General features: G+C 36.6%; 2 protein-coding genes and 1 non-coding gene across 10 annotated transcripts; all 3 read left to right on the top strand.

Annotated features, from left to right (window-relative positions):
- Positions 1 to 43,808: 43,808 nt before the first annotated feature.
- Positions 43,809 to 179,138, top strand: LOC102511300 (sodium channel protein type 1 subunit alpha). The gene is made up of 27 exons (XM_032479612.1): positions 43,809 to 43,961; positions 103,164 to 103,473; positions 115,917 to 116,035; positions 118,120 to 118,209; positions 119,738 to 119,866; positions 121,597 to 121,688; positions 122,576 to 122,845; positions 125,710 to 125,773; positions 126,328 to 126,469; positions 126,952 to 127,158; positions 128,760 to 129,044; positions 130,021 to 130,401; positions 131,641 to 131,773; positions 133,121 to 133,359; positions 134,669 to 134,842; positions 136,389 to 136,745; positions 137,905 to 138,387; positions 150,948 to 151,068; positions 152,748 to 152,902; positions 154,722 to 154,895; positions 158,189 to 158,311; positions 165,617 to 165,898; positions 168,322 to 168,375; positions 169,947 to 170,084; positions 171,887 to 171,991; positions 173,552 to 173,822; positions 175,922 to 179,138. The coding sequence occupies exons 2-27, from the start codon at positions 103,213 to 103,215 to the stop codon at positions 177,097 to 177,099; spliced, it is 6,027 nt and encodes a 2,008-aa protein (XP_032335503.1). The 5' UTR covers positions 43,809 to 43,961; positions 103,164 to 103,212; the 3' UTR covers positions 177,100 to 179,138.
- Positions 179,139 to 188,676: 9,538 nt separating this feature from the next.
- TTC21B (tetratricopeptide repeat domain 21B) lies at positions 188,677 to 270,716 on the top strand. Of its 8 annotated transcripts, none has more exons than XR_004319898.1 (32): positions 188,677 to 188,828; positions 192,763 to 192,892; positions 192,983 to 193,093; positions 195,991 to 196,157; positions 198,379 to 198,501; positions 201,255 to 201,412; positions 203,046 to 203,130; positions 204,196 to 204,294; positions 205,390 to 205,582; positions 205,984 to 206,081; positions 206,401 to 206,601; positions 209,896 to 210,025; positions 218,203 to 218,360; positions 219,889 to 220,110; positions 221,660 to 221,898; positions 223,676 to 223,748; positions 224,693 to 224,803; positions 225,484 to 225,622; positions 229,420 to 229,526; positions 234,637 to 234,825; positions 235,918 to 236,028; positions 237,002 to 237,083; positions 241,552 to 241,702; positions 241,908 to 242,069; positions 243,786 to 243,981; positions 247,581 to 247,805; positions 252,883 to 253,003; positions 254,674 to 254,763; positions 256,523 to 256,590; positions 257,778 to 258,024; positions 259,657 to 259,877; positions 269,660 to 270,716. XR_004319898.1 is itself a non-coding variant. In XM_032479604.1 (30 exons), the coding sequence occupies exons 1-30, from the start codon at positions 188,808 to 188,810 to the stop codon at positions 257,853 to 257,855; spliced, it is 4,038 nt and encodes a 1,345-aa protein (XP_032335495.1). In that variant the 5' UTR covers positions 188,677 to 188,807; the 3' UTR covers positions 257,856 to 258,309. The 8 variants fall into 8 exon arrangements, 2 of the variants coding, with proteins under 2 accessions (XP_032335495.1, XP_032335497.1); XR_004319900.1 differs by lacking the exon at positions 269,660 to 270,716 and adding an exon at positions 269,270 to 269,503; XR_004319899.1 differs by lacking the exon at positions 269,660 to 270,716 and adding an exon at positions 269,270 to 269,503 and having other exon boundaries at positions 259,657 to 259,946.
- Positions 238,631 to 238,702, top strand: TRNAD-AUC. The gene has a single exon. It is a non-coding gene; the product is annotated as a tRNA-Asp (tRNA).
- Positions 270,717 to 271,238: the final 522 nt, after the last annotated feature.

Here is a 271,238-nt window from a genome sequence, read left to right as displayed (position 1 = left end):
TAGAGTTCCAAAGAGATTCATTGAACTCCACAGCAGAATTTGTGCAGAAGAAAATTGAGGCAGGAAATGAAAATATACAAACATTTAGCTACACAATGGCAGTATGTATTTTTTGTGTGTAATAGCATGGAGACGTAGGATTAGCATACATAGTGGCTAAGGGCTTGGGTTCTAGATCCAGAACTGTACTTGGATACCTGCTAAGCCAGGACTCCTCATGTTTCCTTAATACGTTATTTAATCTGTGTGCCTCAGCTTTTTCATCCATAAAATGAAGATAACAGTGCTACTCTGCAGTATGGTTCTAAGAGTAGAATGAGAAAATTCACAGGAAGGAATTAGAGCAGTGCCTGACAACACAGAGTCAAGAATTTATATTAGTGTAGTAGTTAGTGTGGCAGCCAGTTTGCCCTAAAATTAGAAGAACTCAAGCTCGCTCTCCTCAGAGGAGCACAATGCATTCTCCATAAATGTTAAATGATGATAGTTCTACTTTATATGGACTAAGTGGAAATATAGAATCTGAAATACTACATACTACTTACTACTGGTATGTAGTGAGCATTTAGTGATGTGACATATCCACCAAAATAGTTCAAAATTGAATTATTTTTAGATTTATCAATTCAAACAACATGAATTCAAACAACGATTTTTTAGATTTATGAGTTAAAACAACATGAGAACACATGCATACTGTATTTACGAAGGTTTAGCTTTTTCCAAGAAAAATTTGGAGGTAGTAGTTCTCATCGTTAGCTAAATAGTCGATCCAAACCTCTTTTATTTTAGCTGTGAGCATCCAGTCCTGTAATTGATCTTTAAATATAATCAAAATAATCGCTGCAGGGCTGGGCCATTATTTCAGCCTGTGTGTTGTTATAATGACAGATGAAAAGGTATAAAATATTCCTAGGGAATCTCTGTACTGGCAGTCATAATAGTTATGCTGCATAATAACTAAACAGTACCATCATCTCGATCTGATTGGCAATCACATGAAATTCCTACGGCAGAACAGTTCAATTCTTTCCTGTTCCAGACATCACTATACCGTAATCCTGGCAAAATGAGCTGCAGAGTACACAGTAATAGTCTTTCTCAAGGGAGGGAAATGTTGCATACTGGTTAGAGCAGAGGGGACCTTTGCTGCAGTAGCATTTGTTGTGTACAGGAAAAGAAACATGAATAATTGATCACTATAAACAAGCAATAGAGCAAACATGCTACACTTTATTCACTACAGTCCTCCGCTCTACCAACTGAGCTATCGAAGGCCCCGATAAACATTCTACACTTTAATCTCTATTATTGGGAGTTGTGTAATTAGATACCTACATTAACAATTAATCTGTCCCAGAAAAAAAGCTAATTTTTTGATACATATGGTTTTATTTCTTTCTTATTTTTTTTAACATTTTTTATTGAGTTACAGTCATTTTACAATGTTGTAAAAAAAAAAAGCTAATTTTAAGATTTAGGAGGCATGTATCTTGTCTGTATCAGGTACTTTATCTTGACTCTCAAATACTTAGTGTATGTTTCATAAACACTTGAAATGGGAAAAAGTAATTGATAAAGCAATGGACAATAAGTATATAGAAAAGATTTTGCGCTCATCAACAATTTTGAAAACCTAGTAGAACAGAGGAAAAATTATTCTTGTTCCAGATGTAATATTTGCTGGCCTGTGCTCATTTTGATTGCATTTCATACAAGACAGTATGTCTTCTATACTGTTAACTTCCACTAAGTGACTAGCAACATCTTGGAATGTCTTTATGAGCCAATTAAAATAATGAAAAGCAAAGACAAATCGTATAACTAAGTAAAAGAAGCTGTTGGAAAAGGCTACATACGGTACAAACTAGCAGGTGGCACCAATGGGAATATTTCAACTTAAGCAGAACATATTGAGGTATCATAACCTTAGGGGATTTAAAATCTAATTTAACTACATTAGACCCCTAGCAAGACTAAAATGAGAACTACCAAAGAAAATCTCTGTGGTGTATTGAGGGAAAAGAATGCAGTTCAAAGGCATCTGAGAAATACTCCCGATAAACTGAGATTATGGAAAAGTGACCTTTTTCAACCTTCCCCAAAGGTCACCCAAATCCCATCTACTTTTGGTCTTTCTGCAGAGTTTTAGAGCTGCTGCCACCTTCACTTCCACCTCAAATCCATGGATTCAAAGCTTTTCAGACTCCTGATAAATTTCAAAGAAATCAAACGTAGCAAAATCCAGTTTATGTTCAAAAAGAACTAAACACTATATGCAAATTAGACATTGATTCATTCAGTGACTGTCTACTGAGCACCTTCAATCAGCCAGTCCCTGTTTCAGACACTGTAAAACAGACAAGTCCCTTCCATCATGATGAAGCTTTTGAGGAGGATACAAACATGATGATATCTGAATGATTATAGATATCAGAGAATAAAATACTGATTTTATCATTCATTATAAATCACATATACATTATATGTGTTAAATTACGTTTTACTATTTGTTCTATTACCTATGTTACATACTATTTTATTTTATGCTACTTTGAAAGACACTATCAGGATGTTCCGCTGTCAAAAGCTTCATAATTTGGGGTCATAACTTAAAAATAATGGCTTAAGGTTGTGCAGATTCTTTTACTGCAAATTTTTGTAACTCTGAAAATACTCTAGTCATTCATTCTAATAATTTATAAGCTGTTTTGCCAGAGAAAATCACTCTGGAGCTAACTTTTCATTCCTAGTAGGTAGGTATTTTTCTTCTCACTCTTACAAATAAGTGATTTAAAAATAAAGAACTCAAAACAGTTATTTGATTTTGGCAATTCACACCAAAAATTTAACGAGAAAAGATTAAAATTTATAGTTAAAAGGTATCTTTCTGTTTGAGGCTAGGGTATTATCATTGTCCTTTATGTTCTTCTCAATATTGGAAATTAAGAACTAATTTTGTAATAAAATACTATGAGTGAGAAATAGGTATCAAAACGCCACAGAAAATATCTTTCTCTTTCTTAAAAATCCTGTGAAACTCACAACTACGAAACTTCTAAATATCAGTATCTCCTTTTGACTCCCATTAAGGAAACAGTAATGATAGAATTTTCTTGTAATCTCTGTAAACAACTCAGCCTGTCAGGATATACTGGTTCCAGTCCATGCCTTCAATGGAATCAACTCTGTTAGGAGAGGAATGGGAGGAAAAAGAGGTGGGAAAAGAATTCCTCCACGCTTCATTTTCCCTTCTAAGTTATTTCCTTTTATATACTCATCTTACCCTAACCATCTCATTTCAACCCTAAACTCAGAACAAAGATTGAAAATTGGTTCAGAGTCAAATGTTTTGGCCCTGAAACTTGCAACTAAAAGAAAATGTATGTTTATCTCTAAAAAGTCACACATTGCCCATTTATTTGAGCGGTAAATGGGTCTGCCTCCTACAGACCTCAGCCAGAACACCACTTAGTGCTGGGTTATGGGCGGAGAGGGGTCTGGGAGGGAGCGAGGGTGAAGAGGAGAAACAATCTACTTTAGTTTCATGACACTAAGTCACAGCCTATATCAGAAATCAGAAGAATGACTGCAGACAGAAGTGAATTTTAAATTTTTCCTTTGAAATAAGATTAAAACTGCATTCATCTCTCATGTCAAGATCTAGAAGGGACATGACTAGCTTGGTCTAAAAAGTGCTTCTGTAGAAAAACAAAGCTCTTTGACCTGAACAAAGCTAGGGAATCATTCTAGCAGCTTAAAACGGCAGCTGCTGGCATTCCGCTCCCCACCCCCACCCACCCCACAGGCATTTCTTCCTGTCCAGTTATTTCCTCCAAGACTGAGAGAACTCATTTTCTCCTCTATGTCTGTCATCTTCAGAGCTAAAACTAACAAAACTAATCTCTTCCTCTTTACAAGATCAATAAAGAAAATAAGACATGACACTGAAAGTATTTAAAGAAGTCTAAGCTCTGTTTTTCAGAGCAGCAATACCACCTTATGCCCTTAGGAATTGACCCAAAATGTAAATAGACAAATAGATACCCAGCAGCAGCATATAACATAACATCATGAGTTTAAATCTTTCTGTCATGTACCAACAATGTGACACTTACAGTGTCTGAGCCTCAGCTCCTTCATCTATGTGAGACTGGCACTCAGCAGACCCAAAATACATAAATCCATGGCAGGAACTTTAAAGGCCAACAACATTCATGTAGAGTTGCAAGCACCTCTGGCTGACCTTGAGGTTCTGCATGAGCAGGAAGTGACAGTTAAGGCAGAGTTGTAAATGGTATGGGCCAACAAGTGATCAGAGCCCCTCAGCAAAGTCTAGGAGATTTAATGGTCCGAGGCATCTAAAGAAATTTCTATGCGTTCTTTAGCTAACCTCGTAGCTAACTGAGTGGAGACTTCAGGGTTCACACATAAGAAAGAACAGACTTTACTGATTCAGTCCAGGAAAGTCACTAAACAAACAGGCAGCAGCAGCAACACCCACCATGACCACAAAAAGCAACAGTGACAAATCCAGGGGGAGGGGGAGAATCTAACCTTAATAAGATTAACAGACAATTTCTTACTAGAAACCATGGAGAACAGAGGCCATAGGAAGACCTACTCAAGGTAAGGAAAAGAGAGACTGTGAAGCAAGAACCCTATAACCAGCAAAACTAACTTTCAAAAATGAAGGAGAAATTAAGACAACCTCAGATAAACAAAAACTGAAAGAATTTGTTGTAGGCACACTTGCTCTACAAGAAATACTAAAGAGACTGTTTAGGCTGAAATGAAAAGCAAAACAAAACAAAACACTAGATAGTAACTCAAATCCACATGAAGAAATAAAGAGCACCAATAAAGGTAACCAAATCAGTAAATATGAAATGTAGTTTTTGTTTGTAATTCCTCTTTTTGTCTATATGATTTAAAAGACAACTGCATAAAACAATTTTAAATCTGTGTTGATGGGCATATAATGTGTAAGGATACAATGTGTGTGTGACATAATAGAACAAAGAATGGGGAAGGAAAGGGGATATTTAGGAGCAAATGTTTTGTATACTATTGAAACTAAATTGGTATTAACCCAAACCGAATTGTTATTAAAATGTTCATTGTAATTCCCAAGGCAACCACTAAGAAAATAACTTGAAAAATATGATAAGATAAATGACAAGGGAATTAAAATAGAAAACCAGAAAATATCTATTTATAAAAACAAAAGAAGGAATTAAGGGAGGGCTAGAGGGAGACAAAAAAGACATAAGACATGTAGGAAATAAGTAACAAAATGGCAAACAGAAATGCTAGCTTACCAATGCATTGGAATTTCAGTCTTTTTTTTTTTGAGTTTGACCAGAGAAATGAAAATTAAAATAGCAATGAAACATCACTAGACCATCATTAGAATGACTACATTTGAAAAAGACAGAAAATAACAAGTTTTGTCAAAGCTGTAGAGCAAAAGAAATTTTCTTATGTTGCTAGTGAAAGTACAAATTTGAACAATTACTTTGAAAATATGTTTGTCAGTATGTATTAAGTCTAAACATATATATAATCTATAACTGGAAATTTTACGTTAGCCATATATACACAGAAATGAATGTTTATAATCATCAAAAGGCATTTTAATGAATATTCATAGATGCACTATTTCTAATAACTTCAAAAAGGAAACGATGCAGAAATCCATCAGAATTAGAAAGGCTGTCACGGTACAGGCAGACAAAATGCTGTGCGCTACGGGAAAGGACAGCTATGGACGTGCCCAATATCATGGAGAATCTCACCGATGTAACGATGAGCTAAGGAAGCTAGACAGAAGATTACATATTGTATAAATTAACACATAAAGTTTAATAATAGGCAAAACTGTTTCTGATCATAGGGGTCAAAAGACTGGTAACCTTTGGGAGTTACTGACTTAGAGGGGTATAAAGGAGAATTCTAGGGTACCAGACATGTTTTATACCTTAACCTAATTAATGGTATTTACGTAAGAGCATAAATATGTATATTCAAGCTGTATGATTTTTCGCTGTACTGTGTACTTATTACCTCAATAAAGTAATAACCAACAATGACAAATAAAGACTCTGAGTGAGAGATCAGCCACTCTCCCCACGGTGGCTCTGCAGCAGTGTCATCTTACTACTCTGTTTCCTGCTGCTTCTTTGCTTTGGGTTCTTGGGAATTTAATTCCTTGTAAGCTTTGCCTTGCATTCAAAAATCAATTTATTAAATTTTACCCAACAGACTTTTTTTAATCAGGATTTTTTTTTCAGGATATCTGGTCATCTAATTGCTGGGCACTAAATGGACACAAAATGATTTCCTGTCTAGGAGTCTCCTTTTCTGAGAGTCAGAAAAACTAAGGTCATTCTAATAAAACTTGGGCTTCCAAAATCATTTTTTTCTCCATTTCTAAAGCCTCCCAGAGCAAACCTAGGAACATCTTTTAAAAAGCAGTATGAAAATGGGGGGAAAATTTATTCAAGGAGACTCATTAAGCCTGAGACTTAAGTTTGTAAAGTTAGATAATGTCTTAATTGTTTTATTTGAGAGCAATTATTTGGTGATCTAATTGAAACATCATTTTCCTACTGCACTGTAATTGCATTTCACTAACAACACAAAGCTATCTGAGAACTTGGATGTACCATAAATGCATTAATCATGTATCTTCTGAGGAATGGCTGCAAACAAAGGATGCAGCATGAACAGCTTTCTTTTCTCCAACCTGCAATGGCTAAAGGTTTTTCTTTTCTTCATTACTTAGACTGTTCATTCTTTTTAAACCTACCTCAGAGTAGAAATTAGCTGATAGACATAATTATGTACCCTGTTCCTCAAATTTAAAAAAAAAATCTCAGAGCATTCTTATTTCCTTCACTTATGTAGATATCCAATCCATCACCAAGTACACTTAGTTCAGTCTATAACATATATTCTAAAATCTGCCCATTTCTTTTCATCTCTCTCATTTTCACCCTGGTAAGTATTGTTTAAATGGATTATTCCTGAGGCCTGAACTCCATCAGTTTGGCTTCAGAAGGAAAAGCTCTGAGGGACTGATATCACGACAAGGTCAGTGTCCGCGCATCGTTCAGTGTTCGCTGTTTGACGGGTCTGTGCATCTAACAGACAAATCCTGGGACTAGGTGGGAGAGGCGTGGCAGCGAAGGCTTCCCTGAACTCCTTCCACACGTGTCACAGAGCTGGGCTACATTGTTTCCTATGAGAAAAGCCAGCTCCCTTTCAGCAGGGGATAATTAACCACAAAATGGATGCCTACCAGAAGTGTCCTGGTAAATGTTTAATAACAGGCTCTCCTGGAGTAGAAAGCTCTCATATGTATGTACGTTTTTGTCAGTATCTGTGGAATAAAAACTGCCACCACAGATGATATCAAGCAAACAACCTGAAGTCATGGAAGGTGGAGTTGGGAGGAGATGGGCCCCTCCAGCCCGTCCAGGCTGGCTCCGGCTTACCGCTGCTGTCTACCAAGAACAAGATGAAGATTTTTATATTCTGTCTCTTCTATCTTAGAGCAACCCATATATTAATAGTCACGTGTCAGAGATGAGAACATAAACTTAGGTAACTTGCTCAAGGATACACCTCACCAGAGGGGTAAAACTAGGGTTCAAATCCAGATCTCTCTGACTCCAGACACCACACCTCTCATGGGTTTCAGAGAGCAATAGTCACAAAAGCCATCCCCAAAGCTCAGCAACAAAGAGTTCGGTTAAATGTTGAGCTGCTTCTTAAGATCATTGCTGTCTTCTGGATATCCTGGATGTCTGGCAGATGATGTAAATCTTACTGCTAGCATCAATTATATGCACAGTGTGTAATTATATAGATTGAGAATCCTTAGAGTGGATGATTAGTCAGAGTTCAGTGAGCTAACAGAATCTCAGAATGCCTCTCTCTACTCCTCTTGCTTTGTCTGCCAGCTCTTTTTTTGACCCCTTCCGTCTAAACACTAACATCCTAGATGTCAGGAGGGCAGGCATTGAAAGGAAAAGATGACTCGGTGTCTAACAGGATGTGTCTGTTTAGTAATTCTGGTGAAAACCAAAAAGTGGATCTGTTTCGAGGGTAAGATTGTTGATGAGGTAGTGAAAAGGTTTCATGCCTTTGGAATAGAGTCATCACCTGCCAGGGATAAAAGAAGGAGGAGTTTGGTCTCATGCGAGGCCAGTGATTCTCAGACGTTGGCACGTGTCAGAAGCACCGCGGATTGCTGGGCTGCACCACCAGTTTCTGATTGACTGGGGGCCCAGATTTGCATTTCTGACAAGTTCCCAGGTGATGCTGAGGCTTTTCGACCAGTGATGACACTTGGAGCCCAGTGACTGGTGTACACATTACAGATGGAAAAGCACTGGTCAAGATCCCTGCTTCTGAAACTTTGCTGCACGTTACAGTCACCTGGGGACTTTAAAAGCGAGGCCTTGGTCTCACCCTAGTGATTCTGCTTTAATCAGTCTGGGGTGCAGCCTGGGTAGTGGGAATCGTAGAAACTCCACAGGTGATTCTAAGTGCAGCTCAGTTTGAAAACCAATATAAGTTGCTATGGATTTTAATTCATAGATGCTATATTCTTTGCACACAACTCTCAGTGTTGGTCCCTAAAACTGATCCCATAAGATAAGCACTCATTCCTTCAGTGTCCTAGTTTGTTTCAAGTGTGTGTTGAATGGTTGTCAGGGGCCTTGAGTGAGTAAGCGGTGGGACCCAGGGCAAAGTCACAAGTCGCCTGTATTTGAGGTGAACAGTAAATGTACGCATGCAGCAGTTATATAAGCCTCAGAACAAAGAAAGTGGAAGTACGCATGCGTTAGTGGTGGTCTGTAAGCCTCGTGAACAAAGAAATGAACAATGCGCATGTGCGGGCAGAACAGCTGACAGCAGGCCAAGTGCGCCGCGCCGCGCGCGCCATCTTGTTGTGTTAAAATGAGGCGCCGTTTCGCTCCATGTCGGCTGTTGGCGCATTTTTCCGGTTGGGCAGCTCACCTCCTCGAATCCCTTTTCAGCCCCCCTTGGCTGACAGTGGAATAAACTGAAGTGCCGGCTCTGAGATCCAGGAGACGGGGCCTGAGCTGTGAGTCAGGAATATATCTCTTTTAAGAGTCTCACTCAGTCTTTGCTACTTAACGAGTGTGTGACCATACTTAGTTGAACGTAACATTTAACTCTCTGTTTTGTCTCCTGTTATGGGTAGGTATAGATACTAGCAGTGTATTTAAAAAAAAAAACAAAACAGCCCTTAGAATATAATAATATATTATTTCTCTGCATATGTGAGGTTAAAACATGTTACCTCCTTTCCATTATTCAAAACAAAATGACATTCGGCCTACTCAGATTACAAAAAATGTTTTAAAATAATAATACAGTAAAAAGAGAAACTGTGGTTCCAGTTTGGCCTGCAAGTTTTGAAAATTCTTTATATAATGGCTCCATCTTCTGGTCAATGAAATTAAGTTTTCAGGCTCCAAAATGCAGTTAGGTTTAATGCTCCACAAATAAACCAAACTAATATGAGTCAGGAAAAGAATAAGGTGACTTTTTATTCAAAAAGTTCCACAAACTTGACTTAATTTCTTCTTTGAGAAATTTATTTTTTAAATTGAGCCCAGTCTCTCTGACGCTGTCATGTAAAAGCGAATGGTGCTTTGTCTGCCTTGTTCCCTCTAATTTCCTTCATCATCGCTCTGCATCCTTCCTTCTTGCTGTTTCTTCCCCTAGCACTCAGAGGCGTGCTACTACCCCTGAGACTTCAGGCAGACTTGATATTTCATGGTCTGTACCCAGCTTTTCATTCCAATTTGGAAGAAATTGTATGAAATGTACGCTAAAATAGCAATGAGAATCACAGATAGCTGCACTGAGCCACGGACAAAGGTGGGTTTCTAGAGATGGAATGTCTAGCAGAAAGAAAAACTTTCAATAGTAGATCTAGATCCAGTAAGTCTACGAGATCTTTTGGAGCTTATGGGCTTAGCTTGGTAGGACTGAAGACCTGAAAAGCGAAGTTAATTTTAAATGAATAGAAAAGATGTGTACTTGATTGGAAAAAAAAATGACTGTGAACCCACTTACTGTTTGGATCTGTCTCATGGAAATGTTTTGCTATCCCTGTTCCACTGTATGTGATGCTCCTTTGGCAAACGCAACACAGTTTACTCCTCCTTCAGCTCATACGTTAGAGTAAAATAGTAGACTTTTAAATTGTATTTCAATGTCTGTCCCTGCCTTAGCAAAAGTAACTTACTGGTTCAATGCAGCTGAATATTAAATAGACAGCTAGGTTAGTATTTTAGAAATCCAGTCTGAGCCCATTGTCATAGCTGCTGCTTTGCTTTTTATTAAGAAGAACACAATCTTTTCTTAGAATAGGGAGGCAGTGACATACTTAAATAGAAGTTATATTTTTACTTTTTATATTCATTTATGGAAATTATGATTTATTTTTGCATTCATTAGAATGTTCTGGGTTACAATAAAGATACTATTCATATCAAGGCATATTGAAGTATACACAAATTAACACAACATTGTAAATTGACTGCACTTCAATTAAAAAAAAGAAGTCCTATTGAGATAGCTCTCTGGGTGTTCCTCAGAAAGGGATGAGGGTTCTGGGGAGCTGTATCCAGTTACTCATTTGTGTCTGTATCTGGTTTTTAATCTTTGCATTACTTGTTGCTGCTTTAGTATAAACTAAAGTGAGAGAAACTGTGAACCAAATCTCAGTACACATTCATTAGTCACTGATCGCAGGCCAGCCCTCTGCAGTCTGGCCAGCTAAGTTGGCTTCTTAGCCGCATTTCGCCAGGCTGGGGAAACCATGCTGGTCACTTCAAAGGTGTCTGCATTGCCTGATGTACTGGGGAAAACCTATATTTATTATTTCCTTGAAATCTAATATGAATTCCTCCATTTGCAATAGTAACATGTTCCTTGCAGAAATTGGAAGAGCACTGAAACCTCAAAAGAAAAAAAAAAGTCATATATTCTCTTGATATAAACAATTTTTACATTTTGATTCATGTCTTCCCCGTCATTTTTTTCCTATGTAGGTAAAGTTGATTTTTGTGTTTTTATGTATTCTGGATAGGGTCATGGTGTTATAGAATAACCTAAGAGCATTTTCTTCTTAAAACTGTCAGCTGGAAGGTCAGTGCTATATTTGATTCATCTTACAGAGCTTTCTCTGATGTGTCTCTGTCTGTCTCTGTGTCTCTGTCTCTCTCTCGTCCCCTCCCCTCCCCCGCACTGAAGGCACTGATGCTGGTAAAAAGCCCCCACGCCCATGCATAGAGGCTGGGCTATTTAATTTACTTGACTATAGTGGTTAGAAGAATGAATCAAGATTTTTATGTACTGCTTCTTAGCAGAAGTTATGACAGAATAATAAAGCAGGCTTGCTTCCAAATGTTAATTCTACTGAGGGAGACACTTTAAAAATTGTGTCTAGAAACCCCCAATTACAAATATATACTAAACCAGCCCTCTGGTCCTGGGAGCCTGCCCGGACTCAAAGTTCTGTCATAGGCAGCCTCACATAGCTGTTCATGGACTGTTCTATAGTTACAATTAAAATAGTTTTACACATGTGTATTTGAAAATATTTGCCAAAGAAAGGGAGTGTGTTTGAAAATATGTCTACTTATTTCAACCATTTTTTAACTCTTTAAAACTCTTACAAGTTTATATGTATATAAATTTATAAAAGTATGTGGAAGCATATACATCACACTCTAATATCTCTGGGTAGTGGTATTTGGGAGTGTTTTATGAATTTTTTGTACTTTTATGAATTTCATCTTTTATCTGAATTTAAATAACAAAGTATGAGTTAGTTTTATCAGCAGAAAGAGAGATTTTTTTCTAGTTTACTTTTAAAATAAAACAAAACAGAAAGCCTTGGCTGATTAAGTTCAGCAAAGCACTTACCCTGGCCAGGTTTGTGTCTAAGCACCAGCAAGAGGAAGTGGAGGACAGTGAGGCCAGCACAGGGAGGAGCACCCCAGGCCCCCCTGTTGTTCAGGGCTTATTTGCCAAGTGCCGCCTGCTTGGGAACAATTGAGATGATACGCAGAAAATGACATGGCATCAGAAATAATGTCTTATTTTCCAAGGCTCACTTCAGAGACTTACGTGCTTTCCTTGCCCCAGTCAATTGAAACTCTTTAATCCAAAGCACAGTGTGACGAGGTGAATAGCATCCTACCTGTTTCAAATCAAATTCCTGAAGATACTTGAAGACTAGGTGTTCTTAACCATTAAAAAAATAATACCAAACTGCCCTCTACAGAGGCAAAGGCTTAGAAGAAAACGCTTAAAACTATAGTAAAATTGGAGAAAATACTCCTGTCTGGAAGAAACCTTTAACAAGTAGACTTTATAATATGAGTTACTGTGATATTACAGTGCTGACTCTTCTTTTTCCCCCAGCTGTATTAAAATATAATTGACATATAACAATGTATAAATCTTGGTGTACAATATGATGATTTAATACATGTATATATATATTTTGAAATGTTTACCACATGAGGTTAGTAAACACATCCTTCACCTCACATAATTACCATTTTATTGTTGTGGTTATGGTGAGAGTATTAAAGCTCTACTCTCATAGCAACTTTCAAGTATAGAACACAGCATCACTAATACATTAGATCCCCAGAACTTAATCGTCCCTTAACTCAAAGTCTGTAACATTTGACCAACATCTCCCCATTTCCCCCACCCCTCAGCCCTTGGCAACCACCATTCTAGTCTCTGTTTCTATGAGTTCCATGTTTTCAGATTGTATCTAAGTGCAATCATATGGTATTTGTCTTTTTCTCTGTGCCTTATTTCACTTAGCATAATGCTTTCCAGGTCCATCTAGGTTGTTGCAGATGGCAGGATATCCTTTTTATGGCTGAATAATATTCCTCTGTGTGTGTGTGTGTGTGTCTTGCGTTTCCTTTATACATTCATCCATCAATGGACATTTAGGTAGTTTCCATGTCTTGGCTATTGTGGGGAGTGCTACAATAAACATGGTAGTGCAGTTTTTTTTTTCTTTCAGTACTTTGGATATATCATCCCAATCTCTCCTGGACTCCAAAGTTTCTGCTGAGAAATCTACAGATTTCTAACCTTATGGAGGTTTCATTATATGAGATTTCTTTTGCTGCTTTAAAAATTCTCTTTTTCTTTAATTTTAGACAGTTATATTATAATTTGTCTTAGAGAAGATTGCTTGGGATTGAAACTTTGGGGTAGCCTATCAGCTTCATAAATTCAGATTTTCAAATCTCTACCCAGGTTTGGGATGTTCTTAGCCATTATTTCTTTAAATAAGCTTTCTGCTTCTTTTCCCAACTTTTCTCTTTCTGGAACTTGAATGATGCAAGATTGTTTGTCTTGATGGTGTCCCTTAACTGTCATAGACTGTCTTAATTTTTTAAAAATTTATTTTTTCTTTTTGCTCCTCTGACTGAATGACTTCAAATGATCTGTCTTTGAACTCATTGATTATTTCTTCTGTGACGTTGGTCTGCTTCTGTGACATCCAGTCTGCTTATGTGACATCCGGTCTGCTCTTGAAGCTCTCTACTGAAATCTTCAGTACAGTCATTGTATCATTCAGTTCCAAAATTTCTGGGGGCTTTTTTGTTTTAATGTTTTCTGTCTCTTTATTGAATTTCTCATTTTGTTCTCATATTATTTTCCTAATTTGTTAAATTGTTTATCTGTGCTCTTTAGTAGCTCCCTAAGCATCTTTACATTTGTTTTGAAATCTTTGTCAGGAAATTCATGTACCTCTGTTTCTTTGGTGTCAATCCCTGGAAGTTTGCTGTATTCCTTTGGTGGTGTCATTTTCCCTTGATTCTTTGTGATCTCTATAGCTTTGTGTAGGTGTCCATGCATTTGAAATACTTAAACTCAGTAAGAAAAGACCTTTACCTGCAAGTGGAGGCATGGTAGAGCATGCTGTGATGCTGGGCCTAGAGGTATAGGGCAGCAGGTGCTGGGGCATGTGGCATCAAGTATGGGAGGACATGATGTCTTATGAGCCCGCGCTGCTGGGTTCCACAGCTTCGACAACCGTGTGGTCCTTGATGATCGCTGTGGGAATCTGCAGTGTACACTAGGACTGTTGGGGCAGCAGCACCTATAGGGCCAGTGACTCAAGGACCATGGCAGACAGTGGTGGTGGCTGGACCTGTGGTGTGTACACATTCAGCAGTGGGGGCCAGCTGCAGGTGCCTGGGTAGTAGCTGGGCCAGTGACAGACATGCACACAGTGGCAAGGGCAGGGGGTACCTACAAGGGATGAGGTCAGCTCCTGGCTTACTGATAGCTGTGGAGGCCCTGGCTGTCCGTGTGTGCTCTTGTGACTGTGGGGTCTTGCCGTGGCGCATGTGCAGCAGTGGAAGGCAATATCAGGAGATGCGGAAGGGCCATGCAGGTGCACAGCTGGACAGGCAGGCTGCGGGTGAGCCCTGTGTACAGGCCAGTGATAGGAGATGAGGCTGAATCCAAGCCTATACACAGCTATGGGGGCCGTGGCAGTTGGTGTGCACTACCTTAACTACAGGGTTTCACCACAGTTGCAGGCACAGCAGTGGAGGCCTGTGACAAGCGTCAGGCCAGCCGTGTGCAGGAACACAGCCTGAGAGGCTAGCCTTGAGGGCAGGCTCGGTGGTGGCAGGTCAGTTGTGGGGTCTAGGCTGGCATCTTGCACTTGTGCAGCTGCAGAGGCCCGGAATGGCTGCTGTTGAGAATCTTGGGCTCTGGTAGCATCAAGAAGAGGAAACAGGAAGGCACTCAGGCCATTGGTGTCCGTGGATGCAAATATCCATGGGGTAAAAAGCCAGTGAAATCCGCAGGAGGTCCGTGGTAGCTTTGTTAGCCTTTGGTTTCCTCAGTAGCAAAAGCTGCAGGGCTGCTCTGCAGAGCAGATCGCTGCGCACTGTGGCTGTTCCCATTACAGGGCTGACATTGTAGCCCTGCTCTTCTTCCTTGTTTCTAGCCACCTCCATACATCTCAGCTTTGCTGGTCTCTTCCATGCATCTGAAGCAGGTCCTTTGTGCAGTGCCCCAAAGGCTGGGGAAGCTGGACACTCACCCCATCCTCCCTTTCCCGAGGAAGGAAAATCTTCCCAGCTGGGGAGTTCCTTCTTGGTGCTGAGTGAGCAGTGTCAGCCTACGGGGTTGGGATGATGCATGCAAAATAGAGCTGTTTTTCCTTCCATTATTGTGTTCTCAGGTTTTATGTTCCGCTGTGTTGCTCAAGCTTCCTCAGTGGGCTTCCTAAGCTCTCCCAGAGCAGTTTTTGTTCATGGGTAGTTGTCTCATTTTGATCTTTGTGGGAGGATGGAGGCTGGGTCTCCCATGCCACCACTTTGGTGACAGTACTGATTATTCTATGTCTGCATATCTCAAATGGAAAAGCTTTGAAGAATTATTTTTCTTATTCTCATGGCTCACTCTGAAATCTGTAGAATAATTGTTGATCATTTATTCTGCATAGACCCAGCACAATGAAAACCATCTGGGGTCTTAGGAATGCTATTATACCTCTGACATCAGTCACTTACGCTGTCACCATCTAGCCAAGGACTCCTGTCTTCATATCTAGGCTATTGAAAGAGTATCTTGTTTTCAATCTCCTAGTCATAACCTTTCCAAATTAATCTTTCTAAATTTTAGCCTATGTTCATATAGATGACACTGCTTAAAAATGATCAGTGTGCTCCCATTACTGACAGGATGAAATCCACACTGATTATCCTGGTGCCATCAACCTGCCCAATCATTTTAATTTCTTTCACTCTTCAGCCGTTCAGTCCTGTCACCCCAGTGAGACACCACTGCTCCCCTGACTATAGCTACACTTTTCTGCATCTGCCCTTAGCCTCATGCTAGTTTGTCTGGGCTGATCACTCGAGTCTCTTTCCGTCAGTCTCTCCAGCTCCTCTCAGTTATTTGTGTACAGCTGGTGGGGACTGTAAAGGAGAGAAGCCTGGCATGTACCCAGGAGGTGCTACTCAAAAGGGCAGTTGTCTGTCAGGAGAGGAGCCAGTTGGAAGAAGGGCATCACCAAGGGGACACTCCAAAATCAATATTGGAGGAAGGAGGCAGTCTCCAACCTGCATGTGAAGTGGGGGGGATCCAGAGCCCTGAGATCTAATCAAAAGAGTTGCCAAGTCAGATGATCTAAGCAAACAGAAAGTTAGAAAGTTAATGTGAGAGGTGAATCGGAGGATGTAAAAGCGGTTAGGTATGGGTGTGCCCGAGGCCAGTTTGGAAATATTATTATTATGTGTCCTCTACTGCTGTCCTCTCTTGTGGTTTGGCATCCTTCGCAGAGCTGAGGGATACCCTTAAATGAACAGCACTTCTCTACTGGACAGCCCATCCTTCTTGGCCCAGTTCAATCCAATCTCCTCTAAGAAACTTTCTTAGATCACTCAACACACTGGTGTCTCACCTTCCTCTGACATCGCAGTGCATGTTAGGTCTCTCTCTCATTTAGCAATGAGTCCTGTGATTGCCTTATGATATTTTTTGTATTGTGCTTTAATTTTTATTTAAGATTTACATTTTTGTTTAACTTCCTGTGGTTGTGTCTAATATAACCTCATTTAACTATTAAATCTTCATTCAGTATAGAGACATGGATCTTATATTATTTTTTATCTCCCTGTTAATCCAGCATAGAAATATGCTCTTTAGAGGCACCCAAACTAATACTTATTACATGACCAGGAATCTTATATTTTAATTTACTTTTCTCTTTAACTAGGCTTATTAAATAAGCTGGTATCATGTTACCCCTTGAAATCATTTCTAAAACTGTCAAAATTTTCCCAAAAGTACACATTCAGAAATAATTGTTGATTAAGTCCGTAAGGAATATAGCTATGCTCAAGAAAGCAATATATTTCAGCCAGAATTCTTTGGTTACAAGCAACAAAATCAACTCTGGCTACGTAAAGTATTATAAGGATATTTTGTAGTTCAAAATTAACAGGAAGGATTTTAAATTTAAAGAAGAGGACTCAGAAAAAAAAAAAGCTATGAACAAGAATCTAAAGATCCAAGGTAGCAAACTCATCAGAGGACGACTCCCAAAATGAGCAGGCTCTGGTCACTTTTTCTGCCTGTGTTCAGTCTGCTCCAGGTTCCAAGTCCTGAGAGAGAGGGAACCCGGTTGGCCCAGCCTGAGTCATTCACTCTTCCTCTTGACCAGCAGAGAGCCAGACACCTTGACTGCACAAAATGAGGAGACGTTATTTGCCCAGAGTGAATCCTGTCATTCTTACCCAAAGGAGAATAATGGAAATTAAGCTTCCAAATAAAGAACGGCTGGTAGAACTGATGTACGTTATAGTCCAGTGAATATAATGGTGAGGTTTCGTAGGTCAGGGTTCATTCTAGTGAATGAATTTTGTAATCAGTTTAGACATAAAGCAGGTAAAATGATCTTGGGGCAAAGGGGTTATCTAAAATTGGATTACTATCCTGAGGCTTTAACCTTGAGACAGATTTGGCCCCAGAGTATGAGTATGAGCTTTTGGGCAGGAAGCATAACCAGGTCAATGCAGATGGTGGGCAGGTTGCCAGGGGAGGATGCTTTCAGAATCCAAGCTTCACTATCTACTTGGATACTCTTTTAAGGTCATGTTAGGAATCATTCCAATTGGTTCACATTTATTGGGAGCTTCATGTGTGAAAGGTAATTGTTTCACGGTGAAGGGAGAAAGGCAGAATGTAACAAAACATAGCAGTGCTGTAACTGACACAGATTTCTAGTGCCCAAGTGGCATATAGGTTACACAGAATTCTATTCAAGGACACAGGCAGTGGGTGAGATAAGCCGCCCAGTTATTCATCAGGCAGCTCTAAACAAACACAAAGGTATTAGAACTGCTGCCTTTTTTTTTTTAGTATTTTGTTTTGTTTTTTGTTTGTTTGTTTTTTTTCATTTTACATTTTTTATTGAGTAATAGTTATTTTACAATGTTGTGTCAAATTCTAGTGTAGAGCACAATTTTTCAGTTATACATGAACATATATATATATATATATTCATTGTCACTTTTTTTTTTTTGCTATGAGCTACCACAAGATCTTGCATGTATTTCCCTGTGCTATACAGTATAATCTTGTTTGTCTATTCTGCATTTTAAAATCCCAGTCTGTCCCTTCCCACTCCCCACTCCCTTGGCAACCACAAGTTTGTATTCTATGTCTATGAGTCTGTTTCTGTTTTGTATTTCTGGTTTGTTTTTTTTTTTTAGATTCCTCATATGAGCAATCTCATATGGTATTTTTCTTTCTCTTTCTGGTTTACTTCGCTTAGAATGATATTCTCCAGGAACATCCATGTTGCTGCAAGTGGCATTATGTTGTTGGTTTTTGTGGCTGAATAGTATTCCATTGTATAAATATACCACCTCTTCTTTAGTCAGTCATCTGTTGATGGACATTTAGGCTGTTCCCATGTCTTGGCTATTGTAAATAGTGCTGCTATGAACACTATGGTGTAGGTGTCTTTTTGAAGTAGGGTTCCTTCTGGATATATGCCCAGGAGTGGGATTCCTGGTCATATGGTAAGTCTATTCCTAGTCTTTTGAGGAATCTCCGTACTGTTTTCCGCAGTGGCTTTCCTTGCTTCCCTCTCCCACTCTGAATGATTTAGATGTCTTCTTTTACAATTTTGTGTTTATTCTTTTTGTAATTCATGGCAGTTATCTCCTTTCCAGTTATGAGTTTCTCATTTTTGTAGCATCCTGCTTCTTTTCTATTTAGAGTAGACCTGTGAATATTTCTTTTAGCATGGGTTTAGTGTTGCTAAACTCTTTTAGTTTTTGCTTGTCTGTGAAGTTCTTTATCTCTCCTTCTATTCTAAAGGATAGGCTTGCTGGATAGAGTATCCTAGGCTGCATCTTTTTTTCATTCAGGACTTTGAATATATCTTGCCGCTCCCTTCTGGCCTGTAGTGTTTGTGTAGAGAAATCAGCTGAGAGCCTTATGGGGGTTCCCTTGTAACTCACTCTTTGTTTTTCTCTCTTGCTGCCTTTAGGATCATTTCTTTATCCTTGACTCTGGCCATCTTGATTATGATATGTCTTCCTGTGGGTCTGTCTGGGTTCTTCCTGTTTGGGACCCTCTGAGCCTCCTGTACTTGGATATCTGATTCCTTCTTTAGGTTTGGGAAGTTTTCAGTCATGATTTCTTCCAATATCTTTTCAATCCCCTTTGTTCTTTCTTCCCCTTCTGGAACCCCCTTTATGCATAGATTGGGACATTTTATGTTATCTCATAGGTCCCTTATATTATTTCCATTGTTTTTTATTTGTTTTTCTCTCAGCTGTTCGGATTGGGTGCTTTCTGTTGTCCTGTCTTCTAGGTCACTTATTCGTTCCTCTGCATTATCTAGCCTGCTTTTTACAGCCTTTAGGTCAGCTGTCATCTCAGCAAATGAGTTTACTAATTCTACTTGGTTCTTCTTTATAGCTTCTATTTCATTTTTGACATATTTTATATCTCTAACCACTATTTCTTTTAGTTCATTCACTACTTTGATCACTCCTTTTTTGAAATCTTGATCTAGTAGGCCATCAATGTCTATTTTCTTGGTCGTGTTTTCAGGGAATTTCTCTTGATATTTTAATTGGGAGTGGTTCCTCTGCTTCTTCATATTGCTCATATCTCTCTGGCACCATGGCTTAAGAAGTAACAGTTATCTAGTTCTCCTGGAGACGGTGTGCTCTTAATGATTTTATCAAGAGGTCTTTGTGTCTTCGTCCTGTTTCACGTACTCAGCTTGCTGTTTCCAGAGGCCCTCTGTTGGCGCCCTTGTCTGTGCTGCTCCCAGTGGCTGTCGGCTAGCAGATCGCGCCCACTCCCAACACCGTGGTCAGGTGCTGCGTTCCTGCCAGGAAGGCGGGGGGCCACCCGCCCTCTCCCGGCACCGGTTGCTCCGCTGCTCTGTGCAGCTGCCCGCTCCGCCTTGGGTTGGCGCGCCAAAGGCGAGCTCAGGGAAGACCGTGGAACAGCCCCGCCCCTGCTCCGTGCCAAATCTCAGCTCCTTGTTTCTCTTGGTGGTGTGAGTTCTCTGAGGGACCAGGGCAGAAAGATCCTATCTACCTCGGGTTGTAAACAAGTCTCCGTCCTGCCTAGGAGGTTGCGGAGCCCCTGGCTGTGCCCCACCTCTCTTCTCTTCAGAAGCGCCAGTAAGGGCGGCCGCAGGTCTGAGGAGACAAAGGCTATGGTGCCCCTCCCCTCCCCAGGGCACACCAGCCATGTTGCTTTCCTTTTTTCGCAATTTATGGGGGACCTAGGTTGTTCTGCTCTGTATCTCCTCCCAGGCATGGCGTGCAGCCCCCTTCAGTCCCCTGGGGCTGCCTCAGTGCAGTCGCCCCAGTCCTCCGCCCCGCTCGGGTGGCCTGTCCCGGCTCACAGCTGCTGGCTTGCATCTTGGGCTGGGTGTCGCGGGGACCCTTTATGCCCATTTAACTCAGTTCTGTCGGTCAAGGGGTGCTCAGGGCAGATCTGAGCCTTGGAGGTTCCCCCTCTGTCCCACTGGCCTCTCCGTTGGAGAGGGGAGACCCAGTGAACGAGCGCCAGTCCTCCTTTGCTGCTCCCTCCCCGTGGGATTGGTCCCGCACTGTTTTGCTTTTTTTTTCTTTCTTTTTCCCTTTTCTCCTACCAGATTTTTGGCGTCTTTTTCTTTCAAAGAGGGCGATGTTCTGTCGAAGTTCGGCAGGTGCTCTGGTTGGCTGCATAGGTCCATAGATGTGAGTTTTGGTGTATTTGTGGAAGAGGGTGAGCTACAAGCGTCCTTCTACTCCACCATTTTGCTTCTCTCTCTTTAGTATTTTGATAGACTAAAATTTTCAAAACATTTACCAACTAATTTTACCTTGTAAAAAGAATAACACTTAAAATCTGAGACTAGATAAGACACAAGTTTTAAAAAAGAATAATTTATCAATAGCATGTGTTTCTCATATTTGTATTAGTTTTAACTGGTTCTGTTATTTTAAAGAATAGTAAGTACAAAGCTTACTTTATGAGAAGATTCTAATTGTGCTTAGCAGTGGACTCCAAAGCTCTTATGTCTTCTTGAAAACAAACGAACAAAAATATTGTGAAAATAAGATTGACTTAGAGTAAAAAAGAGCTAGCCTCAGTATGAACATACTTTAAAGCATGATTATGGTCGCACCTGCTATTCAAAACTTACAACATACTTTATTTTACTAGGGAGTGTCCTAAACCTAGACAGAAAAAGAGGATGACTGGAACATAATGAAATAGAGACTAGAAAAAAAATCAACATTTCATTTTCTTAGCCTGAAGAACAGAGTAAAGAACCAGTGAGTGGTTGCTTGATATATTTTATAAACACAAGAAACAAGACAACAGTAAATGAGTCCAATTTTCATAAGCAAATATTGTACTTCAGTTAGAGAATAGGCATCACTAAACTGATGAGACCAGTTTGAATCTATTATTAAATATTTAGAGCTTGATTTCTAAAAAATGATATTCATACCTTTTAATCTCTTGCTGAGGGGTGATTTAATGTGTACAGTTATTTTACTTCTTGAGTCAAAAGGACTAAGAAGTTTTCATTTGTATGGTGCTCTACAGGTTAGGTAGGGAGATGGAGTCATATCTGCCCTTTCCATTCTACCAATAAGCCGTGGGATAAAAGGAAGCATAAGAGATGTGTTCTACTGAAAAGTGAAGGTCATTCTAGTTATGTACAACTAAAAGAGAAAAATACAGTGCAGTTGAGCCATCTGAATGTTACACCTTCCCAACAACTGTATTGAAATATTTCATCCCAAGTGCACAGAAAATATCCAGTATCTTATACTTAGTTCCCCTCTATAAAGACAGCATGGGAGACTTTAGAAAAAACATTGGTGAAACATTTTACGTGCCTCACAGTCACTGTTTAACATTGGTATTGCTACTGGCAGACACTGAAGCACTTACGCCCGATTTAAACATGGCTAGGAAGTGGTGACTTTGCTAAAGGGCACATGAAAGTGTTTTTAATTCCATCTGCAGACATCACACCAATGTGGAAGCTAGCAATTTTACTGGATTTCTACAGAGCCCATTCTACCTCAGGAAATAAAGACAGCATATTATAAAAATAAAGAAGTTCTGTGGGGATGTCTTTTACAATATAAAGTCCTTTCTTCTAAGAAAAATTTTCTTATACCATATCCCTAGGGCAATGAACTAGGATTGTTGGGGGGGTGTTATACATATACATGTACATATACGTATATCTTCATATTACTTTTCTTGAGTGCGTAAGGATGTGTGTGTTGACAGATGAACAAATAAGTGTAGAAGAAACTGAAATCTCAATGTAGCTGAGACTGAAATCTCAATGTAGGCTCCAAAGCTCTTGGTGAATACTGGCCTGAGATTTTAACTCCAGGAAGGGCTTTCTGGTGGCAGCAATCTCGCCGATTTCTTTATTTGTCAGCTGATAGTTAGAGCCTGTTTCATACAAAAATGCCAAGACGAAGCTGAGGCCATCACTCGGCCTCTGTTGTCAGTACCTCTTGCTTCACTGTCTGATGATGTTAAGTTTCTGATAACAGCAGTGGGAGAGAACGATCTTTTTAGCTCACAGTGAAGCAATTACTGGAAGAAATTGCTTTGGGGACTCTCAGTGTTAAATTCTGGAGGGAAATAACCTCAAGTATTTGCCTGCAAGTAAAGCAAAACTAGAATCACCTCAACTTGAAGAGTTATGCACTTCTATTAGATATAGAAAACATCAACTCCAAAATGTGGGAACACTAATGTATTTTAAAATTCCAAAAAGATTATAAAATACTTTTTTGAAAGGATAGAAAATGGTAACACAATATGAAAGTTTTAAGCAGTGAACAGTTAGTTCTTCCTAAGGATTGTCCTAACCCTTACCCAATTTTTCAAGATAAGTAACTGAATATTGTTAAATTCTTTGCAGAATACCTTGATCAAAGAAGTATTTCATTTGCTTGTTTTTCCTTCACCAGATTCAACTTAAAGCTGTCTAAAGTTTCAGAATAACATTTCTAAGATGAAATAACTTTTTTAAAAATTCATTCATTCTTTTATTTATTTCCTAAGTCAACAAATATTTATTGAGCATGGACTGTGGGACCAAAGTCTAGGTATTATTCATGTGTTTGTCACTTAATAGCCCTATGCTATTATTTTTATTGTGTTTTGATTTATTTTTTAACTGAAGTATAGATGCTGTACAATATTATATAAATTACAGATGCACAATACAGTTATTCACAATTTTTTAAGGTTATGCTCCATCTATAGTTATAAAGTATTGGCTATATTCCCCATGTTGTACAGTACATCCTTGTAGCTTATTTTATATGTAATAGTCTGTACCACTTACTCCCCCACTCGTTTGCTCCTCCCCCCTTTCATCTTCCCACTGGTAACCACTAGTTTTTTCTGTATACCTGTGAGTCTGTTTTTTTTTGTTGTTGTTCACTAATTTGTTATATTTTTTAGATTCCACATATAAATGATATCATACATTATTTGTCTTTCTCTATCCAACTTATTTCACTTAGTGTAATGCTCTCCAAGTCCATCCATGTTGCTGCAAATGTCAACATTTCATTCTTTTTATGGCTGAGTAATATTCCATTGTATATGTATGTATGTATACTACATCTTTTTTATCTATTCATCTATTGATGGACACTAAAGTTGCTTCCATATCTTGTCAATTGTAAATAATGCTGCCATGAACATGGTGGGAGTGGTGCCTGTGTCTTTTCAAAGTAGTGTTTTTCTTTACTTTTTCCTTTTCTTTTTTTTTTGCTATGTACCCAGGAGGGGAATTGCTGGGTCATATGGTAGTACTGTTTTTTAGTTTTTCTGAGAAACTCCCATAATTTTTCCACAATGGTGGCACCAATTTACAGTCCCACAAACAGTGTACGAGGGTTCCTCTTTCTCCACACTCTTGTCTACACTTGTTATTTGTGTTCTTCTGGATGAGTCATTCTGACAGGTATGAGGTGGTATCTTGTTGTAGTTTCGATTTGCATTTCCCTGATGATTAGTGATGTTGAGCATCATTTCATGTGCCTGTTGACCATCTGCATTTCCTCTTTGGAAAAATGTCTATTCATTCTTTTGCCCATTTTTTAATTGGATTGTTTGCTTTTTGGTGAGTTGTATGAGCTGTTTCATGTTAGATATTAACTCCTTGTTGGGTATATCATTTGCAAATTTTTCTCTCATTCTGTAGGTTGTCTTTTCATTTTGTCAATGGTTTCCATTGCTGTGCAAAAGGTTTTAAGTTTAGTTACGTCCTATTTATTTATTTTTGCCTTTATTTATTTTAGGAGATGGATCCAAAAAATATTGTTGCAATTTATGCCAAAGGGTGTTCTGCCTTTGTTTTCCTCTGGGAGTTTTATAGTATCTGGTCCTACATTTCAGTTTTTAATCCATTTTGAGTTTGTTTTTGTACATGGTGTTAGAAAATATTCTAATTTCATTCCTTCACATGTAGCTGTCCAGTTTTCCCAGAACTATTTATTGAAGAGACTGTCTTTGTTTCATTGTACATTCTTGCCTCCTTTGTCATAGATTAATTGACCATAAGAGCATGGATTTATTTCTGGGTCCTGTATTCTGTTCCATTGATTTATGTGTCTGTTCTTATGCCTGTACCATACTGTTTTGATTACTGTAGCTTTGTAGTAGAGTCTGAAACCAAGAAGCTTGACTCCTCCAGCTCTGTTCTTCTTTCTCAAAATTGTTTTGGCTATTTGGGGTCTTTTGTGTTTTCTTATAGAAAAAATTTAAAGTTATTTATTCTAGTTCTGTGAAAAATGCCATTGGTATTTTGATAAGGATTGCATTGAATCTGTATATTGCTTTGGGTAGTATGGCCATTTTAACAATATTGATTCTTCCAGTCCAGGAACACAGTATATCTTTCCATCTGTTTGCATCTTCTTCAATTTCTCTCATCAATATCTTATAGTTTTCCGAGTTCAGGTCTTTTGCCTCCTTAGGAAGGTTTATTCCTAGGTATTCTATTATTTTCTTGATGGATGGTAAATGAGATTGTTTCCTTAATTTCTCTTTCTGATAGTTCATTGTCAGTGTATAGAAATGCAACAAATTTCTGTATATTAATTTTGTATCTTACAACTTTACCAAATTCACTGGTGAGCTCTAGTAGTTTTTAGGTGGTGTCTTGAGGATATTCTGTGTTTCTATGTCATCTGCAGACAGTGACAGTTTTACTTCTTCCTTTCCAATTAGGATTCCTTTCATTTTCTTCTCTGATTGCTGTGGCTAGGACCTCCAAAACTCTGTTTAATAAAAGTAGCAAGAGTGGGCATCCTTATCTTGTTCCTGGTCTTATAGAAAATGCTTTCAGCTTTTCACCATTCAATATATTAGCTGTGGGTTTGTCATATATGGCCTTTTTTATGTTGAGATATGTTCCCTCTATGCACTTTTTGGAGAGGTTTATTTAGATGCTCCTATGTTGGGTGCATATATATTTGTAATTGTTACATCTTCTTGGATTGATCCCTTGATCATTATGTAGTTTCCTTCTTTGTCTCTTATAACAGTCTTCATTTTAAAGTCTCTTTCTTTTTAATGTAAATATTACTAAATCTGGCTTTCTTTTGATTTCCATTTGCCTGCAACATCTTTTTCCATTCCCTTACTTTCAGTCTGTGTGTGTCTCTAGATTTGATGTGTGTCTCTTGTAGACAGCATATATATGGGTCTTGTTTTTGTCATTCAGACATTCTTTGTCTTTTGGTTGGAGTATTTAGTCCATTTATATTTAAAGTAATTATTAATACGTATATTCTTATTGCTATTTTGTTAATTGCTTTGGATTTGTTTTTGTTCTTTTGTTCTTTTTCTTCTGTTCTCTTGTGATTTGATAATAATCTTTAGTGTCATGTTTGGATTCCTTTTTAAGATGAAAGAACTTTAAAAGCAACTTGTGAAATACTAATGCCCAACTTAAACAATGGCAATAAATATTCTGTGTCTGGTATGTACCAGGTGCTGAACAAAATGGAATTAACCCCTGTTCACTTTGAACATACATTCTAGTGTGTATGCATGCTGGGTAAGGGAAGGGAATGAACAACAACAACAAAAAAAGCTAAACAAATAGATGAACAAGCTAATTTCTGGTAGTGGCAAGTTCTAGGATAAAAGTACATTGGGGTGATGTAAGAGGCAATGACTATGGGGGAGGTGACAGGAGAGGGCTAAACTGGTTTGTCTCATTAGGGAAACACCTCAGTGAGGAAGTCGTAGCTAATGTAAGAATGGAATGACTAGAAAGTAAGTCATTTAAAAATCCAAAATCAGAGCATTCTAGACAAAAGGAACAGTAGGGGCATATCCTCTAAGGTGGGAATGAGTGCAAGATGCTTGAGGAAAAGGAGGTTGGTGAGCACAGTAGAAAACAAAGCCAGAAACAGGCCAGGGCCAGATCATGGAGGCTTGTGTGTGATTTAATAAGGGCTTTGGGCTTTCTTCTAGATACATGAAGCAGTGGAATGACATACTTTGATTTACATTTTTTAAAGATCATTCTGGCTGCTAGTGGGTGTGGAGTGAGGCAGGTATGGAAGCAAGAGTTACAATTAAGAAGCTTTTGCAATAGTCTAGGCAAGAGATAATGGAGACTTTGGATTAGGGTGGTAAAAATGGGGAAGGGCAGATGTCATATGGTAGACTTGTAGAGAGACAAAAGTGTCTTTCGGAAATGAGTGACATACCTATTTCATAAGCTTCCTCCAGTACATTCACTTATGCATTCAAACATTTGTTGAGCATCTGCTAGATTCTGTTTTGGTACTTGAGATATAATATTGAAAGAAAAATTGGTAGACTAATACTTAAAAGTAGATTTTAAAAAATAAAAAATAGCTGTAATATTTTAAAATAAAATATTTTCATTGTTTTCTTTTAATTTTCCTTTAAATACCTGCACTTCAGAAAAAAATGAAAATAGAAACATACAAAAAATAAAACAAAAACTAGAAACCTCCACTAAACTTACCAAAGAAAACCATTGTTACTACTTTTCAGTTAAACCTTCCTCATTTTTCTCTTGCTTATAGCTACTATTTTCTTAATGATAATAAAGCCTAAAAAGAAGTATTAAGCTGGAGTTAGGAAATGTTGGTATATAGTTGGAATTTATAGTGTTTCATAATTATTTTATCAAGCAGTAGTGAAGGCATTATGCTCTAGTCTTCACCAAGGCTGACTAGAAAACAGCCCAAGGCCATCACAGAAGAGTGAATGAGAGGGAGATGGCAGGGAGCTGGGGGAGAAGAGAGTAAACTCCAGTGGTACGTTATGGGGCTGGCTTCACCAAGAGACACAGCTGGTCACTCAGCCACTTGGGGTGTCTCTGGACAGGCTATATAATGACACCATGCTGTGGAACTGTCCATAAGAGGAGGAAAAGGAGACAAAATCGATCTGCTGGCTCCTTCCTCTCTCCTGTCTGCCCCTTGTCAGCATTTGTCTCCTGGAGATCTGCCCTCACCCTATAGCACAGTACTTCATGGGAGAACAGATGTGGAGAACAGAGAGACTCTTTACAGTGGTCTCAGTGTTCTGAGACTACCCTGTGTCAGTTGCAGCTGCCATTGGCCTAAACGAACAGAAATAACATGTCCAGAGTAGGTACCAAGTGGCAGAGGTTTCATGGCATGTGTGGCCAAGGGGACGTGAGGTGAATATGAGCTGGTCCTGCAAGATAGCCCGAAAGCCAACTGACTTTTGTCTTTTTTTAATTAAAAAAAAAAAATCTAGAGATCCCTTGTGTTCTTTTTGAGTAAACTTGAATGTTTTGTGCAAACACTTAAGAAAAAAGGTTTAATCTCTAAGCACAAAATTGCTTTAGAATTTAAATAAATAAATATATACACATACATGTACATATATTCTTAAGTCTGCAAGCAGGCTTTTTTTCCCCTAAAAAATAATTCTTTAAACACTATCCCTTTTCTCCCAGAGACAAGGATACATCCTGCTTTGACCAAGATGGAGAAGCCCTTTGGGATGGACAAACTTGGCCACATGGTCTTCTCTTTTCTCCAGATCCCACCTGCCAGAGCTAAAGCAGAGCCAGATGATAGGGAAGGCCAGCGAGGGTCCAGCTCACGTGCAGGTAATCAGGCATCCAGCCTATACTGGCCATGGGCCTGGTGGTTTTCACACTCCACAGGGAGTAAAGAATTGTCCAACTACTTTCTAGTTGAGCAATTTATGAGCTAAGTTTCATAGTCGGTATTCAAGTAGTGATTTGCGTGCATTTTTAGTTTCACCTACGTGATCTCATTTAAAATCCTTTCTACACTTGATTTAAAGCCAGTTTTCCCTTTGGATTTTTTTTTCCTTCTGTTCTGTCAAAAAGATACATATTTAGATGATCTTTGGTTTTAAACTACCACTGTTTGCTCACACTGTTAACGAGCACTGGTGGTGGTTTCAGTTGCAGCCTCTCATGATTCTATGTCATTGAAAATGATGGGATTATAATCAAATTAAACCTGCAGTGGCTCTCTCTAGAATTTAACCATTATATGCTTCACCTATTTCTACACTTGATGGAAAAAACTATATGGTCCCAAGAGAAAGCCGTCTGCTTGTTTAATAATGGAGTCTGGAAACTGCAGAAAGGACTGAACTGCATGCCCTCAAAATACCCTTCATAAACTCTACTTCTCTAACTTTTGATGAGTCAAAAAACAGAGTTTGATGTTACAGTTTCTGACAAGAGTCTGAAGTATGAATTTGGGATATTGGATAAGGGCAAATTCTTATGCCATCCATATAAAATTTGTAGATTGGAAGGCTGGCATCTCTTTACAAACAACTATACAGTGTCTTAAGTAAAACTCTTACGTGAGAGGCGGACATGTGGTACAGCTTCCCTCCCTCTAAAACCCTCTAAAAGTCTTACTACCAGTTCACCTCTTTTCCACTTTGTTGGGAATGAACATATAATTAGGTGCAGATTTTCCACTGACACCAGCAATGTCCCCAAGTATTTTTTAAAAAAAGGGTAATATTGGGACTTTAGAAAATAACTTCTGTTTTTATTAGCATACTTTGTAAGAATTTGCTAGATTTCAATATTCTCTCCTCATATCTGAGAGACTCAATTATAGTAAATTGGATATTACTGTTAAATTCTAAGCTAGAATTATTTTTAATTTAGAAAGAAGAGACTGTCAACAAAATAGAGACTACCTATAAATTCTAAGAAAATTAGTGATTACCTCTGGCAATGGACGGACTTCTGGCACAGGTTTACATCTGTTCCAAAGAAGAGCTTAAGGCCTAAATAAAGAAGCAAGTAGCAAGTAGTGTGGATAGGCTGTAGCCATCTCAAGACATGGCCACAGAGGTTGGGGAATTGACCTCTCAGACCCCTTTGCCTGGATCACATGCAGATCCCTCAGTTGTTGTCATTGTTGGTATCAAATAGCTCACAGCTTCCCTCTTTCCTGAAGAATAGGAGTGACCATTCTTTCCAGCAAATGCATAGGAAGTTTCGCCCTCTTCCCTACGGGAGCATCTGGTGCCTCAAAATCCAACTGCTGTGACGTACAACAGCCTGCCCTGCCTTGAGGGAACCCAACCTGTGGGAGAATGGTTGGCAGTCACATCAAATTTCCTCCTTCTTTTCCATTTTATGGCATAAAGCTAAGAATTTACTAATTCAAATACCTTTGTTGGGCCATTTAATTTCTTGGGTCACTTAGTAAAACCACCCTAGTAGGATCTGATCAGTTGTGGTCCTTCGTTTCCCACACAGCCCATTGCTGGGAATAGCAGAGAGAAAAGAGTAGATGATGGAGAGGGAAAAGTAGTATAAGTTCTGAGAATTTTTCAAGTCAGGTTTTCTATGAAAGAGATTTTTTAAAAATAGTATAGTTAGACATAAATTCTTAGCAGATGCCAAATTGACCTTTTTTGAGCAATTCAATGGAGGGCTATGCATTAATGGCATTTTTAAAATCCTTGCATTAGATTGACAGATGAGGTAGCAACTATTTGTATCTGAAATAACACATACATGTGGGTATGGATAGTAAAAACCAAAGTTCTCATTCAAAATGCATATGATCATTCTTAAATATATAAAATAAATTTTTCTTCCATGAATGTCTTTATTCTAACCACTGTAAATCCAGTCTTAAATAACAGTTCATTCATTCACTTGTTCTTTCAGTCATTCAGCAAGTAGTTTTTAAGAGACTAACACAAGCCAAACACCATAAAATGTGCTAGGACACAGTAATAAATAATCTCCTTTCCTCACAGAGCCGACAGCTGGTTAACAGTAGGGACTAGACACGGTCACTTGCTGTAATGATATATGATGGAAGTGGTGAGTGCTCCAAGGAAGAATAAAAAGGAAATATCAGGAGCACACAAATGAAATGCGCTTAATTAGCCTCTGGATCAGAAGAGCCTCCTGAAAGGAGCAATCCTTAAGCAAAGACCAAAACGAACGAAGGAGGAGAGAACTCAGAGGAAAAGACAAGTGTCAAGGCTCAAAAGTAGAGCACTATGTGTTCGAAGAACTGAAAATAGGTCAGACTAGATAAAGGATAAAGTGCAAAGGGAAGAAGTCACACAACATGAGTTGGAAATGCTAAGTAGTTCAGGGGAGAGTCCCATGCCAAATGTTGGGTTCTCCTGGAAACAGGATTAGAGGCTAAGGTCTTCATGTAGGAAGTTTACTGGGGAGAGCTTCCAATATCAACACCTGGGGGGCAGTGAAGGCATTCCCGTACTCAACTTCTCTCTCTGTGTGCAGAGAGGAAGTTGAGTTGTAACCTGGTCACCACAAAGTCTTCAGCCAATCCCATAGGGAGCTCTGACTTGGGATGGACCTTCAGAGTGGTCTCTGATTCACTTAAGGGGCCTGGAAGTTTATACCTCTGGGTGTGACTTTGTGCACATACATTCTCTTCAGCTGAGGGAAACTCTCAGGGAGGGACATATTTGAGAGCTGTTAGCTGCAACACTACAATGAATGCTTGCATTTTCAGAGGGGTCTAGGGAGTGCAATAAATAAAGTGTGTTAGAATGCATAGTGTAGACCATTAGAAGGATGGTGAGCATGGGTTTTACACAGGGAGGAGACACAATGTGATGTATATTTAAAAAGGGTTTTCTGGTTGCAGTATGAGCAATAGATTGGAGAGAAGCATGACTAGAAGCAGAGAGACTAGTTGAAAGTTGGTTGCAAAAATTCAGGAAACAGATGACAGTGGCCTAAAGTAGGATAGTGGCGGTAAGAATGGAGAGTTGTTGATAGACTTGTTGATTGGGTGTGAAAAGTTTGAGAAGAGTCCAGGCTGTAATCCAGATTTTTACCTGTGATTGGAAACAAAGCAAGAGAATCCAGTTGTTTGATATTTATTGCATTTTTTAATGGTAGGAGGGTGATGCTAAACTCAGTTTTGAAAACGTAGAGTTGAACAGGGTCATGTATGTGAGATTACTAAAAAGTGTATAGATAAAAGTGTCTGGAGCACAGGAAAGTGATTTGGACCAGAAACAGAAATATGGGGGCTGTCAGCACAGGGGTGATAACTGTGGGCAACAAGGAGATCAAGATGGCTCAGGAAGGTGTGTAAAGTGAGAAAAATAGAAGGCCTAGGATAGAATTACGAGGTCTTGAGTTTTCTTTCTCAATGAAGCATTTATTTTTACCCTCTGCTTTCAACTTGATTCAGAAAAGAGTAGTATTTTTTAAACAGCTTTGTTATGCCAAGCACATTATCTCACTATGTTATTTTACAACCCTAAGATTTTGGATTTTCATCCCCATTTAACAGATGAGAGCAAAGGCTCGGAAAACTTAAGCACGATGTTGTTAATTAATGGCCTCAGAATCTCAATCCTAATCTGCCTGTGTTTTACTGTGATTTTACACTATACTTAGGCTAACTTCAGATGATCATGTAACGCAAGTTTATTGTGAATTAGAGTTTTCATAATTATAGTCTTATTTTTGTTTATATAATATACTAACATTTAAACATTAAAAAGTAAAACTAGAAAATTCAAATCTGCTCTGGGGACTAGAGATAGGGTCTCCTATGTTTTCAAACCTCAAAGAAGATGTATAAATTTGTCCTCATCAAATAGAAAAACAGAAGAAAAGGACATTGTCTCATTAACCACTTTGTAAAGAAAAGCTTCTATTTATTCTGAAGGGAATTAGAAATGTATAGAAATTGGCATTTGGGACAAATTTATCTCACAAAAAAAGTGTATTACTGATGTTATTTATTTATGTGTAAGCTAGAATTACATGCCCATGTAGGACCCAGGCTTATGAAAATGGCTGAAAGGGTTTCTCAAGGCTGTGAGAAACTATGACTATGCAGAAGCTTGCCACGGGCTTCCTTGCAGGGACTCTGAGAAACCCTCTCCCATGGCTTCCATTGATAGAGGTACATCAGCAATGCTCAACCAATGGTCTTTGCTGGCTGATACCTACAGATGTCCTGCCTAACCCACTGAGTGGGAGCTTAGTCTGCTGGGGAATTGAGAGAGAGAGTAATGTTACCAGAGGGACTTCTGGCTGTACTTTTAAGTTGGACAACCATCCAACAGCTCTTGGCTTCCTGTGGACACACCCTCCATATGAAAACAGCACATACTTTTTCTAAGGGTGGCCTCCCCTCCTCCGTTCCAGTGGTGAGAATTCGTTGTTATCTTTCATAAAAGGTTACTTAGGTCAAGTGCAGTTGTATGGGTGGATACCGTTTAAAACTGCAGAACCTCATAAAGTGCTGTAATTAATGTTAAATTATACGTATTTCAGGATTCCTTGCAAGCCCCAGTTAGAAGCAGAAAGATCTCCTTTTAAAAATCATCCTTTATCTCTTTTAAGTTTCTTTAGGATGTTGGTTTTGACATTAAGATTTAACTGGGCTAAAAGCTGCCATGTAGCCCTTAAAAAATTATCTTGCTATCTAAGAAGAAAAACATTTGAACTGTGCAGATATCATTCATCATGAATGTGGTTTTTAAAAAGGATAAAAATAAAAGAGGATTGTGGTTTTTAAATATATATTTAAATATATAAATACATAAATAAATATAAATATATATATATACAATTTTAAAACTTGAAGGGATTAAAGTGAATTTGTTTAGTTGCATTTATTTTGTACATGATTGTACAGATGGGAAATATATTCAAGGTCACACAAGAAAAGGAAATTTAATGGTAAAATAGGACTATAAACCAAGTTTTTTTATTCCAAATCAAAGCATATGCCATAGCACAACTCTGCCTTATTTCATAATTTCTTGACAAATATAGGATGATAAAACACTATCAATTAATATGTACTAAGTAAAAATGTCAAGTTATATGTTTAGAAATTTCAAGGACACTGAAAAGATGCTAAAACTAAAGGCTCATAATTTGCTTGGGGCAATGATATACTCAGTTTTAAAATATCGCACATAAATCAATCCTGTAATGAACTTCATATTATTGCCTTCATTTCTTACAAAAAGTGTCCCTTGTCATTGAAGATGCAAAATAAAATGCATCAACAGGAATTAATAGGCAATAGAGCTTGATGAATTCTTCTAGAGAATATTTTTATGATGAAAGCTTGGCAACCGTTCCTGTGATTAATGATTATAATATACAAACTCTCAGCTCCATCTAAACAGGCCTATTCCTTCTTTCTCGAATATTCCTCTCCTCTTTTTTCTTCAAAAAGGAAAAAAGAAAGAAAATTACTCCACATTCTCCGTATTCTTCCCTGTGACAGTCTACCTCCTCTTCTCTATACAAATCTTGGTTTCCCCAAGAACATATCCTCAACCACCAAAGGAAGAAGCAATCCTGTTCTCCTTTGAATTCCAATGTGCTTCATAATTCTAGCACTCCACACTGATCATGCTGTGTAATATCAGCATGCATTCTCCAGACCTGGACCATTCCAGAAGGACTCAGTTGTATATTCCAGAAGGTAGATGTGGGGGTAGGGAGTGAGTTAATAGTCCTTGCGCATAGAGTGGATACACAACAAATATCGAGGTACATCAGAAGCTAGGATACTCTAAAAATTCCATCACTCAGTGGATCACTGGTGAGCACACATGATGACAGTGAGCTTTCCCTAGGAAGAAGGGACACTTCCAGTGCTCCCACCTTTTCCTACTTGTTAGAGAAAAGTGAGAATGAAAATGAATGTTTTTAAAAAGAAATTCAAAGAGGAGGATTACTTGGTTAAAAATAGCCTTCCTCTGGCTGACCAGGGATCAAAATTCCCATCTTTATGTGAAGGAAGCAAGAGGAATAGAAGTAAACCTATTGACCATTCATCACATGCCCAGTGACCAATATATATTTTCCCACTAAAATTTACAACAATCCTATGAGAGATGCATTATTATTTCCACTTCCCCTCTATGAAACTTGCCCTGGATGAACAGGAACCAGGATTACAGAGAGAATATGGTTAAGATGTGGTATTTTTTGTAGGCAATATTTCCTCTGCTCTGTTTTATGAAATAAATTTATGTTAAGAAATAAAATAGCTGAAGTGTTTTAACACTCATTAATATATATCAAATTTATTGTTTGTTAAAGACTAATAATTCATTAGGGCTCAAAAATTAAATATCAAACTTAACATATTACATTTAAAAATTGTTATATTAGTAAAAGAAAGATTGTGGGTTGAAATGTGTTTTAGAAATACTTTTTTCTTTTTGAAAAAAGAGCAGGAATCAAAGTCAAATTTCATCTGCTTCTGTATTTGTCAAGCTAGCCAAGTGGTGCTGTAGCAAAATTAGGGTTTCCTCCAACCTCTAAATCCTATGATTGGTTGATTTATAATGTGCTTTAATACTGGAATTAGAAGCAAACTTTTTCTACCCAATTAAGATTGCTGACAGAGTAGTTCCTTATATATGTGAGATGTGCTTGCATTTGGAGCCTACTGCCTTTCCTTTCCAAAGAGGGAGATGTTTTCAAATCTGAAGACATGTGCAGCTGTGGACTGTTGACTAATCACTTCTAAGATTGTCTTCCCCCAAGTAAAAATCATCTGGGGACTGACTGTTACTCAGGATAATAATAGAGCTTTTGACATTTCTGAAGATCTGTTCATCACTGGATTTCACAAGTCTTCTCATTTCACAAGTCTTCTCAGCCCATCTCTGAAACCCTGAACTTCTGTTCCAAAATCCAAGTAGACACCCTGATACCAGAGATTCTCTGTGGCAGATTTGGGGTTAGTATTGCACATTCCTCATTCATGCTTTCTACCTCACATCCTTGAGTAGTAGAACCCTGCAGTGTGGTGAGCTGCAGAGAGCACTGCATACAGAGTTCTATGAGCTGGGCTGCATCTGGGCTCCGTCTTAACACAGGCGTGGAATCAGGTGAGGAACTGCCTCGCAGACCTCATGTGGATCTGGAAAGCATCCAGGTCTCTAGGAAATAAATGCATGAACATGCCTTGTAAAGTATTAGGTGTGTTTATACAAGTATAAATTACAATTACCATCTAACTGTCATTAGCCCAACATTCTCATCAACTTCTTCAGTTACAAAAAAGGGCAAGAGGAGGATGACTCAGCATATACCATCCCACTATGAAGAACATGCTTAGAGGTTTTGCTAAATGGAATATATTTTAAATTTTTTATAATCCAGCTGTATCTACAAAAAAATCTGGGCTGCTTATTTTTCATTTCAATAATTGATTTTTCATTTATTTGACCTTAGTCAAGAAACCCTATATGTTGGCCAAGCCCTAGGGACAACTAGCAGTGGGGACTCAGGTGAGTCATCAAATTTTTCCAAGTCTTTTTTCCAACTGAAAAGTTGGAGAGTGTGAAGGAGACGAAGCAAAAGGAACAAACAAATGGGTCTGGGTTACCCAGGTCACCATCTACAGCTGTCACTTCTACCTCCAGGAGAACCCTAGCCTTAAGCAAAGGGAGCTCTGCTGGTTTAGAGTTCTATGTAGTCACAGATTTCCACATCAAAATGTATGAGAGAGAGCCAAGGCATGCTATTTGAAGACAGCATTTCTAAAACTGTGTTCCAAATACCTTAATTTGGAATTCTGACTAAAATTGCCTGAGGACTTTGCAGAAGTAATAAAGGGTGGCACACAAGAAAGTGGGTTGACTGCTTGATTTGCTGACACATTAAAATTTTTTATTGAATAGAACTGAGGCTCATCCGAAGAAAACACAAATTCCAAAAGTAAATTAATTAATTAGAAGGAAAGAATCAGCAATCTAACTGACATCTTGAATGAGGTCATGGGCGCTTTCTCCATCTTTTTTTCCAATAGGAGGAGAGGTGGGGTAGGGTGCTGAAATCTGTGTAACACCTATCACAGGGTTATTACAAGAATAAAACAGTAAACCAAATGTGGGAGTTTAGGGACACTAAAACATTAGGCCAAAATATTAAATTTAAGCTCTATTAGTATGATACCATTTTTATAATTTTAGAGTATTTTCAAACAGACTAACAATGTCTAGCTTCTCAAAAGTGTGAAGTATTCTCAAGTTCTTATGTATGGACTTAATAAAACATAGAGAACAGGCAAAGTAGAGCTGCTACTATGACCAGATTTTTCAGATTTGTTTTTTTTTAAATCAAGTCATTGCCTGCAATAGGATTTTTAAAACAGATATTATTTTAAGAAATACATTTTTTTCTGGAAAAACTGAATGTGAAGACAACTATTAAATGACACTTTCAATGAAAATCTGGTGATCTCTTACCAAGTGAAGCATCTTTTCATAGGATACACCATTATTCCTAGTATTTTCTATTTAATAAATCTGTGTATGTGTTTGGGCTTCTTAAAGTAGATGGGGCTCATCTTTTTCTTATTACTAATCACAGTATTTTATTGCAAGGAATAGTTACTAAATGTATAGTGTGTCCCACCCAGGAAGTTAAAAAATAAATAAAACCCAATATTGGTTCTTAAGCAGTTAACCAGTTAGTTGAAGGGGGTGGTATGAAAGCAAATATATCTAATAAGGTGTCATAAGCACAGTAGGGCTTCAGAGATCACAGTAATACCCCAACAAGCAGTGATATCTCCCACTTGGGTGAGGTAGCGGGATCTGAAATGCTGTCCTTAAACCAAGTAGGTTTCACAGATGGCAGGAAAGGCAAAGCCAGGGGTGCTGGGAGTGGGGGACGGGTGACCCCCAACAGGGAGAACAGGCTGAGCAATTTGATAGTCGTGAAATAGCATAAAGATTTCTCATATCTGCAAGCCATTCAGCGAGACTGGAACATTGGCCAACATTAGTGAGCAGGAGAATAAAGTGTTCCTTTTGATCTGATCTTGAGAACTACTCATAGATCTGAAAAGAAATTCCTGAGTAAAGCTCACTATGCAGAGATTGACAAGAATTAGAACATGGGGATTCTGGAAAAGCCAAGACAGTGCAGTCATGCCAGTGCTTTAGGGCTACAGGGGAGGTGACCTGACACATTGGTGATGCACCCGGGCCTGCACGTGCTGAGGTGCCACCTGGGAAACCAACTTGGAAAGAGAAAACACCAGGAAGGACAAAAATTGAACACGTCTCTTCCTTCTTCCCAGGCACACATCCTCCCTTGCACACACTTACTCCAAACTTGATGATTCTCCTTTCTATCAACAGCTTACATATTCTGAAGGGGCTGTGTGTGTGTGTTTAATGAAGACTAGCAGCTGGGAGGGAGAAAAGAAAGTTTTTTTAAGGATGCCTCTTTCTACTCTAAGTAGAACACCTACTTTTAGTATATTCTAGCAGTTTCCAAAGAGAATCCAAGACTAAAAAAAATATAGAAAGGCAAAATTAGAAATCTACAAACACCCAGGTTCTTTGCCACTGATTACAGAATCATAATAACCTATAGTGAAAAAGAATATGAAAAAGTATATGTATGTGTATAACAATCACTATGCTGTACACCAGTAACAATTGATTGTTGCAATCAATCAGTCAATCAATTAATCAGTAAAGGCAGTCTCTGGGTTGCCTCGAGGTTCATCCTCAGGACCAAATAACATATTCATTCTCTCTCTCCCTCCCGCCCAATCTCTCTGTCTCTGTCTGGCTCCTCCCTTCTTCCCCCGCTTTCCTCCTGTTCTCCTGCTGGAATTCTGATTCAGAGCATCAGATACAGTGCAGAGCAGCAGTAGCTACAAAACCCTAACAATAAGTTTAAGGAAACCTCGTTGGCACTGGCCCCCATCTGCCTTACCACAGTGGCTGGCCTGCTTGATAAAACGTCTCCTTTCATCTTTTTATTTTTTGACCACATGTTTAGATGGACAAACCGGACTTTGGGTTGTGGCATCTCTGATGCATAGTTGCTTCTCCAAGCTCCCTAAGGAAAGAGGTCACTTGAAATAGGCAGGTTCCTCGGGCCATTACCACATGGACTGAGGGAGCCTCAGCCTTGTCAGTTCCAACACAGACTAAGGGCACTAATTATAGACATACCTGCTCCAGGTATGTAATACGTTTTTCAGACCACTTCTCTGTGTTCCTATGGATATCTAACCTACTGCACTATTACAGAATATCCTTCATATTTTAACTACTTCAGGTTCATCTCAGAGTTCTGTAGAATTTTCTTCTTCTTGAGCTGATTCTTAGTCTTTACCACCCCCAATTTTCTCACTGTCAAGTCACTTCCACTTAGTTCTGTGTTTCTCTATGTGTCTCTCTGTGTCCCTTTCATTCCTCTCCTCTCCTCCCCTTCTCCTTCTCTTCCCCTGGCCCCCCGCCCCACACCACTGATACTAAGCACTCTGGAAAGTGTAAAACAAGTTTGAATAATTGGACTATTTATGTTGAGGCAGACATAGTTATTCTTTTTACCCTGCTTCCTTATTAAGAGAACCCAAATTTTGTTTGAAACATCTATTAATCCAACTTGAAATTATCTTTCCAGCTTCTTCTCTTGCTCCTATGAGCGGCCATATATCAATTCTGGCCGATGGGACACATGAAGAAGTCTGCTGAGGACTGCAGAGAAGTTTGCTTTCCTGGTTTAGGCTCTAGCCCTTCCTCCTTCAGTTTTCTTTTAATCCTGCCTGAAATAACCAAAGTGAAATCCAAGCATTAGCTGGATGCTATAATCAGAATGGGTTTAGAAACCATTCTTTCCAAATTCATATAAACAAGCCATGTATTTCATAGCATGTGAAACTGCTCCAATTGGGGGTACTTTATTTAAAATGTAAAATTATGGACCTGAATTCCAGGTACTATAATATAAACATTTGAAAATCTATACAGAGTTTCGATGATCTCTGGTAGAAGGAAAAGGATGCAATCCCATATCCAGGTACAAAATATAATCAATCATGCCACAAGTCCAAGGGGAAACTCCCTCAACCTGCCCATTAAATCCTCTCAGTTCTCTAATCTCAAAAGACAGTAACTGTCCAAAGATGATATATTTTCAAGAGATGCTTCAAATGCAAAAGTGAAAGGTAGGCAGGGAGAGCTTGGTGACTATAGTAATGTATGCTTCTTCTGAGAAGTGGCTGCCCAGCGAGGGACGACATTTCTCAGCCTTTCACTGCATCTAGGTGGAGCTGTGTGACTGTTGCTCACCATTTACATATAAGCCAGTCACGTGTGTCTCTCCTGGGCTGAAGAGGTAGGTGTAATTCTTCATGATCTCTTTTTTCATCAGCTAGCTGACTCTGGGCAGCTGGAAGGAAGAGAAGCCACAAGAAGGATCCATGAATGACCCATTAATGATCACAGGGAAGGCCACCTGCCAACCAGGAACAACCACCTAGATCTTTGTGTGAGTAAGAAATACTGTTGCATTGTGCTCAATCACCAAGACTTTTGGATGCATTTGCTGCTGAAGCTAGTGTTACTCTAATTAATAAAGGGCAAAAATTAAAATCTCACATTTTACTGAGCTAAACTTGAGATGACTGAAAAAGTATTAAAGCTATTGAGTTGACCCAGAAATAATTACATTTTCTGCCACTAGGCAAAAATGGGATATTAAAATAGAAATTAATTTATGGAAAAACAAAGAAAGTTGCAATTTAGTTCTCCCTTGAGTTTGCGACTTGCAAAACTCACACCTGCCAGGTACTAAACATATTTTAATTTTGTTGTTTCCAGTTAGGCTGGATATAGTCTTGCTGTTCTGCAAAGGATTTCCTTATCTCTTGTAAGAAAGTGAAATGAATACCGTGTTCCACGTGGCTGTATGGTAAAGTAGAAGCTACTGCAATATTCATTTTTTTCTGAATAGGTTATTTCAAGGTGATTGTGACTTGGGTTCAGAAGTCAACTATCTTCCATTGAAAGTTAAGTTAGTAGAAACTATTAAATGCTATCATTTTTCTCTTCTAAAATTAAACAGCTTCTATTTCACTAAGCTTTGAAGCCCTCTACAAGTTTAAAGTGAAACTTTTGGTTTGAGAGGTCATCTTGTTCCAGGTCTTTCAAAAGATGTCAGTATAATTCCGAATTGCAATATGAAGACTAGCTTCCGGTTTAGAGAGGCACTCTGGTGACCTTGTTGGGATATCTGATAAAGGTGGCCCAGTGGGAGGAGCCACGTGCTTTTCAGTCTCTCTGATTCCAGCAAGACAACAGAACTGAAAAAAAAATTGAAGTAAAGCCTCTTTTCTAAATTAGTGAGGCACTATTATATGTATATATAACTATACTATGTTACTTAGTAGTTGCATAAATTTCAAGGGTTAGAGCTTTAATTCAGTGTCCATTTATGCTTCCATAGTCAGGATCTTTTCAGAAAGAAATGGCTTTAGATAACCTTATTTTGGGAGTGATTATGGGGTGAAATGGTACATGGGATTATTTTCCCTTTTCATTCTGAAAAGTTTATCTCCAGCTTTCTCTTTGCATCCATTCGACTGTGGTGTAATTATAAACCTATTTCCCAAGTAACACTGTATTACAAAAGTAGGATAATTTTTTTCCATAGAAGACCGAGATATAAAATCAGAAACCGTTTCTTGGACGATAAAGCAGCTTAGATTAAATGATCACACGTTAGGATTTTATCAGAACTACCAAAACTACATGCTAAGGGAGAATGGATATTGGGGAAGCAACCCCATTGGCCTTAAAAACAGAACCTCAGCTTTGTTGGGAATGGCAATGGGTTCAGCTAAAAACACAGTTATTCCAGACTCCCCTACACCCCAGTAGGGGTGGCATTTTTCACAGTTATAACCCATAAGACGTAAGTCAAAGTCTCTAGGTGATCTTCTGGGAAAGTTCTTGGAGAAAGCTGATTCAGCTGGCACTTGCCTTTTGCTTTTTGTACTTTCTGTCCTCCTGCCTGGAATGTAGTCGGGATGCTAGAGGTAAGGCAGCCATTTTGAGACCACAAGGCAACAAATCAAAGGACAAAAGCCACATACTAAGAATGGCCAAGAGGAAGGAAAAATGAGCTTAAATCCCTGAGGACTTTCAGTCTGCTAGATTTGTGAAATCCTAACTTAATGTCACTTGACCTTAATGTCACTTGAGTAAAACAAAACCTCTGGTTAACCTAGTGAAAGTTGGATTATCTTTTCTGGGCTGCCAAACTTATACTAAGTTGATCGAATTAGATGGCAAGGAAAATACTAAAAAAAAAAAATAATTATAAGAGCAGCTTCTGAACAAGTATTTCAGAAGCATTCATTTACTTTGGCAATTGTTAAGCGGATACATTCATAAATCATTTTTATACATTTATTAAAACAATTCCTCCAAGGAGCTCTACATGGCAGTAACATATGCAACTCCCATCCGTGGGTCAGTATGAATACATTTCCCCTCTCCATTTATTCATTCCGCAAACATCTGCTGAGGGCCAGGTAAGCACTATGCTGTGGACAAGGATGCAAAAATGAAAAACAAGTGCCTGACTATAAGAGGTTCCGTTTGCTTGAAAATGATAAAATAAAATCTTTTTTTAAACATTTTTTTTCCAGTTCTTTGCTTCCCATGGGTTGTTTGTTTCATGTACCTTAGCTCTCCAAGAGACAGATAAGCCTAGTACCACAATCACATTAACAAAATAAAAGGATCTGAGCCACCAACGTGGTATCCATCACTAAATGTTCAGAACACTGTTTCATAATTTGAAAATTTAATTAAATGTCACACCACTATGTTCATTAGAGTTGTGAGAAATAATTGAAGAAAGTTTCTCATTCCGTCTGCTACAAAACTTGTTTTTCCAAAATCAGAATACTGCTAAAAGCAGGTATTTAGTGCTATTGCACTTTGTTATCTGTCATTTCTATGATTAAAAAAAAGTCATTGTACATCAGGCCTGTACCCCAGTATCAAAGGACAATTATTCACTGGGGTATGGTCAGCAAAATTCTAGTGAGTAACAGGAAGACCACTTCCCACTCACCTCTTCCTCTGTCACCTTCAGAACATCATTTAACTTCTTTCTACCTCTGTTTCCTTAGGGGTTAAATGATAGGGTGGAATTAAATTACTGTGTTGTTTCATAGACCTAAAATTCTCATATTTCCCTGCTCTATTCTCAGTGTGATGCATTAGTAGACAAGTTTCCCAACTAAGAGCAGCACATTAAGATTATTTTAAAATGATGCATGGCTTCTGCTCTGTTTCTGTTGCCTCGGGAATTATACATCTTAGCCCATATCCCATACGAACCACAATTTTATATATAATTAAATAATATAATATATTATATTAATAAAGCCATATCACTCTACTCAGGATCAGAGTATAGGACTGGCTTTATTATTTCCAGCTTTTAAGGACCCAACTTGTATTGCACACATTTGAGATAATAGAATGAAAATTAGATGGAGAGTACATTGTTTTTAATTTGCTGTTTAAAAGTAGCCCCCAGATATCCAGGAGTGAATCTAACAAAGCTTATTTAAAAGCACAGTGATCCTCTTGCCTCATCCTGAGACATTGCTTTTAAAGTCTAAAAAGAGATTCATTATATGCAAAATCTGAGTGCTGAAATTCAGATCTTTTTAGTATAGACAATAGAAGTAATTAACACATCTGACAGTTACCTGCAAACCACCACAGAGAGGTATTTGCTTCTCTCATTACTTTCACGAAAATATCTGAAACTGAAATACATTAAGCACAACCAGTTTAACCCACCACATTCTGAATTTGATACACGAGATTAAAAACGCTGTCATCTTGCTTGTAACAAGATGTTCAAGGGACATGAACACTCTTGACAAATCCTTTAGTTATCCTCCTGCAAACAAACTCACACCTGCAAGTATTCCCCTGTTACATTCACACATATCCCCCTATACTCACCACAATGAGTTAAAGGTAGACAAAAGCTCTGTGGCAGCCTTTGAGTCGTTACTTGGCTTTCCCATTCCCTTCATTTTAGGTGTTGTGGCACAGTCCTTCACAGACAGCCTTTCATTCTGTTAGGTTTACTGCACACACTGAGAGAGGTGTCTCGCACTTGCTGGAAGATTTAGCCTTTATGCGTCTGGTCATTCTTCCCACAAAAAAAGAATGAGACCAGTTTCTGAGCTGTTCTTAACTCTGCTTCCCAAACATTTGAAAAAAGAAAGACAAGACTTCATGATTTCCATGCAAACTCCCAGCCCGCCCGCCCGCCTGCTGCTGCCAATGCTCCTCACTCTTGGTGATGACATTCAGCAAGCTCCCCATCCCCGATGCTTCGTTATGTAAGGCTGTCTAGGTCAAGTGTAGGAGACACACTGCTGGCCTGTGAAAACTCATGGAGCTGCTCCTTCAGATTAACACTTCAGGGGCTATGGAAGCTGGAGGAAGCTGAGCTTTTACTACATCTTTTGGGGGTAAATATTTTTGCATGAATCAGTGGTTTATATGCTATAGTCTTGGCAGATGCCTGTCAGCCATGCTGAGAGGTGCAGAGAGAAATTACTAAGAGATTTCAGTTCTGTCAGCATGCTTGAATAAGCATAGGAAGTCTTCTAGCAATCCTAGCTTTAAGACACTTAAAGAGTAAATGAATCATAAATTAGGGTTTGCTTATCAAGCATCTTTCTAACCATCGAGGAATGCATGTTGATTTGACTGTTTAAACTGAACGCAATCCATTTGCTCAGAGGTGTTGGAGAGCATTATTAGATGGGGCTATTAGCTGAAAGAGATTTACTGCAGTTCTTGGCTGTTTCATTGCCCTTGTCTGATTGCAAATTTGCTTCGCTTGTAAATGAGCAATGTGTTTTCTTGTATTTGTCTTCTGTTGTGATTGTTTGTGATAATATGAGAACAGAGCCTGCATAACCTGGCAGTTATGTGACTTCAACAAATAATAAATCCTGCCTACTTATTCCAAGGTGAATACTGCAGTAAAAGCACCATTCGATACAAGCACTGAATGATGTTGAGTTAACTGCATTGGTTCACACTGTGCTGTGTTTGCTGGGAACTTGGAGGCATTAGCCCAGGTTTAACAATGACAGTTACTCTACGAGCAAAAAAGTAGAAACAATATAGCGTTGATTCTGCTTTAGACTCTCACACTGTGTCCTGGTCCAGGAATTAGTTAAAATAGGAGGCTCTTTTCTCTGCTGCAGAAAAGCCTGGTAAGATTGTGGCAGCAGTGTGATAATGGCAAAAAAAAATTTAATAAGATTTAGCCAGAGATGATGATACAACAGATGGCACCTAATTTAAAGGATATGTGGGTATTTAAAAAGTTGAAGATAGGTGCAGCACATTTGAGAGGGATTGGCTTCTCGTGTGCCCTTGGCAAGCAAAGTTCGGTACCTTGGGCAAGATGTCGTGAGTTAGGAAAATAAGGCTGTGTAAACTGTCTTCATGATGTTAAAGAGGTAAAGAGGACGTTGACTGTTCAGTCACTGGGTGTTTCTAAGTGAGGACTGGCATGAGGCAGGTTAATTGGAGCACACTCACTAGGTGCACAGGTAGTTTTCTAGGTATCTGAAATTTGTTGCATTCTTTTTACTAAATGAATGGAATGAAAATGAGTGTTACTGAAATGAATTTCTTTGAGGGTACTTTTCCCTCTGTTAATCATGATTAACAGTAGCACATTGATTGTTTATGATGGGAATATACTGCTTATCTTCTTATGATATATTTAATTGATTAAACATGTACATGTTTTCCCAAATAATTTAAAGAGACAGTTATGGTCCCTCAGGGCCTGATTTTGTATTACTGATGTTCAATAGGCATTTTCCCCATAGACTTAGCTTGGCATAAGAGCCCCATCAGACCAGGGTTTACTCAGTTATGCATATAGAATATTCCTCATAAACATAATGTTACAGATAATGTATACATATTTAGTTGGATTTACAATCTTTGAGTTTACATATCTTTAGGAAAAATCTGCCAGTATTGTCTATAAGTGATTTTCAGTGAATACTGTTTCTGTTGGCTGTTGTTAAAAGGGATTCTTCTTGCTGGTAATGAAGCTTAAAGGCTATATTAATTTCTTCATTTCTAAAGTAAGGGGCTTGAGTTAAATGAGGTCTAAACTTAGTTTTGGTTCTACCCTCTCTAGAGCATATTCTTCTGAATGTGAATTAGCATTATTTATTAATCTATGCTAAAGTGAGTTTACATATTTTGATGAGATTGTGTTTTTTAAATACCTACAATACTAGGCCGGCATTTATTGAGTACCTACCAAATGCTAGGCTAGTGTTGTTTCAAAGTGTTATCTCCTGAGCAGAGCATCAGCTGGGAACTTGTTCAGAATGCAGGTCCTCAGGCCTCACTCCAGACTTCTGAGTCAGGACCTCAGAGGTTTGGGGCGGGGCAGCTTGTCTTTTACCAAACCCTCCAGGTGACTGTGAAGAAGGTAATGGTTGAGAACCACTGTGCTGGGCAGAACTTTGGTTAAGTATCATAAAAATAGTTTTTACTCTAATAGATTTCAAATAGGTCCTTTTTATATTATTGAATATATTTCAAAGCTATGTTACATAATGACGTTTTGTATCTTCCTGGTGGCCCAGATTTCCCATTGTTAAGCAGTACAATGTTTTAAAGATTTATGCAGTTATTTAGTACATCTTAAGCCTAAATTTGTTCATAAGGGGCTTTATTTTCCAACAGTTCCATTTTTAGCTTTTAGAAGTTACCTAGTGTGATGGGAAAAACACTAGGATCTATCTCTTCTATTGGCTCACTGTGTGACTTGGCATGTGTCACTGACCCTCTCTGACGTTCAGTTTTTCACTTGTAAAATGATAGGTTGGCCCAAGTCAAGGCTTCTCAGCTCTGCACAACTGACGTCTTGGGTCAAATACCCTTTGTTGTGGGGTCTGTCCTGGACATCACACAATGTGAAGCAGCTTCCCTGGTCCCAACCACTAGGTGCCAGGAGCAGCCCCCAGCTCTGACAGCCAACAATATTTTTGGACATGAGCATATCTCTCCTGAGGGCAAAATTGCCCCTCCCACCTCCTCACAGCCTAGTCATCTCCTCCCCATCTTTGAGAACCACTGTTAACCCCTCCACAGAAAGTTATATGATACTACATAATACGACACATGTGTTACTTCTCCTTTGGGAAGCAGGCAGTTTGAAAATTATAAATAAATGAATAAATATGTGTCTTACTTGGGTAAACCAGCTATAAGCCAGGGCCTCTTTGTCCTCTTGAAGATCTACACATAATTTGCACAAATACTTACCAATTTCATAGTCTGTAGAAGTCCAGAACCTTCTGCAACTCCTTAAAAACTTATATATCACCCTCTTAAGTCCTGAGTCCGGGTTCCATGTAAACTCATCACTCTGAACAAGTGACCCAGATTCCATCTGTCACTCATTTCTACCAGGGATTTATGCATATCAATCATCTTTTGGGTTTAATAAATTTCACTAAGTATTTGGGCTCTTCCCCTCATTCTCTTTCCTTTCTCTACCATCTCTGCTTCTCACTCCTCCCTGCATTATATTCTGAGAGCTCCAAATTCTTCTCTTTCTAGTAGGCATGGTAGTCTAGCTTTCTACTGCTCTTATATCCAGATATAAATGCCCAAGCTCATCAAAGAGTTTAGAAGATCAAGGGTCTTCAGTTTAGGACCATGTTGCCTTCCTGGAAGGCAGTTGAGGTCATATTCTATCATCATAAAATCATAAAGTCATGGGGCTGGAATAGGTATTGAACTTACATTCATTTAAATGTGTTTAGAAGTCATACTGAATGATAGTTCTTGGCCCACAAAATTACATATTTGCATGCTAGAGTTTCAGGATTTTATATCTGCCCGTGAATTGTTACCTCAAACAGTTAAGCAGTTTAGTCCAGCTATTTTCTGGAGCTGATATACATGATACAAATAGATAAGCCACACACACACACACACACACACACACACATTTCCCCCCAAGAGTTAGAAATTCTTTTCAGTAGAACATAATACAAATTCAAATTGTGTTATTCTAAGATACCTGTGAATTAAGGGACTTAATCTAAAATGTAGGTATAAAAAATGTAGTAGGTAGCTATATTTTGATTCATAAAAATAATAATAGCTTATGTTTAAATGATTATATCTGTATTTCCAAGTAATTTTGTAGACATGACCTTTTCTGAGACTCACAGCAACCCTGTAAGACAGGTCCCATTTTACACATCAGAAAATAAAAGCTCAGTATCTCCAAATGGCAAATCTATTTCTCTTTCTATTATTTTACAAGGCAAGACTCCATAGTGCATGTAGTTTCAACATACTGGTGAGTGTAATTTCCAAGTGTATTTTGATAAAGACCTATTTCAAGAGTCTTCCTGCTCCAAAGGCATTCAGAGAATATAAGGGCTGATATGTGTTACCAATTCTTTGCTTTGGCTTCTAGGAGTAATACATTTTCCCCAACTTACCATACGTTGATTTGTATAATATGCTTAATTTATTGTTCTTCATATGTATTACTAAAGTGCTTATGGAATGATTTCAACACACCATTTATTATTCCAGTCATAGTCACATGAACTGTGTCACTTAATGCTCTCAAAATCTCCAAGAGCACCTTTAAGTGATGACATTGAATTCAGTTTAACCTAAACTTGAGTTTTAGCAGAGTTACTGCTCACACTCAGCTGTCTGCTCTGTCTTCATGGGACAAAGGGAAGCCATAGCAACAGACCATCTCTTTTCACTGCTACTTTCCAGTGCACAGCATGGCACTGAGCATATACAAAGTCTCAGGAAATGTTTGTTGAATGTATATTGAATAATTAGTATTACTATCTAGTCCCTTTGTATTTTAGACTTTACGTCACACTATTCACTCAAGTCAATTAAATAACAACTTCCAAATAAGATCTAGAAGGAAAAATCAAATTCCAAAAAAGGAAGTGGTGAATTCATTTATGACTGCAATACATTTGCAACTCTTTGCAACTCTCAATTATTCATGCTACGTTCTATATTTACCTTGAGTTTGATATACAGAGTTTCTCAGACTTACAACATGAAAAATTACTCCCACTATCAAATAGAAATTCTTCCTTTAAATTACCAGTTTTCCAACACCAGGATCACAGTCACTTCCAATTTTATTTGATCTTAAATACTCGAGAAGAACTTAAAAGATCTTTTTAGACTATTAATTCAGGAAAAATATTATTCAAGAATGGAAGATAATTTAAACACATATTAAATACAGTGAACTTCAAATGAGCTGGTATTATATGTGGATTCATTTTTCAGAAGCTGTGACTCCAGTTCAATATTAGAGTTTTCTTTTGAGAGTGGAACTTCTCAATCTACATCCTACCGTAGCAGAGTTAGGGGTGCAAGTTTATTGTCAGCCCTTTTCCTTACCACTGGTAAGCTCTGTGACCACAGGCAATTTATTTAATCTCTCTGAAAAATCTCAGTTTCTTCAGCTGCCAAGTGAGAATGATACCATCCCCTTGTTAGAATGTAAAGGTGATAAAGTATGTCAAGTGGTTGATTACAGTGTCTTCTACATATTAAACATGTTCAAAAAATAATAGTTTGTAATAATATACTCCTAAATATATCAGGCTGTCTCAGGGAATCCTCCTAGTATCTTCTGGGCAATTAGGACACATATGTCAATATCAGGGTCTGGGACTCAAAAGATGCTGAATTCAAGGACCAGTGTTCAAAGAACTGAAGAGTCAGAAACTGAAGATTAGGTGGGACAAGGCTAATCGAGGACGGACAATCACCTGACTCTCACCCTTCCTTAGAAATAGATTTTAAAATGCAGTATCCCGAGATACCTAGCCAACCATATGTCTAGTATTTTTACTTGTTTTTCCTAAAATGTTACCTCCTATTCTTTACAAATTATATTATCAGGGTTATGATCATTATTTACATATAATATAATCTTATATTATCATAATATAATCATTATATATAATTACATATAATTTAATTATATAATAATTATATAATTATACTATCAGGATTATAATCCTTTGAGAGATTTGAAAAACCTAGGAAATGTAGAAATTTTTCTTCAGAGTAGAAGAAACATCTATTGGGGGAGAAAGTACCTATTACTCAAAAATAAATTTAAAATTATACTGATTAATTTAATTTATTTTGAGAAACAATTTGGACCTAAAGATAAAGCCAAATAAATTTCTACCAAGCTAGATTAAATTCTCTGACAACTGAAAGCCTAAATTAAATCATTCCTTGAATTTTTTTTCTTAATTCTAACATTCTGTGCTAATGAGTTTGACTCTGGAATCTGATCATCCAAACAGCAACCAAACCAAGATGATTAGATTTAATAGACCCATTTCATGTATCCATTGGTAATTAAAGAAACATAAGTGACTTGATTTTGCCATTTTAGTCACTTATCCTACAGTGCATGGTTAGTCACATAGGTCTCATGATCTGGAATTTGCTTGATAAATATGCTGATTCATGAAAAATTAATCCTTCTTGGGTTTTTTAAAATGAAATTATAGTTCTCTGATAATTATACTTACTTTTTATGTCCAACAACTGCAGCGGTGAAACAGTCTTATCTAAAAGAGTTGTTAAATGTTTCTCTGGGATTGTCTCACTTGGGGATGGAAGGAAAATAGAACAGGTGTTAATCGTCTGTACGAAATTTTCTAAAGAATATTATTGTGATTATATAACACTGGGAGAAGGGAAAGTGGCAATAATAGTAAGAGTGTTTTGGTTTCAAATGTGCAGTTCCTAGGAAAAGCACTAAAGAAAACTTTATATTAGTCAGCACGATCAAGACATCAGAAGGAAAAGAAATGTTTTAGTCTCCAGATTTACTAAACATTGTCCTCCCGACAATTAGCCAGCCCTCTCATACCCACACCCACCTTGACTTGAGTAGTTTTAGGGGCAAATAAGCCCATTATAAGGACACTACTGGTGCTGTCAGTGCCCTGACAGGAAGTAGGTGGCTCCCTCAAACTGGTGGGAAGAAAAAACAAAATACTTGGTTTTAGCTTCTCAGTATCATATTCTCCTGGTTTCCTTGTGAACAAGGGCTCCATCTTTCCTTATGTAGCAGGTATGCTTGACCCTGTGTGACCAGGCATCTGCCCACCTGTCCAAACACTAACCATTCCCACAGACCCAACCTAACATCTCTGCATACACGGTATCTCTTCTTCTTAGAACACAGCTTCTCTTCCTCCTCCACACGTCTTTGTATTTCTCCTAGTAAAGTCCCATAGAAAACTCCCAGGTAAAGTCAAGATGTGGCCTAGATTTCACTTCCTGGTCAACAAAGAAGTTTGAGAATTCCTAGTGCTGGCAAAGGTGTGGGTCTCTCTTCTGCTGTGGCTGGAGTATGAAATGGTGCCACACCCTTGGATAGAAGTCTCGTGATATCTACCAAAGTTAAGAGGCACGTGCCCTTCCACTTCATGGCCCTCCATTTTTTGGGAACGTACGCTACAGGAAAACATGTACGAGTAGTGAAAGTGTTTGTAAAGTGATGTTTATGCCAGCACTGTTTGAAGTAGCAACAAAACAAAACTGGAAATAAATGTATTTATCATTTGAGGGCTGATTAAATAAATTTTGGTATATCCATCTACATGCATACCAAAATAGTCCTCTTTACATAATCTCAGGGGAAAAGATGTGAGATTAATTACATACATTGAGCAAGGTGTATATTTACCTATTCTGGCTGCAGAGAGAAGTGGGGAGGCTTAAGGCACTAAGGTGCCTGTGGACATGATCACCAACAGTAATTTTCTACAGCGCTGCTTCTCCAACTTGAATGTGCCCAGGAATCACCTGGGGACCTTGTTAAAACACAAATTTGTCTTTAGCAGGGGGCTGGGGAGCCTGGAATTCTGTGTTTCCACAAGCTCCCAAGGGTTACCTAGGCAGCCGGTTCACCGCCCCACTTTGAGAAGCAAGATCCTAAAACTTAGAGACTGTTGTGTATGTGTGTAGCTTGCGCCTTCACAAATATCAAGCAGAGCCAGAAAACACTTTTAGAAAACGAGCTGAGACAAAACAGCTCGTTGACACGACGTTTGGCACACAGAGCTTTTGCCAAAGCGATCTAACTGGCAAAGGTTCACAGTCCACTCATCTGCTTTTTTCGCCCCTCCGTGTTTGACAAATGTAGACTCCTGGAAACTAGAGCATTGCCAGGTGGAGGCAAGCTTCTGCCCTCCACTCCTTATGGGTTTGGTTTATTTGTTGACTTGGGGAGAGGATTTCCAAACGTAGAGACATTCTTTCCCCTTCTGTGGAAGACTGAAGACTCTAAAACAAGAAAGAAGGGAGAACTGCCATCTGCCATAAGCTGCCCCACCCCAAGATGTCTGGCAGGAGTCTAGGCTGTAGATCTACCATAAACCTGCAAGCTGGCCTGGGCTGACCACATGTACAGCTGCCTTTCCTCCATTGTGTCCTCTGTGAGCCTAATGTGACGTAATCCAGCCCCCTGAGGAGCAGCTGTGTCATCGCCCACTTGTTTGCCCCAGAGACTCACCCCCAGGATTCTGAGTGTGATATTCTCTGCAATATCACATTCTTTGTACTCCCTTTTCTGGACCTTGCATTCTGTCCAGAGGAGGAAGTGGGAGAGTGGTGAAACATCTGGTAGCTGTGGAACAAGGGGCAATTCCCAGGAAAGACTCAGTCCCCAAAGGCCACTTTCTATGTTTTGACATAATCTGGGAGCCCTTGTCTTCTGGGGTTTTTTGAGTTTAGCCCAAGGGAGGCAGTTGGAGGATCTCCATCACCACGTTGTACTTTCTGGTCTAGGTGGCTGCATTCTCCTCTAGTAAACCTCCAGCTGAGTTTTCAGTGGGAACTGGGACTTCTGTTCCTTCCTTACCTTTTAAGACCCAGGGGTGGCCCTGGCTCTCTCCATTGCTAGTACCTGTGTGCTTCATCCACCATCTGAAACTACTTAGCAAATAGTTTCTCCACTAAACTGTTTTCATTCAACCCATCTTATATGTAGCTTCTATTTTCTGCCAGGATCCTGACAAAATCAGGTGAAATTTTTAAGCAATAGATGTTTCATGGAAGGGTGGCTCTGTTGTGAAGCCTAAGAGAGGAGGCTCTGGGCAGATGAAGATGTGGATAAAGTTACCGCTGCCTTGTGGGGCAGCAACTCCTGTGTGAAGTAGGGCCGATGATTTCTGAGTCTCATCATTGCTGAAATCATGGAAAGATCCACTATTTGCTTAGTTGCACAAAGAGTAAGAGAGCAGAAATATAAATGGTCACATCCCATAGATATCCTTACAGAGGTGCTGACACAGAAGGGGCCCTTTCCTGTTTATTCAGCCTGGTCTTCACCACAGAGAGGAGGAATACAGGTTACTCTGATGTCATAATAACAACCAGAATGTAAAAGACTTTGAAGGAGACTGAGTGTAACATGGAAATGAGTGTATCGGTCTTTGAGCTTCCTGATGTACCAAGTGCCATGAAAAACATTGAGACCAAGTGGTTCCATCACAAATGTGCTTGTCTTTCATCGGTCTGTAGACAACCAGGTATAGGAGACTGCACGTAGCCACGGGCACGCAGTTGTCTAGCACCTCTCTCCCACACCCAGACCACAGGATCCCCGGGTGGTATTATATCCTCGCACTCTGTTATCCAAAATGAATAAGAGCCAACCCAGAAGTAGTAACTCAGTTTACAAGCCACAAACTTTCCAAGGCATTCTGGGAGAATCAGGCTAAATGTAATTATCATCTGACCTTCCATGTGCCTTCTCCCCTAATCACTCACCAGTCTATTCTAAAGAGTTTAAAGCCCTGAAGTGGGCCCTGAAGGACCTCTGTGCATTATTTGGCCTACAGAAGAATTCTTGTTTTTCCCAAGGAGAGAGAGGAGAAGATAGATGTAACTGTATGAGATTCAGGGGAGTTTGTGAATAGATTTCTGAAGCTTAGAACTGCTTAGGAATATGTGAAAGGTGTTACTCTCCCAGAGAAACACGGCATCACTTAGTCCTAGTGACATGCATACATTATGGAGAGCTTTCTTATATTCTTGGTACAGTCAGTGGCTTTTTGCCTTTGAACATGAAAGGAAAAAGATGTTGATAAGAATCCTTTAGGGGAACAGGAACTACATGTTTGCTTATGCTAAGTTATAGCAAAGTTCAGTTTTATTCTGTAAATAAAGAGTTATCTTTATAAATTTCAGCTATTTCCTTTAGTTTAAAGAAAGTCCTCTTCATAAAAAAAAATCTAATTAAACCTCTTCAATATATAGACAAGTGATGTGGTTGATTTAAAGATACATTAAAATGGCAAACTGGTGTTTTGGTTCCAATAAGTATTCAAGCATATTTTTCTTAGCAGTAGCATTAACTGACTCATCTTTGCAAAGGGGGAAATTACTGCACGGAATAGATCAGGCAAAAACCAAGCATAATTGACTTAAAAGGATGGGAAAGAGCACAGAATAGGACCCAGCAAAGTAACTTAATTTTTTTTATAACTGTCCATGCATTTTCTTTATTTACATTGATGTTTCTTTTCTCTCCTTATCCTCCTATGGCAGTAGATCTGGGCATAATGCTCTAACTATTGTGATATGCTTTGATCTTATTTCAAGAGCCAAAGCTTTATGAAGCCCTTATATATCTCAAGAAAGAGGCATAAACTCAGGCATGTGGAACATTAAATTTTGTTTCCCTATATGAGATATAACAACCATATATATATGGTTTATCAGCCTAAAGAAACAAACAATATATTTTTAGATTACATTTTGGCCTTTCAAAAAAAAATACAACTTCAAGACCATCTGCTTCCTGGATATTTCCTGGGGCTCTTTTTGGGGCTGCATTTCTGAAAGCTGTCAGCATTACACTCTGAGTACCTGAGACTCAAGCCTTTGAGCTTGAACACTTTGTGGTTAGTGTTTAAGATCTGTATGTGGAGCTAGACTGAAGGACAGTGACTTTTTATCCATTGCTAAAACCAGTGTTGGTTGGGCCAGCACCTTCTTAAACAGTAACTGCAGGTCACTCACTCCATCGCACTCATCTCTCTGTCAAAACATGAGTGAAAATCAATCTTGGCGTATCTAGAAATACTTCAGTCACTTCCATTTCGCTTCTTATGTGCTGATGTACCTACTCAATATTAATTTCCTTCATAGTTAGACTGTGGAGAAAAATTGAATGGACATTTGGGGTAAAAAACTAGCTATGTGACCTTGGACAAGTAATGCCACTTCTCTTGACATCATTCCTCATATCTAAAATAAAAATCCTTGTCTGGGTGACCTCTGAGAACTTTCCAGCACTGCACTTCCTCAATGATGATCATCTCTGTAGAGTAGTGGTGAAGATTTATATCAGTTTATGAGGTTTAAAGCAGTATTATATCCTGCCTGTAAACTGTAGTGGAATTTCGTTCTGGAATTTTGATTTATCAGTTCACAGCAGATACCTTCAGTTCATCTTCAGAAAATACCTTCATTCCACCACAGACACTGGGATATGTTTGAGAAATAAAATAATAAATAAGACATAGTTCTCGCTGTCAAAGAGATTATGGGGTAGGGTCAGACAATGAAGAGATGCTCAGATAAAAAAGGGAGGTCTTCAAGCAGATGAAACAAAGGAAGCAAAGTCTCGAAGGTGTGATGGCTCCTGGTTTATTTAGGGAAAGGCAAAGAGTTTGTTGTTATGAAAAATGACATTGAGGTCGTCCTCAATAAATATTGATAGCATTCTCATCCACTTCAGCTGAAGAAAAAAGACCAAAAGTAAACCACTCCCCCAAATAATAAAGGCTTTAAAATAGAAATTTATACAGAACACTAAAGTGATTTTTTAAATTAAAATATAATAGACATATAACACTGTGTTCGTTTTAGGTATACAACATAATTGTTTGATACATGGATAGACTGTGAAATGACGGAGTGATTTTTAAAAGTGTTTCTTGGATGGTTGATAATAGAAGAATAATACCTTTTTTATATGAAATGATGAAAAATAGTTTTGTAATTTAATATCCATCTCGAACCAGTCTCACAATGCTGACCTCATCACATGCTTTACATTTATACATTCAATTACCCTTTGAGAAATCAGGTTTGTGCATTCCTATGTCTTGTCCATAAAGCCTATTTATTTGGTATACAAACACCATTATTTCTTTCTCCAACACCAATGGCTACCTGTGTAATTGAGAGGAAATTGCAGTGACTCTTCCAACAAGAAGTAGCTGCAAACCAGAATGATCGTCTGTGGATTTATAATGAAATTCTGGCTTTCATTGCTTCAGATGGAATGGCAGGGAAGGCGTGGAGATTTGGGGGAATCTGATGATCTCTGTCATGATCCCACAGCCTTCCCCCATCTCTTTCTCATTTTAAAACATAACCCTTACCGTTCATTCTCCTCCACTACCAGAGGGAGAGTCAGGATTAATTTTAATGACTTTTAAGAAACCTTTAGTAAAATTTTGTGTGCCCCGCAGACGCGTTGATTCTATAGACACAATTCCAGTTATATAAGCTCAATACATTGTAGGAGATTTAAAAAATGACAGTCTCTGGGTGGAAAATCACATCTATACAGCTTTATTTCGGTAATTCAAGTGGGGGAGCCTCAAATATTTTGGTATTATGTTTGAAAAAACAGCCAATTTTCTTTCTGGTGAGATGTATGGACTTCACTGCAGTTTAAACGTTTACTTTTAGCGCCTACAAAATATTGTGAAACCAAAAGGCCAATTTGGGGCTGTTAAGAAATTGTAACTGTAACCTTGCTGAAAAGCTAGCTGGCTCAAATCCTCCTAAAAGAGAGTTCTTAACTGCAGTTTGTTTATTTATCTAATAGTCATTTCTGGCTCATTTTCAAAAGGATAAATTAACCTGAAAGCTAAAGTTAAAAGAGTTCATTATTTTCTGCTCAGGAATGATTTCCATTTCAAAAATAGTGGCTGCTAAAGGCACTGTGTTCCTGAACACTTGGGGAGAGCAAGGAATTGGTAGTAAGTCTTTGCAGAATGCTGCATGTTCACACACAAACACACACACACACAGACACACACACACACGACTGGAAACTCACAGCTACAAAAGCAAAGGCCTGGAGTGGTAAATTATGTTTACCCTGGGACCACATCAGTACTGTGCTTTAGCTGAGTTCCATTTTTTCAGTCACAAGGGGCAAAGCCAACACTGGAAGCCGGGTGATGAATGATACAGTGGTCCTGTGGATTTAGAATCATAAAGTCTGGGTTCATATTCTGACTCTGGCGTTTTTCTATCCATGTTGGAATCACTCACTCCATCAGAAGGTCTGTCACACCCAAGGCCTGTGTGGCATCATCATTATATCCTCCAGGTCATCATCCCAAGGTCAGGGCACTGCTCTCTAAGCCTAGATACCCAAATTACAGGAGAATCTAGAAACATTTTCTGCTTTTAAACTCGACTGCCATTTATAACCCTGAGCAAGGAAATCTAAGATTCAAACATAAAGATTTGACCATTAGTTTGGGAAATTTTTGGCCAAAGACCAAGGGTGATCCCCTTCTCCCTGCCAAGCTCCCAGTTAATTAAGAGTTAATTAACTCTTTTCATAAGACAGCTACCTAAGGGTTTAAAAACTCCAAGAGCTGGACATCAGGCAGAATGTTTCGATAACAATTCCCTTTATTTTCTATGCAACAAAATATTAAATGATATTTAGTTATTAATCGCACCAACTCTTCAGCCTCCTGATGTTGTGCTGTCTCCTTGAACCCTTTCAAAGTTCTAATCGCAGCAGGAGGTTCTCCAGGCTGTCCTAGAACTGACAGGCAGAAGGATGTGGCACAGAATTTTCCGTCCGAGTGACTTGTCTCCCTCTTTAATGCCAGAGATTTATTGACGGTGATGAGTTCCCATTACACTCTTCCCTTGCTCTGCTGGTCACTGAGCAGTGACTTGCAGCCGCTAGCCCCCAGCAAAGCTCTGCCAAAAGAACAGTCCCATCCTCAGGACAGAGAGAAGTCTTCAAAGACTAAAGGACATCTTATGCTTTCATTCTCTTCGCCTTGTTAGAAACCCCCTCACAGGATAGGCACAGCCTGAGCCTCTCAGCCAGTTTGATAAGTCCGTGTCTTCAAAGTTAGAAGTGTCGTCACAGAGGAAGGAAGTGGCCGGTGCAGTCTTCCCACCTTCTGAGACGAGGGTACAGAGGATCTCCTGGAATGACTAACATTCAGGGTGGGAAGGAAAGGGGGGAAATTACCTTCTCATTCTTTGAAACTGGAAACATAACAGTGGAAAAGAGAAAAATTCTATCTCCATAAATTAACTTGCTATGCAAAGAAAAATAAAATGCAGAACTGATTCCACAGGGAGTTTATAATCTGGAGGGCGAATAAGATATGTCCGTAAAACTCTCAGCACAAAGCCAAAAGGGGCAAGTCCCTTTCCGTATAAGGTAACACAGAGAAAGATTCCTTTTAAATTATCTTTTGCCAACTTTTATGAATATGTGAGTTTAAGTGTACACCACACTGAGAAGAATCTCATGTTTTGCCTTTAGGCCAGGCCTCACCTAAGGAACATTCAAAGTGACCAATCTTCTTAAGCTGGTTCAACTCTGACAGATGAAATGTCTTGCGTGCAGAAGGACAGGCTACTCGTTAGGCATCCTGGTTGTGCCATGAGGTCAGTGTTGGCCTTTTCTCTTTTCCAGAGTCTGTTCTAGCCATTTATTCTCTGACCCCCAATGCCTTCAGTTTAACAAATAACTGCAGTCTGCAAAATAAAACATGAAGTTGTTCTGTAGTTAACAAAAGAAAAGAGATTCTCCCTACTGAGAAAACGAGAAAGGCACTAGAGGAGAAAGACTATGTGACCTAACACATTGGTAGAATTCTCCATGGACAGCTGCAAGGAAGGTCCGTCAAGTGAAGATCGTGAACACCTGTGCAGAGGTGGGAGGGTGAAACGTGCATGGAAAACAGCGCGCCTTCCCGTTTGTCTGACGTGTCAGAGTAACTGAACCCCCCTAGTGGGGGGATTCTGACCTGGTTTGTTCACTGATGTAACTGCTGTATGTGGACAAGTGCCTGGCTTACAGCAGGGGCTTGAAGAAGTGAATAAATGATGCGTCAGATGCCCAGACTGTGAGCAGTGCTTGAGAGTTCCCCGGGGCTGGGGCATCTGGATTCCTGCAGTGAGTGGGCTCATAAGGACTTCTGAGAGGAACAGAAACCATGTTCCACTCAGTTAACAATGGAGTTTGTGACTCTCATGGAACCTCAAATCAGGAAAGTATCTCGATTTGAGGAGAGACTAGAGCCAGAAATAGGAAGTCATTGGGAGTTTTCTGGCCCTGTCGTTTGTTACTGTTTCTTCTACACTTGCAGGATTCTTTGCTCTCAGCACCCTGGTCCCCTTGGTCTCAAATCTGTATCATAAGGGAAGGCTGGCCCCCACAGCTGGTGGAATCACACGGCGCACCCTCCCCTGCTCTGGTCTTCTGGAGCCAGGAACACAGGCTCACCTCTGGGGACCAGGGATGGAGAGCTATTAAGAGGAATGTTAGGAGCAGCCACTCAAAAAATTGACCTCTATAACAAGCAATTGGAAGGCATTAAAGTTGTGGCCAGGGGTGTTCTTATTTTCTCTAAACTATAAGCACCATTCATATGGAACAGGTTAGTCTAACATTTTTTTTTTAAATACTGCATCTTAGTTCACATATTTCCTGCCTCCTCTTCATCGATTGCATCCTGGTAATTATTTAGCAAACATTGTCTCTCCAGCTCCTTTCCACATTGCCCAGATTTGACCAGGGACTGAAGAACACCATTTCCCTGACACTGAATAACTATAATTAATGTGTTCATGCTACCTTGATTGGCTTTCATGTAAGTATAGGATTTTTGAGTTGGAACAGAGACTGATCTCACTCAGTTTCTTTCTTTGATAGATGAGAAGATGGACCAGTAATTTATAAAGAAGTGTTAGTAAGTATTTTGGAAACACAGAAATACAAATTACATTCCTGTGAGTCTAGAACAGGGAAAGAAGGGAGGACTTTTGAGTATGTTGCCAAGAACCAGTGGACTTTGGGACCAAAAGCCATAGTTTTATTACTTTACAAGCTATGTGTGGCCTTGAATAGTTCTCAATAAGGCATAGAAAACCCTTAGTATTCCCAGCTGTACAATGGCAATAATTATAATATTAATAGTATTTATCGCATTGTCCTGCAGTAAGGAATAGAACAATTAAGTGTTGAAGGTGATGTCATGTTCATAAATGATAAAGCCCATGCAGCTGGTTACCAACAATAAATGAGTTAGATGGAAGACAACCAGGATGAAATATTTATTGCAAATTACTGCAAATGACTAATCCACACATGATTAATTGTGAGCTTACACATGACCAGATGTTAACAGTTTATAACACAGAAAGCTGCACCCTCAGTTCCTGGAGTTAAAAATAGTTTAGCATGAATTCTTCATTGTCTCAGGAAAACCTGATATACATGACTTTCATAATTCTACCAGTAGGTAATATTTAATTTGAGTCAAAATATGTATTTGCTTACTAAAACATGTTATTATAATTAAGCTTTAGGTCATGTCCACAAAATGGGGGAATATATTGCAGTAAAAGATAACAAAACCATAGACTTTTAGAATGGGAAGATAATCTTGTTTAAACTCTAATCACAGATGAAGATGGGGAAATATAAGTTCTCATAGAAGAGTTCAGTGACTTGCTCAAGGGCAAATGCTCATTAGTGTTGAACCTGAAGTAAAACTCAAATCTTCTCACTCTGAGCTGCTCACTGTAATACAGAACCTACTATTAAAATACAACATGAAAAATGAGAAAAAAATTTCAAGTAGATCCCCAATGTAAAGCCATCAATCTATAGTAAAGGCACACCCAATTTTCTTTTGGTGGAATAAAAAAGACAAAGCTTTATTTGCAAATTCTATAATTTGTAAAGATAACGATGATTCATAGTAGGAATAAAGTAACACTTTTAAATAAAATTAAAATGCAAAAACAACACTAAAGTTACTTGCTATACTTGAAAATAGCTTTATTTAGTTTTAAACTTTTTCATCTTTGAGTCATTAGGTGTTTGATATGATAGAGCAACTAAAAAGGATGTGGAAACTGAGGATGCAATAGTGAGAGACACAGGGAAGAGGGAAATGGGGCTAAGAGAGAAAAGAGGTTGAGAAACACATAAATCTGGCCGGTGAGAAGATATTTAATGTTTGACCACTAGATGGCGATGTAATGTAAGGTGCTACCTCGACTTTTTTTTTTTTTTTTTTTAAAACAAGCTATTTGCTGATTTGTATTAGGTACCATAGAGTGAGGCGAGGATGAAGCCGAGAGGATACTGCAGAGGTCTCTGGTGCATGTGTGTATGTGTGCGTGTGTGTGTGCTTGTGTATGTGTGTCCTGCCCCAGTGAGACTGCAGCCCTTGTAAATACTTGATCACCTTTTGCAAGAAGGAATCTGAACATTTGCAACTGAAGGCACGTTGTTATCATCTGGTCTTTGGGAGGTGCTGTTCCTCATTGCAGATGGGTAATTTTCCTTTTTATCAGGTAAGCCATCTGGTTGTTTCGTCGCGATCTTAGGCATATTCGTTCTAGTTATTCTTTTCGGAAGAAAAAAAAAAGAGCCTGTGGAAATACAGTTTGGACAGAGCAGGAAGTCCCTTTTTGTCTGTGAATTCGGACCTACGGGTACCCCTCCTCCCTCTCTTCTCCTCCCCTTCTCCTCCCCGCCCCCCCCCCAACCTTCCACGAACTGAAATCTGGTTTGTTTTGCAGTCCAGCATTTTGATATAAGATGGGCTTCTTTGGCCTGAAATAGCTTGGAACCTGGCCAGTTCTTCTTGCCTTTGCTCGCCTCCTTTTGAAGCCCCCTGCTTCACTGGTGCTTTAGAACTGGACTAGCTTCGCTGTGAATAGAGGTCATATTGTTCCTAAGATTGGAGCAAAAATTAGAGCTCAGCGTTAGCCCCACAGGAAGAAAGGCGGCAGCAGGACGGCTGGAGCCCAGCACTGCAGGGGTTTGAGCCTCCTTGGAAGGCTGGGCTTTTGAGGAGAGATGCCTCATGCCTTGGGCAAGAAGGGGACAATGACTTATTCCCTGTAATTCTGATTGAGCAGGCTAAAAAAGGAGCTGGAGGGCAGTGGGAAAGATTCCCTTCTTCCTGGAATGCCAACTGGGAAAGGTTGAGTTACTTTTAATTAGATAGAGGTCACTGTCAGCAGTGATACTGCAGATAGATGCTGTTTGGTTCCCAGTGTGAACTAGCTTCCTTTTCCAAAGAGTGCAAAAAACGGCTCTGGGTGGACATGAGGCTTTTTCAGATGTCTTTGTTATCCTGGATTTCCCCTCTCCTACCTGTTTGAGGTGTGTGTTTAAAGACACCCCCCCAACCCTGCCGCCACCTTTACTTCTCAAATTTTTTTGTTCCCCTCAGTTACTCACTGACAATTGTCACTTCTCCTTAACGAGTCAGTCCAAAGAGGGTGGCAGGTAGGTGCTTTTCACATGTCCCATGAAATGATTAAAGCCGAAGCAGGGTAACATTCTCTCTGTGCGTGTGACTAAATATTTCTGAGGTGCAGTAGCAAACCTGCAAATTGCCAAACGCTGTTGCTCTCACACCTATACAATGTGGCTGCTTTTTTCTATGGATTTACAAGTTCACGTGGTATTTCTGATGCGCCAGTGTAGTAACAGAACATATTTCTCCATTAAGCATTTTAAATCATCCCGAGAGGCTGATACCAAACTGAAACAGGAAAATTCCATGCTGAGGTTGGTGATCGCTGCTTTCATTTCTCCCGTCCAGAGCAGCTGGTCGCTTACCTTGCCCATTTGCTGCAATACCTGCACGCCAGGGTGATGCAACCTGGAGCGCCTGCCCCGGCGTCTGACACTCTTCCTTCCCCTCACCTGTGCATTTGGGAAGCCAAACAACTACGGGGCGGGGGGACTCCTTGAAGTCTCTCCTTTGTGGTCGCTGCTTGTGCAACTGCTGTCAAGCGCTTGCATCCCTCTTGCAGGGGCAGTGTTGCAAAGCAGGCCTTCCTCCTCAAAGCTCCTTGAAGAGATTTTTAGATGGTGTCTATTTTAGGAACATAATATGTAGACAGGAATGGATGGCCACAGAGATTTATGGGAAAACAGTTTCGTGGAGAGGGTGAGGTAACATCACAAACCACCAGAGCAGAGCTCCAGTGGCTGGTTATATCACATGAACCCAGCAAGGGAATTAATTTCCATGAAACTCATTGCAGCTCATTTGTATGGCTTTTTTCCCCTTCTCTTCACATTGTTGGTCTGTTTTTTCAAATATCTCTTTAGGTAGCCAGTACATCCAGAATGCTCAGATTGGCAAAAATAACATGTTGGATTTTGCTGTCCAATTCTAGTAGTCTTCATTTACATGGCCCCCTCTTGCTGGGAAATTTGGTATCTGGAGACTTACTAGGGCAATTTCCCTTTAAGGTATGGTGGAGAGGTTTTCTCCATCTATGGGAGGGGCGGAGAGGGCACAGTTTGAGGCCTAATTAATTATACAGTATCCACGAAGGCACTGGGGCTCTCAGCCAGGATACTGTTTTACCAACCAGAGATACCAGGGGCAAAGGGACAGGCTATAGACCCGGAAGTAAACTACCGCCACCAACACAGGGAATGAAAACTCTGGAATCTCGCAGAGGAATCCAGCAAGAAACATTCCAGTTCATTGTGTAGAGGGCACTATCAGGGAACCCAGAAATTCAGAGGGGGAAAACGGAAGAGCATCTTCTCTGGGTATTGCAGATAAGGAACGGAGAAGTTGGGGCTCTGCTTAGAGCTAAGCATGTTACAGACCACGCAGTCCTCGCAGGTTAATACTGGTCTGAGCTCGGCACAGAGCATCCCTGTGAATTTTAGCCGAGGCTCCCACACAAGGCATTAGTTTGCTCCTGGGTAGTTAGAGAGGCTGAACCTATCACTTCCCCCCTGTAAATACCAGGAACACAAGGCCAGTCTCCCAGCTACCTGGAAGAAGTGGTAGCTGGAGGAGGAGGGGAGGAGGAAGGGGGAGGGGAGGAGGAAGAAGTTCTAGGGAAGGTGGAGAGAGAGCTCTGGCAGTCTTCAACCTCAAGGTCAGTGGGGCTGTGATCTGTGGAGTCACCACTTCCCTTTGAAATTCTGATTACTCAAGCATGTCACAATGAGTTTAGATTATATCGCTTTAAGGTAGGGGTGGGGAAGAGATTCATTCTCAGAGCAACTGTGGTCAGAAAAAGAATTAAGCCAGATTTCCTCCAAACTGCCCCAAACTGTGCTTTCCCAACTTTTTCTTTTGTCCAGGTTCCCAGTGATTATTTTATTTAACAAAGATGTATAGCATTTACTTGGGGCCAGCCGTTATTCTAAGTAGCACCTCACAAATATCTTCTCATTGAATTCTGTGGGGTGGGTATGATTATTAATCACCAGTTTATGGCTGAGGAAACCAAGGAGGCACAGGGAGGTTAGCCTGTCCTTAGTTAGACAGTGTGTGGGCGGCAGAGCCCAAACCTGAACCCAGGCTCCCCGGCTGCAGAGTCTGTGCTCTTGACTCTTCCTTGTCACCTGTGTGATGATAGTACTCTGCGTTAGCCCGGATAGTCAAGACTCAGGCTGGTACAAGGTGTACATGGTAGCTGTAATTCGTCTGCTTTCTTACATGCCAAAATTTCAGAGTACTTTGATTTAGAATGATTCTCTAAATCTACTTCATTTATTCATTTTTTTTAAAAATGTGCCTTTCTGTATTATTGGAGAGTCCCTCCTCCAGGTGCCAGAATATGGTAAATAAAACAAAATTCCTGCCTGCAAGGTGCTTTCAGTCTGAAGATGGAGTTGGACAGTAGACAAATCAGTGTGTAAGGAAATAACTGAACACACGTTCTCTGAAGAAAACGAAGGCAGCATAAGGCAATAGTGAGGATGAGATGGGCATGCAGAGAGAACACGATGTTCAGGAGGTGCAGAGAGTAGTTTTTACCAGAGTGAGGTGAGAGAAGAGCATTCTGGGAGGAGGGAAGGGAGAAAACACAAGCCCCACAGGGCACAGCGCCTGGCAGGTCTGAGGAGTGGCACCTGCCTGGTGAGCGATCATGACAGCAGAAGACATGGAAGGAAATGGGGCCCCACAGGTGACCAGCATGATCTGTGGAGTCTCAGCAAGTGTGCTTAGGGCTCTGATTGTCCCGGGCCTTTGTGAAAAACAAATCAAGGAACAGTGCTGAGTCAGTTTAAGTCCCGTATGTAATGGCAACCAGTTACTAGATTTAAAACAAAAAAACACGAAACCAAGTCATTTTCACAAACACACAAAGTTTTAACAGTTTGTAAAGTTCTGTGAAAAATGTGATAGTATCCATTATGCGGTGAAATTGGCTCAGAAATCTTTAAAAGAGAATTGTTGATGGGAAAAAAACCTGTTTGAATGAGATTATTGGTTAGATTGCTATAAACTATCAGCAATCTATAAACTATAAAAAGCATCCCCTATCACCAGTCAGTCTTGCTTGCACTTAAGGACTTTCCCCCCAAAAATGAACAAATGGAGGCGCTGTGGGCTGGGAGCAGACATCAAAGATGGAGACCAGAGTGTACATCCCGGAATGTGGTCAGGACACAGTCGGTGTTCAGAGGTGTTTGAACAAATCATTTTTTTCCAAATGAACTAACAGTAATGTAATTTTTAAATAATATGGTTAGACATAAGGATCAACTTTCCTTTGTGTCTTTATTAAACCTTTTGTTGTTATTTTTCCATTTCAAAATTCACATCCTAATGGTTTATCTTTTTATATTTTCTGATTATTTGCTCCCACTCCCTCTCAGTCACTGCTAACATTGTAGTTCCTCTTGAGCAAATGTGTTTCTCTTCTAGCTTAGAATAATCCTTGCTTCTTAGTGTATCCCTCTAAGTGGTAAAAAGTCCTTGACCTCTCTTGTGCCCTCTTCCTCCTCTGATGCTCCATCTACAACCTTGGCTTTGAGGGTTTGTGCTCTTTGGCTTTAATTTTTTCTTCTGTCACTTGTGGTTTTGATATCATGTCTAAGAAACCATTGCCTCATCCAAGGTCTTGAAAAGTTACTTCTCTTTTCTCTCTCTGAGTTTTTTAGTTTTATCCCTTACATTTAGGACTGTGATCCATTTCGAGTCATATTTTGGATATAATATGAAGTGGGGGGGGCGGGGTCCAACTTCATTCTTTTGCATGTTGACATTCAATTGTCCCGGCATCATTTGTTGAAAAGACTCTTCTTTCCCTATTGAATTGTCTTGTTAATCTTGTTGCCATGCCATATTTAAGTGCATCTGTATTTTTAGCATAATACTGTGAGCAATAATTTCATACGCTGGGTACCAGGAGTGAATTTTTTCTTTAAGAAAAGAGCAGTAAGATCACCCCTTCTGGAGAATCTCAACTTTAAAGTACAAGAAAATTGGCCCATATGCCCTCAGCTGTTAAACACTGTTTTGACCTAACTTCATGTCAAGTTTTTATTATATAATTGAAAGCATACTTGTTTGTGACTCTATTGGAAATTTAAGGAGACAGTCTACAGTTCAGTAATGAGCTAACATTTTTGGAGAAGGATTACTTGTTATTGCTAAGAAACATCTCTACTGTATTGCACATGCTCCCAAACTTACACAGCCATTATCTGTAGGATACATACTGCTAGTCTGCTTTTGCTTCATAAACACCACTGATGGGAAAATGTTGAACCCAAGATAAAGTTGTGCCTTTCAAAAGTGTTGGTTGTTGTGTTAGTTTGCTGAAGCTTCCAAATGGAATACCGTAGACCTGATATCTTAAACAACAAAAATTTATTTCTCACAGTTCTGGTGGCTGGGAGGTTAAGATCAGGGTCTCTGCAGGTTTGTGCTTTTCCTGAAGCCTCTCTCCTTGACTTGTGGGTGGCAACCTTCTCACTGTGTCTTCATATTGTGTGTGTGTGTGTTCTTGTGTGTGGGGGTGTCTTTTTGTGTTCAAATTTCTTATAAGGACACCAGTCAGGTTGTAATAGAAGCCACTCAAATGGCCTCACTTTAATTTAGTCCTCTCATTAAAGGGCCTGTCTCCAAAGACGGTCACATTCTGAGTTTCCAGAGTTTGGGGCTTCAACATGTGAATTCTGAAGGGGTCACAGTTCAGCCCATAGCAGTTGTTGTTGGCTACATTTATAACTGCTAAAATAATGAGCAGAGATGATTGTTGTTGTTGTTATATTAATAATAGTCTTTCATCATTCGTGTCTTCTTCCCACTGGTTAATAAGGAGTTGTCTGTGTATTTGTTAGTAGTCAAATAAAGACACTTAATTAGGTTTGCATTTAAAGAGGCATGATGAATAACAAAAGTCCACAGAAGCAAAATAGCAGTGACCTTGATCCCACTTGTATGCCTGTGATGTCATGTTCATTTCATAATCTGTGATAAGGTTATGAAGCTAAGGCTCTTATTTGTTTCAGTGAGAAAAGTGATTAAAAGGGATATAAAATATTGGGTATTGAGAAACTTATAAATAAAATAATGAATTTCAAAGTGTTTCAGTACAAATATGCACCTGAGACTGAGGTTAATTTAAATATACAAAAAATGTCTTGGAAAGCTATCACAGCTCACAGACTTGAGGGGTAGCTAAAATTTAGACACTGGAAGTGACAAGAATAGGGGAAACTATGACAGTCAGGTAGCCCAGATTTTGGACTTTTTTCGTGGTTTCTGCAATGTGCTGTTATCTCCTGGGATGAATCATTTCAACTCTTTTCAGGCTTTTTTTTTGACATTCAGGTGTAAGATTAAAATTTAGAAAGTGAGCATCTGTTTGGTTACCTTTGGATTGTGAATCTGATCCCTTTAGTTAAGGGTGAACTGGGCCCCTTGCCTCACAGTCCCACAAAACTATTCCCCATTTAGGAAGGGTAATTCCACCAAACAAAATTGAAAACTGTCTACATGCACAATGTTAGAAGAATGGTTAAATAAATCATGGTCTGTGCAAATGATGAGATGCTCTAGAGCCATTAAACGTAGTATTTCAGAAATATTTACTTCTATGCAAAATTGTTCAGGATATAATGATACATTAAAAAGTGCCACACAAGCATAGGTATCTCATAGGATCTCAGTGAAAAACAGAAAACAAAAAAAATGTATTTGCTTAAGAAAAAAAACCCTAGAAATAATGTGATAATTATCTCTAGTTTATGGGATTGCAATTTCAATTTTCTTTTTTATAAATCTACTTTTTAAAAAATAGAGTATTACATTTTATTTTTCTAATAACAAAATTAATATATGCTAATTACATAAAGCAAAAAAGAAACTATTGAAGAATAAACATAATAAATGACACCTATAATTCTACATATGCAAAGTTAGCAGGATTAATAATTTACATTATATACCAAAATATTTTTTGTACAAATTCTCCAAAATAAGCATGTATTGTTTTAAAAATCAACATAAAAGTTAGCATACATTATTTTTCAAATGGAATTAGGTAAGTATTTTGTATAAAGATTTATTGTATCTCTAATCAACATAGTAAACTCAAAGTTACTGAGAAAACATTGAATATTTGAATATTTTATCAGCCCCAAACCCACCCCTCTATAATATTATTATAATATCTTTTAAAAATTGGTAACAATAGATGACCTTTGGGAAAGGATCTCATATAAAGTTACTTTTGAAATGTCAAAATGGTATTGCCCTAAAAACTGTGTAATCTGGTAATCTAACTCCTTCCTTTAGAATTCAGCAAAATTTGAGCAAAGTTTTCTTATATATTCATGGAGCATTTACTATTTGCAATGGATTGTTTTTAGTAAAAATTGACCTCAGACTGAGAACTAAAAAACAAACAAAAAAGCCCTGTAAATACTGACAAGTATGCACATACTTAAAAAAAAAAAAACTATTTAGAAAAAAACTCATCAAATTGGGAAAATCCCAATAAGATTATCATCAAAATTACCAAATGAAAGGATGACGAGAGTAAATGAGCAGATTATACCATTGAGTCAGAGGTGATGGGGTGGAGCATTGACGGGGGGGTTTATAATCTGTGTTGCATTTGGAGATGTGAAATTATTTGTGTTGAAGGTGTCATGGGAGGAATCTGTGTGAAGAGGAACAGATGGTTGATATCAAGCCTTAGGTAACGTCTAGATTATTTTAAAGCAAATATTAATCATTTAAAATTAACGAGAAATATTGAATAAAGAAAAGAAACAAGAGTTCAGTGTTTCTAATTTTATATTCAAAGAGGAAGGAAAACTAAGAGAATTCTGTAACAAAATGTTTCAGTGTAAGAAATTCAGTGGATTTGAAAATCCTAGAAGGAGTTACTTTGAGACTTGACAAATGCTACCAGACAGCAGTTTTGATATTACCCTAGAATGTGATATGCCATTTATAAAGGCCAGGTATTTGGGGCTGTGTATGTCAGTGTGTTGGCACAAAACCAGAGAGGCAGCAGACTGATTTCAGGTGTAGAATACCATACTTTCTGTGCTGCCAGGGCCTTGGCGTTTCAGGTTTCGGGTGATTTGAGAAGTCTAGGAGTTTGCACACCAGTATTTAAGGCATTTAGAGGATTATCGATCAACTTGTATGAATGAAGAAATTCCAAAAAAGACGTTTGAACATAGTTAAGGAGTTAAATAGATATCTGTAAGCAAAGAAAAGAAAATAAGAAGGTGATCTCCATAAAACTATTAAGATGACAAAGGATGGAATCTGGGCTCTCTCGTCTCTGGAGCCAAATCTTATCTTACTTACCTTTACTCTCTCTCTCTCTTCTTTTTTTTTTTTTTTTTTTTTTTTTTTCATTATTAGGCATTTTGTTTTACCTTCTGTTTTTGCATTTCATTTCTAACCCTCCCTCCACTCTGGGTTATGTAAAAATATTTCCATAGTTGTATCCTCAGTACATTCATAGCCTTTGATGAATATAGAATGTAGTTTAAAAAACAGAAAAATTATTAACATGATTTCAGTAGTTAGCTTCAAAGTGTGGTCCACAGACCTTCTTGAGTTCTCATGAAAACTTTTAGGGAGTCCCTCAGGGCAAAAATATTTTCATAATAAAAAAAACCTTTTTTTTTGCCTTTTTCACTGTATTGGCATTTGTACTTATGGTGCACGAGCAATTAAAATTCTTGGCCATAACCTTTACCAAGACGGTGGCACCAAACTGTCCTCGTAGTCACTGTATTCTTCCCTACCTTTCACCCCCAGGAAAAAATCAGTAAGTAAATATGTAAGTAAAATTAAAAGCCAGTTTTACTAAAGAAATTACTTTTGATGAAGCAGTAAAAAGTATTAATTCTATTTCATCTAGACACAAAGGTACACATATTTTAACATTCTGTGTGCTGAAATGGAATGTAAACATAAAGAACAGCTGCCACAAACCAAACTGTGATGATAGTTGATTGAAAAACAGCACTCATGCCATTGAGTTACAAGCTGAAGTAGCTGCTTTTCTATGGAAACAATTTTAACTTGAAAGTACGACTGACAGACAGATTGTCATTATTCAGACTTGGATATTTGGCAGATGACTTTCTGAAATTAAGTCAAGTGAGCCTGTCATTTCAAGAAAAATAGCTGACACTATTGTTACCAATGACTACAGTTGAAAATTCAAGAGAAAAATCAGAATTTTGGAAAACTTGAATCTGCCACTGTGAGCTCAAGAACTTCTCAAAAGTTCAAGGATTTTTCTGATACAATTAGTGGTGATGTTAACATTTCAAAGATCTGCAGAACTCAGCCAACCAATATCTGACAAATGAGCAATGGATAATGATACAAAACTATAAATGGATAATAGATCCATTCAAAGTATAAGATAAAGCAACAGATTTTATTGTAGCAGAATATAAGTTCATTGATATGGTCTGAGATCCCATTTGTCTAGTCTTGGTAAGCTATCAAAGAAAACTATTCACAAGGCTATTATTGAATATATATTGAAATCTATATTAAATATATTCAACATATTGAACATATATTAAAAATGCTATAAAAAATTTTAACTATGTATCTATGAGAGGCCAGCTTTTCTTCATCCAAATGTAAATTATAACAGATTGAATGCAGAAGCAGTTTAATAATCTAGACATTAAGCCAAATATTAAAGAGATTTAAAAATTTATAAAATAATGCCACTCTAGATTTTTTAGGGCTATGATTTTTTTCACCTCAAATATTATTTTAGCATGTTATTAGTTTGTTATTGTTATTTATAAATTAAGTAATAAATATTTTCATGATTTCTCTATTTTAATTTCTGATAGAGTAAATGTTAATAAATGTAAGCCCCATAAACAAAAGCTTTTGGGGGTCCTCAATAATATTAACAATTTAAAGAAGTCCTGAGACCAAAAACTTGTTTGACATGGATAAATTTGATAACTCATCTGATTCTATAGTATATTTATATCTGTTACACTGTAGACATTGTCTTCATTGAAATTATTATAATGCAGGTAACTGAGGTCTTGAAGTTATGCTGAATAAGGAAAATATTTATCACATTATACCTGTATGTTTTCCATTACTGTAATATGAGCTGCACATATCATCAGTTTAATCCAGTAAATTCTAAAAGTGAGTAAAAAGTGTTACAAAGTAAATCAGAGATTATAAAAGATAAATGGTCTAATACTCTTGTTTGGATTTTCATCATCCCTCTACTAAAACAATGTAAAATTTTTCTATCGTCTGTTTTCAAACACCCACCTTTCCCTACTTAGAATCTGCTCTCTCACAGTCACAAGTGACCTTTCTAGTAGGTACATCAACTCTCCACTGTGTAAAACAGTCAGTGATTTCCAGGGGTAAACGCCCAGTTTCTTCAGGATGGCTGGCTTCTGTGAGCTGTCTAAGTTTCTCTCTTCCCCATGGCTTATCTACTCTACCATTAGTCCTGCAGAAATCATTGCATTGCATTGTGAATGTCTGAAGCTGCCTCTGTCTCCAAGCCTTTGCTACTGCTTCTTTCTCTGCCTTGAAAAAGCCACGATCTCTTCTTCCCCCAAGAATGATTCATTTCCTTCCGAGCTATGGCTGTGCCCGGGGCAGACTTCCATCAGAGCACCATCTGCACTTTCTTGTGCTTGTCTCTCAGCCTCCCTCTGCTATCCCTTCTCTGCAATATGCTGCAGTCTATTTTCCAATGTGACGAACTATCATCACCACTGCCTTGTTTAGTTTAGGGGCACAGAGTTGCTCGATGGATGTTTGTTAAATGGAAATGAAACAAAAACATTTCAGGGTAACCTTCAATACCTGACAGTTCTATACTTTAAATAATGTTTTTGCAAATACCATTTTTGTAAAAATATACGTAAGAAGTGTATAATAATTTTAATATTTTATGTGAATTCCGAAGTCCTGTCATAAAGCCCATATATGCTATGATTTAACACTGCTTTTCAAAGCACTTTGGAATGTTTTTTTTTTCTTATTTTTTATTTTAGCTTTTATGACTTGATTCAATTCTGAGAAATTCTGTTACTTCCCTTATCTGGAGTCATGCTTTGGTTTTTGCTTGAGTCAAATTTTTTAAAAAGTATCCAGGTATTATCTTTTTATAGTTATAAAAATGATTTAATGGTTATTACAGAAAACTTAGAATATTTTTAAAAGTGTAAAGAAGAAAATAATATTGACAATCTCATAATCTTTTGTGTGATTTTTTTTCCTGAGAATAATGAGGTATTGCTACTGATATTTTAATATTCTCCTCTAGATTGTTTTTATTTTTGCTGTCTTTGGGGATTTGGGGGATCATTTGTAGGGATGCTTATGATGTTTTCAATTTCTTCTCTATCAGGTGTTATATCTTAAACATCTTTTCGTGTCGTTGGAAATAATTTAAGAAGATAATTTTAATGGGTCCATAATATTCCAGCGTAGAGTTTTACATTTATTTAATTATTCCAATAGTGGTGAAAATTTAGTTTCTTTCAAGTTGGGTAATTACTTTTGAGGTAAACTTAAATAACACATTAAAAATACCAAGTATTTTACATTTCTACTAATAGTCATAAGATCTTTGGTTGTATAAAACAGAGCCCCAAACTTAGGCTTTTCTTGATAATAACACGGAACTCCCACAATGTCCACATAGTGCACACAAGAAGATATAGTCCCATAACATCTGGGACAAACAATACCAGGTGGGTAGCTTCCTACGGTGGGGGTCTTAGCTTCACTTTTGCTTCTTCCTGGTCCCCACTAAGAGTCGAGATCAAAGAGAGGGCTTGGCTTACTACTTTTAGTCACTCTTCCTCTCACCGTTTGTTCAAAATATATCCTTTTGTGTTAGTTCGTTAATTTTTTCAAGTCTTTCTTCCCTTTATAAATAGAGACAAAATAATTTAAATATTAACATTGAACAACTATCCAAAACCCACTGCATTGTCCAACTGGTTTCTGATTTTTCTACCCCTTTCCAGTAGCAAATAACACTATTCTTAGACATTCAGATACAGTTTTAAGAGATTTAAAATGTCTATTGAAATCTATCTTTAATGAGCATATTGAATATGATGAGATTTAGAAGGGAGGTAAAGAAGCAGTGACAGTTTTATAGTTCTCGTTTATTTTTCAAATATACGTAGTTATAAGCTTGATATTATCTAAAAAAGAATCATTAATATCCTCCATGATACGAAAGAATCACATTATGTCCCCAAATTAGGCTAACATTACAGTGTTAAAAACACTTTTATTTATCACTTTGTCTTAAAGCCTAGTAATTTATATCCTCTAGTAATAAACTTCAGTGTGTGTATCTAGCTCTCAGAGCATAATCCACATATTAGAGCTCTGAGAACAGTTGTTATTTTTTAGGGTCACTCAGAAAGGCCTGAGAAAAAATTTTCTTCTCTTCAATTTGGTAGTGTTAATAGACAAGTAGTCACCTTCTTTCTTTTTAGCATCTCTCTAATTTTGTGCAGGTGCCATCCTCCCCAGAACCTTTAAGGGTGAGAGGAAACTGATTTCTCCCAATTCTCCACCCAACTTGAAGGATGGGCTGAGTGACCTAGGGGTGACTCCCATTGCCAATAATAAGTTGAGCAATGGTTCATTACCTCATACTAACTAATGAAATATGAGGGCTGGCTACCACGGGGCTTCTGGGAAAACTCATTTCTCACCTATGAAAAAGCCACAAGATGGTCTTTCTTCTTCCTCTGGGTGTTCCCTCTTCAGATGTGACACTCTTTAGCTGCTACAGACCTCCTTACTCAGCCATTACTGAGGATGATGGAATAGAGGCTTGAACAGAGGTTGGGTCTGTGGTGAAATTATTGAATGAACCAACCCTGAAGCCTACTCTTCTTCTAGGCTTCCTTAGAAGCCCAAAACTCCCTAACCAATAGAACAGTGGACTGGTTTGCGTATAAAATGTAATGTTATATAGTACTGTCTGAAATTATTGAAAATTATAGTAAATGTATTCCATATTACATTTATGATTAGCATATAAACTGATAGGTTAGTTCAGTCTGATAGACAAATGAGAGGAAACTTCGACCAACACTCTCTTAGCTTTAGCATTCATAATTATTGGGCTTTAGAGTAGAACAGTTGGCAAGTCAGAGCAAGAAATAATTTTCATCATCATTCATTCTCATTATTTATTCACTCACTTAACAAATACGTATTGAGAACCTGCTATGTATAACACGAGATTCCACGATACCATCTTTTAACTACTGGATTCTAAATAAAAAAACATAAGCCGGATATATAAAAATTTATTTAAAAAAAATAGAATTCATTGTCTCATTGAGACTGTGAATATATTGCCTACTGTCTCTAAGCCTCAATATTACTGACCTTAGGAAAATCAATATTCTTATTTACATATACTAGTCTTTTAATGCAAATTCAGTATTGTGCCTTGAATGGTCATAATGGGATTCAAAATTTCAACTTGAATTTAGAACAAAGATTTTTTCTCTCTTGTAATGCCCAACATAACACCAAAGGTAATTAATGGACACTCTATGAGGAACTATCATTTTTGACATTAGACAAAAAGAAAATTGTATAAAGAAATGCATTTATCATTCAAATATTATAGTTAATGTGTCTATAAAATTCTTCTTGTACTCCTTTAGAGGAGTTAAGGATAGAGAAATGATCAGGACATTCTGATCCATAAATGAAAAAGAAAGGAAATCAATAATTATCACTGCTTACATGATTATTGTTGTGGTACAAGCTTCTTTTATAATTCAGTGTTTTTAGTATATTTACAGAGTTGTACAACCACCACTACAACTTAATTTTAAAACATTTCCATTGAGCTGAAAAGAAACTTAATGCATAAAGAAACTAAATGCATCCCATTTGAAGTCACTCCCCACTTCCATTCTTAGTCCTAGGCAACCACCATTTACCTTCTGTCTCTGTACCTTTGCCTTTTTTAGACATTTCACGTGAATGGGATAATGCAATATGTCACCTTTTATGTCTTGCTTCTTTTACTTAACATATTATCTTTGAGGTTCATCCATGTTGCAGCATGTATATCAATACTGTGTTATTTTTAATTGGCCAATAATATTTCATTGTATGCATATATGCCACATTTTGTCTATATAGTCACCAGTTAATGGACATTTGGGAAGTTTCTACTTTTGGGCTATTATGATAATTAAGGCTGCTGTGAATATTTCCATACAAGTTTTTGTATGCATGTATGTTTCCATTTCCCTTGGTTAGATACCTGGGGTAAAATTACTGGGCCATATAATATAACACCCAGTGAGAAACTGCCAAAGTGTTTCCCAGATGGCTGTACCATTTTACATTCCCACCACCAATATATGAGGTCCAGTTTTTCTGCATCCTCAGCAACACTTGTTATTATCTGTCTTTTTGATTATAGCCATTCTAGTGGGTGTGATGTGGTACCTCATTGTGGTTTTGATTTGCATTTACCTTATGGCTAATGATGCATCTTTTGATGTGCTTATTGGTTTATATATCTTCTTTGAACAAATGTCTATCCAAATCCTGTGCCTACTTTTATACTGGGGTTTTTGTCTTTTTATTATTGACTTGTAAAAGGCTTTTAGGAGTATATTCTATATATAATTCCTTATCAGATATATGATTTGAAATAATTTCTCCCATTCTTTGGGCTGTCTTTACTTTCTTGATGTTGTCTTTTGAACTATTTTTTATGTAGTCCAAGTTATCAGTTTTTTTCCTTGATTGCTTGTGCTTTTGGTGTTATATGTAAGAAATCATTACCTCATCTAAGGTTAGGAAGAATTACCTGTATTTCTCAAATAATTTTATAGTTTTAGCTCTAACATCTATCTCTATGATTCATTTTGAACTACTTTTTATATGGTGCTATACACAGTTCCAAATTCTTCCTTCTGCATGTGGACATCTAGTTTTTCCAACACCAATTGTTGAAACATTATTCTTTCCCAATCAAATTGCCTTGGTGTCTTTTTCAAAACTCAGTTGACTGATGTTCTATTAGTTGCTAATCAAAAACTGAATTGATCAAAATTCTTATCAAAGTTGTATTGTCTTCTCATTAATTCAAGAATGGATCAGAATAAAAATCATTTCTTATTTACATACATCAAATGTCATTTTAGGTTTTGATTTTTGTTATAGGTTTTGAATGTTTACCTATTGTGCTTTGTGCTTCTCAGTCTTGAGAAATGGCATTGTTCTTCCAATTACTTTATTGATTAATTCAGAAACTATTTATTGTGTACCTGTCACAAGTAAGGTATTTGGCATGGTATAGTAAAGAATGAGAAATGGATGCTGTTCTCAAGGTGTTTATAGATTAAAACAGAAGATGAGACAATTCACAAGTAAATATAATAGAAGGTAGAAGTTGGCAAGTGATGTGAGAATTGCAGAATAATGCTCATGGGAACTTAGATATGACTTGCTGTTTATTTTGGAGAAGCGCCTGTGGATAAAGGGATTAACAGTCTATGTGACAGTGAATTTGGCTCTACATTGGCCTTTATAAGTAGTTGAGATCACAAAGAATAAGCAGTAAGTATCTGACTGATGAATATAAAAAATATACGTAACTATCAAGAAGTATGGCTTGTGAAAGAAGTAATTATGAATAATAATCATCCTTGTACATGACATGCCAGTTACCAATTTATTGTCTCTCAGCTCCAAATTCACCCTTAGGAACCTAGCCCGCCATAGTGCATTGGGCTCCTTATGTCCTGCACCTTGAGCAGGATGTTAAGCTTTGTCAGTAGAGGGCACTAAAGGGACGTTGCAGGAGCAAGGGGCTGCTCTCCATGCTCCATTTTGACTTGACTTGCTCCTGGTGCATGGGCCCTTAGAGATGTGCAGGTAGGGTGACATGTAGTGATGTTCCTCCCTAGCCACAGCCCAGTTGGGGCAGCCCCTGGTGGCTTCACAGCACAGATAAGGGCTCAGTGACCACTTTGCCACAGCACCCCCAACAAGGAAGCCACTTACTCCTGGGTTCACACTTACAGCAGTGCCCTACTTCTCCTAAAGGCCCATCCACCAGCCTTGGCTAACCTGTGTTCTAGAAGGTTTTTCCTGCTTGCCTGACGGCATAGCCCAGCTCTGGCCAGAACACCCCAGCAAACTATGCTGCCATTCAGAGAGAGGGCTTCAACCACACCTTTTCCAATGAGGTCTGAACCACAGCCTTACTTGGAGAATCCTTCCCTCTTTATCTTCCTTTGGGTGCTCTACCTCAGCCCTAGAACTTTTTTTTCCTTCTATTTTTTTATACTCTTCCTACGTCTTTATAGTTACTCTACCATAACTTAATAATCCTTTGTATTAAACTTTTCCTGTTTAACTTAAGATGTGATTTCTGTCTCTTTATTGGATCCCTGACTGGTCCCTGCTGCTGTAAGTTCTTATGCTCAGTTAATATTATTGATTTTCCAGTTCCTCAGTCTATAGTGTTAAAGGCTTAATTTCATATCACTATCCCTGGAAAAGAATCAGGCAGGTGTGACATACTTCCTCACATGGCTTCCTGGAAGATGGCTTTTTCATTAGTGAATATTGAATATGGTGTAGCATTCCCATTTGTCAATAAATATTAGGCATTCGTTGACCAAATAAAGTGTTGTTGACTCCATTTCCAATTCAAATACTTGGTTTCATATTGAGTTATCTATATAATAGATTTTGTAGGAATTGATTGTTTTGGTCAAAGTAAACCAAATGAGATATATTTAAACTTTTCATATGGTCATATATACAATGATTATTTTAATGTAAAGGGTTTCAATAGTGCATAACTATATAGGTAGAAGTTTTAAGTTATATAAGGTCTGTAGTTAACAAAATCATTTGTTAATTGATTTACATTAACCTGATTTACATTCAGGTCTGGTGTCAGCCATGTTAATAATTAAACTCAGTCCCTCGTTCTTAACCTTATGATCCTTTGGCAAAAGAGAGTAGCCCTGAATAAAACAGTCTTTAAACTTTTATGATTGATTTCTTTTAACTCACAAGTGACAATTTTAGCTCAAAGATAAAAACAAAGAAACAAAAAAGACCAAAAGCAATAATAGCCAGATTACAATTTCATTAACTCTGGTATCTTTAAAAATGAAGGTATTTACCATTTTCTAGAGAATGCCCACTGGTTAGGGGTGAGGTACATGAAGCAAATATGTACAAAACATTAAATTAAGAAACTTTCACATTCTTTCCTCTATAGCAAAAATCTTAAAAAATAAGATAGAAGATAATAAGCTACTCTGCTTAGGACTTAACTGAGGTTCTTTGAAACTTATCAGAAATATATTGAGAAGTTGTTTCATTTCTTTGAGAAGTTGTTTCATTTCTTTTAGAAGTGATCACCCAAAGATCAAGTATTTTCTGTTATTTTTAACCCCTGAGCAAGTACTTTCTCAGGACTGTGATATTAGTTGTCTCCTTTCTTACAAGCATCCCTGAGCTTTCTTATAAAGATCAGCCTGGCAAGACATTTAAAAGATGAAGAAACTTTTCCTTTAAGGGCTGTTGACCAAGAAATACCAGTTGAAGATCCAAATATAAAATGCACCTCAATTTACTTTTAAGAGGGATTATTCTGAGGGGGAGAAATATAAAATGTTAAAAGGATTTGGGTGCTAAATAGAATCTTAGAGATAATGTAATCCAGCCCTTCCTTTTATGAAACGACGTCCAGATAATGTAATCCAGCCCTTCCTTTTATGAAACGACGTCCAACCCCACATTTGGCAGATGAAGAAGAGATGAGGGGAGATGGCGTGATGTTTCCCTGCTTACCAAAATAAAGAGCTGAACTGTGAACTGCTTCTCCGTCTTCTATATAAACTTCCCAGTTCCTCTGTCTTCTCCACATCCATGTTCTCGAAGATCTTGATCCTCTAGTTAGCCCTTTTCCTCTAGCGTATGACGTGTATTTCCCTTCTTATCAAAATGCACCTTCTCCCTCTTGCTACAGTAACATCTTGTCCTACTAACAGTTGGGCTTCTTGAAAAGAGACTAAGTGTCTCCATTTCTCATTGCACATTTACTTTTTAAACCACCACGATCATTTTTATATTTCTAGCACTCTAGAACTTTTACATGTTTATTAAGGTGCATAAGGACAGCCATGTGGATAATTCTGTGGGCTCTTTTCTATTCTTACCTTACTAAATTATGCTGTAACATTAAACGATATTCATCATTGTCTCTTTCTTACACTCTTCTTCCCCAGTCTTCTCTTCTAGAAAATGAGGATTACTCTTTTTGCTTTCTGCAAAAATTAATTCTTGAGTTTTAAGAATGCAAGCATTCCTTCTTTAAAAAAAAAAAACAACTAATGTCTAGTTTCATCATTTTCCTTAGAAAGTTACAACAGATCTTTTCATGTCTCTCCTCTCTGTTCTCAGTTCTTCCCTCTGCTAACCATAAGTACCACCGATCAAATTAACTGACTAAATTGAGTTTGTTATCAAATCATTCGCTTATCCCTTCAGTCAGCAGATATTTCTAAGCATAGTGCCAGGCACTGTGCCACAAGCAGAGAGATATTTCCAGCAAATATGAGGCAGTGGAAGGAGCTGAGGGGCTGGAGGCAGACAAATCAGTATTCATGTCCCAGCTCCAGCTGTGCCCCGTGTACCTATGGTTAAGGTTTATTTTTCTGTTTTTTGTTTTCTCTTGTATAAAGTAGTGATATTAATACTATTTGCAAATTGTGTGGCTGAAGTGTAAAGTTCACATTTAATAAGTACATAGCACAGTGCTTGGCATTGAGTAGATGCTTTTAATCACTGTTAACATCTATTTTTGCTTTTTTCTAAGTGATCAAAAAGATCATGTTAATTTTAAATGCCTTACATGTTCTTAGCCCCTTTCCTTTGTCTTCCTGGTGAATTTTCTCTTATTTTAGAAACCAATCTCAGCTCTCACCTACTTTGAGAACTTGTCTTAGCAATGTTCTTACTCCTACCCCTATCCTGAAAGAGCTGATTATGGCTTCTTCTGTGTCCCATAGATAATGTACTACTTACTACACGTACACAATGTTGTCATCTATTGGCATTCAAGTGTGTCCCTCCTAGTAGACTGCTCCTCTCAAACAGAAACCATGGCTTTCATGAGTGTCTCCCAAACTCGAAATCAGAGTTGGAACTTGTTAGGCAACTCAGGAAGTAATTACTCTTAAATAGAATTGAACTGCACCTTAAGGTTCAAAAGTCTTGCTTTATATACAAAATAGCATCAAAAATTACTAAAGCTTTATTTGTTGAATATATTTTCTCTATACCTGAATATCTATATGAATAACAATAAGATATAACACATTCATAATTATTACATTGTCTAAATAATTCTGCATATATTTAGCAAGCAAAATTTGTATCTTTATTTCAATGTCTTCTGAATGCTAATATAGGTGTTTTGCAGTCTGAATAAGTGTTTTACAATCTTTTCTTAGAGATAACTATCATATTAAAGTGTTCAAACTTTGTCTTTAAATTAACAAAGATATGCAAAAGTATAATGTAACTCTTCAGTCTTAAAGTGGGGTTATTTTTTTCAAAACAAAAGCATTGATTTGGATAAATACAATAAGATTATTTCGTCATTTGTTATACTTTTAAAAACCCAAGTTATTTCTTATTTATATCATTGTTTTAGATCTTAGGCAGTATTTTCTTAGCTTTGAATAGATATGCTGAATTAAGGACTGACCAGCCAGACTGCTGTTTAGACATGTAGTCGTTCTCCTTTTTGATATTAATGTAATATGTTTTTCTTATTATTTTATGTAATGTGACAATATAAAACTTTTGAAATGTCAGTATTCTAAAATACAGAAATGGAAAAGATGTTTTGTTGGCAAGCAGTCTTAATATTCAAACATAGAAATTTACTTACTAGCTCTTGTAACTATAAATGAGGAAGGTAAAATAAGATTTATCTTCATGTAACTTTAATGAGTAAAAGCCTTACATTCATATTACTAACTCAAAGGATATAATTCTCTACTTTAATATTAATCTCAGCATACACACACATACACACAGATATATATGTCTATGTATATGTATTTCTTGTGAATTGTTGTTTATGCATTTGAGAAGAAAACAATCTAAACAATGCAAGTTGCACATAAGTATCTGTAATTGACTCCATTTATCTGGATGTAAGTTTTCTAGTTCTTCAAACTTCTAGAACTCAACCTCCAATCAAGAATTGAAGGGGGAGGATGTAGTTCAAGTGGTAGAAGGCATGTTTAGCATATACAAGGTCCTGGGTTCAATCCCCAGTACCTCCTCTAAAAAAAAATAAATAAGTAAACCTAGTTACCACCCCCCCCCCCAAAAAAAACAACAAAAAAGAATTGAATACAAAGGCTTCTGAACATCCCAAATATCTTTTCGTATCTTTGCTTCAAACTGAAGTCTAGATGGCCTCACATATAATTTATTTTTTTTAACTGAAGTACTGTCAGTTTCAGTGTGTCAGTTTCTGGTGTACAGCACAATGTCCCAGTCATGCATATACATACACATACTAGTTTTCATATTCTTTTTCATTAAAAGTTATTACAAGATATTGAACATAGTTCCCTGTGCTATACAGCACGAACTTTTTAAAATCTATTTTTATATGTAGTGGATAACATTTATAAATCTCATAGTCCCAGATTTATCCCTTCTCACACCCTTTCCCCAGTAACCATAAGATTGTTTACTGTGTCTGCAAGTCTGTTTCTGTTTTGCAGATGAGTTCATAGTGTCCTTTTTCTTCTTTTTTTTTTTAGATTCCACATATGAGTGATACGGTATTTTTCTTTCTCTTTCTGGCTTACTTTCACTTAGAAAAATGATCTCTAGGTCCATCCATGTTGCTGCAAATGGCATTATTTTATTCTTTTTTATGGCTGAGTAGTCCATTGTATAAATATACCACAACTTCTTTATCTAGTCATCTGTCAATAGACATTTAGGTTGATTCCATGTCTTGGCTATTGTATATAATGTTGCTGTGAACATTGGGGTGCATGTATCTTTTTAAATTAGAGTTCCCTCCAGATATATGCCTAGGAGTGGGATTGCAGGATTGTATGGTAAGTCTACTTTTAGATTTTGAAGAATCTCCATACTATTTTCCATAACAGCTGCACTAAACTATATTCCCACCACCAGTGTAGGAGGGTTCCCTTTTCTCCACATACAATTTTTTAAATTAATTCCTATTTAAAATAGTTCTTTTAAACCCAGCATTTGGAAAAAGCATATTAATAGGGACTAGAGGATAACATAGAGATGGAGATGTCCAGAACTGGGCATTCTCTTCTAGGGAAGACGGGGAGAGAAGATCTTAAAAGTAGAAACAAAGTATGATTACTGTGTATTTGTAAACTCTTAAATAAAAAGAGAAAAAGTATATAATATTTTTAGAAGATTTCTATCATTAGTGGTAAGTACATAGAGTATTTTGTAAACTCCATGAAAGGGCAAATTTGAGGGTCTTTGAGAAAAGTGATTAAAGAACTTTAGGACCTTCATCTTAACTTAGTATCTTGAGAGATCTTTTAAAAAACAAGAAAACAGAACAAGCATCACACATATATTGAAATGGATAGTCAACCAGAATAATAGAGATAAAAACAACTAATGCCCTGTGAATAGAAATTGTGTCATACCAATTTAATTTCTCTCTGTGACAAAGTAAAAAGTCATGTTAATCAAGACAAATAATAGATATCACTTATCTGTGCTTCAGGGAGGCTTCTGCATATCTGTACATGATCTTTCATCATTAATTCCCAACTTTTATATCAGAATTATGAAGGACCACCACATGAAAGAATCTGAACTTCCAGTATCTGTGGATGGTAACAATACACATTGACTGTCAAAAAAAGACACCTATGAAAGAATGTATGTGTTTTATTAAATACTACCATATATATCATTTTAAAAGAGCTTATGGTATGAATATATGCAAGGCATGTATTCAGCATGACCAAAGGCCAGAGTGGGCATTATAGATTCTTAGAACCTTTTAGAATAACTCTGAACCTGATTTCCTGCAATTATTGGCTTATATCATATCACTGTTAGGGTAATGTTCAAGTAATTCAAGATGGTTAACAATGATTCCATGAGAAATCAATCCACAGACTATTACTGTTAAATCACATTTCTCTGACTTCGATGTTGAAATTGAGAATAAAAATTTACATGGTGTATAATGAATGATATTAATAGCTCTGAGGGATATAGGATTAGGACACATAATAACCTTGAAACTTTTAGAAACTGTTTCATTAAAACAAGACAGATTCTAGTGTAAAGTACAACCAAGGTGTAGTATATTTTGAATAAGAACAAACTATACAAATCGCAGAATGGGTGGAAAAACTAATTAGTCACAAGTTGCTGGAATCAAGACCCTTGGGTTAGCAGGAAGTCAGTAAATGTTTGTTGTTTCTGATTGATAGCAGGAAGACAGTCGTAGGACATTTTTATATGTAAAGATCAATTTTATTGTTCCAATCCCTTTTTTTTTTTAATGTCAACTTGACTTGTGCAAAGATGCAGGCTAAATGAATAAAGATACCCTATTACTGAAACACTTGACCCAGTAAATTTGTATTAAGGAAAATGTATGCAAAAGTCAGGCATCATCTTCATGCTGTTATTATTACTATTATTCCATGAGAGTCTCTAAGAACATCAGTGAAGTTGGACAGAAATTGGAAAGGAGCAAGTGAACAGTGCAAATAATTATATATAGTACTCACGATAAAAGCTTGAAAGATTGAAAAATTTTCAGTTCGGAAAAGCGAAAACTAAGGGGAGACATGATAACTGTCTTCAAATGGCTTTAGGTTTGTCACAAGGAGGGTATGTAATTGAATTCTTTAAATCTATGTAGAAAGATAAATCACTGGAAATGGGCATAAACTGTAGTAGGGGAGAGCTTCATTTGTTTATTCCTTTTCTACTTCCAAAAGTGACTTCATCTGACTTGCAAAATCAAATACAGTTTAAATGGGAACAGTAAAGACCAAACAAGCTAAAAGGAGTGGTGAATTAGATGTTGCCAAACCTGGAAGTGTTATAATGATTTTTACTTGGTTCCGAATTTAGCTTTGTGCTTCTAATAGCTAAAGGGGAAGGTGAAGGGACCTGAGGCGTTAACGAGATAGACCCCATTGTTTACACGGGAAAGTTGATGAAGGGGAGCACACTGGAAATCTCTAATGGTCCTGCATTGTCTAGCATGTAATGAGCATGGCTGTAGTTTAATAGTTTCTTTGGTGATTCATTAATTAATCAGTATTTTGTTATCTTTTTTTGTTGAATTCCATTCTACTCTATGCCTAGCAATTGTACCTATGCCAGCTAAACAGAAATTCCTGGTATTTTTATCGTATCAAACTTATTTTCTGCATTTGGCTCTACTTTGAAACATGTAAAACACTAGATGTTTTTCTGCTAGGATTCTTTGCATTTTAAAGCACAACATTCTGAATGTTAGTCCTTATTTCTGCCAAAAGATTACATAATAACATATAAAACTGTGACTTTATATAGAAAATAAATTTGGCTCAGTTTAATATACTGGGCCCAATTTAGCGTCACATGCACTAAAACTTATCCTTTCTGGCAGATGTTCTGCAAGGTGTAAATTGATCATTTAAAAGGACCACTCGACTCATTAAGTGGCCCAGAGATTCCATTTGCAGGTAACCCATTCAATTAGAACTAACAGGATACAAATCTCCTCAAAATCAGTCATTCTCCAAGAATCATTCTTTTCTTTCTTTTTCAATGTTTATGATATGGTAATAATGACTGCCATTTATTTTTTTCTGGCCAAGACTTTTATCTGTTCTTTTTAACAGAGATGTCCCAAATAGGTTTTTAGGTATTTGTCCAAGTGCTTGAAACTGTTAGACAACTTTTCAAGGAAGATTTGGCCTGGAAGGTTTCTTTTAGTCTACTGTTAATAAAAATTAGAATGGTTCAATTTCTCAGTGAGAAAACATATTGGGACAATAAATATTTCTAAGAAGATATCAGCCCTGCTGCCTAAATTTCTAGTTTTATAACAAGAGCATTGAACTCTGAAACAGTAGACCCAGATTTGAATCCCAAACTTCCTACAAACTATCTGACTGGAGCTGGTCACTCTGTTATCTGTGATACATAACTTTGTTGAACCTCCATTTTCTCCTCTATAAGGTGGGCAGTTAATATAAAAATTTAAGAACCTGTTACATGCCAAGTGGTTTTACAATTTTAGGGGGCCAGGGAATGCTTGTTTTCAAGGAATAAAAATACACTGAAGGTAGTGTAAGTAAAATGGGTTATTTGTTGGAAATCCCATAGACCAAAACACAGCTAAGCCATGAAGAGACTGAACTGGAACTGGGAAGTCAGGAGCCACGTCCAGCAGCTCCCTCTGTCTCAGTGTCTGCACACTTACCTCTTGTCTCTGCTGCTCTTGCTCTTGCTGCTTTGGCTGCTATCCTCTGCTTGCTCATGGCCAGATATTGCTTTCCAGTCTCCACTTTAGATCACTCAGTCCAGGCTCCCATAACGTTCTGACTCACTCAGTCTTGTTCCAGTCTAATCGTTCTCCAGAAAGAGAATCCTATCAGCTCAGTTAAGCTTATGGATTGGTTCCCCTGTGATCAAGTGTCCTCATTTCACCTACCAGGCTATGGCTGTGAAAAGGGATAGGGAAGTCAGGTGGTACAAGCGTGGTTGTCTAGGTCCATTTCTTAGCATGGGTTACATGTGGGGCTAGGAAGCACCCCAAATGTGTTGTTACAGGAATTATTCACATTTTATAAATGATGGAATTGAACTGAGAAAGGTCAGGAAACTATTTTTAATGTCACAATTTTATTAAGGATTAGAACTAAAATTCGAGCCAAGATATCCTCATTTTAAATCCAGTGATCTCACCACAAAACTTCCATTGTTGAGAAAATAAACCTCCAGGTCAGAATTGACCCTTCCATCATTTATATTACTGAATGATGGATTCATCTCTAATCAATAAACTGATACTTGCATGAATACTTGCATGAATCATTTCTTAGGTATCAAATGCTTGCTTTTGGTATTTGTAAAGGATGCCTTACCTGGTCCATGCATCTGTACCAGTGTTTCTCAACACTTGCCCATTGATTAAGTACAAGTCCTTCATCTTAATCAACTGAACAGCTAGTCTAAAAAGATTCCGGGCCCCGCTTTAGACCTCTGAAACAAAATCTTGGAGTGAGCCTTGGACTTATGTCTTCAAAAAGCTCCCCAAGTGATTTTTGTTAATAAAATGGTTTATACCCTTGAAGTTCTGTGTCTATTAAATAGATAAACAAGCAATATGCTATATTATTTTAGTTCTCTGCAAAGTAAAAATTCTTCACGTAATTGAAATTTAACATTACATTCTTAGATTTCATAGAAAGAAGAATTTTCATCTGAATGAAGCTCTGAAAATTGTTATTATTGCTCTGTGTTTGAATCCCCTTAGTTTGGTGATAACATGCACGCGAGAATGAGTTGTGGGAGAATGACAGGCGTTGCCCTTCTTACGACCTGTGCACTGAGCAGATGGCCTAGGGTGTGTCACTGAATATAAATTTGTTCATTTATTCATTCATTCAAGGAAACTTTTACTGAACACAGTGTAGAGCACACATTTTGGTTCTCCAGTGTATCAGACAGAATGATTTTGCGTATACTTCTAGGAGAGTTGAGGGAGAACATAGGATCCAAGAGATTTAGTGGATTTAGTTCTTGTTCGATATTTGTGTAATTTGCCTTTTTCCTTAATGCTGAAGTTATCTTCTGTGTCTTCCTCTTTGGTAGGGGAAAGAAACCTCAAAAAACCAATTGAGCGGTAGTGTAAAGGTTCTTGACTTGTCTGTTCAGCCAGCAATATTTGTCAGGTTATAAAGATGCCCAGGGTGCTGAGTAATGCCCGCACATGCAGCAGGCCTGTCAGCCCCACCCCTCCAGCTGGGTTAATGTCTTCTCCCAGTGCTGTTGAACCCCTGATGTTTTATAACCCTGCTTCTAGGCTCAAAATGAAGCTTAAACTAAATAAAACATACAATACATTCATCAGTGTTTTCCTTTATTCAAATCAGTAGCATCTAAAGACCCTCTGCTGGTTACTAGAGAAATAGAAATATTTAAAAGTGCTATGTCTCTAGTTTTTAAAAATTGTTAAGCAGTATTCTTTCCTTGCAGCTAGTGTTTAAAGGAATTAATGTTAGATTAGTTATGTGAATTTTAAGAAGGAAAGAAAGGAAAAGAAAATCGCTTTTTTATCTCAGCCTAGAGCAAGCAGTGCTGCTCTGGAAAGAAATGATTTTAATTCCAGCCTCTCTGCAGCATCTCTGTGCTGCATTAGTACATTGCTGCGAAGCTGTGCTTGTATAACTTTCCCCATCAGTCAGACAGCTGTTTAGTTTTCTTACCACAAAAGTCATTGTTTAAAAGGAGTAAAAAAATTAAAATACAATGCAGGATAGTTTCAGATTCCTTTCCAATATAGCTTATTACACGAAATTGAATATAGTTCCCTGTGCTATACAGTAGGTCCTTGTTGTTTATCTATTTTATGTATAGTAGTGTGTGTCTCTTAGATCATTATGTTCTGACATCTGTTTCATGCAGATTGTGGTGCAATAACATGCTAGTAATTGATATAGAATGTAATTGTAGTCCGAATGAGTTTTGGTAAATTATATTTTTTAAAACACAAATCTTAGGAAAATGAAATTTTGAACAGATTATTTGGTTAAGAGTAACAGCAATATGAATAAATTAATAGATAACAAAATATTAGATTTTGAAATTTAGACTATGTATGGGGGCTTTTGTTTTAAAATGTGAATTTTAAAGAACAATTGTTTAATTAATCAAAAATTTTGGAGGTCTGTTAAGTACATATTTACTCTTCTGGGTGTTATGGGAGGTGAAAAGGGGTTTGTCACTATGGTAAATATATAACATATTAGCTACATTTTATAAGAAAGTATCTGTCTTCTGCCCAGTGAGTGGTGAAGATAACATAGACTGGGGGCCTCTGGTGATGGGAAAGCCTAGTGGCCTAGACTATGTTTAAGAGGAGGTAATGTCGCCAAATTGATCTTGTCCTTTCGCTTTCACTTGTCCTTTTCATATGTAAGATGGAAGGGAATATATAATTGCTTTATCTCTGAGAAGTTAATAGTTTGTGACTCACACAAATGCATGACAACATTTTTCTCCTCATGATTGTGGCTGTTCGGCTTTGCCAGTTTCATCCTCAGTGATCTGACTTTATAGCATGTGAGGAGGCAGGTATCATCCAGGCGAAGAGCTGGGCTCTCAGAACCTTCACTTTGAGATGTCCGTTGGAAATGGAAGCCAGTATGATAAACATAACCACCGTTGTTTAGACATACTGAGGTGCCATGAAATTAGATAACTTGATCTGTCTTAAAATTTTACTTTTATTGCCATCTCTCCACCATTTGTGAAAATCTCCTTGCTACTGATGTTAGCATTTACCATTATCCACTTCTGAAAAATAGAGCTCACTCCTGATTCCCCTCATGAATTAAGCACTCTCTTCAAGAAAATTTCTAGAATAAGTGCATTTTCTCTGGCACTACTACCTTATACTCTTAGCTCCATTCCATCCTGCCATTTGATGATTCTGTCACAAAGTCCCCAGTAAGATTAGTTCATCCGTAAGTATCCTCCCACTGAAGTTAAGTTTCTGCCCAACCACACACTTGACCTCTTCCCGCCAAAAAGAAGGAGCTCCTGGGCCCTCTGTCTGACTGATTGACCCCTTTGATTCTGAGAAATGAGCTAGACATTGAGAAGTAAGCAGTCTCTTTAAATTAATTCACACTGACACAGGAATGACATGTAATTCCTAGAGATATTTGTCTTTTAAAAGAGAATGCTGGTTAACTGAACTAAAAATGTTCATGTCAAATATTAATTGAATCTTAGGCAATGAGAAAATAATTTTTTTAGCAGAGAAGCCTTTCCTCAGATTTAGGGTTGCCAGATTTAGTAAATAAAAATACAGGCTACCCAGTTAAATTTGAATTTCAGATAAACTTGTTCTTTAGTATAAGTCTACCCCAATATTGTATGGGATATGCTTATTACACTGAAAAACAGAATCTGTTTTTTTATCTGAGGTTCAGATTTAACTGCGTGTCATGTACTCTTTCTGGCAACCCTGTTCAGATTCCTTAAATCATCATGGTGGCTACTAGCATCCTTCAAGGCTTAAGGTGGCCCTGGCTCTTCCTACTCCAATCTACCAGCCCAGTCCCATTGATGAGTCGGCCTTTGGACACCATGATGTTTCCACTACCCAATACTCCACCCAGAAAAGAACAGCAGTCATCTCAACACGTCAAGCACTCTTCTAAACCAACTCCATTACATTTTAAAAACCATCAAACCCTGCCTAGCCCAAGGGCTGTGGGACTTTATTGGGGGTTAGGGATGAAGTAGTAGGTGAAAACTACTGGGGAATTTAAGCAGAAGGAAAAATCATTTGAGTGTCATCTTTAGTTGAATGTGATAATAGTATTTAAATTATTTATAAGGTTTAATTTAACAAAGCATATAGTTGAACAACTTCAGCTGCTACCTGCTATGGAGGATAACAAAAAGGGAAACTTTTCTCAGCATTTAAATGTCAGAAACTATATTAAGATGGAAGAATAGAAACGGATCCAAAAAGCATGCTTTTTTTTTTTCATTTGGAGTTTTTGTTTTAACTCTCTCTTTCCAGTGCTTCACTGACACCTGAAAAATAAAAGGCATTGGCACCACGAATATGGTGAGGTGGAAGGAATGCAGGACATGCCTTGAACTTTGTGTTTTCTTGTCTCACATGTTCATTAACATTCAGTTTGATGTACTAAAAATATCTTTAAATGAGATGAGTGTTAAAATGTGCATCTAGATTAGAGAAAAATCACTGTGGCCTGATAATTTTGTGTGAGACTGTGAATACAGATGGCACAGTGGTTGCCCATTATTAAAACCTGGTTTATTGGTAATAATTCAGAACAGTGTTGCAGCTCACTGCCCACCCCCCACCCCCCATCCCAACCACACAAACATTCTCTTGACTTGTGGGATTGAGGGAGATACTCAGTTTTCAGTTTCAGTGTTCAACATTCACTTCCCTCCTCTCTGGGACTAAAAATAATGAATCCATTAAGATCAGAAAATACCTAATTCTCCAGTCAACGTCCAAGTGGCTGTTTTATAAAGCAGGTTATAAAAAGAATTTGCTTACCTTCCAGTATCCCCAATATTGTTCTTTTCCACTTAGTAACTTACATCCTTCACAGCCCTGCCCACAGCCTTGTAAATGGTATATATTGCACAAACATTTGAAGAACAAACAAAACTGATTGCACACACCATGTGCCGCACAGAGAGACAGGAATAGTCCTGGCTAAGGCTCTGTCTGCTGTGACAGATGTGCTGGACATCTGGTCGTGGCCGCTCCAAACAAATCTGTGATTATCATTAGCTGGTGGGCACTCAATCTAGAAAAAACTATAGCAATAGCTAGAGGGTTACTTTAACCCAGACCAGTACACCAGAAAAGGAATATAGTGAGAATGACTGGGTTCACACTGTAGGCTGAAAGATAAAGCAGCTAATATAAGTGTAAATCATATATAACAAATTAATCATAATTGTATGTCATAGGTGATAAATAACATATAAAGAAAACATAATCTAGTGAATTTTTGTCAGGAAATTATCTCCATCTCTAATCTTTCTAGATCTGTTTTCTGTAAGTTCTTTCAGCTTACCCAGTGCAGGTACAGTTTCTCTTTGAACAAGTGTCTATAGTACTAATTGCACATAATATTATTGTTTTGCCTATAATTGTTTAGTGTTCATATTTTTCAACTGAATTTCTGCAGCTCTGATACTTCAGGTCTCAGTTCCTTGTAACTCGGGAAGGTTCCCATTGTCTTCAGGCCAGTCTGAAAGGTGAAAATGTTGGACAGCAGCTACTCCTCCCCCAGGGTGGGTGATTTGTGTGCAGCACTCCTCTCCCCCCTCCTCCTCCATCTCTTTCTCTCTTTCTTTCCCCTGTAGTTCTACCCAGCTGCCCCTCACTTCTCTGCAATATTTTCCCCCGGGCAGTTTTGCTTTGTGAAGAGATGGTGTCAGAGAAATTTCTTTGAGCAGAAAGTAACTTCAAGTTGTTTATGCCAAAGAGAAGCCCCTCACCTGATTGAAAATATTGCATTGTTTCACTGAAATGATTATCAAGATAAATATTTGCAAGGAGGAAATGTTATCATTCCCCCCCTCAGCCCCCCCAGCCCTGACATCTTATGTGAAAAAGTACCATGCTGGCTTCTGTTTTTCTTCAATGGGAATTGTACCAAGTAAGCCTGACTTTTTCCCTCCCATTATTGTCCCACAGCAATAAAAGGACACATGCTGACTCTAGCACTATTTCCCCGGCTGCTGCTTATAGCTACGTAAGCCCCACCTTGACCAGTGCCCTCGGCACAAATGACTTGCATTGCCTGAGAGATGGCAGCAAGAAAATGGCATTCGTTCCCTGAATCTTTGTGGGGTTTATATTAAATTACTTTTTGACAGTGGTTTTCAAAAAATATATATATTACATGGACTACTGACATTCCTGCAAAGGAGCAGATAGTGGGGGGAAGATGAGCCACGGATGTGAGACGGAGGCCGAGGAAAGGGAGGAAATGGAGAATCAGGGAGAGTTGGGACAGAAAAATGGAACAACCAGGAAGGGAAGGTGAGCAGGACTGGCTTCTGCACTTCTGCTCTCCGGCTAATCCACTGCGCTCTAAACTGCCGCGTGCAGTAGCCTGGACTTGGATGCGCCTCCCTCCGCTGGGTTAAGCAGGCATCGGAGACCCACACCCGTGAGGCTTGTAGTGCCCTTCACCTCATACGCAGTCTCTCCAGATCTGTACCCACAGACACAGCCGTGAGCTCAGTCTTCTACTCTCTCTTACCTCCCAGATCTCTGTGACTCACCCACAAAATAAGAGTATTTCTAACATGGAAGTCTTCTTTTACTAAAAGATTTTAACTTAATTAATTTGATTATAATTTGTTTATAATTAAGTTTAATGTAAATGATTTATTTATAATTAAGAGTTTAACTTAAATAATTTGTAATTAAGGCCATTAGTATTTTTTTTTTAAATTTTACTTTTTGGGGGGAAGGTGGGAGGTAATTAAGTTTATTTATTATTTTATTTTACTTCTGTAAATGGGGGTCCTGGGGATTGAACCCAGGACCTCACGCATGCCAAGCAGGTGCTCTGCCACTGAGCTACAACCTCCCTGCCCTGGCCATCAGTATTCTTAATATGAATGAATCAAAGCTGTGGCCAAGAGCCTCCTTCACTTTACTCCGAGTATGACTATCAAGAACCTGAATTTCACAAGGTTTATAATGTGAACTTTCCACCACCTGACTTTCTATAGCTGGCTTCTAAGGGAAGAAAAACATCCTAACAATACTACGTTCTTCATGACAGAAGTACAGGAAGGGCCTGAAAAACTATAGCAGGACTGAATCTCAGTCAAAAGTTGTTTGAGAGATATGTTTCCTTATTATTTGTTTGATCAGTTCAGTGATCTGGCCATTGATGAATGGCTTTCCCAGACAGGATAAATCAGCTTTGCTCTGTTAAACAACCCCCCCGAAGTCTCAGTGATTTACAGGTATATAAGTGGCTGCCGTTTGGCCCTGGCGGCTCTGTTCCATGTGTCTTCCTATCCCAGGACCCAGGCTAAGGGAACAGCCCCTATTTCAGGCACGCCAGTCTCAGGGAAGAGGGAAAAGAGTAAGAGTCTAGCTTGGCCACAACATTGCCTTGAAAGCTTCTGTTTGATTGAAGGCTATCTTTTTGTCTCACATTCCATCAACCCAAGCAAGTCACATGGTCAAATGGACAATGGGGCAACGAAGTACATTCCAGGAACCCCACCTACTGGGAGGGCCTGCAAGTCAACATGGCAGTAGGTGGAGAGGTATAATCCTCTTACCACTTCATTGCCACCATGGTGCCTAATTCACCCGTTTTAGTCCGTAAGATCTGCGACTCTGTGCCATGCTTGATATACAGGAGTTTTTGGCAAGACTAAGATCTTCTCTGTCAAGGATCTAACCTCCAAGCTGTCCTCTCTGAGATTTTTATCCCATACCTAGGGCACCGCCATCCCCTTCCCTGCCTAGAGACTCTCACTACTCACCTATGCAGCCCTCTCCCCTCTGTCCCCTGTTCTGGGACTTCTAGCCTCTTGTCTACACTGTATTAAAGATTTTACTTTAAGGGGGTGGGTGTAGTTCAGTGGCAGAGTGCATGCCTAGAATGCACAAGGTCCTGGATTCAATTCCTAGAACCTCTGTTTAAACAAGTAAATAAACCTAAAATTACCTCCCCCCATTAAAAAATTTTTAAAAGAAGAAACAAACAAAAAAAAAAACCAGATTTTACCAAGAGAGAGAGGAAAGCATGGACTTCAAGCAACTCCTATTTACTGCTCTATTAAAATGCCTGAGGTAATAAAGATCCCACAATTCAATTTGCTTGACATGATAGAGAAAGAAAAATATATAAACAGAACACACAAACTTGTATTTCACTTAACTGTGCCACCACAGAATGAATTTTCTAATGGCTAAGGCTCTCAGTCCAAGTTGGACACATACATTTCAGCACTTATACTGTGATAGCATCTTTTAATTCAGGAATCCACTAAGTTCAAGATATGTCTCATACTAGGTCGTGGTCGTGTAGTTTCTGGAGTTTAGTAAACGAATTAATGGTGTAAAGGCATAGTCTGGAAATAGCAATTGCCCATAAAACGGGACCCAATTAATTATTTTGCCAAATAAAATTTTCCATTGAACAAAGAAAAACAAGATTAAAGACGGAAAATTTCTACTAGAGCTATATTTGAGTGGGTGAGTTCTCTGTGGGGCAAGAGTACAAGCCTGTGGGCTACATGGTCAAATACATCATGGGAACTGATATTAATGAGTCTATGTATTTTTTTTAATTCAGCAAATATGTTTGGAAATATATTGCCAAATGGGATTATCTTCAAAGTCAACTCCAACTGATATGATTGGAGCATTAGGACTGATATTTTGTTCTTCTCAACATTTAATTCAATAATTACAGTGAGGCAAAAGATGCCCAATAATTGCACAGTTTTATTAATAATAAAGTGCTGGTTGTATATTTCTTGAAACCACACACTCCTAGAATGCAGTGTTTTATTTTAGTTCAACATACAATACTTTTTAATTTCATTCTTTATGTTAGCTTTGCATTAGCATCTGAAGTAAATATAGACCATTTATTCAACAGAGTAATAAATGATGCTGTCAGTTTGAACAAAGAAGCTTATTAATGTTGGATCAATAAAGGCACTAGGGGATTGACTGAGATTTGTAGTTGGTAGTTTATTATTAGGATGTCCTGAAAAATACTCTTGAAATGAACCCATGTACATGTAGACATATATTACATATGTAACCTTATTTTAAGTGTAACTTGCATATAGTGTGAAAATTTAGGGGTGGGTAACAAAGTTTTTAAAGAATGTAAATGTTTTAAACACATAGATGAAATATGTTGTTTTGCTAATCCCAATTATAATACTAAAAAGGGGTATTATTAATAACCACATGAAATGAAGGCTTTTATTGCAAACATCAAATCCAATTATTTCCAGAAAAGAAATTCATAAAACAATATTTCCTAGACTTGTGAAAGTTTATGTAAAAGCAGTTTCTTTCTTGGGTATTAAAAAAATGATGTGAGATCAGAACCTAAGAATAACATTTTGCCTAGTTATTTTTATTATTGTTGGCAGTAACATTCTTTTGTAAAGTGGGCAGCAGAAACACCAAAAATCAGCTGAAACACTTCTTCACGAACGGCCATGCCCAGATGGTTTTCCCCAGAATAGGAATGGGACACTCAAGTAGCTGGCAGTCATCTTGGCAGCAGTCTGTTTTGTTTCTCCTTAGTTTGAAAATCACACCATTTTACAGACAGAATTACAGATATATGAATTTTCCCCACTTCAAATTATAAAGTACAAGGTGGTCAAGACACATCAATGTTGTAATAATTACAACTTTGGTTAGAAAACCTTTGGGGATATTGAGTGGGGCTGATGAATTATACAAAGTGATCTACATAGTGGCAAATAGAAATAACCAGGTTTACCAAAACACAAAACAGTTACACAAGTTAAATATAAATTGACTGTGAAAAGATAAATCATCAGATTTCAAACCTGCAAAATACAATTTCTAAATATAAATATTATGATCATCTCTTTTTTCTTTTTGGTGTCTCCTGTTTTTCAGGTGTTTAAAGATAATTTCCATTTCTGCCAAAATACTAGATTTGCTTTAAGTTTTTCCAGGGAATGTAAATCATTGAATGAATACAAGTTTAACCTGGACACTTGTGTTATATTTGCATACATTTTATTTAAGTTTAAAATCATGTAAGAACTTGAAGGTTATTTCATAACTATCAGAAATGGGCAGGCACTAGTTTGGGAGTCAGGAAATAAAGTTCTGATTCCTGTTCATTAATAAGCTTGTGACCCTGGACAAATCACATATTTATTTTAGAAACAAATTCTAAACAAAGAAATGTCAATTTTGTTTTGATTTGTTTGTTTTCTATTAAATGAGAAGGATGGATTAGATGATTTCTAATTTTTCTTTCATCATTTACTATTTCTTAATTTTATGATTTACTTATTTGTCTGATTCTCTTAAAGTAACTTATTTAACTTTTTAGAAGTTCAGATATTAAGGCAAACTACGTCTTCTCTGTCTGAAAGCCTGTCTCATAAACTCTAATGACATGACCTCTTCCACATTAAAATATGTTTATATTAAGGATTATATATCTATACCTGTCTGTAAGGAAAAACGTAAAAGCTACAACCTGAGAAACACTTGTAAGAGAATCTTGTAATAACCTTTAATGAAAAAATATGAAAACAAATATATGTGTATATATATATATATATATATATGTATTTTATATATAATATATATATACATATGCATGACTGGGACATTATGCTGTATACCAGAAATTGGCACAATGTAACTGACTATACTTCAAAAAAAAATCTATGGACAAAATCTAGACATATACATTAAGGAAAGCATTAAAGCAGTGAAATAAAAAGGATGAAACAAAATGGATGGGCAAAGACATACCAGATAAATGCAAATAAGAAGAAAGTAGGAGTCATTACGTAATATCAGACAAAGATATCTTCAGAGGGAAAGAAATTAAAGTAAGATGAGGGCTACTTAAGGTAATAAAGGCTTCAATCCACTGCATAGATCTCATTATAAGCAATATCTACACATCAAATAGTACAGCATTAAAATTCATAGAACCAAAATTACAGGAAGTACAACAAAAATAGAAATACATTAAAAATAGACATTAGTTCACCTTTCACAATTCATAATGGATCAACTAGAACAAAAATATGTACAGATATAGAAAGTCTAAATAAATAAGAACAAAGGTAGATTTAATTGAGATATACTTAACTCCATAGCTTTAAAACAAAGAATAAGCTTCTTTTCTGTGTTCTTGATGAAGTCATTTAAAAATAGTTTTTATTGACAGACTGGGAGTTCAAAATTTGTAGATACTGACAGATATATATAGAATAGATGAACAAGATTGTACTGTATAGCACAGGGAAATATATACAAGATCTTGTGTTAGCTCATGGTGGAAGAGTATGCAACAGTGAATATACGTATGTTCATGTATAACTGAAAAATTGTGTTCTACACTGGAAGTTGACACAACATTGTAAACTGACTATAACTCAATAAAATAAAATTTAAGAAAAAACTGACACTGGAAAAAAAAACTTTTATTAGGACAAAAAGGAAATCTCAGTAAATTCCAAGAAATAGAAATGGTATAAGCCATATTAATGGATTATGATGTAATGAAGCTACACATAAATAAACAAATTAGTGGAAAAAATGATCATTTGGAAATTTTAAACACTTTATCTTACACAGCTCTTATAATAAAGAGGAATTTGAAACTGAAGTTCACTTTAAGAATTTTCTGGTTATTTTTGTTTATTTTTCCATATAAACTTTCAAAGAACTTGAATAGTTCTAAGATTTTTCTCATTTTTGTGGGGGTTGCGTTTAACTTATTAATTAATTTAGGGAAATTTCATATCTATAAAGTATTCCTACCTAAGAATACAATGTGCTTTTCTATCCATTTACAGTTCTTTTTAGGTTTATTCAAAGCTTTTAGAAAATTCTTACATGGTATTCAGGAAATTTTCATCAATTGTATTTTCCCCATTTTAAATAGGTGAATTTTTTAGCTTCATAGCAAAACTAAGCAGGAAGTAGAGTTTCTATATATGCCCAGCTCTCACACAAGCACTGTCCACCATCAACCTTCCATGCCAGAGTGGTACCTTTGTTACAACTGATGAACCTACACTGATACACCACTGTCACTCAATGTCCATAGTTCACTCTGGGTGTTGAACATTCTGTGGGTTTGGATAAATATATAATGACATGTATCCATCAACATAGTATCATACATAGCAGTTTTCACTGCCCTAAAAATCCTCTGTGCTCTGCTTATTCATCTTTCCCTTCCCTCTAACCCCTGGCAGCCACTGAGCTTTTTATTGTCTCCACGGTTTTGCCTTTTCCAAAATGTCATATAGTTGGAATCATACAGTATATAGCCTTTTCAGACTAGCCTTTTCCACTTAGTAACTAATATATGCATTTAAGTTTCTTCCATGCACTTTTATGGCTCAATAGTTCATTTCTTTTCAGTGCTAAATAATATTCCTTTGTCTAGATGCACCAAAGGTTTTTGATCCATTTACCTACTGAAGGACATCTTGCTCATGTCCAATTTTGTCATTTATGAATAAAGCTGCCATATACATCCATGTACAAGCTTCTGTGAGGACATACATTTTTAACTCATTTGGGTAAATACCAGGAAGAACAACTGCTGGATCATATGCTAAGAGTAAATTTTGTTTTGCCAGAAATTACTAAAATTTATTCTAAAGTGGCTATACCATTTGGCATTCCAAATAGCAATGCATGAGAGTTCCTGTTGCTCCACATCCTTGCCAGCATTTTGTATTGTCAGTGTTCTGGATTTTGGTCATTCTAATAGGTATATAGTGGTATCTCACTGTTGTTTTAACTTGCACTTCCCTGATGACACAGGATGTGAATCATCTTTTCATGTGCCTATTTGCCATCCATATATCTTCTTTGGTGAGGTATTTGTTAAGGTCTTTGGCCCATTTTTAAAATTAAGTTGTTTGTTTTCTTATTGTTGAGTTTTAGGTATTCTTTGTATATTTTGGATAACAGTCCTTTATCAGCTTTTGCCTTTTGCAAATATTTCCTCCTAGTCTGTAGCTTGTCTATTCATTTTCTTGATACTGTCTTTCTCAGAGCAGAAGTTTTTAATTTTAATGAAGTCCAGCTTAACAGTTACTTCTTTCATGGATCATGCTTTTTGTGTTTATTTAAAAAGTCATCACCTCCCCAAGACCATCTACATTCTCTCCTATATTACTTTCTATGCATTTTATAGTTTTGCATTTTACATTTAGGTCTGTGATTTCATTTAGGTTAATTTTTGTGACAAGTATAAAATCTGTGTCTAGATTCATTTTTTTGCATGTGAATATCCAGTTTGAGCACCATTTGTTGGAAATAACTGTCTTTGCTACATTGTATTGCTTTTGCTCCTTTATCAAAGATCAGTTGACTATATTTATGTAAGTCTATTTGTAGTCTCTCCATTCTGTTCTGTTGATCTGTTTGCCTATTCTTTTGCCAATACCATGCTGTCCTGATGACCGTAGCTTTATAGTAAGTCTTGAACTCAGGTACTATCAATTATCCAACTTTTTTGCTCTCTTTCAATATTTGTTTTCTATTTTGGGTCTTTTTCTTCTCCATATAAATTTTAGAATCAGTTTGTCAATATCCACAAAATAATTTGATTAAGATTTCATGGATCAGTAGATCAATAGAGATCAATTTGGGAAGAACTGACGTCTTGATAATATTGAATCTTCCCATTCATGAACAGGGAATACCTCCATTTATTTAGTACTTTGATTTCTTTGATCAATTTTATAATTTTATCCATATAGACCTTGCACTAGTCTGTTAAATTGATACCTAAGTATTTTTTTGTTCAGGGTGGTGCTAATATAAATGATTTTTTGTTTTTTATTTCAAATTTCACTTGTTCATTGCTGGTATGTAAGAAAGCAATTTACTTTTGTATATTAACCTTGTAGCCTACAAACTTGCTATAACTGTTTATTAGTTCCAGGAGTTCTTTTGTTAATTCTTTTGGATATTTTATTACAAACAATCATGTCTTTAGCAAACAAGGACATTTTTATTTCTTCCTTCTCAATCTGTATACCTTTTATTTCCTTTCCTGTCTTACTGCATCAGCTAGGACTTCCATGTTGATGTTGAAAAGGTGTGGTGAGAGGAGACATCCATGCCTTGTTTCTAATCTTAGTGGGAAAGCTTCTGGTTTCTTCTTTCTATTTTTAAACTTTTGCTATTCTTATAAAGGAAATCTGTTGACTTTTTTTATGTTATAGTTGAACTCAGACACCTCAATTCTTTTACCATTCTCAGGAATTTTTCAGATGTTTCTGTTGAGTTTTCTAGGCATGAAATCATATACTATGCAAATAACTGTATTTTACTTCCTAATTGGATCGGTTTGTACCTCCAGAAAATTGTTAAATAATAGTGTTGCTTTTTGTTTTGGCCTTAATGAAAATACATCTAGGATTTGCAAAGTTTGTTGCTGACTTTTGGGGTTATATATATATATATATATTTCACTGATGGAGAAAAGTTAGCTTAGTCAGTAATTAATGTTGGAACAACTGGAAACAAGTGGATCTCTACCTCACTCCATATAGAAAACAAATTCCAAACAGATCAAAGATATAAATTTATAAAATTAAAGCATAAAATGCTAAAAATGCAAGAAGAAAACATGATATATGGTATGTCCCTCCACACCCCCAGGAACATGGATACTTTTCAGGGCATGACACAAAATCTAGACACCAAAGTAGAGTAATAGTTGGATCATCATATAACATTTAAAATTTTTAATTTATTTATTTTAGTCTCTAGCACAAAAACATCATAAAGTCAAAGCACATACACTGTATGTTTTTCTAAAAGCCCTTACATCCCAAAATTAAATGGTTCATGTTGTATCTAAAAAGGTGCTATAAACTAAAAAGGAAAAGAAAATAAAAACATGAACTGTTATTTAAATAAGCAGTCCCAGAAAAGAAAATATTCTCTTAAACGTATGAAGAAAAACTTCAACTTTTCTTGTAGTTAAGACAAATGCAAATTAAAACTATAATATGACCCCATTTTTGCCCCAGTCAGGTTGGACATATTGAAAATATAATAACACACTGTGGTGAGGATGTAGATGAGCAAGCATCTTATTACATTGTCATCAAGAGAATCATTTGGTGCAGCCTTCATAGAGAGTAATTTTGTGATAATAACAAAATTAAAGATTCACTTTTTGCATAGTAAGTCCAATTTTAGAAATTGATACTATAAATATATCCTCAGGTATGTGAAAGTATGTGTGTAAAATAGATTAATTGTAACTTTATAATAACAAAAGATTGAAAACAACCTGGATACCCATAACTAGGGAATTGATTCAAGAAATTATGGTATGTACAAACAATGGGAAACTATGTAGTTGATAAAAAAAAGTTGAATCTATAAAGCAGATAAGGAATGAACTCTAATATATATTTTTAAGTCAAAAATGCAGGGTGCAGAACAGTTTGTATAGTAGATACTGTGTGTATGTGTTTTTAAACAGAAAATGTGTTAGTATACATACACCCTTGTGATTAGAGTTTACCTAGGACGTATCTGAAAAATATATGTAAACAGGTAACAGTGATTACCTTTGGGAACAGGAACTGATTGTTGGAGAACAAGATGGAAGGGACAATTTGCACTGTATTTTTTAAATGTTTTGAATTTATATCATTTACATGTTTTTTTAATCAAAAAACCAATTAGTTAAAAATAAAACCATGCATACATCTATGTTACAATACTTCTCTTAGAAAATGAACCATGCTTGTTATCTCTAAACCTTTATTTCCAGATAAATAAATACCAGTATTTTCCTGTTGCCTTATGGGAGAAGTAGAGTTTTAAGGCAAAACATTCATTTTCCCTTGATTTAAATTTACTGATTCAATGTTTCTATTTTTCTAGGCCCTAAGCTGATTGCAGCTAGATTGTAAGAACCTCAGAAAGTTTCATTGGTTCACTTAATGGACAGAGAGTACAAATTTAGACTTACATCCCCCTCCCTTGTTTCTGGTCCTCCCTAAAAAATATGATCACAAACCTCATAGCAGTGGGAACCTCCTTCAGTGAAATGTGAGGTTCCTGTATTACCTCTCAAAAGATAGTTAGGGCTGCAATTTTATTATTGTAGTTCATTTGCACCAAAGCTGCAATTAACTGTGTCATAGCTTGCTTTAATGAGTTAATGCAATGTCCACATAAAACTGGTGGCCAGACAGTAGTTTAGGCTCTGGGAAGTTTTGGCTCAGTCATATCTGTGAAATTTGAGCTGGTATTAAATATTCCTTAAAGCAATACATTTGGGATTTGGCCTCTGGCATCAGATCAGGTCTGACAGCAACACAGAATCAAGAGTTTTGCCTCGGATCCTCAGGATATGTCTCGCACTGCAGGACTATGGAATCAGCAGAATATCATTATTACTTTAGTGAAGAAAAACACCTCAGTTCCTGTTGAGCTTGTGGTACTGCCTTCTTCTTCATTTTCTTCCTGAAATAAGAGAATCCTGGTGTCCCTGAATCTAATGCTCTCTTTTCCCACCCACAGCCTGATCTAGTTATTTCTTTCCAGCCTAGTCTTTCTCTCATTCTTGCTCACACAACTGTCATGACCTTGGATGATCTCTTTCAGTATGTGTTGAGTAAGCCGACCCTAGCATGGCTGATGACATGAGAGGTCACAGATGCAGTGTCTCTGTCTCAGAAGAGATGAAGGTTCAATCCAGACAGTAGTGGCTGTTTGACTGGTCATTAAGGCTGGCTGCAGCCAACTGTTCTGACCAGCTTGGCCAGTAGCCACTTGTCAGGATTAGAGATTTGGATTTTATATCCTCCCGAGACAACTCCCTTTCCACTTCATCCTGTTGATAAGCTAACCATCATCTCTGTGGGGATACATCTTCATCTTCTGGGTGGCTCGCAGAGTGAACAGCCCATTTGGGACATGGTGGCATTTAGCTAATGTACTCTAATTAAGGCTGTACTTGAACTACTTAAGTTATGGCACAGTTCCTGTCTCGGCAAAGCACAAGAATTAATAAACATGGGACACTTAATAAAACCTGAGATAGAAAACATATCTGTTAAGCCAAACTCACAGAAGCAGAAAGTAGAATGGTGGTTCCCAGAAACTGGAGGAGGAGGAAATGAGGAGTTGCTATCCTTCGGGCAGGAAGTGTTAGTTACGTAAGATCAATACGTTCTAGAGAGCTGCTGTACGACTTCGCGCCTACAGTTAACAGTACTGTCTTGCATACGTAAAAATTTGTTAAAAGGGTCATGTTAAAGATGTCAAGTTAAATGTTCTTACTACAAAAAAAGAAGAATTTATATTTAGTAATTCCATTTCGGTTTCATTGGAAACGGACATTTCAATCCTCTATTTCATTTTTCAAGACAGGAGTTTGTTGATATTAAGATCTCTTAATCTTAAAATATCTGCATTCTTTTTTTTTTAAGGACTTTCATATGCAGAGTAAATGGTGATTAAAATGTGCAGGATGACAAGATGGAGCAAACAGTGCTTGTACCACCAGGACCTGACAGCTTCAGCTTCTTCACCAGAGAATCTCTTGCGGCTATTGAAAGACGCATTGCAGAAGAAAAGGCTAAGAACCCCAAACCAGACAAGAATGATGATGAGAATGGCCCAAAGCCAAACAGTGACTTGGAAGCCGGAAAGAACCTTCCATTTATTTATGGAGACATCCCTCCAGAGATGGTGTCAGAGCCGCTGGAGGACCTGGACCCGTACTATGTCAATAAGAAAGTGAGTGTTTTTTAATCGGGCATATTTTGCCGCTAACTGCCGCAATATACCTTGGACTGTTACAGCACCAGCACATGCTAAATTAGCACAAAGTCTAAGTACCCTTCTGCTTTATGCACATACATGAGAAGTAAATGGATTATATCATAACAGATGGAGCTACTCCAAATGCACCACCACAGATACCTAAAAATAAATGTTAAGTTGTAGGCAGCTAATTTAACAAATTAAAAAATCTTCCCAGAGATCGTATTTACTGTTTATCAGTTTTCTGTACTTGAAAATCCTGAAATTATCACAAGTTTTAAAGACTTCAAAAATATTAGTATTAATTTCTCATGGAACAAAATTTGATGCCACAGGGTTTTCAATTTCTGTATCATATTATATATTATACATCAACTCACCTTCTGAAGAAAGTTTTTTTCACTTGGAAAGAAACATTCCTATACAAACTACAGTTTAAAAATTATTTAATATTTTGGTAGAAAAATACTGATATTGGTAAGAATGAACAAAAATGTAGTATTCTGAAGAACCTATTATGATATTTGAATATCCATGCTTGAAGTGAATACTTTATATTAAGCACCCAACCTTTCATTATGACCGTGATTTCACCAAACCAAGAAGAAAACTGTAGAAAAAGGTAAACTAAAAAAAGATTATTATATTGATTTTAGATTAAATTTATAACTATAAATTTATAACTAGTTAATTTTTAATCTTATCTTTTTTTGCCTAACACAATATATTTGTGAAATCTTGGTGGGAGGGTAGGCACAAAGATTGTAATGAGGCAAATGAAATTTTGTAGTTGGACATGGGCCTGAAAAATACCCCCGAAAGTTTTAGGGATGCTCCTGGGTGCTGACACAGTTCTGTGTCAAGTTAGTCCTTATGGAGTGCATAAGTATGTGGATTTGAGACACTTTTATGAATCACTTATTGACTACTACAGCTTTCAGAGGTAAAAACTTCATTATGTTCAGATTTTTTTTTTTAACTTTTCAGGATATAGCCGGTTTAAGTGGAACACACTTCTCCCTTTTACAAACGGATTTGCCCATTTTACAGTAAAGGAAGAGATTAATCACGTTCCATAGATTAATTAACTTTTACTTAGCTTTGCTTTTTAACATAGTGTTACGAAATCTTAGTAGGTAAGTGATTATCTGTTTCATAACTGCCATTTAAATTCCAAGAAAAATTGCATTTTATCATCAAATCAGTCCCTTGGAAATTAATTTAATATGACATCTGAAAAGCTCAAACCCAAATTAAGAAGACTATGAGGGGTTTATTTGTATAAAAAGTAAAAATGTGGATAATCCAATTATTCAAACATTTAACTTATTTAAAATTATTATTTGAAGTAATGACTCTGATGTGTTCTAGACAGAAATTCATTAACACTAGAGTATGTTACTTTATTTATAACCATTGGACATAATCAGTCTGTTCAGAGCTCTTCTTACCATGGGATGCTGAGCTCCATCTCAGCGGGCATTTTGCTACCCCTAGACATCCAGCCCTCACCGCTCTGGTAGTAATCACCATCTAAAAATGATAAAAAGCCAGCCTGAGTCTACCTCTTTACCAAACAAGGCTGAAATCTAGCATCCAGCTCATGCTGTGTCCATATTTGTAAAACAATAAATGAATACATTGAGAAAGATTGAACTAATGCCTGTTGACAAGGGTAGCTATTCTTTCTGCAGAAATCAGATCATCCAATCAATCTTTTCCTTTAGATTAAAGAGTTTGCAGACTGATAAAAGATGTTGTCTTGAGGGGATGTCCCCAAACAAAACAATTCACGATTGGTTTATAATGAATGAGACAGAACAAAGGATGTAAAGGCAGATGGAAAACAAAATTATGCAAACCCTTCCAAATAGTTAAAAGAAAGGTCTTAAAACTAAGGGTGAAAGACCAGCTCAGGAGGAATGACTAGCCGGCCAGATTCTTGTGCTGAAGTAACCCTTGTGAACTTTTTGAGGTTCACCTTCAAACTTGCCTTTAACATCTTCTATCCTTATCTTCAAATGCACATTGTGCGGGAAGGAAAAACATTTTGGCATTTTGGAACAAATCGCAGTGTGCACTTAGCACAACCTGATAAGGGAAATATTGTTATCAGGAAGGAGTTTTCCCCAAGGTAAGGAGCAGCTGTTGCTTTCACATTGAGCTGACATCAAGCGAGCCTCCAAATGTAAGTCATTCATCAGAAATACAAATGAAACTTTTTGCAGGACTGAAATCCTTAAAAACTAACATGGCAGACTTAGGACACATGAGTGAGCTATGTGTTTGAAATTTCCTTTTTTTGCAACCTCATGTTTTAAACCTTGTTGTAGTTGCCTGTCCACTCTTTTCTAGTTTTAAATTTTCTTTCATAATTGGATTATTTCAGGTATTGAGGAATCGTCTTAAATTCTGAACTCATTTCCTCTGATTGAAGTTGGAATGCTTAGAAAATAATAACCTTTTAAAAATCATAAATATTTCTTTTGATATTTAATGACCAATTTCATTTTAGTGACTTGAGTATCTGAGATTGGCAGGGTGATCTTCATGAAGCAATGCAGTACACATGAACAGGGCTCCTGGCATGGGTAAAGGGTCTAATGGTGGAAATGTCTCTGGTGAAAATGCTTCTTAGGATGAGATTTCCCACCATTACTGTTACTGGGCATGTGGGTTTTATTGCCTGAGTGAGTTGGAATATGCAAATATCAGTCAGGCTGGTGACTCCCTAAGGCTTAACTTAAATACAATACTTAATGTATCATCTGTATCTATATATCGAGTCTCTAATTTCTTTCTTTAAAGTATAGAGAATAAACAAAGCAAGCCTATTATGAGCATGGTTGCAGAATCTGTGTTATGTTTTAGATTAAAGTACAGTCATACATATATAAGAGATTTATGTGTAAGGAATAGAAAGGGCACAAACCACAGTGAAGTCCTCTGTGATCTTCTACAAAGGTGTCAGTGAGCTTGTGGAAAAGTCACTGCTGATGGTGTATTTTCAGATGGCATATGCCCACATATTTTTATCTTCTTTGTCCCGGTTTAAAATGTACAAGTTATATAATGTTCAAATTTTGTTAAAGTAGTTTAATCCACAGTCAGTGATATTGTAGTAGTAACTGGAGAAATAGTAGCAACCATCTCATGAACACTCGTGATGCATGGAAGCCTTTCCAGACCTTCAGATGTTGTAAGCCTTCAGAAGTCCAAGGTAAGAACTAAGGAATAAAATAACAGGGCTGCAGAATAGAGTCACAGAATTTTATATACCATGTTAGCTCTGGTCCCGTGGTCTTCAGAACATGATCCCAGGTTGGGTTCCTTTTGTTTGTTTATTTACTTAAGCTGTGTGGTGAGGAAGATTTCAGCTTGTGAACCCACCTTTATTTCCTCATTTTTTCTTCTTTTTTCATAGTTTCCTTTCATAGCTTTGGTTGATTTTGCACCATTTGGCTATACATTCAAATTCTTCACCCACTCTTATTACAGAAAACTTCTTCCTTCTCATGTTCTTCTTAAAATTACAGATGACTCAATAGTACTATGGAAGGAAATGTGCTTTTCACAGTGTAATAGCATACTGGAAATAGAATGAGGTATTTTAGATCTGTGGTGAAAATGGATGTTCATTAATTAAGAAATGTAGATATGTATCCTTTTAAAGATGTACTCTTTCCTTGGTTGTCTCATCAACCATTTAAAAACAATTTATTCTCCCTTTTTATCAGCTCTTCTAAGAGATGCATATTCCCTCCTTATTCAGGCTGTGTGAAGAATCACATATGAACTTGTGATTTTAAATTCATGCCTGGGTATCATTGTCACAGGAGTTTTTAATTATTATATTGGGGAAGGAGAGTCATTTCTTTTGTTTTCAGTTGGGATTAGGGAGTTTTTCTTGCAAAAGTAACTTAAGAGAAAAATCAGAAAAATAGATGAAAAAGTTCACGATTCTATGAAGTGCATATGGAGTCCCCAGTTTACAATATTTCTTTGCATATTATTAGCTCCTCTAGAATTACCACTCAGGCTCTCCCTTACATCCAAGGCGCCATAGTTCATTTCCAACTCTTTCTCCTACCCACCAGTTATTTCATCCTCATGTCCCTTCCTTCTTTGTTACCTCACAGTCTCTGCCTCAGAAATAATCCCAAAATGATGAGGATGGTAGTAAAATAATGGTTAGCATTTATTAAGGACCTGCCATATTAGCAAGATTCCCTTCAAATGAAAGTGACCAAAAGGCAACAGAAGCTAGTTTCTGAAAACAAACAAATAACTGTGTGTGTGGGGTAAATCTGGTCTTAATAGCGCAGGATCCAGTACCTAAAACAACGTCGTCAGGACACAGTCCTCTTCTATTTTTGGTTCTCCTTTCGTCTGTACTGACTGCATTTGCAGACTGGCTCTTACCACAAGATGATAGAAATAGCCATCAGTAGCACTAAAGTAATATCCTACAGCCTAGGAACTCCAAGAAAAAGGGCTCACTTTTTCTTCAAAAGTTCTAACAAAAGTCCTGGCATTTGTTCTAATTAGGTCACATGGCCTCTTCAGAACCAATCACTGTAGCCAAGGGTTTGTGATAATCTCGTTGGCCAGATCAGTGTCACATGTTGACCATTGTTGACTAGGGGTGGATCAGCTTCACCCAAGCCATAGGCCAGACGAGAGCCAGAGGTTTTCTCTAGAAGGAAGAGATGGAGACTGTCGAAGGAGGGATGCTAGGCAAGCAAAAACAATAGCTCTGTCCTATGCATTACGTATCAGGAAACTTACAGTTCTCATTTAACCCACATGTCCTTCTAAGGTAATTCTTATCTTTACTTAAAATGATGAAACTGAGGTGAAGTAATTTGCCTAAGATCACAAAGCTCTTAAGTAATAGAGACTAGATTTAAAACCAGATCTGTCAGCGTCCGTGGCTCACTGCTATGCTACTTTGGGTTTGCTCTCATCCCACCAATGATACTGGTGGAAAAGAGAAGTCAGTGGTAGGATCTAAGTAAGCCTGTCGCTGCTCTTCCTGCCCCTCTACTCATGCCACTTTGCTAGCTGTACTCCTTGTCTCCTAGGCTGGCATTATTTCCCAAACCTGATGGGTTGCTTCACTGCTTTTGCTCAATCAGGGACATCCTCTGCCTTTGTTAAAAACTAAAATCTTTGAGACTCAGTGGGTCTGGGTCAGTTTCTAAAATCATTAGAAAATTACATTTCCCATAAGATTCTAATAGAATGATAAGCACCTTTTTTTTTCCCAAAGAGGACAGATTCAGGAAATTTAAATTGTGTGCCTCTGTAGAGAAATGGCGTTCAAGTTGAGATCTCAAGGGTAGAAAAAGGGAGAGGGAACAGACGACAATAAGATATAATATAGTGGGACTGTGGTAAGTAGGAGAATTAGATGTGGTTGGAAAAGTGAGCCTGGGGCCAGATAAAGGTACCTTTTAGTACATTGTAAAGAGTTTGAAGTTTAAAGGCAAAATGAATTCTCTGAAGGCTTTGGGTAGAGAAGTGATAATGTCCACTTTACATTTTAAAAGATCTAGTTGAGAGTCTTTATGGAGGCTTGGTCTAGATTTTTGACAATGAAGACAAAGAATGATGGGTGGGATCAGAATCTGTTTTGGAGTGTGATGTTTAGGTATCAGATGGGAGCAAGTGGATGGCCTTGTTTTCTGAATATAAAATCTGAGAGGGAAAATTTTAAGCGGCAAAGTTTCCTTGTGAAATTTGGTACCGCTTTGAAATACGTAAGTGTTTGTGTATGTATTTGAGGACCAGAGAGATACACATTTTTAATCTTGTAATTGTGCTTATATGGCACTTTGGAATTCATTAAGGGAATTCACATGTTTCATTTCATTTCATCCTTAAAACAGCCCTGAGGTTAGTATTGCTATAATCATCTTTTCCATTTGGATGTAGAAATCGACCCAGAATAATTTGCCTGAAGTTCTCACACAGCAAAGTCTGCAGTAAAACTAGGCCTCCAACTGATCCTTTCCAGTTGATGAAAAATTAACTGATCTTATAATAGCATCCCACACACATGACATTGGCTGGAGATACAGGGTTGAGAAATATTTGACCCCCCCAGATTTTATCATTTCACCTATATAATCTTTCTTCTCTGTCTGTGATAGAGGCAGAGGCGTCTGTAACCCTGGCTGATGGGAGCCCAGCTGGGCATCTCTGATCGGGTCATCTCCTGCCCTGGCCGCACTGCAACTATTCCACCCAGCTAAAGCCTAGGGACAAGCAATCTCACAGACTCTTCTCCGGGTATAAATCCTTTTCTTTTGCATGAGCTTAAAGCAAAGATAAAAAATCCTGACTGTGAGGCATTGAGCCTACAGACACATTTTGTTTGACTCATACAATCTTGTTTAAAGTTTTGAATTAGTTTCTGACATGTATAAATCAGAAGATTGCACATGCACATATATAATCATGCATATTTAGGATTTATCATACAATATCAGATCTGGCGTCACTGATTTGCATACCCCAAATTGACGGGAACCTCGCACTACCTGGCCTCTGTGAGTGTTTTGGTTTGTGATTCCCTGGTGTCAAGATCACTGTGCAATTCGATAAGGGCTGGATATTAAAGCGCGGTGGACCACGGGCAGGCACACGTTCACGGGTTGTTCTTCAGGCTGATTATCCCTCATCTAAGGGGGAAAATATAACGGAGACTGGCAGAGAAAACTTTTTTTTTTTAAATATTGCATGCTTACTTCAGAGTCAGATAAAGAACCTGTAAGGAAGCTTTCCATCCCAGGGGGCCAGAAAAGGAGGGGAATCTTGGCCTGAATCCACAAGTTGTACAAAATAGGCAGGGAAGTAGTGAGGCCATTTAGAGAGCTCATAGGAAAAAAATAAAATAAAATTAGATGCCATGGAATTGGCCCAGAATGAGAAATGTCCCCAGAGATGGGTACTAATAGGAATCTCTTCACTTTCTATGCAGTTTTTATACCCAAACCTCTGAAGCATCTCTGCTCCTGCCCCGCACTCTCATTCTGCCCCTTCCTTCTGGAAACTTTTCTTAAGAGCCAGCAGCTTAGAGCTAGAAAAAAGTTGACCCCACTTCTGGCAGAAGATAGAGCCAAGGGATTTCCCTAGTTTGAATGCCAGGGCAGTATCAAAGAGAGAGAGGTGTACCCTGCAGCCGGACTTAGAAGTCTGTTCCCGTTTTCAGAGTCACACTTTCTTATACACAGTGATAAAGTTCCACAGTGTCATTATACAGAATTCTATTTCATTAGGAATTACATAGGCTTTTGAATCTGTGTGTTAAAAAATTCATATATATGAAAAAATCTATATATGAATAATACATTTATGTATGTATGTATATATTTATATGCATAACTGAATTTCTTTTTTGTACACCCAAAACTAATATTGTAAATTAACTACACTTCAATAAAAAATAAAATTAAAAACATTTTCAGTTAGAAACAAAAATATTCATATATATATATGTGTGTGTGTGTGTGTGTGTGTGTGTGTGTGTGTGTATGGTTATATCCTTTCTTTGGGAAAAGATGTTCAAAGTTCCAAACAATTCACCTTCATACACATTTATGGATCACAGTGTAAGTACAAGTTGAAAATTGCCTGTTTAAATTTTGAGGCTAAGGCATAAATGTAATCCACCAATAGCATATTCTGCATTTTTCTATTGTTCATGATCATTGCTTACCTTCCTCTGTTATTTCTTGCCAGTACATTTACTTTAAGAGCAGGCAAATATAGTACATTTGGAGTCAATCCTGTTATTTGGCTATTTTTCAATAATTTTTAGATAAACACAAACCTGGGCCTTAGGTTTAAACAATTATTTAAAGGAACAAGACCCCCAAACTGAAAGAAAAGTTGAGATAATGGACATATTTTTAGAAGGGAGCTGGAAAACTGTAGCTTGTTACAGTCAGTGTCCATCCTGAGGAATACAAATAAACACATCACTTTCTAAAAACCCAGAGACAAGAGAAGATTACTAAATAGTAACAAGTACAGATTCATAAACAGCAATCCTGGCACACTATTGTAATTGTTTCCTTATTGACTGTGCACCTGGATAAAGGGGACGGGTTTTAATCCAGGCGCACAACATGAGCATTGACAATGAAAACAGATCCCCAGCCCTCCTATTACAGACTCACTGAGTTACTTGTTGAAAGTACAGGATACTAGGCGTCAGATTGGAATCACAGTACCTCTGTGAGCTCAGTGTATTTATTCCCATTTTTCAAAAGAGGCAAATGAGTCACAGGCAAGTTAGTAACTTGCCCAGGATCTCACTGCTGGAAGGCAGCACAGCCAGGTTTTGAGCCAGGCATCCAACTCCAGAGTGTGCACTCTTAACTACAGAAGTTAAAACAAATCCTACTTGTGTTTTCCTGATGTTGCTTTCTAGGTGACTGAGCTTTGAGTACCAGGCATGTTTGCCTGTTTGGGTTTTGTTGTTGTTGTTGCTGCTGTTATTTTCTTTGGAGCCAGAAGTGATTTTTAGCCGGCAAGGCTTGCTGGCGAGGTTGTGACCTGGCAGAACAGTGAATGGTTTACGCGGAGGTCCGTGCCGTCCAGTATTACGGTAGACATTAGTCATGTGCGGCTGCTGTACTTGAAATGTACTTGAAATATGGTGAGGTCAGACTTTGAAGACAGAATTGGTATGAAAGAGGATGTAAACTATCTCAATCATTTTTAACACTGATTTCATCCCCCAGTGATGATATATTGGGTATATTGGGTTAAAGAAAATATTATTAAAATTAATTTCATCTGCTTCTTTTTCTTTTTTCAAATATCTAAAATCACATATGTGGCTCAGATTTGTAGTTCACATAATGTTTCTATTCTACTTCCAATCTAAGAAACTTTCACTTACCCTTCTAGATTTTCTTCTATTAGTGTAGATAGTTAAACATTCACTAATTTTCTAGCTTCTTGGGGTCTTAACTTACACATCTTTGCTTTTCCTATAAATTTTAGCACAGAGCTTTGCAAAAATATTGTACTAAACAGTTAGCACACATCTTTTGCATTGAAATCAACTGAATTAACAATTGGGCTGAGAACTAGGTCCAGGCTGCTTTCCAGATGTCTGCAACGCTCATACACATTAACAGTTTAGCATTTAAGGACTCAATAGATGCTACTTGAGTTTGGTAACTATACGTGAAGAGGTAAGTGACAAGTCTGATCAATATCTAGTATATAAAGAGTTAACAGTCCTGCAGCTGTATCTTTAAAGTGATATTTTACATATAGAATCTCATTTCTAATTCAGTCAAAACGCTGTTTAAAATTTGCTCTGAGGCACTAATATTATTCACATGTTAAAATGATTTCATGAATTTCCTATAGCCTTGAGCTATAAAAAAGAAGCCTGTTTCAAGCTAGATACTGCTGTATCTGCCTTTTCTCCTCCACCACTAATTTTGAACTTTTTCTTCTCTACTGAAGTGACTCTGTGCAATAAAAATTATCCTGAGTAGTTACATTGATGAAATTTTTATTGAACTAATAAAGGATGATAAGATACTTTAATAAGCCATCCAGTACATTCTTTTAAAAAGTGAACACTGAACTTGTACACTTAGAATGGCCAAGATGGTAAGTTTTATGTATATTTAACCACAAGAAAAAAAACCAAACTGGGGGGAAAAGGTAAAAAATGGCACTCAGTTGAACAGCTCTTAAATCTTGATTTGCTTAAAGCTACGTAATATTTATTTATACAGTTTGAAGTTCAGTGACATCTTGCCTAGTCTTTTAAGTCTTTCCTTTTTGACTACTTTCTTATCTGGGAAGTGAGGAGGGCAAATATCTGTATGTTTGAAACTTCTGGAGTTACTTGACGACTTTTAAGTAAACAGTGTTCCCTTTTGACTCTCTTCATCGTTCAGTACCACCAATACCATTATCTGGGGGAAACTTGTATTTGAGTCTTTAGGGGCAAGTGTCCTTTCATTAATCCTTAACTTTTATAAACTAAATGGCTGGCTTCTTGCAGTTTGAGTCTTGTTTCTTTTTCCTAGTGGTCCTCAGGACAGAATTTCCTTCTCTCTTCCATACTTTCTTTTGGCCTCTGCAGCTTTGCCTTTTGCTTCATCACCCCCTTCTTCCATCTTTTCTACTTTATTCTTCCTTTATTACATCTGCTCCTGGTTTGGGCTAGAGGGTGGCCACCCAGCCAGAGTCACAGGTGACCTCTTCTGCATGTGGTCCCATCTCCTCAGGAATTGCTGGATTATTATTCTTATCCACTGAGCTACAACCAGTACCATCTTCATTCCTCTCTCCCTCAAGCCCATGATTTAAGTCCCATATGGACTATAACTTATAACTCCTTCTTCGATTCCAAAATTAGGCTTGTAATATTATTTGAAGTAAGGAAATTCTAATTTTTAAAATATATATTCTCCATTATGTTTTCACTGGCTTTCCTACTCCTAGCCCACAGTATTTCTGTCAGGCTTCACTCAGCATAATTTTGGGGAATATGCAGTAGGTTTGCAAAGTGGACCATATTCAGTCCTGAATGAGCTTACTCCGGTCTTTTGGTGTCCTTGCATGTGTGTACTCTCTGGGGCAAAGGCATTTCCATTGCGCAAGTCTGTTCACATTTTATGATGATCTCACAGTGTCATTTAGGGACAGGAGCACTGAATGAATCAAAGAAGGGCACCAAGTATTATAGACACAGGTGATTGATGGCTCCTCCAATGAGCACAGGTGAAACTCTGCCCTCCTACAGATAAACTTGGTAATACAGTTCTCTCTCTATTCTGGACCACAGTCCTTCAGAGATGAAGGGGGAAAATACAGAATCAAAGTTAAATGCAGAGCAATGCTTCTCAGACTCTCTGTTGTGAAGGTGAAGTCCCTTTACAATGAAACTAATTTCCAGAAAATTGAAATGAAAAACAGACCCACAAAGTACGCTCTCCTTTTTTTTTTTTAATTAACACGTTCAACAGATTTAAAATTAGTTTGCCAAATTGTCTTACAAGGTTCTAAACACTTGCTCTCAATGTCTTGTCACAGACAAGGAACAAACTGGAGACCAGCACTGGCTGGAAGAGCATTTTCACAGCCCTGATTTGGGGCACTTCTGCACATACCAGCCAGGAAGCACTGTTTTCAAACAGCATCTCAGTAAATGTTTTGGAGTGATTACTCTACTTGAATTTAGAAAACCCTGAAGGTAGAGGGGAAAAGAAATGAGAAATCTGTGAATGATCTGAAGACTAAATGGAGAGAATAAATCCTTGTCAAAGATTCTTAGTAGGAAAGTTAAACATGTGGTTAATACTTGCTATGTCCTAATGTGACCTACAGAGATATTCATCCTAAGGCGGAAAGAATAGAATTTTTGAAGAATGGGTGAATTTAAATGTAAAAGATTTGAAGTTCCCTTTCTAGGATATGTTCTTCATAGAGAAATAGGCTTCCTCTCCCTACCCCCTAGCTATCTGAATATATATAAAAGTCCTAAGAAGAAGAGAGTCAAAATCCTTGATACAGGATTGTATGTGGCTGCTTTGTTTTTTTGGTGGTGGTAGTAGGGGGGCGGTTTGTGGTTGTTATTTTTATTGTTGTTTTTGTCTACACACTGCTAATTGTGCTCAAATATGTCTAATTTTTGGAATGCTAATTCTATTCACATTCATGGATCCTAGATTCTGCAGAGGCTTTGAGCTTTGCCTCTGTGCTAAGAAAGCACTACATGAAATAGGCAGTCAATTAGGATTAGAATTCAGTGTGTCAGCTAACTCAGAAATCCCAATACAGAATTTAGCACTCCTGGTCAACGGATACTCTTGAGGGAGGTTGGCCTCCAGAAATCAATTATTGGATTATATCCATCTAACACAAGGGTGGGTTTGATGGTGGCTGTTTTTATTTCCTATTACAAATAGAGTGATAATGTTCATTTTATAAGCAGAAATGATAAAAGAATATTTCAAAAATAGTATTGTTTTATTGAACGATTTTGCAATCCACAGCATTAATTTTCAAGGTATTTGGGAAAGCTAAAATTGCTATGAAAAAAATATAGTGTCCTAAGATTTGTAGAACAAAATGAAATGTGTACCCATTTAAGACTTTCATTTAACTGAGATATTTAAAATATCAAGAAAATTAAGGAAGTTCTCTTGCCTAATTGTCTTACGTATGGTAAAATTATAGGTAAGTATCAGGTCAAAGGTAAGTGATACCATTGGGTATTCTCTCCAGTTGAGAAGAGATCCAGTGAACTCTTCACGGTGCACATCAAAAGTTGTAACATTGAAATGATTCATTGTGACAAATAACAGAAGGTGGGCAGTAGAGTCTAAATGCTTTATACTTTTATACTTCTATGTTGTGTTTCTATCTTACAGACTTTTATAGTATTGAATAAAGGGAAGGCCATCTTCCGGTTCAGTGCCACCTCTGCCCTGTACATTTTAACTCCCTTCAATCCTCTTAGGAAAATAGCTATTAAGATTTTGGTACATTCATATCCTTTTCAAGTGATCAACATTAACTATTTGTACATAATGTATAAGTGCTTTGTAGCTAAATATAACATTAAGTTGGGAAATGTCCGTATTCTGTGGTTTTATCACTCTCATGTTGTATTTTCTTTTGTCATATAAGCCTTCATCTTAAAATTTATTAGTCACATAGATGTCACTGAAACTTGCAAAGTCTTTAACATTATATATGCTATATATATCTTTCATATATCAAAGTCTTTAACATTATATATCTTTCTAAAAATACTTATATGTATCAAGTCCTACAAAATCTAGTGTAAAATAGCCGTATTTATTTTTATAATATTGTACAAAGTTTGTGATTATCTAGAATTTGCAGTGAATAATGATATAATAACAAAAACAAAACTATATCCAGAGCTAAGTATAGACATATCTATAATATAAAGCATTTTAGTGTACCTTAGAATAAACTTTTAAGCATATTTTCCACAGGAGACTGTCAGGGGGCTTTGGCCAATATTTAGCTAGTTTTTGAACTTACCTAATGAAGTCTGTGAAGGAAGTACTGGACTATTGGCTGAATTTCAAATTTAAGTCATTGAATTGTGACTCAGCCGTGCAAAACTGATGGCTTAGGAAAGACTCTGGAAGTTAATGAAAGAAGCTGAGATTGTATTTCCAAATGGTCTTTAGGGATTTGGCTTCGTAATTCTTACTGGTGTTAAAAAGAAGGACTCTGCAGCTAAATTCATCTGTTCATTTTCACTGGCAAAACATTCACTTCTGATTGGGTCTCATTTGATGGCTTTGGGAATAGTAAATAGAGAAGTACTGTTGGAATTATCATAAATCTATGCTATCTGATTTTTTTTTTAAAAAAAGATTCTAAAACTTAAAAAGCCATTTTATTATTAAGCTGATAGCTAGAGATTCCCTAGTGGTATAAATATGTTATAATTAAAGTTCAAAGATTCGAGACATAAAACTCATACGTTTGGGATTTTTACATTATGGAGTTTTCCTTATCTGAGTTTGTGTTCCTAGTGCCATCATGTGGTCATTTGATGAAAACTTTCTGTTTCACTATGGAAAATTTTTGCTTTGGCAGTAAACTGTAGTGGAAAGAATATTGGATGTGAAAACAGGAAACCTGTGTTTTAGTCCTCAGCCAGGTTATCTAATCTCTCTAGATCTTAGGCCTTATTTCTCTGATTTCTAAAATATAGGGATGAAACTAGTTTTTCAAGCTCCCTCTTAGCTCCATAATTTTGTTACGTCAGTCATTTGTTTCGGCAAACACTTAGATCAGATCTGCTAACATGCAGACCGTTCCAAGTAATTCACACGTGTTAACCCATTTAATCAGTACTGCAAACTGATGAGCTCTACACTTGTTAGCTCCACTTCATTAAAGTCAGTGGACACATGAGAAGGTTCAGTGGCACAGAGGCTGAGTGACTTGCCCAAGCACTTTTATGTTGCTAAGATCACTCTTATGTTGAATTTTAATTACATTCACATCACGTTAAGTCATGGCCTTGAAGAATACTCACTTTTAATCTTATCCAGTGCAGCTACACATGTACAAACTCAGTTAAAATGGAGCAACCTGGCACCTAGCACCATGCAGTAGTTTACATAGTTTTTAAGATGCATTGAGTAATACTGTATCGCATGTATTTAAGAAATTACAATACTATAGGGATGTGCCTTCCTTAACAGTTTACTATTTTAATCACCTGAATTAGTTCATGTCAGTGCTCTCTGCTTAAAAACTACAACTCCAGAGTGCCCAGTTTCCCCACTAACATGCTCTGGGATGGAAAGAGACTGATTTAATAATGGTAGCAAAAGCCACACTTTATACTTATAGAAAGCTTTCTCATACATTATCTCGCTTAATCTATACAACTGCTCCGTGAGGGTGATGTTATTACCCACACTTTACAGATGACAAAACTGAAATTTAAAGAGACTTGCTGACAGTGTATTTGTCACTGAGTCTTGACTAATCTGCAGTTTGAGCTTCTCAGTGTTGGTTTTATATAATATAATACATGGATTTGGGTTTTCTTTTGTATGTTCCTTAACAATAACCTACATTATTCAGCATGCTAATTATGTGCACTATTTTGACGAACTGTGTGTTTATGACAATGAGTAATCCTCCTGACTGGACAAAGAATGTAGAGTAAGTTCAACCTATGTTTGAAACTACCTACGTGAGTATGTATTTGTGTGTGTGTGTGTGTGTGTGTGTGTGTGTGTTTAGATATATAGACATATATATTTGTATCTATCTATACATGTAATATATGTAGTTAAGATTTAATATCTCTCCTTCACCTGTACTTGCTGGTTACCAGAAGCCCATCATTCATGGACACTCATCACTTTTCCTTTAGGATCTGCAGTGGCCAAAGCAAATGTGATCAAAGTAATTGCAGAAAGGAGCCAATATGGTAAACCTTGGTTCCAGATAATTCCCAGATGAATTCAGTGAGTCTCACACACACCATGCAAAGATAATGTTGAGCCTCACAGAGCTTTCACTTCCATCAGGCACATTCACTCGATGTCAGGCCTATATCATTTTCAAATGTGGTCACCAAACAATGGGGGGAAAACTCCCCAAATTTGAGATTTTCAAACTTGAAAATTCAATAGACTGAGGACTAAGCTAACTGAAGTGAAAGCTGGGATACCATTTTCAGAAACCAGATGCATTGCTCCTTGTATTGATGAGTGCTGCTCTGGGACAGCTTTGAGGGCAGAGAGGCCAGACCTGTGATAAGTGTTGCTGGGGCCGTTCACAGTGACTACTGTTGCCCTGTGGCTGCTGAGCCTTAAAACAACAACCACGGGGGGTATTCCAAAGTGCCTTTTCCCTTCTTGGACACTTCTAGGTCAGAGCCAATCAAAAAAGAGATAAAGATTCTGAAGGAAATAAAAAATTTATATACAAAGGATTTCTAAAGTATTAAAGCTAACATGTGAGACCCACGGGTATTCAGTCACCCTCATTTCTGTGCTTTCATCCTCTAAGGAGAAGGTTAAAACTTTGGAAACATCAAAGTTTCTACTTGGAAATATTTAATTTCTACTCCTGTAAGCTGAGTAGAAGGTTTAAATTTTAGAAACATCTCAGTTTCCAATCTAAGTCTCAATATTTTATTCTAAATTAAATTTTCACCTCTATGACCCTAGAATCATCCACTTTGATAGTAACAAGTCTTTTTCCAAGCAAGTTAACCTATCTTATCTTGAAGAAAGAAAAAAACTTAAGACTGATTAATTTGTCAGTGTTCCCTCACTCATAACACAGGCTTGAAATTGAGTTTTTTAATTTTCTAAAGGAAAATCATTTTATGCTTCTGCAGTATTATTGATTGGCCTCTCCATTGTGTAAATGTCCTGGGTAATTCTCCAGAGGCTCTATTCATTTATGTCAATAGCAAGATATTTCAGACAGTAGCTCGATAGACTTGATGTAGTATGTATTTCTCACTCTGCTGTTAGGACACTTTAAAAACAACTCTTTGTGTGTTAGGGAGTTGAATTTAAATTTAGGGCTATGTTTCACTTCCATGAAAATAGTGTTAACCTGCTTAGATTCCTTGTTAAATATTCGTCCACTCCACTAACGGAGTGACAAGAAATTGATGTGCTGTTGAAGAAAATGATTAGTATGTCTACTCTTTTTGGACACTTGTCTCCAGGTACACCTTCACAGGAATATACACTTTTGAATCACTTATAAAAATTATTGCAAGGGGCTTCTGTTTAGAAGATTTTACTTTCCTTCGCGACCCATGGAACTGGCTCGACTTCACCGTCATTACATTTGCGTAAGTGCCTTTTTTGAAAGCTTCAAAAGAGAATAGAGTTTGGCTTCTATAAGGGCCTGTGCTTTTAAAGAATAAGCTTGCTTCAACCATAGATATTTTGGTGTGACTTATATATTTAAGTTCCGGATTTTGATTTAGCATAACAGAGGTCAAAGTGGCATTTCACTTTGGCATTAAGGCTTTGCAGTAATTGAAATTACAATTTTCACATGTAGCAAACATCTGTCAGCAAATTTCACACGCTGCTTTTTCAACACATGCGCGCGCGCGCACACACACACACACACACACACACACCCTAATATGAAAGCACAAGTGTATTCATAATACATCTGTGAAAATGGCTATTTAAAATTACAGCCACAAACAATTCTGCTGGCCCTACAAATTTCTATTGACCTTACACATATTGTGCACTCTCCCCAGGTTCTTTGGTAGAATAATAGAAAATAAACATCAAAACATTGTAACAAATCAAACTAATAGGAAAAATAAGGTACTTAATATGTTATGTATTTAATATGAAACTTATTTCATCAGCAAATTGATTTTTAAGACTTACAACACTCTCTCTGCCTCTTCCAATTTCTCAGATGATTCTTTTCCTTTCTTTCCCTCTTTCCCTTTGTGATATTCTTGATCTCTTTCTTTACTCTCAACATAAACCTTTTATCCTAACCTCCTATCCAGATACAATCAGTACTATGCACAATTTCTGCAGTTCTGGGGTTTTTCATTTTTTCTGGTGATAGACTTCCTTAAGGAAGAAGAGACTCAGAAAAGTAATAGAAGGCCGCTCAGGAGTAGGTGAAATTAGAGTGTGGAGGAAGGCGGACCAGTAGCATCACCCTCATCCTTTAGGAGCTTCTTGGCCTCTGACAGGTGTCAGGAGGCAGGTGGATGGGTGGAGGAGAAATGGCGCGGATATTGAGGAGAAATGGCGCGGATATTCTCAGGGCTATGATGCTGCCTGTCTCGTCTTAATTCCATATCTAGTCAGGATGAGCCAATGCCTCACTGTTCCCTCTGGCCACAGCTCAAAAGAAGGCGTACTGGGACTACTGTTTCTTGAGAATAAAATAGCTGTAACAGCAGGAGCCAGCATTGGGCCCCCATAAAATATTGCTCTGAATTTGCCCAACTTTCTCTTAATGGTTACACTAGCAAAACCTGACCACATACAGATAGGCGATCAGGCAATCTGTCTAAATTTCTCTTGGATGATTTCATGCATTTTTTAAAAATTGAAACCCTGAAACAATAACCAAGAATTATTTTCATTTTACTTAATTCTCCCAAATTAATGCGATATTGATTGTATTGCTTTCTGAAATGGCAACAGGATTGTATACCTTAAGAAGTTTCCATCTAGTGAATGGCCTTAAATTATGTAAGTAAAGAAAACCACAGTGATAGACCCTGATTTCTAAATTGTCACTTACAATATTATCATTCAGAATCACCATGGAGGTCTTGATAAAAGATCCAAGCAAGTAATATAAATCCTGCTTAAATCTGGAATAACTCTGATTTAATTCTACAGGTATGTAACAGAATTTGTAAGCCTAGGCAGTTTTTCAGCTCTTCGCACTTTCAGAGTCTTGAGAGCTTTGAAAACTATTTCTGTAATTCCAGGTAAGATGTGATCAGTGTAAAGCATAGGCTCCTTGTGCCTGCAGCTCTTTCTTTGTATCCTGTTATTGTGTTTGTGTGTGAACTCCCCATTACAGATATGTGACAGAGTTTGTGGACCTGGGCAATGTCTCTGCATTGAGAACATTCAGAGTTCTCCGAGCACTGAAAACCATTTCAGTCATTCCAGGTGAGAGCCAGGTTAAACACTGAGGCTCATCCATCATGTTTTTTCAGCAGCAGTGTCTTTGCTTGACACTCAGCATCACAGAAAATCGGGGATCATAGTCATTAAAATCATCACCATCATAATCATTAAAATTGGGTGTTATTCAGAAAATGAGTCTTATTATCTGAACATAAATTTTTATGTTTTCACATTTTTCATCAGCCTTGGAGTTTAACGATTTCCTGCGTGAGACTCTGTAATACAGTCTGTGTGCTTTGCACTTAAGAGATGTCCTGGGTTTTTTTTTCCATATCAGTTGTACTAAGGATTTGTTCCCTATTGTAATTTTTTGTTCATTTTAGGCATTGATAAGTATGTATATACAATGCAAATTTTAATATTGGTTAAAAAGACAGGGAAAAGATAATAAGGGGTAGCAAGGGTCTGCATGGAGCGTTTATTATCTTAAAGTACAATGTACTCCAAACCAACACTAGTTTTATACCGAAATCCTTCATACTTATAAGTAGGAATTTTTAAATATTTTCATTCAAGTGATTTGTTATAAAAGTGACAACTGACCGTAATGAAAGTGTGGGGCAAGTTTCATTAGCAAGAAGGAGAAATACGAGACCTGTTCCTTAATACAGGCTTTGTAAAGGCCATGACCTTCCAGCTATTTTCTCCCAACCTGATGGGATAAAGATCTTCACTTCATTGTTTGGATCATTACATTTCCATGGTTTTCTTCCGTAAGCACTTAGCCTTCCATGAAGTGTTGCTCTCCCACTAGCAGTGCAATCATTTTAAGGCATATGCATGGACCCTGTGTTTTCAAGATATTTGTGTAATGCTCTTGTTGTTTCAGATGTTCTGTGTCTCCAGAGTAATAACCTTCTTTCTTTCAGGCCTGAAGACCATCGTGGGGGCCCTGATCCAGTCAGTGAAGAAGCTCTCGGATGTCATGATCCTGACTGTGTTCTGTCTGAGCGTGTTTGCTCTGATAGGGCTGCAGCTCTTCATGGGCAACCTGCGGAATAAGTGTGTACAGTGGCCTCCCACCAATGCTTCCCTGGAGGAACATAGTGTAGAGAAGAATGTAACTATGAATTACAATGGCACGCTTGTAAACGAAACGTTCATTGAGTTTGACTGGAAGTCATACATTCAAGATTCAAGTAAGAATTTACTGTTAATATAGATTTATTTGTTTCATTGTGGATCTGCTTACCATCTAGGTATGGAAAAAAATTTTTTTAGTGATTTAATAACAAGTGGTGATCTCTTCATCACCTGTAATGGTTTGCATATACACTTAATTATTTTATTGATAACTATTCTAATTACGATTCTTAAATGCCATTTTCTGTTGCATCATCATACGGGAGGCTGAAAAATTCAGCTAGAAAGAAATTTTTTTAGGATATTGAGTTTCTGTAAATTCTTTTTCATGGTGATTGAGACAATCAAATGACATAAAATGTTTGAAAGTACTTTATAAACTATTATGCAAATGTAACCCATTAAACACTAGTTGCAGAATGTGTTTTATGTACCAGAAACTGCACAGGATGCTAGGAAACTAATGGTCATGGCACACAGTTTCAGGTGCTTATAGTTTAATAGGTTATGTTGATTTTTTTTATGGAAATTAAGTGAGACCCAAAGATAAACATTATTCTTCTATTTGTGGAATAAGAATTGAAAGTAGTATTACATCAAGAGAAGGAAATTAGAGTCACTTAAGCTTTAGGAAAGAGAAATAAAAAATGTCATAGATCTGTGAAGTTACGAGAATCACTTTATCTTTACAAGAGTTTAGATGAAATGAGTCAGACGTTTAAGTAGTCTATTCAAGAAGAATGAAAAAATAATTGTCCTAATAGCTTTTCTTTTTTTAAATTGACAATAAAAGTAAGTAAAAATTTCTCTCTCTATTATATAATTTTAGTATTTGCCAGTAGCAATATTCGGAAAGCAGAGAGAGAGTTAGAACGTGATTCATGGGGAAAGGGAACGTCCTTTTAAAGAAAAATGTTAAATATGTAAGACAGACTCTAGATGTGCTTAAATATAGCTATATATTATTTCGAGGGGATGAGTAATACTCAGGAAAAAGTCAAAGGAGAAGGAGAACCTTAGTGACTGGTTATGTGGAACAAGTAGAATTAGTCATTAAGGTTACTGATGGTTTGATAATTCTGAAAGTAATGATAGAATCATAAAAGAACTACTCAGTGTCTTTTTATAGTTGTACCTTGGTTGATACAGATGAACTCTTCCATGATGTTAGTGGCATACCAACAGATAATTTGCAAATAGTTAATTGCTAGATTAAGAAAAATGCCTTATTAAGAAAAATACATGTCTGAGGAATACATATAATGTCCTTTATTCACTTCATATGATGCCTGTAATTCACTGCTGTCGCCAACTCCCTGAAATCTGTTTATTTATTTGTATCTAAGATCAAGAAACTATTATGAGGATGTCATAGGATTTCTTCACTCTAGGGAAAATTTATTGGACTCCAAAGTAAAAGAAATCAAGAACATCTGAGGCTATTTTCAGCTCTAAAAATCTGTTACCATTTTCCCTAACAATATTCCATTTGTTTAAAATAGATTATTTTAAACTAAATGCAAATATATAAATAAAATAGTTCATCTTTGAAAGTAATAGAAAATTAAAAAGGTTAAAATTAAAGATAAACATTATGACAGAAAGTTACATTTTCTTTAGATTAAACTTCTAGATGACTGGATTTAATGGACAAAACTTTACTTATCAATAGTTTGTATCAAAAATTTATCCAGAAATTATCATATTCCTTTCACATTGTTTAATTTTAATTAAAACTTAAGAAATCAAATGATTTAAAATCAATTAAAAATGTTAAAAAAAAACTTAAGAAATCGTATCTGAATCTTCCTGTGTTCAAAGAAATAAAGACATTGAAAATTAAAATGATATTTACCATCAAGTATTTTTGTATCTCTTACAGAACTATGCATATAATAAATTTCTCAGAAAATTTAGCATCTAGAAAATATTTCTTCTTACGAAATCCAAAATTGTCCTTTTTAATGATTCTTTAAATAATTCATGTGTTTCTCTTTTTGTCATCCTTTTTACTTATTTATTCAGTAAACTTTATTGAAAGGTTACTAGGTTCCAAACACTAGAATATGGACATAATTAATATTTAAACTTTTTTTCAAGGAGGAACAGTATTTGTAAACAAATAATTAGAAGACAGTGAATATAATAACAATGGAAGTATATACATGTTACTGGTAGCACAGTAAGAAGACTTCTTAATTAGGCCAGTCTTTAGTGGGAGGAAAGAAGAAAGTATCAAAGAATGATTCATGGAAGAAGTAACACTTTAACAGGATCTTGAAAGAATCGAAGGAATTTGCCAGAGACAGAAAACTTTGAGATAGTGTAATCTTTGCCTATAGTAATTATTTTAGTTTTAGTATTTAAGATCTTTTTTATTTCATTTATTTTAGTAGTTGACATGATATATGCATCCTTTACTATAAGCTGCCTATGATATATCCTATAAGTTGGTAGGATGTAAATTATTATTAATTATTAATCACTTACAAAGTGTTACAAAATACAGAAGACTGTTCAAAAAAGATAAAATCCCTTTATTTTGAAACATGTGGCTGTTTTGAGAAACCGAAGAAAAAATCCCTGTCGTTCTTATCTATTTTTACAGAATGCAATTTTTACTTTTCATGAGGGTGGTGGAAAAACATTGATACCTTTTAAGATATTATGTTAGTACCTGTGATTATCATTAATTTTACAATCATAAAGAACAAATGCATTGAACTATTAAGTGAGTATCCAATCCTCTTAATATAATAGCTAGTATTTGGAAAGAGAAGGGGCAACTACCTGTGGCTTTGCATGAATTATATAATGTATTTAAAATTATTCACTGAACCCTAAAACCAGGGCCTGATCTTATTCTCATTTTGCAATATAATGTAGATGTTCGTCATACGACCTTTTTTTTCCTAAACAGGATATCATTATTTTCTGGAGGGTTTTTCAGATGCACTTCTATGTGGAAATAGCTCTGATGCAGGGTAAGCGTCTGATCCAATAATTTGTATGTGTTTGTGTGCATGTGTGTGTGTGTTTATAAACACACACACATGTATTTTCTCTTTTTTTTGTAGAAACTGACCGATAACAGCCAACTAACTGTGTTCATACTAATTTTCTATAATTAAGGTTATTTATAAGGTGAGGGATTATTTAAATATTAGACAAGCTTTCTCTTTTCATAAAACAAAAAGCCCTAATGTCTTTTCCCTTAGGTGGGTACATAGGAGCTATGGGTCAACTCTGGAGTGTCCATAGTAGGGAAAATGAACTAGAGATATGTTCACACACTAATTATCAAAGAAAATAGTTTTGTAAAATATTAGAAATGTTATGTAATATTTTAATGATGACATCAAGTGGCTAGTAAAATTATATTAAATCAAAAGTTGGGAAATGTATCAATTATTGATTATACTTCTATCCTTTGAAATAGTGAATCTTCCTAGCTAGATAATATTATAACTATAGCATGCTACCAGGAATAAACAGACAGCAGAACTTTTTGTAATACTTCCTTTTGCCCCATTTACAGCCAATGTCCGGAAGGCTACATGTGTGTGAAAGCTGGTAGAAATCCCAATTATGGCTACACAAGCTTCGATACCTTCAGTTGGGCTTTTTTGTCTCTGTTTCGACTCATGACTCAGGACTTCTGGGAAAATCTTTACCAATTGGTGAGAACCTGAAGAGACACACATTGCGTTTAATTGGAAGTATATAAGAAAACTAACTTTCTTATATACTTTCAAACAGAAGGCATGTCCTCCCCTCAACTCCATTTACTCCCTCAAGTATTAGCATTCAGGTGGCAGGTGATAAAAATGAATAAGGCAGATGTAAAACGATGATTTTGGTCTCTTCCTTGACTTTATTCAAAGGCTCAGCAAGTTGATGGAAATCTCCATGGTATTTTATTTGACTCTGTTCTATTCCTGGTAAATACAAGAATTCCCTCCTACAGATCAGAATGTGAATGCATGAGTTAGGGGAGAAGGAAGAGGATGAGGTTAAAGAAAGACAGTCAGTGAGGTAGAAGGGGATGTGACCATCATAATTATTTACATCAGAGTCCTATAAGATACACAGTAAGGTGATAGTTGAAGCCACCAGTTAGTGAAATAATATTGAAAAAAAATTCTGATGTTCTTGTTTTCAGACATTACGTGCTGCTGGGAAAACATACATGATATTTTTTGTGCTGGTCATTTTCTTGGGCTCATTCTATCTAATAAATTTGATCCTGGCTGTGGTGGCCATGGCCTATGAGGAACAGAATCAGGCCACCTTGGAAGAGGCAGAACAGAAAGAGGCTGAATTTCAGCAGATGCTCGAACAGCTGAAAAAGCAACAGGAGGCAGCTCAGGTAAATTCACCAAATCAGCTCAGATAAATTCACCAAATCAAATACGTTCTGTTTCACGGTATGAGCCTTTTATATTGTTTAGGTGGTTACTGAAATACTGGAGAGAAAGTGAGAGATAATTGTACTTAAGAAAAGCTGGTAACATGGGAGATTAGTAAAGATTTCTACATTTTGATCATCTATAGATCATTTAGTTTAATTATTCTGATTTTTACAATATTCACCCCAAGAGAACTTGCTTATGCTATTTTAATCATCTTAAAATTTTTAGAATATAAAGGACAGTGTGATTTTTAGGGTCTTCTTAGTGAGAACCTTTTCCTGAAGGAGTATACTGGCATTAGGAGAAAATCCCAAGAAATCATATTTTCTTAGGAAAAATGTATTGGTTATTATATGAAAGATGTTCATCTGGTTCATAGAAGATTGTCTATTACTTTCTTTTTAAAAATTTTTTATTGAAGTACAATCAGTTACAATGTGTCAATTTCTGGTGTAGAGCATAATGTGCCAGTCATGCATATACGTATATGTTTACATATTCTATTACTTTCTTTAACCAAAAATATATTGCCTTTTAATGTGGTTGCTTAATTGCCTTTCTTACATACATAAGGAAGTGATCACATAGTGTAATGTTCTCTGATATAGCAGTATCCAGTATATGAAAGTCATCAATTTTATGGAGATCAGGTAACCTAAGAGTTACTTGTTCTTGTAGTGTGTTAACACTCACCATACAATTCTCTCTCTTTCTATTTAGCATCAAAACTCGTTGTCTTTACTATAGAAGAAAGTTGTTTGGGGAATATTAATTTATTTGCAAGAATCTGTGTATTGAGGGTAATCTTGGAACAGTGATAATAATCCAGAAGTGCCAACCTAGTGCTAGTATGAGTTGTAATCAAAAAGCATTGTTTTCATTCCATGACCACGTGGCCAGGAGGAACCAGCGTTGACTTGAAGAAGTGGGAGATGGTATTTGGAGAAATGAATGTCTTGTCTTGCTTAGTGGAAATTATTGACCCTCCCTTCTCCAGTCTTCTGGAGAGAGCATTGTGGAGGGCTGAGGAAGAGATTTTATCACCTTCCATAAATTTGAATGATGATATTTTGCGGGTATTGGACAACCCTGTTTCAATAACTGGAAGGAGGCCCTTAGCTCTTTATCTCAGTCCTCCTATCTTTGGATACGACCCCAAAGTAACTCCTCAGTTTTTCTTTCATGCTCCAGTTTCTTTTTCAATGAAAAACAAGGCAATGCTAATTAAATACCAATTTTTAGAGTAAATCAAATCCCCCAAAGTACTATCAATGTATGCTCTTGTTGATGTCTGATTGTTCCTTTTGAATATGAAGTTTGCAAAGCATAATACAAACATAATAAATGTTAGCACAGAGAAAACTAAATTAACTCTAAAAGCCTTTATTAGGTGGAAAGGAAAAAAAAATCCCTCTTCTACTTACAGTTTCTTCTGTGTAAGATTGGCTGGAGTCAGCTAAATGTATTTGTTAAATGCCGTGCAAATACTTTGGCTATTTCTTTTTTTTAAAGGTAGTCTTCTCTGGTGCCATGCTAAAACCATGTCTCCCCCATGTAGCAGGCAGCAGCTATAACTGCCTCAGAGCATTCCAGAGAACCCAGCGCAGCAGGCAGGCTCTCAGACAGCTCATCTGAAGCCTCCAAATTGAGTTCCAAGAGTGCTAAGGAAAGAAGAAATCGGAGAAAGAAAAGAAAACAGAAGGAGCAGTCGGGTGGAGAAGAGAAGGATGATGATGAATTCCATAAATCTGAATCTGAAGACAGCATCCGGAGGAAAGGGTTTCGCTTCTCCATCGAAGGGAATCGGTTGACATATGAAAAGAGGTACTCCTCCCCACACCAGGTATGGCGCTGCTGAGTTGAATGATGCGTGGATGAAAATTAGAACACGAAGAAAGGGAGAGAATTAAACACAACTTGTGAATTTTTATCACCTGACTTGACTGCCAAGTTTATGATACTTCAACTGATCCTTTCTGCCCATAGTTATGAGAACATTTTACTCTACATGTATGTAAATCTACAGCTTGCTATAGTTGAGATAACACCAGTTTGCAAGTCAGGAGACCTGGATTCTCACCTGACAGTGTCTGCTGGTATTTACTGTAACTAACAACATTTCATCTTTCTGGTCCACAGCCTTTTTAACAAGAAAAAAAAATATGGATATGTGGCTAACTGATCAGTAATATCTTTTGGGTTATTTTATGTTATTTATGTTTTTTACCCCTGACTTCTTTATAAACCATTATGCACACTTCCAAAAGTGTTAGTCGTGGTATCCTTTGTCTAAAAGCACATCACTCTGAATTTCAGAAGTTTTAACTTCAGTTTCAACAGCGTGGTGCCTTATAGATAAAACAGGAATAATAATTAATTTAAAATGACTTTAGAAAGATGGACTGAAACAATTTGTGAAAAGTGTTGAAATTTCTTGAAGGGAAGGAGCAGACGGAAATCTGAGCTTATTAAGGTCATGCTGCCGGTGTTTATCGAGTGTTTACAATGTCTCTAGTAAGGTACTTAAGATGTTAGCTTTTGAACTTGAAAAATGGTGGTTCGGGGTTTTGTTTTTCAACATCTTTAAGTTGAAATCTATCTCCCCAGTCACTAATCTCAAGGGCTAGAAACCTTCTCCTTTAAAACTAGTCTAATTTAATCTGGATGCACATAAAACGAGAATGTTAAAAGGGGTGGGTCACATTCTGTTTTGAACGCCGAAATCTCCTTCAACTTAGTCTTGCAAAAATAAAAGCACATTGCCAATGGCCATATTAATAGGATTTTATTTCTTTATGTTTTTGGTTTCAAACTTTTAGTCTTTGTTGAGCATCCGTGGCTCCTTATTTTCTCCAAGACGAAACAGCCGAACAAGCCTTTTCAGCTTCAGAGGGCGGGCAAAGGATGTGGGCTCAGAGAATGACTTTGCCGATGATGAGCACAGCACCTTTGAGGACAACGAGAGCCGCAGAGACTCCTTGTTTGTGCCCAGACGACACGGAGAGCGACGCAACAGCAACCTAAGCCAGACCAGTAGGTCGTCCCGGATGCTGGCCATGCTTCCAGCGAATGGGAAGATGCACAGCACTGTGGACTGCAACGGTGTGGTTTCCTTGGTTGGTGGACCTTCAGTGCCTACATCGCCTGTTGGACAGCTTCTGCCAGAGGTGATAATAGATAAGCCAGCTACTGATGACAATGTAAGGAAGTTTTAAATAGTTCAGGCATGGCTGGCCCATTATTATTGCAACCAGCCAGTGTTTCTACAGAATGGAACCCCTTGAGAATGACTCCTGGTTGGTCAGGCTGTGAATGCACCTGCATCTTGTAATATCTTTAGTAGACTAACCAACTAAAACGTAATGCCTCAACACTCTCTTGCATATCACCTGAATGCCTTTACTTATTAAACATGCTAAGGATAAATTAGAGACAATAATAAATGGCTGCCTCCAGTTGGAGGATTTGCTATATACCCATGCTGAACTAAGATACAGGACATCCTCCAAAGCCCTGGTATAAGAGTAAATGAGTGCTTCCTATGTTTAAGTGTAAAGGGTGTATAATAAATCTTTCCAACAGATTCTTCAATATAGCTCTGCTTTAGTTTAGAAGATTTTCAAGAACACTGTGCCTATATAGATAGCTTCTTTATTATCTTAAAATTTCTAGTACTCATATCTGTCTTATTACAAAAAATGCTGATATAGGTCTTCTCAAAACTAATCTAAATGAAGATACACAAATCAGTTATTAATACAGACAGATAAAAGAATTGTCTGTGTGCAAAGGTATGTTATGTGTTTGTGAATGTATACCCAGATGAGGAATTTCTAAACACATGCTGCCTCTGATGAGACTTGGAAATATATCAGCATGATGAGGCATGACTAAGTCAGAATTAGATGACTTATTGCTTTGGTACCCTGGATGAAACTGTTGTCCATGCAGCATGTGTTGTCTTTTTGTAACATACAGTCTGTGTTGTCAGTGACCATCTATGTCTTGTGTCCAGAAAATGAGATGGCAGCTACATGTGTTGTAATTATTTGTATAATTTTTTAAATAAAGGGCTACCTTCTCAAAATAAAATGCCTTGGTCACTTAGATGACTTTTCAAGTTATTCATTTTTACTATTAGTATATAATTGTTAAAATATGTCTCTCAAGAGATTTATCAACTATATCCAAATTATATTATGTCTCAGAAAATTAAGTATTCAGTGAAAAATATCCCTCAGTTTTTGCTGTATGAGTAAATGGTTAACAGTTTGGACATTCCAGGTTAATGATACAATAAGTCAGCAATATCTGCCATCACGAATTAAATATGAACGTGCATGATGCATGCGTCTCATGAAATTCATTGTGTCACATTGGTTGTTTGCTTATCATACTGCTCAAGTTAATCCTTTAATATATTAGCATTTTCTTTACAGGGAACAACCACCGAAACTGAAATGAGAAAGAGAAGGTCAAGTTCTTTTCATGTTTCCATGGACTTTCTAGAAGATCCTTCCCAAAGGCAAAGAGCAATGAGTATAGCCAGCATTTTAACAAATACAGTAGAAGGTTTGTAACAAATTTCTTGTCCATCTCAGTTATTTTCACTGAACTTACATTGTCTCATTTGAAACAAATGTCTCTGTGGGTTGGAAGGAGTATATTGTAAAGAGAATATGATAGGTTTTATTTTAGAGTTACTTGTTACACCTACCCCTATAGTCTAGAAGCTTTAAAAAAGTTACCTCAACTCTGAAATACTGGAATGCTAAAGAATGCATCCTTTGTGTGGCAGAATTCCTTGGAAATGCAGAATAAAGTGTTTTGTTAGGGGTTTCTAATCCCATTATTCATAGTGACCCTCTCTTCTGTTCCACTTAGATTAGGATTTCTCTTTATTTTAGGGAAACAAATCTTTTTTATTGAAGTATAATTGATACACAACACAGTATTAATTTCAGGTATACAACATAATGATTCAACATTTGTATACTTTGCAAAATGATTACCACAGTCAGTCTGGTTATCATCTGTCACCATATGGAATTACAATTTGTGTGTGTGTGATGACAACTTTTAAGATTTACTTCCTTAGTAACTTTCAAATCTGCAATACAACGTTATTGACAATAGTCCCTATGCTGTACATTCTATCTCCATGACTTCATTTTATAACTAGAAATTTGTATCTCTTGATCTCCACCCATTTTGCCCACTTCCCAACACCACTTCCCTCTGGCAACCACCAAGCTGTTCTCTGTATGTATGAATTTTGCTTTGTTTGCTTATTTTATTTATTGGATTCCACATATAAGTGAAATCATATGGTATTTGTCTTTCTCTGACTTATTTCACTTGGCAATCCATATTGTCCCAAATGGCAAGATTTCATTCTTTTTTATGGCTGTGTTTATATATACCACAGCTTAGGACCTCTATCTTCCTAAATACTCTCAAGATTGGAGGGGAGAAGTAGGTCATTCTCACAAAATAAAAATGAATGAAAAAGAAGATTCTTGGCTCACATCGATCTCTGCCCTATCTCTTATAGCCTGAGGATGACAGCACCCCAAACATCAACATAGGATTACACACAGTATCTACACTACCCCAACCCATGTTCCTATTGAGACTTCCTTAAAAGGACCATTCCCTTAACTTAAGGCCAAGTGTGGAACCACAGTATCAATGTATAAGAGAAACAAACCATTCTTTGCTATCTCTGTTCTGTGTTTATGTCTGAAGATATATTTGGGGGGGGGTCTAAAGATTAAATTCTACAGTGTTTTTTAAATCAAGTTCAAAAGAGGTTGACTATAGCAAATGGAAATGGGTTGATTACTGAAAAGAAGGCTAGTGGATCTGTAAGAAATATACATGTGGAAAAATATCTTTTGATGATTTTTTTTAATCTAGAGCTTGAAGAATCCAGGCAGAAATGCCCACCCTGTTGGTATAAGTTTTCCAACATATTCTTAATCTGGGACTGTTCACCATATTGGTTAAAAGTGAAACATATTGTCAACCTGGTCGTGATGGACCCATTTGTTGACCTGGCCATCACCATCTGCATTGTCTTAAATACCCTCTTCATGGCCATGGAGCACTATCCCATGACGGACCATTTTAATAATGTGCTTACAGTAGGAAACTTGGTAAGCATATTGGAAGGTAAATGTGTTCAGTCTTCAAGTTTTCTGTTTGACAAACTGTTTGCATTTAGCAGCTGATAGCAATCTTTCCACCACCCTTCCTACCCACTGGCTCCCCCAAAATGGGAATTACATCCAGCTGGCTATACCCTACTTTTTGCCAAAAATAACAGCAAAGCAAAAACTGGAAAAAAGAGCACTAGGCACAGGCCTGCAGTACTACTTGAAAAGTCATTATTGATATTTGTAACTATTTCAAGATGCAGAAGCAGTTCATAGTTTAAGGACACACTTTTTGAAATGATGTTATCACATTTCTCCACCTGCAGAAGGCTAAAATAAAATTATAGATCTTTTTATCTTGCTTAGTCATCATCATTGTAAGCAATAATTTAACAACTCAAAAATGTCTCCAGCTTTTCCACTTCCAGGATCTAGGTAGGACATGTATTGTTTAGTCCATCTATTCTGTATCAAACCAGAAAATATTGAAAATCTCTAGTACATTTTGTGTGTTATACGATTAGCAAGGGCATTTTTTGGTGCAGGTTGCTACTTAATTCTTTTTCTCTGCTGTGCCTAAAAAACATAAGTTATTAAAGTGTTTGTTGATGCAACTTAGGAATATTAGCTTTTATTTTCAGAAAGAAAGAGGGCTCTAAAGGAATGTATGCATTTTCCTTAATACTTGTTTTGAGGTTTAAGGTTTTTGATGATGGAAAGCAAAACATGCAAAACACCCTGAATTATAGTAATTCTAGTATTTGTACTATGGGAGTAAATTATTTTTACATGTGTTTAACAAATAATGATAATAGTAATGCACATATTATAATAATAGATACACATGTGTAGTGATAACTATTTGATTTGAAGGAAATGTGAGTACGCTTATAGGTGAATAAAACTGTTTATGGGCAAATCTTGTCAGTACCTGTGCGGTGTAAAGTCTGGAGGAAAATACAATTTGATGTAATGGAAAGAACACTGGGTAAAAATAGATTCACTCTCAAATCCTAGTTTTGCCATTTTCTAATTGTGTGACATCGGGCAAGCCATTGCACCTATCTGGAGACCAAGTTCCTCATCAGTAAAGTAATAGTTACAATACCTGCATTATGTGCTTAGTAGAATTTCTGTGAGGATAAAATGAAACAATGTATGTGAGAGCTTTTCATCAACTATAAATTACTATGCAAATGTAAGCCAGTAATAGAATCATTACTAGTATATTTTGTTCTAAGAGCAAATATTATGTCATTCTCCTTTATCGTTATCTGATGGAATTAGAATAATTTTGTTTTGATCTTAGGTTTTCACTGGGATCTTTACAGCAGAAATGTTTCTGAAAATTATTGCCATGGATCCTTACTATTATTTCCAAGAAGGCTGGAATATCTTTGATGGTTTTATTGTAACGCTTAGCCTGGTAGAACTTGGTCTGGCCAACGTGGAAGGATTATCTGTTCTCCGTTCATTCCGATTGGTAAAAAAACAAAACAAAAGGGCAGCAAAGACACAAACCTATCCAATACTCAGGGTTCTTGTATCAGAGGTTTTACCACACATCCATCAACATTTTAAGTTTTTGTGTAGCATTTGCATTGTCAAAACTTATTTAGAAAAAACCATTGCAAAAAGCATAGGCAAGTAAAGTTTAACGTATTACTCAGTTGCCATTCTAATTCTTGTTCTACAGATGACTACAGTAAATATTTCTGATCCTAAGAAAATATTTTTAATGGAAATGTGTCACATTTTAATGGTAACTTGAAATTATAAACACCCCTTTATAGCAGTGGATGACAATCAGATACAAGACGTGCATGTAGAAACTCTCTAATTATACCTCTGGAAAACATTCTCCTTCCCAACATCAGAGGAGAGAAATCTTTAGGGTTACTTAACATCTCCATTGATTCACATATATGTCCTTGCAAATCAGGGAAAGAATTACAAAGTCATGGGAAGTATTCTACATTTTTAAATAACTGTAGATGCATCTAGCTATGCCAGTGCTCCAGAGGAGCACTATGAATAGCAGACACTTTACTTAGAGTAGGGCTCAATGTGATGTTGCTTTGCATGCTATTGACAAATTAATATCTTTGAGCAGAGATCACTGAGATTCAGATGTTAATATTAGTATCAACCCTGGTATGCATTAGAACCTCTGTCACAAAACAAATTAAGGACAGTTGGTCCCCAAGTAATCATTAAAATTCACTCTCAGGGAAACTGATCTACATGGTTAAAATATGGAAGAATCAGATTCTTCCTGGGGGTGCAAAAATGAGCCATGACCCTGAAAGTGTTCAAGGGCAGGGCAGATGTAAGAGATTCTCTTTAAAAAAAAAAAAGAAAGAAAGAAAGAAGAAAGGTTTTTTAGATCAGACACTCCTGAAGGGAAGACCTTTACTTCTTGTTTGGTGAAGTGCAGCATTTGCTCACAGCTCTCTGCCTCTGATAAATAAATCAGGAATTGTATCTTGGAGAAGAGCCAAGCACTGACCCAAAGACATCCAGACAGCCTGCTTTCCGTGCCTTTTGCTTAGGAGTGTGTACTATGACCAAGCGATGGCCCCAAGTCATTTCTAATTAGTGAAGGTCCAGAGAAAGAGGGATTTAAAAGTCTGGAAGACAAAGTGCAAGAATAGAAGTTGGCTTTTTTAGCATATTTCCCCAACCAAGATTGGTAGAATATAAATTCTGCAGTCAGTAGTGGTCCAGGATATTCACTAGCTTTTTGTTTTATTAAGTGTCTTTTGTTATATATATTTTTCTTGTTGAGGTATAATTGATATAACATTATATTAGTTTCCGGCATATAACATAATAATTCATATTGTATATACTGCAAAATAATCACCATAATAAGTCCAGTTAATATCCATCACCATACATAGTTGTAACATCTGCAGAGCAGATGTTGTAAGAGATTCAATTTTAATCATCATTTCTTGGTAAACCTCGATATATGTGATGCTAATAAGATGGATCATAATAATATATATTATTGTTTTATTTTCCAGCTCCGAGTTTTCAAGTTGGCAAAATCTTGGCCAACATTAAATATGCTAATAAAGATCATTGGCAATTCGGTGGGAGCTCTGGGAAATCTAACCTTGGTGTTGGCCATCATCGTCTTCATTTTCGCCGTGGTTGGCATGCAACTTTTTGGTAAAAGCTACAAAGATTGTGTCTGCAAGATCAACAGCGAGTGTAAACTCCCACGCTGGCACATGCATGACTTCTTCCACTCCTTCCTGATTGTGTTCCGGGTTCTGTGTGGAGAATGGATAGAGACCATGTGGGACTGCATGGAGGTTGCCGGTCAAGCCATGTGCCTCACTGTCTTCATGATGGTCATGGTGATTGGAAACCTAGTGGTATGTACCCGTTTAAGATACGTATTTCAGAAATGGGTTAAGAGCATAATGAAATGATGACCATTTTGTCCAAAACAAAGACTACGATTATTAATTTTAAAAGTCTCTTACCTTGGCTATGCTTATAGTCTCACTTTGACAACACAGCCATGTAATAGTGACTCTACAGTTTTCATACTCACCTCCATCTTGCCAGTCATTTTATCTTATTTATTATGTGAATTCCAGAAGAATATCATATTGAAATCAGGCCTAGAAGGATACACTGGGAACATTTTACAAGTTCAAATTCAAGGAAGAGAGACATCTAGAGAAGAAATTCAGAAAAAGCCCAATCTTACTTGACAGTATAGGACAAAAAAGTGGTGCTTTTAAATGTTCCTAGTTTTTACCCTATTTCCTTGTACATTTGCATTCAGTCACTCTATGTCGTATGGCAGATGGATGAGCCAACCTGGGTTAGTCAATTTTCTAGTGACTCTACATCAAAACAAAAGTTAGCTAATGATGCCTGATATTTCCCACTCTACGTCTGGAATATGACTGTTTATAGGGTAGAAATATATATTTCAAAAGGTATGTGCATTAATGTGCCAGTCTAATGGAAATATTAGCAATTGTTTATAAATAGTTGTGCTAATTAGTCAACAGTAGGGTATGAGAAGTACAGTAGACCAAGAAAACAAGTGTTGATGCCTGTGGTAAGCCCATAATTCTCATCCTGGGTTATAATGGTTATTTTTCAATCAATATTCAATTTAATATCTCTGTTTATCATAAAAGAAACTATGAAATGCATGTAAATGCATAATTTTAAACACTAATGAATTTGTCCATGTATGAATCTTGCTTCTTACAGTCATACAATTTTTATCTTAGTTAAATCTTAGGTCAGTTCATTCAGTATCTTCATTTTATAAGTAGGAGAACTTGAGACCAGCAGAAATCATGTCTTGCCCATGGATGAATCGTGAAGTATCTATTGAGGTAGACAACAAATTCAGATCACCCAACTTCTAATCACTATGCTGTGGTGTTTCTTTCTCATCTAGTTGTTGGAACTTACAGTTTCTTCTACGCTTTGAGGAATAAGTGATCTCAAATCAGCTCTTCTTTACACTGAGGTGAAATTGTAATCCTGTTTGTATTATTTTTTAAGGTCCTGAACCTCTTTTTGGCCTTGCTTCTGAGCTCATTTAGTGCAGACAACCTTGCAGCCACTGATGATGATAATGAAATGAACAATCTCCAAATTGCCGTGGATAGGATGCACAAGGGAATAGCTTTTGTGAAGAGAAAGATATATGAATTTATTCAACAGTCCTTCGTTAGAAAACAAAAGATTTTAGATGAAATTAAGCCACTTGATGATCTAAACAACAAGAAAGACAGTTGTATGTCCAATCATACAACAGAAATTGGGAAAGATCTTGACTATCTTAAAGATGTAAATGGTACCACAAGTGGAATAGGAACTGGCAGCAGTGTTGAAAAATACATCATTGATGAAAGTGACTACATGTCATTCATAAACAATCCCAGTCTTACAGTGACTGTACCAATTGCTGTAGGAGAGTCTGACTTTGAAAATTTAAACACAGAGGACTTCAGTAGTGAATCAGATCTGGAAGAAAGCAAAGAGGTAAGATTTTATAGATGCGGGTGGGTATAAAGATATATGTATATACATGTATTATATTGCCTGTATTTATGATTGTATATTCTCCATGTAGAATATTTTTGCCATCATATATAATGTAATTTCATTGAGGAACCAAAAATTTAAATCCAGAGAGATGATTAATAAATTGAAGAATAATATATTGTATATGTAAGTTTTCTCATCCCAGGTTGGATATTTGTTAGATGATGAATGAATGAATGATCCAAGATATGAAAATGCATCATCTGACTTAATCCTTGTAATAATGTCAAAAGGATGTGTGATTAGTCTAACTTTTCAGATAAGAAAACTAGCTTAACAATCTTAAGGTCATAAAACTAATAAAGGAGTATAGTGAGAACTGCACTTACAGTCTTTGTTTATAAATTCTGTACATCTTACATTGCATCACACTAGCTCACTTACATGGAAGAGAATTTAACAACAAGAAATACTCTATGTATTTCTTCCAATTAAAATCATGTTGACTTGCGTGTTACTCTTCCAGGCTGCCATATGAATATATCACACACTGAGGGGCTCAAACAACCAAAATTTATTTTCTCACATTTCTGGAGACTGGAAAGTCCAAGATCAAGTTTCTAGGAGGGTCAGTGTCTGGTGAGATCTCTCTCCTTTGGGTTGCAAATAGCTGCCTTCTCATTGTGTCCTCACATAGCCTTTACTCAATGTATGTGTGGAGAGAGAGAGAGCTCTGGCCTCTCCTACTCTTCATGTAAGTGCACCAACCCTGTTGGATTTGGGCCGCACCCTTATGACCTCATTTAACCTTTATCACTACCCTATCTCCAAATACAGTCACATTGGGAGTTAGAGCTTTAACATACTAATTTGAGGGTAACACAATTCAGTCTGTAGCAACTGATTTAGAAATATTAAGCTAAAATTCTAATGGATATAAAATATAATTCCAAAGATGTCTAGAAAAGATACTTTCACTTCCTACTTACTGTGTGAAAGTCTAAGAAATGGTTAGGTGCCTTAAGTTAATAATCTAATTTTTTAAAAAATTTATTTAAAGACTTTATTTTTTAGAAAAGTTTTAGTTTCACAGGAAAACTGACAGGAAGGCAGAGAAATTTCCTACATATCCTCTGCCCCTACACATGCATAATCCACCCCCCTACCCCCGTTATCACCCACCAGAGAGGCATTTGTGACAGTTGCTGAATCTACTTGATGCATCATTATCACCCAAAGTCCATAGTTTACATTAGGGTTCTTTCTTGGTATTGCACATTTTATGGGTTTGGACAAATGTGTTAAGACATGTATCCACCATCATGGTATCACTCAGAGCAGTTTCATGGCCCTAAAAGTCCTCTGTGCTCTGCCTGTTCGTCCTTCCCTTTCCATTAACCCCTGGCAACCACTGATCTTTAACCATCTCTATAGTTTTGCCTTTTCCAGAATGTCATATAGTTGGAGTCATATAGTATGTAGCCTTTTCAGACTGGCTTCTTTTACTTAGTAATATGCACTTAAGTTTCTTCCATGTCTTTTCATGGCTTAATAGTTTACTTTTAGTACTAAATAATATTTCTTTGTCTGGATGTTCTACAGTTGATTTATCCATTCACCTGCTGAAGGACATCTTGATTGCTTCCAAGTGTTGACAGTTACGAATAAAGCTGCTGTAATCATCCATGTACAGGTTTCTGTGTAAATACAAGTTTTCAACTCATTTGAGTAAATACCAAGGAGGGCAATTGTTGGATAGTATGCAAAGTGTAAGTTTTATTTTATAAGACTTTGCCAAACCGTCTCCGAAGTCGTTACACAGTTTACATTCTCACCAGCAATAAGTAAGAGCTCCTGTTGCTTCACAACATTTGGTACTGTCAGTGTTCTGGATTTGGGCCATTCTAATAGGTGTGCAGTGGCATCATACTGTTTTTTAATTTGCATTTTCCTGATGCCATATGATGTGGAGCATCTTTTCAGATGCTTCTTTGTCACTTGTATGTCTTTGGTGAAGTGTCTGTTAAGGGCTTTGCTCTGTTTTTTTGATCAAGATGTTTGTTTTCTTACTGTTGAGTCTTAGGAATTCTTTGTATATTTTGTGTAATAGTCCTTTACCAGCTTTGCTTTTGCAAATATTTTCTCCTAGTCTCCCAGCCTTCTCCATCTCTGACTCTCTTTACAATGTTTTTCACAGAGCAGGAATTTTCAATTTTAATGAAGTCCAGTTGATCATTTCTCTCTTTCATGGATTGGGCTTTTGGTATTGTATCTAAAAAGTCATCACCTTGCCCAAGATCATCTACATTTTCTTCTGTTATATTCTAGGAGTTTTATACTTTTGCATTTTACATTTAGGTCTATGATCCATTTTAGGTTAATTTTTGTGAATGGTGTAAGGTCTTTTTTTAGATTCATTTATTACATATAATTGTTCACTTGTTCCAGGATCATTTGTTGGAAAAGACTGTCTTTACTTCATAATACTGCCTTCGCTCCTTTATCAAAGATAAGTTGACTGTATTCATGTGGGTCTATTTCTGTGCTTTCTGTTCTATTATCTATTTGTCTATTCTTTCACCAGTACCTCACTGTCTTGTTTACTGAGGTGGTGGCAATCCTGACTTTGTTCTTTTCCTTCAATATTGTGTTAGCTATTCTAGGTCTTTTGTCTCTTCATATAAACCTCGGTTTGTATTCTTTCTGCCTATATTCTTCCCTATCTGATTTTCTTTGTCTTGACTCTTCAGGCCTTTAGTTAATATTCAGTGAAGACTGATAGCTACTACATACTATCTATGTAAATACTATGTATTTAAAAGAAAACTATTTTATTATGAAGATCATTCATAGTAAATGTTTTTCTGTAAAAATTGTACCTGATGTATACTCACACCGTTTTTGTTTGTATTGGTCTGGGCTGACAGGAACTCTGACTTCTTTATAAACAAGTGACCACCCACTGAAACACTGGAGGCAGTTCTGTTTCTTCATACTCTCTGTCATTTTGTATCTCGGAACACTGCATTAATTGAAAATTCAAATGTTGGGTTAGTAGAAACTTTAGAGATAATTTAATGCAGTAATTCTCAAATTATGAGTCATGAGCCAGTAGGAGTTGATAAACCAATTTATTGTACCTGTAATTTAATTTTTTAATTAAGTAGAATAGAGGATATCAGAGCACATTGTGGGTTGAGGGAGTACTGGTGAATGAAGCTTTCGTGGCCTGTTTTTTGCTCCTAAGGCATTGCTTTTTTAATTAGCGTGCAGCCACTAGGTCCACAGGAGCAGTGCCTGAAGTTCAGGCATTCTCAAGTGTGAGAAACACCACTTTAGCTCTTTGAAGGCAGTGATCATGGAGCCTTCCTGACCTTAGGCAGAAAGGATGGCTTCTTCCAGGTTGCCAGGCACAGGGTTTGGATAATAAACAATTCATGCTCTAGGTTCAGGCATCTTACAAAGTATCATAATATTTTATAATAACTACTTATATGTGTGCTTTTCTCTCATTTTATGTTGTGACGTGTGTATTTGTACATATTTGGTAAAAAGTAGAAACTCTGATCAAAATTTTCCACCTTATTTAACTCTTTTTAATAGCACCAGTTCAAAGAACCAGTTTAATAGAACTGGATAAATCTCATGGTATTCATCACACTTGCTCTGATGAGAGCATACTTGAAAATATACTTTCATTTCCCATGATCCAGACTCCATTTTTCTCTTGCTATTTTTTATCTCTGGTAGACGTTTCACCTGTCAATTTTTATTGGGCTTCTAAGAAAGTAACAATCCCTTATCTTTTCCCTAGGAATTTCTGTTGAAATGCAGTTGTTTCTCATCCAATTGATATTTTTATATTAAACATTAAAACCTTCTATTCATCCCCATTACATTTCAATTTCTTTTATTCATTTTTAAACCTGGCTTTCTGCAAATACTCTTTTATAGGTTACCATATTGTCCCACGTTTCTTGGTACTTTTCTTCACCATGTCTTCCTTCTGGGTCAGAAATAAAGCCATACAAAATTGTTTCTCTCCATTGCTTCCCTAGTCTTATATTGTACTTTCTTCATCAAAGCAAGGCACAATTCATGAGATACTCTGCCTTTAGTGGAATTAAATTGAAAACAGATACCCCCAAAGAGGATGATTCTTTATTCGATATTAGGAATGCAGCCTAAAATATATTAAAGTAACCTTGCCATCTTGGTTCTTTCAGTTTTAGCCTTTATTCTTTTGCCTACCTACCTCCAAGTATTCCACAGTTACCGTATGCTAAGGAGTGTATTAGATAATAGAAGATACAAATGAGCCATGATTCTACTTATATATAAATATATATGCATTTTTTTAGAAAGATGACTCTTTTTCATAAATATATACATATATATGCAAATATACACGTATATATTTGTATATATATATACATACACACATACATCAATTGCATTTTAGAAGGATGACTTTCAACCTTTAAATATGAATTTCCGTGCTAGGACATACCTTATTGACTCAAAATGTTACCTTTCATGACCTCTATTAGACCTAATCCATTTGAATATGTTAATGCTTCCATTCCTGAATTTCAATAATAAGTCTTATGTACAACAAGGCACTATTGAAATTATATTAATGCCTTGGGAAATTATCAGTGCTCATCATTTATTACACTTTTTTGAAGCATTTGTTTTTAGACATGTGAGGCCACAATGATAATGATTTTGGTTAATAGATTATTCTCTGAAGCCAAATACTGGGTTATTTAACTCAATTTCAGCCACATACTGTGTGACCTTACCTGGCCATCCAGTTGTCAATTTCCTCATCTCAAAAATGGGGATAAAATCATCTACTTCATACTTTGAGGGGGAGTATTATTAAATGAGATAATAAATGTAAAGTACTTAATACAATGTGTGGCAAATTTTAAGTATTTAATAAATTATTATTATTACTCATAGTGTTCCCAACATACCTGATATCAATAAGGTGCTTGATCAATGTTGATTGGCATCATGTAAGTTAATCAGGCCTTTCATAAATACCTACGTTTTTGTCAGTTATATTCTCTGACAGAATAAGCTAAGCAAGACTATTCCCAAGACAAATTAAGTAAGCAGTTTGCTCTTGGATGCAGCTTCTCTCTCTGGGGAGAGGGCAGGGAGGAAAGAAGATGGAAGAGAAAACACTCAGAATTTTTGTATCATTACCAGACAGATGCTTAGGGAACACTTTGTGGAGTCCCATCTGGGCACTGACTGGGAGTGTCCTTCGAGCTTTTGCCTGTTTCCTTGTCCTGAGCTATGTATCCCTCAGGGCCGTGATCCCCATGCAATGGCAGCTACTCTCCATGAAGAGTACTACCATCCGGCCAGTGGATACCCAAACTCCCTCTCCCTTATTACACCTAATTGATTACTGGATATCACCAACTCTTTCGATCTTTGTCTACTTCTCTGCATCCCCACTACCTCCACCCGTTGTCAGACCTCTGTCATCTCTCAGTTTTACTGTTGCAGCCTCCAAACAGGCCCCCTCCAATAATATTCTTCTCCTTAATTTAGTTCCCCCATAATGATAAGTGGTCTTTATAAAATGCAAATCTGGTCATAGCTCTCTCCACTTTCTAACCTTTCAGGAGATGCCCATTGCTCCCAGTCTATACTTCTTAATATGGCTTACAAGTCCCTGCAAAAAGTGACCGTTCCTGAGCTTTCCAGCCTCATGTAAGAGTACTTCCCACCTCTCTCCAGCCAACTACACTGATCTTTGGTTTCCTGAAACCCCCTATGCTTTACTAGGTTCTGATCTTTTTTTTTTTTTTTAACATTTTTAAATTGAGTTATGGTCATTTTACAATGTTGTGTCAAATGCCAGTGTAGAGCACAATTTTTCAGTTATACGTGAACATACGTACATTCATTGTCACATTCTCTTTTGCTGTGAGCCACCACAAGATCCTGTATATATTTCCCTATGCTACACAGTACAATCTTGTTTATCTATTCTACATTTTAAAATCCCAGTCCCTTCCCACCCCCTGCCCCCCTGGCAACCACAAGTTTGTATTCTATGTCTATGAGTCTGTTTCTGTTTTGTATTTATGCTTTTTTTTTTTTAGATTCCGTATATGAACAATCTCACATGGTATTTTTCTTTCTCTTTCTGGCTTACTTCACTTAGAATGAGGTTCTCCAGTAACATCCATGTTGCTGCAAATGGCGTTACGTTGTCGGTTTTTATGGCTGAATAGTATTCCATTGTATAAATATACCACATCTTCTTTATCCAGTCATCTGTTGATGGACATTTAGGCTGTTTCCTTGTCTTGGCTATTGTAAATAGTGCTGTTAAGAACATTGGGGTGCAGGTGTCATTTTGAAGTAGGGTTCCTTTGGGATATATGCCCAGGAGCGGGATTCCTGGGTCATATGGTAAATCTATTCCTAGTCTTTTGAGGAATCTCCATACTGTTTTCCACAGTGGCTGCACCTTCTCTCTGTCTCTAATACTTTTTTACCCTATACTGTTTCACCTGACTCACCCCCAGCCAGATTATCCTTTTGGACCCTCATGTCACTTTTTCCTACCCTACTCTTACACTGAGTTAGGTGGTACTCTCAGAATTACCAACACTAACCCCATCATAGTGTGTGCCAGTTGTTGCTTATCCTCTCTTATGTTGAACCCCTGAGGGCAGGTACAAAGTCTATTATATTCACTCACTTTTCAGGTCCTAACTTTGATATTTAGCCTATACTAATACTTTGAGTGAAAAGATCAAACATTAGCAATTACACATATTACAGACTATAACTGTTATTAAACTGTTATTAAAATTGTTACCACCTATCCAGTAAGCAAGTGCCAAACATATTCCATGTGTTATCTTGTTCAATCCTTATAACAACTTTGCAAAGCAGGGGTCATTTTACAAATTAGAAGCTATAGCTTATGGAGGTCAAGATAATTGCCCAAAGTTCATAAAACCAGTAATTGTGATTTAAACCCAAGCTTGTCTGACTCAAAATAGAACTCTTCACTCTTTCACTATAGTTATAGTCCCCTAAGCAGTAGACACTGTAAGATTATTTGTTAAATATGTCATCATTTAACACTAAAATTTAATACCAAAATATTAGAGAGACAGTGCTCAATTGGGCAAAATAAATTTAACAATGGTAATTGTTTATTTGGTCAATTTTGGTTTCTGGCTTGGGAATTATAAGTGCAATTTGACAATTTTTGTTTGTTTCTCATTTATTTGCATCACAATAATTTTCTCTTGGCTTGATATGTGATGAGATTTGTTTCCTTTGTTCCTTTATAGCTAATCATGTATACAAAAATTCATGTTTGACATACTTTAAAGCAGAATTCAGAGTATACTAGAGCCGTATTCTTTTGCCTTCACCCCTACCTTAGGAATTGTTGGACTATCAGTAGATTCCACAATTAATAAGAAAAACTTAATATTTATTAAATATGAATAATCCACTGAAGATTGTCCTTCCAACTTAAAGCATGATGAAGAAATCACCTGAGTTTTATGGGTGACATGAGAATTAATGAGTTAATATTGGACTTTTCTAGTTGCTCTTGGAAATGCTAAGCCTCAGTAGTGTCTGTTATTTTGATATTATATTGTTGCTCTGCTGTGAGTTTTTAATAGAAGTCATTTTAATTTTTAATATGCTTAGTGTACATGAGAAATATTTACTAATGCACAATGTACACAATTAAATATTAATAGTAATATTTTTGAGGTTGTTGAGCATCATCTATGTATGATTTAAGACAAATATCTTATATATATATATATACGTTTATATATATAACAACAGTAAAATTCCCACCTTTAAAATAGTATATGCCTAGCTTTTAAATTAAGTATTTTAAATATACACACACATATTCTGTATCATTTTGACCCTTACATTCCAGACTTATTTTTAATGTATTTTTATCACTTATTATAGCTTGAACTTCTATTAAACCCTATAAATAAGCTCCCTGTAACAAACTAAGACTAAAATAAAAGCATAAACATCCTAAGATTAAGTCCAAGAACAACAACAAAAAACATTTAATCACCTACTCAAAGAAATATTGTGGACCATATTATGTGCTTTGCTTTGTTTTGCTTCACCCTCAAGGTGGAAATATTTGCTACAATAGAGAACTTTTTAAAAAGCAAGAAAAAAGTTGCATAAATCCGTTGAAGAGGAAGAATGCTCTTACCATCAGGGCTGTAGGTATTAAGTGGTTATTGAATGCCCTGGTGTACAAGGCAAAGTGGCTGCTTTCAAATACAATGTGGTTCCTGCATTCTCTCGGCTCGCTTATGAAGTCAGCCTGCCAAAAATACGTGGACAGTATAAGTCAGTATAGAATCGAGCCACTGAGAATCATGTGTAAAAATATACATATTTTAAAATGAACTGGCTTATTTGGATATTAGTAAATTAAGAGTTGGTTAATGACTTACTAAAAATTAAAATGGATATTTTAAGTAATCTATTAATCACAAAGACTCTGAGAACAAATTGCTTTATTATTTGAATGGTGTATCTCAAAATAAAATTAAATTTCAATGTAAGAACAAAAGAGAAGAAATTAATTGCCTTATTGGTTTTCAAATCAATACGAGTACTTTTTTGAGAATGTTTTAGTTTTGCTGTTATCCAATTTCTTTAGTATTTTATCTGAATTCATATCTCATGTGCTAATGTAGAGATGGATTCTTTCCACACATCAAAAAATCTTTTCCTTCCTTTTTTGAGTAATAGTGTTATTACTCCAACCAGATAAAGAACTCACAGCCACATCATCTTTGATTTCAACAATGAGAAATATAAGAATATATTGATAGGCGTATACTGGTTGTGAGAATTTAAATACCATGTTTTTTTAGTCTGTGATGAAAGAAAGAAAAAGTGAATAAAGACATTGATAATTTAAATAATATAAATAATAAAAGTAAATATGAATGTATGTTATCTCAAAAAATTGTATGTACAGAAAATTCTTATTTTCAACTGCTTTTTGGTATACTTACATAAATTGCTGGATCTCACAGTAAACCTCAATACATTCAAAACAAGCAGACATTGTATAGGTTATTGTCCCAATAAATTCAAGATAGAAGACATCATATAGGGTTATTATCTAATCACAATGCAGCTAAAAAATAAATTAATCATGAAATAATAGCAAAAATTATAACTACTTGAAAATTTAAAATTTTTCTTCCAAAAAAATACTGGGTTAAGCAAAAAATAAAATATGTAAGTAGCTGTTTAGAAAATAAGAACTTTTTCTTTCAGAATCTATGAAATTGAACCAAGCAGTCATTGAATGTCTTAATTTTAACAGGGATGATCAAGAAAAGATGAAAGAACATGACAACTAACTTAGTTTGAGAAATCAGAAAAAGGACAACAAAACAAAGGGAGCATAAGGAAAAAGTAATGAATCGATGTAGCAGGTGATATTAGCATAACAAGTGGTCCTTAGGAAAAAAATTAATAAAACACACAAACTTTAGTGTGGTCATCAGAATCCTAAGATGACCCCAATCACTCAATAAGCTAGGGTTCAATTTATTAATATTTTCATGTATTTTAATCTATTTTGATTTAATACATTTAGTATTTAATTAATTTTAAATTTACTTATTAATGCTCTTCATTTAGCTTGTCAATCAAAACCCTTGTTGCCTCACATGTACTGTCTAGGCACACTTCAGACCAGTCACTTCTGTACCTGTTTTATTGTGTTTGTTTCTCTTTTCTTTTCCACACTAATGCTCACTTATTTATATTATGTGTGAACTTAGCATTCAAGTTTCTTTCTGATTAGCTTTGTCTAGGGTTGATTAACTAGCCTGAGCCGACTTGCCTGTGGTTTGGTCTTTCTGACTTTCACCTGTCGCTTTATCTGATGTCAGTACGACTTAACGTTGGGCAAGTTCCCCTAACTAGTATGAGAATTGGGGTCTATCAAAGGGGTCAGCCAGGATGTGGCTTACTAAGCTTCCTTTACAAAATGTTGGTTTAGTAAGTTATTTAAACTAGATATGAATACTAAATTTAAAAACCTTAAATTGTAATCACATCCTATTCCTGGAAAGTATACAGACTCTTTCTGGATCCCAGACATTATACTGCTTCATGTTGAAAAATGATACATACTTAAATTAAAATGTCTCTTTAGTTCTCCTGCCTCGCTTTAGCATGAGTCACACCTGTAATTCATCCTTTATGATTCCAGTCTAGGTTTTTTCAAAGAGGACAAAGATTTTAAAGAACCTTATAAAGCAACACGAATTTGGCATCCTTCCAGAAATTTACATCCCAAATCTGCCTTTTTAAAAATAATTGTTCACACCTAATTCTACAAAAAGTTTTTTGTGTTTGTATGATGTGTGAGTGGTTTGCCTTTATTAAGTTTATGTCATGCTTCAACTTAGTTTTTATGGATTGAGCAACTAATTTTCTTTTTAAACTCATTTTATCAAATTATGCAAGAATAAATTGCATAATTACATTAATCTAAAATAATACAATTGATTTGGAAAAACATAGCTTATTCTTGATAAGCTTACAAGTCTCCTGGTGGGAGCAGGAACGCACAGGTGTACTAGAGTGTAACCAACCACCTGAGCAATTTCAGCATGCCACCAGCATCAGTCATTGTGTTTTACTGAGAAAATGCCAAGCATTGTTAATTTGGTAAGTCAATTAGAATGGAGGTAGGTTAGATAAAAAGCAATATGTACCCAAAGAGTTGTGCAGAAAAAGTGGTGAAGGAGGTTTAGATGAGAGATTAATTCTTCTTCCACAGTGATGGATAAAAACCACTACAGGCAAAAACCAGAGAGCATTAAGAAATTCACCTTGACTAAAGCACGGCTTCTGTGAAAGATGGATTTGGGGAATTTGGTTGGAAAGCTAAGTTGGAGACAAAAGCTTCATTTGGTAGTAATATCCGAAATAGAGGAATTCATTTATTCACCAAATATTTTTTGGGCATCTAACAAAAGTCAGGCTTTGTGGTCCACTAAGATCTAGAATTGGGTGAGGCTAGAATAAGGGTGAACTTATTATTTACAGCTGTCCAAAAAGGAGGTGACAAGAGTGAGCAGAAAAGTTCATAGGAATTTGGAAGATAAGACTGAGAGAAGAATTATTTCAAAGGTAGAATTATATCTGACTTTACTGTCAATATTTGAAATAAGAGTAAACAAGGAGATTTTGAGTCTAGGTGCTGAAGAATGATATTACAAACAATCAGAATCAGGAACTTGGTTTCAAAAGTTGGTTTAGGATAGAAAGAAAAGTTGTGACTTTAATTGAGAGCATGTTGAATTTAAGTAACATTAGGGACACTTCTGCTTCCCTACAAGAGTTCAGACAGACTGTGGGATATAATTATATTGCTTAAGTTGTGTTTGGAAATGAATTTGTAAACATCTAGAGGACACTTGTCTATACCTGGGAACTTTCCAAGAGCAGATCTTCCATTTGAGTACTAATACTGGATGTTTAATCATCATTTATGTCATTTAAAATTTTTCTAAAATATAGATTGATTCCCAGCTGTTTGCCTTAAAAAGAAAATATACTTAGGAACATAGGACTGCGATAAGCAAAAGCTGGATTTGTCCAAAAATGTTAAGGACTTTTTAAGTAGTACTTTAGAAAAATTTCCCTGTGAGTTGTTATTGCTTGTGCTTAAGTTATTCTTATGACATTTGCTTTATAACAAGTTTCTAATTATTTTGTCAGAATTATTGTAAACAAAAATTGAATAGAACTCATGTCTACAGCTACCCAAAAGTTAGTTTGTTGCAGCTGATGAAATAATTTCCAGGAAGATACTGAACACTTGGATTAAATTCCATATTAGTTTATGTTTTGAACAGGTGTCTCTGTTTTTGTTTCTCACTTTAAGGTTGAATTGTCGATTCTCTTCATCTTTTAGACTCATCTTGATATTTTTTCTGGGGATGATTATCTCTTTAAAAGTGATGGAAGAATTATAAGCATGTGAATACACTGTTTCTTTTTATTCCCAGAAACAGTGTGGTTACACAGAAGACAAGGGGAATTCAATTCTCTCAAATCTTGGCTTTCTCACTTACTGGTTATATGACGTTAGACAAGTGCCTTAACCTGTCTGAGCCTTAATTTCCTTATCTGTAAAATGATAACAATTGTACTAACTTCTCCTCCCCGGCCCCTCCCTCTGCAGCTTCTCTAATACCGAGTACAGTGATTTCCCTAGCACCTATTTCTGATGGCCATTTATAACTTTGCAGCATAGCAATCTGATTTCATGTTTACATTGAAAATTATGATAAGGGAGTTAATGTAGATGATTTCCTTGTTTCCGCCTCTTATTCAATCGTTCTTTTACTCTAAACTTCAAATCTCTTAATTTCAAGGAGAATCCAAAATCAGTTCATAGTACTAATCCTTTCTTGCTAGGCTATTTATTATTTACCAAAATTAAAGCGATTTACCTTTTATGTCCGTCTCATGCTCAGAAACTTAATGAAAGCAGTAGCTCCTCTGAAGGCAGCACTGTGGACATTGGAGCGCCTGCAGAGGAACAGCCTGTAATGGAACCTGAGGAAACCCTTGAACCTGAAGCCTGTTTCACTGAAGGTAAAGAAAATGCCCTTCATGTTAACCTTCCATTTATAGAGTGCAGTATTTTTTGGCTGTCGATCCAAAATGGACCACTCAGAATAGAAATTTGTAGTCAGTCTATTTCAATTACCTTTAATATGCTAACAGATTTAGAATTACCTGTTATATTTTGGTTATATCTGTCCATTATGCATAAAGGACGATAGGGCATGGAAAAGAGATGCTTTAATGTAATTAAAATTAATGACTAATTTATAATTTTTTCAAATAAAATGGTGATTTTACAAGTTGGCATCTTAAACACTAGTTAGAATTCTTATACACAAAATTTACTTGAAAAATAATTTTCTCCCTATTAAAATCCAATGAGTTACAAATGCTCAAATGTATTTTTTAATGAAATCATCATTTTCCAATGTTCATTGGGTAGAAAATAAACACTGCCTGATACATGATCCCTGAACAGTATCTAGTTGAGCCTGTTTAATAAGTCTAAAAGCTCTGTTTTCTCCGTAATTAGTATTTCCCATTATTTTCTTGGAAATTTGAGTTTTTGCAGATATGAATATATTTGCGTATTCTTTGAAATTTTGTGATTTCTTCCTCACGGGTCTGATATCTTGTTGTCCCTCTTTTCCTGTATAAATTGTACACGTCACTCAAACTGCTCAAAACTACCTTCCTCCGACGATGGTGGAAAAGAACTTATTCTTCTGAACAGCTATACATAAATGTATTCACTTAATGTACCTGATGACTGATCATGTATCATCTTAGGAGAGCTTTTCTCTTGCTCTGTTGAACTGTTTATGTATCCATGCATCCTTACTGGCTTTCTTCCCCCCTTCCTCCTTTCCTTCCTTCCTTCCCTTCCCTCTCCTTTCTCCCTGTTCTTACAGCATACTTGACTTTTTTATTTATTTATTTATTTATTTATTTTGCCTGGAGGCAGGGTTCCTGTATTTCTGTCTTTTCTTAAAAACCAGAATGTAAGGTTCTCGGGGGCAAGTCCATGCTCTGTACCTTTTTACCTTTTTTCTCTCTCTTTTTTTCTTTTTTTTTTTTGTATTGTCTGTGGTGATTATAAAGGTACACACAGATATCTGTTGATTTAATTCTTATGTTAAAGTGAGTGAAAGCAGCATAAGGAAGGCAATGTCAAATCAAAGCAGGGCCATGCAAAAGCACATTCTAGTGGACTAAATTCATCTTGAAAATCACATAAGCTCTTCTAGGAGCACCACAAGAGAACCTAAACAGTAGTTAACTCAGCATTGTTGAGAAAGGGCTATGCTGTTACTCTGCTTCCTCTTGAAAAGGCAAGTTTTCTGTTTATTATTAATTTTCATTTTGAAGTCCTTTTCTAGAGTGACTTCAGCAGAGTGTGGCAGGTTGGCACAGTACAAAGCAAGGCTACTTTACATTTATTTGTACTTTGCAATGTTCTTTCTTGGACAGTAACAGCTAATGCAGAAAAAAATCAGGTGTTAGCCAGGGAACTGTTTACAGAGGCCGAATAATGGTCACAACTTTACACAGCAAATGGATGTGCTCTTACTATCCCGGGCTTAGAGAGTTACCCTAGCAAGACAGATGGCAACAGTAATAGGAAGGTGAATCCCGGACTCGCCAAAGGGTATTATTGAAGCAGCAGAAGTTTTTTACCTGCTCCTGTTTGAACATTATACTTGCAGGTTGTGTACAAAGATTCAAGTGTTGTCAAATCAGTGTGGAAGAAGGGAGAGGAAAACAATGGTGGAACCTGAGAAGAACGTGTTTCCGAATAGTTGAGCATAACTGGTTTGAGACCTTCATTGTTTTCATGATTCTCCTTAGTAGTGGTGCTCTGGTGAGTGAATATTAAGCAAAAGTGCTATAAAACTAGGTTTTATAATCACCTAATGCTGATGACTTACTAATCCTTTCTGCTGCATCCCTTTACTATCCAGTGCATCACTTTTCCTGAACCCTCATTCTACATCCATTTCCATGGCATCAGCTATCACCTCTGTTTGATAGCCACCAAACTGTTCTCTCTAATTATGACTTCTTCCTTAAACATGAATACATCGCTGTATCCATCCATACATCCATCCATCCACCCATATACCCACCCACCATTCTACCCACCTTCAATGCATTTTTAATTACCCTACTTCATACCTTACAGAATACAGACTTAGTGTATAACTATGCAGTTCTGGATTTACTTTTAACATGTATAAACACATTTGTAATAAGCTATTTATTAATTTTTGTTTATTATTAAGTAACCTAGAAAATTTGTCCCTCTAGCTTATTCATTACAGCCGAAGAATATGAATATTTAATTACTCGTATTTTAACAAGAAAGTAAGCATGGCAACGCTGTGCAGTTAATGGAAGCCCTGTGGTTGGGAATGTACAGCTTTTAAGTTCTCATGAATTTTGTCTAGGAAAGAGATTAGTATTATCTCTTTCTGGACAGTCAATAAGTCCTTAGGGACCACTTCTCTGACCCTTTTGAATTGTGTACACTATTCCTATGCTCTTCAGAAAACAGTGAATATTGGTAACAATAAATATTGGGCAGCGTGCCTAAGTGATCATTTAAGGATTGGCTTCTCTTTATATAAGAGTGTTCATTTTATCAGAATCAATTTATATTTATGTGAAAATCATTTACAAAAATATAAAGTATAGCATATAGATAGCATTGTAGGAAAACACTGAAACAAATAGACTACTTAAACCGTAAGGTAGATGTAAACAGACAGATCGGGATGAAAAGATGGTAGAGACACAATTACTGATTGAAACACAATTACTTAGGTTTCTTTTTCTTTTTTTAATTGGGGAGGACGTAATCAGGTTGGTTTGTTTGTTTATTTTAATGGAGGTACTGGGGAATGAACCCAGTAGGTTTCTTTAAGTTTATATTTCAAACATATATATTTTTCTGCATATTTCTCTGATGAAATAAATTTTCTCTACATGCCATTTTAGACAAGAAATAGTTTTTCATCATTTAAATGAATATTATATACTTAGATATAAAAAATCAAGTTCATATTAGAAGTAGAATACATACTATGATCTAAATGAGAAGTAATTTCATCTTACCATCCTTGTCACGCCTCTGCTGAGAAATATAAACTATCAACAAAATGAAAGGAACAAAAAAGGGACAAATGAACGCAACTATGTAGTAAAGTTAGGCAATGTGATGATCAATTACAATTTCTGCTTTATGAAAAATATAAACCTTCAGGTTTTATTTTGTCAACCTCCTTTCTATGGTTAAAAAAAAAAAGCCAACAAGAGGAAGCCAAAGAAATGAAACAAAAGGAATAAATAACTTCAGATTGGGGTAGCAGCAGCAGAATGTGACATCAAGAACTATTTCCTGAACAAGTCAAATTAATTCATTGAAGTTATGCTTTTACCCCTTCCTTCTATACTATCAACAGAGAATATAAGTTTTTTTCCTGATTCACTAAAAGATCTTTGAGAGGGAAAAAAAAAACCAGCAGTAGTTACTGTTCCTCTGCCCTCCTATTCCAATGAAATGTCATATATATATATATATACATGAATAGATAGATACATGTGATCAGAAAAAATAGCTTATAATAGTTGTAATATTATAATAGTTTCAGAGAGCTAAAACGGATAACTTTTCTTTATAGGCATTTGAGGATATCTATATTGATCAACGAAAGACGATCAAGACAATGTTGGAATATGCTGACAAGGTTTTCACTTACATTTTCATTCTGGAAATGCTTCTAAAATGGGTGGCATATGGCTATCAAACATATTTCACCAATGCCTGGTGTTGGCTGGACTTCTTAATTGTTGATGTAAGTATCGTCCATATCTTTGTCTTGCATCCAAGGTAGTTTGTCTTATCTATAGACTAATTCTGAAATAGTGAATCTTTGGCCACTATGTTGTGTTGACAGGATATGCTACTTGACAGACACTCAACTAATTCATGGAATGATAGTGTAGTTTTTGTAAGAAATAAGCTAACTTAGTACTGATTTAGCACTAGGGGGATGGGATTTGTGATTGTGGGATAAAAAGCTGGGAAAAAAGAACATATCAAAAGTTTGTAGGAAGAGTGGTGAAATAGAGTACGTTGCTTACATGATTTGTGATTCAGACAGACTTGAGTTTGAATCCCAGCCCCACCACTGACTTGTTGTGTGCCACTGAGTAAGTTACTTGACTCCTGACTGTAAAATAATGGTATTTGTACATAGAGGGTTAAAGGCACTCAATAAACAGTGATGATGGTGGGAGCTGCTTTCATTTTAAAAACTCTCTTTGATCTTCTCAAGGTTTTTAAAGAATATGTTTCAAGAGTAGATTATATGGATTATAATTCCATTATAGGAAGTAAGTTGTACAGAGTGTAGTGAAAAACTCTACTACATGCAGTGACAAGGGTTCCCCTAGAATGTGGACTAGATTTGTGGCATGCCCATAATGTACCAACAGTCCTTCACCAAGTTTGTATACCCAATGATTAATACTTCATCTATGCAAAACAAGTACCTGCTTTTGAGATTTGTTAAAGGTAAACATCATGTTTTATGTTATCAGTTTGGCATAAATTCAGCTCTAGCAAAGTCTGTCCAGAATATCACAAACTTCATAGATAGCAGTTTTATTCCCCAAAAATGGTGATAATCCAGCAGAGTTATGCAGATTTCTTATGGAAACTATTTCTAGATCTAAGAGTCATGCATGCATTATATCTCCTTAATTCTGAACAAGGGCAAACCCACAGCTATTTGAAAAGCTTAATAATGTTACTATGAAATGAGTGAACTGAAGAAAAATCAAAAGACTGATAAGGGGTTAATATCCAAAATATATAAACAACTCAGTTTAAAGAAAACATCTTTAAAAATGGGCAGAAGACCTGAATAGACATTTTTCCAAAGAAGTTGTAGTTAGCCAACAGGCACATGAAAACATGTTCAGCATTGCTAATCATCAGAGAAATGCAAATCAAGACCACAGTGAGCTGTCACCTCACAACTGTCAGAATAGCTATCATCAAAAACACCACAAGTAACAAATGTTGGCAAGGATGTGGAGAAAAGGGAATCCTTATATACTGTTTCTGGGAATATAAATTGGTGCAGCCACTGTGGGAAAACAGTATGGAGATTCCTCAAAAAACAAAAAAATAGAACTACCATATGATCCAGCAGTTCCACTCCTGGGTACATATCCAAAGAAAAGGAAAACATCAATTCCAAAAGGTACATGCACCCTAATGTTCATAACAGTATTATTTACAATTACCAAGATACAGAGCAACCTGAATGTCCATCAACAGGTGAATGGATAAAGAAGATGTAGTATATATACAATAGAATACTATTCAGCCATTAAAAATGAAATTTTGCCACATGCAACAGCACAGATGGGCTTGGGGGAGTAGCATACTTAGTGAAATAAGTCAGACAGAAAAAGACAAATTCTATATGCTTTCACTTATATGTGGAATCTAAAAAATAAAGCAAACTAATGACTATAATGAAACAGAAACAGACTCACAAATATAGAGAACAAACTAGTGATTACGAGGAGGGAGAGGGAAGAGGGGAGGAGCAACATGGGGTAGTGGATTAAGAGGTACAACTAATATGTTTAAAATAAATAAGCTACAATATTATACAGCACAGAGAATATAGCCAATGTTTCATAATAACCTTAAATGGAGTATAATGTATACAAATCTTGAACCACTATGTTGTACACCTGAAACTAATATAATATTGTAAATCAACTATATCTCAATAAAAAAGAAAGAAACCTCAAAAGAATAATTAATTCAGCATATCACAAAAAGAAAAAAAATTTTAATGTCGAGGGTTCAAGCATTAGATGTTATATTTCAGTTCATTATAATTTTTCACACTAGGCCTTAAACCCAAATATACTTTGGCCCTTTAGACAATTCCTGAGCTTTGCTTTTCTGTTATGCTCGTTACATATCTGAACTTTTTAGTAGAAGAATGATGATTTTATTTATTATTACAAGTTGGTTTTTAATAGCCATTTCTGAAATATTTTAGGAGAATAAGTCTATAGAGAATTTTGTAGTTTTGTAATACTAATACTTTTATTTTTCAAGGTTCTATTTTAATCATTTCATAAGGATCAGTGTTTTGCTCTAAAACAAGACAAAAGGAATGATACCAAATCTCAAATAATGTAAAAAGCGTACTAAATACAAGCCACTTAGTACACTTAAGCATAGAAAATTTTGCAAAAACAGTAGCCAGTGTATTTGGAACTGTCCAATACTAGCTATTCTCAAACCAAAGTAATTCTAACTCTGGATATGAAGTTTTGGTCTTTATTTAGAGAATTAGACATCTAAAATTTTTATTTCTTAGTTATTGCATATTTCATGCCAAAGAAGTTAGTTTATTTATTTATTTATTTCATAAATATTTATTGACTGTCCACTTTGGGCCAGGTACCATGACAGAAGCTCTAAATTAGTATAAAAAATTTGAGTAAGTTTCATGATGGAATTACTTTTAAGTTACATTATTTACATAGGAATAAGCTCTAGACAAGTGAAAGTGCAAAGTATTAGCAAGACAAACAAAAAATTACCTTAAAAATGAATGTGACTTAGCACATTCATTTCTGAGAGTATCAATTATAATTAGTTGAAAATTCTAACACAAGATAGAGATTTCTTGCTTTATTTGGTATAGTAGCAGTTTTTACATTTTATTACTAGCCATTGACAAAGCCCTAAATTCAGCAGCGACTTAATAAAATAAAGATAATCAATGACATTTTCTTACACTTGGATTTCTTCTTTTTTAAGATCAATTTTTATTTAGTTTTTCTAACTAATTGAGGAATTGATAAATCACATGACATTTAGTGTTTTTCATTCCGCCAGCTTTCAATTAACATCATGAAAGCCACTTTCTTTGCATCAAACTAAAAATATTTCCTTAAAATTTGAAAAGGTTTACTGAAAATATGTAAGCATTCACCTTCTGAGTAATTATAAACAAAAACTGTAATTGTTGTATTATACAGTAACTACAAATTGGATGACATTGATTCTCTGTATTTATTTAATTTATTTATTTTTGTGCGTGTGCAGGTTTCACTTGTCAGTTTAACAGCAAATGCCTTGGGTTACTCAGAACTTGGTGCCATCAAATCTCTCAGGACACTAAGAGCTCTGAGACCTCTGAGAGCCTTATCACGATTTGAAGGGATGAGGGTAAGGAAAATGAAAGAACCTAAAGTAGTGCATATAGCCAAAATTAAATTAAATTTTAAAAAAGGAAAACTCATGCATGCAAAATGAATGGCAAATCCTTGCAAAATTGCTACCTTATCCTTTTATCTGTTGCATATTTACTTCTAGGTGATATGCAAGAGAACTTAGGCTTCCTTTGAAATGATAGAATATCATTTATCTGCTGTGCTCATTAAAAGGACTTTATTTCCTAACCCATTTTGGGAGTTTCCTTACAAACCTGTACACAAAAAAGCAGATGCGCTATTGAAGTACTATGTGTAATGATAACGCTGATAATCAACTAAATGAATTCTCCATCATGTGCTTCTCATTTGTGGTGATCTAAACTGTACTTAATGAGTTTTATTGAAACTAATATGAATCATACTTGGGCCTAAATATAAACATAAGGGAAAACAATCTTAAATTATTGCTGAAATTTTGTCTGTACAATGCCAAATTTTGCATTATTTGAATATGTTCAAGGGTAGACATTAAATATTAACTGAATTTTAAACTTTTAAAAAGAGTTATGTTACTATAGCCTCAATTTGTAGCTGCATTAACCTTCTTAATTTATATAAATGATAATACTAACTTAAAGATTATATACATCTACACAATTTTTCATGAAAATGAAGTAAAACCTTTATAACATAATGAACAGAAAATATCATCTTCACTCGTTACTTAGATGATTCATGAAGTAATCATAACTTAAATGTCATTTATCAGAGTCACACAAAATTTTATATTACTCCTTTTAAGGAAGTATTAAATCATTCATAACAAGTTAAAAATTTTGCCATTGCTGACTTGTTATTTTCTAAGCCTTTTTAGAAATATGAAGCATTAATATATAAGATGTATAACATAAAAAAAATCAGGGTTTTTTAAATTCAAATTTTCAAATTTTACCAATACAAAGCTGCTAAACTATGATTTCAGCAGGAAAAGCATTGCTCTTTTGCTGCCTAAGGTTTAGCTATGTTTTAAGAAACCAAGCTGTATTGTAAATTTTTATTTGCATGTTCTAGGTTGTTCATAGCCTTATGAGTTCTTCTAAAATAAAGTTTATTATAAATGTCACTTTTTAAGAACATAAGACTTTTTAATGAAGTCTTCAGTTGACGACTTCTTCAATTTCCCTAACATATATAAAAAATGTTTCCTCACTAGAAGCAATTTAACACTATATAGCACAGTCTTATTTCTCACAGAGATGCTCACATTTTTACTAAAATGTTATTGGCCATTGTATCCAGGATATGTGAAAATTACTTTTATTTTCCAATTAAAATGTCACTTTTGTTTTAGACTGGTAGTTTCAGTTTTGAAGAAAAACATTATTTTTTCTACATTCTACTTGAAAACATGTCTTCTGAATCAAAGTAATAAATTTGAAAACTTTTCTGAAATCTGAACAATGCTAAGCATTTGAACCTGTTATAATTATTTCAAATTTGACCCTTCGGAAGTTTATTAAATCTGTGAGTCAAGTAGCCAGATATATTCGTATTTAACACCTCATTTCTATAGTGGTGTTAGCCCTGTGGGCCTACCTTTAATTTTTACAGAAATAACCTTATATATAATTTCGATCAATAATTCTTTTTATTTTATAATAAGGGGCTAATTTTTGGAACTTGGAGTTTTGGGGGTAATTAGGTTTATTTATTTATTTATTATTTTTTATTTAGCTGAGGTACTGGGGATTGAACCCATGGCCTCATGCATGCTAACCACGCACTCTACCACTGAACTATACCCTCCCCTGCTGAAATTTGGAGTTTTAAAAACATAAACTCCTTATAGATGCTGACAAGAGATGAACCCATTCAAATCTCAGATTTATGAATATGGTCCTTGCCTCATAATGACAGCATCTACACAACACTGAAGTGGCTGATTATCTCAACAAGATATTTGGCATTGTAGAGACAAAATAATCTGATTATTGATTCTATTTTTATTGGTTTCTGGTATTGGGAATTGTTGACTTTGTACAAAACATAATCATGGGTAATGGGGAGGATGGAAATAATCATGATGATTATAATCAGGAAGTGAGCTTTGAATATATTCAGAAACTCTCATTTTATTCTTTTCCCTAGCAGCATAAAATCACAATAGCTATGTTAAAGCATAAATCAGGCTCATTTTATTTGTATTGTTTTGTCACTTTTTCAAAGCATGTGCTTTTATGCAACATTACCAGAGAAAGCATGTTGTACAGTGCTTGATAAGAAGTTAGAAAGTAAATAAATTATCATCACTTTGCACTTTATGTTTTGCATGTTTTATGCACATTTATGGCTGACAGCTTTTAAACATTTATTGTATTTCAAATTTCCAGTCCAAATTTTTTCAACCTGTAAAATTGAACTGAGTGAACTGATGTCATGAATAACTTGAGTAAAATGAAATTTGTATTTTTAATTTCCTAATCTGAGAAATCTTAAATACCTTCGTTTTCAAAAGAACTCAAGTCTTGATTGATAGGGAAACAGACAGAGAGCATCATATACAAAAAGTAACACCAAATGTTCTGTCATATCAGATTTCTAACTAATAACAAACTATATATTTCTATTTTATATAGGATAATCTTGCTCCAACTTGGATGGGGTGGAGCGCTGGTTCCGCCCCTCAGCCCTTTATTATGGGTACTGTATTACCCCTTTTGCTTCCTTTCATCCTTTCACTGTGACTGTGTAGTGGGATGAGGGTGGGATTGGGAAGGGTCCGACTGCACCACGGTAGGGGAAATACAGTATTTACATTCAAATCCCCTGTTTTCAATTGTCTTAAATTTTCTTTTGAGCAAAATATCTTTTGTGAATTTACCTTCTGTGGATTTGAACCCCGACTGCTGATACCTTGATTAAGTTTCACTGAATATGATTTAGTTGTTTGTATACTGAGTTATCCATGTATGGGGATATCATCTCATTGGTGAGGGTGGGGGACCCTGGTTTAGAACGGTTGCGTGAAATTTTTAACTTGTCAAGTTAATGATGCTCTTTGAGGCATTAAAAACAAACAAACAAACAAACAGAAACCACCTTGCTATTTTCTACGCTGGTCTGGGTCCTTAAAATTGACCTTGAGAAACCAGCAGTAGCTTCCTTTGCCTTGTTGATATGTGTGAGCAGATGCTAGGGTGCAATATTCCAGGCTTCATAAGACTGGTATTGACTGTATGATTATTCTCATTTTTAAGTTTATAGGGGTTATTTTCAAAATGTAACAAAGATATATTAAGATAGAGTTGAGTAAGCATGTGTGATTTGTGTCTTAAATGGAAAAAAGTAAATATGAAAGGGTCCACTTATTTGAACTATACAGACTAGAAACCCACCTAGAAATAAAACAAAACATCTTATTGTGTGTATTAAGATAGAATTTAATGCATAAACTCACCTCATAGAATACATCACTCACAACCAACTTCTTGGTATCTTAGAAGTTATCACAGTGAAAACAAAAATGATTCTACATCTTGTTTATTCTTGAAACTTAGGAATAATGTGCAAGGAGGGCAGTTTTTATTTTTAAGGGGGAGGAAAAAGTTGCAATTTGTGTTCCGATAATTGATGTATCATATCTTTCAAACATAATTACCCTAAATAAATCCCCACAACACAAATGGAGATACTAGGTTGAGAAAGATTTTATTACCCTTCTTCATGCTTTAAAATGTGTGATTTATCCTTTGCCTACTTTTGAGTTTTATTCACATAGTTTTTCAGTGTTTCAATTAGAGAAGCATTAGAATCTATGAGTAGTATTGATTTGAAGTTCAAAGACAATTCATTCAGACAAGAGAACATTTCTATGTGTTACAAAATTCCCAACGTTAATTTGCATATTTAATTGTCAACCCCTCATTTCATATTAAATGGACCGGAGTCAGGAAGAGTTTCTCTAAGAACAGGTTGTGCTAAAATACAGAAATTCTATTTGATGACATTTTGCAAAACATTTGTGAGAAGCAACCTCTAGTATTAATTCATTAAGATAATTTCTTTTGTAGATATCTCCTTTCATGCAGCCTGAAACCTCAATCTGTTCTTCCCAATTTGTTTAGTCCAGTTCTGCCTAGTGCCTTTACCACAGGGGAAGCAATTACTGCAGTTCCCTAGGGCCTGAACACAGTTAATGCACCTCCCTCTGTGCTGAACCAAGGAGTGGCTTGAGGCTCTTGGGAAAAGACAGTCCTTCCTCTGATCCTTCATTGCCTAATTTATTGAAATTTTAAATGTGAATGGACCTTTGTAGATAGTAAATTCTTTTCTCTTCGTAAAAATAAACTTTTTTTCCTGGGCCAAATATATGCTGACCTTGTAAGCTGCATCTTGAAAGGCACTGCGGCAGAGCGCTTGCTTATGTCATGAATTACAGAGTTAACTTTAGTGCAGCCTAATCCCCAGTTTCAAAGGAAACACCACAGATTTATGAGCTAACCCTAATTTTTTTGTTGTGTCCAGTTCTTTATTCTCATCCCATTTCCAGAAATGTCATTCAGAATTACATTTTGATCAGTAAATGCGAAGCTGATCTTGACTTCATTCATTCCTTCCATCACCATTTTTGTTGTCCTGCATTCAAAGCACTCTGCTGCATTCCTATATTCAAGGCATTCAAGGCCTTGGAAAATTCACAAATACATTTTTTCATCTTAAATTAAAAAAAGAAAGATCCTACCATTTGTCAAGATTACGGGAATGCAGTTAACTCTAATGTAGAGCAATGAGGGTACCAGATAAATGGGAGCAACTCTGAGGAGAATTATTGAGGTAGAGGAGAAGGAACTAGAGGCCACCGCTAGTCTGTGTTCTGAACTTAACCCGCCTGAGCCTCAGATGAAAACACAATAGTAAATTATCTCCATAGTCCTGTCCGGTGCTGGAATTCTGATTCTTGAATTCAAAAGAGGAAACATCTCTAACTTGGAGGCTAACCTGAGGGGTGGGACGGACTCTGTGACAGAAGTGTTGCTTGGTCTACAGCTTGTGAGAAGAATGAGTACGTCAGAAGGGGAGATATTGGATGAGTAATTACAAAGGAAAAGGCATCTCAGTTCTCTGGTACTGTTATTAGCAGGGGTAATTATATTAGTTGGATGGGTATGAAGGCTTGGTGGCTCAGGAAGTTAAAACTAGAAATGTAGATTGAGGAGTGATTTGAACATCAAGGTAAGAAAAATATTTGATAATCAGTGGGAAGGCATTAAATAATTTTAAATGAGACTTGAAGAAGATTAATTCATCTTACATGAATTAAAGGAAGGAGAAAGTTAGACTCTGAAAACAGTACAAGTATGTACTAATAGGTGTCAGAACTAGAATGATGACCTGTGAAAGTGGAGAAGTGACAGAGGTGAGAATGGTTCTGAAGAAACAAGTGTGAAACCTACAGATTGATGTGACCAGGATTCAAGAAATAGGCATAGGTTACCAGTGTTCTGCTCTTGCCCTAACTTGGCTGTTACAGGTAAAAACATGCATTTTAACGTATACTTTGTGTATACACAGTAGAAACAGCTTTTTAATCTGGATAGCAGGCAAAATATTTGGAAAAGGGGGGAAATAAATAATAACTTTTTTAAATCTTGCATCCAAAGGAAATCTAAGTATATCCACACATTTGAAGTGAAGTAAAAAACAAAGATTTATTCATTCCGTTGTGTGAATGCAGACAGCCAAATGAGATAAAGTGAGGAACCATGTGTCCGCTTGGTAGGCTGCATCACCCATATTGCAAGGATCTGCCTAGAATATTCAGCTGGCTTGGTTTTTTCATTATCATTCCCCTCTGTCATTAATGGATTAATTATTTCCCTTGGCCCACTTATGACACTGTACTGTAACCCCAGGAGGCCTAGAGTTCTTTACAGATTTTAAAAGGGCTCAGAAGCATAAGGAATGGCTTCATTGGCTTCATCTATTCTTTTATTCAGACAAACAGTCAAAAAATTTGTTCTGAAAATTCATTGTTATGGCAGGGCAGGTGGGTATATCTCAGTGGTAGAGCACATGCTTAGCATGCATGAGGTCTAGGTTCAATCCCCAGTAACTCCATTAAAAAAAATTACTAATCAATACTTAATCACTATGGTGTATACCAGAAATAAACACAACATTGTAAATCGACTATGTGCCAAAAAAATACATCAGTATCAAATGGCAGAGAGGAGATACTTCGATGTCTGTTGTTTATTTGAGATCACATTGACAAGAATGATAGAAGTTCATAGGTAGAATTCAACTTAGTGATGAATGTTCAAGTCTTAGGCATCCTCTGCTACTTAGCAGCATTTTAGGGCCTGTCTTTATCTCTCTCTTAGCTACTCATATGCAGCTCCAATGGGAACTGTAGAGATGGAGGCAAGGACAGGCATCCCCACAGGGTTGCTAAATAGAAAAATTCAGATTTTTAATTTGTGATCCAGAAATAAAGATAAGAGGGGGGAAAATGCTTCCATTAAAAAAAAAAAAAAAAAGAAGAAGAAGAGTAGATAATTATTTGATCCATAACTTGATGTAATCACATCAGATTTGGGAACTGTCATCCCAAATATGACATCTCTTCTTTTCTTCTTTTCCTAAGAAACTGATTTCAATTATGTTTCATTTAAAATAAGTTTATCAAATTAAACTCAGTAAATGAAACAACTGATATGACTGGAGCTTGAAATAAACGATGTGATGATCTAATGAAATACATAATGCTAAATTGTCTTGCTTCTTATGCAAAAATTATTAGTCATAGCAATGCATGAATAATTAAGGACAAAATTATATTAGGTATTTAATTATATTTTTATCTTTATACATCTAAATTTTTAGTTTATTAAAATATACTGGTCAAATAAACCCCTATGCCATTATTTTAGTTTCATTCTTTAATAAATTGCCCTTTTTAATGAGTTAATCTTCTCTGTTAGGATTTCTTACTTCTCCTTTTCTAATAAACAAATTTTCTGTCTTCATCTGGCAGCAGATTCCTCTGATTTTGCTTTTCCTTTAAACTTTTCATACTTCCTCTTCTCAGTTTTAAAACTTTTTTTTGTTATATTGTCTATATTTGTTTCTGTAAATGTATTGCTTAAGAAAGAATGTATTTCATCTTAAGACTTTTTTACTTTGCTTTTAAATATCCTAGAATAGTCTTGATAGTAAAAAAAAAAATTAGAAAGGCTAAAGATTACTAGGGGAATTTTTTTTTTAAATTTTAATCAATAAGAATTCTGACTTTTCTTTTTTTCCATTTGTGTATTAGGTGGTTGTGAATGCCCTTTTAGGAGCAATTCCATCCATCATGAATGTGCTTCTGGTTTGTCTTATATTCTGGCTAATTTTCAGCATCATGGGCGTAAATTTGTTTGCTGGCAAATTCTACCACTGTGTTAACACCACAACTGGTGACATGTTTGACATCGAAGAAGTGAATAATCATTCTGATTGCCTAATACTGATAGAAAGAAATGAGACTGCCCGATGGAAAAATGTGAAAGTAAACTTTGATAATGTAGGATTTGGGTATCTCTCTTTGCTTCAAGTTGTAAGTGAACACTCTTTTCTCTGAAATGTGTTTATTGTTTGGAGTAATAGCAAAGTAATGAGTGCAAAATAAATGTTATCAATACCCCCCCCAAAAAGTATGACATACAGCTATTATTTAGTTACTAAGAAGAAAGTTTATAATATATTTCCTTTTTTCTAATTTTGATTCATTTGTGCAAGTTGATGAGCCCAGTGGGTAGAAATGTCAGTATATGTAAGCAGTGCAGACAGTTAATAGTGGCCAGGTATTTTAGTTCTTTCCAAAGTTCTTCTCTTTCTTCTCATATTTCTCTCTCTTCCCACATGAACTAGATTAATAAATCAATACATTTGCTAATATTTTTTCCTGTTGCAATTGGAAAGCTTGTTTCACTGATGGATCACCCCCCACCAAACACACACACACACACACACACACAAACACACCTGATTGGATTGCAACTAACTGGCAGTATTAACTGCTAGTGAGTTGTGTCATTTGGATTGAAGATTGGGGAAGGCTATTTAGGTTTTAGGTTAAGTCCTCATAGTGAGATGGAAATAATACCAGGTGACACTGAGACACAGAAATGAAATCCAAGCACTTGTCTCACCCCCAATGACTTTGCAGTATAATTACTTAAGGTCTTTTTTTCCCCTAAATATTAATGTTTTCACTACTGGGTCTCCAAGACTGATTTATGCAAAAGAAAATAGTTTACAGTTTATAAAAACGCCAAAGATGGTGGCCTCTTAAACATTTCCATTTGATGCTGCTTCTGGCTGCAGCTGCATCACAGCAAAGCAGTGGATAAAAAGAGTTCAGATTGTTTGGAAAACATTATAAAAATACTGTTCTATTTTGGCCACTGAAAACACAGCTTAAAAAAGAAAAAGCTGTATAAGTTCTTTTCTGTGGTTCTATAGAGTCTTTAGGGCAGAAATCGATTTCGTTTCACTGGGGTTACGTTTTCCATTGTTCAACCAGGAGACTAAGCCAGCACAGAAACTTGCACTGGTCAAAACCCTCTTGCATCTCTATCGGAGATGTCGGTACTGTGATTCCTTTAAAGTTTTTTCCACCTTCTTGTTAGAAATTCTTATTTCTCTCATAGATGTTTCTGACTTATGCCGAATGCTCATGCAGTTAAAATAGAGATTTAAAAAAATCTGGCGAGTATGATTATAAATATAGTCGATACATGATGTTATTTCCTTGGGCGCTTATCCTCACCCTTAACTAATAGTCACACTTGTAAATATCACTAATGTATATCACTTCCTCCATAAAACTGAGAAAGAAAAATTTAAAATTTCAAGCAACCCCTTAAAAGGCTAAACAATTCTGAAAAGATAGGGTAAAGATCCTGTGCGAAGCCATTAAATAAATCTTGCTACTAAAGAAACTCTAAAGTACCGATTTATACTTGGTTTTATACAGAATCATGTCTCTGTTGATTAGCAATTCATTGAAATGGTTCCTTGAATCACTTTGTTCTGTTCCTGTACCTAGTATGTAATGAACTTGTTCTATCATTGACCTCAGCCACTGACACATTTAACATTTCCCTTTTTGATATACAAATAGGTTCTGTTTCCTAGCTAAGAATCATTACTTTCTCTTCACTGCCATGACAAGCACCCTTAACTTGGCTTTCTTCCTCTTCACAAGAGCTAGTGTAATAGCAACAAAGATGTGTTGAGATACAGATGCTGAAAGCTTTGCTAGACTTGCTCACTAAGCAACGAATCCTCACAGGCCCACAGGGCTCAAAACTCGTGTCCTAGAACAAATAACAAGTTACTATAAGTTATTAGACTTGAGAATACCAAATGTTTACTGTACTATTTTCCACTTTTATTACCCAAATGAACTCACTTTCATCAAAAACTACAGAGGAGAAAGTGGAACATAGGATTATTTCTAGGTATTACGCTTCAGAATTCTTAAAATGTTAGTTACAACTCTGACTTTTTGTATACCTGTATGATCCTTACAGTATTACAATGAAGAGGAATCTTACACTTTCAGTCACTTTGATCACCTTGCAGGTAGATTTCAGTGGATGATCATGAGGTCTAAGTTGTAATTGTTTTGCTGCTGCAAACATTGCCGAGTGTGTTGGCATTTGTAAATCTTTCTAAAACTATTCCACCAAATTTTGATAGCACTTTACATTGCATGATTCCTTTAATTCTGAAGAATTGAGAAGTACTTGTGAATTGGTTATCAAGCAGGAGGATATACCAGAGGATGATTTTGCTCATTATATGATCTAGAAATGAAAAGATTTATTGAGATAGTGTTGGTCCAAAATCCATGTAAACTTTGTTTTAAGATATCTTTCCAAAATGTTCCTTTTTAAGAAATATGGATATTTATTAAACATCAAGTCTGAATTATTTTTACTCCAAGTAAAACATGCATATCCTTTTTAATAGGCCACCTTTAAGGGATGGATGGATATAATGTACGCAGCTGTTGATTCACGAAATGTAAGTATTCTTTATATCCGAAGTCTTTTCATAATGTTGATTAGGTGTTAAAATTAATTTGAGCATAGCAACTGAATGGAATGATTCTACAATGATTCATTTTAAAGTAAAAATATGACTCAGATTAATATTCAAATAGAGCAATATTTATCAGAAAGATCTTACTAAGATATATCAAAACATAAATTATGGTGAAAGTCTAAGTAAAGTAACACATGCTTATATTTAATAACTAACAAATATCCTTCTATTAAATATTTTTCTATTTTGTTTCCTTTTTATTCACCAATTATATAATCAATAATTATTTTGGCAAGCTGGAGCAAATGTGAAGAGATACATGATTGTCATCAGTAGTTGAATGTATATTTACCCTCCATATTTGACAAGTTAGAGAATTTGTCTAGACAGCCTTATATTTTTCTAACAGCCTTATACTTTTGTACTTTAAAATTCGTTCTTTTGTATGATAAAAACAATCCATAAATTTACTGGAGTCTTTACCGATACTATTATCACTTCCATGATCAACAGTTTCCTTTAAGTTTATACCACCTAAGACCCACTTTTTTGATCTCTCCTACAACAGCCTCTTTCAGGCTTCAAAAGATGAGAATTGAAATCCATGCTCCTTCCAACTCTGCTCTTCAAAACTTTGTAAAATTTAGTATTTTCTCTTTATCTTTTCATTCTGAAATCGCATCTGTTTAGTCTCTCGTTATAAGGAATGACCTTTGTCCTGTCATCTTCAAATTGACCTGATAGAGCTCACTTTTCTCTTTCTTGATGTGCATTTCCCATAAATGGCTTTAGTTTTATGTTGGGTTCCTTTCTAATATCCCCCAGAGTTGAGTTATTTCTGTTACTTACTATTTTGTTGTGTGTTTGGTTGATTTTAAATTCTGCTGTCTTTAGAAGGACATGAATCTATTAAGGCACTCACTATCTATAGTGACTCCTTTACCTCTTTAATCAGTGGTAAATAAGTGTACTTACTTACCATAAGTACCACCTAGAGATTAAATTATCAGTTGAGGATTTAGAAGATGCAGTGTATAGTTGTATCTACTCAATTTGAAAAATTCAGTGTTATAATGTTGAAGGCAGGATGCCAAACACCTAAATAAGTAACTCAATTATTGTTTGCTAAATAAATTCATGCAAGTACAAATGATTGTTTCCAAACATAATCTATACACATTTGTTGATGTAAAATTTTTTCACTAGTAATTTTTAAACTATTAAAATGTAGTACCTTAAAAATTGCAAAATTTAGCACACTGCTGTCTAAATGGCAAGATATTAGTTGTATTTATAGTTAGAAAAAATACATTCAGTCATAGTAATTGTACTTTTCACATTAAAATACCCCATTTTTCACATGAAAAATCATCCTAAAGACTAATTTCAGAGACTTTTTTTTTACAGGTAGCTGATTTAGAGAGGAAAAAAGGAAAAGTACTGCTTAAGTATTACCAGAAATTTTTCTTTTTTATTCTTGTGGAAAAGCACCAATGACTTCCAGCATCAAAATGTACTGTAATATTTTACAAAATATCTTCCTTTGGTAGGTGGAACTCCAGCCGAAGTATGAGGAAAGTCTATACATGTATCTTTACTTTGTTATTTTCATCATCTTTGGGTCCTTCTTCACCCTGAACCTGTTTATTGGTGTCATCATAGATAATTTCAACCAGCAAAAAAAGAAGATAAGTATTTCTAATATTTTCTCTCCCACTAAAATAATAAATGATTTGAAACATTTTCTCTACCAAGTGAATATTTTAGAATCTATTTTTTTATCCTTCCCCTCTGCCATTCACTACCCATCTCTTTCAGGAGATAGAAAGCCAGGAATGACTGTGTCCCATATTCCTGTGCATGGGTTCCAAACCTCTTCCTCTTCAAAAAAATCACGGAACCACATTTTCTCTTTTGAAAGAGAATAATTAAAAAAGAACTCAGGCATATGCCTCTTTCCCAAAGTCAACTTGTTATTTTATTCCTTACAACTTCCCTCCTTAAAATATATTTTCTAGTGAAAACTCTTAGAATCTTTGCAATAAATCAGGCAGGATGTCTGAGCTTCTTCTAGTGTTTCTTTTTATAATTTTTGTCCCTTATTGGTTTCTTTTGTTTATTCACACTTCTCCATGATATGTAATTATAAATGATCAGTTCCAGTGTTGAATTGAACAGCTCTTTATTTTATTAATTATTATCATTATTAAACCCATTTTATCGTCCTGATCATATATGCACATGATCAAAACCACAGACAGTAAAGAAATATCATTGCTTGGAAGTAACCACTATTTGCATTTTATGTTTTTCTGTTCAGACTTTTTCTACACATACCCTTATTATTGAATTATTTTACCTATAATTATGAATTCTTTTTTACTTAAATATTTTCCTATTTTGTTAAGTCTTCATATATTCATTATCAGTGCCTGGTCAAAAGTCTTTGTGCCAAAAAAAAAAATTAAGCCTTTAATTATTTCCTTAAGATAAATTCCTAGAGGAAGGTATTTTGTTTTCCCAAAATAACATGCCTACTCATACTCCCAATAATGACATGTGGATGTGCTCATGTCACTGCTGCTTCACTAGCATTAAATATTCTGTTTTTTAATACTTGATATTTGATAAATGAAAATTGTATTTAATTTGAATTTTTATGTCTTTTATTACTAGTAGGTTTGAATACATTTTCAAGGGCTTTTTTGGCCATTTCTTTTTTTCCTCTGTGTACTGATCCTTCATCTCATTTGCTCAGTATGTTTTCTTCTTACACAATGAGTGTTTGCATTGTAGGGGATGCTTTCTCTAGAGAACATCTCTGCCCCATCCCCTTTTATTATTATCAACATTGTTCTGTTGTCACTATCAAACTCTTTCATTTCACTTATGAACCTGAGTTCCAATCCTCTGTACCTACTGGCCTATCACATACCTTCTGTACATATGACATCTGACTTTTCCCTTAACTTATCTACCAACTTGTCCAGCTTCCTTTCTATTCTTTTGCTCTAATTCTTGGCAGAGTGAAAGTGGCTTTCAATGAGTAACTCAAAACCGTCATGCAATACTTACTCTGATTTTTTACTATATATGAATAAGAAAATCGTTGTCTTTAACTTCAGAAAGGCAGTATGTATAGTGTAAGGAACCAAGTATTTAGTATCTCAGTGAACCAAATTTTACCACTCACTGAGTGTATGGACTTGGTTAAAATACTTAACCCCTAGTTTCTGGGATTTTTTTCCTCTGTTAAATAATAATGAAAATAAGAAAGTCAGTTTTGGATGGTTGTGAGAAATGAATCAGATTATAGTACCTAAAAACTGGTTTTAATGTTTCAAATTTAAAATTCCAGGCATAATTATACTAATTGGTTGAATTTTGCATTGCCTTTTTTAACTGTCCCTTTCCTATTTTAAGTTTAACATTGAAAAACTATGTGCAAAGGGACACAGTTTTAATCAATTTTGATTTTTCTTTTCTATACTTCGGAGGTCAAGACATCTTTATGACAGAAGAACAGAAGAAATACTATAATGCAATGAAAAAATTAGGATCAAAAAAGCCACAGAAGCCTATACCTCGACCAGGAGTAAGAAATACCAAATGATGTGGGGGGAAAAAATACACAAAAACAAAAACTTGCATGGATTTTCTCACAGAAGAGATAGCAGCTAACATTTTCAGCAGCAAAGATTTCTTCTGCTTTTAGAGCATCATTAATTTATACCTCTTATGGTAATGGTAAAATTTTTTAAAAAGGGAGAGGCCAAAAAGAAAACAAAGAAACAGAAAATGCACCGTTATCTTCAAGGCATTTAGAATGTCACAACTGGAATCCAAACGGCATGGCGAAGTTCACATAGACAGTGTGATATGCACAAGAAATTTGATCATGTAACTCAAGGGTGGTTGCTGAGTGATGTTAGGGAGAGGGGTGAATCTTGGATGGGGTTAAAAAAAATGTACTTTTCTGCTAGGTTAACAAGTTGATGAAGTATTGAGTGAAATAACACCTTAGTTCTATTTTATTTGTCATTGGAGGTATTGGGTATTTCAGAGAAGGAAGGTGTTCCAGTCTCTGCTATTCATATATATGACTACAAAGTTAGAAATTACAAATGTCTACAGAAGTCAGAGTCAATAAATACAATTCATGATGATAAATAACAAACGTCATGTTTCTATGAGGAACCAACCAAACTACCACTGTGAAATGGAGAAGCGTTATCCCATGCTGTGTTGATGTTTATGATGATGATCTGTGAGGTTAAAATAATTTCTGGGGCGTACTGAGGAATAAAATATTAATGAACACTCTGTTCATTCATACTCATATCGTGCTAGCCAAAAGTTGCCTTCTTGAGAATGTTAAGGCTCTGTTAATCCTTAACATTGGAAGTAGGAATGTGTATGGGAAAAATGTAAGATAGAAGATATCCTCAAAGTTCCTGAGGGGCCAAGGGAAATGGGCCAGGCAGTGGCCTGCAGTAAATGACAGTGGCAGAACCGGGGTGGGCAAAACCACAGATTAGTGACAAGGGACATGCGTTTTTGACATCCAAGTGTAAGGAATGTCATTCTGGTCTGATTATCCCTGTGTAGACTCAGCATTCTGTATGTGACAATGTCAGCAAAGACCGTTTGATGGAAGAACATCAGTACTGACACACATGGACTTTAAATGCATAATGTTCTAGGTGTGTCATGGAAATCCCAAGTTCCCCATAACAATTCTTTGACAAGAAAGCAAATGGAATGTTAATAGATACTTTATTTTGAAACTGCTTTATGGTCCAACTGATCATTGGAAATTCTGATAAAACAAAATTGAGCAGGTTTCTTAACTTCTTGTAATTTTAATACATTAATATGCATTTTGTGCCTCTCAGAGAAATATATAGTACGCAATGTTTCTTATCAGAAATCCGCTTTTCACAAGGGATTGTTATTCTGTGGACTACATACTGGTAAATACAATTTAGATAACTAAATTTAAAAAATTAATGGGCTATAAGTCATCTTTTACAAAACTCAGGGCCAGTGGTTCCTATGTACAATACTAGACAGTCAGTGCAAAAAGTACTTATGCAGAAGATAATATGTACAAGAAAACTTCTGTGTTGCTAAAAGCATTTCTGTTTCTCTACAGAACAAATTTCAAGGAATGGTCTTTGACTTTGTAACCAGACAAGTCTTTGACATAAGCATCATGATTCTCATCTGTCTCAACATGGTCACAATGATGGTGGAAACTGATGACCAGAGTGAATATGTGACTAGCATTTTGTCACGCATCAACCTGGTGTTCATTGTGCTGTTCACTGGAGAGTGTGTGTTGAAGCTCATCTCCCTCCGACATTATTATTTTACCATAGGCTGGAATATTTTTGATTTTGTGGTTGTCATTCTCTCCATTGTAGGTAAGAAGTATTGCACATCTCTTAAGTTCCGCTCAATAAAAGTAAAAGTTGGAACAATTAAGTTTAAATTAGAGGTCATCCCACCACTCAGAGAAAACCACTGTAAAAATTTTTGTTGTATTTCACTCAAGTGTGTCTGTCTTTCTTACAAAATGAGGCTCCTGCTATACCTAGAGTATTGTATCTTATTCTACCCATTTTAGACTAGATATATTATTTGTCAATATAGTAGAGTCTCATTCATTTGAACTAGAAATGTGCTATGAACTAAGATAAAAATGCTTTTGACATGTTGAGATGGAATAGTCTCTAAAATATCCAGACAGCTCTCTTGAAAAGAGGACTAGGAATTTAATCTGGTACTCAAGAGAGGCAGTGCATCAGACATAGAGTCATTAGTATGCAGAAAGGAGTGGAAGCTCGTGGCAAATAAGGAAGAGGATAGAGTGAAAAGAGAATAAGGCTCAGAACAAAATGTCAGCAAATGCAGGTGGTAGGTTCTTTAATGCAGCAGATCAGAGATTTTCTAAATTATCTTGAAATGGGTTTGTAGTAATGATGCAGAGAAGAAGTGATGTAGCGTGGAACATCATTTTATCATTCATTCCCTTCAAAGCCTGAAATGTTAAACAGGTCACATGAGCAATATAGCTCATCTCATTAAAGATACAACTCTAGCTCCAGTAAAGAAGTCTGCCTGTGAGCCTAAGATATTCATTCTTCCTAAACCAGGTGATATGAGTGGGTCAGTATTTTACCATCTAATATGGGGCATCTCTGTTGGGCAGCTCTTTATGCCATTTGCCCCTCCAAAAAGTTAAGCTTATATCCAACTCATGTGTTGTCATTAATTCCCACACTAATCTGTGGTGTAATCAGTTGTGAATAGGATACTTAGCTGCATTCACCTCTGTTTCTCTCACTGTCTCCTCCCCACCACACACATGTACACACACTTTTTACAGAATGAGTTAGTGTAACTCAGAGATACTTGGTTTCTTGAGCTCCTCTTCATCTCAATTATTATTTCATTATTTAAAAGGCAACTGGAGAAAGAAGCTTTAAAGAAGAAAACTGAGAGACCAATGCCAGACACAGGAAACCAGAAGGAGCATCAGCTTAAAACCTTTTAGAAATGCACCAGAGCACATATAAAAATATGTAAGAATATTATAGTCGAAGCTTAGGGAAGCATCAAGTTCATGGAGAGATGACAATAGCATTAAAAGCTACAGATACTTTTAGATGCATAAGGACTGAATAGAGGGTATATGATTTAGCAGGTTCAGAAAAAAATTATATTAATTATATTCATATAAACGTATTTATACTGTTGGCTACTACTCTTCAGACAGACTTGAGAATTTTTTTTTACTTATTTTGTTAGATTCAGTCTTGGGATTTTGTGTAAGCTAAAAATAGTCTAGAGCTGTTCCCTCAAATTAAAAAGGTACTATAAAATCCTTATTGAATTGAACATTGTCTTAGTCACCTCAGATTGCCATAATAAATTACCACAAACTGGGTGACTTAAACAAGAGAAACGTATCTTCTCACAGTTCTGGAGGCCAGAAGTCCAAGTCAAGGTGCCAGTGTGGTGGGTTTCCGACGAGAGCCATCTTCCTGGCTGGTAGATGGCTGTCTTCTCACTATGTCCTCCAGGCCAGGGAGAAAGAGAGAGCAAGCTCTCTAGTGTCTTCTCTCTTAAGAGCACTAATCCTATTGAGAGCTCCAGCCTCATGACCTCATCTAAACTTAATTATCTCCCAAAGCCCTATCTCCAAATACCACCACCTTAAGGAGTCAGGGCTTTAACGTATGAATTTAGGGGGAAGACACAATTTAGTCCATAGCAAATACTGAGTCAAATTTAATGCTGAATGTCAAAATTAAGGTTTATTTATAAAATGTAATATATATGTGTGTGTGTGTGTATATATATACATATATATATATATATGTAATATGTTTGTCACATTTAAGATTAGGTAACTCAATTTTAGTACTCTGAACTTTACCTTGGAGCTTTAACAGATATTTGAGTATTATTTTAATGGATAACTTCTTCACTGGTTGATACTCTCATTTTTTATCCATAGGCATGTTTCTGGCTGAGCTGATAGAGAAATATTTTGTGTCCCCTACCCTGTTCCGAGTGATCCGTCTCGCCAGGATTGGCCGAATCCTGCGTCTGATCAAAGGGGCGAAGGGGATCCGCACGCTGCTCTTTGCTTTGATGATGTCCCTTCCTGCGCTGTTTAACATCGGCCTCCTGCTCTTCCTGGTCATGTTCATCTACGCCATCTTTGGCATGTCCAACTTCGCCTATGTTAAGAGGGAAGTTGGAATTGATGACATGTTCAACTTTGAGACCTTCGGCAACAGCATGATCTGCCTGTTCCAGATCACCACCTCTGCTGGCTGGGATGGGTTGCTAGCACCTATTCTCAACAGTAAACCACCCGACTGTGACCCTAATAAAGTTAACCCTGGCAGCTCAGTTAAGGGAGACTGTGGGAACCCCTCTGTTGGGATTTTCTTTTTTGTCAGTTACATCATCATATCGTTTCTGGTTGTGGTGAACATGTACATCGCTGTCATCCTGGAGAACTTCAGTGTTGCTACTGAAGAAAGTGCAGAGCCCCTGAGTGAGGATGACTTTGAGATGTTCTACGAGGTTTGGGAGAAGTTTGATCCGGATGCCACCCAGTTCATGGAATTTGAAAAACTGTCTCAGTTTGCAGCTGCTCTTGAACCTCCCCTCAATCTGCCACAACCGAACAAACTCCAGCTTATTGCCATGGATTTGCCCATGGTAAGTGGTGACCGAATCCACTGTCTTGACATCTTATTTGCTTTTACGAAGCGGGTTCTAGGGGAGAGTGGAGAGATGGACGCTCTTCGAATACAGATGGAAGATCGATTCATGGCTTCCAACCCATCAAAGGTCTCCTATCAGCCAATAACTACAACTTTAAAAAGAAAACAAGAGGAGGTGTCCGCTGTTATTATTCAGCGTGCTTACAGGCGCCACCTTTTAAAACGAACTGTAAAACAAGCTTCATTTACGTATAATAAAAATAAAATCAAAGGTGGGGCTAATCTTCTTGTAAAAGAAGACATGATAATTGACCGAATAAATGAAAACTCTATTACAGAAAAAACTGATCTGACCATGTCCACAGCAGCTTGTCCACCCTCCTATGATCGGGTAACAAAGCCAATTGTGGAGAAACATGAGCAGGAAGGCAAAGATGAAAAAGCCAAAGGCAAGTAAACAAAAAATAAATAAAAATCACCGGGTGACAAATTGTTTACAGCCTGTGAAGGTGATGTATTTTTGTCAACAGGACTCCTTAGGAGGTCAATGCCAAACTGACTGTTTTTACACACGTCTACTTAAGGTCAGTGCCTACAATCAGACAGTGACCCCTTGTCGGAAAACTGTGACTCTGTGTAAAGGGGAGACGACCTTGACAGGAGGTTACTGTTCTCACTACCAGCTGACACTGCTGAAGACGAGAGACAAAATGGCTACTCAGACTGTAGGGACCACTTCAAAGGGGTGCAAACCTAGAATCTGGGGGTTGTCAAACATGAAACACTTTAGTGTAGTAATTGTATCCACTCTTTGCATTTCAACTGCCACATTTGTCACATTTTTACAAAATCTGTTAGTGGATTCATTTTTTTTTTAGTCCATATGTTGTCTATTGTATGTGACTATTTTTGTAAATGGGGTTTCTGTTGGGAAATAGGCAAAAGGACCTCTTTAACAGGTATGCCACGGGGGTTATGGCAAACACACGGCCCTCCCATCTGCATAAAGACATGGTTTGCATGAGGGCATGCTACACTAGAGATCATGCATGAAAAAAAGTCACAAAGAAAACAATGAGTTCTGAAATTCCGTCCATGTTTCTGGGAGGGTAATTAGGTGATGATTGGAGGTGCTTTGCTGATCTTGTTTTGTCAAATCCAGCCCCTAGGCCAAGTCCATCATTTTGGGTGGGTAGCCCATTAAATCTTAGCAGGTGCAAACTTTGCTCAAATGTCTGGAGTCGTAAGTGTTATGTTTCTGTTTATTGTATTTAAAAAACTGAAGAATGAGCATTGCTCCCCACTGAAAGACGGAAATGACCAAAAGAACCCTTTATAAATTTCTGCTTAGTCCTGCACTTTGTTTAGCCATCTTCAGCTCAGCAAGGTTGACAACGTATATGCTAATGAAATGCTATTTATTATGTAAATAGTCATTTTACCCTGTGGTGCACGTTTGAGCAAACAAATAATGACCTAAGCACAGTATTTATTGCATCAAATATGTACCACAAGAAATGTAGAGTGCAAGCTTTACACAGGTAATATAATGTACTCTGTACCATTATAGGTAGTTTGGATGCTATCAATGCATGTTTCTATTACCATGCTGCTGTATCAGGTTTCTCCCACTGCTCAGAATCTCATATGAGAAACCATATGTCAGTGGTAAAGTCAAGGAAATTGTTCAACAGATCTCATTTCTTTAACTCAGTAAGCAATAGTTTGCAGCACTTTAACAGCTTTTTGGTTGTTTTTAATTTTAAGTGGATAACATATGGTGTATAGCCCGACTGTACAGACATGTTAAAAAAAAAAAAAACCCACTGCTTAACCTGTTAAAATGTGTTTAGAATTTTCTAAGCAAATATAAATACTGTAAAAAAAAAGTCATTTTATTTTATTTTTCAGCATTATGTACATAAATATGAAGAGGAAATTATCTTAAGATTGATACCACGATCACTTTCTTACTTTCTGTCCATAGTACTTTTTCATGGAAGAAATTTGCTAAATAAGAAATGAAAACAAGACTGGGTAGTTGTACATTGCTGCTTTTTTATTACATTTGCTAATTTTAGATTATTTCATAATTTTAAAGGGCAAAAATAGGTTCACAACTTTCATCCAAATTATGCTTTGCAATTGGATAAAGGTATAAATTTTTATTACATTTTTGGTAGTGCCTACACTAACTGATTGAAGGTAGTTCTTATTTTTTCATTTTTGTCCTTTTTTCCTAACTTCTGTTTATGTTTTCATTTCTTTGGAGTCAGGCTGCTCTAGACTGCTCTAAATATGTGAGTTTTGCAATTTTTTTCCCCCAAGAACAGAGTAGTGAACTTATGTAGTCAATTACATCAGGACATTTTGTGTTTCTTACAGAAGCAAACCATAGGCACCCTTTTTCTTAAAACTACTTAGATAAATTGTATTTGTGAACTGCATGCTGGAAAATGCTACTATTACCCTAAATGATGCTAACCAACATTAAAAATGTGCAAAACTAATAAAGATTACATTTTTTATTTTATCGTTTGCCCAGTTACTTTTGGTTAATTAACAGTGTTTTATTACAATATGAGGCTATTTTTCTTCTCCAAAGTGTGGGAGAAGGGGAGCTAAACACACACACACACTCACGTGCGTGCGTGCACACATAGGTCTACCCAGCTGACAGCAAGAAAACCTGGGGTAGAAAACCTAGGGTAGAAATGGGACTGAGGGGAGTGACCGCCCAGGGGCTACAAGCAGTAGGGTATGGTCTCTGTTAGGAGAAAGGCCTGGGGCCCCAGGGGGGGAAGAAAGATGTGGGAAATGGAGCAATGGTGGATGACCACTTGGGGTACAAAGAGAGAATACTCTGTATTAGAGTACTTTGTACAGAGAAGGTAGTCACTAGGTATTTAGTAAATGAGCAAGTTAATGAATTTTTAGCATTGCTCTAAATAGTTCTATTTGTAAAAGAGTTGTTTACCCCTCTAAGGTCTTTTCCCCTTTACTTACACACTTTATCAGAGGGCTGTCTTTATAAAGATATATAAAATAATAAAATATCACAAAAGTTACAAATGAAAATTGGCCTTGGTACAGTATAGTAACATTGAATATATGTAATAAATATTTAAATGGATATACATCACATCCATCAGCACATGTATAGTACCTCTCTGTTATCTACAAAGAAATAGACACAGAGACAAGTGTGAGTATATGTATAGTTGTGTATATGCATAAATATTTTCAAGGTGTGAGAGTCCAGAAATTGAGTTTTGACTTTTTAGAACTTAAGGATAAGGACTGTATAATACTCACCTCATTCTTTGCTATGATGGAACTATTGAGCTTCCCATTTAAATGTATTCCTCTAAAAGGAATTAGGGCTTCTGGACTTTGTTTTCTCTTCAGGATCACTTGGCCTGATCCTTACCTGCATTATTAATGTCCATCATTCATCTAAGGTGGTGAAGAAATGTCTTGTTCAGCTGTATTTCTTGCAGTCTCAGAAAACACAGATTTCTAAAGGTAAACAGATTGTGCTTTTAATCTACCTCAGCCCTAAGGGCGGCCATTTGCCCCACCCAGGAGAAGTATCTATTGACTTATACTCACTGATAACCTCAAATAGGGGCAGCACTCGAGCAGATCACAGAAACTATAAGATTGTGATCCTATAAACATGTAAGGAGGTGGATGATAGGATTTCTGGAGAATGGTTAAAGTATGTAGACATATTTCTCTCAATGACAAGGAGAGTGAGGAGGGAATTCATTCAAACACAGCAGAGGTTGTTCTATATGTAATATGTTATAATTTGCTAAAATAAAACTCATTCAGCAGTTAACTGCATGAAATTTAGTATGAAACTAGCTAGGTATGTCTTAGAATTTCATTTAATTTTTTTTAAATTGAAGTATAGTCAGTTTACAATGTGTCAATTTCTGGTGTACAGCATGTCTCCGTCATACATATACATGTATATACATTTATTCCTTTTCATAGTCTTTTTTCTTATAGGTTACTACAAGATATTGAATATAGTTCCCTGTGCTATACAGTGGGACCTTCTTGTTTATCTATTTTATATATAGTAGTTCATCTTAGAACTTTATGATTCTCCTCTCCCTGCCCCACCACACCATAATCCTAGCGTTTCCATGGCATTCTCTTCAGACTATGCCTTAAATATCCAAATCAATGCAAGGGTAACTTCAATATGGTGGATTCCAAGTCTCTGGGCCTATTATATAAACCTCTTTTACCTTTCAGCAATCTTAGCGCATTAAAAAAACAAAACAAAACAAAACAAACAAAACTACTCACAGAATTCTAAAAGCCAACCAGGGCAACAGTTAAAAATATAGTTCCAAGTCTCACCTCAAATTAAATCAGACCCACCAGAAAAGAGCCTAAAAATGTCTAGTGAGTTGAACTATTAAAATGAGGTAGAAGAAATCAATACAAAGCTCCCCAGGAGAGTCTTACAATAAGCAAGTCTTGAAAAGCCTGTCTTAGTGGTTGGTAGCCTGGTAAGGTGCAAGGCCTTCAGGAACTCATCAATAGTTGAGTATAGTTCTTAATTAATAAAATACTCAAATGTCAGAATGTGCACGTCACCAGGTGGCCCCCTGAGTTACAGCGTTTGGTTCAGTATGATCCTGTTATGAACCCAAAGATTTCCCAGCAATATGGGCTGAATAAAGAGAATAAAACAGCTTACTCTTCAGCCTACGTGATGAGATTTACTAAAAGAAATGAGTTCTAATATCAGGGAAACAATTAGCTCATACAGACCTTTGTAAAAATAAATTCCCCCTTTCTCCTCTGGGGAAAACAGCTCTGCGCTGGGACAAAGGATTCGGTAAATGGACTTCTGCTTTGGGCAGAGCAATCTGAACAACAGGTGGTCGTTTATTCATACAAACAACAAATACCAGGGGAGATCACGGAGGTAAAGATTAACTTCTAGGCCAATAACCATTCTAATATTTTAAGGCTATAGAACACTTTTAACCCCCCTAATGGTATCTTATGAGTCACATGAGGATTAAAAAGTTACGATAGGGAATGGGACAAGTACTCATAGGTCTTTGCAAATTTTATAGAAGTTTGCTGGTGTTTTTTGGTTAGGCTGTAAAAATAATGCATGCCTCTTACTTAAGGGAAAAAAAACTAACATGTACAGAAAGGTATAAAATACTATTGTCCTACTCTCCTCCCAGAACAGCTTCTTGACTAACTGCCCAGGCAATGTTTTATGTATATGCAAACATATTCTTTATTTGTTACTATAAATAATATAATATTTTATGTTGTTTTACACTTGACCTTACAATTAATACATCTCAGTATATTTCTATCTCACACTTATAAATCTACCTCATTCTCTGTAAATGATGCATAGCATTCCAGTCTATAAATTTAATTAAAGTCACTTACTGATGGATGTTTACATGTCTCCAATTTTGCTGTATAGCTAGCAAGGCTGTGATGAGTATCTCTGTTCCTGTATTTTTGTGAACTCTATAAATATTTCTGTTGGATAAGTTCCTGAAACTGGATTTTCTAGGTCAAAGGTATTCACATTTTCCATTTTTATGATAGACAGTTGGATTAAGTGAGGTGCTTCTCCCCGAAGCAGGGGCCATCATAGGATGCTCTTTAATTTTTTCATCTCCCAGCATCTTCCAGAACAAATAATTCTACAACTATAACATCTCTTAAGGGCAGGAACCACGCCCTTCTTATGTGGTATAAGACAGTGCCTGCATTGCACTTTTTAAAAAGTTGAATAAATGAACAACTTACCAACATGAATAGATATTACAAACTACACTGAATCCATCCTTTATAATATCTTGAAATTTATGACTAAGTACATAAAGCCAATAATACTTTTTTTCCCCAGTGAACCTAGCACAAAGCAGCATGCACAACAATGTTGTATTTCAGATGGTGGGAGCTGCATGACTGACCATCTGAAATATGGGATGTAATATTATTATTAAAAAAAATGCCTACTTGAGAATGGAAATGAGAAGGAATGGCAAATACTATTAGCCCATTCGTAGGCTATAAACAGGAATATATTCAATTACTACATATCCTGTGAATGATAAATAATGTAATTAAATCATCCATGAACAATTATACTTAAAAGAAGTGACCTCATTCAGCAATAAAGTTCTTATTTTATAATACTGAAGAAGATTGCAACATTCATTTCTAAGGTAGAAATTATCTCAGTTTTTTATGACAGCAAAACATGATTACACACCAAAGTCAAGGCCACAAAATTTATATAGTAGGAAATAAGAAGCCCAAATCAAATGTTGCTAAAACTTGGTGTATATTTTTTCATGTGTTATCACATGTAACATTAAATAAAAACATTTACTTAACTGTTCAAACTTCCTAAGCTACTGGTTCCTAGTCCCTCTTCCAGAAGATCAGAAATGCTGTTGTTACAAAAACTGCAACACCTTAAGCTCATCATTTAACTTTCCTGAACATTAGGTTTTTCACTCAGAAAATAAAAGGTTTGGAAGGCATGAAGTTTCAAGGTTCACTCTACTTTCAAAACATTATTTTTCTGAGAATAAAACCAATTTCTGGTAGCATAAAACAAACGATCATAATTAACAAGGTGAATCAAGTAAACCTCGCATCAGTTTTCTAGGCTTTTAAGACAACAGGCAAAGGATTTCTCATAAGAAGGGATAGCTTCTGTCTACCCACTGATTTTGGTATAATAGTTCACTGGGGGAAAAAGATGTCCACATTACAGAAGGTCACCTGGTTCTTAGGAATCTGGGGAAGATAAATTTCTTTCTGCTTTGAGAGGCTGTCTTTCATCAGGGAGCCCAAGTCCCAGTCTCTAATGCAGCTCTGAAGTAAAACCTAGCTCTGGCTTACCCTGACAAGTTCAGTCCACTTGATATTGTCTGAATTACAATTTGGAAACAAGTTCATGGATTTTAGAGCCTTTTATAATCAGGCACTCATCTTGACAGCATCTCCTAAACCAATGGTTTGAGGATCAAGCTCTGCCTGGACCTAAGCTAAGTTCATCTCGGAATCCCTTTAGTGTTTTGGTCTTAAACCTCATTGCAGATCCCCTTGCACCACACTATATAAAATGATGAACTTCAACTACATAGAAACGACGACTTTCTAAAGTGTTCTTACCAACTATTGACACCCTAAAATCACATAAAACCTTTTTATGCTAGGCTAAGGCTGACTATTAGTACAGCATCCAGATTCTTCTCTGTGTCCATTAAATACCTTAATGATGAAGAAAGTGTAGTCAATAAATAGTCTTAATATCATATTTTAAAATGATTGTTAAAGCAGTGGTTTTTCAAAGCATGGTCTTCAGAACAAGAGCATCACATCACTTGAGAAAGTGTTAGAAATTCGTATTTTTGCCTCCCCCTCCTCACTGAGCTAGAATCTCTGCACAGGGCAGTCCAGTAGTCTGTTTTAACAAGCCCTCCATATGATGTGACGTTGGCTCAAGTTTGAGAACCACTGCTTTAAAGCATTCCTTGCCTTATGTTGGGAGGGTAATGTTCCCCAGTGGTCAAAAACATGTACGCTATTTAAAAATAAAAATTATATATGTATATATAATAGATATATTTTTTCACAGTTTTCACAATTTTTTAAGTGAACTTGGAACTCAATCCCAAAATTCACATGTGCAGGAAATTTCTACTTCTTTTAAATCTAACAAAATCCAAAGCGAAGCATCAGTCCTACTGGATTGCCAGGAAATCAATTCTCACTGAGTATTATACAATCTTTTCTCCCAGGACTCAACCAGAATCCAAGAGGCTTATATGGTGTTCAGGAAAGAGAAAGTTTCTTGACCCTCCAGTCCATTGTAGCCTCTGATGACACCGTTATTGTCCAAACTGAAGTAGATCCGTGAGGTCAGTATCCTAGACCCAGCTCTGGTGGGTGCACCCTACAACCATCTTTCCGACCTGACGTTTTGCCTCCTTCTGCGTGCATTGCCACGGATGGGGAGAGGGGAATCTCCAGAAATCATGGGAACCCATTGCTTTATATCTCTCTCCCCGTTCCTGGAAAGGACTCCTCCCTCTCTTTTCTCAAAGGCACATTTCTGATTTCTCCTACCCAGCCAAGAAACACAGGCTCCTTCTTCTTTCTTTCTTTCTTTCTTTCTTTCTTTCTTTCTTTCTTTCTTTCTTTCGATTTATTTTTTCCCTTTTTTTAAATTGAAGTATAGTCAGTTTATAATGTGCCAATTTCTGGTGTACAGCATAATGCTTCAGTCATACATACACATACATATTCGTTTTCATATTCTTTTCCATTATAGGTTACCATAAGATACTGAATATAGTTCCTTGTCATTTCTTTAATAAACGTATCCATTTGCAAAAGATCCAAAAGGCTTTTAAAGTACTGTAAAATAGAATTTCCTGAGATGATGCAAACGTCCTAAATCTGGCGTGTCCAGTCCAGCAACCACTAGCCACATGTGGCTATTGAGCATTTGAAATGGGGCTGCTACAACTGATGAATCTACTTTTTAATTTGAATGAATTGTAGTGTGAACTTAAACAGCCTCCTGTGGCTAGTGGCTACCTTTCTAAAGGCTTCTGCTTCCACCCTGCTATAAAAACACTCATGGGCTAGCCATCTACGTGAATCAAGGGGAACAGAAAATTTGAAGAGCTACATGAAACAGCATCTCAAGGAAGTTCTCTGGTGCTGAGTAGAAGGGTGTTCATTGCACTGTTTAACTTTCCTATATCTTTGAAAATTCTCAAAATAAAAATTCGTAGGAAAAAAAAAATCCTGCCACAAATTAAAGCCCAGTTATAAATGGATTTACGAGCAGGGATCTTGAGGTATGTGCTCCAGCTGTTTTAATTCAGCCAGTTCAGACGAGTGGTAGGGCTGATGAGGAGGGCCCAGTGCACGAGAAACCAGGAGACGAATGTGAAGAGAGAAAACCCGAAGACTTTTGAGGTGGGGAAAAAAAATCTCCTCAGTCGTCAGCAGGAAAACAGAATCCCCGCCTCCAAGCATTCCTCAGAATGGGCGGGCTCCTTCCCGAAATAGATGCAAGCCCTGCACCGGGGTGGAGGGAATGTCACGGGCGGCAGTGTGAAGGATACTCTGATGGGCTTCTGGCTTAATTCCTCACAGATGAAGAAGTCGGGCTGGCAGAGCAAGAGGTATTTAGGGAAACACATTGGAGCCACAAGCTGGGAAGAGATAGTCTGGTGGGGCAGGGGAGTCATACAGGGACTGGTAGCCACAGATGTTGAAATGGACGCAGGGAAGGGAGGGAACAATGGAAAAGACAGAGAAAGAACTACATTTGCCGCACCCAAGGAAGATCGCGCTAGACCATAACATCCTGCAGAACCTCTAGTCTACGGGGCAGGCACAAGGTCTCTCTTCACTCCTTTATTTCTGCAGACGCAACACTTGACATTAGCATGTATTGCCTCAAAGAAGTATTGGTGACTATTTGGAAACACTGCCCGAAACAAAGTTTTTGAGAATCAGACACCTAGAAAGCTAAAGCCTGATTCTTCTCAACCTTAAGATAAAAATTAGAACAGAGCTCTGGTTATCACACATCCAGAAATAACAGAGTGTCTAGGAAAATGTGCAGTGTGCATTTGAAGTCAGGGAAGATTTTTCAGACATGAACTTGGACCTAAGTGAGTAAAATCTAACCTAATGTACTGTCTTACCTTAACATCACACCAGGTAGACAGGGAGTGATCACTATTCTTTGTTGTTATTCCATCAACTAAAGATTCTTTAAAGTAGTGGAAGGAAAGACAGATGCCATCTTGTCAAGATATTCTGTATAGCACGGTTGTAAACATTTAAATAATTCATTATTTGTATTTCAAAGACCACACTCTTTTGAAATGTATTTGTTTTCTCTCTTACTTTTGCATAGATGAAATGTCAAGATGTCAAGAAAATCAAGAAAAAAATTACTCCTGGTCAGTCTCTGTCACAGTATGTGAGTAGAAACATTCTCTACATCTGATAGTTCAGGTGAGGAAGTAGCAAATTTCCTGGTATCAGATGTTCTTAGCCACCAGACAGCTGAAATGCTCAGTTATTTTTAAAGAAAAAGTATCATCCAGTGGCCTAAAAGGAGTTAATTGTAGGAACCGAGGGGAAGGATTCCCTGGACTATAACAATTGATGTGAATTTCACTTTACTCTTGATATGCTAATCCTTACAGCTGGGCAAAGACAACTCAATTTAGCCCATTTATTGCCCTTAATACAGCTATTAAAGCTGCTAATTTATTCATTTCCTTTTGTGAAAATTTATTTAATGTCTATCTACCTTTACTAGACTTTAAATTCCAGGAGGAGAAGACAAGGATTTTATTCTCTGCCATTGGCACTCATTAAACATTTGGTAAATGAATGAATGATTAAATAACACATTGTTAGAACTCAGATCACTTCCTCAACTTTCTCCATAGTGTCATTTAGCAAAAGGAATAAGAAAGGTAAGTGACAATTATCATCTTCTCCCTAATTTACTTAAATGAATAAAACTGGAAAATTTTAAAGGGATGAGTTATGAAAACCGTCTAATTTTTTGCATCAGCAGACACCATGGTTCATACACAATTCAAATGTACATTTGTACTGTCTTATTTGGAAAAGAAAAGAGGACCAGATAGCATGTGTAAGGCTGGATCGCAGAAAGTTAGCTTGATTGTCTGTTTTTTTAATCATGATCCTCAGATACTTTCTTCCAGATGAATTCTTCCCTTGAAACCAAAAGCATACAGTTTAAAATTATATTCTCTGCTGAGCACTTTGGCATGTGGTATTGTTGCACACTAAATACAGATTAAACTACAGGCTTTGAAAATCAGACCAGCAGGTGTTACCGGTTGTCCATCACCACATTTAGCTTGACTATGAATGTTGGAAACAAACAAAAAACCCACTCTTCATGAAAATAATATATGCCTCTTTGGGTAGAATGCTCTTATAAGGGAAACCAGTGAGAAATACTGCCTAGCACTGCAGCCTGTGACAGTAGTCACCCTTCCCCTCAAGATCGTCATTACTAAACCACTGGCATGAAAAAAGGTTCAGGTTCGTTGCTGCTTAACAAACTTAAAATCTGATTTAAGGCAACTATGAATCATAGTAACTAAAGTAAGATAATTAGAACTAGGATTGAAAATTGGAATCCATGTTAAGAGTTTGCAAAGATTATTTAAACCTCACATCTTAACCACTGTTTTAAAAATATTTAAGAAGAAATAGGAAATCTCTTAGTTCATTACATTTCAATTTAATTCACTAAATAACTGAAGAGATCTATGAGCAACTGGCAAGTTACCCGATCAGTACAAAAATAAACGTTTTCGTAGGAATTAATTTTATTCTTAGTTTAAAATTAGCAGTATTTTTTTAACTGAAAAAAAAAAGTTTACTTCATTTGTTCCTCCCATTATGAGGGGTGGGTGAAAATAGGACTAATTTAACGTGCTTTTTATCAACAGACACGGGATTGCAGCAACGCCTGCAAAGATGGGCCCGAGAAGCTCAGCCCTTTCTGCTGAGAACTTCTCTGCGCCACCTTGTGGCCATAATGCAAGTACTACACGTGAAAGTTAAAGGCTTTTTCCTGAGCTGGTCAGGTCTTCAAATAGCCGCATTGCGGGAACCTGCCTCTACACAAACTTGTGGAAAATGGTGTCCTTCTTTGTAGCCACTGATGGGAAACAGACTTGTCCGTTTTCCTACGTCCTCCCCATTTCCTTCATTCTTTAATTCCTTCTCCTTGGGCCAGCCCACGCACCATCCCCCTACAGTTGTTTCCCTGTTAGACCTCCTCTGCCTTCCCCATCATCCGGTCGGTCTCCCCCTTTCCCTCTCGCCGCCCGCCCTCCGGGTTCCCGCCCGCACCTGGACCCCGCAATCCCAGCGGCGGGGGCCCGCCCCCTCCAGCCGGCAGCCAATGGATGCGCGGCCCCGCCCCTCCCCGCCCCGCCCCTCCCCGCCCCTCCCGCCGCGTCCCGAGCGGATTTGGGCCTGGGCAGCGCGGCCCTGCGCCCCTGGCTTTTCGGCTGCGCTGGGGAGGGAGAACGTTCCGGAGGCCCGAGGCCGCGTCTCGGGGCAGCCATGGACTCGCAGGCGCTGAAGGTGAGCCGGCGGGACCTGGTCCTGTGTGGTTTTAAGGGTGGTGAGGGGCTGGGGGCGTGGGGCGCGCGGGCCGCCTTGGCGAGGCCGCGGCTACCCTGCGGTGCCCCCGCCTCGCGGGCGGGCCTGTAAGCTCCACCACCGGCTCTCCCGCCGCGGGCTCTGGAATCTGGAGGTCGGGGGCAGCCTTCCCCGCGCGCTGCTTTCTGAATTGCCGTTAGTGTGCTTGGTCAACAAGAGTTGGTCAACATATGACTCCTAGTGCGCCTCCTGGGTGCGGTTTTGAAGGACTTAGAGCAAACTAGTGCCAGCTCGCCCGCGGAACGGTAAAAAGCACAGACAGATTGTATGGAACCAATTAAAGACATAGGGCTTGAAAATGGAGGTGTCTTTATTTTAGGGTGGTGGTCTTCCCTATTTATCACTGATCCATCCATTCAGCAAATATTGAAAGACGGTCCAGTTAAGAAATGATATGAAAACAAAGACATGAGGCTTCAAAATAAGTTACTTTGGAGCATGATGGCTTCTCCATTTGTTCACTGATTTACTTGTTCAGCACATATTGATAGAGGGCTCACTGGGTGTCCACTGGAGCTGGAGATAGTGGTTCACAGAACGGAGCAGTCCTCTCCTTCACAGATTTTATAGCCTAATGATGGAGAAAATCTTTTAAATTAATTCAGCAGATGTTTCTTGAATGCCCTCCTGTGTGTCTGGCTTTATTCTGAGCCCTGCAGTAATAAAGCTAAGAAAACCCCTTCCAAATCTTCCTACATTTGTGGAGGGGGAGTCAGTCAGTAAACAAATCAATAACACGTGTACCATGTTGGTGATGAGTGGATGGTGGACAATTTGGCCATGATAAGGAGTGATGGAGTGTCTTTTGCTTTTTTTGCCTAAAGTTTTTTTTTTAACATCTTCCTGTGAAGCCTTCCCCTAAACTCAAGTATTATTATTTCCTTAAATTTATCTTTTTACTGCCACCCAAGTTAAATTTTTATTAAAAACACTTTCATGCTAAAAACTTGTTTAGCTCCACATCACTTAGACTAGAGGAGCAACTAAATCTGAGGCGCGTCTTGACCCTGGCGTTCTCTCCAACCTCGTTGTCTGGTACTTCCTGTTGTGCTTCAGGCTCTGCAACAGGGAGTGGCAAGCTTTGTCGGTAAAGGGCCAGGTAGTAGGTGTTTTCAGGCTTTGTTGGCCCTAAGGTCTGTGTGGCATCGAGTCTGCCATGGTAGCGTAAAAGCAGCAAGCAAATGAGCTTGGCTTTGTTTCAATAAAACTTGACTTACGGACACTGAAATTTGAATTTCATATAATTTCATGTGCTATGATATAGTTTTCTTTTGTTTTTTTCCTCAACATTGCATTTGAACATGTACAAACTGTTCTTAACTTGCTGACTATATAAAAACAGGCAACAGGCCGAATACGGCCCGGAGCCCACAGTGTGCCAGTCCTGCTCCTGCCTGTAGGGTGGCTTGGTCCTCTCCATCCCCACCCCATCCCTGTGTATCACTGCTCATTTCTCACCTCTGCCTGGCTAACTCCTGTGCCTTGGGAATCATGAAAGGGGAGCAAGAAGAGTGTGTGAGTGTGTGGGTGTGTGTGCAAATCCAGTCAGGTCTGAAGTCCTCGCCAGGAATCTTTCCCTTCATTTTACTCTTTGAGCCTCCCGTATCCCAGCCTCATTCTCCTACATTCCCACAGTCGTTTATAAGCTCTTTTCTTGCATTTACTACATTGTATTTCAGATAGTCTTTAGATTCTTGTCTCGGTTGAAAATTTTAAGCTTTTTGGGGACAGGAACCATATCTTAATCATTCATATTCATAGTACCTAGCACAGTGCCTGGCACTCGTGGGCAGTCAGTAACTGTTTCCTGGACTGAACAAGTAACCTGAGCCAGGGCCGTGGTCAGAGGTGCAGGGAGTGGGAAGTAGACCAGGGAAACAGGAAGGACCTACTGAGGGGTTGGAGTTGGGGGACTGTGCAAGTGGGAAGAGAGGATTCCCGACTCCATGTCTGGCTTGGGTGGTGGGGAAAATGCAAATAGGAATCTGGACCTGCGATGAGTGATCTTGGTTTTTTTATGTCATCAACATACTGAGGTTTGGAGGAACTCTTTTTTTATTTCAGAATAGAGGCTTTACAGTATGATCTCCTAATTAATCCTCACAATCATCTGTAAATGACTAACAGCGTTTTACAGATGAGCAAACAGGTGCTGTGAGAGGGACCAGAAATTTGAAACCAGGTCTTTTCACCTGTAAGTCCATGTCCTTTTTGTGATAACATGCCGCTGCCTTTCAGGAGAGTTGCAGGTGCTTGGTGATGCTAAACGCTGTACAGAAGGCAAGTAAGATATTAAAAGTGTCCTTAGTTGTGGCAAACTAAGAGGTCATTTGCAACCTTAGGGAAGAGACTCTGGAGGAAAACTGCACTTTACTGAGGTGTGCCGTGGGGGTCTTGGAATTGGTGTCCAAATCATGCTTTGCAGAAACTGGCAGAGAAGGGAATGGAGAAGAGTAACCATAGGAAGGAAACAGTAAAAGTTAGAGGACGGTTGCCTAACTGTTCCAGAGAAGCATGTGGACTGGAGCTCTCCAGAAACAATAGACTGCTTAAAAAAAAAAAAAAAAGTTGTCTAGACACTCATTTTTTCTTACTCAATTCAACAAGTATTCATTGAGCATTGATGGACCACTGTCCTGGGCACAGGTGGTTGGACTTAACATTTCTCTGCTCTTTACTGACGTAGAGCATCTTTTTATAAACTTATTGGCTATTTTATAACTATTTTTCTGAATATTTGGGATTTTTTTTCTTTTTTTGACAGACCAATTGACCTTTTTTTTTTTTTCTATTGAAGTGCAGTTGATTTACAATCTGTAGTTTCTGGTGTACAGCAGAGTAGACACTCATTTTAATCCTGTCAATCAATGCTTCATCTGCATTTCTGACTTCTGCCAAATGAGCTGTAGAGTCAGACTAGGTAGGTGTGGGGTGGCCCGTATTGGTTTATGGAGGTGAATCAGGTGTATCACATTGATGGTGAATATGTTCCCTCTTTGATTAGCAGCTAAGCCTTAGCTGTGATCCTGAGGAAACTGGTGTAAGCCATAGACCCAATTAAACCAGAACTAAGATCTCCTGATAGTAGTTTTCTGCCTTGTAAACCAAAATGATACAATTTTGAAAAAAAGCTTAAAGATAGTGATTTCCATTAAAAATAGTTTAGATCGTTTTTAACTGACAATTATTTGTTGTAGAACTCAGAAAGCAAGATAACACTTGACAATAAACTGCTGAGTTTAATTTGACATTACTGTGAGGTGCTGTAGAAACAAAATAGAGGCAAGGGTTTTCTAAAAGAACCTGTAGTCTGACAATGGAAGATGGAATGGAGTAATGGAAAATGTTTTTTTTTAATTCTTGCTTTTTTGTCTGTTTTCCCATTTTCTAAAACCTTTTTAAGAAAGTGGGCAAAGGAAAGTGGTAGAAAGTAGCCCGATTTCAGTAATGTTAACAAATATGGGGGGAAGAATGTAGCTCAAGCACTAGAGCTCATGCTTAGCATGCACGAGGTCCTGCGTTCATTCCCCAGGACCTCTTCTAAAAATAAGTAAATAAATATACCTAATTACCTCTTCCCCCCAAAGATAAATAAATAAATTAATTTGTAAGATTAACAAATAGATTAGAAAAAAGATTGAAATTATTAGAAAACATTGAGTTATTTCAGTCACATTGCGTTCTACATTCCTTAGTATTAAGTGCTAGCCTTTAACAATATTTTAAAGAACTTGGAAGAAAAAAAAATACATCAGCTAAGTTTTAGATTGCACAAGATCTTAGGTTAATATCTGCTTCTTAGACTATTTCAGGACACCAGAATTTCTTTTAACATTTAGTCTTTATTTCCTTTCAGACTTTGATTAATTACTATTGTCAAGAGAGATACTTCCATCATGTGTTACTTGTTGCCAGTGAAGGAATTAAGAGGTATGGCAGTGACCCGGTCTTCAGGTTTTATCACGCCTATGGGACATTGATGGAAGGTATGTGCTAATTATCAAACATGTTCTGTAAGTTTTAAATTTTTGTTTTTCACTAAGAAGAATTTTTCACTTCATGATTTTGATTTTTAGGTAAAACTCAAGAAGCTCTTCGAGAATTTGAGGCCATTAAAAATAAACAGGATGTATCACTTTGTTCTCTAATTGCACTGATACATGCTCACAAAATGAGTCCCAACCCAGGTATAGTATTTAAGTACAATGCTTAGTTTTTTCTACTCAATTCATTTTGACTTTTTTTCTAATTACCACAGCATTCAGTCTGATCATACTCTATTGTATTTTGTCTGTAGGTACTATTTATATCATATTTCTTTTATCTTCCTGACCAGATTATAAGTTTATCAAACAAATATTGCTTTCATGTTCCTTATATCCTGTGGCAGTTTCATTAGTATATAGGGATTACTTGAATTGACAAAATGGTGAATGTTTATTAACAAAGGTTAAACAAAAATAAGGACAGCTCAAAACAGGTATATACATAAAATGCTCGGTAGCAGCCAGATTTACCACTTACGTGCAAATATATAGAACGCTACGTGCAGTTTCTCTCTACTGCTGTGTCTTAAGCTTCTTGAAAGCCTTTACATCAGAGGGGTTAGCTCCTGGAAGATATTCAGTAAATTTGTATCCAGTAGTAGACTGGGAAATATGGCTAGATTATAGAAGGAACTTTATGCATAAACCAGCAATTAAAATTGTGTGAACTGTCTTAATGTATAGTGTATCTTAATGGCTGTATATGTCCAGTAACAGCTAATAGCACTGTAAATATAAATCCTGTTTCAAATAATTAGGCAATTACTAAGTGTCATAGAATTTTTTAATATTGGAAACAGTTTTTTTCTTAAGCAAAGTATCACTTAACCTCCTTCACCCATGTATACTTGCACACATCAATAAAAAGTTATTTAAAACGTTAAATGTGTTCAGCAAATAAATAAATCTAATTGCTGCCTACTTTCTGCAAGGGACTGTGTCAGATATAGTTGGATACAAAAGAGAATACAAAAGAGTTGTAAGAAGTAATCTGTGACATCAAGTTTATAATCTAGTTGAGAAAAGAAAATGTCAGATCCACAAAGATTAAATTCTAATGTTACTACTCAATAAAACGATAGAAAATAAAACAAATGAATCCATAATTAATTGAAAGTGGTGTGTGTACTATTTATCCATAGGAGTAGGCTGGGAAGGCATTGTGGAAAGTGGAGACCCAATCTTGTCTTTTAAGGACAGCTGGAGTATGAAGCATATTTGTCAGACAGGAGGACTTGGTGGGCAGATACATGGAAGTGGTTCAGGATTAGGCTCCTCTCTATCCCCTTTCTCTGTGTTCCAGCAGGAGTGTGTTAGCCGGATCAGAGAATTTGTATAGGAAAGCGGTAGTCAGTAAATCTTTAAATAATAATAGTAATATTACTAAATATTTTCTTCCTAGAATCAAGCTTTCATTTGATTATTCTTGAGAGAATCGATTCTGCTGGAAAATGTGATTTCCAGGACACTGAAGATATGGAGACAGAACTCTTGTTTAGAGACACCTGAGTACTCACTCTGCCTTTCTCCATAGGGGGTGCTGAGTGGTTTTGACTCAGGAAGGGGCAAGACGTCCTGCAGTATTGCCTGGGGAGGGCCTAGATTTTTCATGTACATTCTTCCTGAATGCTGATATAAGTCTGATTATAAAAGGGCTGTGATGCATTGAGAATATCTAGCTGATTTCTTCTAGCAAGAGCTAGCTTTGCAGAGGGTATCACCACTGACTGTTGCCCTACGAGGGACTTGATGGAGCTCTGGGCGGGAAGGTATGGTGCCTGTTCCTGTCCTGATGAGTTCTGTTTCTCTCTCAGGACTATTTCGTGAAAACTTCTGAAGATACTCAAGTAGGTGTATTGAGGGCAGGGCAGATGGAATTTTCTTGCCAAGCAATCTGTAGCTCTCCAGAAACAATTTTGTTTCCTAAACTCTTGAAAGTTGTACCTTAGTAATTCCACATTAAGTTTAAATATGTATTTTTAGAGTTAAAAGGAAGAGTCACATACCTTTCCTTGGTAGCCAATTCCAGAAAGGTAGTCTGTCAGAATCTTGGCCCTCAACTTTGACATTTCTTTTTCCTTATTGCATAGCTGATCCACATTCTGATTCAATCCAGGATTTGAATCTAATTGACATTTGTGCCCTAAGCACATATTTAACAGATTAAATAGAGTGATGAGGGTTATTAGAAGTAGACCACCTTTTAAGGGAGCCATTGAGCAGTCAGTATTAAACTGTGTAAGTAACAATACTTGTATTACCATTCACTGGACCATGACAGCAGCCTGATATGTTTATATATTTAAGAATTGAATTAGGGAGTTAGGTAATTTCACTAGTATTCCTGGGTTTTCCCCTATATAATTGTATCATTTTAGATTCATTGCTAAGTTTTTCAAGTCTTATTTTTTTTTTTAAAACTGCATATATAGCCTTCCTGCCTCTAGAATGACATAAACTATACAACTGGAGTGTGTGTTACAGTGGTCGTTAAACATGTGTTAGCACTTGAAATACGTCTTGTTTGACCTTAATTTTAAATTCAATACTAATTAATTTACTTTTAAATTTAAAGCTGACACTTGATTCGTTTATTAGATAAGTTATGTTTAGAACAAGTATATGATTCTACTTTTTTAATTACAAATTTTATGAAATCTAAGTGCACATCAAATTTCTGAAGGAAATTCAGCACTTTAATTGAGCTGTGCTTTGTGTAAAGTACATATCAGCTTTTAACTAGTAAGAAGAAAAAAAGTGTGTCATTAATAATTTTCACATCAATTATGTGTTGAAGTGATAATTTGTATATATTGGGTCAAGTAAAGCATATCATTATAATCAGTTTTCCTTGTTACCTTTTACTTTTTGGATAAAGTTGCTGGGAAATTTTAAATCACGTGTGGCTTGCTTTTTATTTCTATTAGGCAGTGCTGCTGCAGAGAGAACTGTATTCTCTGCTGTGAATCATCTGACCTGTTAAAAGCTCTTGATCTAGAATTTAGTTTTTATTTAATGACTTTTTATTCCTCTCTCAGATAGAGAAGCTATTCTGGAATCAGATGCCATTATGAAGGAGCAGCGTAAAGGAGCTGGCCCAAAAGCTTTGTACCACGCAGGCTTATTTTTATGGCACATTGGTCGTCACGATAAGGCGAGAGAATATGTTGACCGAATGATCAAAATGTCAAACGGCAGTAAAGAGGTAGATGGTTTTCATATTTTGAAATAGTAACATTAAAAGGAGCTTGTGATATTTACATATTCAGTAGTATCTGCCTTTAAACCTCAGAGGAAACTTTTGTTACTTACAGATCCAGTAGTAGTCTTTGCTCTCACCCCCTCTATTCATACTTTATAAATAACTTTATTTTATTTTAATATTTTATAATTTGGTAAAGTTGTGGTTCCCTACGGTTGTTTATTTTCACGCTGTTTATTAACTCTTGACAAGGTCCCTCCCCAACTCCTCCCCTCCTTTCCTTCCTCCTTCCTTCCCTCCCACTCTCCTTATCAGACTGCTGTAGACACAGGGCACCATTATTTGCACTGTTAATAATAGAAAGATGAGGAATAGCTAAATGTTACTTTCACGGGTGGATCATCTAGCAGTGTTACAGGGCACATACTCGGCTAATACTGTGAGAAAATTGACAAATAACATGAGAGAAGTGTGATGAAAACGCATGGGAAATAAGTTATCACTGATTGCTCTTTGTGCTAAGCACCACTGTCAGTACTCAAGGAGAGATCACATCTCTGAATGTTAGAATGAGGAAGGATTTCTTGAAGGAAATAGCATTTGAACCCAAACCTGAAAGATGGGTACAGTTTCCACAGACAAAGTTTATGGAAAAGGGAAGTAGATACTCCCAAAGTGGGAAATGAGGAAAATCCGGAGGCATGTTGCTTGTAGGGATAGTGAGAACCTCGTGTTTGATGGGAACTCGGGGTACCCAGATGAAGAAGGTGGAAGAAAAGCTTCTAGAGGTCAATAAAGCCTTTTTGTTGTTGCTGCTTTTTGTTTATTTATTTTTTAATTGAAGTATAGTTGGTTTACAGTGTTGTTAACTTTTGGTGTACAGCATAGTGATTCAGTTGTACAAATATATATTCCTTTTCATATTCTTTTTCATTGTATAAAGGTTTTTAATCATGTCAGTGATATCATTAGAGTGTAAATCCAGAAGATTAACTTAGCGATGGTTTATAGGATGACCTGACCTGGGAGGAAACTAGAATGCAGCCCAAAAGGATAATACTTCCTAGCAGAAGGTTTTGAGGGTCTACAGTAAAATATTGTACAGTGAGTAGGAAGTTGAGAATTGTTAAATATAAAACTTGCAACTGATTATAAACAGCGGGGGAAAGATACTGAAGTTTCAGGTATACCAGGGATGTCTCTCTGGGGTTTTAAATGGATGATTCAGAGGCCAATTAACATGAATAGAAAAACACATTGGGATGAGAAGGGATCTTGGAGGGAAGTGATGTACTGGTTTAAGACATGCCGTATTTCAGGCTCTGGCAGAACAAGGAGATGGAAGATAGTAGATGAGCTTTTAGAAAACGAAAAGTTTAGAAGAGGTATTGAACAAGAAATAGAGGTTGGGACATCCACACAGAGACAGTAGTTAAAATGGTTCAGATAAGGACACCAATCTAGTGAATAGAAATAGCATTGTTTGAGAATCTCATCTGTTTTAAGGTGTGGTACAGGGAGGAAAATAAAATCTTAAACATTTATAAAGTTTATGAATTAACCTGGAAACTTTGTGATAGAAGAGCAGATTTCATAATTTTTTATTTGGGCATTAAAAAGAAAAATAATGAACCTGTATCCATCTTCTTTCTAATTCTATAAACTTTACAACCCATTGGCTCACTAACATTTCTGAAAGTGAACATCTATGACTTCTTCATTTTTAAATTTCTGAGGCCATTTTATCCTTTCATTTGAAATTTACTGGTCTAGTCAGATTGAGGAGAAGATAGTTGCCAAATTACCTCAATTTTTAATAAATGTGAAGCAAAGCATTTCTGTTTTCCTATCTTAGTTTATTTGGTCTGTTTGCCCAAAAGAGGTAGTTAATTCTTAATAGTGTATTGAATTATGTGTTTAAACAGTTACTAATAATTTACTAGCAAAGCCCCAAGTAAGAATATTGGTTATTTAGCATTAATGGAATATTTGTCAAGCTTATTAATATTGAGCACAGTAGTAATCTTAAAAGCTGAAATTCCTAATAGTTGCCAAGACACTGATCTGGCAAAAGCTTGAAAGCAATTTTATTACACAGTTTTATCATTCATAACATTATGTGATAGTGATTTTTGTTACTAATTACAAATAAAAATGACTCCTTCATCAACATTTCTTTATTTCTAAACACATGGAAATATGATTAGAATTACTCATTTTACAGGGACAGATTTTGAGAGCATGGCTTGATATTACAAGAGGAAAAGAACCTTACACTAAAAAAGCACTAAGATATTTTGAAGAAGGATTACAAGATGGAAATGATATTTTTGCTCTGCTGGGTAAGGTGAGTTGGAGTTATGGTAAAGTAAGTTTTTTAAATGTATTTGTAATGAATCTGAAATACAGCTAAACTAAGTAGCTCAAAAAGATAGTTTTCATGTTATTTTTTACCAACTCAACTATAGGAGGGACTTACATTTGTATAGGACAGTGAACAAGTAAACTAGAAAAGTATTCCCTGCTAAATTCCTGAATTCTGGGTCAGATTTAATTGTTTTTGTTGTTGCTGTTGGTGGTGGTGGTTTCTGTATTACTGACTCACCAAACGTCTATGATGTGTCTAATGCATGAGGCATTGCTCTGCATACAAGGGGTACCCTGAGCAAAAGAAAACCTCTTGCTTTTTTATGGAGCATATGTTCTAGGGGTAGAGACAGACAATAAACAGAATCAGTGAGTGAATTACATAGTATATTAGAAAGTGATAAGTGCAATGGAAAATAAATAAGTCGGGGACAGATGGAGAAGTACAGCTAGGGTATAAACTTAAAATTTGAAATGATGTAGTCAGGGAAAGTGACATTTGAGCAAAGACTGGGCAGCTTGAGAGCACATTACAAATAGAGGAGATGCTTTAAGGCATGTTCAAGGCATTGCTTGAAGAGGCCTGGAGACTGAAGCAGAGTGAGTGAAGAGGAGAGAAGTCGAGGCTAGAGAGAAGGAAGGTGGGGGTCAGGGCAGGTGAGCACAGGGGGAATGAGGTGAGGCCAGCTGATTCTGTAATGCCTTTGGCTTTGACTTTGAACCAGATAGATCACAGCCAATGAAAAAAGAAATAATATGATCTGACTTACATGGGAGGGATGACCAAGTGGCAGAGACATTAGAAATCGTTAGTGGGTTCGAATGTTTAAATTCAGTTCCTTTCTTTAGTTCCATTGATGCCTTCTGAATGCCTTAAATTTAAAAAAAAAAAAATTTTTTTTGATTCAGCAAAAAGAAATTATATTAGGAAAACACTATGTTAAATTAGCAGTAATTTGTGGAGGAGGGGTATAAAAAGAAAAAAAAGAGAGGAGTATTAGTGTGTTGGCCGTCATCAGTGTCCCTCCATCACTCTTGTCAGTTTCTGTGGGTAGTGAGCTTGGTCAAATGTTTGCTACCAGTATTCATGCTAACTAGTACTCACGCTAATTGGACTCAGGTTTTACCTAATGGCACTGCTAGAGGTCTGGGGAATTTAGCAAGTTTATAAAAAAGTTTTTCTTGATTATTTCTCCTCCCTGTTCCTTAAAGAGAAGCTAGTTGTTAATCTTCTAAGGTAGGGCTATTTCAAGGGTAAATATAAGCAGCTTAGATTAGAAACGGACTCAAGTTTAATCCACATGATACAAACAAACAAGCCCAAATCACTAATCTAATATGTAAGATTGGTTTAAATTCTTTTTCTGATAAAACCCATTCCTATTATATATTTATTTTCCAGTTCATTCAGCAGGACGTTTATATTAGTCTAATTGCAAATGGGAATGATATGAACCAAGTACATAGCAAATTTAGTTTTGTTTAATATGATAAGCTGCATTCATCACGGAGGTGATAATCTAAGGAAGTATTAGATATGGTCTTTTAGCATGATTTTGTTAATTTATATTACCAGCTATTTAGGCAGATTCCAAGGACATACGTATTTTTAAAAATTACCTGTGTTAATCTTTTTGCTATTATTGGTAACTACTGAGAAATTTAAATAATTTATTTTGACATACTGCATGGCATAGTCATACTTCTTCAGTTATATGGCAATATAGTCTCAAACTGATTTCAGGAATATATTGCAGTTCTACACATCTGTTGAGGCTGTATGCTCTTTTTGAGTTGAGATATTCCAGGACTAAATTTATTCTTAAAGGATATCCAAAAGCAAATATTTAAAAATCTGTCATATGATAAATATGCCTCATCATCTGTTCTTAAAACACTAGCTATATTTATAGCTTTACTTTTTTCTGACTACGAAAGTAATAACATGGACATTGTAAAAAAAAAAAATTCTTAGAATACAGTAATACCTGAATTGAAAATAAATATCACTGTTGGAGATAATCAGTTCAGCTATTATATTGTAAATGACGTTTCTTCATGTCAGTAAATACAGATCTGCAAATTTACATAATGACTTTTAATGGCCACCTAAAGTTTTATTAAATAGGTACACTATAACTTAATCCCTTGCCATTTTGGGTTGTTTTAATTTTTTTCTGTTATAAATCTGCCATAAATGTAATCTGTATCCTTTTTTGTGTTCTTGTCTAATTATTTAAGATAATTCCTAGAAGTAAAAATGTTGAGATAGGCTTAAACTTTATTTTGCTTATGCTTTAAGATTTTGTTTTCTTTAGCCTGAAAGTAATTTTTTTTAAAAGGTACAGAATCTCTTAGTTTTAGATGCTACTTGCAAATATCCTGGGAATATTTTCTGAAAAGTAATTCTTCTGTTGTAAATAGAAACATTTTATGGTGTTTCTAAAAATATTTTTAAAAATTTTAGCCTGTAATTATATTTCTCAGTTATTTAAAGGTAGATTTTGAAACAGTCACTTGTTATGTCAAATATTTTTATTCTGTGCTATTTAAAAATTTTATTTTGATAAAAACATTGTTTTTCTGATCATAAAAGAGATGACTTCCTTACAGAAGACACAAAAAACAAATACAGAAAATATTAAACACTAGTATTCTGCTTATTCCAGGATAACTGCTGTGAGAACCTTAGTATACATGATCACAGTTTTGATGTCACTTTTTCTTCATTAGGCACAATGCCTTGAGATGCGCCAGAACTACTCAGGTGCTCTGGAGACTGTGAACCAGATAATAATGAACTTTCCAAGTTTCCTTCCTGCTTTTGTGGAGAAAATGAAACTACAACTAGCCTTGCAGGATTGGGACCAGACGGTTGAGACAGCACAGAGGTGAAGTAAAAAAAGATGATAAGTATCTTTGGGTCTGATTATAACTGAGAAAAAATAAAATCTGTGTACTTCTTTATTGTAAGCTTTTTTTAATTTGATTTTTTTTTCAAACAATATAGAATTGAGGAAAACCTTAACATTGCATTTTTTTTAAAAGTGAGTATTTTTAGTTTTATTTCACTGTATTTGATTTTAATTTAAAAAATTTTAACTGAAGTATAGTCAATTTACAGTGAGTGTTGTGTTAGTTTCTGGTTGATGACATAGTGATTCATAAAAACTGAATTTATTGATTTACATAAATATCTGAGTGGCTATTCTCAGACAGACCCTCAAATGCAAAAAGACAAAAACATCCCTGACCTCATGAAGCTTCTATTCAAATGAGAGGGACCATGTAATAAGCAGAACCAGTAAAAAATTATGCGGTGCAGTTCTTTTTCAATAGTTTTCTTGGCTCCTCTTTAGCAGTTGACTATCAGAGTAACAAGTTAAAAAAAGAAACCCTGTAAGAGATTGGGTTGAACTGCATTAAATCTATAAATTATTTAGGGAGAATTTTTTTAACCCCAAATGAGTATTATCATTAGGCAGCTATTGGTGTGCAGCAAACAACCACAAATCTCAGGGCATGTGATAATAAGCACTCATTGCTCATTTGGTGTGGGTCAGCGATCTAGACCAGGCATGGATGGGGCTCTGCTTCAAGTTTCAGATCCAGCTGGGAGGGTGTGGCACCTTGTTGCAGTTTGGACTCTGCTATGAGTGTGTTCTTCCCTGGGCTCAAGCCAGCTACCCAGGAAGCTCTTCTTACGGTGACAGCAGAGGTGCAAGAGGACAAAGCAGAAATATGTGATGCCTCTGAAACAGGCTTGGCACACTGCCATTCCTGTCCACATCTCATTGGCCAAGAAAAATGTCCAAGTCTGTAGTCAGGGGGCAGTGAAGTACAGGCCAGCATGTGTAGGAGGAACTGCTCAGTTACCTGGCAGAAGGCGTGGATCTAGGTAGAGTGGAAAAGCTGGAGCTAATGATTCAATGTAGCACACCATGCTCAATAAGAAACCTACTGTCTTACCCCATTTGTTCAGTTCCTGAATGCCTTTGAGTAAAGTTTTATAGGAATTTTTTGTAGCTTTTGCATATTTCTTACTAAATTTGATTTCTATTCCTATTATAAAAAGGATTTTTAATAGTATTTTCTAGTTTGTTTTTATCACATTGGAATCTGTTTTAATCTTGTGAATTATATTAATAGATTTTTTAACATTCAGCCCATCTTTACATTCCTGGAAATCTTATAATAAATCTACATAGTCAAGGTGAATTATTCTTTTAATATACTGTTGGGTATGGTTAGCTAATACTTTATTTAGGATTGCTGCAGAATTTAATGAGACCAGTAGACTATTCATATCTTTCTTAAATATTAAAATTAAGATCCAGAGTTTTTTTGGTTTTAAATGAGATTGATAATTTTCATAAAGCAGGTGTCATTTTACTAATTAAAATTACTTATTTAGACAGTGGAATAGTCAGACCAGCAAGCCAACTTTTCAAGCCCTCGAATAAAAATACATAAGTTTATTTCAACATTAACTGAGGTGGGGTTTTTTTGTTTTTGTTTTTTTAGGTTAATTTTTCAAGATAATCAAAATGTGGAAGGACTCAGAATGCTGGCCCTTTACTATTTGTGTAGGGAGGGGGATTTAGAGAAGGTAAGTTGTACTATTTATATCTCCTGTATTAAATGTATTTTTAGTGACACACACATGCACCTACATGAGAGCCTTGAAGTGCTCTTTTAGAATGTATGACATGGTAGTTTTTAGTTGATTCCTAGAAATACACCTTAACAAAGAGGTAGGCTTCTTAAATCAACCAGTAGAGCAAAAATATCATAGAGTTAAAACTACCCTTGGAAGCTTTTAAAATTATTGATGACAGCTTGTGCAGTTTCTATATAAAACTGATGTGCAATAATATATGTGATTAATTAACACTGGGTTATTAATACTGGGTATGCAGAGAACATACAAAATATTCATAGTATTTTTACAATTTTATTGAGTTCACATGAGTTAAATGGGCTTAGGATGAAATTCCATTGGTCCTTATAAAGCACATGTTCCTCCAATAATGAACACATTGACTGTATACTGGGTTATGGAATGCCAAAATCCAGTCTGAAGTAAATAGTGTTAAACAAGTAATACATTTAGTCTGTGTTTAGTCTGGTTAAATTGGTTAGTGAAGTACTTATTAAACACTTCAGTTAATACTAGAAGAATCTTAGTAGGAACAACTCTTCAGTAAATCTTCCAGGCATTGAAATTACTTCTGCTAAGTATCTTAATGATTTTTTCTGTTCTAGAAAATATTTTAAATATAAACCAGGCTATATAGGTAATCCAAGGACTGATTTCATATAATATGAATATTTGTAAATATGTTATCATTCATCTCATATGTGTCATGAATTAATTATTGAAGAGGGTGCTTGGCACATATAGTTAATTGAATATTATGGGTATCTTTACCCACCTAAAGATTTCCATTCAATAACAACTGCTTAACGCATTTAAAAATGCGATTATTTATAATTATTGAGCTTTTTGAGAAGGACCTTTTATATTTATTGCAGCATGTAAGATTTCATTGGAAGAGGGGAAATTTATAAAAGCAGAGATCTTTTTAAATAATATTTGTTAGTATACATGTTATGCATTATGTTCTTTCATTCTTAGTTTATTTTAAAATCATACGGGATACTTCTGTTTTAGGCTGCCACAAAGCTGGAAAACTTAGAAAATGCATTGGATGTCATGGAACCACAGAATGCTCAACTTTTTTATAGGATCACAATAGCCTTCAGCAGAACGGTAAGAGTGCTAACAGAGCTGCTATTTGTAGCTGTAAGTATGAAATAAGTCACAAAGGCTGAGGCAGCAAAAAAGCATATGACCCAGAGTGAAAATATGGCATGTCTATAAATATGTGATACATTCTTAGGAAAGGTAGTTTAGAGGAGATAGTTTCCAACTCTCAGAAGCCATCATGGAGGAAGTGACTGATTCTTGTGAATCCGTTAAGGATAGGGAAGTGCCTTCCAGACAAAGGAAGTGAGAAGTGGTTTCTTTTCATAGGATTTATGACTAGGGTTGTTCTTTGTATTTGTTTTGTGTTTTTAAAACTGTTTTTAAAATGTTTTAAAGTGAGTAATAGAATATTTTGGTGGGGGAAGTGGTTGCTATCTATTTTTTTATAGTAGTAAAGAAATAATTTTATTACAAGCATCCAGTAAAAAGTAATCAGGAATGGAATAGAAAAATATAGCAGAATTTGAAATCAATGTAAGAAATGAAAGGACTGAAAAGTTAGCTAAACTAGAAAAAAATAGGGAAAAAGCACACAAAGTAAGTAAAATAATTGTTAAAATAAAGTTGAAAGAAAATGATCAAGGATATTAATTGTTAAATGACATGAATAAGCTGAATTCTCTTACTTGAAAACAAAGATTGTCAGATCATGTGAAAAAAGCAGATCCTTGCCCTAGTTTTTGATTCAGTTCTGTATATGTCTATGAATATATGTGTAATGCTATATATACATAAATATATATATATAAAACATTAAAGTAGTGATTTTCTTGTCTAATTGTAAGACAATCATGAGGCAGTTTGAATAAGAGCTCCAAAAAATTGACTTTTGCAGTAGTATCATTAGAAGCAGTATGCTTGTCAAGATAGCTGTTTTTTAAAAGCACTACTCATTAGGATATTTAAGTTCTGATAGGGGATAAACTTGCTGCACTGTCTACATAGTAAATAGAGCAGTTTTGTTTCTTTGGTTATGAAATCATTTATTTTTTTCCTACATTCTGCTTCTGTGAAATACAAATAATATATATTATGAAACTAAATCTTCCATCTGATTAGAAGTGTTAGAGTTCAGCTTAAATCTTTTGTTCTCTTTAGTGTGGACGTAGTGAACTTATTCTTCAAAAGACTCAAACATTGCTAGAAAAAGCTTTTAGTTTAACTCCTCAGCAGTCGGAATTTGCCGCAGAACTTGGATACCAAAAGATTTTACAAGGAAACGTTAAAGAGGCATGGAAGTGGTATAAGACTGCCATGACACTAGATGAAACCAGTGTCTCTGCACTGATTGGTATGACAACTCTTTCTGTGAAGGTTCCTCTTACAGATGCAAGTAACGATTGCTTTCAATACCTGTCATTAAGGAAGAAAAGACATATTTTATGGTTTTCTACAATTAATCTATTCTCTACTATCTACAATAGAAAAAAATCATGTAACTTTAAAATTTTTACTTAAAAATTTTGGGAGAATAGTTTTTTATGAGAATTCCCATAAATTATGAATTCCTTAGTAACTGATTTTATATGGGTACAAAGCTACTCATTTTATTTCCCTTCACTCTTCTTTCTGTTTTTTTAATCTAAAACTATAATGTATTATGGCAAAAAATTGGTTAATTGTTTGTGTTAGCTTGAAGTGTACGTGCCTGAAATGATGTGGATTTTGACTGTTTTTGTCCATTTGGTTTAGGACTTATCCAATGTCAGTTAATAGAAGGGCAGTTACAGGAAGCAGATCAGCAGCTGGAATTCCTTAGTGAAATTCAGCAGTCTATTGGAAAATCAGCGGTATGGTATTCTGTTTTATCAGATGGTAGTTCCTAGCTACTATTTTTAAAATAAGAAATTTTATATGTCTTAATATTTAGTAATGATTTTAGAGGACTGATGTATACTAATTTTAATATGTAATTATATGTGTTAATTTACTTCCATGTAAAATTAGACTTAATTCTTCCACAAGATTCTAAAAATCCATCCAAGCTAATACTTTAAAGTTTGAACAAATACTGCACATAAGAGTGCTTCACATACATTTGAAATCTAAGTAGAAATAAATGGCTTTATGACTACATGGAGTAATTTACGAAAACTACTTATTTTCCAGGAATTAACCTATTTACATGCAGTTCTTGCCATGAAGAAAAATAAAAGACAAGAAGAAGTTATTAACTTGTTAAATGATGTCCTAGACACTCATTTTTCACACTTAGAAGATTTACCTCTTGGCATACAGTACTTTGAGAAGTTAAATCCTGATTTCTTGCTAGAAATTATTACAGAATATCTGAATTTCTGTCCAATGCAGGTAAGTAATTCTGGGACTTATTTTCAGGGCTGCATTTACATGATGTTTTGTAAAAGGTGCTAATAAAGTACCTTCCACATGTTAGACTATATCAGTATCTTAAAAGGAAGTATTTGTATCTATATTAGATGAGATAATTTTAATGAAAATATTTACCTTAATGACTGCTATCAACTAATAAGTATATTGATTTACAGATTGATTTGCAATTCATCAAATCTTAGACTTGAGTTTAAACAAATAGTAATTTGTTTAAAGACACCCACCTGGTTTGTAAATTCACTCCATAGCATCTTCATTCAGTGCTCTTCCACCTTGGGATGCATTCAAAGATGCAGTTCAGTAACTATGATTATTAGACTGTGTATCCTATGTTAAGTCAGACTTGGCTTTGTGTTAAAAAAAAAAAAAAAAAGATTCACCCATTTACTGGTCCTCCTGTCCTGCTCTCTGGAGTGACGTGGAGCAAGTCCAGTTACTTAGTCTCGGCAAGGATCATTCGTCATTCAGAAAACGGACTGTAGATTTTGGAAGTTAGTTTTCATGTTCCTCTAAACAGTTCCAGGTTTTCAACCATTTATTACCAAGTTTGAGAACCCTGGTTGTGAGCCTGAGGATATTATTTATTTTGTCAGTGCCTCGTTAAGCTCACTATTCCAAATGTGGGTTTGGCCTTCAAGACTTTAGTTGGATCCTTTGCTCCCTAACTCTAGTTGTCCATCCAGCTTTCTTTCTGTGAATCACATTATGTTATTGACTCTTACTGAATTAATAGTTAACTAAAGTCCTTAAATCTGTTATTCACTGTAATTTTGGACCCAAGTGTAGGTACTCTGCATTTATCCCTATGAAATTTTATCTCCCCAGATTTATCCCATAATCCAGATTACCGTATCCTTTTGGATCCTGATTGTTATTTATTTGGACCTTTCTTGTCAAACATTATCTACCTTATTTAGCTCTGAGTAGAACTGAGACTGGAACCCTCTGTTGTATTACCAGGGAGTTCATTCCAAGTTGATGTGGATCCATTAGTCAACACACTTTATTACAGACAGTGAGCAGGTGACTATTATACTCAACTCACAGTTCAACACAGGGATATTATGACAGGTGCTATCAAATACTTCATTCCCAAAAGCGTAGCTTTTAGTATTCTCCCTGATTTATAGCTACAGTAACTGTGTTAATAAGGGAATGAGAATGATGACCTTTCCTTAAGGGAGCCCATGCTGCCTTTTGTTGACCATCATGTCCTTTTCCAGACTATCATAATCTATTTTTTTTTTTTTTCAACTAATCCCCCTGGAATCTCACCTTGGGATTGGTCTTTGTCTCTGTAGTCATGACCTGTTTTCAGTTGCTCATGAGTTGGAAAACACTATTCAGTACTCATGCAATATTCAGAATTCATTCAGCACATGCTTATAGAGCACCTAGCACTGTTCAGAGCTGAGCAGATGGTTGTGTAAAGACAAACTACAACCCTTGCCCTCCTGATGCGTGAATACTAGTAGGAGACAGACGGGATAACCAAGTCAGTCTTATAGTATGTTAGAAGATCACGGAAGAAAGTAACAAGTATGTAGGGGTTGGTGATTTTAGATAAGGTGGTCTGGGTAGGCCTCACTGAGGTGGTAAAGTTTGAACCAAAACTTGAAGGTCATGTGGAAATATGGTGGAGAGTGTTTTAGGCAAGGGGGAGGCATTGTGCAGTGGCCCCAAGGGACACAAGGAGAGGAGAGTGGCCAGGACAGAGTGAGGAGGCAGGGAGCAGTCACTGCAAGGTCACAGCCCAAAAGACCAATTGTAACTTCTCTGGTCTTACATTTTTCCATAATATATCAGCATGATAGAATCAAATCAGTATTTGAAATGCTGTTTTCATGGGGAAATATCAGAAAGGCAGGCTTGTCTTTCCAACTCTGTTTCTACTTCTTTAGCCCTTTTATATATGATTTTTTTAATCAAGCTGATACTGTCTTAGAGATTGTCCATGTAAATCCTGGGGCTTTTTTTTTTTACCCATGACTCACTGAAACTACAGTAAAAATGCAGGTTATTTTCAATAAGTAATTCTTAGCAAGTGGCAAAGAACATTTTCAGAACCTCACTCTGTTACCTATACTTTCATTATTTTCTGTTACACTAAAAAAAAAATAAGTATGTTTTAAGAGTATACTCTGTATCCATTACTGGGTGTAGAAGTTTTAAAAGTCTGATCTTCAAGACACATAAAGGCCCTGAGCCTGATGAAGGAGGCAACTAAATATGAAACCACTATAGAGCTGTATGACAGAGAATGCTGAATTTTATTACATAGATTACAAGTGCGGTAGAAATTTCAAGAAGTTAAAGTATTCCAGGCACCAATGGTTATATACACTGAAAATCGTCTTGCGCATATATTTTTTGTGCCTCAACTAAGTGAGAAGATGCCACACTTTCTCGTGAGTAACGATGGCTCCGTGTAGGAGTGATGGGCCGGACTCCAGTTAATAACCTGTATGCGGAGTGTAAGGGGGTTGGGGGGAGGATTGTACCTCAGATGAGGGAAAGAGCATTCGTAAGGCAAAGCTGGGAGAGTGAACATTTTATACGTAAACTGTAATATCCCACATCTGAGTTGTGAGTGGATAGCTATGGATAAAGACTGGGTGAGTAGACAGCCATTAAAATGATAAAAAACATGGTCTAGTACTGCTTTAGTTATCATGTTCACTATTAATAAAAAGAGGAAAAACTGTGCAGGCCTACAACATGGCAGGCAGAAACGCGGGGACAGTGAGGTCTGAGTGTGAGTGTGTTCCACCTTCACATTTTTATTAGGATGACAGATCTGAATTCCCTAGAAACTGACCTTCCAGTATTCTAGGGGGTGTGAAAGTTACTGAATTGAGTAAATCACAAAGCAGGTTTAGAGTTAGAACTGACATTGCCTCGACTCTCAATTCCAGCAAGAAACTCTACCTCTTGTTATCCTTCCTTTGAACAGATATATCTCCGTGATAAAGTTTTTGAACAGATATGTACATATACTCCTTTTATATGTTATCAAATTATAACTGTATATTAATTTCACAGTTAATTTTTACTGAGCAAACGCCATTATTTATATAGTCTGTTCATAGATCCCAGGGAGATAAATTCGTTACAGTAAAGATTGGACAGTGAATAGAATAAGAAAAATTTTAGAAAAATAGGTGGTTTTGCTCTTCGCATTACAAGTAATACCTGTTTATTCTTAGCTAAATACTATTATAAACTTATAAAATGATCTGTTGATTTGTTTAGCCTGCAAGTCCTGGGCAGCCTCTTTCTCCGCTTCTCAGACGTTGCACCTCAATCCTGGAAACTATAGTAAGAACTGTACCAGGTCTTCTGCAAGCTGTCTTCTTAATAGCAAAAGTGAAATATTTGTCAGGTAAGGTATACATTAAAAGCTTAAAATAACCTTTATATTCTGATGTTGATTTAAAAAAAAAGTATGAACAAACTAAGCACTCCCCATACATGAAGAATAGTCACAGAGTATGCGCATTATACATGTGCACAGTTAAGTAATTTTTATCCAGAATGAAACTGCATAACTTTATCATTTCATTCTTAAAAAAAAAGTACTATAAACTTTGGTGATTCAGGTGAATTTCTGGGGTAATACAGTTCTACTACTTAAAAAAAACTCATCAAATAATAGTGGGGCCTGGCAATAATAATTTATAGTCTTTAATCTTTCCTTTGAACAGATCATAATCCATCATTGTTGACTCACCAGCATCACCAAATGTGATATTTACCAGGCTTCAGGCCCTTAAGAAATTTACTGATTGATTCTTATTTAGTTTCTGTGATTGGTTATGTATAGCTTTGAAAAATAACCTCAGTTATAACCTTAGCTTTTTAGGACACAAATGTATGTATGACTCTATACATAAAAATAGACCATCATACAATGCTTATATATGTACCTTTGCTGGCTGACTGCTGTACAGGGTGAATTAAGTTCGTAAAGTCCTCAAGGGCAGAGACTAATTTAAAGGTATTCATTCTAACGAACAGTTAATTCTTGTGCATAATAGAAAGAGTTAAGAGATTGACTTTACTAATTTTTTTGGATCTCAGTTTTAACTGTTTTAAAAAAGAACCAAATGATTTCAAAAGCTTATTTCACCTCTGAAATACTCTAGTTGTAAGAATTCTCTCTGGTACCTTCTTCTGATTGAGTTCTGTTGAACCACATGCTATTTCTACCTCCTGCCCATTTGGAATGGATATCACCTACTAGGTGATCCAACTGGGACTTTGAGTTCTGTGATTAATTTATTAAACACTCATTTATTTTGAATTTTGATGTAAATTAGTCTCAATATAGTAATACTTAATTGCCAAAGTCTCTTAGAATGAAAGTCTTGTATGTTAACTCCATGATTTTAAAAGAGCAGCCTGAAATAATTTGAAACACTGCTGGCATGTGTGTGAATAGCAGTATTTTTGCTAAATTGCCATCTGCAGTGACTTCTGGCACCAGCTACCTGGAGTTGGACCATACTTCGCAGATTAAGGGCACTATCCTCCATCAGGCTGCCCTCACTTCAGACAGCAGCCACAAGTTCAGGGGTTCCCATTGCCACCTGCACTTTTGACTAGCTGGCTACAAATTTAAGGGTTCTTATGACCCTCTTCAGGTTTGATAACTCACTAGAAAGATTCACAGATCTCAGGAAAGCACTGTATTTAGGATGAGAGTGCTATAATAGCAAAGGATATTAATGTGGACCAGCAAAAGGAAGATATGCACAGGATGAAGTCTGGGGGGTCCCAGAGGTGAAGCTGCTTATATATTCCGGAGAGCAAGCCTTTGTCGGTTTCATCTTTTGCAAAAATTTTCTCCCATGCTGTAGGTTGTTGTTTTGTTTTGCTTATGGTTTCCTTTTCTGTGCAAAAGCTTGTAAGTTTAATTAGGTCCCATTTGCTTATTCTTTTATTTCTCTTGCTTGGGTAGACTGCCTTAGGAGAACATTGTTGAGATGTATGTGAGATAATGTTTTGCCTGTGTTTTCTTCTAGGAAGTTTATTGTATCTTGTCTTACATTTAAGTCTTTGGTCCATTTTGAGTTTATTTTTGTGTATGGTGTAAGGGAGTGTTCTAGCTTCATTGATTTACATGCTGCATCCAGTTTTCCCAACACCATTTGCTGAAGAGACTGTCTTTATTCCATTGTGTGTTTCTTGCCTCCTTTGTTGAAGATTAATTGACCAAAAATTTGTGGGTTCAATTCTGGGCTCTCTATTCTGTTCCATTGGTCCATATGTCTGTTTTTGTACCAATACCATGCTGTCTTGATGACTGTAGCTCTATAGTATTGTCTGAAGTCTGAGAGAGTTATTCCTCCAGCCTCTTCCTTTTTCTTCTGTAATGCTCTGGCAATTCTGGATCTTTTGTGATTCCATATAAATTTTATTATGATTTGTTCTAGTTCTGTGAAATATGTCCTGGGTAATTGGATAGGGATTGCATTAAATCTGTAGATTGCCTCGGGCAGTATGACCATTTTAACAATACTGATTCTTCCAATCCAGGAACATGGGATATCTTTCCATTTTTTAAAGTCTTTAATTTCCTCAATCAATGTTTTATAGTTCTCAGTGTATAAATCTTTCACCTTCTTGGTTAGATTTATTCCTAGGTATTTTATTACTTTGGGTGCCATTTTAAAAGGGATTATTTCTTTACTTTCTTTTCCTGTTGATTCATCATTAGTGTAAAGAAATGCAACTGATTTTTGTACGTTAATCTTGAACCTGCTACCTTGCTGAATTCTTCGATTAGTTCTAGTAGTTTTTGTGTGGAACTTTTAGAGTTTTCTGTATATAGTATCATGTCATCTGCATATAGTGACACTTTTACCTCTTCTTTTCCAGTTTAGATCCCTTTTATTTCTCTGTCTTGCCTGATTGCTGCAGCTAGGACTTCCAAGACGATGCTGAATAGGAGTGGTGAGAGTGGGCAACCTTGTCTTGTGCCAGATTTTAGTGGGAAGCTTTTGAGTTTTTCACTGTTGAGTACTATGCTGGCTGTAGGTTTGTCATGTATAGCTTTTGTTATGATGAGGTATGTTCCCTCTATACCCACTTTGGTGAGAGTTTTTATCATAAGTGGATGTTGAATTTTATCAAATGGTTTTTCTGCATCTGTTGAGATGATCATGTGCTTTTTGTCCATTCTCTTGTTGATGTGATGTATTACATTGCTTGATTTGTGTATGTTGAACCACCTTGTGTCCCTGGGATGAACCCACCTTGTTCATTGTATATGATCTTTTTTATGTGCTGTTGGATTCTGTTTGCTAGTATTTTGGTAAGGATTTTTGCTTTATGTTCATCTGTGACATTGGTCTGTTATTCTCTTTTTTGGTAGTGTCTTTGCCTGGTTTTGGTATCAAGGGTGATGGTGCTTTATAGAATGAGTTTGGGAGTGTTCCCTCCTTTTCAATCTACTGGAAGACTTTGAGAAGGACTGGTGTGAGTTCTTTGTATATTTGGTAAAATTCCCCAGTGAAGCCATCTGGTCCTGGACTTTTATTTGTAGGGAGGTTTTTTACTGCTAATTCGATTTCATTTCTAGTGATCTGTTTGTTCAAGTGGTCACTTTCTTCTTGATTCAGTCTTGGTGGACTGTGTGTTTCCAGAAATTTGTCTATCTCTTTTAGGTTATCCATTTTGTTTCCATAGAGTTGTTCATAATATTCTCTTGTGATATTTCATATTTCTGTGATATTGGTTGTAATTTCTTCATTTTTTCCTTTCTTATTTTGCTTATTTGTGCTCTTTTCTTTGTAAGCTTGGCCAGAGATTTGTCGATTTTATTTACTCTTTCAAAAAACCAGCTCTTGGTTTGATTGAGTTTTTTTCCTACGTTTTTTTTAATCTCTATTTTATTTATTTCCTCCCTTATCTTTATTATTTCCTTCCTTCTGCTGACTTTTGGGGGGTTTTTTGCTCTTCTTTTTCTAATTCTTTTAGCTGGCAGGTTAGATTGTTTATTTGAGATTGTTCTTTTTTGAGGAAGGCCTGTATCGCTATAAACTTCCCTCTTAGCACTGCCTTTGCCGTGTCCCATAAATACGTGTGGTTGTGTTTTCATTGTCATTTGTCTCAAAGTAATTTTTAATTTCAACTTTGATTTTATCATTGACCCACTGGTTTTTTTAGTAGCATGTTTAATTTCCATGCTGTCATTTTTTTTCTCCTTTGTTTTTCTGTAGTTGATTTCTAGTTTCATGGCATTGTGGTCAGAAAGGATGCTTGAGGTAATTTCTATCTTCTTAAAATTGTTGAGGCTTCTTTTGTGCCCAAGTACATGATCAGTCCTAGAAAATGTTCCACGTGCACTTGAAAAGAATGTATATTCTATTTTGGGGGGGGGGTGTAATGTTCTGAAAATATCAACAAGACTAGTAGTTGTTCTGTTGTATCATTTAGTTTCCCTGTTGCCTTATTTTCTGTCTGGAAGATCTGTCCAGAGTGATGTTAATGGGGTGTTAAAATCTCTGACAATGATTGTATTCCCATCAATTTCTGCCTTTATCTCTGTTAGTATTTGCTTTATGTACTTAGGTGCTCCTATATTGGGTGCATATATATTAACGAGTATAATATCCTCATCTTGTATTACTCCTTTAATCATTATAAAATGTCCTCCTTTATCTTTTTTATGGCTTTTGTTTTAAAGTCTATTTTGTCTGAAATCAGTATTGCTACTCCTGCTTTCTTGTCATTTCTATTTGCATGGAATAACCTTTTCCACCTTCTCACTCACAATCTATGTGTGTCCTTCTCCCTAAAGTGGGTTTCTTGTATGCAGCATATTGAAGGTTCTTGTTTTATTATCCAGTTTGCACTCTGTGTCTTTTGATTGGAGCATTTAGTCCATTGACATTTACAGTAATTAATGATAGATGTGTGTTTGTTGCCATTTTGAACTTAGTTTTGCAATTGATTTGGTATTTCCTCTTTGTTCCTTTCTTTTTCCTTTTGTGCTTTGATAATTTTCCTTTGTATTATCTTGGATTTTGTTTAGTTTTTGTGACTCTATTGTAAGTTTTTGGCTTGTGGTTACCATTTTTTGTATGTATATTAACCCATTACTGTAATTTTATTAAACAGATAGTAATTATAAGCTCAAATCCATCCTACCGAGAACAAAAAATTTAAAGAAAAAAAACTATTTTCTTGCTTCCCTCTCCCACTGTTAATGATTTAGATGCCTTCTTTTACAATTTCGTGTTTATTCTATTTGTAATTCATGGTAGTTATCACCTTTACAGTTACGGTCTTCTCATTTCTGTAGTATCCTGCTTCTTTTCTATTTAGAGTAGACCTTTCAGTATTATTTCTAGCATGGGTTTAGTGTTGCTAAACTCTTCTAGTTTTTGCTTGTCTGTGAAGTTCTTTATCTCTCCTTCTATTCTAAAGTATAACCTTGCAGGATAAAGTATCCTAGGCTGCATCTTTTTTTTTCCATTTAGGACTTGGAATATATCTTGCCACTCCCTTCTGGCCTGTAGTGTTTGTGTAGAGAAATCAGCTGAAAGCCTTATGGGGGTTGCCTTGTAACTCACTCTTTTTCTCTTGCTGCCTTTAGGATCATTTCTTTATCCTTAACCCTGGCCATCCTGATTATAATGTCTTGGTGTGGATCTGTTTGGGTTCTTCCTGTTTGGGACCCTCTGAGCTCCTGTACTTGGATATCTGATTCCTTCTTTAGGTTTGGGAAGTTTTCAGTCATGATTTCTTCAAATACCTTTTCAATCCCTTTTGCTCTTTCTTCCCCATCTGTAACCCCTATTATGTGTAGATTGGCACGCTTTGTATTATCCCATAGGCCCCTTATATTGTTTTCACTGGTTTTTGTTTTTCTCTCTGCTGTTCTGATTGGGTACTTTCTGTTGTCCTGTCTTCTAAGTCACTTATTCATTCCTCTGCATTATCTAGCCTGCTTTTTACAGCCTTTAGATCAGCTTTCATCTCAGCAAATGAGTTTTCCAATTTTAATTAGCTTCTCTTTACAGCTTCAATTTCATTTTTGACATAGTCTCTGTCTCTAAATACAGTCTCTTTTAGTTCCTTCAGTACCTTGATCACTCCTTTTTTGAAATGATCTAGTAGGCTATCAATGTCTATTTCATTGATCATCCTTTCAGGGGATTTCTCTTGTTCTTTTAATTGGGAGTGGTTCCTCTGCTTCTTCATTTTGCTCACATCTCTTTGGCACTGTGGCTTATGGAGTATCAGTTATCTACTGTGGTCCTTAAGGAGTTTATTTATCTAAAGCATATGTGGAAATAAAACTAAAAAAAAAAAAGTTTAAAAGAAGAGGGGAAAAAAAGGTTTGAAAACAGTATAATCAATAACAGAAGAACAAACTGAAGCAAAATAAAAATTGAGTTGAGATGTATTTTAAAAACCTTAAAAGATGAAAAAAATATTTGAAAACTGAGTATAATCAACAATAGGAGAACAAAACCAAGAGAAATTAAAATGAAATTGAGGTGAATTTAAAAAATAGTAAAATATTTTAAAAGAAAAAATTTAAAGGGATTAAAACTAGAGACATATATAATTGTTTAAAAAGTAAAAATTTTAAAAAGTAACAGAAAATAGAGCAGAGGGGAAAAAAGTGGTTGTGTTCCTGTGGAGACTGTGTGCTCTTAATGATTTTGTTGAAGGGTGGTTGCCAGGTCTTACTTTCCTTTGGTTAGGGATGTGGCCATTGACCTGATGGTCAGAGTCTGCCCGTGTTATTGAATGGGGCCTCCTTTTTGTTTCGTGGTTGTCACTGCTTCTGCCTTAGCCCTGTTGAGCGAACTCAGCTCTCTGCTTCCAGAGGCCCTCCGTTCACACCCCTGGTCTGTGCTGCTCCCAGTGCTGGTGGGCAGGCAAGGTCACACCCCCCTCCCAACACCTGGTCAGGTGCTGTGCTCCTACATGGTAGGCGGGCAGGTCACACCATCTCCCAGCACCAGGTCGCTTCCCTGCTCTGTGCAGTTGGCTGGCCACGTGCTGTTTTGCTTTTTCTTCTTTCCTTTTTCCTTTTCTCCTACCAGATTTCGTGGTGTATTTTGTCTTTTGAAGAAGGTAATGTTCTGTCAAAGTTCAGCAGGTGCTCTGATTGGGTGGGTCTATGGATGTCAGTCTTGGTGTATTTGTGGGAGAGGATGAGCTACGAGTGTCCTTCTACTCTGCCATCTTGGCTAATCCAGTAATAATCTCTTTTTTCAAGTTATTGCCTTAATTCTCCTCCTTCCTAAAAGAATATGGGGGTGGTAATTTGCATGCAGATTTATTAAGCTTAACCTTCCTTTTTCCTTTTTTGTGTGCACAGTCTGAGTGTTGGATTGTATCACAATGAAAAAGAATCTGATATTTATTTTGCTTGGTGGTTAAAATTTTTTGACACTGTAGTTAATAAGTTATCATGCTACCTCAGCCAAATTTTTGTTCCTAATCCTTTGTCTCTAAGAAAAATATTTTCCATTTAAATGGATTTTTTTTTAGAAGAGGTTGAGTTTTTGGAAACTGAAGGCCCTGTCTGTAAGCCTTATTTTGTCTGCTAAGGTGTCAGGTAAGGTTACGGACAGTAACTGGACAGATAATAATTTAGGATCTTTTTCCCCAGTTCTCCTGACAAAGTTATGTAGGGGGTTGGCCTAGCTATACCTAGTGAAGGCCAGTTTATGAGATGGCTGAATGCAAGTCAGTGTGGGTTACAGCACGAGACACTCCTAGCACCTTGAGTCTATGCCGTTGTTCCTCTGAGGAGTCTCTTCCTGCCCCATCTGTCAGCCGCAGGTGGATTCCAGTATGATAGTCACTTTAATCTTAATCATTTCCTTCTAATTTAAGACTCTAGGTGTACTTAATAACCTGTGATGGAATATAGTGTGCAAAAATACTGAGTCACTATGCTGTACACCTGAAACTAATATAATATAAATCAAATATACTTCAATTAAAAAAAGGACTCTCAGGTGTACAATAGGTATATTTTCAAAACATTTGCTCTTTCGGTTAGTATTTAAAGGCATTTAAGATCTATAACTCACATTTTGTAAACCTCTGGTATATATCCTTCTGCCTTTTTTGTTATTTTATGTATAGTAAAATTTTTTGGTCAAGAATGATTACTAGACTAAACCTTGTTTGTTAATGTAGCACTATAACATTCTAGCTATTTAAGTTTCTGTCTTTTATGTAACTTATTTTAATGAAATTGTAAATTAGAAAAAATTTTGACAAGGAAAATAAATGAAGTTACACTTCATAGGACTCTCAGTAACAGTGGTGTTGGATTCTGCTCATTTTACATTCTTTTCCTGATCTGCTCCTTATGACCAAGAGGTGGCCTGACTTTAGGTATGTACTTTCACACAGACTAAAATGAAGCAAACTAGTGCAGGTAGAGGCTAAACTATGGCCTGATAAATGGGGGACTTTATCAGAACTGTTCATAAGTTTAAATACTTTTCTCCCTCTTCTTTCAAACTTCTGCCTCTCAATCTTTTGAATTTGAATTATAACAGCGCTTTATTTCCTCATTAGGTGATATTGAAGCAGCTTATAATAACCTGCAGCATTGCCTCGAACACAGTCCTTCCTATGCAGATGCTCATCTCCTGATGGCTCAGGTTTATTTGTCTCAGGAAAAATTCAGATTGTGTTCTCAGTCTCTTGAACTTTGTCTGAGCTATAATTTTAAGGTAAGAGTTCCAGACTTAAGTGGATAAGACATAATCACCCTCCTTGAACCGTGAGCAGATGTTTACATATTTAAGTATTTTGTATTTTAGCTTGTAATATTTTGCTAATAAATGTGTTTTTAAATGGAAGATATTTTGAATCACAAGCAATAGGAGAAAAAAAGGAGGCAATTGGGATGTAGTTAAAAAAAAAAATCTATGGACTTGGCAACACTTGTGTTGCCTGGAATTAGTGTCTGGTCTTTCCACTTCTCTCTCAACCTCTGTTTTCTTTTCTATGAAACTTATATAATACTGTACTATTATAGTGAACATTAAATGCAATAATGAGTGTAAAGATAATTGTAAACTATAGAGCGTTATGCCAAATATTTTTATGTAAAGGATTTTACTGTGTTGCTTGTTTCTTTCTTGGACCTTGATTTTTAGTTACTTCTTTTTAGATATATCATCAAAAAATGCTTAGTCATTTTGAAAGTTAGCATGTGGCTTAGGGATATAAGCATGCTAGACTTCTATCCAAGATATTCAGTGTGAACACCCCATATCCCCAAGCATTTCAGAAAACACTGGGTTCAGGTGCTTTCTGAGCTACCTGGAGTAGTGGAGGAGCGCCTCAACTTTGATCTTGGTTGGCAGTGTCTTTAGCCTTGTGTGAGAACCCATTTTCTGTGAACTGAAGAATTCAAGTTCCAGGCAAGGTTTTCAGGAGATAATGCCTGTTTCTTAGGACAGTAGTTCTCAAGACTGGCGGTGCATCGTGACCCCAGTGCCAGTGCCCACGCCCCACCCAAAGAATCAAAACCTCCGAGAGATGAGTGTAAGCACAAGTGTTTACACAAGGCCCATAGGTAAATGTGATGCCTGCCTGTTGCTCAGAACCACAGCCTCAGGAGGACTGTGGCCATCCTAGATGTCAGATGGCTGCCAGTCACCTCATTCTCGACCGTCTTCTTCCCCTTGATTCCTTCCTCATTTGTTTTGTCCTTCTCCAATTTTTTCTGTATATGCCTGTATATGTTGGTATATTTTTTCTGTATATGTTGTGTATATGTTGATAGCCAAAATAAAGACATTACTACATGTTTCAGAGTAGTATCAAAGGCTAAAACCAATGTGTGACCAACGTGTCCTGAAATTTTTAATCTTAAAATTAGAAAAGAAAGTGTTTTTGGAAATCTAATACTTTGGAAATCTAATGTCTGTACTGGAAGTCTCAGTTAAAGCAAATCACTTTCCTCAAATAATTTCTTAGAATCTGCTAGCTTTATAAACTTTGGGTTCAGTTTTTCTTTCATGGTAGAAGCACTTAATCAACTTGTTTGTCATCCAGGGGGACACACGGTAGTGGCAGGTTACTTTAATTTAATACAGGAAAAGATCAGAAAGTAAGAAGACAGACATAGACCTCATGTGTACAATCACAGGGTAGATGGTCTTCAAAGATCCTGTTAGTTTAATGTTTGATGGATTGTTAATTATGTGTTGATGTTGTCCAAGGAAGTATTTCTGGATATTATTTTTTCAGGTGAGAGATTATCCTCTATATCATTTGATAAAAGCTCAGTCACAAAAGAAAATGGGGGAAATAGCAGAAGCAATTAAAACTCTGCATATGGCAATGAATTTACCAGGAATGAGAATTGGAGCTTCCTCAAAATCAAAGTACAGAAACACTGAAGTTGATGCAAGCCATCGTCTGTCAATCTTTCTTGAGTTGGTAGAGGTTCACCGCTTAAATGGAGAACAGGTGGGTCAAGTTTTAATTCAATGGCTTCAGTCTGAACTTCATTATTCAAGTATATATATTTGTAGGAAATGAAAAAGCTGAAATTATTCCCTTGACCAAGTGGTAAAGTTTAGAAAATTTATTTCTCAACACTTGGCACCAGATCATGTACTTTCTGTAGCTCTTGAAGTTAGGCATAAGTTTGTCCTTTATGTATCAGTGTACTTATGTTGGCTACCATGAAATGTAATAGTAAATGTATGTGTAATATAAGTAATAATCAATGTGATACAATGTACTATGATAGGTATTAATGTAATGTATATAATAATGTATAATTACTTTGGCTACCATGAAAGGTAGTAATAACGTAATATAGTTAGAATTCTGTGAATTCCTAAAAGGATTCTCACACACACACACACACACACACACACACACACACACAGCTAGAATAAAATGAAAGTGGTAGCCTGAAATCCTTATAGTTGAGAAAATGAAAGAACCAACCACTGAAATAATGCAGCTTTGGTAAACACATAGGACAATACTTAAAAAAATACAGATAGATCATTAAAATCAAATGCTTGAGAATAATACAGATAGATACATAGAAAGATAGAAAACAAGCATGTAATTCTGAGAAGAATTGTACAAAATGAGGACCTTAACATTTATATCTGTTTTGTAGGTTGCAGCAGTTGTTAATCAGTTATTTTCGTATTTCATATTTTAGTGGGAGTTAAGAAGGCAATGTCTAGATACTTGCCAAATATCAAAGAATTTTTTCATTAATAAATTAACATAAAATACATTTAATAAGAACCAATTCCACCAGATATAGTTGATTCTCAGATGCACTATTTATTTTCACACTTTAATGTTTCTTAAATCAGAATGTCTCAAATGTGTAAAGTTGAGATGAATTAAAATAAATGACATTTCAGATTCATTGAGGTACAGATTTGGAAATGAGGAAATATATTCACCTTAAGTATAACAAAAATGATACCCTGGCATAGGGAATAAAATAATTTGCTATATAATGAAGAGCCATTGGTTACAGTGAATGACTGTGGACTGGATCCCACCAGAGATGCAGTAATGAATGTGGCTAAGAATTTAGGCTTTGGAGTCAGGCTGCCTGAGTTTGAATTCTGATTCTGTTGTTCGTTAACTTCTTAACTCTCTGAATCTCATTTTCCTTACTGCAAGGTGGTAGGTAACAATAGTAATGACCTTAGAGGATTTTTGTGAGAATTAAATGGGTTAATACAATGCTGGACGCAAAGTAAATGTTTTTAAATTATAGTAGCAGCGATTCTTGTGTAGCAACTGCTGCTGACCTAGTTACGAGAACACTTTCCAGCTAACAAATATTTATAATGTCATCTGAATTTGGACTTGAGTTTAATTTTAAATTTTTGTACTTTTCATTCAAAAATCCATCAATATTTCATGAATATCATAACTGTGCTAGCATTTTTTGCTCATTCTCTACTAGTAGAAATTGCTGGTTTCTAGTGTAATTTGTTGAATTTTGAATGTTATTTTAATTTCATCTTTACAGCATGAGGCAGCCAAAGTTTTACAAGATGCTATCCATGAGTTTTCTGGGACATCTGAAGAGTTGCGTGTTACCATTGCTAATGTAGACCTAGCTTTGGCCCAAGGAGATGTAGAGCGGGCTTTAAGCATGCTTCGGAATGTGACAGCTGAACAGCCTTATTTCGTAGAAGCCAAAGAAAAAATGGCAGCTATATATCTGAAGCACAGAAAAGAGAAAATGTTATATATCACTTGTTACAGGTAAGTGGTCATTTCAACCCATTATATTTTGACACATTTATCTCCTAAAATTAACCCCCAAATTTATTTCTTTCCTTTAACTGCTTTTTAGACACTTTATAGATTCTTTCCTTAATGTGTTTTTGCTTCCTTCTACTGCCACCAACCACAATCACTCTAACCAAGTTACTCACTCTCCCTAAAACATAAATCAGAATAATCATGATTATTTCAACCTGTGGCTTACTCTGGGTTCTCAGCTCTCCTCCCTCATCAGATGTTATTTTTGGACCCTGAATCTTCCTGTTTGGGAAGGGAAAGAACAACAGTTACATATATTCTAACAGCTTAAAAGCATTATGTAACGTTAACAGTTCATGGGCTGTAGTCATATTTAACACTCAATACTATAGTTATAGCAAAAGAAAATTATGGCTTAGTATACGCCACACTAAGGTATGGGTTACAGAAGTGGCAGCAATTTAAAAAGTTGTGTCATATACTACTATATATAAAATAAACAACAAAGGCCTACTGTATAGCACGGGGCACTATATTGATGATGTAATAGCATATAACGGAAAAGAATCTGAAAAGAAAATATGTATGTATATGTATAATTGAACTGCTTTGCTATACACCTGAAAGTAACATTGTAAATCAACTACACTTCAATAGAAAAAAAATTTTTTTAAAGTTGTGTCATACACTGATACCTTTAGGTTACTGGAATACACAACACACACATACACAAGTGCATATATGTGCGCACACATACACACAGACATGCACGTATACACACACACAGGTTGCTCTCATTCCTCTCCCCAAACAAAAAAAGATACAGGCACATACTCCATGTGAGAGAAAATTAATTTTTATCTTGAGAACTTAGTAAAATGTTGATGAATAAGTCATATTGCTTCATCTATATTTTGTAAATATCAAAACTCAGAAAGCTGCTCAGATTCTTTGTAGGTGCTGAGTGACTCGAAATTGAGCAGCACCCCCTGTACAGGTGGATGGAGTGGAGTTCCCAGATTATATTTTCTGTGATGTTTCCAAAAGATCAGTGCTATCATCTCTAATGATAGGAAAATACTTTAAAATAGAGTTGATGTGTTTGGGTACACTATAGTATAGTAGTTAAAAGCAAAGGGTTTTGTTTCAGGTAGATCTGACACATTAGCTATAGTAAACTCTTAGCGTCATTTATAAAATCATAATACTCTTTTCTCATGGAGGTTTTGGACGAATTAAATGAGATACTGTAAATTAAAGACTTAGCATCACATTATTATTTGAACTCACACTTTGGTATTTTGACCTTTAGAATCTGCATTTTGCAGGTAAGAAATAAGCAGCAAATACCAAAGAAGATTTTATATTTTTTAAGGTAACTTGCAGTATATGATTTATGCCATGAATATCAGAGTTCAGGATGCATAGGAGGACAATAAGTGTTTATCATGTTTTGGAGCTTCATTCCCGTATCGTTTCAGAATTAAAGAGAGCAAAACATATTTCTGGATAATGAGAGTTTACATGTTTACTATCTACCTGTACAGATTTACCTGTGTTTCAGAAAATGGAAAGATTTAATGAAAAAAATTGTTGACCTAGCATAAACAATCTGAGTATGAGTGGGTTTTTTTTTTTAACATTACACTTTTGGTTGGGTATGAAGAAGGTACTCTGAAGGCAATTAGTAAATTGAAATAAATAAGCTTATTTTTATTTAACTGATTTAGAAGAAATTTGTATTCAATATACTAAGTAGAGCTGGTCTGATTTCCAGAGAAATTGCTGAAAGGATGCCCAGCCCTCGTTCTTTTCTTCTCCTTGGTGATGCATACATGAATATTCAAGAGGTAAGGTCTCTGATGCTACTGAACATAAATTTTAAAACAAACAAAATACCCAAAAAACTTTTCTTTGTAATTAGTATAACCATCCTATTGAAAGGAATTTAGGGTTTTTTTTCCAGTATTATTGGGATATAATTGACATGCAGCACTGTATAAGTTTGAGGTATGTAGCATAATGATTTGACTTACATCATGAAGTGATTTTCATAGTAAGTTTGGTGGATAGCCATCATCTCACATAGATACAAAATTAAAGCAATAGAAAAAAATATTTTTGCTTGTGATGAGAACTCAGGATTTACTCTTTCAAAAGCTTTCACGTGTAACGTACAGCAGTATTATATTTTTTGGAATGTTGTATATTACATCTCTAATACTTAATTGTAGCTGGAATTTTGTGCTTCTTAACCACCTTCATCCAATTCCCCCTCCCATTTTAATAATGTTTACCTAATGCTCAAAGATCCAGTCATCACAGTACAAAGGAGACAGCCATTATAATGAAGTTATTTTTTCAAGTTGAGATCCAGTTGTTCAGCACTACTGTTTGAAATAGAGGTGATACGAAAGATAAGGTCAGAGTCACCTTTAAACAGAAGGATGAAGAGAGCTACTGGTTGAAATGGTGATTTCTTCACAGGGAAGCAGTCCTCTGACTCTGATTCTAGCTGTAATAATGACGGCCGGATGAAGAGTCAAGAAGCCGTCTCTGGCATGACTTATTTAGGAAGACATGGGCATAAGTAATGTGGGTGGGATTATACAGGTAGTTAGACCTGCACTAGCGACTATCTCCTCTCTGAAATTGTTAAGGTTTCTGGACTTCATATGTACTTTATGAGTCTTGTTAAGTATTTCAGATGTAGAGCTTAATTACAGAAATGTTGCCATCTCATGGGATCCAGCTAAGCTGTTACTTTATTATCTCTTGTATCTGCCAACATTAGCCTGAAGAAGCCATAGTGGCATATGAGCAAGCATTAAATCAGAACCCAAAGGATGGAACATTGGCAAGCAAAATTGGGAAAGCTCTTGTCAAGACGCACAACTATTCAAAGGTAAATAAATACTATGAGAGATTTCAGCAAGCATCCTTTGTATCTTAATGGTTGTAAACTCCAAATGTGTCTTTATAAACTGGAATTTGTGTTAAAGACTTTCTCGGTGTCTCAGATTACTCTGCTGCATTTTGTAAAGACTGGACCCTAAGAAGTTTACTTTGGTGTCTTACACCAAAATTTTGCCACCAAATAAATTACGATAAACTTACTATTGTTGCATGTCTTTCATCATATGACAGCATAATAGACGTCCTTTCTGTTGAAGCAGTTGTGGTGTGCCATGTGCTTTGAGGGTTGGTTGGTTTGCTTTCTAGTAAAGATAATGGATTTTCCTTTAGTTGTTATATTAAAGCCCTACCCCTGGTAACTGTTAAATGTATACACAACAGCTAGCAAAGTATTTGCATTCAATGAAGTTCACTAACTTCTGCAATAAAACTGGTAAAAAAAAAAAATTTTTTTTGAACAAATACTTTAGCTACTTATCTTAAGAAATGCTAGCTGCCTTGTGTGATGTTTGAGTCTAAGAAGAACGGCATACTTAACCGATAGTAGAAATACATGGTAAGCTGCTTTTAGGTTATTTCCAGTTGCTCTAGGTCACAATGTGTGCAATATCTGTGCTTGAACGCCATTCTCATTGCCTTTCTTTCCTAACTGAAATGGATTTTGTGTAGGCAATCACTTACTATGAAGCAGCTCTGAAAAGTGGACAACAAAATTATCTTTGCTATGACCTGGCTGAACTCTTATTAAAATTGAAGTGGTATGACAAAGCAGAAAAAGTTCTCCAGCATGCTCTAGCTCATGAACCTGGTATGAAAACCTTTCTGATTTGAAAAAATATACCTGATATCTCTGATCTTTTTATTTTTATAGTAGTATGTATTTGTATCCTCAGTATATTATGTGTGAGGTTGGTTATTTCATTTATCAGAATATCACTCTCCTAAAATAAGATATTTAAAAATCTAAAAACAGATTTATGAAATAGTTAATTGTGGTATACAAAAGTACTTTACTTTCCAAAGTGACATAAAGGAAGTTTCCTTTAAATTGCAGGTATACCTGGTGTTTAAACAAGTAAACATTTTCATAAACCTTTTTTTAAGTTTGTTTTTGTTTTTGTTTTACATTAAGCACTATGAAAGAGTGTAATGTGGAAGTCTCGATTTTCTGCTGTGAATTCTACTTACCCTGTTCTCAAACTACCTCCCTAGGGGTAACTATTTTTATGCTTTACTGTATATTTTATATATATATTTATGTAAATACCTGAGTGTAACATGCATATTTTTTTCTTCTCATTCTTCCTATTCTGCAACTTTTTTCACATATAGTATGTTGCAGATATAATTTGATGTCAGTACGTTCATATCATTCTATCTGATGGAGTCACAATATTTTATAACTCTAAGTTATTTAACTTCTACCTAGTGAGTTTGTTTTCCATTCTTTTGATATTGTAAACCATGTTAAAATGAATATCCTGGTGTCTCATTCCTTGGTGTACACTTGCTTATGTTCTTAAGAGCAAAATGCTAAGTTAAAGGGCATGTACATTTAAAATTTAATTAGGTACTATCAGATTGCCTTCTTACAAGTTCATACAAATCTACTTTTTAAAAAAACATTTATTTTTAGTGGGGGAGGTAATTAGGTTTATTTTTAGTGGAGGTACCAGGGATTGAATCCAGGACCTTGTGCATAATAAGCCATGCACTCTACCACTGAGTTATACCCTCCTCCCCAACAAATATGCTTTTTAAAGATCTGTATTTTTAAATAAAATCAAGTGCTTGCACATTGCAAAAATTTAAAGATGACAAAAGTAAATGAAAGTTGTGTCCCTCTCCCACTTCAGAAAAATCCCCATTTAACCGCTTGTGTATCATCCTGATCAGTCTCCCCACCCCTGTCTCTCTTTCTGTCTTTCTCTCACATACACACAATTACATCACACTTTTCTACCAAAAAAGGAGTCATTATACCTATAGGTCTGCAGTTTGCATTTTTTATTTAATAGCTTCTCTCCATGTTGGCAAGTATAGTTTTTTTTTTTTTTTTTTTTTTTTTTTTTTTTTTGCGTAGGTAGAGTATTTATTCTATTGTATGTTGATACGATAATTTATTGGTGAGTCCCCTATTGATAGACATTTAGATCGAAGAAAAGTTAGAAACATTACTGAGACAAAATCCTGTGTACTTCCTAGAGTTGAATCTTGCCCCATTGTTCTTTCTTAAGGGGAAAAATGTCCTGACATTATGTAGTGTTAATTATAGAGAAAAAAAACTACCTTGCTTTTGTTTTGAAGACTCATAAGGTTAGATATCATTTTATAGCTATAGATCCTATTTTCACTAGGACCTTCCCTTCGTATCCTTTGTCTAGTCATTTACCTATTACTCATTCGTCTGTTCCTGGTTACTCACGTGGCAGATGTTTTCTCCCAGGCTGTCCTTTCTTTACCAAACTAGTTTCTCATTTCCTAAGTCAAGTAGAATATTTAACACCCACCAGGCTTTTCTCTTTTTGACTTCTGAATTTCTTGTCATGCTCAGAAAAATCTTCTCTAATCCTAATGTTACAAAAAAATTCTTTTGTTTTCTGGGATTTTTGTAGTTTTAATTTTTGTAATGGAGAACTTTAATTCATATACTTTAATTCACACACAATTTTCACTATATAGTTTCCCAAGTGAATAGCCAATTTTATTGAAATGTCACCTTTACCATACAACAGACTTTTTTGTACCTATCACTCTGATGATTCTGGTTGAGTAATTTTCTTCCTCCCTTCCTTTCTTTCTCGCTTTTTCTTTCTCCCTCCCTCTCCCTCTGCACTTACTGTATAGTGTTATTAATTCCATGAAAATATTTGCATGAGTCTTGGCAAACTTTGCTTGAAACGTTACACATGGTCTTAAATGTGGATATGCATTTTTTAAAAGGATGTGGAGGAGTGATTCAAGTAATATGTTTTACTTTTATTGGCTTGAGTATATTACATTTATGCAGTATACTTTCATTTAATAAATATCTGCGGAACACATCCAATAGTGTACTTAGACGCCTTCATGTGCATTTCATTACATATTATTTTATTAATGCTCACATTATTTTTGGGGCAAATCAAATTATCTCCACTTTCAAATTAGCAATCTAATACTCAGTTTTCTTGATATATCCAGGTTTACCTGGCTGATGAATAGTAGCACCTGGGTTCTAGTAAATATCTTAAACTTAGCATGTCTAACACTGAATCCCTGGTCTGTCTCCCCACATTTGTTCATGTGCAGCCTTCTTTATCTCAGTAACTTCATCCTTCTTTGTAGTTGCAAAGAGCCAAAATCCTTACCTTCTCCCTTGTCCTTGCCCATAGGAAATTTTCCTCGATTCTACCTTCGGATGTATTCAGAATCCTCCTATGTCTCTTTATTTCCACCGCTGTCACCCTGTCTAAGCTACCGGTCTCTTAGAGACGATGGTCTCTTCGGTGGATTATAGCAGTAGCCTCCGCCTGGTCTCCCTGTTTCCATCCTCAGCCCCACACCTGACACAGCCTTTCCCAAGCCAGCAGCAGTGCTGGCCCTTTTACACAATGGGAGTCCAGTCATGCCTGCTGGAGCTCAGCCTTGTCCCCCTTGCTCTCTGAGCCAGTTTTCCAGCGGCTCCCATGGCCCTTCACGTGTGCTTGTCGTTGCTCCTCTGACCTCTCCTTCCAACGTGCTCTCACCATTGTCGCAGCCTCCTTGTTGTTCCCTCTTCCAACTTAGAGCTTTTCTACCTGTAAGACAGCAATAACAGAACCTCTCTCTCAGGATGACACTTTAAAGAAATAACCTATATAAACCGCTTCAAACAGAATGTGGCATTGACCATGCACTCAGTAAATATGGAAGAAACATCTTGTTAATTATCTAAGCTTCTTTTATTACTCTTAGATTACAAAATAATACCAAATATTTAAATAGTCTTTACCATGTACAAGACTTTATTTTAATTGTTTTGCATATATTAACTTATTTAATAATTTACTAACTTTTAAATTTTTACAACAACCCTATGAGATAGGTACTATTATTTCCCCTATTTTACAGATGAAATAAGGCACAGACTGGATAAGTATTTTTCTTGTTCAGTTAGTACCATGGTTAGCCAGTAAGAGAGAAAGCCTAGATTTGAAACCAAGACAGGTTGGCATCAAAGTCAGTGTTCTTAATGACTACTTTATTGCTTATCAAGTTCTATTATTTAAAAAATAGCAATTGTCTTCTTAATTTGCATTTATCAGCTACCCTATCTTGTTTTTGAATGATTTCAATAAGCATAAATGCTTATATACTTAATGAAAATTGAAATTCTTATCTGTGTTACTGTTACCTCTTATATGTTGAAGAAGAGCCTCCAGTTGTTCAGTTCTTTAACTTTTCTTCCAGGCAGTTTTTATCCTAAATTTTTTTCCAGTTTAGCCATTCTTCAGTTAACTTACTGAACATTTTTTAGTTTTATTAACTATTTTTCAAAATCAAGTTTAAAAACTTACAGAAAATGTAAACATTTATTTTAAATGAATTACTGTTTTTTTCCCTATATATTTTATTCTTTCATAGTAAATGAACTATCAGTTCTCATGGAGGATGGACGTTCTCACATTCTTCTAGCAAAAGTTTATAGTAAGGTGGACAGACCTGATGATGCAGTCGCTTCATTACAACAGGTAAACTAACGCCTGTGTTTGTGAGGGCTTGAGGGTGGGAGGTGGGTGCAGAAGAAAATGTGCCACATGTGAAAGGTAGACAATCTTTTGGCCCAACTCACAGAAGTTAAGTCAAATAGAAATAATGACTGAATGCCAATGGATTGTACTGTTCAAATATATCATTGCTAATTATTGTAACAGTTAGGGAAGGTTGATGTTTTTAAGCCTATTTTACAGCTGAGAAAGCTTGCTTTAATAACTTGCATGAGGCCACATGACTAGTGTCATAGGCAGGATTTGAACTCACCTTTTTCCTCTTCCACTCGCTCATATCTTCTTCAATTTATCTTAATATTTTGTGGTTTTCAATGTAGAGGTTTTGCATGCATTTCCTTAGATGTATTCCTAAGTGATTGATGTTTTTTGATGATTTTTCAATTTCTAGTTGGCTAACAGGTTTTTTTATAAAAGATAAATTTTCTCTAATGCACTCTCTGCATCTGTTGATAGTCATGTGACTTGATCCTCCAGTTTTTTTCTATTGTGGTGTATTAAATTGATTTTTGAATGTTAAACCATATTGAAATAAATGTCACCTGTGGTTTTTTTAAAGATATTGCTGGAATTTAAAGATATTTCCTAATATTTTGTTCAGGGTTTATACATACATGTTCATGAGAAAGACTGGTCTCTAAGACATGCTGTTTCTTTAATGTTTGGAACAATTTAGTATTAATACTGTTGAGACTTTGAGGCATCTTTGATGGAAGATTTTTATTAATGGATTCAACATCTCTAAGTTTCAGACTCATTTTAAAATTTGTTGGTTTGGATGGCTATATTTTTTAGGTAATTTGTTCAGTTTATTAAATTGTAAAATTTATTGACATAGGTTTGTTCATTATATCTTATCTTTTGAATATCTGCAAGTGCTGTAAAAAGTCATCTTTTTTATTTTATTTTCCTTCTATTAATTATCAATTATGCCATGGGTTTCTTATCTTAATGTTTTCAAAGAACCAACTTTTGCTTCTCTGGCTTTATTAAGTGTTTGCTTTTTACCTCATTAGTTTCTGCTTTCTTTGGGTTTGATCTGCTGATCTTTTTCTAGTTTATTGAAATAGTATGTTAGGTAGTGGATTTTTAGCCTCTGTTCTTTTGTTATTCATTTAAGGTGATAAATTTCTCTCTAAGCACTGCTTTAGCTATATCCCACAGGTTTATTATTATTCAGTTCATAATATTTACTCATTTGCACTTTGATCACTTCTTTGACCCATTGGTTATTTAAAAGTGCAGTGGTCAATTTCCAAGCAGTTCCAATTTCCTTATTATCATTTTAATACTGATTTCCAGTTTAATTCCACTGTGGTCAAAGACATACTTTGAATGATTCAATCCTTTGAAATATGTTAAGGCTTGCTTTATATCCTACACTGTAATCAGTTGGTAAAGGTTCCATGTGGATTTGAAGTAATAGGTTTCTGGCATTACTGAGTGCTTAATTCATTGTATATCCAATTAGGTCAAATCTGGTCATTGCTTTGCCCCACATCTCTGAGCTTGAAGTACAACATCGAGCACTTCACTACGGATCAATCCCATGTGCTTTCCAGAATACCATAGTACTTGCCACCTTTTGACCTGATTTTCATGTACCTGGAAGAGTTTTACATTCTGCAAATAATTCATTGAATGTTTTGACTTTGAGCTTTAGCTAACAGTGGTTAACATATGCACACATACATACATACACACATATAAAATGACCTGTGTTTCAGTGGCAGTGTCCAATAATATTTATTTGTTCTAGTTGTGAATGAACTGGGCTTGTACTAGTAGAGTCCTGTGATCCCCATGTAAACTTAGGATTTTCATTAAGATGTAGTCTTCAACAATCTTAGTATCTTTTAATTGTTGGTATGTTATATCTCTATTTTCTGAATCACATGATAAAAGAATTACACGTAACCCGAGGTTAGTTACCATTAGCTACAAGGAAAGTGTAATTTTTGTAAATTTAGACTTTCAAAACATTTTAGAAGTGAATTTGACTTAAATCATTCTATTATGAATATCATTAGTCCCACTAACCTGGTTGCATGAGCCCCTGTGTTAATATGACCAGACACATTGAACAATACCAAAAAAAACAAACAGTATACTATGACTAGACAGTGCCAACAAACCAAGGTCAAATTCACTTTAAGTTTATATGTTATAGCACAGGGATTATTCATCTTTCATAAAATTTGAAGAGCCATAACATTCTTCCCACCTGTAATATTCCATGCATTCTAATCTCTAAAAAGATAAATCTTTTTGAAGTACAATTCAAACAACTTGAATCTGAATGTAATATTACAAAATAATTCAAGAAAAATACAGTTTCAGTAGAAACTTTCTAAGTGTAATCCAAGTTTTTGATATTTTAAATTCATTTATTCAGCAACTATTTATTGAGCTTAATTCTCCACTTGATGGAACTTGGGAGTTCCATCATGACAGTTTTGCATGGTTGCTTAACATTTCAGGCAGTGGCAGAACCAGTAAATTTAGGGAAATCCCAAGTCTTACTCATTTTACTTCCTACAAATTTCATACTCCTGAAATAACTCCACATTTCTTCTTCACCCCTCTCTGTCACCTTGTAGCCCTGTCCATCATCATCTTTTGCCCAGACTCCTCCTAACTAATCCTCATCCTCTTGTTGTACGAGAGGTGAAGCTCGTGGGATCCATCTTCAAATCTGTCCACCGTGATATGTTCTCAACATTTCTGTTGAATGACTGAAAGGAAATCATCGATCATTGTCATTCTTTTTAATTGCAGAAACAATTATAGGAAAAATCATTTTTTAGTATATTAATTATATTTTCTATGAAAATAAAAGCTAAATCAGGAATAAACAACCTATATGCCATAAAACAATTTTAGGACTTTATAACTTTTATAGTTTTAGTATGTACAGATTATATTTGCTTTTGCTTCTTTCACTTAACATTCATTTGTATGGCTTTTTCCAGTATGTTTACATAGCTCCATCTTCATCACATACAGTAATGTGTATTCTAATTTTATTGGTATATTTTATTATGATATGGTCTTAGTAAGATATACAGTAAGGCTATAGAAATTAAAAGGGAAATTAAGAAGCCTTTGAAATAAGATGTTCATATGTATACTTTATTCTACCTAAGGGTTTGAGGGAATTTACAAAAATATATATTAAAAAGAAGGGGAAGGGAAAAGTAAATGTGTTGACATTCAAGATTAATATAGTTATTGTAACAGATAATTAAAATTTATTTCTGATGAAACCAAGGAAAAACATAGGGAATGGTATCAATTCTTCAAAAAAAAACTTTATTCTACATGAAAATATTTCTTAATGATTATTGTATACATTTACAGAATTTGAGCATTCTTTTATGTCTTTAATAGAAAATGCAAAAAACTTTTACTCAAAAAAACTCCCCCTTTATTTACCTTTAAGAAAATTGCAAAGCATCACAAAAGCTAACTTGTAATGGGTTTTCTCTAGGATGCTAAGCTCATGAAGCCCACATATTTGACATTTAGAGATTTATTTGATGCAGAGACAAAATTCAGACTGTCTAGAGAATGAATTGCATATCTCTTAAACCTAGCAGGACCATATAATTTTTCAAGCCAGAATACTCGTTAGAAAAACAAAAGGCAGCATTTGTCATTAAGCTGGCACAGCAGGTATAAAAGGGAAGTTAAAAGCCAGACAGAGAGGCATGATCACCCTACTTAGACCAGTTGTTTCAGAATTCTTTGACTATGAATGTGTGCACATGTGCAAAACCATGCACGCTGATGTATGCAAAATGTAAAGCATCAAAGACACAAATGTATACATACTTCTATCTGTATATAAACACACATTAATATAACCAAAACAAAAATTTCACAAAGCAGTATTAACTTTTGACACATGCTGTATACACTAGTATTTTCTAATCTTTTCTCTTCAATTTCCAAAAGAAAGCTTATCATGATGCCCTAAATTAATATTATGACCTGTAATTCCAAAAAAATAATCAGCTTTAGACCATCTTCATCAAATACCAGTTGTCAACCAGTATTGTGACAGGAGTCCCCAAAAAGGCTCCCTGTGTGTAGCATTATGTGTGGCAGATGGTGGGCATTTATACTGTTCATTAAATGGATGCATGAATGCATGAGTGAATGATTAGCTCTAGCTCAAAGTTAAATTTTATTGTGCAGGCCTGACGCATAGGAGTTCTGTCACTTGTTAGAGGAAAGTCTCAATGTTTCAGAAACCAGACTGGGTGGAAAAGCTGATACTCTTCCAATTTAGCAAACTCCATTATTACCCTGAGGAAGGCCCCTGCCTCCTTTCAGGGTGTCTGTGCATAGTATAGGACCACACTCTGAACTGATTAACCATTTCCCGATCATTAGGCATTTGGGTTGCATCCAGATTTTTTAATTTTGTTTTGTTGTTGTTTTGTTTGTTTTTGCAACAAATAACAGATTGTTTTTCTTTATAACAAATAATATGTTTCCTTTTTTCCTTCTGAGTGATGTCCTTAATACCTTCCCAGGAAAGGAACACCTAACTTCAGTAGCCTAGTTAGTTTTATCAAGTTAGCATGTTTTACTAGGGTGATCCTCAGAGAGACTGGACTGATTTATATGCCACTGACAGTATATAGATGAATGTATTGCCTGAAACCTGCCAATATTTGATTTAGTACCTTTTAGGTACTATTTTTTGAATTTAATAAACATTTAAAATTTTAATTATAGCATCTAGACGTCTTTTCTAAATACTCGTTTCATGGTTGAATTCCCCTCTTAGTGAGCTTTCTGTACATATCCTTATTACAGTGGAAAAAGACTCAGTAATTTTATAGTACATTTGTTCCAAAGGTAAGTGCATGCTGGCTCATTTGCAAACAAGTACATTTTTAAGACCTCAACTAAGACATTTTCTTTGGATCAGGCTTTGTTAAATTGAAGGCCAATAGTGCTCAAATAAATCTGTAAAACTATGCTACATGTGAGTTACTGAGAACTATTTTATTTCTTTTCTATTTCTTTTTTTATTTCCTTTTTTATCTCTCTATTTTTCCAGGCTCGCGAATTACAAGCTCGGGTACTAAAACGTGTTCAGATGGAACAGCCAGATGCAGTTCCTGCACAGAAACATTTAGCAGCTGAAATTTGTGCAGAGATTGCAAAACATTCTGTTGCTCAGCGAGACTATGAAAAAGCAATTAAGTTTTATAGAGAGGCTCTTGTTCATTGTGAAACAGATAATAAGGTCAGTACCTTTATAAAATTTTAAGCACTTTCTATTCCAGATGTTGTCTAATTTTCCCAAATGTAAACTTCTTACCAGCTTATTTATAAAGATTTGAAAAATGTAACAAAAATGCAAGTTAAATTTTAATATTGCTTCTAGAAATTCTTCAAAATACATGATGCCTTAAATAATGTTAGAGGCTAAAAATTATTATGGAACAAGTGATACAAAGTAAAACTCCAAGCTGTTTGATTTTTATATTCATCTGTGTCACTTAAAAAACAATTTTCAGTCTCAAATATCTGAATCTGGATGGTTCAATTCCATTTACTAAACAGTGACTGTACACTTCGGTGTTTCAGTTGCCATTTGGTGCTGGGTATACAGAAGTGATGAGATTGAGCCTCTTACCTCAAATGGCGTAGCATGAGAATAAGTGTCAAGATTATACTAGTGTAGAAAACTTACATTCATGGCCAGTTTATAAACAAATGTTGTTACTCTCTCAGATCATGGTAGATGATTAACAATTTTTTTAAAAAGTCTAATAAATGGCTAAATACCTAAATAGGTGATGTAAAATGAAAGGCAACCATAAATTTAAAGTTTAAGATTGGACATTTTGAAATTAATACAACTCTTTCAGATGTAAGGCAAAAATAACCTTTATTAAGTCATAACCAAACAGTGCCTTGTTCAGTGTTGGTTAAAGGGGTTGGAATCAGAGTTGTAAATCTGGAGCCTACTTAGGGGTAATCCGCTGCAACCTTTTTATTGCACAAATGAGGAAACAGGTTTGGAGAGGGGATAGGGACTAAGCCCCATCACGGAGAAGCTTGGACTAGAATCCTGTCTCCTGATTTAAGACCAGTGTTCTTTCCACAATGTTTTGTCTCTCTCCACTTTTCAAATGAGTTAGGTCTGTTTTTCCTTTTTTTCCCCCAGTATAAAAGAAACCAGAGTTGAGCAGACCTATAGTTTTCCTGCCTATCATGCTTGGCGTTTTTATTGCAATAACTTTTGGTCAAATGGTTTACTCTGTGCCGAGACATTTTCCTAATTCACTTTTTATTCCAGGCAGTTTCTGACTCATCTTGCCGTTCTCTGCAGATCATGCTGGAGCTGGCTCGACTGTACCTGGCCCAGGATGACCCCGACGCCTGCCTGCGGCACTGCGCTCTGCTGCTCCAGAGCGACCAGGACAACGAAGCTGCCACCATGGTCAGTCCAGGAGGCCACGGTGCTGTAAAGGCCGTTGTGTTTTATATCTGTTTAGTGTGGACGTTCCACATTTTAGCTGATGAAACTAATATTAGATGCGAGGCCTGGCTCATTCTATCTTTTAGAAGAAATAACATTCATTATTAGTACATTTTACTGATCAAGACCAAGACTGTAAGAATGGTGAACCTCGGTCAGGCCTTTATTTGCCCTTTTATGTCTTGTTCATTTTCTTTATGACTTAAGAGGATGCTCAGTGAGGAAGAGTTCATGTGGTAAAGCTAAAATTTGCTACAGACTTTTAAGTATTTACTCAAATGTGCTGCACTAATTTAACAGTTTCAGTGGGACTTTTTGGAGTTACAGAAAAAAATCTTTATGTATCATTGAGATGGTGTGTTTTAAATAGAGTTTTGCTTTTCTTTCTCATTTTTACCTGGATTGAGGTTTTTGTTAGATTTTTCAAACACATAGATAACAGTTTGTGAGGATCATTTAATAATTTTATAAATGAGTCATAACTAAAAAGAAATATAAGAAATCTCCTTTTTAAAACACAGAAGGAAATCTCAGTATGTCTTGCTTACATTAAATTCCTTTGAAATATTTAAGAATGTTTGGGTTTTTTAAAAAAATTTTTCTCATTATTTTAGCTGCATCTTCTCTATGATAGCACACAGAGTGTGTGATTCCCTTCAAATTTCAGTTTTTAAATAACTACTTAAAACATTTCCTGCTAAATACAATTTTGTGAACAGAGTGATCTGTTTCACCTCCTTAATTATCTTCTGTTACACTGATCTCAGTGCTAATCTGTTTAAGGTGTGCTTGAATTTTAAATGGCTCCATTTTGTAAGACTTTGCCCTCCTCATGTTTTCCATATGTGTTTTCATAGCAATAAATCTTGATACAAAGAACATGCTTTTGTAAAATATATGGCAATATTTTTAGAACTAACTTTTACCTTTATAGATGATGGCAGATCTCATGTTCAGAAAACAGGACTATGAACAAGCAGTGTTTCATTTACAACAACTTTTGGAACGGAAACCAGGTAAATATCTGCTGGTTATATTATTCAGTGCAATCAACTGCCTTTCTCCTTTTTTTGTCTGCTATGCTCCTTGGGAAAACCCCAGCCCTGGCTGAATCCAATGCTCTGCTTATTCCACCCCTGTCCTTGAGTAGCTGAAATGGTTATAAGGAAAATGCAGCACCACTGACTGGTCTCCCTTTAAGCTACACCCACAGACCCCAAATTGGCCCTCAGATGCTGCCTGGCAGACCTGCTGTATTTCTCTAACGAGTTTACTCACTACATATACTTTTTACACTTTCTTCTCAAACCCCGGACACCCTTTCCCTCTTCCTGTCCTCAGCCAGAAACCTTGTCTCCTGCCTCACTGAGGAAACATAAGCACCTGGAAGAGAACATCTCCATCTTCCTGTCCCCCAGCCTGCCCGCTCCCCAGGTCTGCCCTCCTGTCCTCAGCAACTTCTCCCTGGGGCCCTGGCTGCCCCCTCCTCTCCTGCAGGGACTTACTCCTGCGTCCTCTCTCCTGCGTCACGGTTTCCTTCTCAGTCAGCCCACAAATGTGCTGTGACATCTCCCCGCTTTAAAGACACCAGTAAATAAAACCCAGCTCTTAACTCCCCCACTACTCTCGCCTTCCACTTCCCGCTCCACTCCTCTGTCTTCCTTTATGGAAAATTTCCTCTAAGGAGGTTGTGCTGTCTTGACTGTCTGCTCCACTCCTGCACTCCACGGGGGTTCTCTGGGGTGCCTGGTGACCTCCGTGCTGTCAGATCCAGGCCTGATTCTCACTTCTCTGCCTACCAGGCCTGACTCTGGATGTAGCACCGCTTATCCCCATCCGTCACGGAAGGCTTCCTGCATTTGTCTTCCAGGATGCTCGGCTTACCTGGTTTTTCATCTCCCCTCAGATGATGCTATTTATCTTTCCTGTGTTAGCCTGTCTTCTCTTTAAGACCTACAAATATCAGAAAGTTCTAGACCTCAGTTCTCGAACCTTTTTTCCCTGTTGTATACCTTCACCTCTTAGGTGGCTTCATCCAGACCCACAGCTGTATGTCCTGTGTCCAGATCTGACTCACTGACATGCTGCTCGTTTGCAATCCCCTCAGCTGCCAGGAGGCTCTCAGCCTGGCGTGTCCACAGCAGAGCACGGGGTCTTTCCCTTCCCTCCGCATCTGCTCCTTCTCATGTCAGGAAGTGGCATCACCATCTGTTTGCTCAGGCTCCAGACCTTCCAGTTACCTTTGTCTCGTCTTGTTCTCATACACCACATCCAGTCTGTCAGCAGATCCCTGGTGCTCTGCCTTCAGGGTACATCTGGAGTTCCATCCCTGTTACCGCCTCTGCGGCTGCCACCTGGCCTCAGCATCCGCATCCCTCACCCATATTACTGCAGCATTCCCATAGCTCATCTGTTTCTACTCCTTGCCTCCAGATGATTTAGACACATTTTGAGCTGAAAGTAGCAGAGACCTCCCCCACACCCCACAAATTCTAGTGGCCTAAGTAACTTTGGCTTTTATTTTTCTCTTATGTAAAAGAAATTTAAAAGTAGATTATGGAGGGAGGGTATAGCTCAGTGGTAGAATGCGTGCTTATCATGCACAAAGTCCTGGGTTCAATCCCCAGTACCTCCATTAAAATGAATAAACCTAATTACCTCCCCACCAAAATAAATAAATAGATTAAAAGTAGATTATGCCAGGATGGCCTAGAGTTTTCACAGTATCATCAAGGAGTCTTAAGTCCTTCTTTTTTCTGCCATCATTAGCCAAACGTCCACTCCAAGTATCACGTTCAAGATGCCCACTGCAGCATGAGGCATTGACGTTCCCAGGCCTGGACGGGCCAGGTCGGGGTGGAGGTGGGCCAGAGGGCATACCTTCCCAGTGAGTCTTCCCTTTTTCTTTCAGAAAATTTTCTAGAAACACCTCCATGGCTGCAAAAGAGGGTGAGAAATGTAATCTTCTAGCTGAACACAGTGCCACATAGAAGCAAATCAGAACTCTGATCGTGAAGAGGGGGCAGCAGATATTAGGTGTAGGCGGCAGCCCAGGCAGGGTGGTGTCTCGAGGCTTTCCAACGCTGTTCCCTCTTCCTGGAACATGTTCTGCTTCATTCCACCCAGGACTCTGCTCCAGTGCTGCCTCTTCCTAAGAGAACCCTTCCCCAGCCATCCTATAGCAGTAACACCTCACTGCTCTCCATCTGCGTGTCCTGCTCTTGGTTTTTTGTTTTATATCACCTTTGTAAAACAAAGCAAAACAAAAATTGTAAATCATAGGTAATGGCATCAGGTGGCTAGGAACCATGTCTTCATTGCTATCAAGATCGAGAACAGTATCTGGCTGAGTTGGTGCTCAGTAAATATTGGATGGAAAGAAGAGTGGGACGGGAAAAGGAAGAAGGGAGGGAGGTGGGGGAAAGGGAGAAGCGGAAGGAAGGTGGAACAGGTATGTATGTTACTTCCATGTGTTGCTCAAATAGTTGAGATCTCAGAGGCAGTCCTCGAGCTGTCATTCAGGTCTTCCGACCCCTCATGCCCTGTCTCAGGATGACGCCACGGGCAGTCAGAGCTGCTTGGTTAAGGCAGTATGGATGGGGTGGCTGTGCTTCACGTGGGGCAACGCAGAACCAGGTAGACTCTACTTGTATTTATGGATGCTTTTAATTGTTAAAAGTGTGAATTTAGAGAACTGTGCTTTATACTTTCAATCTTTGCCTTAACTAGGAATATTTTAAAGAAAAAAATCCTTTCTTTCTGTGGTGATATCAACATTTGAATTTATTTTTATTATCTTTTAAAATTTTCTTCCACCTTTGGACTTTCTCGGGCCATGTTCTTGTTTCCTGCCCTGTCTGCTCCAGCTTATATTCTGGTGTTATTTGAAAGGGTGCTGTTAATTAACTTCTTCTGCTTAATCTGAGTTCAGAGTGTGGGCCATCCTTCCAACTGATTTGCCCAGACCTTACTCTTACTTTCTTTGAGCCTAAGTTTGTTTTTGTTTTTTTCCTGTCATGGCTTCTGCCTTAGCCTCTAGACTCTATCTGTCCTTTTTCCCCTCTCTGAACTACCCTTTAAGATGATACACATAGTACTTTCATTAACTGTCTTGTTTCCACTAGTTTTGGTTACTGTGAATGCTGCTGCTGCGAACACTGGTGTACAAATATTTGAGTCCCTGCTTTTAGTTCTTGAGGGATATATACATATATCCAGAAGTAGAACTGTGGTATTATATGATGTCTTCTCTTTTCTTGGAAAATAGAATTAAGGATAAATTGCTTTTAAAAGTTTGTGTGTGTGTGTGTTTTAAGTGTAGGAGTTCATCCTATCGAAGTGATAAGGATAGCTTATATAAATAAGGGTTTTTACAAATCCCCTACTATGAGTCCTATGTAACTTGTGAGTCTAAACACCTAAAAATACTAAAGAAGAACAAAAGTGAGCCATCAAGATAGCAGACTATTGTGCAGTCACTAAAATATTTTTGAAGATCATTTAATGACAACTGGGGAATGTTAACTTTATAATGTTGAATCAAAATCAGAACCCCAAGTGTGACTCCAACTTTGTATATATGTAAGCAGTGTATTTCTTTGTTTACATTTAAATATTTATAGATTGATTTTCACTCATAAATATATGAAAGGAAACATACCAAAATGTGGTCATCTCTAGCTTGTGGGGGAATATGAGTAATTTTTTTTTCTCCTTTGTTTTTCTGTATTTTTCCAAATTTTCTAAAGTGCCTATACATTATTTTTATAATCTTAAAAGGTATGTATTAAATGATTTTCAAAATTTAGTATCTTAGTGATGAGAAAGAACTGAACAGAATTGGGGGAAAAAGCCTTTTAAGGAACCTGCAAGGAAATTATACCTGAGACCAAATAACTAAATTATTTCTCCTTAGAAGAAGATAAAATAGAATTAAAATACTAGGACTAATATGTTACAGTTCTAGTATGGTGAGCTGGTATTTAGTGTGTTAGGTACATATACACAGTAAGGCAGGTCTGGAGTAAAATCCCTAATTGCCCAGCTTAAATATGACCATCAGGATGTCCTATTCTCCTGCTCTTTCTAGCTGCAGTAAGTAGAAGGTAGATCTCAGACATAGACTTGGCCCTTGCAATCAAATTGAGCCTCCTGAATTTTACAGTTAAGAGTTTAGATTCTAGAAGGGTTTGGGTCCTAGAAATAATAATTGAAAAGTAACTTACAAAAAATGTACATCTTTATAGATTTGCCCATGTTGAACCCTCTCACACTGTGACCAGAACAACCCAACCTTTATCATTTCATGAATCATCCATTGTCCATACAATCTCTCTAGGGACTTAAAACCTGTAAGGCACCCCCTCACTTATATTTAGATTGTACTTCCTTTGAAGCAAACTATACTTTAAGGAAGTAGGATTATAACCATCAAAACAGAAGATACAAAATGTTGTCCATAACTGAAATGTTCTTTGTTTCTAGATAATTATATGACATTATCTCGTTTAATTGATTTCCTAAGAAGATGTGGAAAACTTGAGGATGTCCCAAGATTTTTCTTAATGGCTGAGAAGCGTAACTCCAGAGCAAAACTGGAGCCAGGATTTCAGTACTGTAAAGGACTATATCTCTGGTAAATTTATTGACAAATAAATTCTACATAATAGGTTTTTTCCCTCATTGTGACTAGAGTAAAATAAATGTGCTTTTCTTTGAATTAAAAATTTTCTACATTTTAAAATATGGTAATAGTTTTATTTACCAAATAAATTGTAAGCGACTTGAAGTTTGTAGTCACTAATTGAAATAAAGTAATCTGTTTTTGAACACCTAACAAGGTATACTGGAGAACCAAATGATGCTCTTCGACATTTTAATAAAGCTCGGAAAGACAGTGACTGGGGCCAAAATGCCCTTTATAATATGATAGAAATCTGCCTGAATCCAGATAATGAAACTATTGGAGGTGAAGTATTTGAAAATCTGGATGGAGACCTGGGGTGAGTAGTATTTGGCAAGTTACTTTTTTTTTTTTTTTTTTAAATACTTTGGGGATAATAAGCAAAGATATTCTATAAAGGAGAACTAAATTCCAAGATAGCACTAATGACAGTTCAGTGAATACATCAAAGCTGGAATAACTGTTCTCTGAAACAAGCATGAAATGCTTTTAGGTTTCCTGAATCAGAACAGACATGTTACTGAAGACATTCCCCTAATTACTCTGTGGGAAACAGGGTGAACTATAGAGTGTGACTACTTGGCAGAAATTGTCCACATAATAACAACTCCTTAACAAATGGTACTAGCTATCTGCCAACTCCATACTGTATAGTTTATATGCATCGTCTTATTTTACAATATTGTTACTGGGAATAAATAAGCCCAGAGTTAATTTGTCTAATGTGATAGAGATAGAAAATGGTGGATGCAAGATTCAGGCTGAGTGCTGCCTACCTTGGGTTATAGAGGCCATTGAAAGATTTAGAGCAGGGGAGAGGCATCTTTATTTTTTGTTTGTTTTAGAAAGGTTAAGGTAACATACTCTTTTGCAGCTATAAGCTCTTCCTGTGGGAATCCTCAGCAAGTAGTTGAAAATGCCAAACTGGAACTCAAGAAGGGAGGTCACAGCTGGAGATACAGATTTGGGAGACAGGTGTTCAGAGTGGATAGTTGGAAACCTAGGAATGGCCTCGAGTAGAAGGCAGTAACAAGTCTGAGAACAAAATTTTGGGTGTGCTGACATTTGAGGGGGTTGAAGGAGGGAGGTTGGGAAAGGGTAATCACTTTGGTGAAAAGAGAACCCAAACTGTTGACATTACAGAAGCAAAAGAAGGAGGACTTGGAAGAAGGTTACCAATAGTGGAAAATGTTTTAGAGAAGATAGAAGCCTGAGAAGACCAGTGGCTTTAGTGATTAGGCTTTAAGAATTTAATTTGCTTTCATTAATTGATTTGTTTATATGTTATATCTAGGTTTTGGTGTGTACATAGAAACATAAGTTGCTGTTACACATTCAAATTGTTACTGCACTTAAAATTTACAGCCTTTTGACAAATACAGAATTTCTTTCCTGAGACTCTGATAGGCAACTGGGTAAAGAAAATTAAGTAGACTGTATGTCTGGCAAACTTAAATTCAAATCCCAGGTTTAACATTTGTTAGCTCTGTGACCTTTGGCGAATTAATTTATCTGTTGGAGCCTCAGTTTTCTCATATATAAAACGGATTCAGCATAGATTGAATGAAATAATACAATGCATAGCACACAGTAAGTGCTTTAACAAGGTTACTTTCTGCTTTCTCCTCTTTAAAAAAATTTTTTTTAAATTGGAGTGTAGTTGATTTACAGTATTATATAGTCTCCCTTTCTTTCAAGTAGATATGCTACTTGAAAATCGTATGATTCTACTTATCCTGAATTCTGGTTTTAGCTGAAATGAACCTACTTACCACATGTAGATATGACCCAATTTTTGTTTTCAGTCTAAAGTGAATGTTTAATGGTGTTTTATTGAAGCTATATTAGTTTTGTTTTTAAAAATATACCTGTGCCTTATCTTATATTAGGAAAGAATGAGTGACATTCTCCAATAGGATGACTTTTAAACTGGTGAGAAAAAAAGATGCCAGTGTACCCTAGAGCTTACTCTAATCTCAATGAATTTTACTTCGTGAGTAATAGACATAGGAGATTTACTTTTAATTCTGTACAGTAATTCAACCGAAAAGCAAGAGTCTGTGCAGTTAGCAGTGAGAACAGCAGAAAAGCTCCTTAAAGAACTGAAACCGCAGACTATTCAGGGCCACGTACAGCTTCGCATAATGGAAAACTATTGCCTAATGGCTACCAAACAGAAGTCTAACGTTGAGCAGGCGTTGAACACCTTCACCGAAATAGCAACGTCTGAGGTTAGTAGATTTTCTTTTTCAACTTCCCGTATTTCGTTGGTGGTATAAAAACAGGTATTTTGGTTGGTTTTTTTATTTTCTGAAGATGGACTTAATTATTTACTGTTCTTAAAAATTAGATACATAGTTTGGTATGATTTTATGTGCTGTACTTTTGTTTTCAGAAGAGGCCTTTTTTATGTTGATGTGTTGTTGATATATTTATCTCTACTAGAATGGTGAACTCCAGAGAAAGGAAGTTCTTCAAGAGGGCATATATTAATTCTCACGGGCATAGCTTTATCTTCTGTGCCGTAGCCTCAGTTAACTTACTAAGTGAAAAACGCGTGGCTGCATTGATACCTTACCTTTTCACTCACATGAACTTGGAACTTTTCCAGCTCTAGGGCTAAGTGAGATCAATACTGAAAACTTATAATTCAGTCATGCAAATAATGTTTTTTAGCAATACTTAAACCACCCCCTTGCAATAATAATAAATATTAAATAGTAATATTATTTAATAAGTATTATTATATCCTTTTTTCTTCATTCAGATCCACCTCCTTTCTCACCCACTGGGTTTCTTTCCCTTACACAGTGTTGTATTTCTTCTGTTACTTGCTGTTAAGGAAGGAGTCCTGGGAACTCACCCCATCAATAATTGGTGTAAGAGCTAGTTCTAAGCGTACACTTGGGATTTCATATTCTTCTACTCATCAATGTTGAAGATCATGGAAGACTCCAAATTTGGAGCCTCCCAGAGGCTATACAGAATTCTGCTATGTTTTCTTGTGGTTAAGGGGTCATAGTAGTGACAATAAACTACCAGAAACCCCCTACAGTGACCCCCTTCCCCCGCCTCCCAGGACCCTGGAGGGCTTTGGGAAACCTACAGCTCCTGTTGGTGTCTGCGTTCAGGTATCCTTGGTGGCCCCTGACTGCCACTCTCAGCCACCCTGGGGACAAAACAGCATCTGCAGCAGCTCCGTCCAGAGCAGAGCCCTTCTGCTGACACTGAAGCAGTGCTCTCAGGGCTTGTGCTCAGGGAACTAACTGGCTGTGGGCAGCAGACAGGTGACAGCAGCTGCCTATGCCAGAAATAGGGCTGTCCTGTAGCCTAAGGAGATCCGTAAGGGCGTGATGAAGCACCCGTTCAAGTAAGGAGTCATAGCCGCTGAGTGTCGTGAAGTAGCATTCTGTTGTGTAACGAGAAAGGGTTTAAATTGTGAGGTTTGAGAGAACGTGAGCAGCAGTGACGTCACAGCTATTTCCTAGAAAGACACTGGCGGTTTTCTGTTTTGCTGAGACTGCGTTGTTTTTTAATCATTCTTTCTTATGTGACTAGTAATATACTATCTTCAAATGTGTTTACTGACCACAGGATCCAAAGACTGATGTATGAATTGAAGTCTCATAAGTGAGTTTTATCTTGCATTTTTTAAACTCATAGGCTGCATATATGAAATGCAGTAAATATTCATTAAGCAGCCAGTGGGTGCTAAACACAGAAGGAATCACAGAGGTAAACCACATATAGTCCCTTTCTTCAAGTTTCTGGTAATCTAGGGAAGATGAGACAAGCATACTGACTTGTAGTACAAAGCAAAGTCTGTTACAGTCTGTCCTAAAGTTGCAGATAAAAGTGCTGTAGGAGGCAGTGTAAGGAGCACGGACGGGAGGCCCTTCCCGTGCTCCTTACACTGGAGAAGGTATGACTTAAGAACCAGGATAGCTTGCATTGTCACAGACAGAGATGAAGGAAGTGCATTCTGAGTTACGGGGGAAATGTGAACGAAGGCAGGGAGGCAGCGCAGCACAGGGTGTATGCACAGCAGCGTGTGGCGTTCAGGTTGGTTGAAAAAGGTATGTACAGGAAGGCATGGGAGGAAGTGGAGGAAGATGCATTCAACCCAAGCTAAAGTGTTTCCACTTGCTCTCATCCCGGCACCTTGAACCACAAAGGTGCATTGTTTATGTAGAGCCACACTGTCCTTTGTGATGTAAAGTTGTTGCAGTTCAGAGTGAGAGACAGAAGCTGGCTGAACATTTCATGATGTCTGCACCAAGAAAGGTATCACGGGTCTGGTGCAGGGCTTACATCGCAGGCTTGCAGTTTTAGAAACCATTCTTCAGTTCACTCAGGAGTGATCAAGTTGTGAGGAACTGATTCCTTCTTATCAAACTCAAGGTGTGTGCCTATAAAATCAGAGTTTATTTTTCAATGTATAGTGTGGGGTATTTTTAATATGTGAATAGGTCTGGACATTTTTCCAAGACTTCTTGGGCTGTCAGCACTAGGATTGCTGACAGATAACATAGCAGGTCTCTATTTTCTTTCCTCTCTAACCCACCTGGGATGGGGATGCAGTTCAATAATTGATAATACTCCACGCAGATCTTCAAAATCTGATACCAAATTGGTTGGATTTGGCATTCAAATAAAACCTTTCTGCCATTCCTTAATTAGGAGAACAAATTATGTATTAGAAGTTTATTGCTAGACATAAAATTAGACCCAAGGAAGTTCTGTATTCCCACAGGCTGTCATCAAGCTCTAGTGAATTGCCCTTCTCTACTCCAGGGTTATTTCTGACTTCCAACCATGACCAGTGTTGAACATTTTACCATTCTGCCCTCCTTTTGTTCCTTATTAGTTACTGAAACTTGCTGTCTTACAGTGGCACCTTTATAATAGTTATGATATAATTTCTAAATCAGTTTCTCATCTTTTATTTATATTTTAAACTGAAGCCTTTCTCTTTATAAAAGCATCATAATCCCTTTGCTGAAATTTGACACCCTCTGGCTTTATCAGGCACGTACCCGTCATTGCTTAGGCTTGTTAGTTTTCTGGATAGATGGCTAATTGCCTCCATCTTTTATACCAATTCTTATTAGCTTGTTGGTTGCACAGTGACATTTTCTGACTTTGAACTCTGTCTAAAAAGAACATCGTGTTTCATAGATACTATCAAGGATCTGCAGACTTCAAATCTAAAAGCATATTTTAAAGCATGAGTTTATTTCATATAATTTCCAAGTGATTAATTGCATGCCTTATTTATAACATTTTACTGGTTAAACTTTATTGGGAAAAGAGGCTTTTGAATAAAATGAGAAGGGAGGGGGAAAAGAGAAGTAGAAGTCAGTATAGACACGGAGTATCATTTGATGGGAAATCATTGTTTGTTAGTACTGTTTTACAAGTGAAAGAACTACGGGGCCAGAATGCTAAATATGAAACACAAATGTTCCACTAGGATTACACTGAAATAGAATTTTATTTTTCCAGTTTCTGTACAAAACCAAAAACAGCCAGTCAATCCCATTAAAGATCGAGTTGTCCTAATTATCTGGGATTGTGTGGTCAAGGCACCTGCACACTTACTGAATTACCCTGACCACGTGGCACCTGACCAGGTTCTTCCTGGAAGCTTGAGGTGACTTGCTGTGTTAGGTAGTGACCGTGTCACGGGCATCTGTGTGGAGCCAGAAGCAGAATCCGCAGGCCGGTTCCTGTATTGTGTGGCACCTGCTACTTCCCATGTGTTTTTCTTCTAAACAAAGGACATCTGTGTTTTGTGTATCTGGGGGTCTGAACTCTTGTTCTCGTACAGAAGGATCATATCCCAGCGCTCCTGGGAATGGCAACAGCTTATATGATCTTGAAACAAACTCCTAGAGCCCGAAACCAGCTGAAGCGGATTGCAAAGATGAACTGGAATCCTATTGATGCTGAGGACTTTGAGAGGAGTTGGCTGCTACTCGCTGATATTTATATTCAGTCAGCAAAATACGACATGGCAGAAGAACTGCTGAAGCGATGCCTGCGTCATAACAGGGTAAGTGACCAAAGAGTAAAAGTAACTTGTTAGTCTTTGTCGGCTAAGCTTTCTGTAACAGGTTTTTAAAGAGTGCTGGTCCATTTCTAGGGATTTTTGTGTGTTTTTGGAAAATTAAATGCTTATTCTTACCACAATCAGGAAATAAACATTAATAATAAAGCCATTTGCCCTTGAGAATAAAGAAAAATAGAGATTTATGCAGTTTCACGTTTCAGCTGTCGTATGCCCTTACAGAAAGTGTTTTTGGAATGTCAAGCGTTTGCCTGTGATTATCCTTCTCATCCCAGAACTAATGAAAATTGCAGAACATTAATTGCAGAGTCTGTCCCTCCTATTAAGAAATATTCTTGATGAATTTACTGCAGCTGCAAGTTATTTTCACATTATTAGAATCCACTCTGCATATTTTGTGAGGGAAAGTCTTTCCAGCATTTAATTTGATTTAATAAAACTCCTTATCGTTAGGTATAAGATTGAAAATCTTTAAAGTCCTTAGAATTTTTTTGATTAAAAAAATTTTTTTAATTGACGTATAGTTGATTTACAATGTTGTGTTAGTTTCTGGCATGCAGGAAAGAGATTCAGTTATACTATACATAAATACGTATTCTTTTTCAGATTCTTTTCCACTGTAGTTCATTACAAGAAACTGAATATAGTTCCCTGTGCTATATATAGCAGGACCTTGTTTATCTGTTTTATATATAGTAGTTGGTATCTGCTACTCTCAGACTCATAATTTAGCCCTTCCCCCCTTCCCCTTTGGTAACCATAAGTTTGTTTTCTATGTCTGTGAGTCTATTTCTGCTTTGTAAATAGTTTTTGTATCATTTTTTAGATTCCACATATAAGTGATACCATATGAAATTTGTCTTTGACTTACTTCCCTTAGTATGATGATCTCTAGATCCATCCATGTTTCTGCAAGTGGCATTATTTCATTCTTTTTCATGGCTGAGTAAGTATTCCTTTGTGTGTATATCCCACATCTTTATCAGTCACCTGTTGATAGACATTTAGGTTGCTTCCATGTCTTGGCTATCGTAAACTGCTGCTGTGAACATTGGGGTGCATATATCTTTTTAAGTTAGAGTTCTCCAGTTATATGCCCAGGAGTGCAATTGCTGGATCATACGGTAAGTCTATTTTTAGTTTTTTAAGGAACCTCCATATTGTTTTCCACAGTTGGTGCACAAACTTACATTCCCACCAACAGTATAGGAGGGTTCCCTTTTCTCCACACCCTCTCCAGCATTTATTATCTATAGATTTTTTGACAATGGCCATTCTGTTAAAGTCCTTAAAATTTAAGGTGCTTTACTAACAGTGAATTTTGGTGCTTGATTGACCCCCAAAAAGGATATCTTTTTATAACATTTTTAAAGTTAAGAATGTGTCATTGTAAATAAACTACTTTATTTGTTGAAGAAATAATTGTACTCAAATTAGAAACTTGAGGATATTTATAGATTCATATGTTGCTTCATATCTTCATAACAGTATTTTATCCCCTTTGAGCAAACTGATTACACATTAAATCTTTCAAAGAAGAGTCATGACCACCTAATACTATTAAGTTACTTTAAGAACTTTAAAAACCTAAAACATCAAGCCATTTATCAATTTATAGTTTATACATGTAATTTAAGTTACATTGACCTTAAAAAATAGAATACTCATTAATAGGCTTTGGAAAACCTAAACTGCCAAATAACTGGCCCTTACATGCCTAATCTTGAACTAAGGAAGATCATGGAAATTAAGGTTTCAATGCAGATAGAATTTCAGTTTGCCAGAACACTGACAGCACTACATTGCATGATTGAATGTGATGGCTGCTTTAGGGGTGTCAGCCCTGCTGCTTAGGCATGTCAGTATTCGAAGGATGAGATGCAGGAACTGTGCAAGATGACACTTGTCATACCAGATGACAGAGATGCTATCAGAGATCATTAGAGTCGCATCGAGGACTCAGGAGCCAACTTGAGGATACTCCCACTAGCCAAAGTTGAGAGACTTTAAATATCAATAATAACTACAGTGAATTGGAACACCAAATATGTTTAAGTACATGAATTTACAAAGATCCGGAAAAAAAAAACCCTAATTGGTCACCACTGAAATATGCTAATAAACTATTATTTCTAAAGCTGGCGATTAAAGGTAAAGAATTAAGCATTTATCCTGCCTTTGCAGTATGAACCATAGTGCTGGGAAATGAAATAGCAGAAAAGGCAGTTTCTTATTAGAGATGTTTTCCAGCTAATAAATGAAAAGAGAATGATAGAATATCACTATTTTCTAACCCTGGTGAATTAATGAATGAGTATAACATCACAAGATGTTACATGCCTCTCAATATCACTAATTATCAGAGAAATGCAAATCAAAACTACAATGAGTATCACCTCACACCAGTCAGAATGGCCATCATTCAAAAGTCCATAAATGATAAATACTGGAGAGGGTGTGGAGAAAAGGGAACCCCCCTATACTCCTGGTGGAAATGTAGTTTGGTACAGCCGTTACAGAAAACAGTATGGAGACTCCTCAGAAAATTAAAACTAGACCTACCATATGATCCAGCAATCCCACTTCTGGGTATATGTCCAGAGGGAACTCTAACTCGAAAAAATATGTGCACCCCAGTGTTCATAGCAGCACTGTATACAAGAGCCAAGACATGGAAGCAACCTAAACGTTTATTGACAGATGACTGGATAAAGAAGTTGTGGTATATTTATACAGTAGAATACTACTCAGCCATTAAAAAAGAATAAAATAATGCCATTTGCAGCAATATAGATGGACTTAGAGATTGTCATTCTAAGTGAAGTAAGCCAGAAACAGAAAGAAAAATACCACATGATATCACTCACTCATATGTGGAATCTAAAAAAAGGAAAAAGAGGACACTAGTGAACTCATCTATAAAACAGAAACAGACTCACAGACATTGTAAACAATCTTATGGTTACTGGGGAAAGGGGGTGGGAAGGGATAAATTTGGGAGTTTGAGGTTTACCAATGTTAGCCACAATATGTAAAAATAGATTTTTTAAAAAGTGCTGTATAGCACAGGGAACTATGTTCAATAATAACAATAATCTTGTAATAACCTTTAATGAAAAAGAATATGAAAATGAATATATGTATATGCATGACTAGGACATTGTGCTGTACACCAGAAATTGACACATTGTAACTGACAGAACTCTAATTTTAAAAAAATAGAAAAAAAAAAAAAAGTCACGTGCCTAAGAACACACCATCTATGACAGGGCCGTCCTGGGGTCACACAAGTGAAACACTCACTCTTAAGTCTGAAGTGTAAACGGGCATTTAAAATTTCAGTAATTATCTTCATTAACTGATGCTGCTATAACAAAGTACCATAGACTGGGTGGCTTATAAACAGCAGAAATTTATTTCTCACAGTTTTAGATGCTGGAAGTCTCAGATGAGGTGCCAGCATGGTTGGGTTCTGGTGAGAGACCTTCCTGGTTGCAGGCTGCTGACTTCTCATCGTGTCCTCATGTGGCAGAAAAGGAGGGCAAGAGAGCTTTCTGGGGTCCCTTTTATAATCCTACTCAGGAGTGCTTCACCCTCATGACCTAAGTACCTCCCAGTTCCATCCCATTGGAGGTTAGGAGTTCAACATACGAATTTTGGGGGGGATACAAATCCTCCATTGCAGTGTTCAAGATGAATGATACTTAGTGCAGAATTTTTTAAAAAAATCAAAATCCCAGAACGTGAAACACACAGCATCTTACGGTGCTGTGCTGAGCTATACGGAAGCCTGAAGCAAAAAGGAAAATATGTACCCTGATCCACACTTACATTTTTCAATGGTTCATTTTCCTGCATTAAAGTCAGGAAAGTAAAATTCTAATAAATAGAGAAAATATTGAAACCTAAAATAATGTGGTAAGTTTTAATATACCTACTTTTCTATTTTTCAATTTTTTTAATTAACATTCTGAACAAATAGCAATTAAAAAATACCTAAAAACGTGTATACAGCATTGTGCATTTTTGCTTTTTCCTAAGGAACAGTGTGGCTTGGCAGAGTGCTGATCTATGAAGTAAGTAGTTTCACCTCTCCCCTCCCAAATCAAAATCAGATCCGAACCTCTGGATCTAATACAATTTTCAGGAAATATTAATCACATAGGAATAGGGGGAGGATATAGCTCAGTGGTAGAGTATATGCTTAGCATGCACAAGGTCCTGGGTTCAATCCCTAGTACCTCCATCAAAAAATAAGTAGACCTAATTACCTCCCCCCTCAAAAAAAAAAATAGGATTATATTATATAACTATCACAAGGATGCACTCAACTAAATTTGGGCTGTGAGAAACTTTAGGGTAAACATTCTTATTTCTGCTACATTTAATTGGAAAGAGAGAGAAAGAAAGGAAACCTCTAGAGCAAAAAGAAGTTTAGAGACATTTCAACCAGTCAAAGTGTGTGGGCCTTACTTGGATCCGCATCCTAACAAGCAAAAAAGTACATTAAGACCATCTGAAATTTGAATAGTGACTGGATATTTGGTGATGTCAAGGAGTTTGTTACATTTTAGGTGTGATAACTTGTGGTTATGCTTAAAGAAAGTCCTTATTTTTGAAGAGGCAAACAAAATATTTATGGATGAAATGACACAGTATCTGAGGATTTTCTTATGTGATAACACAGAAGGACAAGTGTGTGGGGTGGCGGTGAAATAGTGTTAGTCATGAGTTAACTGTTGAAGATCTGGGTTCATAGGGACTGTTATACTGTTATTTCTATATATGTGTTGAAATTGTTTGTAATAAAAAGCATACATGTATATGTATAAAACATGTCCTTTCATCTCACCCCAAAATCCTGATTCTGTAGGTTTGGGGGGGGGGGGCATCAGAATCTTTTTTTATGTTCCATAGATGATGTGATTGCATAAGCAAGGTTGAAAACCACTGTTTTATGTCATTTGAATGAGTTAATATAGTTGACCACTATAGTCATAAGCATGCCATAAAATCTTAGTGATAGCAAGTTTAATCTGATACATGTCCCATTTTTCTTCAGTCTTGCTGCAAAGCTTATGAATATATGGGATACATTATGGAAAAAGAGCAAGCATATACAGACGCTGCCTTGAACTATGAGATGGCATGGAAACAGGGCAACCAGACAAATCCAGCAGTAGGTGAGTTTAAAATTTAGACACGAGATTTTCCCAGGAAACATGGTTTTCAAATGTAAATCTTAATTTAAATGCATTTGATTTTCTTTTTAAGAACAAAATATACGTTGAGTCAACATCCTTTGTCAGTCCTTCTGAAAAATAAATTTTATATTCATAACAGATTACTGGCTACCAATAGTTATTAGGTATAGTTTCCTGAGATTCAAACTTGACCTCAGTCACTGTACAGACCATCTAATCTAATTCTGCCCTTTCTCTGCCTTCACCCTCTGCTATCTTGACCATGGTATTGCTGTTGGGGAAAGTGTTCCATTGCGAAGAAAGTTGGGAAGACACTGCATTAAATCAAGTTCTACTGGTTCCTCTACTTCAGAACTTCATGAAGTCTTTAAACTCTAATGTAGACTGTGAGGGCTATCACAGAGGGGACATGCTTCCCACTGTAGTTTGAGCATGGAACATTTTTTTCCTCAGCATCTAGAAACATGATCTTGTTCCGGTGGTAGATTATTAGGTTGAGTGGCATCTGGAATACACTGAGTGACAAATGTCTCCCCACATTGTGAGGGAGCTCTTCCCCCTGCTTCTTTTTCTTCATCTGAAGCTGAAATAGGCTTCAGTGACACTGTCCTGTCTGTTCTCTGGAGCAGCCCGCAGGGTCCTTTCCCTCTTATATATGATGTGGCCTCTTAGGACTGAGAGACATCACAGAGTTGGCACTGAGTTTCTCTCCAAACCATCCTCAGATACTTGTCCATTCTTCCTGAGACTCGCTTTCAAGTCTTTCTCCCTCCTTGTTGCTGTCTCCTGGAAATAGTGTTTCCCAAACTGTGCTTTGATATCCTAGGTGAGACAATAATGGTTATTTCTTTAAAGAAGAGAGAGAGTTGAACATGAGATTAGATTCCATGGCCAAGTAAGTTTAGAAAAGGCTATTTTACTTGTCCATGTTCCTCGTGACCTGTTGTACCAGAAATAAACAAATTCTCAACTATGATTTAAGAATGAGTTGTATGTATAATGAAGCTTTTTTGTTGTTGTTCTTAACTAGGCATTTAGTAGTTGTTCATTGAACCTAAGATGGCACCTGTCTTTTCAGCAGTGTCTCAGCAATGACTCAGATTTAATCTGCAGTCAGATAGTCCATCTTTACACTAACTGCTGTCAGTTCAGGACTTCCCCTACCTTGTATTTTTCTAAGGTTTGTTATTTTACTAGACTTATATAGAGCACAGGAGCTAACATTTGATGACACGGTTTTTCCTTCTCAGGTATTAATGCATATTAGAGAATAGTCAGATTGTAAAATGAAAATTCCTTAAAATCTTTAAAATATATGTAATTTTGATGCTTTATTCCCCAAAATGAATGCAGTTAGAAGTTCAGTTATTTAAATATTCTGTTCCTTGGAAGACCAGCAGGTAAAGAGGGTCCGACTCACTGTTCTTTGATTGTGTCATCTTTGTTTTTTTATAGACGATTTGTCAGTTCCTCTGACTTCTTAGTAGGCATTTCTCTGAGGCTCTCAATTAATTCTTAGTTTCTTCCTTAACTTAAGATTATCATTGCATCCAGTACCCCCACCCTGCCTGGCCAAGTTAATGATGCATTTATTGCACTTTTTCACTTGCTGGGAAATCCTTAAAATCATGGTTGTGTTCTTTCCATAGGGTTCAGGCTTGAGTATTGCCACTGTGAGAGGCATCTGGGTCCGAGAGCCCCGGAGAAGGAACACAGTCATGTTCACACCCAGTCCCAGGGTCCGTGACAGTCACCAGGCTGCTCATGAAGTTGGTGTTCTTGCTTGCTCTCTCCCTCTCTCTCCCATTATCTTTCCTGATTACAAAGAGTTGGATTCTTGTAAGCCTGACTGGTGTCATGCAGCTGTGGTACATGTGTTCTTGCCATTTCTAGCCCTTTGTTTCCTGTAAAATTTTTCAAAGGAAATGATCTATCAGGTTTCTTTCAGTATGAGAACTTTGTGCTTCTAATAAGAGTGTGTGTACAGAAAAAAAACCCTGCTAATATTCGCATGGTGCTCTCAAATTTTTAAAAGCATTTCACAAATATTTCTTTTGATCTTTAAAATTACACTCAGAGAGAAAAGTCATTGTCCCCATTTTTTGGATGAGGAAACTTGAAGTTGACAGCTCAAGTGACTTGCCTCGGGTCTCAAAGCTAGTCAGGAAGACAGAAACCAAAATTTAAGTCCAAGTTTTTTTTGGCTCTAGTTTCTGTCTTTGTCATGACAGCTTAAGTTGTTTTCCTTTTTAAATGTCACAAACTCTTTTTACTAGTCCATTTTATAATGACTTTCTAATGATAAAGTTTACCTTTCTGACACTTACTGTTTTCATCTTGGACAGTTCTAAATGCATCTGCATGTGTGTGCGTGTGTTTGGAATACTACGAATTTTAGACAGTTCCTACTCCTTGCTTTTTACTACCATATGATTACATTAGCCAGTAATTATTTTCAAGCTTTTTTTGAAATTCTAAAAATTTGGTTCTTAAAGCCCAAGAGCAGCAAATTCCTCTTTTTCATATTTCTAAGTGGCAAAGCAAAATACTTATGCCACAGTGTAAAGTAATAGGTAATTAACATCTATTGAGTCTACTTTTTTTGTCTTGTTCTTAGTTTGCTTACTATTAGGGTATTTTTACAGGAGAACAAGCAGTGATCTAAGAATGTCTTAACTTCTAAATTGTCACTATTTGAAATATGACATCTAAGTATCAGTGATTATGATAATTGTTACTCATCACTGATGTGGGCATCTAATGACTCATGCACTGTCTTCTGAGCCCCTCTCCTGCCTGCCCCGCCCTCTCCACATGTACTCCAGGGCTGTTGGTTCCTCTGTCTCCCTCCACCACTGGCCTTTCCATGTGCAGTTCCCTCTGCCTAGCAGTGTTCTCACTTCCCACTCCCTTGGCCTACTTTATGCCTCATCCTTCAGATTTTAAGTCTTGCCTGACACCCACCTCCTCCCCCTCCAGGTTTCTTATGAGAGTGCTCCTTGGCCTGTACCTTTATTTCATTGCATCATCTCACTTTTCAAATTATTCATGTTCTAACACAATTACTTAAAGTACTTTCTTTCCTAATAGAATGTAAATCTCATGACTGTAGGAACCAGTTTGTCTGATGTGTTAAGTGCTAGGTAAATCTATACTGTGTAAATGAATAGCTGTGTTATCATTTACTGCCCTGTGATGAGTTATTACTACAATCTGAAACAAATGGGACTTTTCTGGTAATTTACAAAACCACATTTGTGGGATGGCCGTCTTCTAACCCAACTGTATATCCACTGTGGTCCTTTATTCCAACTCCATTTTCCTTCCTACCTGTTCTATTTCTCCCCACCTTCTATCATCTTCTCATTTCTCTCCATCCTGGTACAGTCACCAGCCTCCACTAAGTGTTCTCTCATATTACAGTAAGCAAACAAAGGAGGAGGCCAAGAAAAGATATATAAATAGTACTACATCATTACTGGCTTTTTGTCTTCACAGGATACAAACTGGCATTTAATTACCTAAAAGCCAAAAGATTTGTGGATGCTATTGACGTATGTCACCAGGTAACACTCAAATTTAGATTTCTTAATATTTTCCAGATGCACAGTCTCCTAATTTTAATCTCAAGATGTACATGAATGGAGAGGATGTAGTATTTTGGTTAAGTGACTTACCAAATACATCTGGGTGAAATATGTTTTCAAAGTTTAAAAAAGTTTGCCTCAGTTAAGTAAAACATGTTTAAAAAAGACATGTTTTTAATTAGGACTCAAATAATAAAATATTTGTCAATTTAAAGAAAGGCTCAAGGAGAAGCATGATAAATAAAACATAGTTGTTAAGTCGGAAGATGTTTGAGGATTGTTAGATTCTCCAGGTCGTTCAGGATAGAAGTTCTTACAATCATGTCTAAGTCTGGTCACGAGAGAATTCAGATTTATAAATTAAAGATGAGGTATTTTTGTCATTTAGAAGTGATTCAGTTTCATTTCTATAATTGATTCCTGACAAAATGGCCCCTTACTAAAATGACAAATATTTAAGTTACGGTTTTAAAATTTGCAGTTTCTTTATATATACATTGTCCTATTGATATTCCGTGTAAGGCATTTTACTAAACTATTGGGCGCTCCAAGAAAAGCTCCTTAGGAAAGAATTACGTAGTGGCCCTTATCCTGGGTGGCTGTATCAGCATCATTATAGTAAATACTGGGCCTCAGTGATAGCTATTGATTACCGAGTCTGTAAGGCAGCATTTCACATTAAGGTTAAGGGTGTACATTAATGTAAGGTTATACATTAGAATCATTTGTGGAGTTTTGTTTTTTTTTTAATGAGTATCTCCTTCTAGACTCAGTAGACCTAGAAATTTGTATGTTTCAAAATCATTCCAGGTAAATCTAATGTGTGCTCCTAGGTAAAAATAACTCTCTAAGGGTTTACTGAATATCATGCATAGCTAAATTTTAAAAAGTATCTTAAATCTATTGACATGTAACTTTTCTGTAACTTTTCGGTAAGGAAATAATTATATATCTATTTTCCACATACAGTATTCAGATTCTACCATTTTCATCTAATCACTGTTACTAGAAATAAGACATCACCTTAGATGTCACCTTTAAAAAATGTTGTTGTATTTGTAGTTAATATAATGAAATCTCGACTGTTTTGTAGCTCCCCAGTTCTTGGTAACTAAAAGTTCTAGTGCTCCTGTTTTATTTTGGTTTTCGTGTGTGTGTGTTTGCAGGTTCTTGAAGCACATCCAAGTTATCCAAAAATCAGAAAGGATATACTTGATAAGGCCCGTACATCTTTAAGACCTTGAAAATTATTTTAACTCAGTTTGTTGTTGAAGCAAGGAATCTGAGTTCTTGCAGTTCAAAATCGACTTGAGCTAATACTCTGCAATGGGAGCATACTTTCCTTTCTCCATCAGAGGCCGCTGTTGTGTATAAAGAGGAAGTGCTACGTTAGATGGATGTCTTCTGATGGAGGTGAATGAGAGCTGGTTTCTTTGACTCAATTAGGTACAGATTTGGTAACTTTGTGCTGAAGCTTATAACCCAATTTCTACAAAGAATATCTTGTTGAAATCTAGGTAATTAAGTATCCTATATGTTTTCTAAAGAATATTAGTTGTTTCTTTCAGGAAATATTTAAAATACTATTGTTCTGTTAAAAAAATTTTTTGTAACATTATTACTTCAAAGGTTTGAGTAAATTTCCTTGTAAATACTTAAGAAAAAGAATATATTTTTAATAAATATTTTACAAATTTATGATTTATAGTCCTCTTGGAACTCAAAAGGCCTGGTAAGTTTTGCAAACTCAAGGTAAGCTCCCCAGGCAGTCTGCAGTACTAATGAGTAGAAAATGTGACTTTCCTAGAAAAATCTTTTTGGAAAAGTATAGAGTGTGTGTTAGTTCAACAAAGAGAAGGGAAACTGATTGTTACTGCTCTCAGTGCCAATGTGATCTTAAGAAATAACCAGTACCTGAAATTGGTAAACCTTTATAGCAATATTTAACCTTAGCCCAAAGATTAGGTCTTCTGGTGTAACTTTAGACACTGTAACATCTGGTGGAGAATAGTTTTGATCAGCAGGGACTCACAAAGCACACCATGTGAAAGCAACTGCTGACCCCAATCTCCTTTACAGCTCTACCACCACCCTAGGAGAGCATTCTCACCCCTTTATACTGAATTTAACCTGATCTTCATAAACTCAGTTCTTAGCATTATTTCTAATATGTTGTCTACATCATTTTTAGTTGCCTTTAAAAATACAGTAAACAGTCTTCAATTTTAATTACATTTTCAATAAACACAGTATTGTGTAAAGAAGTATAAAGTCACTTTTCCAGGGGGGTACAGCTCAGTGGAAGAGTGTATGCTTAGCACACACAAGGTCCTGGGTTCAATCCCCAGTACCGCCACTAAAGAAATGAATAAATAAACCTAATTACCTCACTGCCCCCCACCCCCAGAAAAGTCACTTTTCCTTAAATACCTTGTATGTTTATTTCATTTGAACTACATTCTCTTGATCACTTCTCCAATTTTTCAAAATCCTTTTAAAATTCTGATTGTTGTAAAATTCTAATCAGTCTTATTTACGGCATTTCATGAAACTGTTTAATTAGAGCCTTTATGAAGCATTTTGTGTCTGTTAAAACACTTTCACATGTCTTACTACATTTTATCCTCAGAATCCTCAAACATAGATACTGCTATCCCTGTTTTACAGTTCTGGCGCTGTGACAGATTCTTCCTCTGTAATTCAGGGGAAAAAAGTCTCTCTCAGCCTGAATGGACCATCGTTAAGGACATACTATATCAGATTACCCTTAGTAGTTCCAGGGAATCTGTATCATGGAATGTGAGAATCATGGAAATTCGACAGAGAAAGCAGAACATCTGCTCTCCCAGTGGGACATCTCCACATAAGTTTCCCTCTCTGTGAAGTGAGGGGTGTGTGCATTTCTTAAGCAGCCACTTAGTCTGCCATTTATTAGATACTCTTCTAGGAACTTTCCTTAAATTGTCTTTGAATTGTCACTCAACTCTCCAGAGAAAGATTTTTCAGATAACAAGATGAGGCTCAAACTGTATGATTTTGTCCAAGGTCACAGAAAAATTGTCAGAACCTGGATTCCACGGCAGCCTTTCCCACGTTAAGATGCCTTCCATAACCAAGAGACGGTGTCTATAAGAAAAGTCACCTGCTCCGCGTCTGACTAGCAGATGAAACAGTGTTCTGTTACAGAGATGGCTAGGTGATGAGGAACAAGGCGAACGGAGTGGAGTGAGCAGTTCTTACAGACGTGCAAACTACCAAAGAGAAGCGTAAGTGAGGAGCGGTGGAGTGTCGCAGTTAAGAATGTGGATTTGAAGTCACACCAGCCTAGCTTTAAGGTGTGACTTTATTTACTACCTACTAGATCTTTAGTCTCTCTCAAGTTACACAGGCTGAGGATAATAACCTTCCTCAGGTGGTTGTTAAGAATTAAATGAGAGAACATACATAAAACCTATAAGAAATCTGACTCACTTAGGCTCTTAAAAATGAGTAGCTCTACTTATTTATTATAAGCCAAACAAGGGCAACTAGTAATTGCAACTGAGAACCTTCACAGAAGAAAAGAGACAGTGCAGATGAAGCTGAGATGCAGAGGACCAGTAAGTTCCCCCAGAAGCACAGCTGTACAGGAGTCAGGATTCCCACTGTCACCCTCCCTCGCTCCAGCAGACATTAAGCTGCTCTCTTTACATGCATAAATCTCATTTCACCCATCTCCAACAGACTTTCGCCCTACGCCCTCTACTGGAATTCTCTCCCCATGCTCCTCTCCCTTATCCCAGCTTCCTGGCTCACAAGCTTCCCTCTCTAGGCTTATTATTTCTTTCATCGGTTTATTGTCACCTCCTGAGAGGCCATGTCCATGTCCAGCCATCATGCCAGTCTGTACCGTATCACCCTTTTAAAACTATTTAGCATTTAGTAGTCTCTGATGTTTTTCTTGTTCACATAGCCAATATCGCTCATCCAGGAAAGCTGGAGCTCAAGCTGAATTGCTCCCTGAAGGAACTGGTGCCCACGGCAGGTTACACGAGTTTGGGTCCTGCACTGAGGATAGAGAGGGGAGGGACACAACGTGAACTGAAGAATTTCTGTGACTCTGAGGTCTAAATACCACCAGCCTCCCAGGAAGGAAGCAGTCACAAGTTCAGTGCACTTTGACCTTAGGCCAGCCAGTATGGTGAACTGGGTCCCAAAAGGAAATTGCTTTCTTCCCAGAAGTCAAGAACCTAGAGCAATTCTGGAAGGGTTTTATGTATGGACAGGTGAGCTAGGTTAAACTTTGTACAGAAAGGTAATGGAATCACTATGGAAACCAAAAGACCAGTTAAAGACTGGCAGGACTCATGAATAGCCTTATAACAGGATCATATAACAGTGCTAGTGCTGATAAAGTAGCAAATGCTTTTATGTTTTGCTTTTTGTTAGAAGCTTGGCAACAGGGCAAGGAAATTCCCACATTCATACTCTGCTGGTGGAAGCGTAGTGCAACCTTTCTGAAGGGCAACTTGGCAGTATGGATTAACATTCTGTCCTCTGATCAGGTAATCCCATTTAGAGAAATTTATCACAGGAGACATTCAGAAATTTTCTTAAGCTTTTTGCTTTTACAATTTTTTAAAGTGAAAAACTTTTTAGTTTTTCTGGTTATTGTCCAAACAATCAACATAAGTGAAGTAGTCAAATATATTCGTTTACCTAATAGCGGAGTACTATATAGTCATCAAAAACAGTTTTCAAAGATGTTTTTACTATTTTTTTTTAACTTTTTTCAAAGATTTTTAACTTAAAATTCTCACAAAGTAATAAGTGAAAATACAGGAAATATAACTCCGTATAAGATTAATTTGTAAACTATAAATAGACATATAGACAGATACGCACACACAACTGAATGAAACTAACCAGATTTCTAACAGTAGTTATATCTGAGTGATGAAGTATCAGAGCATTTTTATTTCTTTGCCATTTTTCAAGTTAACTGCAGTGAACACACTAAAAAATTAAGGATTTTCCCTTTTTTTAAGAGAATTGCTTTCTCAAACTTGCTTTTTTACTGACTATTTAAAGCTGTTTTGCTGAGCAAAGATAAGCAGAAAAAAACTAAACAAAAGCTGACATTCTTTCAACTCTTAACACCTCCCCCTTACTACTAGTGGTTTATACAAGATGTAATCTGATTCATTTCAATTGTCAGGAAAAGATGCAAGAAGTAGAAGACAGAGAAAGAGTCTGTGGGAAAATGGAAATAGGAAGGTGGTGCTAGCAGTAGCCAGGGGCGAGAAGTCTCGTCAAAACGAGTGAGGAGCCCGGCCCTGCAACCAGAGACAAAAACGAGAGCAACACCAGTTCTATGCGCTTCCCTTGATTCTAGTCACAGACCTTTAAGGATAATCCTACCAAATATAACTAAGAAGCCAGAGGAAATAACTGAAGTCACAGAGGGCCACAATGTGTGGTTGTGTAGTGTGTGTCCTAGATGGGGTGACCTGGCTGAGGGGGAGCAGAAGCCGCACTCTGGGTCTCACACCCTCAACTCTGCCCCCTTGGAGGAGGAGGATCCCTTACTAATTTGAACAAAATTTGGATGGAAGGTGAGGAACTAGAGACAGGGAAGAAAAATGTCTGCCTAGAGGGCTGAGGGTAAGGGAGCAATAGAGTGATGGCTGCAGGGGGATCTAAAAGGTTTTAGTTTTTCAAGACAGGAGCTACTTGAGCATCTTGGAATACTGATAGGAAAAAGCCAGTAGTTATTGAAGGTATAAGACAGAATGGGGTCCAGGGGGTGGTTTAGAAAAATTAGAGTTCAATGAATATATATATGTTCATGTATAATTGAAAAATTGTGCTCTACACTGGAATTTGACACAACATTGTAAAATGATTATAAATCAATAAAAAATGTAGAAAAAAATTAGAGTTCAGAGAGTTTTGTAAAGGGAGTAAAGGAACAAAATAACTGCAGAAGGAGGTATTACACATAAAGGGGGCCTCAGGAGCCCTTATGCTAATTGGCTCCAATGATTTTATAATCATTAAAATGGCCGTTGACCTAAAGGCAGTACCACTCCTTCATATGCATGGAATTTGGGGGCCTTAGTGTCCCTTGGGCTGTGAAGTATTTTTCACTTACTTCCAGGTTCCTGGTTGTGGTTGCTGGAAGTCGCCTGCCTGATTAGAGGGGGTTACTGTAACATCATAAATCATAGTTATGAGCAAAAAAGTGTTACCCACCTTTTAATACTCTTCTTAAGAACCAGATGTTTTCTAGAGAAATGCTTGACTCTACAGTCTGCCTTACAGTGCACATAAATGAGTCTGGCACACTGCCCATAAAAGCAACTTGATCCCATAAATGAGGAAGGCTGAGTAACGAGCAGGTTCTAAATGACTTCCTTCCGAGTGGTATAACCTTAGAATCTATGGCAATCTTTAAACCAGGCTGTTTTCAAATAGTGTGTATGTTATTTTTATATTTCTTCAAACAAATTCTTTTGGCAATGTAAAATAAACTCTGTTTTTAAAAAAAAAAAAGTGTATTTTAGGAAGGTAATTACTATTTCAGTTTCCGCCAAAAGCAGGCTAGTTTTATTTTTAATGGGTAAATGATGTAAGAACCTGAAAAAAACAAAAAAACAAAACCACTTGAAACACTAAGAATAGGGCTGTGAAGTATTAGGTAGTATCCTCACTTATAATGGGCAGTAAGTCCTGTTTCACAGGTAGAGTAAACTTTCTGAAAAACACACTAAGCTTAAGAACTATTGGAGGGGGAGAATGTGCTAAAAATGCTAGGCAGTTACATAAATGCTCTTTTCAAACAGTTTAAATACGTGAAGTTGCTCTAGTCACTGAATGAAAACTCCAACATACACTTTCTTGAAAAATTAATGTGAAAAATTGGCTAGAAACTTAAGTCACACATTGCAGAGGCTAGTTTGAGGGGGATACAGGGGTTGGGGAAAGACCCAGATACTGAGAACACCCAAGAGCAAAGTTAAAATGATGGAACACATACCACACAAAGAGGCCAGGGGAAGACACAGAACCAGGGAGATGTGTGTGATCCTGATGGCACTTCTCTGTGCTAACCACTAACTCTGCTGTCTCTTAGGAACTGCGGTATCTGTATGTGTTAGGTTACTGCTGTTTGCACAGATTTCCTAAAAATGTAAATATTTTAGTTCCAATAAAATTGTTTTTTTCCACAAAAAGAAAAAAAAAACTTTTTTTTTAGACTTTTTCATTTGGACATCATTTCAGACTTAAAGAAGTTTTGTAAATAAGAAAAGCACCCACATGCCACTTACCCAGATACTGCTAATACTTTAACTGATTTGCTTTATCATTTATGTCTTCTGTGTATATACAGATTTTTGTATATAAATGTATACACAGATATACACACCTATACATACCATGTTTTCTCTGAACATTTTGAGAGTAAGTTGCATACATCGTACATGCCTCTGTACTCCTCAGTACTTCATTGTGTATTTCCTGAGACTAGGGATATTCTCCGATACAATCACATTTCAGTCATGAACTTGAATACGTTCAGCATCGATCCTATACTTCTAATCTGCACTCTTTACTGCCAATTGATCCAATAATGTCCTTTATAGCATCTTTTTCCTCCAGTTGGGTTCCATTCTGGGATTGGGCATTACACTGACTTGTTATGTCTCTTTAGTCCTGTTTAACCTAGAGCGTTTCCACAGCCTTCCTCTCTTCTTTATACAACAGCCATTTTTGAAGAATACAGTCCTCTGTCCCCCTTTGTTTTTTCTAGTAGGATGTTCCTTTGTTTTGGGTTTGTCTGGTATTTCCTTAAAACTCAACCTGAATTGAGCATTTCTGACCATAATACTATGTAAGTGATGTGGTGTCCTCATGGTATCACATCTAGAAGCACATATGTCCATCTGCCCTCACTGGTGACATTAATCTTAATTACACAAGTCAAATTTTCATATTATATAGTTATTTTTTCCCTTGCCCCTATTAACCAATCTGTAAGGAAACACTTAGAGCATACAAATATTCTGCTCCTTTAAAAATTTTCCCTAGATTAGCATGATTCTTGCCTGATTTAATTTTCACCATGATGATTATAAATGATCATATTCTTATGTCAGCACTTTCTCCACATGTTCAAACCAGTCAGCCCTTAGCATTTAACTATTAGCAAGAGCCCCTCTTTTGATTATTATTTCTTTACTTTTTACATATCTAATTCATCTATTTAATATCATGTGTTCATGAATTCCTATTTTTTCCAATGGTTCATAATTCATTAATGCCTTTATTTTGGTGCTCAGATGGTTTCAGATTTGGCCAGCAGGAGCAACTTCAAGTTGGCTCCTTTGGCGTCCCTTTTTTTTTTTTTTTTTTAAAGCACTTTCCTACTTTTTAGCATAACAAAATATCCCAGGTTCAACTTCTAATGACCCTGCCCCAGCCCTGGAATCAGCCAGTTCTCCAGGGAGCCTTGGCATTGGGACAGTGGCATTGGAGATCAATATCTTAGTGCTAAGTGTGCTCACTGCCACTAGGGTGAATTGCTTCTAAACGCTTTCAACAAACAGAAGACATACGCACATATGTGCACTCACATACATATATATGTGTATGTGTGTGTGTGCTCACACGTATACATACATACAGAGCTATAAATACACACATACTGAAATTTGTTTTAGGAATCACAAAATTACACCGGTTCACTCAATTCAATTCAATTTATCGCCGTAAGTTTCTTATGTTCCTGCAGTTTTCATCTGTATGCCCCTTTCACAGTGAGACCCTGAATCCCAGCAATGTCAACATATTTGTTCATTTCATCAATCCTATAATCCATCTAAAATAGTTTCAAAATTGCTTCACCACTCATAACAAAAAAAAAAAAAAAACCCTACCAAAAAGAACTCAGGATTTGTCTCCCCACTTCTCCCAGCACCACCAATTTTGATTGATTTTTAATGTTGATAAATTAAACATATTTTAAAATGTTACCATAAGCATTTCCCAATGATATGAGGTATTTTAAAAATCAAACTAAATAATTTATTGCTGACAGGAGGGTGCGCTCTGCTCCTTAGACCAGCTTTGCAATTTCCTTCCAAATAGGCATCTACTTGCAAAATAAGTACCATCCACTCCCACACCAACCAGTGTCATATTAATGATGCAGTGGCAGGAAGAAGAGTAGGAGACTCTGGAGCTTAAGCAAAACATCATGTGCTGATTGAGAGTTGAGATTTTTTTTTTAAGTATGTAGTAGATATATATCATCATAAATGGATTTTTTTGTTCGCCTTTACGTATTTTCAGACCTTCTGCTGTGATAGTTTACATGGTGGTTATAAACGTCTCTAAAAATACAGTTAAGAAAATTTTCTTCTTAGATTATTCAAAATACTAATTTCTGGTTTATAACAACTAATAGCATTTTCCCCTCAACCTGCTTTTTCAAACTGCTGCCTTTTTCGTTGAGTAAATCCTGCTGGTCTTTACTTGAAAAAGTCAGATTTATTTCCTTTCGTCTTTATTTTTGTATTTATGTTTTATATCTATTTTCTGGAGTCCTACGGCCTCATAAAATGATTTTGAATAGCAGAGATGATGGGGAGGTCAGCTATGTTAATTTCAAAGCGCCCCAGTCTTCAGTATGAGGTTGCCTAGCAACCCCCTCAGGCCTCCTTTGTGGATGCGAGGAGAGGAAGCAATTCTCCTATACACTCTCAAGCCGAGATGGTTTTATAAAGTGAAAAACCTTTTGCAGAGGGTCCAGCACAACCCGTTTCTTCTTTTTTGCCCACTTTGTGCACTTCATATATGATGAGAGAAATATTCCACCCTTTGATGCCTTAGATTGATAGAGATATAAAACGGAGCTACACACGCTACAGTCAAACAGTGGAAGTGACCTGTATCCCTATGTTAAATTGAAACACATTAATTAAATCTCTCGTCGTCCCTTTTTTTCTCACATGAAAGCACGCTCTCCCCTCAAGTTCTAAAAGCCAGTTATGTTAAATGAAACTGCAACTGCCTGCTGAGCATCAGTTACCATAGCGACGTGAGGCGGGAGTGTTTTTATCCTTAGGCACAGGATGGCTGAAGTGTGTTCAGCCTAGGGACTCAAGCAGCACGCTGACTAGAAATCAGGCATCTGGGAAGAAACAGCTCTATTCCCTTTTCTCTGTACTAACTTGAAAAAATAACTACCCCCTCTGCTATTCCTCCAAAGTTATTAGCTTTTTAAAAGTGAACTTCAGGGGGTGGCAGAAGTGCCCTACCTTCGGGCACACAGGAGAAGGGAGAACAATGACACATGGCAGCAAAGCCCACGTGAGCAGCTGAGCCACGCAGAGAAGAGTGCTGTAGGAGATACGCTGCCCTTTCAGATAATCGAAAATACACAGCAAAAGTAACAGCTAGAAATCCATGTATTTCCACATTGTAAAAACACTGACGTCCAAAGTTTTGAACCATTTATGATCCCCTGACCTTATTTTCTAGGCAGTCGATGCTATTCAGGAGAACATTCTGATCCAGATCAATACCAGTTTGTGGAGAGACTTCATAATTTATAGTCAAATCAGGTATAAGGCTACAATGAAACACTACTCAGCCATAAAAAATTTTGAATAAAATAATGCCATTTGCAGCAATATGGATGGACCTGAAGATTGTCATTCTAAGTGAAGTGGGCCAGAAAGAGAAAGAAAAATGCCATATAACATCATTTATATGAGGAATCTAAAAAAGAACAATAATAAAGACACAAATGAACCACTTATTATTTATAACTAAGATGATTGATTTCTTGAATATGTATAAGCACATTTGACTGTCCTTTAGATTGGATTACCACATTCTGTTGATTCTTATTTTGTAGTTGGCTTTATTCCTTTGATAACTATGTAAGTTTAAAAAGCTAAAGCTCTCATCTCTTCTTAGAAACAATAAGTAGTACATATATGTAAACTAAAAAGTGCAGTGTTACTGTATATATGTATTTACATGCAATATAATGTGTATGTGCAGTCGAACCGTAATAATTCTACCTAATAAAACTGAAAAAGGAGGGAAAAAATAAAAAAAAAAGTTTATACATGACCCTCCAAAGGAGCAGTCTGAGTTCCACAGAAAGGCTTATTAATACAGGTGATAGGATCAGATTAACTATCAGAAAGGAAAACAAAAAATACTGCAAAAAGTAAGAGATAGGTTGTCAATTTGTCAGTATTAACAAGAGATGGGCTTATTTTCTCAAATAAAGACAGTATGTGGGAAAGAAAAATCAGGTGTAAGGCAAAATGCTTTGAGTCATCCTCACTTGCCTCCAATCATGGCTGATGTAGAGAGGCAGGATAGCACAGTGGGCTTTGGCTTAGCATCCTCTGCCACTTATCAGCAGTGTGATTTGGGGAAAGATCCTTATGTTCTTGGCGTCTCGATTTCCTAACACTTAAAATGGGAGAAAACATAAGACTGTCGACAGTGTGAAGTAAGAGAATGTCGGCAAAGGACCCGGCATTAATACGGGTTCAAATGCTGAGCGCTGTTGTTATGAATGTGGCTTATCAATCACCCATTGCTTACTGAACACCTGGCCATGCTCGGCATTGTGCTTGATGTGTGAGGGATACTGAGTTTCCAGCAAAAAGAGGGCAGCCAAGTTTGAGGGTGCCTACTACTGGTCATCCACCTTTGGGGCACTTCAATTTGGTACATCATTCCCACCAAGATTCTTTCCATATAGACGTACTCTTCGTGGGTCTGTCTCGAGCGCCAAATCATGAGGGAAAAGTCTCACTGCTATTTTACAGCTAAATTTTTCGTTTCTACTCAAATTGACGTTACCAGCACCCTCAGTCACCATATTCCTCAGACTAGACAGTGCCTTCCACAGGCAAGGTTAAAATAGTATGTGACCACCAAAGAATGCACTTCCAAAAGAGCTGCCAAACTGTTTTCAGCAATGAAACAACATGGAAAGTATATGAACTCCCAAAGTGCCTAGCTTGGGCTCTCTTTTTCTGGCAACAGTGTATCTTCTGGTGTTTACTAACACATCTTTGACATAATTCCTAGAAAGCATAACTTCCTAAAATTCAGATCATGTAGTCTAACCCCTTTATTTTAAACATAAGTAACAGAACTCAGGGACATTGACTAATTTATCCAATTCATATGGCTATATACATATACATATATGATACTACATGTATATAGACATGCACACATATACACACACATATATAAAGAGAATGAGTAAGTTCTATAGGCTTTTTTCCTATTTATCTCAAAGTCGATCCCAAGCTCCTCATTATTAATACTGATTACAGTTTGCAAGTAACAGAAACCAACATAAGATGGCCTGAGTTCTGTGCAAATTTCCACAGATCATGGAGGCTTACTAAGGTCGGCCCTGAAGCTAAAAGACAGGAAGCAGCTGGAACTGGGGACTGGAATGCGGGCAGGACTGTACCTCTCTGCTGCTTTGCGCATGTCTGTATTCATCTATCCACCCATTTACTAATTCAGGTCATTCAACAAATACTCCCTAAAGACTGATTCCGTGCCTGCACCGCACCCTCACTGAGCAGACGTGTCCTTCAGCTCACATTTCACTCTTCCCGTGTTACAGGTTTGGCCACATGCAGAGACATGCACAGCCCCTCAGCCCCGACCTACCTGACTCTGCTGAGGAGGGAGGCCACCCAGTGAAACAGGTCACCCGGGTCTACCTCTGTGGATCAGAAAGTTGCTGGGCAGACAACCCCAAAGGCTCTACTACAAGCATGTCATCTGATCTTTTGCACCTCTCCCTTCCCAGGACTTAATGCAGTATTTAAAAAAAAAAAAAAAAAAAAAAAAAAAATCCTCAGGCACTAGCATAGCTGACCAAAGGCATTAAAAAGCACAAAGTTCAGTTAAAAAAATAGACAAAAATCATTCAAGTTCCATTAATAAAATTATTTTCAATGTGGTGAATTCTTCAAAATCCTAATTCCTCCACCTGTTTTCTTTCTACTAGATGTCTGAAAAACCCAAACCAGGACATATCAAGGGCTGCCCTACTTCAGTGTTAACTAGATTTGTGGAGCCTGCAATGCTGAGAGTCTCAACAACTTGATAGCTGCCTAGGACAGAACTTTTCCAAATCAGGGAGGAAGCCACCATAAAGACCCGTGCTTCTCCAAATCGATTAGTAAGCTGTGTCAAAGAGCATGTTGATATATGGCAAGACCTTTGATCTTTATATTCCTTCCTCTGTGCAAGATGGCTCTTATATTTACGCATTATGTTATTACCATGTGAAAGGAAACCATTAATCATTATCCCAGCTTGTGTGAAAGGCAGGTTGATACTGGGAGGGGAATAAATCAGGCTGGACCCATTTAGCTCTGATGTATTCCTTGTTATGCTCCCCCATTAAGTGTCCGGGACTCCCTCTTTCCTGCCGCTACCAGCCCCAACCCCACCCCCACCCCCCTCCTTCCTTTTCTCTCGCTCACATATGTCCTGGGGCATCGTGAGGTGAGAATAAGTTAGAAACCAAGCAAAATTTAAGGAAATCAATAAGCATCATTTCTTCAGAGAGGACCCGTACAAGATGTCTGCTGATGGAGTGAAATCTTCAGAAGCAGCAGCCAAGAACAGCTAACTGAGCCCCCAGGGGCAAGAGATGCTCATTTGGATAAAAGTGAAGGCTTCTCAGTGACATCTCTGCTCCTGTGAGAAGAACCACATCTCACAGCACACACTTGGGCAAGAATATCATTGCAAGGTTGCTTGAGGTCCCATCTGCATAGCTATAACCACCCCTCCTGCCCCTTTGCCCTCACCTGTCTGTTCACATATACACGTTGCTTTCCTCTCTCCTTGTCTGTCCCCATCATATAACCCCTTCCTTGCCTGGAGTGAAGCCCTGCTCTCTTCTGTTTCTGTTCAAGATATTTTCTCAATGCCCTAAATTATCTTATCCTGGCTTCTACCCAAAGTATTTTGTCCTTTCCTATAACTAATCTAAAAAAGAAAATCTCTTCAATATTCAGATTTTTTATAATAAACCTTGATGGCACATTAGACCCAAAATCTAATCAACAACAAGAACAACAACAACAAAAAATGTCTATTTTTGCTCAAATGCAGGAGGAGTTTAAACTCCCAACTCTTTGAGTGAAGCAAGGAAAGAAGAAAAACAGAACAGTTGGTTCTGAATTAAGATTTTAACAGGAATGAAATATCTACAATTCAAAAGATATTACTAAAGAAGCAGAGAAGTGAAAAGTGTGCTTTAAAGAGTTCCTGTCTCATGCTGGCCTTCTTATATCAATCATTTCTCTCCTGCTTTCATGTAGATAGTTGGGCGCTGCCTGTCCTGGACTTCCATCTGTCATCAGGAGAACACAACCATCTGGTGTCAGAACAGATCATCAATCCTTCCACATATCCAAGTTATTTTTTAATTTAAAAAAATTTAAGTGAGAAGCTGTTGTTAAATTCCTCTGGTGGTTCTGTCCAATTCCTGTTAGGGATCTATAACAACTATGTGAGTGGTGCTGTGATGTCAGGGCAGAAACACTGCCCTAGAAGTCTGTATTAGTTTCTCA

The sequence above is a fragment of the Camelus ferus genome, chromosome 5, assembly GCF_009834535.1.
Source record: "Camelus ferus isolate YT-003-E chromosome 5, BCGSAC_Cfer_1.0, whole genome shotgun sequence".
Lineage (NCBI taxonomy): Eukaryota > Metazoa > Chordata > Mammalia > Artiodactyla > Camelidae > Camelus > Camelus ferus.
Note: the sequence above shows the minus strand (reverse complement) of the source record. Positions and strands in the feature narration are given on the sequence as shown.

Bases quoted from the DNA above. Each gene is read 5' to 3' on its own strand.
- TTC21B (XM_032479604.1), top strand. From the start codon at position 188,808: ATGGACTCGCAGGCGCTGAAG. The intron at 201,413-203,045 runs GTGAAGTAAAAA...TTGTTTTTTTAG, and splicing joins ACGGTTGAGACAGCACAGAG to GTTAATTTTTCAAGATAATC. The intron at 206,082-206,400 runs GTATGGTATTCT...CTTATTTTCCAG, and splicing joins AGTCTATTGGAAAATCAGCG to GAATTAACCTATTTACATGC.
- LOC102511300 (XM_032479612.1), top strand. From the start codon at position 103,213: ATGGAGCAAACAGTGCTTGTACCACCAGGACCTGACAGCTTCAGCTTC. The intron at 134,843-136,388 runs GTAAAAAAACAA...TTTATTTTCCAG, and splicing joins TTCTCCGTTCATTCCGATTG to CTCCGAGTTTTCAAGTTGGC. The intron at 158,312-165,616 runs GTAAGGAAAATG...TTTGTGTATTAG, and splicing joins CACGATTTGAAGGGATGAGG to GTGGTTGTGAATGCCCTTTT.